Source organism: Dendrobates tinctorius, unplaced genomic scaffold (genome assembly GCF_039654945.1).
Source record: "Dendrobates tinctorius isolate UK_male_01 unplaced genomic scaffold, ASM3965494v1 ptg000003l, whole genome shotgun sequence".
Taxonomy (NCBI): Eukaryota; Metazoa; Chordata; class Amphibia; order Anura; family Dendrobatidae; genus Dendrobates; species Dendrobates tinctorius.
Genome location: NW_027361671.1, coordinates 60307892 through 60596249, shown reverse-complemented (window position 1 = coordinate 60596249; position 288358 = coordinate 60307892).

Here is a 288358-nt window from a genome sequence, read left to right as displayed (position 1 = left end):
TGTTTGCCTATGCAGTGAATTCAAGGCCTGCCACAAATTTGGATGCACTCCAATACCCTTTGGAAGAAATGTGGAGGAGGGCCTGCTAAAAATATGTACCCATTACAAAGGAGTGGGTCTCCTATCCTTGTAATACCAATACAGTAAGTGTATAGGCCAGCAAACATTTCCCCTTTGGGGGCACATATCAACATACTGTGTAAACTCATTTTTACGAGCATCATAAACACCCTTGAAAAAAAAAGCATGGTTGTTGCATTACGGAACATGTTCACCCTGGTGAGCTAGTGTTGGTGTCAGAAGAAACGTGGAGGAAGGCCTACAAAAAATCTTTTCCCAATTTAAACGAGCTGATCTCCTATGGTTGTAATGCCCATACACTAAGTGTATGGACTGACAAACATTTCCCTCTGGGGGTACACATAAACATACTGTTAGGGCTAGCGGAACACACCAGGTAATAGAGGATGGTATCATGGTGCATTGGCAGCCCGGGGTCCACCATGCAGAGATGTTACCTGCTGCTCGGTAATGGTGGAGACTGTATGGCAAAGTAATAAATGAACACACACGGGTTAAAGTCACCCGGTGTGTACAGTGGCAAGTTCTGTTGCTTCACAGAACCGCCTTGCAGCAAAGAGTAACTACCAAAGCCTATTAAAACTCACAGGACTCGGCCTGGTGAGTGCTAGCATACAGTCACAGGACTTTGCCTCAGAGGCACAGGGTTAGAGTCCCTCTTGACCACTAGCACTTGGCGCCGCAGCTGCAGTGCCAGAGAGAACAACAGAAATATAAGCAAACCGTATATTTGTGTGATTCACCGCGCTATGCTGAGCAGATGTATACAAAAAAAAAAAAAGGGGAAATAAATACTTAACAGCAGTTATATGTACTTACTGAAAAATGAAGTTGATGTAGAATATTCTGTGTAAGTTGAGACGTCTACATGGTAAGTAGTTTGCAGGTTATCTGATGGTAGATATCTCGTTTTTGATAGCTGCTGATGCTATTGGAACAATGATATATTAAGGTACCAATAAAACATACAAAAGGTCACACCACTCCTTGCATGTCCACCATGAAACTGGGACTGAATATCAAGGTTGTGGTCACTGTTAGTAATTGAAATTCTCTTCATATTTAGTATTGTATCAATTGATCCACCATAAAGGGAACACCCCGAAGAGAATATAAACGTTAAGAATATAAACGTTAAAAACCGCACGCCTATCGGCACGCGAATTTTGCCTCATCTTTCATCGTTTTTAAGAAATCTCAAGATGGAAGAGGCCAGGAGCCATTTGGTGAGCTGCATTTCTTGCTACATGTTCACAGATTTACCAGTGGAAAAGCCAAACTTCACATGCCACAAATGTAAGCTGGATTTCTGGATCACGGAGTGAACTACTTATACGATGGACTACTTGCTAGAGATGGGGTGCACCTTACGAAGACTGGAAAGCATGTATTTGGAAGTCGCCTTGCTACACTTGTAAGGAGAGCTTTAAACTAGAACAACATGGGAAGGGAAGCAAAAGACCAGAAAAAGCCTTACACCTGACAAATGCTATTGAGAACTCTGCTATTAGAAGTGGAAAGGAAGAACAAAGACGAAAGAATCTAATTAATAAAAATATTGGAGAAAGAGAAACCAATCACAAACTAAAATGTTTCTATACTAATGCACAAAGCATGGGCAACAAACAAGGAGAATTGGAACTACTAACACAGGAAAAGAAATATGATGTCATTGGAATCACTGAAACTTGGTGGGACAATACACATGATTGGAATACAAGACTAGAAGGATACAACTTATTTGCAAGAAACAGACTTGATAAACGAGGAGGGGGTGTCGCATTGTATGTTAGAAACGCGTATATCTGCACAGAGATTGAAGCTTCAGAGACTGGGAGTTCTGTGGAAACTGTTTGGGTAAGAATACAAGGACAGAACAATGGAAAGGACACCATTGTAGGCATTTACTACAGGCCGCCTGTGCAAGCTGAAGATATGGATGAACTCTTTATGCATCAAATGGCCAAGTTCTCCAAAAAATATGACATGGTTGTCATGGGAGATTTCAACTATCCAGACATTTGTTGGGAATCTCTCTCAGGCAAAACTAACAGGTCAAGGAAATTCTTATCCTCTCTTGCTGACAACTTTATCTTCCAAAAGGTAGGGGAGAAAACAAGGGGAACTGCTACCTTAGATCTAATCCTTACAAACAGGGAGGAAATGGTTGAGGAGGTAAAAGTGGCTGGGACCCTAGGAGGTAGCGACCATGCTATTTTAGAATTTTGGATAACTAGAGGCGGAAGACCTGTGAAGACTCAGACGTCAAGGTTAGATTTCAGAAAGGCAGATTTTAAGGGATTCAGAAAGAGAATTGGAAGGATCCAATGGCTGGATATCCTTAAAGACAAAAATGTCCAGGAAGGATGGGAAATCTTGAAAAATGAAATTCTCAAAGCACAGTTGTTAACAATTCCGAAAAGAGGGAAGAATAGGAAGCATTTAAGGAAACCAGGATGGATGAACACAGAACTTAAGCACATGCTAAAAAGGAAGAAAAAAATGTTTATAAAATGGAAAGAGGGAGGCATATCTAAAGAAGAATATAATGCTGTCTGCAGAACCTGCAGGGCACAAATCAGATTAGCTAAAGCTGACAATGAATTGAGGCTTGCAAGAGATGTCAAAAGCAATAATAAAGGATTTTGGGGATATGTCAAAAGTAAAAGAAAAGTCAAAGATGCTATAGGATTTTTACAGGATGAAAATGATGAAATGGTAAGACAGGATGTTGAGAAGGCTGAACTTTTAAATTCCTATTTTGCATCTGTTTTCTCTCAGAAAGGAAATGTAACACCAACTGTTATTCACTGTCCTATTAAGGGAATAGAAGAATCCAGGATATCTATAAACAGAAAGATAGTGAGGAAACACTTAGCTAACCTAAATGAATTCAAGTCTCCAGGTCCAGATGAATTACACCCCAGAGTACTGAAGGAGATAGCAGAAGAAATTTTTGAACCCCTCTCCATAATCTTTGAAAATTCTTGGAGAACAGGAGAAGTGCCAGAAGACTGGAGAAGAGCAAATGTTGTTCCTATCTTCAAAAAGGGGAAGAAGGTGGACCCAGGCAACTATAGGCCAGTGAGTCTGACTTCTATACCAGGAAAGATCTTTGAACAAATTATTAAACAACATGTATGTCAATACCTGGATAAGAATGAAGTGATTAAACAGAGTCAGCATGGGTTTGTAACTAATAAGTCATGTCAGACTAACTTAATTTCCTTCTATGACGGTATCACTGATTGGGTGGATCAAGGAAATGCTGTAGATATAGTATATCTTGACTTCAGCAAAGCATTTGACAAAGTCTCTCATACAATCCTTATTGAAAAAATGACTAAGTATGGAATGGACAAGGCAACTGTTAGGTGGATTCATAACTGGCTTAGTGATCGGACCCAAAGAGTGGTCGTAAATGGCTGTACATCCAGTTGGAAGAATGTCTCAAGTGGGGTACCACAGGGCTCTGTCCTGGGCCCTGTATTGTTCAACATCTTTATCAACGATTTAGATGAAGGAATTGAGGGTAAACTGATTAAATTTGCTGATGACACAAAGCTAGGAGGGATAGCTAATACTAGAGAAGAGAGAGAGAGGATTCAAAAAGATTTAAATAAACTGGAGAAGTGGGCAGCAACTAACAGAATGGTTTTTAACAGGGAGAAATGCAAAGTACTACATCTGGGCAATAAAAATGAAAAAAGCATATATAGAATGGGAGGAATAGGGCTAAGTGACAGCACATGTGAAAAAGACTTGGGTATACTAATAGATCACAGACTGAATATGAGTCAACAGTGTGATGCAGCAGCAAAAAAGGCAAATGCAATTCTAGGATGTATTAACAGAAGCATACAGTCTAGATCACGTGAAGTCATTATTTCCCTCTACTCCTCTTTGGTCAGACCTCATCTGGAATATTGTGTCCAGTTTTGGGCACCACATTTTAAAAAAGACATCAACAAACTGGAGCAAGTTCAGAAAAGAGCGACCAGAATGGTGACCGGTCTGCAAACCCTGTCTTATGAGGAAAGGTTGCAGGATTTGGGAATGTTTAGTTTGCTAAAGAGAAGACTGCGAGGAGACTTAATAGCTGTCTACAAATATCTAAAGGGCTGTCACATTGTAGAAGGATCAACTTTATTCTCATTTGCACAAGGAAAGACTAGAAGCAATGGGATGAAACTGAATGGGAGGAGACACAGATTAGATATTAGAAAAAACTTTTTGACAGTTAGAGTGATCAATGAGTGGAACAGGCTGCCACGAGAAGTGGTGAGTTCTCCTTCAATGGAAGTCTTCAAACAGAGGCTGGACAGACATCTGTCTGGGATGATTTAGCGAATCCTGCTTTGAGCAGGGGGTTGGACCAGATGGCCCAGGAGGTCCCTTCCAACTCTACGATTCTATGATTCTATGATTCTATGATTCTAAGATACAACCAGTGAGTATGTTGGACATGCAAGGAGTGGTGTGACCTTTTGTATGTTTTATTGGTACCTTAATATATCATTGTTCCAATAGCATCAGCAGCTATCAAAAATGAGATCTCTACCATCAGATAACCTGCAAACTACTTACCACGTAGACATCTCAACTTACACAGAATATTCTACATCAATTTCATTTTTAAGTAAGTACGTATAACTGCTGTTAAGTATTTATTTCCCCTTTTTTTTTTTTTTTTATACATCTGCTCAGCATAGCGCGGTGAATCACACAAATATACGGTTCGCTCAGACTTTATAACAGGAGCCGACACAGTCCTGTCTCTTCACAAGCTGCATCTGAGTTTTTTGGATAGGTAGCGCCCGTGTTACTTTACCAGAAATATAAGCACACAAGGTGCGCGCTGCACCGCTCTGGCGGATGCCACTAACCTCCCTCATTAGGGCAAAGAAAGCGCACAACTTGCGCACGGTGCCGCTACTGGCGGTTGCAGCTATTTGAGGCTGTACAAAGGTGCCTTGTGCTGGATGGCACAATATGGCGCTATGTGAGATGCTGTGAGTGGAAGCACAGTTGCACAAAGGCAATGCCACTGATAGGCAATGACTCTACTACTGTTCCCTATCACATGCGTATCCAAGGGAGGGGAGTCTTAATAAGTCAGTCACCAGTTTCATGCATCCATCATCACTCACACATATACCAATAAGAGTCTATACTAGCGCATGACTGAGCGGCCATGCGACTCTTTTATAGCGGCGTCCTTCCGGGACCTTCCAAATGGTCCAATCGGAGCAGGAACGGGACCTGCGCATGTGACCTCCAACCTCCAATGAGAAGTAGTCCCACAGGCTTGCTCAGTAGGCAAAAGACAGGACTTAGTCCCAGGAGCCTGTTACAAGTAAATCGTGGCACAACTGTGTTGGTGCACAAAAGATGGTTCCCACACCAGAATAGATACCAGAAAAAAAAATTTTGGCACTCAACTTTTTGTCATAAGTGAAGAGTTTTATTTGCAGTCCACATATAAACATTTCGGCTGTAACAGTAAGCCCTCATCAGTACACAAGACTGCTCTTGTTCACTAAACTGCATACTCTCCAGGTCACAAGGCGCCACCACCCACCAGAGAAACGGCTATTCATTTAATTACATGTACATGAACAAGGCCATCCATATATTCATACTTGTTCCTGAGGCCGCTTAGTTACATCGGAGTCCATTCCATCCCCATACTAAACGTGGACCTCATAGAAGATTGATTCCACTATTTTCCATTTGCTGAGGACACTGATCTAGCATCCCCTCTCTCTTAGGTCTCTAGGCCTCGTAATCCAGTGTGGATGGCACAATACTTACTCATCACTCCCAGTATTACAGTGGCTCCCTTTCTTAACATTCAGCAGTTTAGTGAACAAGAGCAGTCTTGTGTACTGATGAAGGCTTACTGTTACAGCCGAAACATTTATATGTGACTGCAAATAAAACTCTTCACTTATGACAAAAAGTTGAGTGCCCAAAATTTTTTTTAGTCCCAGGAGCATCTGCTTGCTGCTGACTCAAGCAGATCCAGAAGGTGCAACCAGACACCTAGCATTAGTCTGGGCAAGACGCTGGGACTGACGTCTCCGCTGAGCAGGGATCGCTGCAGAAGAATGGGAGACCACAGAGGACATGGCTTGAGATTCCCACTGTGCAGTGGGGGAAACTTGACGACTAGCACATACTGTGTAAACTTTTTATTTCTGGGCATCATAAACACCCTTGAAAAAAAAAACCTGGCTGTTGCATCACGGAACACGTTCACCCTGGTAATCTAGTGGTGGTGTCGGAAGAGACGTGGAGGATGGCCTACTAAAAATCTTTTCCCAATTTAAAGGAGAGGGCTTCCTATACTTATAATGCCCATACACTAAGTCTATGAACTGACAAACATTTACCCTGGGGGGTACACATCAACATACTGTGTATCCTTTTTTACGGGCATCATAAACACCCTTGAAAAAAAAAACCTGGCTGTTGCATCACAGAACAAGTTCACCCTGTTGACCTAGTGGTGGTGTCGGAAGAGACGTGGAGGATGACCTACTAAAAATCTTTTCCCAATTTAAAGGAGTGGGTCTCCTATGGTTGTAATGCCCATACACTAAGTGTATGGGCTGACAAACATTTCCCCCTGGGGGTACACATCAACATAATGTGTAAACTTTTTTTTACTTGCATCATAAACGCCCTTGAAAAATAAAAGAAACCTGGCTGTTGCATCACGGACCACGGTCACCATGTTGATCTAGTGGTGATGGCTGATGATGTTAAGGTTGGAGGATAACAGCAAATAGCTAAAATCAAGAAGTGAATACCCATGTGTGGGTGCAAAGATGTGCATGGGAATATGCCTCCCAAAAAATGACAATGAATTTGAGGTTATGTTTCACTGCTATCATTAGGTAGTGTAGAGAAGTCTGGCCCAATCCAGCCCTTGTTCTTTTTTATGATTCAGCCAGTCAGCATTTTCAGTTGACAGGTGGATGCACTTATCAGTTATAATTCCACCAGCGGCACTAAAAACCCGCTCTGACAAAATGTTAGCGGCATGGCAGGCAAGGACCTCCAAGGTGTAGAGAGCCAGTTCATTTCACGTGTCCAGCTTGGATACCCAATAATTAAAAGGCACAGAGGAATCACGGAAGATGTTGGTATGGTAAGCAAGGTACTCCCTCTGCATCTTCCAAATCTTTGCACTCCTTGTTACAGTACCACATGCCTCAAGGCCACTGTGATGGGAAGGTCTGAGAAAAGTCTCCCAGAACTTTGTCAGTTTTCCCCTTCCTTTGCTTTATTGGAGATGTGCTTCTCTCCCCTGTACTCCTTGGTTGTCCAACGAACTGTGACCTCTGCCGCCAGCGTTTTTAGATGAGATTTTTTAATAATTCCACAACAATGGCTTTCAGGTACTGCACCATTTTAGTACACCTGTCTGACTCTGGAAGAAAAGATTGAAAGTTCTCCTTGCAGCATGGGTCTAGATGTGTCACCAACCAGTAATGACTGTCACCCAAAATTTTGAGAATAAAAGGGTCACGCGAAAGACAGCGCAACATAAAGTCAGCCATGCATGCCAGACTGCTAACAGGCAAGACTTCCAAGCGGATGACTGACCATGCTCTCCTGATCCTCCTCCTTCTCCCTGTCCTCAGGCCATCCATGCTGAACAGACGGTATGACAGTTGTACTTGTAGTACTGTCTATGGTGCATGAAAGTAGCTTCTGTTCTTCTTGTAAACCAATCCACGTTGGGATGACATGAGGCTGGACTGTGTTTAATCACCCTGTATGGTTCCTTTGATCCATCTCATCGTGCTGTGTCTGCAATGCATCCTCCTTGATTGTGAGCAGTTAGCGTTTCAGAACACAGAGAAGCGGTATGGTGACGTTAAATATGGCATCATCGCCGCTCACCATCTTGGTGGACTCTTCAAAGTTTTGGAGGATGGTACATATGTCTGACATCCATGTACACTCCTGTGGTCTTATGTGTGGAGTCTGAACTAAATACAGATGGCCTAGTTGATGGTGGTAGTCAACAACTGCCCTCTTCTGCTCACAAATCCTTTCCAACTAGAGTTGAGCGAAACGGGTCGAAAAAATTCAAAAGTCGCCGACTTTTAGCAAAGACGGGTTTCATGAAACGAAACCCGACCCTAGGATGAGGTCGGCCACGAGGTCGGCGACTTACGCGCCAAAGTCGAGTTTCAAAAGTTTGTTTTGCGCTCTTTTTCAGCCAATCAGGATCCACGGACACTGTGGGCAACGTGATGACATAGGCACGGGTCACCACCATCTTTCAGAAGGGCATGCAAGTGATTGGCTTGCTTTGGTGGGCGTCACAGGGGGTATAAAAGGGCGTGCACGCCGACTGCCATCTTACTTCTGCCGATCTTAGCATAGGGAGAGGTTGCTGCTGATTCTGTAGGGAGAGCGTTAGGCAGGGAAGAAGACAAAAAAACTGCTTCTGCTGCTAGCGATTTGGCCTGCACAACACACCAGTCACTGTGTGTGCAGTGCAAGGGGAGGCTATATAGTGGTGTATCAGTGGTGTTGGTTGTTGGGCTGCCTTCTAAGGCTTCCTGACAGGCTGGCATTGCTGTTTACCCACTGCTCCGCAAACTGCTTTTTTAAAAGCAATCCAATCTCCCTTATCCTCTAGTCACTTTGGTCACAGCTGCGCCATCGAGCCTGTCACATAGCGCTCAGATATTCATTGGGCCTCAAACTGCTTAAGCAATCCCAATTTTTTTTTTTTGTCCTGCTGAGAAGAAAAAAAAACTGCTTCTGCTGCTGATAGCAATTTGGCCTGCACAACACACCAGTCACTGTGTGTGCAGTGCAAGGGGAGGCTATATAGTGGTGCATCAGTGGTGTTGGTTGTTGGGCTGCCTTTTAAGGCTTCCTGACAGGCTGGCATTGCTGTTTACCCACTGCTTCGCAAACTGCTTTTTTAAAAGCAATCCAATCTCCCTTATCCTCTAGTCACTTTGGTCACAGCTGTGCCATCGAACCTGTCACATAGCGCTCAGATATTCATTGGGCCTCACACAATCCAAAAGTGTCCAGTGTCCAAAAGTGTGTGCAGACATTCAAAATCACACTTATCCTCTAGTCACTTAGGTCACAGCTGTGCCATCGAGCCTGTCACATAGCGCTCAGATATTCATTGGGCCTCACACAATCCAAAAGTGTCCAGTGTCCAAAGTTGTGTGCAGACATTCAAAATCTCACTTATCCTCTAGTCACTTAGGTCACAGCTGTGCCATCGAGCCTGTCACATAGCGCTCAGATATTCATTGGGCCTCACACAATCCAAAAGTGTCCAGTGTCCAAAAGTGTGTGCAGACATTCAAAATCTCACTTATCCTCTAGTCACTTAGGTCACAGCTGTGCCATCGAGCCTGTCACATAGCGCTCAGATATTCATTGGGCCTCACACAATCCAAAAGTGTCCAGTGTCCAAAAGTGTGTGCAGACATTCAAAATCTCACTTATCCTCTAGTCACTTAGGTCACAGCTGTGCCATCGAGCCTGTCACATAGCGCTCAGATATTCATTGGGCCTCACACAATCCAAAAGTGTCCAGTGTCCAAAAGTGTGTGCAGACATTCAAAATCTCAGTTATCCTCTAGTCACTTAGGTCACAGCTGTGCCATCGAGCCTGTCACATAGTGCTCAGATATTCATTGGGCCTCACACAATCCAAAAGTGTCCAGTGTCCAAAAGTGTGTGCAGACATTCAAAATCTCACTTATCCTCTAGTCACTTAGGTCACAGCTGTGCCATCGAGCCTGTCACATAGCGCTCAGATATTCATTGGGCCTCACACAATCCAAAAGTGTCCAGTGTCCAAAAGTGTGTGCAGACATTCAAAATCTCCCCTGTCCTATAGACACCTTGTACCTTGTTTTACATACTATATAGTTTGTTGGATTTTGTCTACATTTCTACCAAAAATGAGGAAGGCTGGTGGAAGAGGCCGTGGAATTGGGCGGGGGTTGGCAGCTGGTAATGATGGTGTTGGTGGTGGATCTGATGGTAGTGGCAAGAGCAAAATAGGACCGAATGCAGGAGGTGTTGAGCCTGCGTCATCGTCTGGCTACATAAGGCCTCGAACGCTTAGTTTTCTAGGAGTTGGCAAACCGCTTTTAAAGCCAGAGCATCAGGAAAAAGTTTTGTCTTACATTGCTGACTCAGCCTCCAGCTCTATCGCCTCCTCTTCTTCAGTTGTAAAAAGTAAAAGCACTGAGTCGTCATTGGAGGCTCATGTTCATGAACCACACCTTTCCTTGTGTCCTTCACCCCAACCAAGATTGAAGGATGACGCAGGCCATACTACTGATTACTCCATGGAGCTGTTTTCACATACCATGCCTGGATTATCAAGTGAAATGGTGAATTACCCAGGCCAAGATGAATCTGACATGGAGTGCACTGATGCACAGCCGCTGATGGATGATTCTGCTGGTACATTCACTCAGAGCACTACATTGTCCTCGCAGTGTACAAAGCCAGATTCTGACCCTTATGAGACTCAGGTGCCCCTTCCCGCACACTATACCACCATACACGGTGACACAGAGGAAGGTGCACATGACATAGAAGAGGAGGTGATGGATGACCCAGTTGTTGACCCAGATTGGCATCCATTGGGGGAAGAGGGTGCTGCTTCCAATAGCTCAGATGAGGAGCATTCACAGCAGACATCGACATCGCAACAGCTGTTATCTGGCAGGCCCGTAGCACTCCAAAGACAGGTTCCAAACATCAAAAGAGTTGCTGGACAGCTTGTTCAGAGGGTCAAAAGATCACAGCGTGCTAGGCCGCAAAATGTCTGCCAAAGTAGGAAGAGTGCAGTGTGGCACTTTTTTGAACAAAATCCTCATGATCAGGCCAAGTTTATCTGTTAGAAGTGCGCAAAGACCTTTAGCCGAGGGAAAAATCTGAAAAATTTGAATACCAGTTGCAAGCTTAGACATTTAACCAGCATGCACTTGCAAGCATGGATACAACACCAAACCTCAAGTGCCACATGTGCAACTGATCACAACGAAGGTAGTCATCAACGCTACATTGTTTCCCCCACTGTAAGCCCACCGGTTAGCACAGCAGCAAATGTTGAGGTGTCGTTGCAAGGCCACAGCAGTCAGGGAATCCCACTGTTATATCAATGAAAGACTGATTCTAGGCCATCAGAAAGAACACCAACTCCATCACCATCATCAACCCTCTCTCAGTCCGCCCTGTCCACCGCTACTTCCACCATATGCAGCTCTCAAGTCCAGCTCACCCTCCCAGACACTATGAGTAGGTCAAGAAAGTACTCAGTCTCTCATCCGCGTACACTGGGTTTGAACGCCCACATTACCAAACTAATCTCGTTTGAGATGATGCCCTTTCGGTTGGTGGAAAGCACAGCTTTCCGCGAACTCATGGCCTATGCAGTACCACGCTATGACCTACCCAGTCGCCACTTCTTCTCTCGCAAAGCCATCCCAGCCCTCCACCATCATGTGAAAAACCGCATTGTCCATGCACTCAAGCAGTCAGTGAGCGGAAAGGTGCACCTCACAACTGATGCATGGTCCAGTCGGCATGGCCAGGGCCGTTACGTGTCCATCACTGCGCACTGGGTTAATGTGGTGGATGCAGGGTCCACAGGGGACAGCGGTGGTGGGACAGTGCTGCCTAGCCCACGGTATAGGAAACAGTTGGCTGTAGGCGTTCCACCCTCCTCCTCCTCCTCCTCCTCCAGAAGCGAAAGCTGCCACTGTTGCACACGATGTGTCCCCCTATCGAGCAGCTAGTGGAAAGCGTCAGCAGGCTGTGTTGCAGATGATGTGTTTGGGCGACAGACATACCGCCGAGGTGCTGGCCGAGTACTTGAAGCGACAAACTGAGTCATGGCTGGGCAGTGTACATCTTGAGGCAGGCAATGTAGTTAGTGATAACGGCCGTAATTTTGTGGCAGCCATAGCCCTTTCAAAACTCAGCCACATACCTTGCTTGGCTCACACCTTGAACCTGGTGGTGCAGTGCTTCCTCAAAAATTATCCGGAGTTAACAGCCCTGCTCCAGAAGGTGCGAAGACTGTGCGCGCACATCCGCCTGTCGCCTGTACACTCCGTTCGTATGCAGAAGCTGCAGCGATTGCTCCACCTTCCCAACCACCGCCTCATTATCGACATTGCAACAAGGTGGAACTCCACCCTGCACATGGTGGAGCGGCTGTGCGAGCAGAGGCAGGCCATAATGCATTTGTGGGAGGATACACGGCCAGGCACTTTGAGAGCAGACATGGGGTTGACAGGTGTGCAGTGGTCGAAGCTGAAAGACCTTTGTAAAGTCCTTCAGTGTTTTGAGGAATGCACACGGCTGGTAAGCGCAGACGACGCCATCCTAAGCATGAGCATCCCACTTATGCGTCTGCTCATGCAAACTTTGACGCACCTTAAGGAGCAGGCGTCTGCAGCCAATGTTGATGAGGAGGAAGAGGAGGAGGGAATCCTTGATGACATTCAGCCATTGTCTGCTCAGGGACCTCTCCTGGACGAGGTGGAGGAAGAAGAGGAGGAGGAGGATGATGATGGGGATGATTACTTAGGGGAGGAGGATGCATCTCGTGGGGCAAGTGAAAATGTTGGCGTGGCAAGGTCTGGTACAGGGTTTGTGCGTGACTGGAGGGATGTGGATTTGCCAGAAAGTGCTCCTCCACCCAGCACTTGCAGTGCATCATTGACACCGGGAACATTGGCCCACATGTCAGATTATGCCTTGCGGATCCTAAAAAGGGACCCCCGCATTGCCAAAATGATGAACGATGACGACTACTGGTTGGCCAGCATCCTGGATCCACGCTATAAAGGCAACTTACAAAACATCATGCCACAGGAGAACCTTGACCTAATATTGGCTAATAAACAAGCAACTCTGGTAAATCGGTTGCTTGAGGCATTCCCAGCACACAGCAGCGGTGATGGTTCTCACACGAGCCGTACGGGCCGGGGGCAGCTTGGCAGAGGTGTTCGTGGTGCACACAGCAGAAGTGGCGTTGGAGACAGGGGTTTCATGACAATGTTGTGGACTGATTTTTCAAATACCGCTCACACAACTGGTAATACTGCATCGTTGGAAAGTGACAGGAGACAGCAGTTGTCAACTATGGTTACAAACTACTTTTCCTCCCATATCGATGTTCTCCCACACAGGTCATTCCCCTTTGACTATTGGGCCGCTAAACTGGACACCTGGCCTGAATTGGCCCAATATGCCTTACAGGAGCTCGCTTGCCCAGCTGCAAGTGTGCTATCGGAAAGAGTCTTCAGTGCACTGGATCAATCCTGACAGAAAAAAGGACCCGTCTGTCAACCCAAAATGTGGATGATCTAACCTTCATTAAAATGAACCACGCATGGGTTTCCAAGGATTTTGTCCCACCTTCCCCTGATGACACATAGGGTGACAGAAAAATGGCTTGCTTTGGTCCACCTCTTCCTGGTACTTCACCTATTTCGCCTTTTGCATCAGCTGAATGTCCAACATCAACATATGCCACTTTCTAAAACTCCCTAACTGTGCTGCCTCCCCCCCCATGGCCGGGGTCACCACCTAGCGCACGACACCGTGCGAGTGCCGTTGCCCTGAACAGGTGGGTAGGCTGACTCTTGGGCGCGGGCACTGGCACAGGGTCCCTCATAGTGCAATCAAGTGTCTCTGACGGTGGTGGTGCACACCCGCCGTCAGACACACCGCTGTACTATGAGGGGCCCAGTGCCAGTATCGACGCCCACGAGTGGGCCCCCTTGCTTGGGCAGGGCCCCAGCATTTGCAATCTTTACCTCTCCCTGCTCCTCCGCTGTGTAATCTGGGCTGTCAAATCCATACTGTGCCTGACACCGTCTGAGCCTGCCTCCTGATGTATAGACATATATTTTGAATGTGTACGCTATCCATACATGTTATCCGGGGATACGGTACCCTTTCTAACCTTTGTGCAATCACGTGCAATCCATACTGGGCCTAACACCGTCTGAGCCTGCCTCCTGAGACATATATTTTGAATGTGTACGCTATCCATACATGTTATCTGGGGATACGGTACCCTTTCTAACCTTTGTGCAATCACGTGCAATCCATACTGGGCCTAACACCGTCTGAGCCTGCCTCATGCTGTATAGACATATATTTTGAATGTGTACGCTATCCATACATGTTACCCGGTGATACGGTACCCTTTCTAACCTTTGTGCAATCACGTGCAATCCATACTGGGCCTAACACCGTCTGAGCCTGCCTCCTGAGACATATATTTTGAATGTGTACGCTATCCTTACATGTTATCCAGGGATACGGTACCCTTTCTAACCTTTGTGCAATCACGTGCAATCCATACTGGGCCTAACACCGTCTGAGCCTGCCTCCTGAGACATATATTTTGAATGTGTACGCTATCCATACATGTTATCCGGGGATACGGTACCCTTTCTAACCTTTGTGCAATCACGTGCAATCCATACTGGGCCTAACACCGTCTGAGCCTGCCTCCTGAGACATATATTTTGAATGTGTACGCTATCCATACATGTTATCTGGGGATACGGTACCCTTTCTAACCTTTGTGCAATCACGTGCAATCCATACTGGGCCTAACACCATCTGAGCCTGCCTCCTGAGACATATATTTTGAATGTGTACGCTATCCATACATGTTATCTGGGGATACGGTACCCTTTCTAACCTTTGTGCAATCACGTGCAATCCATACTGGGCCTAACACCGTCTGAGCCTGCCTCATGCTGTATAGACATATATTTTGAATGTGTACGCTATCCATACATGTTATCCGGTGATACGGTACCCTTTCTAACCTTTGTGCAATCACGTGCAATCCATACTGGGCCTAACACCGTCTGAGCCTGCCTCATGCTGTATAGACATATATTTTGAATATGTACGCTATCCATACATGTTATCCGGTGATACGGTACCCTTTCTAACCTTTGTGCAATCACGTGCAATCCATACTGGGCCTAACACCGTCTGAGCCTGCCTCATGCTGTATAGACATATATTTTGAATGTGTACGCTATCCATACATGTTATCTGGGGATATGGTACCCTTTCTAACCTTTGTGCAATCACGTGCAATCCATACTGGGCCTAACACCGTCTGAGCCTGCCTCATGCTGTATAGACATATATTTTGAATGTGTACGCTATCCATACATGTTATCCGGTGATACGGTACCCTTTCTAACCTTTGTGCAATCACGTGCAATCCATACTGGGCCTAACACCGTCTGAGCCTGCCTCCTGAGACATATATTTTGAATGTGTACGCTATCCTTACATGTTATCCAGGGATACGGTACCCTTTCTAACCTTTGTGCAATCACGTGCAATCCATACTGGGCCTAACACCGTCTGAGCCTGCCTCCTGAGACATATATTTTGAATGTGTACGCTATCCATACATGTTATCTGGGGATACGGTACCCTTTCTAACCTTTGTGCAATCACGTGCAATCCATACTGGGCCTAACACCGTCTGAGCCTGCCTCATGCTGTATAGACATATATTTTGAATGTGTACGCTATCCATACATGTTATCCGGTGATACGGTACCCTTTCTAACCTTTGTGCAATCACGTGCAATCCATACTGGGCCTAACACCGTCTGAGCCTGCCTCCTGAGACATATATTTTGAATGTGTACGCTATCCTTACATGTTATCCAGGGATACGGTACCCTTTCTAACCTTTGTGCAATCACGTGCAATCCATACTGGGCCTAACACCGTCTGAGCCTGCCTCCTGAGACATATATTTTGAATGTGTACGCTATCCATACATGTTATCCGGGGATACGGTACCCTTTCTAACCTTTGTGCAATCACGTGCAATCCATACTGGGCCTAACACCGTCTGAGCCTGCCTCCTGAGACATATACTTTGAATGTGTACGCTATCCATACATGTTATCTGGGGATACGGTACCCTTTCTAACCTTTGTGCAATCATGTGCAATCCATACTGGGCCTAACACCGTCTGAGCCTGCCTCCTGAGACATATATTTTGAATGTGTACGCTATCCATACATGTTATCTGAGGATACGGTACCCTTTCTAACCTTTGTGCAATCACGTGCAATCCATACTGGGCCTAACACCGTCTGAGCCTGCCTCATTCTCTATATACATATATTTTGAATGTGTACGCTATCCATACATGTTATCCGGTGATACGGTACCCTTTCTAACCTTTGTGCAATCACGTGCAATCCATACTGGGCCTAACACCCTCTGAGCCTGCCTCATGCTGTATAGACATATATTTTGAATGTGTACGCTATCCATACATGTTATCCGGTGATACGGTACCCTTTCTAACCTTTGTGCAATCACGTGCAATCCATACTGGGCCTAACACCGTCTGAGCCTGCCTCATGCTGTATAGACATATATTTTGAATGTGTACGCTATCCATACATGTTATCTGGGGATATGGTACCCTTTCTAACCTTTGTGGAATCACGTGCAATCCATACTGGGCCTAACACCGTCTGAGCCTGCCTCATGCTGTATAGACATATATTTTGAATGTGTACGCTATCCATACATGTTATCTGGTGATACGGTACCCTTTCTAACCTTTGTGCAATCACGTGCAATCCATACTGGGCCTAACACCGTCTGAGCCTGCCTCCTGAGACATATATTTTGAATGTGTACGCTATCCTTACATGTTATCCAGGGATACGGTACCCTTTCTAACCTTTGTGCAATCACGTGCAATCCATACTGTGCCTAACACCGTCTGAGCCTGCCTCCTGAGACATATATTTTGAATATGTACGCTATCCATACATGTTATCTGGGGATACGGTACCCTTTCTAACCTTTGTGCAATCACGTGCAATCCATACTGGGCCTAACACCGTCTGAGCCTGCCTCATGCTGTATAGACATATATTTTGAATGTGTACGCTATCCATACATGTTATCCGGTGATACGGTACCCTTTCTAACCTTTGTGCAATCACGTGCAATCCATACTGGGCCTAACACCGTCTGAGCCTGCCTCCTGAGACATATATTTTGAATGTGTACGCTATCCTTACATGTTATCCAGGGATACAGTACCCTTTCTAACCTTTGTGCAATCACGTGCAATCCATACTGGGCCTAACACCGTCTGAGCCTGCCTCCTGAGACATATATTTTGAATGTGTACGCTATCCATACATGTTATCCGGGGATACGGTACCCTTTCTAACCTTTGTGCAATCACGTGCAATCCATACTGGGCCTAACACCGTCTGAGCCTGCCTCCTGAGACATATATTTTGAATGTGTACGCTATCCATACATGTTATCTGGGGATACGGTACCCTTTCTAACCTTTGTGCAATCACGTGCAATCCATACTGGGCCTAACACCGTCTGAGCCTGCCTCCTGAGACATATTTTTTTGAATGTGTACGCTATCCATACATGTTATCTGGGGATACGGTACCCTTTCTAACCTTTGTGCAATCACGTGCAATCCATACTTGGCCTAACACCGTCTGAGCCTGCCTCATGCTGTATAGACATATATTTTGAATGTGTACGCTATCCATACATGTTATCCGGTGATACGGTACCCTTTCTAACCTTTGTGCAATTACGTGCAATCCATACTGGGCCTAACACCGTCTGAGCCTGCCTCATGCTGTATAGACATATATTTTGAATGTGTACGCTATCCATACATGTTATCCGGTGATACGGTACCCTTTCTAACCTTTGTGCAATCACGTGCAATCCATACTGGGCCTAACACCGTCTGAGCCTGCCTCATGCTGTATAGACATATATTTTGAATGTGTACGCTATCCATACATGTTATCTGGGGATACGGTACCCTTTCTAACCTTTGTGCAATCACTTGCAATCCATACTGTGCCTGACACCGTCTGAGCCTGCCTCCTGATGTATAGACATATATTTTGAATGTGTACGCTATCCATACATGTTATCCGGGGATACGGTACCCTTTCTAACCTTTGTGCAATCACGTGCAATCCATGCTGGGCCTAACACCGTCTGAGCCTGCCTCCTGAGACATATATTTTGAATGTGTACGCTATCCATACATGTTATCTGGGGATACGGTACCCTTTCTAACCTTTCTGCAATCACGTGCAATCCATACTGGGCCTAACACCGTCTGAGCCTGCCTCCTGAGACATATATTTTGAATGTGTATGCTATCCTTACATGTTATCCAGGGATACGGTACCCTTTCTAACCTTTGTGCAATCACGTGCAATCCATACTGGGCCTAACACCGTCTGAGCCTGCCTCCTGAGACATATATTTTGAATGTGTACGCTATCCATACATGTTATCTGGGGATACGGTACCCTTTCTAACCTTTGTGCAATCACGTGCAATCCATACTGGGCCTAACACCGTCTGAGCCTGCCTCATGCTGTATAGACATATATTTTGAATGTGTACGCTATCCATACATGTTATCCGGTGATACGGTACCCTTTCTAACCTTTGTGCAATCACGTGCAATCCATACTGGGCCTAACACCGTCTGAGCCTGCCTCCTGAGACATATATTTTGAATGTGTACGCTATCCTTACATGTTATCCAGGGATACGGTACCCTTTCTAACCTTTGTGCAATCACGTGCCATCCATACTGGGCCTAACACCGTCTGAGCCTGCCTCCTGAGACATATATTTTGAATGTGTACTCTATCCATACATGTTATCCGGGGATACGGTACCCTTTCTAACCTTTGTGCAATCACGTGCAATCCATACTGGGCCTAACACCATCTGAGCCTGCCTCCTGAGACATATATTTTGAATGTGTACGCTATACATTCATGTTATCCGGGGATACGGTACCATTTCTAACCTTTGTGCAATCACGTGCAATCCATACTGGGCCTAACACCGTCTGAGCCTGCCTCATGCTGTATAGACATATATTTTGAATGTGTACGCTATCCATACATGTTATCCGGTGATACGGTACCCTTTCTAACCTTTGTGCAATCACGTGCAATCCATACTGGGCCTAACACCGTCTCAGCCTGCCTCATGCTGTATAGACATATATTTTGAATGTGTACGCTATCCATACATGTTATCCGGTGATACGGTACCCTTTCTAACCTTTGTGCAATCATGTGCAATCCATACTGGGCCTAACACCGTCTGAGCCTGCCTCATGCTGTATAGACATATATTTTGAATGTGTACGCTATCCATACATGTTATCCGATGATACGGTACCCTTTCTAACCTTTGTGCAATCACGTGCAATCCATACTGTGCCTAACACCGTCTGAGCCTGCTTCATGCTGTATAGACATATATTTTGAATGTGTACGCTATCCATACATGTTATCCGGTGATACGGTACCCTTTCTAACCTTTGTGCAATCACGTGCAATCCATACTGGGCCTAACACCATCTGAGCCTGCCTCATACTGTATAGACATATATTTTGAAAGTGTACGCTATCCATACATGTTATCCGGTGATACGGTACCCTTTCTAACCTTTGTGCAATCACGTGCAATCCATACTGTGCCTAACACCGTCTGAGCCTGCTTCATGCTGTATAGACATATATTTTGAATGTGTACGCTATCCATACATGTTATCCGGTGATACGGTACCCTTTCTAACCTTTGTGCAATCACGTGCAATCCATACTGGGCCTAACACCATCTGAGCCTGCCTCATACTGTATAGACATATATTTTGAAAGTGTACGCTATCCATACATGTTATCCGGTGATACGGTACCCTTTCTAACCTTTGTGCAATCACGTGCAATCCATACTGGGCCTAACACCGTCTGAGCCTGCCTCCTGAGACATATATTTTGAATGTGTACGCTATCCATACATGTTATCTGGGGATACGGTACCCTTTCTCACCTTTGTGCAATCACGTGTAATCCATACTGGGCGTGAGAACGGCTGGCGAGCTGTTAAGCAAGCTACAGCACCTGTCCAGACAAGTACAGGGATTCCCTAGCGAGGAGACTTATTTGATTGTTTTCAATGTTGGGACAGCAATTTTTGGGGAGCACTATACTCTGGAGAATGATAGATGGGTCCCACCATACACTGGAACATTCCAAAGGTGGACATCAGACACTGGAGCAGCATTTACAGGGCCCATTATACACTAGAGCATTAGAAATGGGGCCCATTATGTTTGGAGCATTATTTGGGCCCATAAGACAGTGGAGCTTCATCCATGGGGACCAACATATACTGTAGCATTATGTGGAGCTCATCATATACTGTTTCAAGCATTATATGGGACCAATGATTCTGTATGGAGAAATAGATGGGCCTCGTCATGAGATGTAAAAAGTGAGGTATTTTTCATTGGACTATACCGCTATTTCTCTGCCGTATCAGAGCATGATGAGTTGTGCTATGTGTTAAAGGGGCGCTCTTTCGCCCAGGGCACATGAAAACCTGGAGCCAGCCCTCCCCCCCCCACAGTTTGTAGCCAAATAACCCCCATTTTTCAGTGCGTAACTTGTATTATGAAGTTAATTAAGGTTGACAAGCTTAAGAAAGAAGAATTGATGCTTTTGGCATTCAAATGGGCACTGTAGGTGTGTTTCCTGTCCTCCTCTCACTGCCGACTTTTATTCCCCATTGACTTACATTGGGTTTCGTGTTTCGGGACGACCCCGACTTTTCCCTATAATCGGACGATCTTGCTCGACCCGACTTTTGGAAAAGTCGGGTTTCACGAAACGAAACGCGACCCTAAAAAACAAAAGTCGCTCAACTCTATTTCCAACATATGCAGTGTAGAGTTCAAACATGTGGGGACACCACACAACAGTCGGTGAGCCGAAAGCTGCAAATGCTGCTCAAGCATGGCAAGGGCGGCTGAAGCTGTAGCTCACTTTCTAAAATGGGCACACAGGCGGCATACTTTGAGAAACAGATTCGGCAGCTTCGGGTAGGTTTTGAGAAACCGCTGAACCATGAGGTTAAGCACATGGGCCAGGCATGGTACGTGTGTGAGCTCGCCTCGACTCAGAGCTGACACCAGGTTCCGGCCATTGTTACACCCGACAATGCCTGGCTGTAGGCTCAGTAGTGTCAGCAATAGATCTGCCTGCTCTTTCAGAGCTATCCACATCTCTTCAGCATTATACTGTTTGTCACCTATTTTGATACAGGAAAGATATATATCTTTGTACCGTGTTAGCCAGTAGATAGAAGAATATTTAGAATTGAGAGTCCTCAGTGGTTGATACCTTTTAATGGCTAACTGAAAAGATGGTAATACATTGCAAGCTTTTGAGACTACTCAGGTCTCTTCATCAGGCTAGACTAATTAGTCTAGCCTGATGAAGAGACCAGAGTAGTCTCGAAAGCTTGCAATGTGTTACCATCTTTTCAGTTAGCCATTAAAAGGTACCACCACTGAAGACTCTCAATTCTAAATATTTGTTTGTCACCTAAGCATATGATCTTTAGCACAGCTTGGCTGAGGCAGAGCTGCAGTGCTTCCAGCTTGAGACTAATGTGGTTATTTTGGAGATGGAGGCTGAAGAGCAGGAGGAGGAGGAGGAGGTACAGGACCTGTAGACTTTGGCGGAAACCCTGATTGGCATAGGGCCCGCAATCCTCGGCATCGGGAGGACGTATTCCTTCCCGAGGTCTGACTGGATCCCGGCTTCCACTATCTTAACGCAGTGTGCCATCAGCAAGATATACTGTCCCTGCCACAAGCACTTGTCCGTGTGTCCGTGGTTAGGTGAACTTTCCCAGTAACAGCAATGTTGAGGGCATGGCTAATGTTGTGGGACAAGTGCTTGTGTAACGTGGGGATGGCACACTGGTAGAAATAGTGGCGGCTGGGGACCGAGTACCATGGGACTGCCACCGCCATCAGATTGCCGAATGCTTCCGTCTCCACAAGCCTAGAAGGCAACATTTCGAGCCCAAGCAGACAAGAAATTTGTGAATTTAGTAGAATGATCTGTGGGGCATTGACAGAGTATTTCTTCTTGCATTCCAAGGACTGAGGTATGTTCAACTGAATGCTGCGCTTGGACAAGGATGTGGACGTGCTTGATGATGGGTGCTAATTGAGTGTGTGCAATGACAGGTGCAGTGCAAGAGGCATCTTCACATGCACCATGGACAGGGGATTGGCTTCCAGGCACAATAGCGGAAGAAGCAGTGGTGTCACCCGCAGATAGTGTTCCGGACCCTGGGGTTGGGCCCACAAGGTCAAGTGCTTTGCTTCCATGTACCTGAGTATGCTGGTAGTGGTTAGGTTTGTGCTTTTGCTACCCCTGCTGATGTGGGCATGGCAGGTGGTGAAAATGGCTTGTTTGCGGTTATCGGCAGAGTTTTTAAAAAAACAACTAGACTCGGGAAGACCTAACACTTGTACTGGCAACTTCGATTGTGTTGGAGTTACGGGGAACGGTTGACTGTATTCTGTCTGCGGCCACCACATTGCTTCTTCCTGCCTGTTGGGGTGATACACCTCCCTTCCACTGTGTGCTGCTGTCCTCGCTCTGCATGACCTCCTGCCAGATTGTGTCAGTTACTATATCATCCACCACCTCCACTTCCACTTCCGCACCCTGGTACTCCTCCTGACTTTCTGGTAATTGTTTCTTATCATCGTCCACCTCTTGTGACACATTACCACCGTCACCTTCGCGTGAACGTGGCTGCTCAAATATTTGGGCATCGCTATATGCGATCTCCTCTTGCCCTGCTTCAAGTGAAGGGAGTGAGGCCTGAATTTCTAAATGGAAAAGTGAACAGCTCTTTGGAGTGTCTAAGTGTTGGATCAGTTGTCTCCGGGCGCTCTGCATGGTGGGAGGAAGGAGGATCAGGGTGAGGAATGTGCGTTCCAGACTTACGGCTACTGAGACTTGACCGTGTGGAAGAGAGGGTGGTGGTGGCGGCAAAGTGACTGGAAGCATTATCTGCTATCCAATCAACAACCTTTTGACACTTCTCTTGGTTCAATAGTTATGTGCTGCTGCGGTCCCCTAGTAATTGTGATGGGAAGGTCGAGCGAGAAGATGTGGGTGTTTGATGTGGGCCAATTTCAGCTTGCCCACGTACTCGGCCTCGCCCTCTGCATGCATGATCACATCATGTCCTCTCCATCATCCCTTGGCACGCACCTTGGCTATTTTAAATGGACTACAATATTTTGCATGTTGTAAGGCAGCAGTGGCAACGTACACAGTGATGAGGTAGTGACCCACAAAGTTCAAACATAAAAGTCTCTTCAATGTGTTATCTTCATGCCCTTGTGACATCCCCACCCGACACTGCACTAAGAAACCAAAGTAGGGTCAGGAACCATCGATCAGCACATGCATCCCTCCCCTTTGTGTTTCTCTTCCATACTTCATTGCAGGACCACCCAACACGCCGTTCTCCGTTGCAGACACCACGCTCACTTTCACGTTTAACCGTAGATTTGTCCGATTTTGGGTGGTCTCAACCTTGTTTATTTTGGGTTCAGTAACGCCACATCTCATCCTGTCACCTGAGTACTCGCCTTCAGGCCCTTGGTACCGTTTACTCTGTACCCTTACCCATGCCTCTACGTCACGCTGAAATGCCGCGGTCCTCGCCGGCAACTCTGAGCATCCATCTTTAATGTGTCACACCAGAACCTGAGCCTCCTGACACTGCTGTCTATCTATTTTACCCTGACCTCCAGCCACATCCTTGGCCGGTGCCAAAGGGTTCCTTGTGCGCATGTCCCCAGTCTCCTCCATGACCACCCACTCCCGGTTCTTCCAGGCGTTCTTTTTAAACATGCAGTTTTTACACCAGTTTCTCTGCGTGGGAACCTGGAACTGACCTGTCCCGAACTTACCAGGGGACATTTCCAGCTCTCGGTTAAGTGGAGTCTCTATGCCCTCTACTGCCACAACCTTTAGGGGGAGCCTATCGTGGTTACACTCTGACCCTAATATGGCGACCCCTGTGGCAGAAATCTCTGACTTGACATGTTCGGGTTCTGCGCCTGAAGCAACATTTTCATTTTCATCCTTCCCTGCCAATACCTCTAGGGGAAGCCTATTGGGATTACACTCTGTCCCTAGGTTGGCGACCCCTATGGCAGGTACCTCAACATCTTCGGTTTCTGCACCCGGTACTACATTTACTGTGAGAGGGGTGACCCTGGTCTCCCACAGGGACCAAAACAGGGGCAAGTCTCTCCCCAACACAGTCCTATAAGGAAGGGTCTTCGCCACTCCCACCACATATTAAAGGTCCCCACATGGTATAGAAAAATTGACCTCAGCGGTTGGGTACTCCTGGATTTCCCTATTGATGCCCACCACCTCCACTTTCTGTCTTTTGAGGTTGTCACCGGCAACAAGGGACCCATGGAACAAAGTCACTATGCTCCCCTAGTCCAGGAGAGCCTTTGTTTGATACCTTTTCACAAATATCTCACACAGCTGGGGTTCACTGTCGGCAGTGCCTGTAGTGGTGGTACTGACTGGCTGGGCATACATAGATGCAGGGCGAGTAAACCAGCAGTCAATGGGCTCAGATGACACAGAACAGTTAATAGCCCCATGACCAGGCTCTGGCACAATGTCCTGAGTGTATTTATACTGCTCAATCAATCCTACCAGCAGGTCCAGGTTGCCCAGGTCCCTTTGCCTGACTCAATGCTGCATGGCAGCCAGCAGAGCCCGCACCATCCGATCAACCACAACACTCTTCATCATCTCGATCGGTGAAAAAAACTCAGGCTGGAGCCACTCCTCCACCAACTGCAACAAGTCATTTGCTTGAGACCGGGCGGGCTGAGACTCTACATAGGACCACTGGTACACCCAATGATCACATCTTACCTTTGGGGTCTCTTCATGGCTCTGCTGATCGCCCTTCACCTTAGGGGTCTCTTCTTTACACTGTTGAAGCTCTGGTAGTTTCCACTGCAGTGCCTCTTGCTGTTCCTGCTGCCACAGCAGCACCTGCTGCTGCAGAACCTCTTGCTGCGACCGCTGAAACTGCAGCACCTCTCGCTGCTGCTGCAGAACCTCTTGCTGCCTTTGATGACTGAGCACAAACTGCTCAAAAAGTTTTTCCATTTCTCCAGCAGATTTGCACAACGATCTGTAGCACTCTCTGGGGTATGCCTCAGTTCACACTGCCCACATTCTCCACCATATGTAAGGCAGCAGTAGCCCCATACACAATGATGAGGCAGTTACACACAAAGTTCAAACATAAAAGTCTCTTTCATGTGTTATCCTCACACAGAAAAGGTTCCAATCCACACAAATGCAAATAACTTCAGTGCATATTATCAGTGTTCACTTCACACCAGTTCATAGCACTATATAGTACACGGCATCTTTTAGATTGCAGTCAGTACACGCATTAGTCCTCCTCTGACTAGTTCCCGTGGTTGCCTTGCACCTCTCTATCACAGTCTCTACTCACACAGCCGTACACAGTCCAGAATATCATCCACATTGCAGCCGCGCACCATATCCACCTGTTTTCAGCTGTTAAACATGCTAGTCCTTTATTCAGGCACAGGATATCCACCTCCGGTTCACCTCCGGGCAACGGACATCCACATCCATGACTAGTCACCGTGGAAGGCAGCACCACTGTGTATGCTGTTGGTGCCAGGTCTATTAGCTCCGCTCAGTCCTGTGCTCTGCACACCAATTGCTCTGCACAGCAACAAGCACCAACTCACTCTGGCCCTGACACACCTGAGACTCACAAAGCACTCACTAACTCTTTCCTGCAGGGTTTTTAACATAGCAACCTGTGGCTTTCAGCCAGATGGAAAGCCTTGGTCTGGAATGGAACACATTGCACAAACAGCTATCCTGCAGTGTGCTTCAAACATCCAGAGCAGGTTTTCCGTACCTTTGCCTTGGACACTAACATATCCAAGACTAACCCTTTTATTAACAGTCTGCATTGCAGTCACAGCTACGCCTGTGACTGCCATACACACCTGTGGTCTTCATACACCTCCATGCATATCCTGGGAAGACTACACAGTGACCCCTACCTGTGACATCGGTCACTGCTTCCCCATTGCAATCCCAGCTACGCCTGTGACCGCAATGCATTCCCATAGCCTCAATACGCCTCCATGTGCATCCTGAGGAGAACATACAGTGCCCCCTAGCTGTAACAGAGGTCACTGCCCCCAATGTTCACTAAAAATGACTGACTTTGGAGCAAACTTACAGTATATGTGATTCGTGTGCGAGAAAACCACAGTTTAAATTATCTGGCCTGTAGGTAACACCTTTTTTGTAAGCAAATTGGTGTCAATAACTAGACTAAGGGTCCCCTCACACCAAACGATGCACCAGCGATCCTGACAATGATACGACCTGGTCAGGATTGCTGGTGCATTGCTACATGATCGCTGGTGAGCTGTCAAACAGGCAGATCTCACCATCGATCAGGACCAGCGAGGACGCTGGTATCCAAGGTAAATATCGGGTAACTAAGCGCGCGTCGCTTAGTTACCCGATGTGTACCTTGGATACCAGCGTGCTCATGCTGGGAGCTGGTATCCAAGGTAAATATCGGGTAACTAAGTGCGCGGGGAGCTGACTGGGACGAGTAGGGCGGCGCTAAGTCTCATAAAGACCTGATGATGCTGCTCGACCAGCTAATCACTGTAATGCCACAACCAAGATGGCTGTGGCATTACAGTGCATGGCAGACAATCACTGCATGTTGATTGGCACTCTAAAGAGCGCCCAACATGCAGTGCGGGAACCCGAACACCCACCGAACAATTGCAAAAATGCTCGACGCTCGCCGAGCACCGCGAGTACAGCGATGCTCGGGCGAGTACTGAGCATTACCAAGTATGCTCTCTCATCACTAGTAATGACTTGTATATATTGTAAGGTAAAATAAATAACCAAAAACAAAAATGCTCCTCCACACCTTGAGCTATGTTCACATATAGTATTTTTAATGTGTTTTTTAACTTTAGCATTGCTTTCAACCAATCAAATGCATTCCGTGGGAAATGTCATTTGAACATTTTACAACCTTATCTTGCCATGTGGTGTGTGACACATGATTAGACACAATCTGTTTCATTTAGGAAGGAGGGACTCTGAAAGTCATAAAGCCTATTTTTCATAGGACCATCAGGCGGCCTTTACTATTCCTAGAGAGCCATCAGCCGGCTGTGCTTAATTGTTCCCATTATTAAACAGTGGGTCTCCTATACTGTTATTGCCTATGCAGTGAATGCAAGGGCTGCCAAAAATTTGGACACACCGCAACACCCCTTTGATGAGATGTGCATGAGGGCCTAATGGAAAACTGTTCCCATTATGAAGAAGTGGGTCTCCCATAGTGTTTGCTATGCAGTGAATGCAAGGGCTGCTCAAAATTTGGATGCACCCCAATACCCCTTTGACGAGACATACAGGAGGGCCTAATGAAAACAATGTTCACATCATTAGGAAGTGGGTCTCCCACAGTGTTTTCCTATGCAATGAATGCAAGGGCTGGCAAAAATTTGGAGCCACTCCAATGCTCCTTTGAAGAGACGTACAGGAGGGCCTCATGAAACAATGTTCCGATTATTAAGAAGCGGGTCTCCCATAGTGTTTGCCTATGCAGTGAATGCAAGGGCTACCAAAAATTTGGACGCACCCCAATACCACTTTGATGAGATGTGCAGGAGCGCCTAATGAAAAAATTCTCCCATTATTAGGAAGTGGGTCTTCCATAGTTTGTCTATGCAGTGGATGTAAGCCCTGGCAAATATTTGGAGCCACTCCAATGCCCATTTTTGAAGAGACGTAGAGGAGGGCCTCATGAAAGCAATGTTCCCATTATCAGGAAGTGTTTGCCCGTGCAGTGAATGAAAGGTTTTGCCTGATGTGATCATTCCAGAGATGGAGGCTGAAAAGGAGGAGGAGGTAGAGGATGAGGTGCATGAACTGTAGAATGTGGGGGCAACCCTGTTTGACCTAGGGCCCGCAATCCTCGGTGTTAGTAGGACACTTACTAGGAATTATGTAAAAGCCACAAATCTAGTGCATGAAACTTACCAAAGCTTAGACATCAGGTAAAGTTCCATAGTCTTAAAAAATGGAAAAACAGAAAGTACTTTTCATTGTATAAAAATATATATGACATTCTGAGATACTGTGCACATACTAAATCAGTATCTCACAATGGGACTACATTGCTCCCAGTAATCTAGGCTGGAAAACCACAAGTGTCCCCCAGCCTCTCCACCATTGCTGCAGCAGACACCAATTCAGCAGCCCTGACAGGGACAATCTGTAAGTGGGGTTGAGTAAATTTAAGACACATACAAATATATGATATTTTACAGATTTTCAGATCTTGTTATCCAGTCCAGTCCAGTCACCAGTCATAAAGCTTGTAGTTTTTACTATGAGCAGCCTAAATGTTGTTCAATTAACCAATTTTTCAGTACGTGAAGTGTTCTCAGTATTTGTTTTCCTTGTTTTTATTCTTACTTACCATAAAGTTTCATAGCTATATGCAGTTTTCAATCCAAGCTATAGTTTGTTCTCTTTGCAAGTAATTTATATAGTGTTTAAAAAATATATATAAATGTGCTATTACATCTCTCCCCTATCAATCATGACCATGGATTTTGATATAGCCATTGTAATTTTATTTTTCAAAGCTGTCTCTCTGTGGTTACAAGGAAGACAACACATTAAATTCATTCAAAGATTGACGTGTACCATGACATTGTTTACTGCAACTGTTAAAAATACTGACTGCTAACTCGTGTAGAACAGCCAGTACTATTTCTGTTAAGCCATATGACAGAATGGCTAATGTCTCAGCCACATCTTGTATATGCATAAAATAAGACAAAAGTTCATCTGACTCTAATATAAATGTTTTTTTTTTAGAAACGTTTGAATATTATTGAAGGTGCTTATGCAGCTAGAGCGAAGAAGCAGTGAGTAACTCAGAATACCAATGCCACTATTATTACACTATACAGAGAGATCTAAATTAGGCTATATAGGAAGAGCTAATATTCATAAATTATTTACCACATAATTAAGATTAAAGCACCACTCCAGTATTTCTTTACTGCACAGCTGGATTGGTGCTTTAAAAGTAGGTCCCTGTCTCATACTCACCTGTCGTCTCCATCATTCTTTTCCAGCATTGCTCTGATTCATCTCCGACGAAAAGCGACATGCCTGTGCTCTCCAGAGTCCACTGCAGCATGTCAGAGGTCACGTTGGTAAGAGGTGAAGCCACTGATGGGTGAGTGTAAGAATGGTGGCAGGTTGCTTACAGTTAACCCCTTTAAAGACCACCGATACGCCATTTAATGGCAGCAGTTAAGGGTACTTATTCCTCATTGCCACTTTTTAATGGCGCTGAGAAATAAGGGTATAGCGCCCCCAGCATCAGAAATCCTCCAGGGTCTTGGCTGATGAGGGTAACTGAGACCCCAGAGAACATGATTTGGGTTGTTTTTACCGACCACAGTGTTGCGATCATTGTTATTGATGGAATAATGGCGACCACAAAAAAAGCTGTTTTCCCATTTAATTTCTCTTATGAAATGATGTGCGATCACACCAGAGGAGAGAGAAATGGTGTCCCCCAATCCCCCAGGCTGTACCTCCAGTGTCCCTGGACCCTCCTGCATCCCCCCATGATGTCCCCCCGTCGGTGGCATCTTTTTTCTGGAAGAAAATGGAAGACTCTGTTGAAGCATTGCAGAGCTATAACCTCATAAAGTGACAGTGGTCAGAATTAGAGATGGGCGAACCCAAACAGTAAAGTTCGGCGTCCGTACTAGCGTACCGTTTTGAGCGCGAAACGGCTGTTGTCCGCCTTCCAGCACATTGCTCCCGTGCCTATGCCGATGCCTTGTGTATGTGAAATAAAGTGATTTGATTCACATGAACGGTGAGTGCCATCCTGCTTTTTCTCTTTCTCCACAACAAAATGTTCTGTTTTTTCTATATAGGATTGAGCACCCGTTCCAAGTGGGATTAAGGTGTGTGTTTTTTATTAATGTAAAAAAATATATGTGCAGACATTCAGGGTATTTTTCCACACAATGGTGCCGGATATCTATTTTCTCAAATTGTGGAAAGTCCATGTTACTGTTCAGGTTCGGCTGCCTGAACACCGGGTGTTTGTCATGCTGTCATGTGTATGACAGCGCGGCAAACACCACTTCTGATTGGCAGTGAAATCATCCCCGCCAGTCAGAGAGCCGTGGTTCCCACGCTGTCAAAAGACAGCAAGAGCGTGCAGCTGTGATCGGAGGTATAAACTTTACCTCCAGTCACTGGTGTCAGCTGATGGGAATACTGATCCCATCATCCGACACCTGCTGCTGCTTATTACAGTGAGAGCTGGATCGGCTGGAGTATTCATTAGCCGCTCCTGTGCTGTAAAAAATAATTTAAAAAAAATGGCGTGGGTTCCCTGTTTTTTTGCTAACCAGCCAGGCAAAATTTACAGCTGGGTGCTGCAACCCTCAGCTGCCAGTTTCAGCAAGGCTAGTTATCAAGAATAGACGGGCACCCACACTGTTTTTTAATTATTTAAATAAATAATTTAATAAAACGGCGTGAGGTCCCGGGCGTGAACCGGGAGCGTAAAATGCGGGAGTACCAAGACACACTGGTGTGTTATGAATGAGTCACCAGAGGAGGAGAAAACAAAAATACAAGCTAAGTCCAGAAAACCGGAGAGGTTGGTAGCTATCGGATTGCAGACCCCTGATCCTATACACCACAACTAACAGTAGCCGTGGGGGGTTCCTACGGTGCCCTAGACCCCTCATCACAGCCGGAGAACTACATAAGCCTAAAGAAGGAAAGTGGAAATCTAAACTGCCCCAGAGCGGACCCCAAAGCAATAGACAGCCCCCAACATGTATTGTCGGTGAAATACAGATGAAAACACAAACACAGACAGAAAGACAGGCTGAGCAAACGATGGGGCCCAACTAACTAGATAGGACAGGACAGAAAAGATGCTGGCTGCAATCCGCAAAAAACCCTACCAAAAATGTCCCAACCGTCTGATAGGGAAAAAGGCCCTGAAGTCGCTAGACTTCAAAATCACTATATCAGCACTCAGGTATATTCTGAAAACAGAGCAAAGAGACAAACTGATCAGAGAAAAAAATGGAATTCAGCCAGTCCCAACCAGGACTGGCTGAATATAAACACTAAGGAAACCAGACAAAATCTCATGTAAAAATAGCAGGGCAAAAACTTAGCTTTTAGTAGACAGGAACTAAACTGGATGCAAGAGCTCAGAGCAGAAAGGATCACCAGCAGCCCTGCAGGGCGTCGGCTGCCTTATATCCACTCAGAAATTCCAGATGTCCAATCACACTCTGCCTGTTCAGATGACAGGTTCTTCCCATCCCAATCAATTTCACTACCTCTCTTCACCAGCAGAGGGAGTTCATCAGACATCAAAGGTGAAGGGGAGAATTAACTCACAACAGTACCTCCCGCTTGAGGAGGGGTCACCGAACCCTCATCCACGCCACCAGGGCGATCAGGATGGGCCCGATGAAAAGCACGAACCAATCTTTTGGCATGAATATCGGATGCAGGAACCCAAGAATTATCCTCCTGGCCATAACCCTTCCATTTAACCAAATACTGGAGTCTCCGTCTAGCCAGACGAGAATCCAGTATCTTCTCAACCTCATATTCCACATTACCTTAAAACAATACAGGGTCAGGAGGTGCCACCACAGGAACTACTGGCTCAACAAACCTCTTTAACAGAGACTTATGAAACACGTTATGGATCTTGAATGTAACAGGAAGAGCCAATCGAAAAGAGACCGGATTAAGAATCTCGAAAATCTTGTAAGGTCCAATAAATCTAGGTTTAAATTTTGGAGAAGCCACCTTCATAGAGATATTCTTTGATGACAACCAAACCATATCACCCACCTTAAACCGGGGACCAATGGTCCTATGCCGGTTGGAAAACCGCTGGGCCTTTTCCTGGGAGAGAGACAACTTATCCACCACTTGGTCCCAGATCTGGTGCATTCTCTCCACCACAATTGTCAACACCTAGGCAGGCAGAAGACTCCACCTGCCCTGAAGAGAATCGAGGATGAAACCCAAAGTTACAAAAAAAGGTGACATCAAAGTGGCAGAATTAGCTCTATTATTTAAAGCAAATTCGGCCAAGGGCAAAAATGAAACCCAATCATCCTGATCAGCAGAAATAACACATCTCAAATACGACTCCAAAGTCTGGTTTGTTCTCTCCGTCTGCCCATTGGTCTGAGGGTGAAATGCAGAGGAGAAGGACAACTGAATTCCCAGCTTGGAACAGAAAGTCCTCCAAAATCTAGAAACAAACTGAACTCCTCTGTCAGATACAATGTTCTCAGGAATCCCGTGCAAGCGAACCACCTGTTGCAAAAACAAGGGCACCAACTCTGAGGAAGATGGCAACTTAGGGAGTGGTACAAGATGGACCATCTTAGAGAATCTATCACAAATCACCCAAATAACAGTCATTCTCTGAGAGACAGGCATATCAGAGATAAAATCCATTGAAATATGGGTCCATGGCCTCCGGGGCACCGGCAAAGGCATCAACAACCCACTAGAGCGAGAACAAGATTTAGACCGGGAGCAAGTCCCACAGGACTGCACAAAATTCCTGACATCACGAGACAAGGCGGGTTACCAAAAAAGACCGACTCACCAAATCTCTAGTACCAAAAATACCTGGATGACCAGCCAATGCGGAGCAATGAACGTCAGACATTACTCTCTTCCTCCACTGGTCAGGAACATACAATTTTCCAATGGGACAACGCTCAGGTTTGTCCTCCTGAAACTCTTCCAGAACACGTTTCAAATCGGGCGAGATGGCAGAAAGAACTACCCCCTCACCTAAGATGGTAGCAGGCTTGGTCACAACAGGAGAATCAGCAAAGAAACTCCTAGAGAGGGCGTCTGCCTTGACATTCTTAGTGCCCGGAAGAAAAGAGACCACAAAATCAAAATATGTGAAAAACAAGGCCCACCTAGCCTGTCTAGGATTCAAGCGTTTGGCCGACTCCAGGTAAATCAAATTCTTGTGGTCAGTAAGCACCACGACTTGATTTTTAGCTCCCTCCAACCAATGTCTCCACTCTTCAAATGCCCATTTCATGGCTAACAGTTCCCGATTCCCCACATCATAGTTACTTTCGGATGGGGAGAACTTTCGGGAAAAGAAAGCACAAGGATTCATTTTAGATGTTACAGGATCTTTTTGGGACAAAACAGCTTCTGCACCAATCTCAGAAGTGTCCACCTCTACCTGAAACGGGAGTGAGACATCAGGTTGCCACAAAACCGGAGCAGAAGAGATCCTTCGCTTCAGCTCCTGAAAGGAAGAAACAGCCTTCGGAGACCAATTCAGCACATCAGCCCCCTTCTTAGTCAAATCAGTCAATGGTTTGGCAATACCAGAAAAATTAGCTATAAATTTACGATAAAAATTAGCAAAACCCCAAAACTTCTCGAGGGCCTTCAAATAAGTGGGCTGAACCCAATCATAAATGGCCTGTACCTTGGCCGGGTCCATTTCAATAGTTGACGGAGACAAAATAAATCCCAAAATGAAATCCTCTGTACCCCAAAAAGGCATTTCGATCCCTTGACATACAGGGAATTCTCCCTCAAAATCCGGAACACAGTCCGAACATGTTCCACATGAGAGTCCCAATCCTTGGAAAAGATCAAAATATCATCCAGATAGATGATCAGAAATTTATCCACAAAGTCTCAGAAAATATCATTCATGAAGCACTGGAAGACAGAAGGGGCATTAGTGAGCCCAAAAGGCATCACCAGGTACTCAAAATGTCCCTCCGGAGTATTAAATGCCGTCTTCCATTCATCCCCCTGCTTAATGCGAATAAGATTATACGCCCCCCTGAGGTCAAGCTTGGTAAACCAGCAAGCACCTTTAACTCTGGAGAATAGATGAGAAATCAGGGGTAACGGATACTGATATTTAACAATAATTTTGTTGAGGGAACGATAGTCAATACAAGGCCGTAATGAACCATCTTTCATGGCCACAAAAAAAACCCCAGCACCTAAGGGTGAAGAGGATGGTCTAATATGACCCTTCTCCAACGACTCCTTAATATAGGATCGCATAGCCTCGTGCTCGGGTACAGATAAATTGAAAAGTCGACCCTTGGGAAATTTACACCCAGGGCTCAGCTCAATTGCACAGTCATAACTCCTATGAGGAGGCAAAGACGCAGACTCATTCTCACTAAATACATCATAAAAATCAGCCAAATAGTCAGAAACATCATGCGACTGGGGAGAGGTGGAGAAAACAGGAGCGTCACTAAGGGCACACCGACAACCCCAACTCACCACAGACAAAGATTTCCAATCCAAAACTGGATTATGGATTTGCAACCAGGGAAACCCCAGAACGATGGTATCATGCAAATTATGCAACACCAAAAATCTGCAGTTTTCTTGATGGTCTGGGGCGACCCGCATTACCACCTGGGTCCAAAACTGAGATTTATTCTTCGCCAAAGGAGTAGCATCAATACCTCTCAAAGGGATAGGCGTCCGCAGAGGTGTCATAGGAAACCCACAACGTTTAGCAATATCCAAGTCCATCAGGTTCAGAGCTGCTCCCGAATCCACAAAAGCCTTAGCAGAAAATGTGGACAGGGAGCAGATCAGAGTAATTGCCAGAAGAAACTTAGGTTGAACACCACCCACAGCAAATGTGTGTGCAAAACGTTTCTCTCGTTTAGGGCAGACAGAAATAATATGAGAGGCATCTCCACAGAAAAAACACAGCTTATTACGCCTTGTGAACTCCTGACGTTGCGCCCTAGACAAAACTCTATCACATTGCATAGGTTCAGACATTTGTTCAACAGGTGGCAACACCTCTCGTGCAGTTTTGCGTTCACGCAAACGCCGATCAACCTGAATGGCTAATGACATAGAATCGTCAAGACCAGAGGGAACAGGAAGTCCCACCATAGTATCTTTTACGGTTTCTGACAAACCCTTCGGAAAGAGAGCTGTCAAGGCACCATCATTCCAGGTAGTAAGGACCTCCCACTTTCAGAATTTTTGACAGTACAACTCTGCAGAATCCTGACCCTGGCTCAATGCCAACAGGGCCTTTTCAGCCTGATCAATAGCATTAGGTTCATCATACAACAACCCCAAGGCCTGAAAAAATGCATTCACCTCAGTCAGAATAGGATCATCAGGTTTCAAAGAAAACGCCCAATCCTGGGGATCGCCGCACAGCAAAGAGATGACAATTTTAACCTGCTGCGCGGAGCTCCCCGATGAATTAGGCTTCAAGGCAAAAAATAATTCACAATTATTCTTAAAATTCCGAAATTTAGACCGATCCCCAAAAAACACATCAGGAGTAGGGATCTTTGGTTCAGCAGCATGTGAATGAGCAAGATAGGTGGAAATTCCCCGCACTTCAGCAGTAAGCTGCTCCACATGATCAGACAATTGCTTAATCTCCATTGAGAAAAAATTCCCCCTACGGCCTCAGAGAAATAGAGGAAAAAATATACACAAAAAAAATTCTCACTTTTTTTTTTTTTTTTTTACAATTCTTTCCTGCTATTGAGTACCATAGAATCTGCGGTATGGCTGGTGATTCTGTTATGAATGAGTCACCGGAGGAGGAGAAAACAAAAATACAAGCTAAGTACAGAAAACCGGAGAGGTTGGTAGCTATCGGATTGCAGACCCCTGATCCTATACACCACAACTAATAGTAGCCGTGGGGGGTTCCTACGGTGCCCTAGACCCCTCGTCACAGCCGGAGAACTACATAAGCCTAAAGAAGGAAAGTGGAAATCTAAACTGCCCCAGAGCGGACCCCAAAGCAATAGACAGCCCCCAACATGTATTGTCAGTGAAATACAGATGAAAACACAAACACAGACAGAAAGACAAGCTGAGCAAACGATGGGGCCCAACTAACTAGATAGGACAGGACAGAAAAGATGCTGGCTGCAATCCGCAAAAAACCCTACCAAAAATGTCCCAACTGTCTGATAGGGAAAAAGGCTTTGAAGTCGCTAGACTTCAAAATCAATATATCAGCACTCAGGTATATTCTGAAAATAGAGCAAAGAGATAAACTGATCAGAGAAAAAAATGGAATTCAGCCAGTCCCAACCAGGACTGGCTGAATATAAACACTAAGGAAACCAGACAAAATCTCATGGAAAAAAAAAAGGGCAAAAACTTAGCTTTTAGTAGACAGGAACTAAACTGGATGCAAGAGCTCAGAGCAGAAAGGATCACCAGCAGCTCTGCAGGGCTTCGGCTGCCTTATATCCACTCAGAAATTCCAGATGTCCAATCACACTCTGCCTGTTCAGATGACAGGTTCTTCCCATCCCAATCAATTTCACTACCTCTCTTCACCAGCAGAGGGAGTTCATCAGACATCAAAGGTGAAGGGGAGAATGAACTCACAACATTGGTGCAGTCCATCATGTTCTCCATTCCACCCGAGAGCAGTGCTGCTAGTGCTTTACAAAGCAGCTTTGTGCATCGAGGCAGTGGAGGAAGCTCTGCACAAAAAGGGAGCAGAGGCAGCACCTCAGCACAAGGCAAGACCAGTATGGCCCAAATGTGGCAAAGTTTTGTGTGCCCGCCACAAATGTCTACATCATCACAGACGGCTCCAGTCAGCAGGAGGCAACGTTTCAGTCAGATGGTGACAGACTACATGTCTGGCCCTGTCAGTGTACTCCCAGATGGCTCTTCCCCCTTCAAGTTTTGGGTCTCTTAGCTGGATACATGGCCAGAGCTTAGCCAGTATGCATTGGAGGTGCTGGCTTGCCCTGATGCCAGTGTATTATCGGAACGCGTGTTTAGTGCCACAGGTGGTGTACTAACAGACCGTCGCACGCGACTATCCTCCGATAACGTTGACCGGCTTACTTTTCTGAAAATGAACAAGGCCTGGATCTTGCCAGAATTTGCCAGTCCTCTTCCAGAATAAATAATTGGTTGGCAACAGTATCCAGTTCTCCTGTTGTGTTCTTGTTTCTACCACCTGAACTGTAATCCCTGGGCTTCAACACAGCCAGTTGTTGCTCAGAAGTGCCATCTGCACAGAGAAAAACACTAGCTCTCGTGTTTTATTGGGGTTCAGTAACGCCAGCTGCTCCCCTGCTATGTGAACAGCAATGTCTTCTGCTGCCTCCACATTCACACTACTGCTGATTTCAAACTTGCTCCAACTAGGCCTCTGGCTCCACTGTCTCTAGTATTTCCCCTGGCCTCCAACCCCGCCAGTTGCTGCTCAGAAGTGGCGTCTGCACAATCAACACTTGTTCCTGTGGTACTGGGGTTCAGTCACGTCAGCTGAACATCTGATGTGTGTCCAGCAATGTCTCCTGCTCTGTCCACATTCCCATTACTAGTATATATAGATATTAAACTTGATCAAATTAGGCCTCAGCCTACACTCTGATTGACCCTGGGCTCCAACGTTGCTGCTCAGAAGTGTCTTTGGCACGGGTACTCCCTCCTGCCCATCCTGGTTCCAGCACACCTGCTGTTTCCGGGTAGTGTCAACGTCACTTTGCCACCAATACGTTGTCCTGTCGTGTTGTGGTCGGGTTAGCCGAGCCTATGGTGCCTGCAGTTTAGGTGCTTCCTATGTGGGCTGCGGGTTCTGGTAATAAAGGCTAGTTCTGTAGTGCCAATAGGAAAAGCACCCCCTGTAAGACTGTGGGTTTCGGTAACTGTGGCCGGCTCGCGGCCTTGCAACGTTGTTTATCATGGGTACCTTCTGCTACCCATCCGGGTTCCAGCACCGTCAGCTGGTTCTCGGCAGTGCCTTTGGCCGAGGTGCCTCCTTCTCGGTATCCGAGTTCCAGCAACATCTGCTGGTCCTTGGTAGTGCTTTGTAGCACAGGTACCCAGGTACCTCCTGCTTAGTAACCGTGTTCCAGCACCATCAGCTGGTCCACACTTGTGCCATTGGCTCTTGTTCCTTCTGCTGCCCCTCTGGGTTCCAGCACCGTCAGCTGGTCCTCGCTAGTTCCATTTGCTCTTGTTCCTTCTGCTAACCATCCGGGTTCCAGCACCGTCAGCTGGTTCTCAGCAGTTCCTCATCCTTCTTGTACCTTCTGCTACTTTTCCAAGTTCGAGCTTGTGGAAATGGTTTTTGGTTCTCACTTTGGATCTCCCTGACGACAACCCTGAAGACGACGACCCTGAAGACCACACTGAAGAAGACCAAAAAGATAACCCTGAAGAAGATGACCAAGAGGACAAAGAACATGAAGACAACCACCAAGATGCAGAACAACAAGAGACAGAAGACCAAGAAGCAGAAAAACCAAAAGCAGAAGAGCATTAGGCATAAGACTAAAAATCAGAGCAAATGATGTTATCTAAATTATAAGCAGAAGAAGACTAAGCAGTGTATGGGGGTGAGTCCGTTCCTCCTCGTGGTGCCCCTGGAAAATGCCTGCTACTGCAGGCCAAATTGAACGCGGACAAATCCTGTTGTAAATCTTTTGTGACAGGCAGAACAGAAGCTGTAATCTTCAAACTTTTTTAGATAACATCTACAGGAATGACTGTCACAAATAAGAATATGATGAAGAAGAAGAATAGGAAGAAGATGAAGAAGTAGATTAATAGTTGAATAAGAAGAATATGAAGAATGTAAAAAAAAAGAATAATAGGAAGAAGGTGAAGAAGAAGAAGATGAATAAGGTGAAGAAGTTGATGAAAAAGATGCTGCTGCTGAGGATCATGAAGGAGAAAGTGTGGGAGAAGTAAAAAAGAAGGTGAAGAGCATGGAAGTAGTGAAACATACATATCTGACAAAATATAAAAGAGGTTAACATAGTCAATATCTTTGTAACTCTGAACGTCTTAAAAAAAAAAAATATTCCTGCTATTCCATTTGATTGGGCTAAACCTTTATGCCTTTAATGTCTCTTCCACCTCCCCCAATACATTCTACATTATTCTTAGTTGTTTTTCTTGATGTAGAATTAACCTGCAAGGAAAGAAAGGGTTTTTTTTAAATCTGATATTTCGGTCCCATTGACTTGAATGGGACATCCGGGATCGGAATCGGCGATACCCAATACTTTTTGGATATCGGGCGATCCAATCCGATCCGATATTTCTCAATATCAGATGGTATCGCAAAAACACTATCCATATATAATGGGCCCCATTTCTAATGCTCCAGTGTATAATGGGCCCCGTAAATGCTGCTCCAGTGTCTGATGTCCCCCATTTGGAATGCTCCAGTATATGATGGGCCAAATGGATGATGCTCCAGTGTAGGATGGGCCCCATATATCATTCTCCAGTGTATATTGCTCCCCAAAAAATGTTCCCAACATTTAAAAAAATTAAATACCTCTCCTCGCTGGGCACTGCTCTACTCTGGACTCCTCAGCATTGCCATCTTCAAGATCTCTGCATTTGTACTGTTTTGGTAGAGGGCATACAGACGTGATGTCATCACGCTCTGTAACCTGAATGTCACTGTCAGGAAAGGCGGAAGACGTCACGGCGGTGGAGCAAGGAGAGGTATGTATTGCAAGTGCTGTGGCCCTGAGCAAGCATGGGGGGCCCACTCGTGGGTGATGGCACTGGCACACGGCCCCTCATAGTACGACGGTATGTCTGATGGTGAGTGGGCCCTCCTACCGGCGGAGACACTTTTGCGTAGTATGAGGGGCCCTGTGCCACTGCCGTCGCCCACGAGTAGGACCCCACACCAGCTCAGGGAGCCAGCACTTTCATCTGCACCTTCCTTTGTGTCACCGTGTAAGATGGTGTAGTATGCGGAAAGGGGCACCTGAGTTTCATCAGTGTCATATTCTGGCTCTAGAGTGGGAGGGGAATGTAGTGCTGTGGGTCAATGTACCAGCAGAATCATCTAGCAGTGGCTGTGCATCAGTGCACTCCATCTCCGATTCATGTTGGACTGGAGAATTCAGAATTTCACTTGATAACACAGGCATGGCATGTGAAAAGAGCTCCATGGAGTAATCTGAAGTGTGGGCTGCCGCATCCTTCACTTTTAGTGGGGGTGAAGGAGACAAGGAAAGGGGTGATTCCTGACCAGAAGCCTGCACTGACGACTCAGTGATGCATTTTTTTAAACTTCAGAAGAGTAGGCGATAGAGCTGGAGGCTTTTTCGGCAATGTAAGGCAAAGCCAGTTCCTGATGCTCCAGTTTTAAAAGCAGTTTACCTACTCCCAGAAAAGAGAGCCTTAAAGGCCTTCTTGTACCAGATGATGACACAGGCTCAAAACCTCCTGCCTTAGCTGCTATTGTGCTTTTGGCACTACCAGCAGATGCACCACTACCACCATCAGTACCAGCTGGCCCCCCCACACCCATGTCAGCGGCCTCTTCCACCATACTTAATAATTTTTGTGAAAATGGACTCAAAATACCATCAGATATATGGTACTGTTTCAGAAGCGGACAGCTCTATACAGTCTAGGGATAATTGTAAATCTCCGTATATATTTCATGATTCAGAGACAGATGGTGACAGGCTCTATATGGATTAGACAATAATATTAAAATTTGCGAAAGGGTACAGTATCACTAGATACAAGGTATATATAGTATAGTTTAAACATACTTAATTTCCGTATACATTTCAGGAGTCAAACACAGACGCTCTCTGGCCCAGTATGGATCCGACAACAATATAGAAAGTTGAGAAAGGGTACTATGGTGCCCCTGAGGGTATGGTAGCCACTGAGGTACTGCACCTCATCCAAAAGTGTGGTATCCCACCCTCAGGTAAGGAGGGATCACCACTCAGGACTCCTAACCCTGCACTCAACACACACACTAGTTAGTCAGTGCTTTCTGGGTGTACCCGGCGGGAGGATGGCCTCATCCCAGACTGACTAGGAAAGGGTGTTGAGGGTTAGTGTGGAAGGTAAGTACAGTGGGAGGAGCTTAGGTAGTGGAGTGATTGTGGGCATCCAATCAGAGACAGCAAGGTGACAGTTGGTGGATGGAGCTAGTCTGAGGTAAATGGATCTTTCTAGAGAGTTGTCAGTCGGTGACAGGACAGAGTAAGAGCAGGATTGCTGTGAGAGGGTTGAGGGTCAGAGAAGAGAGAAAAATCTTGTCCAAGCTCCTAGACTGGAAGGAAGGGGTCTTTGGGGGCACAGGAAGTGCAATAAGCCACCTGTGAAGCCCGTTTCTGGAGAAGGAAGGACCAGGCCTCGTTGCGGAAGGTGGCTCCTGAAGGTAGTGGAGAAATACAGGGCTCAGCTAGAAAGACGGAGGCTGAGGTAACTTTAAGTGGCTCAGTCGCAGCCGCATTCAATACTCAAAAAGGCAGCAGTTGGAATAAAGGGCCCCGGAGCCTGACCCACGTCGCCCGATGTGATACGTGGCTGCCGGCTTTGGACACTGTTTGTGAAGGCGCAAAGCAGAAAGGAAGGGAGAGATCAGCGCAGAGACACAGCCTAGAAAGGATACACAAGGAGGCGTCTTGAACAGGTGTTCCTGATCTACCTTGGAGTTTGCCGGACCCCTCTCTCAGATGACACAGTACCAATCGGGTCATCTTGTGCACAAAACTTTTGAGGCAAAACTCAGAAACTGCACCCAACTGTGTCCGTGGTGTCTTTTACAACTCGACTGCTACACACGCTACACTCACCATCACCGGCTAACAAACACCATCTCAACTGCCCTGGGATACAGCTCTGCCCATGGAGAGCTTCATCATCTTGGCTGCTTTAACACCGGCCCAGAGGATCTGCATTGCAGCGTCGGCTACTCTAGCCGAGTACCACGGGTGGTGTCACGATCCCCCTTTTCCAAATTAATTATCATACCATCTTCCCCCTCATGTGAACTGTTATCTTTTTTATTGGACACCCAGGGCACGGACCGGTTCCCAATCACCACTGTGACATACTTCCCCCCTAAAAGAGCCTGAAAGGCCCGTTACTGAGTAACCCCAGGTCCTGCGTGGTGTTTCATTTTAACACCAGATAACAGGGATATATTGTATAGTTTCGACATTATAAATCAGCGTGTATATTTGAGGAGGCAGACACAGACGCTGTCATGGCCAGTATGGTTTCGACAACAATCTAGAAAGCAGAAAAAGGGAACAGTATCACCAGATACAAGGTATATATAGTATAGTTTCAACATCTAAAATCTCCGTATTTATTTCAGGAGGCAGACACAGACGCTCTGAGGCCCAGTATGGATTACACAACAATATAAAAAGCAGTAAAAGGGGAATGGATCCCTAGCATACTGCTGGATACAGTGTTGAGGTCATTGGGTGATCTACAGTATATATATATTTCAAGAGTAACACACAGCCTCTCACAGGCTCAGTATGGATTACACCATAATATAAAAAGAAGATCCGCAAGAAATAATCACACATGTGGGCCAATGATCCAGGTGTCAATGATGCACTTTGAGTGGTGGGTGTAGGATGAATTTTGGGCACAAATGGTACTGGATCAACAGATACAAGGTATATATAGTATACTTAAAATACCAAAAATCTCCCTATGTATTTCAGGAGGCAGACAAATATGCTCACACGCTCAGTATGGATTTGACAATAATGTAAAAAGTTGAAAAAAGGTACAGCATCACCAGATACAAGGTATATATAGTATAGTTTAAAAATTCTAAATCTCCGTAGACATTTCATGAGGCAGGCACAGATGCTCTCAGTCCCAGTATGCATTAGCCAAGAATATAAAAAGTATAAAAAGGTTACTGTATCACCAGATACAAGGTACATATAGTATTGTTTAAACATTATAAATATCCTTATTTTTTTCAGGAGGCAGACACAGACGCTCTCAGGGTCAGTATGGATTACACAATATAAAAAGCAGTAAAAGGGTAATGGATCAGAAACGTACAGCTGCATACAGTGTATGGGTCATTGTAAAACTCAGTATGTATTTCCAGAGTCAGAAACAGACTCTCACTGGCTCAGTATGGATTAGACCACTATATAAAAAGCAGTAAATGGGTAAGGTATCACAAGCATACAGCTGTATACAGTGTTGGGGTAATCTTAAATCTACAAATATATTTCTGGAGTTACAGACACATGTTCACAGGCTCAGTATGGATTACACGAAAATCTAAATTGCAAAAAAGGGTATTGTATCATTAGCGTACAGCTTTTTCCAGTGTTGGGCAAATTTAACATCTTGGGATCTATTTCCGTAGTCACTCTCAGATGCTCACTATGGATTTGACCGTAATACAAAATGTCGATCAAAGGTACTGCATCACAAGATAGGAGGTGTATATAGTATAGGGTGAACTTTTTATCTACGTATATATTGAAGGACGAAACCACACACGCTCACTCACTATGGATTATACCGTACTAAAAAATTTAGAACAAAGGTACTGTATCATCAGATACCAGGTGTATATAGTATAAGTGAAAATGTAAATCGCCCTATATATTTCCGGAGTCACATACAGATAGTCAGCATGTATTTCTCCGTGATACCAGCCGGGACACGGTACTGTGTGAGGAGCGCACAGCAGTATACAGTGTGGAAAATAATGAACGTTCGTTCACTGTGCAGAAAAAAAGAATAAAAGTATTAGTGCTGTGTAAAAAGCTGTCTGCACAGCAGTGTACCCACAGCAATTCTGCTATAAGGCAGGCTAATAACCGGCGCTGCTGCACACAAGAAAATCCTCCCCTGTAACTGCACCCTAACTGTACCCAACAATTTCGTTCAGCACAAGCACATAAGACTTTGCCTCATTTTTCAAGGAGAAGATTGATAACATCAGAGACAGTTTTGGTCAACAACCCCCAGTGCCCTTCCTCCTACCTGCCCTGCCCTCCTCCCCCAAAACCAACTTCTCCACCATTACAGAAGATCGACTCTCCACCCTACTCTCAAGATCACATCTCACTACCTGTGCACTTGACCCAATCCCATCCCACTTCATCCCAAACCTCACCACAGTCTTCATCCCAACCCTAACCCATCTCTTCAACCTATCACTAACAACTAGTGTTTTCCCTTCAAGCTTTAAACATGCCTCAATCACACCTATCCTCAAAAAGCCCTCTCTTGACCTATCCTCTGTATCTAGCTATCGCCCTATATCACTTCTCCCTATGCCTCAAAACTACTGGAACAACACGTCCATCTTGAACTATCCTCCCACCTCTCTTCTTGCTCCCTCCTTGACCACTTGCAATCTGGCTTCTGGCCACACCACTCCACTGAAACTGCCATAACTAAGGTCACCAATGACCTACTAGCCACCAAGGCCAAGCGACACTACTCTGTCCTCCTCCTCCTGGACCTAAAGGAAAAAAATCCGGCACTCCCAAATGCAAAAATTAGAAGTTCTTCTTTATTATTCACAGCTTAGTAATCCAAATGATATACATTCAATATATACGTAACGTTTCGGTCACTATTATGGACCTTCTTCAGACATGTGGAGCTGTGAAAATCGCCACGTGCAGAAAATAATGCGCTATAAGTTATGTGCTGTAATATAAAGAAATGCGCCTGGACCTGGACCTGTCCTCTGCCTTTGACACAGTGAACCATTCCCTATTACTACAGACCCTCTTATCTCTTGGTATCACAGACTTGGCCCTATCTTGGATTGCGTCATACCTAGCAGACTGGACATTCAGCGTCTCCCTTTCACACACCACCTCCTCACCGCGCCCCCTATCCGTCGGAGTCCCGCAAGGTTCAGTCCTAGGGCCCCTGCTCTTCTCCGTTTACACCTTCAGCCTCGGACAGCTCCTAGAATCTCATGGTTTTCAGTATCATCTCTATGCTGATGACACACAGATCTACATCTCTGGACCAGATATCACCTCCCTACTAAACAGAATCCCTCAATGTCTGTCTGCTATTTCATCGTTCTCTGCTAGATTTCTAAAACTTTATATGGACAAATCAGAATTAATCATCTTTTGCCCATCTCACGTGACCCCCCAATGGACCTATCCATTAAAGTAAACGGTTGCCCACTCTCTCCAGTCCCACAAGCTCGCTGCCTTGGGGTTATCCTTGACACTGATCTCTCTTTCAAACCACATATCCAAGTCCTTTCCACTTCCTGCCGACTTCAACTCAAAAATATTTCACGGATCCGTACATTCCTCAACCAAGAATTTGCAAAACCCCTAGTCCATGCCCTCATCATCTCCCGCCTTGACTACTGCAACCTCCTGCTCTGTGGCCTCCCCTCTAACACACTCGCACCCCTCCAATCTATTCTAAACTCTGCTGCCCGACTAATCCACCTGTTCCCCTGCTATTCCCCGGCCTCTCCCCTCTATCAATCCCTGCACTGGCTCCCCATTACCCAAAGGTTCCAGTTCAAAACACTAACCATGACATACAAAGCCATCCACAACCTGAGTCCTTCGTACATCTGTGACCTATTCACCCGGTACTTACCTGCACAAAACCTCCGATCCTCACAAGAGCTCCTTCTGTACTCCCCTCTTATCTCCTCTTCCCACAATCGCATACAAGATTTCTCCCGTGCATCCCCCCTACTCTGGAACTCTCTACCACAACATATCAGACTCTCGCCTTCCATGGAAACCTTCAAAAAGAACTTGAAGACCTACCTCTTCCGACAAGCCTACAACTTGCAGTAACCACCGATCCACCAAACCGCTGCATGACCAGCTCTACCCTCGCCTACTGTATTCTCACCCATCCCGTTGTAGATTGTGAGCCCTCATGGGCAGGGTCCTCTCTCATCCTGTACCAGTCGTGACTTGTATTGTTTAAGATTACTGTACTTGTATGTATTATGTATACCTCTCCTCACATGTAAAGCGCCATGGAATAAATGGCGCTATAATAATAAATAATAATAATAATAATAATAAGAAGAAGAACTTCTGCTTACAGGCCTAAGTGTCTCCCTAAAGACAGGGGACAGAGCAAGCCAAAACCCCCCTCCACAGAGGCGTAAGTGGAGGCCCACATGACAGTGGGTTGGAGGGAGGGGGTTAACTGTCCCTGGGGGGTGGAGTATGGAAATAAAGGTGGGCATTTTAAGTCGGTTTATGGGGCGGTTAACACAGTTCCCGCTACAGAGGCGCAGAGACTGTCCCACGCCTAGACGGCATGGAGTCCATATCAGCTGGATTGGAGAGGTTGCACGCTGCAGCATAATTGCAGCATGCTGGCGTGGATCGAGGAGCAGGTCACGGGGATCATCGGTGGAAGCAGCGGGTCGGCCGCTAGTGTCATCCCGTGCGAGGCGGTGGTCAAGGGCCATGGAGCGTTTTTCCCCCGACGCAGATCCCAGGACACTGTGCTGGTGACGGAGCCCCTTCCAGGGACCCTTTGAGTCGGGTGCCTGCTGGTAAGCGTGCGGGCAGGCCCCGGGCTGGGAAAAATTCATGAGCCGTGCTGGGTCCAGTGACGGTTGCAAGTCCTTCTCCCAGAGCAGAGTGGGAGGTTGGGCCTGCACTCACCGGGTCGGCGATGAACAATGACGTTATGGTAGGCCATCATGGAGCCGGGCGATCTGCCTCCTCTTCTTGGGGCAGTGGTGGGAGTTACCCGGAGGGGGGGTCATCGGGCAGCAGCCCCCATTGCCTGAGGCAGTCAGCTATGCCCATTACCTCAGGCACCCTGACCGGAACAATGGCGGTGGATCAGCATGGATGGTGTGTCAGACAGTTGGTGGGGGTTGCAGGGGGTGGGTGTCCGCAGGTGGAAGCCCCCGTGGCTGTGCAGCCCGCTTGCCTCAGCGGGGGCCGGAGAAGCAAACAGCCCTGAATGTAGTTCCCCGTGAGGGCATCATCATCATCATCGAGAAAGTCTGTTTCACAAGGTGGCAGACCTCTGGGGACAGAGGGTCTGAGGGGAAGCTCTGTTTTTGACGCCCAGCGGGATACGGGATTGGCGGCTGGAGGAGTCACAGCGTCATCGCAGCCCAGTGAGTATGTCTCCATATCTTGTTTGTCCTCATCTCTAGTGAGGTCCACAGAGGCGTAAGTGGAGGCCCACATGACAGTGGGTTGGAGGGAGGGGGTTAACTGTCCCTGGGGGGTGGAGTATGGAAATAAAGGTGGGCATCTTAAGTCGGTTTATGGGGCGGTTAACACAGTTCCCGCTACAGAGGCGCAGAAACTTTCCCACACCTAGACGGCATGGAGTCCATATCAGCTGGATTGGAGAGGTTGCACGCTGCAGCATAATTGCAGCATGCTGGCGTGGATCGAGGAGCAGGTCACGGGGATCATCGGTGGAAGCAGCGGGTCGGCCGCTAGTGTCATCCCGTGCGAGGCGGTGGTCAAGGGCCATGGAGCGTTTTTCCCCCGACGCAGATCCCAGGACACTGTGCTGGTGACGGAGCCCCTTCCAGGGACCCTTTGAGTCGGGTGCCTGCTGGTAAGCGTGCGGGCAGGCCCCGGGCTGGGAAAAATTCATGAGCCGTGCTGGGTCCAGTGACGGTTGCAAGTCCTTCTCCCAGAGCAGAGTGGGAGGTTGGGCCTGCACTCACCGGGTCGGCGATGAACAATGACGTTATGGTAGGCCATCATGGAGCCGGGCGATCTGCCTCCTCTTCTTGGGGCAGTGGTGGGAGTTACCCGGAGGGGGGGTCATCGGGCAGCAGCCCCCATTGCCTGAGGCTGTCAGCTATGCCCATTACCTCAGGCACCCTGACCGGAACAACGGCGGTGGATCAGCATGGATGGTGTGTCAGACAGTTGGTGGGGGTTGCAGGGGGTGGGTGTCCGCAGGTGGAAGCCCCCGTGGCTGTGCAGCCCGCTTGCCTCAGCGGGGGCCGGAGAGGCAAACAGCCCTGAATGTAGTTCCCCGTGAGGGCATCATCATCGAGAAAGCCTGTTTCACAAGGTGGCAGACCTCTGGGGACAGAGGGTCTGAGGGGAAGCTCTGTTTTTGACGCCCAGCGGGATACGGGATTGGCGGCTGGAGGAGTCACAGCGTCATCGCAGCCCAGTGAGTATGTCTCCATATCTTGTTTGTCCTCATCTCTAGTGAGGTCCCCTGCGGTCGGGATTGGGTTGGGGTGCCGGCTGGTGGAGTTAAGTCAGGGAGTTGGGGACCAAGTTCCTTCATGGATTGGTGGGCTGGGGGAGATGTTGACTTCCATGCGGGATTTGTTGACTTGGATGGAGTGATTTGGAGCGCACCCGGCGCATTTAGCCGCTTGGGTGGGGTCGCAGGAGCGAGGGACCAGTTTGTCGGGGGCGGTTACCAAGGCGTCAGTTGGCCGAGCTGACCCTGTGTCTGTTTCGGTTCAGACTGAGAAGGAAAATGAATGTCAGATCAATGTAGATACTAAGAAAGATAAATTTCAGCTCACCTTTTATAAGTTTATAAGAACTGTTGGAAAGACTCTGAGCACGGACACGTCTCTGCCAGGACGTATAATAGAATCCAAGAAAAGAAAGGAAGGTCCAGCTCCAGAAATTAAAATCCAGGATTTTTATTGAATCATATTTAAAATAAATTCATGGCTGCTTGTGATCAAGTAACGGCAAAATTTACCGCATGGGGATATTCTCCAGATCTCTGTACGCGTTTCGAGCACAAGTGCTCTTAGACTCAGAGTAGCTGTGGAATATCAGCTGAACCACATATAAAACTCAGTCACAGGTGATCTAAACAGAAGTGCATAATTTATACAAAAGTAATATCAAAAAATAAGAAAGAAAAACAATGACAAGAGAACGAAAACATATTAATAGAAAACATATTAAAAAATATAAAAAATTCAATAGTACAGCATAAATTCCTTTTTTAAATTTAATCCCAAAGAAACACGTGTATCAAGCACAAATATATGACTCTCAGTTTCTTAGGAATTTTTCTCTGTCTCCACCTCGTACATTCCTTCTAATCCTTTCCACTGCATAAATCTTCAAGCCAGATAAATCCCTGTTATGAACAGAAGTAAAATGCATTGACAGATTAGAAACATTTCTGGTAGACGTTTGTCCGACATCATGTAGATGTTCACATATTCTCTCTTTCAGTTTGCGAATAGTGGATCCTACATATTTTAAACCGCATTTAGTGCTTTCAGCTATATAAACAACGTAACTTGAGTTACAATTTAAAAACTCTTTAATTTTATATACCTTATTAATCTCAGAATTTGAAAAAAATAAGGTTTTAGATGAAAAGCAACAGGTTTTACATGGTAATTGGCCACACTTGTGATATCCTACCATGGATAGCCAGTTACCTTTATCACTATAATTTAATATTCCTTTCTTTTCTTAGATCAATGTAGATGACAGGGCGCATGGGAAGGTATATGTATGCTTTGAGGGCCCACTGGGCGCTCATCGTAAGAAGGAGGTGCGGGAAAAGATATAGAAGGACGAATATGTCACGATTTTGTCACTGCTTCCTTTGGAAATGTTGAACTTGGACAAAGGGAAGAAGGATGATAGCCAAAAAGAGGAGGAAAAACGGAGATGGCGATTGATTCCGCACAGATTATCTAATTGGCTACAGGCATTCAATATTTTGGCTAGCATGTTTGGAGAGAAGGCGCCTGAGAATTGTTCTCCTCTTTTTTGTTTTTGGATTTGATTGGGGAGGCTTATAGGGTGTAGGGGGTTCAGGCTTGGCTCCGTTACGACAAACAGTTTAGGCATAGGAAGGCATTTCGTCCAGCAATTCGATGGGAAAAGAAAGGCATACGTCTGTGGTCCCCCGAGGAAGCGGTCTTGCATACCGCGAAACGCGCGTAGGGGTACACAAGTCGGCGCCTGCTACACACCAGGACATGATGGGTATGTTTATCCAGCTTATTTAAGCTTATTTTGACTTTTCCCACAGGGTTTCTTGTCACATGTTTCATTATATGCTGCTGATATGGTGTACTGCTGAGCTCTGAACAGACTCAGCTTAAGGATATACCACGGCCAGTGCAGTGAGTGGTGGTTGCCCTCTTTTCCCCCGCTTCTACACAACACACAACAGTGATAGACAATTGTGCTAATTGTCACTTTATTTTTCAATATATGGGGGCGACACCACCGATCTCAGCACTGGCTGATTTATACCCAGTCTACCAGCAATTGGCACTGTTACCTTTTACCTAGGTATAGTGCAATACATAATATTGCCCAGGGGAAGCCTCTCACTAGCGACCTCTGAACAATATACCTCACTATACACCACCTGGTTGGTGTAATGACTACCTTCAATGCCATTTTACAACCAGTGCTGCACTTCTAATTGTTTTTTCTCTCCCATCTGATTACATACATATTGGATTATTACACACGGGAGCCATACAATCAAAAAACTTCTCTTTTTGCAACACTGGCGATCTACATTCAGTGTATTTATTTACCAGCTACTGGCATTTGCATTTAGTCACCAACCGGGGTTAATATAATACTTCATATATATAACAAAAAATTCCCTGCGGGATTTGTTTGGGTATCCATACCTATCACAGGTCGTCCACTTGTTTTTTCTAGTATCGGGCCTTATGTGATTACCCATTCTATTGTTTTTTTTCACTATCCTGTATCTCTGATGTGTGTCTTCTTTTTGACAAATAAATATATATATGTTTGAAATGGATCTGGATTCTATGTTCTCTTTTTTCTTATTTTGGCTAGCGTGTTTGGAGAGAAGGTGCCTGAGAATTGTTCTCCTCTTTTTTGTTTTTGGATTTGATTGGGGAGGCTTATAGGGTGTAGGAGGTTCAGGCTTGGCTCCGTTAGGACAAACAGTTTAGGCATAGGAAGGCATTTCGTCCAGCAATTCGATGGGAAAGGCATATGTCTGTGGCTGAAGGTTATGATGCCGACTAAGTTCGGCCATTCCTTTCCTGGGGGTGTCGGGGGTGCCGGTTCGTGAAATGCACAAAGCAGTGGACAAGGGGCAAGGGGGTCAGTCGGGGCAAACGGTTAGCCAGAAACAGGGTCTCTGATGGCAATTGAATGATGTCCAGTGTAAATTTGGGGCTACATTTCTGCAAATTCAAGCACCTTTCATCCCATTGCAAAGGAACCTCGCATGGTGCTTCCAGATGCTTTATGAAGCAGAAAGGAGAAGCAGAGTGAGAGTGCTAAATCAAAAGGAGTATCCGTCATTGAACCTGACCGCGACGGTCCCTTATGTAAGTTGGTTTCCGGATGGGGTTAAGTTGGAACTGTTGTTGTCCATTTTCAGTGACTTTTGTTATCCTTCCCGCCCCTCCTTTTGAGATACCACGGGTGATTGACAATCTGAGGTCAGTTGACCAATATGCTGAGGTGATGTCGTAACAGTTGGGGAAGGAGGTTAAGTTGGGAAGGAGGTCTGTGCCGTTTAGGGATCCTCCATTTTATGATTTGGTAGTCTCGCCCCTGGGTGTAGTGCCTAAGAAACAGCAGCATAAGTTCAGGCTCATTCATCTTCTGTCTTTCCCTCGTGGTAGGTCGTTGACTGATGGAATTGACCTGGAGCTGTGCTCTTTGTTTTATAAGTCATTTGAGGAGGCGGCAAAGTTTGTCCGGAAATGTTGGAAGGGGGCACTTTTGCCTAAAACGGATATTGAGTCGGCGTTTATGTTGATCCCTGTTCATCCTGATAGTGTTAAGTTGTTGGTGTGTTACTTGCATGGTGTTTTTTTGGGTTGATAGGTGTTTGACAATGGGTTGAATGGGTTGATCGATGTCTTGTACATTCAGTTCTTTTCTCAAATGGGTTGTCCGTGAAGTATTGGCTTTTGATTCCTTGATTCATTACCTGGATGATTGTTTGTGTATCGGTCGGGCTAATTCTGGTTGTTGGGAGAGGTTACTTACAGTGGCGGAATGGGTGGCGGAGTGTTTTGTTGTACCACTTGCTCCCGGGAAAACAGAGGGGCCTTGTACGTGCCTGGCGTTTTTGTGAATCGTGATAGATTCATTAAAATGTGAGTTCCGTTTGAAGGAGGATAAGGTAAAGGCGTTGCGCGATGCAGTGTCTGGGGCATGGCGGTTGAGGAAATTGTCGTTGACATAGGTGCAGTCACTACTTGTGAATTTGACTTCTGGATGTCGCATTATTACAATGGGTCGGGTCTTTTCTCGGTGGTTGGCGAGCGCTACGGCAGGAGTGCGGGCTCCGCATCATTTTGTTCGGCTTTACAGTGAACATAAGGCTGATTTGGAATTTTGGGACTATGTTTTGGAGCAATACAACAGATATTTTTGGCTCATGGAGGAGGCAGTTGTTAATGATGACTTGGAGTTGTTCACAGATGCGTGTGATGGAGTGTGTTTTTGGTCATATTTTCGGGGCCTGTGGTGCGCTGCTGCGTTGCCCGAGGAGTGGTTTCAGCTGGGCCTTGTTAGGAATATTGCTTGGTTGGACATTTTGCCTATACTGGTGGCTGTGAACCTATGGAAGGAGGAGTTTCGGGACAGAAGGATCCATTTTAATTGTGACAACATGGGAGTTGTGTGTTCCATTAACAGCTTGACGGCGTCCTCTCCTCCAGTGATTCGAGTCCTGCAGCACTTAATTTTGGCTTGTTTAACACTTAATGCTCATGTGACGGCTTCTCAGGTGGCAGGTATTAGGAATTCCATTGCTGATTCTTGATCTCATTCACAGTGGTAGCATTTTTGGTAATTGTCCCCGGATGTGGAAGAAGGTGGTTTCTTTGAGTCCAGCCGGGCTTTGGAAGGTGGTCTCACGGCTGCAGAACCTATCGTACGGGCATCTCTGTCTTCTATTACCTGGTCAATCTCTCAGTCAGTATGGATTTAACCATAATACAAAATTTTGGAAAAAGCAACTGTATCAGCAGATCACAGGTGTTTCCAGTCAGGGGCTTTCCAAACTCGACATCTTGTCCGATGTCAATTCCAGCCAAAAAGTCAAATGGCGCTGCTTCCCTTCCGAGCTCTGCCATGTGCCCAAATAGTCTTTTACACCCACATATGGGGTATCAGCGTACTCAGGACAAATTGTACAATAACTTTTAGAGTCCTGTTACCCTTAGGAAAATAAAAATTGGGGTTAAAAAGATCATTTTGTGGAAAAAATATGATTTTTTAATTGTACGGCTGTACGTTATAAACTTCTGTGACGCCATTGGGGGTTCAAAGTTCTCACCACATATCTAGATAAGTTCCTTGGGGGGTCTAGTTTCCAAAATAGGGTTACTTGTGGGGGGTTTCCACTGTTTAGGTACATCAGGGGCTCTCCAAACGAGACATGGCCTCCAATCTGAATTCCAGCCAATTTTTCATTGAAAAAGTCAAACGGCGCTCCTTCCCTTCTGAGCTCTGCCATGCGCCGAAACAGTGGTTCCCCCCCACATATCAGGTATCAGCGTACTCAGGAGAAATCGCACAATAACTTTTGCATCTAATTTCTCCTGTTACCCTTGGTAAAATAAAAAAAATTGGACCTGAAATAATTTTTTTGTGAAAAAAAGTTAAATGTTCATTTTTTTTAAACATTCAAAAAATTCCTGTGAAGCACCTGAAGGGTTAATAAACTTCTTGAATATGGTTTTGAGCACATTCATGGGTGCAGTTTTTAGAATGGTGTCACTTTTGGGCATTTTCTATTATATAGACCCCTCAAAGTGACTTCAAATGTGATGTGGTCTGTAAAAATAAAATGGTGTTGCAAAAATGAGAAATCGCTGGTCATCTTTTAACCCTTATAACTTCCTAACAAAAAAAAAATTTGTTTCCAAAATTGTGCTGCTGTAAAGTAATCATATGTGAAATGTTATTTATTAAGTTTTTTTTGTGCCATATCTCTGTGATTTAAGGGAATAAAAGTTCAAAGTTAGAAAATTGTGAAATTTTCAAAATTTTTACCAAATTGCTGCCTTTTTCACAAATAAACGCAAGTTATTTGAATGAAATTTTACCACTACCATGAAGTACAATATGTCACGAAAAAACATTGTCAGAATCACTGGGATCCATGGAAGCGTTTCAGAGTTATTACCTCATAAATCGACAGTGGTCAGAATAGTAAAAATTGGCCCGGCCATGAACATGCAAACCACCCTTGGGGGTTAAGGGGTTAAAAAGAATATTTTCCAAGCAGGCTACCAGCACAAGAAAGGAGTATATACTGTAGGTAACCTAACATAAATCCATAATACACCAATTGGTTCAAGTAGACAACTAAAGCTTATACATACAAGATCAAGGAGTATGTAGTAGTAGAAAATAGGAGAAATTGATGACCATAAATATCAATAAGTATTAATAAAAAATAAATTGCTGTGCATACAAGTAATCCAAATGGTATTGGAAAAATACTAAGAAAGGTATGAAAATGCTTAATTCATTTGAAGTGGTGTATATATATTTATAAGCACTGCAAAGTACCAGTCTGAATATAATGGTTTGTAAACATCTCCATAATAACAGAAGCAAGGTATGTACTGTATATTAACCAGGATTCAACCTGCATGTGGTGCCACTGCTGCCCTCCACTCCAACGTTCGTTTCGCACGTTGCTTCGTCATGGATTAATCATTTGGATTACTTGTATACACAGTACTTTATTATTTATAAAAAACTTATTGATATTCATGGTCATCAAAATCTCCTTTATTCTACTACTATATACTCCTTGATCATGTTTATATTGCATGTGATGACCTGCTCCCCTTGTTTTTAATTATATGTTATCCTTTTATTATGTCTAGTCCTCCTTTTTTATTTTGTTATTGTGTTTTGATTGTTGTCCCTAATAAAATTATGTTATTTATGATCTAGATTTTTTTGTATTATAGTTTGCTTGCTTATTTCAGTGTTCAAGTAGATTTTGTATGTATATACAAGCGCAATTGTGATATACCTGCAGTGGTAAACTCATATTTGACTTAGTATAACCGCAGTGCTTGATGGGTTGAATGTACACATGAAATCCTAATTTAAAGGCCTAAGCGAGTGTCCTCTTTTAAGCCCCTTTGCCCCAAAGGGTGGTTTGCATGTTAATGACCAGGCCAATGTCCGTTTATGAGGTAATAACTCTGGAATGCTTCAATGGATCTTGGTGATTCTGACACTATTTTTTCGTGACTAGTGTTGAGCATTCCGATACCGCAAGTATCGGGTATCGGCCGATATCAGCGGTATCGGAATTCCGATACTTAATTCCGATACTTTTTTCATATCGGATTCCGGGATCGGAATCGGAATAGGAAGTTCCCATCATGCTATGAGCCTGCTTGCTTTGATTAAGCCAATGGGAATCCTCCGAAGTGTGGGCACATCCTGTTAGGCATGTAGGCATGTTAACTATTGGCATGGCTGTGATTGGCTGCCGAAATGATGTCATGATGCACTATAAAAGCCACCGCAGCCGCCATTTCTGGTCACTCTGCTGTGAATTCAGTTAGGGACAGGCTGCTGTAGAAGACTGTGAGGGACAGTTAGAAATAGCGATTCTAAAAACAATATTGTGCTTTATCCAGGCTACATAAACCACCACTGTAGCTTGCTTTTCCCTAGCAGCGCTGTTTTCACAGCTGTCTGCAAGGGCTGTGTGAGTGCAGCTCACGCTGTGGAGTGGGTCCTGCAGCCACGTCAGGCTGTAGGCCACCCAGTGTGATCACTGCTGCCTCATACATCTTTTATTTTTTGAGCTGCATTTTTTAAATAATTTCAATCTAGTGTGCTTCCATCCGTATCCATATACGTTGGTTGCAAACACTAGTAGTAGACAGCGGAGCCTTTCTGCAGCCTTTCAGTGCTAGTGTCCACTTTGCTGCACTGTTCACGGCTGTCTGAGAGGTCTCTGACTGTGTGTGAGTGCAGCTCACGCTGAGTAGTGTGTCCTGCAGCTACGTCTGGCTGTAGGACGCTCAGCGTGCGTCACTGCCTCACACATATTTTTATTTGAGTGCAGCTCATTTTTTCTTCTATTAGTGTGCATCCATCCGTCTCCATCTACGGTGGTTGCAAACACTATATAGGAGTACACAGCGGAGCCTTTCTGCAGCCTGTCAGTGCCAGTGCCCACTTAGCTGCACTGTTGACGGCTGTCTGAGAGGTCTCTGACTGTGTGTGAGTGCAGCTCACGCTGAGTAGAGTGTCCTGCAGCTACGTCTGGTTGTAGGACGCTCAACGTGCGTCACTGCCTCACACATATTTGTCTCTGAGTGCAGCTCATTTTTTCTTCTCCTATTAGTGTGCATCCATCCGTATCCATCAACATTGGTTGGTTGCAAACACTATATAGGAGTAGATAGAGGAGCCTTTTTTTCTGGCTTGTGCCCTGCCGGCGCAGCCAGATTAGTATTACCCAATTTTTTTGGAGCCTCATCTTTTGCATTGTAGGTTACCTGCCTGCATTGTAATAGCTCCAAAAAGTTGGTGATACTATCAGTTTCAATTCTTTGTTCTCATACTTTGAGTTTGTTTCAAACAAAGAAACCACATAAAAAGTTCACCAAACACTACATTTTGAACTTGTGTAGGCCACATCAGCTCCTATTAAAGTCTAGTCCACACACACACACTTCATAAAATTAGTGTTTCTTGTACCTGTAACCAGCTGTTCAGGAATAAGCACACTAAGGCCCCCCTTTGTCCTTTTTTGCCTATCTTAAGCAGTCTTGCAAGATGAAGAAGGCAGGGAGTAAGGCGCGGGGGCGTGGGCGTGGGCGTGGAGTTTCAGCAGGGAGAGGACGTGGGGATTCTGCAGGGAGAGGACGTGGGGATTCTACAGGTAGAGGACGTGGGGATTCTGGGCCTGCTGCGGGCACCAGTGGATCAGCATCCCCCAGTTTTAGCAGGCAACAGTCCTTTATGCGCAGCTTTGTAGGACCTCAACGTACCCCACTGCTGCGGGAGGAACAAATTGAAGCCGTTGTCGGATGGATGGCAGCTAACGCATCGACTTCAATTACTTCCGCATCCTCTCAGGGTCAGAGCACCGAAGAGCAACCATCTGTCTCTTCACCACCTGCCAAAGTGCCCAGGCAGTCAGAGAGACATGGACAGGAGCCATCACAATCTCTACTTCTGTTCTCGGAATCTGTTGGCTTGGAAAGAGGGGGCCAGCCAAGCAGCATTCCTGAATGTGAAGAAGAGGGAGTATGCAGTGATGCGCAACTTCTTTGTCCCTCTGAATCTGAAGAGGCGAGTGGGCCAGTGCCTATGGTCAGCACACCTCAGTACGCATCAGATGATGACGAGACTCAGTTGCCACTTTCTGGTGCGTACGGTGCTGGCGAGACAACCCCGGAGAAGCAGCTGTTTGAAGAGGGGAGGGAAGATGATGAGGTCCTTGACCCATCATGGCGTGAGCAACAGGAAGGTGGTGGGAGCAGCTCGGAGGAAGAGATTCCCCTACCGGCCAAAACAGGAGGCAGAGGGAGGGGGAAGACTTGGTTGCCTGTACCCTCCACTTCGGCACCCGTTAGGAGCATTCCTCCTTCCAAAGGCAAACCGGGCGCTCACAAGAGTTGCAGTGCGTGGTCCTTTTTTGACACAGTTGCAGATGACATTTGCTTTGTCAAATGCAAGCTGTGTCATCAGAGAGTCAAAAGAGGGAGAAATGTCAGCAACCTCAATACCACAAATATGTGGAAACATGTGCGCACCAAGCACGAGTTGGAGTTGCAGAGACACCCTCAAGACGTAGGCCAACGTACAGCACCACCTACCACCTCTTCAGTTCGTGTTGGGCCCTCTTCCTCCAGCTCACACACTGCTGGTTCGGCTTCCTCACAGGATCGCCAAGGAAGAACCTCTGCCACTGTTGTCCGGAGACCCTGTCAGATTCCACCCATAACAGCACGTTCCCATCCATCACAGCCATCGGTAGCACAGGCATGGGATAAAAGGCGCCCTTACTCGGCAAACCATCCCCGAGCACAGTCTCTGAATGCTGGCATTGCCAAACTTCTGGCAGTTGAAATGCTGTCATTCAGGCTGGTGGACACTGACACCTTCCGGGACTTAATGGCATTGGCAGTCCCCCAATACAACGTGCCCAGCCGCTTTTATTTCAGCAGGCGAGCCGTCCCTGCCCTGCAGAAACATGTTGAGGGCAAAATAAAACATGCGCTACTAAACGCCGTTAGTAGCAAGGTCCACCTGACCACCGATGCGTGGACCAGTAACCATGGACAGGGACGATACCTTTCCCTCACTGCCCACTGGGTCAATGTTGTGGAGCCGGGTACGGATCTGGAGAGTGGCGCTGTACGTGTTCTTCCAACGCCACGGATTGCAGGACTCCAGTCTGTACACATAGACTCCTCCTCCTACTCAAGTTCCTCAGAAACAGCAGAGCAGGAGCCTGTTACGACCGATATGAGCACAGCCGTGGCCAAACGTCAACAGGCTGTACTCAAATTAATTTCTTTGGGGAATCGAAGCCACACAGCGCAGGAGCTCTGGAATGCTATCAAGCTGGAGAGCGATGTGTGGTTTGGGCCAGCGAATCTCCAGCCGGGCTTGGTAGTGTGTGACAATGGCCGAAATCTGGTGGCAGCTCTTGGCCTAGGCAACCTCACACACATCCCATGTCTGGCACATGTTCTTAACTTGGTCGTGCAGAGCTTTCTGAGGGACTATCCGGATCTTGATGCACTGTTGCACAAGGTCCGCATAGAGTGCGCTCACTTGCGACGTTCCAGCACGGCAAGATCACGCCTCGCTGCTCTGCAGCGACGATTTGGCCTTCCAGAACATCGCATCATATGTGACCTACCCACCCGGTGGAATTCAACGTTACATATGTTGGAGCGGTTGTGTGAGCAGCAGGCAGCAGTCATGGAGTACCAGCTGCATCAGGCGCAAACAAGTCGCACTGTGCGCCGTTCACACTTCAGCACCATTGAGTGGGCCTCTATGAAGGACATCTGCCTCGTTTTGCGTGCCTTCGATGAATCCACGCGGATGGCGAGTGCAGATGATGCACTAGTCAGCATGACTGTCCCCCTTATCTGCCTGCTTCAACAAACACTGCAAGCACTAAGGGATGAGGTTTCAGAAGAGGTGGAGGATGAGGAGTCCCAAATGCCATCTGCTTCTGGACAGTCTGCGCTACGTGTTTCCTCACAAAGGCCTAGGCAGGGGACACTTTGTGAGGAGGATGAGGAGGAGTCGATGGAGGAGGAAGACATCTCTCCAGAGGAGGGAGGTACACAAACCTCTACTCAGTATGTACAGCGAGGGTGGGGTGATGCAGAGCAGGTCGAGGTCACGCCTCAAACAGGGGACAGCGGTTCTTTGGCAGTTGGGAGTCTGCAGCACATGGTTGATTTCATGCTGCAGTGCCTGAGAAACGACCGCCGCATCGCCCACATTCTCGTCTCGGCTGATTATTGGGTGTACACCCTCCTAGATCCTCGCTACCGGGACAGCGTACAAAGGCTCATACCAACGTTGAACCGGGAGCGTAAAATGCGGGAGTACGAAGAGTCACTGGTGCAGTCCATAATGTTTTCCATTCCACCCGACAGCATTGTTGCAAGTGCTTTACAAAGCAGCTCTGTGCGTCGAGGCAGTGGAGGAAACTCTGCACAAAGAGGGAGCAGAGGCAGTGCCGCAGCACAAGGCAAGACCACTATGGCCCAAATGTGGCAAAGTTTTGTGTGTCCACCACAATTGTCTACACCATCAGCGACGCCTCGAGTCAGCAGGAGGCAACGCTTCCGTCAGATGGTGTCAGACTACATGTCTTGCCCTGTCGCTGTACTCCCAGATGGCTCTTCCCCCTTCAAGTTTTGGGTCTCTAAGCTGGATACATGGCCAGAGCTTAGCCAGTATGCATTGGAGGTGCTGGCTTGCCCTGCTGCCAGTGTATTATCGGAACGTGTCTTTAGTGCCGCAGGTGGTGTACTAACAGACCGTCGCACGCGACTATCTTCCGATAATGTTGACCGGCTGACTTTTCTGAAAATGAACAAGGCCTGGATCTCCAAAGACTTTGCCATTCCTCTTACAGACTAAATTAGTGGTTGGCAACTGTATCCAGGTCTGCTGGTGTGTTCATTTTTCTACCACCTGAACTATAATCCCTGTGCTTCAACACAGCCAGTTGTCGCTCAGATGTGTCGTCTGCACAGAGAAACACACTAGCTCCTGTGTTACTGGGGTTCAGTAATGCCAGCTGATCCCCTGCTGTGTGGACGGCAGAGTCACCAGCTCCATCAACATTCAAACCACTACTGATTTTTAACCGTGCCCAACTTAGGTCTCTGGCTCCACTGTCTCTACTATTTCCCCTGACCTCCAACCCCGCCATCTACATCTCTGAAGTGGCGTCAGCACAATCTACACTTGTTCCTGTGTTCCTGTGGCTCAGTCCCATCAGTTTATCCCCTGATGTGTGTCCGGCAAGGTCTCCTGCTCTGTCCACATTCCCATAACCAGTAGTGGGAATGAGGACAGAGCTGGCGAACTTGCCGGACAAACATCAGGGGATCAACTGATGGGACTGAGCACCAGTAACACAGGAACAAGTGTAGATTGTGCTGACGCCACTTCAGAGATGTAGCTGGCGGGGTTGGAGGCCAGGGTAAATAGTAGAGACAGTGGAGCCAGAGGCCTAAGTGGAGCATGGTTAGAATCAGTAGTAGTCCACAACCTCCATAAAAACCGCTGCCCATTGGCCTCTGCATGCGGCATGCGTAATCCTGGGCACCGACAGCGTCAGTTGGTGTTCAGAAGTGTCGTCTCCACAGAGCCAAACACATTCGTTCAAGTGTTAGTGGGGTTCAGCACTGCCAGCTGTTCCCCTGCTGTGGAGATGGCAAGTCTCCTGCTGCCTTCACCTGCCCAAATCCAGTAGGCCCCAGCCTGCTCCTCGCCTAATCCTGGGCTCCAACAGCGTCAGTTGGTGTTCAGAAGTGTCGTCTCCACAGAGCCAAACACATTCGTTCAAGTGTTAGTGGGGTTCAGCACTGCCAGCTGTTCCCCTGCTGTGGAGATGGCAAGTCTCCTGCTGCATTCACCTGCCAAAATCCAGTAGGCCCCAGCCTGCTCCTCGCCTAATCCTGGGCTCCAACAGCGTCAGTTGGTGTTCAGAAGTGTCGTCTCCACAGAACCAAACACATTCGTTCAAGTGTTAGTGGGGTTCAGCACTGCCAGCTGTTCCCCTGCTGTGGAGATGGCAAGTCTCCTGCTGCCTTCACCTGCCCAAATCCAGTAGGCCCCAGCCTGCTCCTCGCCTAATCCTGGGCTCCAACAGCGTCAGTTGGTGTTCAGAAGTGTCGTCTCCACAGAACCAAACACGTTCGTTCAAGTGTTAGTGGGGTTCAGCACTGCCAGCTGTTCCCCTGCTGTGGAGATGGCAAGTCTCCTGCTGCCTTCACCTGCCCAAATCCAGTAGGCCCCAGCCTGCTCCTCGCCTAATCCTGGGCTCCAACAGCGTCAGTTGGTGTTCAGAAGTGTCGTCTCCAAAGAGCCAAACACATTCGTTCAAGTGTTAGTGGGGTTCAGCACTGCCAGCTGTTCCCCTGCTGTGGAGATGGCAAGTCTCCTGCTGCCTTCACCTGCCAAAATCCAGTAGGCCCCAGCCTGCTCCTCGCCTAATCCTGGGCTCCAACAGCGTCAGTTGGTGTTCAGAAGTGTCGTCTCCACAGAGCCAAACACGTTCGTTCAAGTGTTAGTGGGGTTCAGCACTGCCAGCTGTTCCCCTGCTGTGGAGATGGCAAGTCTCCTGCTGCCTTCACCTGCCCAAATCCAGTAGGCCCCAGCCTGCTCCTCGCCTAATCCTGGGCTCCAACAGCGTCAGTTGGTGTTCAGAAGTGTCGTCTCCACAGAACCAAACACGTTCGTTCAAGTGTTAGTGGGGTTCAGCACTGCCAGCTGTTCCCCTGCTGTGGAGATGGCAAGTCTCCTGCTGCCTTCACCTGCCCAAATCCAGTAGGCCCCAGCCTGCTCCTCGCCTAATCCTGGGCTCCAACAGCGTCAGTTGGTGTTCAGAAGTGTCGTCTCCACAGAGCCAAACACATTCGTTCAAGTGTTAGTGGGGTTCAGCACTGCCAGCTGTTCCCCTGCTGTGGAGATGGCAAGTCTCCTGCTGCCTTCACCTGCCCAAATCCAGTAGGCCCCAGCCTGCTCCTCGCCTAATCCTGGGCTCCAACAGCGTCAGTTGGTGTTCAGAAGTGTCGTCTCCACAGAGCCAAACACGTTCGTTCAAGTGTTAGTGGGGTTCAGCACTGCCAGCTGTTCCCCTGCTGTGGAGATGGCAAGTCTCCTGCTGCATTCACCTGCCAAAAACCATTAGGCCCCAGCCTGCTCCTCGCCTAATCCTGGGCTCCAACAGCGTCAGTTGGTGTTCAGAAGTGTCGTCTCCACAGAACCAAACACATTCGTTCAAGTGTTAGTGGGGTTCAGCACTGCCAGCTGTTCCCCTGCTGTGGAGATGGCAAGTCTCCTGCTGCCTTCACCTGCCAAAATCCAGTAGGCCCCAGCCTGCTCCTCGCCTAATCCTGGGCTCCAACAGCGTCAGTTGGTGTTCAGAAGTGTCGTCTCCACAGAGCCAAACACATTCGTTCAAGTGTTAGTGGGGTTCAGCACTGCCAGCTGTTCCCCTGCTGTGGAGATGGCAGTCTCTCCTGCTGTCTCCGCATTACAAAGACAGTAGGCCTCTGCCTACACCCTCCTATTTCCTGGGCTTCAACACAGCCAGTTGTAGTTCGGAAGTGCCGTCCACACGGAAAGAGATACTTGCTCCCGTGTCTCAGTGGGGTTCAGTAACGTCAGCTGATCCCCTGCTGTGTGGATGGCAGTCTCTCCTGCTGTCACCTCATTCAAAATTCAGTAGGCCTCTGCCTACACCCTCCTATTTCCTGGGCTTCAACACAGCCAGTTGTAGTTCGGAAGTGCCGTCTACACGGAAAGAGACACTTGCTCCCGTGTCTCAGTGGGGTTCAGTAACGTCAGCTGATCCCCTGCTGTGTGGATGGCAGTCTCTCCTGCTGTAAACTCATTCAAAATACAGTAGGCCTCTGCCTACACCCTCCTATTTCCTGGGCTTCAACACAGCCAGTTGTAGTTCGGAAGTGCCGTCCACACGGAAAGAGATACTTGCTCCCGTGTCTCAGTGGGGTTCAGTAACGTCAGCTGATCCCCTGCTGTGTGGATGGCAGTCTCTCCTGCTGTCACCTCATTCAAAATTCAGTAGGCCTCTGCCTACACCCTCCTATTTCCTGGGCTTCAACACAGCCAGTTGTAGTTCGGAAGTGCCGTCCACACGGAAAGAGACACTTGCTCCCGTGTCTCAGTGGGGTTCAGTAACGTCAGCTGATCCCCTGCTGTGTGGATGGCAGTCTCTCCTGCTGTAAACTCATTCAAAATACAGTAGGCCTCTGCCTACACCCTCCTATTTCCTGGGCTTCAACACAGCCAGTTGTAGTTCGGAAGTGCCGTCCACACGGAAAGAGATACTTGCTCCCGTGTCTCAGTGGGGTTCAGTAACGTCAGCTGATCCCCTGCTGTGTGGATGGCAGTCTCTCCTGCTGTAAACTCATTCAAAATACAGTAGGCCTCTGCCTACACCCTCCTATTTCCTGGGCTTCAACACAGCCAGTTGTAGTTCGGAAGTGCCGTCCACACGGAAAGAGACACTTGCTCCCGTGTCTCAGTGGGGTTCAGTAACGTCAGCTGATCCCCTGCTGTGTGGATGGCAGTCTCTCCTGCTGTAAACTCATTCAAAATACAGTAGGCCTCTGCCTACACCCTCCTATTTCCTGGGCTTCAACACAGCCAGTTGTAGTTCGGAAGTGCCGTCCACACGGAAAGAGACACTTGCTCCCGTGTCTCAGTGGGGTTCAGTAACGTCAGCTGATCCCCTGCTGTGTGGATGGCAGTCTCTCCTGCTGTAAACTCATTCAAAATACAGTAGGCCTCTGCCTACACCCTCCTATTTCCTGGGCTTCAACACAGCCAGTTGTAGTTCGGAAGTGCCGTCCACACGGAAAGAGATACTTGCTCCCGTGTCTCAGTGGGGTTCAGTAACGTCAGCTGATCCCCTGCTGTGTGGATGGCAGTCTCTCCTGCTGTAAACTCATTCAAAATACAGTAGGCCTCTGCCTACACCCTCCTATTTCCTGGGCTTCAACACAGCCAGTTGTAGTTCGGAAGTGCCGTCCACACGGAAAGAGATACTTGCTCCAGTGTCTCAGTGGGGTTCAGTAACGTCAGCTGATCCCCTGCTGTGTGGATGGCAGTCTCTCCTGCTGTAAACTCATTCAAAATACAGTAGGCCTCTGCCTACACCCTCCTATTTCCTGGGCTTCAACACAGCCAGTTGTAGTTCGGAAGTGCCGTCCACACGGAAAGAGACACTTGCTCCCGTGTCTCAGTGGGGTTCAGTAACGTCAGCTGATCCCCTGCTGTGTGGATGGCAGTCTCTCCTGCTGTCACCTCATTCAAAATTCAGTAGGCCTCTGCCTACACCCTCCTATTTCCTGGGCTTCAACACAGCCAGTTGTAGTTCGGAAGTGCCGTCCACACGGAAAGAGATACTTGCTCCCGTGTCTCAGTGGGGTTCAGTAACGTCAGCTGATCCCCTGCTGTGTGGATGGCAGTCTCTCCTGCTGTAAACTCATTCAAAATACAGTAGGCCTCTGCCTACACCCTCCTATTTCCTGGGCTTCAACACAGCCAGTTGTAGTTCGGAAGTGCCGTCCACACGGAAAGAGACACTTGCTCCCGTGTCTCAGTGGGGTTCAGTAACGTCAGCTGATCCCCTGCTGTGTGGATGGCAGTCTCTCCTGCTGTCACCTCATTCAAAATTCAGTAGGCCTCTGCCTACACCCTCCTATTTCCTGGGCTTCAACACAGCCAGTTGTAGTTCGGAAGTGCCGTCCACACGGAAAGAGATACTTGCTCCCGTGTCTCAGTGGGGTTCAGTAACGTCAGCTGATCCCCTGCTGTGTGGATGGCAGTCTCTCCTGCTGTAAACTCATTCAAAATACAGTAGGCCTCTGCCTACACCCTCCTATTTCCTGGGCTTCAACACAGCCAGTTGTAGTTCGGAAGTTCCGTCCACACGGAAAGAGATACTTGCTCCCGTGTCTCAGTGGGGTTCAGTAACGTCAGCTGATCCCCTGCTTTGTGGATGGCAGTCTCTCCTGCTGTAAACTCATTCAAAATACAGTAGGCCTCTGCCTACACCCTCCTATTTCCTGGGCTTCAACACAGCCAGTTGTAGTTCGGAAGTGCCGTCCACACGGAAAGAGATACTTGCTCCCGTGTCTCAGTGGGGTTCAGTAATGTCAGCTGATCCCCTGCTGTGTGGATGGCAAAGTCTCCTGCTGCCTACACAGTCGTACCACTACTGATTTTTAACCGTGCTCCAATTAGGCCTGTGGCTCCACTGTCTCTCGTATTTCCCCTGTCCTCCAACCCTGCCAGTTACAGCTCCGAAGTGGCGTCTGCACAATCCACACTTGTTCCTGTGTTACAGGTGTTCAGTCCGATCAGTTAATCCCCTGATGTGTGTCCGGCAATGTCGCCTGCTCTGTCCACATTCCCATTATGGGAATGTGGACAGAGCAGGCGACATTGCCGGACACACATCAGGGGATTAACTGACCGGACTGAACACCTGTAACACAGGAACAAGTGTGGATTGTGCAGACGCCACTTCGGAGCTGTAACTGGCGGGGTTGGAGGACAGGGGAAATACGAAAATCAGTGAATCCACAGGCCTAAGTGGAGCTTGGTTCAAATTAGTAGTCTACAACCGATCTTAAAATTTCTTCAATGCAGCCTAAGCCTGCTCCGTGCTTGTCCCTGGGCTTCAACACAGCCAGTTGTTGCTCGGAAGTGCCGTCTTCACAGAGTAAAACACTAGCTCCTGTGTTTGTGGGGTTCAGTAACGTCAGCTGTTCCCCTGCTGTTTTGATGGCAATCTGTCCTGCTGCCTCCCAATTGACAGCACATCAGGCCTCAGCCTGCTAAGTGCTTGTCCTGGGCTCCAACATCGCCAGTTGCTGCTCATAACTGACTTTGGCACGGGTACTCCCTCCTGCCCAGCTTGGTTCCAGCCCTGCCTGCTGTTTCCGGGAAGTGTCAATGTCAGTTTGCCACCCCAAGTTGCCATGTCGTGTTGCGGTTGGGTTAGCCGAGGCTAGGGTGCCAGCAGTTTAGGTGCTTCCTATGTGGACTGCGGGTTCTGGTAAGAAAGGTTTGTTCCATAGTGCCAGTAGGACAAGCACCCCCTGTAGGACTGTGTGATTCGGTAACTGCGGCCAGCTTGCGGCATGCCAACTTTGCTTTTCAGGGGTAACTTCTGATACCCCTCCGGGTTCCAGCACCGTCAGCTGGTTCTCATCAGAGCCTTTGGCCTAGGTGCCTCCATCTCGGTATCCGAGTTCCAGCAACGTCTGCTGGTCCTTGGTAGTGCTTTGTAGCACAGGTACCTCCTGCTTAGTAACCGGGTTCCAGCACCGTCAGCTGGTCCTCGGTTGTGCCATTGGCTCTTATTCCTTCTGCTGCCCCTCCGGGTGCCAGCACTGTCAGCTGGTCCTCGCTATTTCCATTTGCTCTTGCAGCTTATGCTACCCCTCCGGGTTCCAGCACCGTCAGCTGGTTCTCGTCAGAGCCTTTGGCCTAGGTGCCTCCATCTCGGTATCCGAGTTCCGGCAACGTCTGCTGGTCCTTGGTAGTGCTTTGTAGCACAGGTACCTCCTGCTTAGTAACCGGGTTCCAGCACCGTCAGCTGGTCCTCGGTTGTGCCATTGGCTCTTATTCCTTCTGCTGCCCCTCCGGGTGCCAGCACTGTCAGCTGGTCCTCGCTATTTCCATTTGCTCTTGCAGCTTATGCTACCCCTCCGGGTTCCAGCACCGTCAGCTGGTTCTCGTCAGAGCGTTTGGCCTAGGTGCCTCCATCTCGGTATCCGAGTTCCGGCAACGTCTGCTGGTCCTTGGTAGTGCTTTGTAGCACAGGTACCTCCTGCTTAGTAACCGGGTTCCAGCACCGTCAGCTGGTCCTCGGTAGTGCCATTGGCTCTTGTTCCTTCTGCTGCCCCTCCGGGTGCCAGTACCGTCAGCTGGTTCAAGAGGACAAAGAACAGGAAGACAACCACCAAGATGCAGAACAACAAGAGAGAGAAGACAAAGAAGCATAAAAAAAACAAAGCAGAAGAACATTAAGCATAAGACTAATACTCTGAGCAAATGATATTATCTTATTTATAAGCAGAAGAAGACTAAGCAGTGTATGGGGGTGAGTCCGTTCCTCCTCGTGGTGCCCCTGGAAAAGGCCTGCTTCTGCAGGCCAAACTGAACGCGGACAAATCCTGTTGTAAATCTTTTGTGACAGGCAGAACGGAAGGTGTAAACTTCTAACTTTTCTAGATAACAACTACAGGAATGCCTGACACAAACAAGAATATGATGAAGAAGAATAGGAAGAAGATGAAGAAGCTGAATATGTAGAATAATAATTGTTGAATAAGAAGAATATGAAGAATGTAAGAAAAGGAAGAAGAAGAAGAAGAAGAAGAAGAAGAAGAAGAAGAAGAAGAAGAAGAAGAAGAAGAATGTAAAAAAAGGAAGTAGAAGAAGAAGAAGAAGAATGTAAAAAAAGGAATAAGAAGAAGAATGTAAAAAAAGGAAGTAGAAGAAGAAGAAGAAGAATGTAAAAAAAGGAAGTAGAAGAAGAAGAAGAAGAATGTAAAAAAAGGAAGTAGAAGAAGAAGACATACATGTCTGGCAAAATATAAATGAGGCTAACATAGTCAATATCTTTGTAACTCCTAACATCTTTAAAAAAAAAAGTTTAATTCCTGCTATTCCATTTGATTGGGCTAAACCTCTATGGCTTTAATGTCTCCTCCACCTCCCACAATACATTCTACATTATTCTTAGTTGTTTTTCTTCATGTAGAATTAACCTACAAGGAAAGAAAGGTTTTTTTTTAATTCCGATATTTTGGCCCCATTGACTTGCATTGGTTCCCGGTATCGGAATCGGCGATACCGATACTTTTTTTTTAAGATCGGCCGATCCATTCCGATCCGATATTTTCAAGTATCGGCTGGTATCGCTCAACTCTATTCGTGACGTATTGTACTTCACATTAGTGGTAAAATTTATTCGATATAACTTGCGTTTAGTTTTGTAAAAAACGGAAACATGGTGAAAACTTTAAAAATGTGCAATTTTTAAACTTTGAATTTTTATGCCCTTAAAATAGAGAAATATGTCACACAAAATTGTTAATAAATAATATCTCCCACATGTCTACTTTACATCTGAACAATTATGGAAACAATTTTTTTTATTGTTAGAAAGTTATAAGGGTTAAAAGTTGACCAGCGATTTCTCATTTCTACAAGATTTACAAAACCATTTTTTTAGGGACCACCTCACATTTGAAGTCACTTTCAGGGATCTATGTGGCAGAAAATACCCAAAAGTGACACCATTCTAAAAACTGCACCTCTCAAGCTGATCAAAACCACATTCAAGAAGGTTATTAACCGTTCAGGTGTTTCACAGGAGCAGAAGCAACGTGGAAGGAAAAAAATGAACATTTAACTTTTTCTTCACAAAAATGATTTTTAGCAACAATTTTTTTATTTTCCCAAGGGTAATAGGAGAAATTGGACCCTAAAAGTTGATGTCTAATTTGTCTTGAGTACGCTGATACCCCATATGTTGGGGGGGCACTGTTTGGGCACATGGTAGGTCTCGGAAGGGAAGGAGCGCCATTTGACTTTTTCAAACTAAAATTGGCTGGAATTGAGATCTGACACCATGTCGCGTTTGGCGAGCCCCTGATGTGCCTAAACAGTGAAAAACCCCCACAAGTGACCCCATTTTGGAAACTAGACCCCCTAAGAAACTTATCTAGAAGTATGGTTAACACTTTGAACCCCCAAGTGTTTCGCTAAAGTTTATAATGCCTGGGCGTGATAAAAAAATATTTTTTTTTCACAAAAATGATTTCTTAGTCCCCAATTTTTAATTTTCCCAAGGGTAACAGGAGCAATTGGACCCCAAAGTTGTTGTCCAATTTGTCGTTAGTATGCTGGTACCCCACATGTGGGAGAAAACTACTGTTTGGGCACCCATCGGGGCTCGAAAGGGAAGTTGTGACATTTTGGAATGCAGACGTTGATGGAATGGTCTGCGGGTTTCATGTTCCTTTTGCAGAGCCCCTGATGTGTCTAAATAGTTGAAACCCCCCATAAGTGACCCCATTTTGGAAATTAGATTCCCTAAGGAACTTATCTAGATGTGTGATGATGAGAACTTTCAACCCCCAAGTGTTTCACTAAAGATTATAATGCCCAGGCGTGAAAATATAAAATCCTATTTTTTTCCCACAAAAATGATCTTTTTGTCCCCAATTTAGAATTTTCCCAAGGGTAACAGGAGAAGTTGGACCTCAAAGTTGTTGTCCAATTTGCCCTGAGTATGCTGGTTCCCCACATGGTGGAAAAAACTGTTTAGGCACACATCGGGGCTCGAAAAGGAAGTAATGACGTTTTGGAATGCAGGCTTTGATTGAATGGTCTGCGGGCATCATGTTCCATTTGCAGAGCCCCTGATGTGCCTAAACAGTAAAAAAAAAAAACGGGTGACATCATTTTGGATACTAGACCCCCAAGGAACAACTCTAGGTGTGCCCCAACTAATCTACTGTTTCCGGTAAAGTAAATTAGTAGTGCATGTAGGTGTGGTACAATTTGAATCCTTCATACATAGGCCAGGTTTTCAGGGCAGGTGTCACATTGATAAATGGTGTCATTGCGTATTCCACTTTTGTAACACACTCGGCACCTTTTTTGCAGCTTACCTTTTCTTCCGGTTGGTGGGACCACCCCCGGAAAATGCTGAAACAGTGTATGGTGGTCAAGAGAAGAACATCCCTCTTGCCCTTGTACTTGACCACCAGCAGGTGGTCGCTACATTGGGCTCTGCTCTCACCTTTTCTGAGCATCTGCCCAAGTAGCGTTTTTGGAAGGCCTCTTTGATTTTTGCGGACAGTACCGCAGGCTGCGGTACCTCACGCAGAGAGGGATTTGAAGAGTGGGATGCTGTTATAAAAGTTATCGGTGTAAAGGTGATAGCCTTTATCCAGCACTGGGTGCACCAAATCCCACACAATTTTCCCATTCAATCCCAGGACAGGGGGACACTCAGGGGGTTCAATCCTGGTGTCCTTCCCTTTGTAAACTCTAAACCTGTGGGTGTACCCTGAGGTACTCTCACACAGTTTGTAGAGTTTGATTCCATTCCTGGCCCTCTTGCTGGGCAGGTACTGATGGAATTGCAGCCTTCCCTTAAAATGAACCAAGGACTCATCCACGCAGATGTCCCTTTGGAGCACGTACACTTCAGCAAACTTTTTATTGAAGTGCTCGATGACAGGCCAAACTTTTCAAAGTTGGGGTCACCTCATGCGGGACACTGTGCATTATCAGTATAATGCAGGAATTTATGGATGGCCGCAAAATGCATCCGAGCCATGACCATTCAGAACACTGGAGTGTTATGTAAAATATCAACACTTCAATATTGCTGAAGTTCTGGCTTCTTCAGGATCCTCACGTGGAGGACCAGGCCCCAAAACTGCATCATTTCAACTGCATCTACAGGAGACAAGTTAGAAAATGATGAACGTGGGTTTTGTTCCAAAAATTGACGAACGTACAAATTAGTTTGCTCCATTATGAGGTTAACAAAATCCTCAGAGAAAAAGACTTTGAAAAAGTCTATTTCTGTGAGGCTGGTGGTGTCAGACTTGATTCCTGATTCTGCCACATAATTAAGAATCAGTGTCTCGTAATTTTCGAGGGGCGAGGTCCGCTGGGTCAGCTGCGGGAATGGTGAGCACTGCCTCAGCTTCTGTCCTGGGGCGTCTGCGTGACGGTTCTGCACAATCCAAGGAGAAAGATGAGGAGGAGGAAGAGGATGAGGATGAAGAATCCAAAAAGTACAGAAATGTGAGATCCTCTCCCTCACTATCAGTGTCAGAGACAAGGAAAGAATATGCCTCCTCAACTGAATAGCGCTGTTGGGATGAATTTGACGAGCTGGACATTTTTTGTGTGAATATGGTGCTTTGTGTGTACTTTATAGATAACTGTATGTGTATGTGTGGAGGAGATAGTGATTGGTGTAAACTATTCTGAAAAGAAAAATACTGTATCAACATAAGCTGAAAGGCCTCTCTGTCAGAAAGAAGCAATTACTCCAAAAGAAACATTAAAAATGCCAGGCTAGTGTTTGCAAATGCACATAGGAACACAGACCTTATTTTTTGCAGACATGTCCTGTGGTCTTATGAAACTAAAATTGAACTTTTTTGGGTATTAATGACCATCATTACTTTTGGATAAAAAGAGAAAGTTTGGAAGCCTAATAACACCATCCCAGCAGTGAAACCCAGGGGTGGCATCATCATGTTGTGGGGTTGCATTGCTGCAGGAGGGACTGGTGCACTTCACAAAATAGATGGCGTTATGACAAAAGAAGATTATGTCCCTATGCTGAAGCAACATCTCAAGACATCAGCTAGGAAGTTAAAGCTTGGGCGGAAATGGGTCTTCCCAATGGACAGTGGCCCAAAGCATATTGTCAAAATGGTAACAAAGTAGCTTAGGGATAACAAAGTCAACATCTTGGGGTTTCTATCATAAAGACCTGATCTCAATCCTACTGAAATTTCCTGGACAAAGCTGAATAGGCAGGTGCGAGCAAAGCAACCTACAAACCTAGATCAGTTACACCAGTTTTGTCAGGAGGAATGGACCCAAATTGCAACCAACTATTGTGAGAAGCTTGTGTAAGGATATCCAATCCTAATTGACCTAAAATTGGAAAAGTTTATTCTGATTTAATGTCAGATATTGAGACAAACATGCATATGTGTCTATTTACGTAGTACATGTAAACTTCTGGTTTCAACTGTGCATGTACAGCTCTGGAAAAATTTAAGAGACCACTGCAAAATTTTCAAATTTTCAGTTTGTCTGATTTTTCTCTTTATAGGTATATTTTTGAGTAAAAGGAAATTTCTCCTTATACAGTGGATCGAGAAAGGTGGCCAACCAATATTGGTTGTGGGATAAAATGTGTATCACATGAGGGTTTTGCCACAGGCACTTACAAATGAACTGTGCAATGTGAGCCAAAGGGAAATGTTCTGTGTTCCCCAACAGTAGGAACTGTACCCATCCTCTCCTCATGCTGACTCGCCTTCTCCTCCTCCACCTCCTCCTCTCCAGCCCATCCAGGCTGCACAAACATGAAACTTGGGTTGGGTGTCCCCTCTGTAGCATTGGGAGTCCCCTTGGTAGCACAGAAAAGCAAGTCCTCTACATGTTCATCCTCCTCATCTTCCTCCTCATCACCCAATTTTGCATCAGAATATTGGCTGGGCTGGGAAGTATCACCCATTGTGAAATCTGGCTCCCTACCAACATGCTGGGCACACAAAGCTTTCTCTTTGAGACTTTGCACTGATTTTTTCAAGAGACACAGCAACGGGATGGTTACATTGATAATACAGTAGCCTGATCACCGCTCACGAGGTTTGTGCAATACTCAAAGTTCTCAAGAACCCCACAAATGTCAGTGATCCCCACTCAACAATTGTTATGTGTGGTGGCTGACTCCCAGTCTGACAGGCATGTTGAAGCTGGTATTCAGCTACTGCCCTCTGCTACTCATTAATCCTCGCCAACATATGATAGGTTGAGTTCCACCATGTTGGCAGGTCGCAAATGAGTCAGTGACTTGGAAATTCAAGAACTTTTGCTGCGCTGTAAGACCAGAAAAAGCGGTAGAGGAATGGCAGAAATGGGGACTAATACGGTGCACCTTCTCAAGTAGGTACGGCAAGGCAGAGTAACTTTTTGGAAATTTATAAACAAGTAGGTCCAACATGTGAACCATGCATGGTACGTGTACCAGCTGCCAACTTTTAAAGCCGCCACCAGGTTACACCCATTATCACAGATGACCAGACTGGGTTGGAAGTGCAATGGGGAGAGCCACTGATCGGTCTGTTGTTTTAAAGCTTGCCACAGCTCTGCTGCAGTGTGTGGTTTATGACCTAAACAGATCAGCTTCAGCAGAGCGTGTTGCGGCTTTGCCAATGCGCTGTAGCACAGGATGAGGAGCAGGAGGAGCGAAGAGAGGAAGTGCAATATGAAGAGGAGGAAGCCCTGACAGAAGTTGGGCCCGGTATTCTTGGCATGGGTAGGATGTGTGATGTTCCAGTTTGTGCCTTTGTCCCACCCTTCACAGGTTCACCCAGTGTGCTGTGACAGAAATGTATCATCTCTGTCCACAACAACTTGTCCAGGTGTCTGTTGCTAGGTGGACTTTCCCAGTTATGGCATTGGTGAGAGCACATTTCAGATCGTTTAACATGTGCTTGCGTAACACAGAGACGGCACACCAGGCAAAATAGTGGGGAAAATGGCCTGGTGCATGCTTGGTAGCAGGCAGTAGGAAATGATTGGATTACTGCTTTGTGTAGGGCACTTAACGCCCTTTTAAGTGGACTAATGTGGACAGCAGAAGGCAGGATGTGACCACAAAAACAGCGGAGAAAATGGCCCGGTACGTGCTTGGTAGCAGGCAGTAGGAAATGTTTGGACTACTACTTTGCATAGGACACTAACCGCCTTTTTAAGTGGACTAATGTGTACAGCAGAAGGCAGGCTGTGACCACAAAAACAGCAGGGAAAATAGACCGGTGCTTTTTAAAAAAAGGCAGCACTAAATGCTAGTACTCTGTGTGTTGGAAAAATATTGCTTTGCCTCTAACAAGAGCTGTTTTAAGATGGACACTGGAAGAACATTTTAATCTCTCCCTATCTACTGTAATACACAATCTCTCCCTCCTTGTACTCTGATGTTGTTGTGTGTCTTCAGCTCTGAAAAGAGCTATTTTTTTTAGCATTATGGAGCTAGTGACCTGCTCCTTTAAACTGTCCCTGCTCGAGTATCTCTCTCTCTCCCTACTCTACACTGACCTAGTATACACTACAGGTAGCTCTAAAAAAGGCTTTTGTGTTATCAAGAGGCCTAAAGACTCGCCGTAGCAGCTAAGCGATCTCTCCCTATGCTTGTAGAATGCAGGCTCCGGATGCAATGTGCGCAAAATGGAGGCGGCAGGGCTTAAATAGACCCTATGACGCTAGGCGGCCAGCCAATCACAGTAATGCCACAACCAAGATGTCTGCGGCATTACTGTGATTGGTTAAGAAGCCCAGCATGTTTAGTGGCTGCAAAGGAGGTGCCAAAACTGCACAGCGGGACATCCGAATATAGTGAGGCGAGTGCACAAATACTCGCAATGTAATGAGTAACCCGAATATCGTACTATCCGTGCAAATAGCGAATAGTAACTAATACACTCGCTCATCACTATAAATAACCATTTAATAATCTGGAGCATTATTCAAATGAAAATCTGACCAATAATTTATTTTTTAGGATGTTTAATTTTCAGGCATTACTTTATCAAATTTTTAAGAAAGGAAAAAAATCCAATTCCCTTAAATCAGGAGACAATAATTTAATATCTAATTTATTCACAATTTCTAGATTGATATTTAGGCTATTGGCATTGTAAATTAAGCCATTCCAGGTTCCATTATTTTTTATGTGGACAGATATAAAGTAGCAGAAGAAATGGTCTCTAGGAAAACAATGGTAATACAAGAAGGAATGATTATGTTCCATCCATTTTCGCTGCAGTGCTTGGGAATGTAGGCTTTGAACATCAAGGTCACTGTGTTACATTAAGCACACCTAGAACATAATAAGCAAAGTTTCTTTCATCTCATAAAAAAGGCAATGACTGCAAAAAGTATGTTGCTCTGAAAGCTTTTATACTAAGGGCGTCAATAAATTAAAGATGTGCTGAAGTACTGCAAATTACAACTAGTGGAAATTGCTGGATTTTATTCTGTGCTCGGATGATGGACAGTTTCGTTTCTGCAGCTTATTCAGTGAACTGTAATGCAGAAAGAATTCCCTTTTGCTTTATATAAACAAAGAAATGCCTAGCACTTGAGTAGTGTGACATACAGTAGAGCTCAGCATTTATATGTGAGTGAAGCTTCACCTTGTGTTTCTCTAATAATTATAGTTTCCTAGATTCTACAGAGCAAGAAGATAAATTAGGAAATAAATATTAGAATTGTCAAGATATGAAATGCTGAATAGCGCTGCATTTTTCCCTATTTACCAATGATAAACATATACATGTATTTAAAACATCACGCCTTTATATAGGGAAGAAAGTGTATCATTCCTTGTAAAATTCTCTAGCTTGGCAATACCCTAAAGGGCCTTTTACACATAGCGAGATCTCTAACAATATCGCTAAAGCGTCACCGATTTTGTGACGCAGCAGCGATACCGCTAGCAATCTCACTACATGTGACACTTACCTCCGACCGGCCCCCCCGCTGGATATCGCTCATCGCGCTCAAACATCCTGGGCCATTTTCTCCTTGTTGGCATCCCGCTGGCGCCGACTAGCGACGCATGGACGTAGGAGGAAGTTGTCATCATCACTGCCATGTGACAGGGAGGAGCAACCGCCAAGCATCGCTGGATCGTTGCTGCGTCGCTGGTGAGATCTGCCTGTGTGGCAGCTCACTAGCGACCATTTAGAGATGCACCAGCGATCCTGACCGGGTCGTATCGTTGTCGGGATCGCTGGTGCATCTCTAAATGTAACGGGACCCTTATTCTTCAAGATCCTCCTCTGATTTTGATGGGAATGGATGACAAATGCGGATGACTTTCATCTGACATCAGGTGATATTACAAAAAAGTTGTAATGGGCATTTTGTAAACCCACAAACAATTGTTAAAAGATTAGACAGAGACAATCAAATTATATTAACATCATGAGATTTTTATTAATACATCGTAAAGCATAATACCATGAAAATAGAAAAAAGATAGGAAAAAATAAAAATATATACGAAACACAAAATAAGTAGGGGGACGGGCATGCAAAATAATTAAACTATTAATTTATCATATATTATACCATATTTATCCAAATTATGCAATTTAAACCATGAGGTATAAATCAATATACCGGAAGTTAAACCAAAAACCACTGCATATAAATTAGGGTACAGAGGAATCATGAAAAAAGTGCTGCGTGCAACATGTAATATCAATACATGATCTGATCAAGTGAAAAGAGATAATAAATAATTTTATATCAAATGAAATCAATTTATATTAGACAACTGATCAGATATTACCCAGATATATTGCACATAGCCACATTGGATGATGCCCAAATATAAAAGTAGCAAATTTAATCACATGATGTAAGAAAAGCAAGGTAAATGACCACAATCAGTTAGAGCATACAGTGGATACTATTAATTCTATATATTGGGCCTGATGGAGGATGAATACATACTAGCACCAATGGAGCACACCACATCCCCCCACAAACTCTAATTGGATTGGGCATTTTGTCTGAAGAGAAAATGTTTGGCTAAGGGTGGTTTCACATTTGCGTTTAAGGCCGCAGCGTCGGCCTGCGCACGGCCGCCGCTAAGACCCGCCCCCTGCCATGCCTCTGCCAGTAGCTCCGCCTACGGACGCACAGCGCTGCATGCGTCCTGCGTCCCCTATCTTTAGCACTGTGGACGCACGCTGTGCACAGGTATGCGTTTGGCGGCGCATGCATCCTTTTGACGTTACGCCGAGTGCACCAAATTGCAACCTGTTGCGTTTGGCGCTGGTCGGCGCAGCGTCAAAAGGACGCATGCGCCGCCAAACGCATACCTGCGCATGGCCTGCATCCCCAGTGCTAAAGATAGGGGACGCAGGATGCATGCAGCATCTTGCGTCCGTAGGCGGAGCTACTGGCGGAGGCACGGCAGGGGGCGGGGCTTAGCGGTGGTCGTTCGCAGGCCGACGCTGCGGCCTTAAACGCAAATGTGAAACCACCCTGACATGCACTGAAAGGGTACAGGCTAGACTTGATCACATTGATTCTATCCAAATCGAATTTGAGTCGAAATTTCATGAAATTTGCAATTCCTGGTAAATTTGAATAATTTGTTATTTGATTCATGCAAATCTCCAAAAACCTGCATATTGCCTTTTTACACATTTCATCAGCCACAAAAGGTTCATATGACCTCAGGCATGACTGCGCAGGCTTCCCCATAATGTCTTGTAGCTATAACATCACATGACAGTGCAGGAGGGACTATCAAAGTCTGTATAATAACCTGAGCAGGAAATGCAGCAGCCATTTTAGGGTGATTTTAGAATGATGAGAGTATGTCAGAGCTCACAGCTGAGCAATAGAGACAGGAATAGAAAACCCTAATGCATTAGAAAAATACTCAAAATGGTAACATGATTTTTAGAAAGTCCCAGATTTTCATATGCAAAAATTACACATACACTTACTAACTCCATTTAAAAAAATTCTATATATGAGAAATAGGATTTCTTACTAATTTTAACCATTATGTACATTTGTATTGAAAATCTTTTCAAAAGCATTAGAAAAAAGTGAGCGTGGGTCAAATTTTAGATCACTGGTAAAATCATAGTGTGAAATTACCACACAAAAAACATAAAAATCAACATGCATAAGAGTTATGTTCGAACTAACATTTACATACAATATCCATCAATTATAAGTTGTACATAGAGTAATATTGAAAGTTATTATATATGACTAGAGTTGAGCGATACCGTCCGATACTTCAAAGTATCGTATCGGATGGTATCGGCCGATCTTTAAAAAAAGTATCGGTATCGCCGATTCCGATACCGGAAGTCCCATTCAAGTCTATGGGACTTCCGGTATCGGAATAAGAAAAACCCTTTCCTGCCCTTGTACAGCCTCTCTGGGGTCTGTACGGGCCTTTCGGGGGGCTGTGCCGGCCTGCCAGGGGGTCTGTGCAGGCTCCGGTGGTCTGTGCCGGCCTGCCGGTGGTCTGTGCAGGCTCCGGGGGGCTGTGCCGGCCTGCCGGGGGGCTGTGCCGGCCTGCCGGGGGGCTGTGCAGGCTCCGGGGGGCTGTGCCGGCCTGCCGGGGGGCTGTGCCGGCCTGCCGGGGGGCTGTGCAGGCTCCGGGGGGCTGTGCCGGCCTGCCGGGGGGCTGTGCCGGCCTGCCGGTGGTCTGTGCAGGCTCCGGGGGTCTGTGCAGGCATCGTCCGATGGGACTACAAGTCCCATCGGGCGATGCCTGCTACCATGACAGTGATTGACACATTAGCCAATGATGGGACAGTAGTAGTCCCATCATCCGGCTAATGTGTTAAATGTAAAAAAAAAAAAAAAAAAAAAAAATTACATGCTACATACATACAACATGCATACTACATACATGCTACATTCATACTACATACTACATACATGCTACATTCATACTACATAAATACTACATGCAACATACATACTACATATATACTACATGCATGCTACATACATACTACATGCTACATACATACCACATATATACTACATACATACTACATGCATGCTACATGCTACATACATAACACATATATACTACATGCATGCTACATACATACTACATGCTACATACTACATATATACTACATGCATGCTACATACTACATGCTACATACATACTACATGCATGCTACATACATACTACATACATACTACATATATACTACATGCATGCTACATACATACTACATGCTACATACTACATGCATGCTACATACATACTACATGCTACATACTACATATATACTACATGCATGCTACATACATACTACATACATACTACATATATACTACATGCATGCTACATACTACATGCTACATACATACTACATATATACTACATTCATACTACATACTACATATATACTACATACATACTACATGCATGCTACATACATACCACATACATACTACATGCTACATACATACCACATATATACTACATACATACAATACATTCATACAATACATACATAGACATACAGTACATATAACATAGAGTAACATACTTACCAATACTTGTCACATTGTTCCCCGAAGCCATTGTCTATTCCGGGATAAATATTAACATAACAAACCACAAAAATACTCACCCACGATCCGAAGCAGTCCACGAGTGTGTCCCACGACGATCTTGGGTAGAGAACTGCAGCATCAGATGATGCTGCCGTTCTCTACGGGCTGCAGGAATCCAATGACGGAAGGTAGGTATCCTTCCGCACTGTATTCCTCCGCCACTTAAAAAAAAAAAAGTCCCTAGTCTCACTTTATGCCATTGCTGTGTGGGAAATTCCCACACAGCAATGGCATAAAGTGAGACTAGGGACTTTTTTTTTTTAAGTGGCGGAGGAATACAGTGCGGAAGGATACCTACCTTCCGTCATTGGATTCCTACAGCCCGTAGAGAACGGCAGCATCATCTGATGCTGCAGTTCTCTACCCAAGATCGTCGTGGGACACACTCGTGGACTGCTTCGGATCGTGGGTGAGTATTTTTGTGGTTTGTTATGTTAATATTTATCCCGGAATAGACAATGGCTTCGGGGAACAATGTGACAAGTATTGGTAAGTATGTTACTCTATGTTATATGTACTGTATGTCTATGTATGTATTGTATGAATGTATTGTATGTATGTAGTATATATGTGGTATGTATGTAGCATGTAGTATGTATGTGGTATGTATGTAGCATGCATGTAGTATGTATGTAGCATGCATGTAGCATGCATGTAGCATGCATGTAGTATGTATGTAGTATGTATGTAGCATGTATGTAGCATGCAGTATGTATGTAGTATATATGTAGTATGTATGTAGTATATATGTAGTATGTATGTAGCATGTAGTATATATGTAGCATGCAGCATGTATGTAGTATGTATGTAGTATATATGTAGTATGTATGTAGCATGTAGTATATATGTAGCATGCAGCATGTATGTAGTATGTATGTAGTATATATGTAGTATGCATGTAGTATGTATGTAGTATGTATGTAGCATGCAGTATGTATGTAGCATGTATGTAGTATGTATGTAGTATATATGTAGTATGTATGTAGCATGCATGTAGTATGTATGTAGTATGTATGTAGCATGCAGTATGTAGCATGTATGTAGTATGTATGTAGTATGTATGTATGTAGTATGTATGTAGCATGCAGTATGTATGTAGCATGTATGTAGTATGTATGTAGTATATATGTAGTATGTATGTAGTATGTATGTAGTATGTATGTAGCATGCAGTATGTATGTAGCATGTATGTAGTATGTATGTAGTATATATGTAGCATGCATGTAGTATGTATGTAGCATGCATGTAGTATATTTTTTTTTTTTTTTTAACATTTAACACATTAGCCGGATGATGGGACTACTACTGTCCCATCATTGGCTAATGTGTCAATCACTGTCATGGTAGCAGGCATCGCCCGATGGGACTTGTAGTCCCATCGGACAATGCTTGCACAGACCCCCGGACATCAGCACAGCCCCCCGGCAGGCCGGCACAGCCCCCCGGCAGGCCGGTACAGACCCCCACAGGGTGCACAGACCACCGGCAGGCCGGCACAGCCCCCCGGCAGGCCGGTACAGACCCCGGGCAGTCCACACAGCCCCCCGGCAGGCCGGCACAGCCCCCCGGCAGGCCGGCAGAGACCCCCGGAAGGCCCGAAATGACGGCGCATCATGATGCGCACACACCGCGCATCATGATGACGTCAGGCCGTCAATCAACTGAACTTCCGATTCCGATGCCGAATTCCGATATTGAAAAAATATCGGAAGTCGGTATCGGAATTCCGATACAGCAAGTATCGGCCGATACCCGATACTTGCGGTATCGGAATGCTCAACACTATATATGACCCAATATATCTATAAAAAGTATACCTTTTACAAAGTATCTATACAGCTCTGGCAAAAATTAAGAGACCACTTTCAAATGTTCAGTTTGTCTGATTTTTCTCTTTATAGGTATATTTTTGAGTAAAATGTAAATTGTTCTTTTATTCTATAATCTACTGACAACAAGTCTTTGAATTTCCAAGCAATAAATTTTGTATTTTTTTTTCTCAAAATGAGAAATGGTCAATATTAAATAAAAGACCCAGTGCTTTCAGACCTCAAATAATGCTAAGAAACAAGTTCATAATCATTTAGAAACAACAATACTAATGTTTTACCTCAGGAAGAGTTCAGGAATAAATATTTTGTGGAATAACCATGATTTTTAATCATAGCTTTCATGCGTCTTGGCATGCTTGCAACCAGTCTTTCACACTTCTCCTGGCGCAAAAATTAAGCAGTTCTTATTTGTTTGATGGCTTGTGACTATCCATCATCCTCTTGATTACATTCCAGAGGTTTTCAATGGAGTTCAGGTCCGCAGATTGGGCTGCCCATGACAGAGTTTTGATGTGGTGGTCTCTTAATTTTTGCCAGTTATGTATTCTATATTTTATAAATAGTTAAATATCTCTCATTGTTTATAAATGTATATACAAAACAATGGACTAGAAGTATGTAAGTATGCATCATAAACAATTCTACTGCCTGGCTAATTCAAAATAACTACACGGGATAATTTTTGGACCTTTTATTTTAAAAAAGAAAAGTCTGTCAGTGCACTCTGTTATTAAATGAGACGTTTGTTACAACCGAGATACTATCCATTTCTAAAGTGAGTTCACTTTGACATTACTAAGGCTGTACATTAAAGAGAAAGAAAGGGATAAGGTGCAATCCAAGGAGTATCAGAGTATTACTAATGTCTTTTTAGGGCAATTTCAGTATCTGCAATTTGTGCAGAATTTATTAGCTGTAAATAAAATGTTTGGGAAAAAACTACTGAACCTGTTGAATTTAAATTTTAAAAGATTTGATCATCTCTGGTATAGACACATTTAACTTACTGAGTATGACTATGACACATATCAGATTCTCATCAGATCTATCTAAATTTAGCTAGATTAAGCTGCCAAGGATCGGCAGATAGATATCTAATGTCTATAATTTTAGATTATTAGTCAATGTGTTCAAAATGTGCACAGTTACTAATAATTACATTTCAATCTTTGTTGTTACCGTTGCGCACAATAATCCAATAAGAAAAAAGAAAACACTGTTGCAAGTAATTGACCCCAAAATGTCTTCTGATGGACTTTTGGGTCGGTTTTGTGTAAGTGACCTAGTATCTAGACTCACTGGATATGATGTGAAGACAATAATTTGACTTACATATTTAGATAAAAAGTACAAAAATTAGCAACAGATGACACATAATATGAAACTAGAGAAAAATGACAATCAATAATAAAGTTATGCAAGATTTATCTAATAAGCAAAATATATTTAAATTATTATGGAATTAATGGGCAAGTTCAGTTGTATGCCAACACATTAGTCTGTTTGGTAGAATTTCTCTAATACTCTGATATCGGTGCACAAACAGATACTACATAATTACTATATAATTATATTTATATACTATATAATTAGAAGATGATCGCTAACATTTTGACCAGTTTGCTGTTGTCTTGCAACTGTACTAGGCACCAATAATAGCAATATGCTAATATATTGGGTACATTGCCATGAGCTTAACTTGACTTTATGATCTCGTTTTCAATTGTTAAAAATGGTCTTGCAGTCAACTCGTTGTATTGTCAGATAGGGGCCAACAATATTGTCAGATAGGGGCCAACAATGTTATATTCTTTAAGTGGAAATAACTAGTTGGTAACTAATATATCAGTTATGTCACTGTTATAGGAATAACCACAAACAATAAAGTTGGACTTTGCTTCTAAAAATCTTGTTTTAGTTTAGAGAACTAATTGTGGGCCAGAAAATCATAAGCAGACAAATAAAAGCTTTATTATTCCCAGTACAAACATATTACAATCATTTGATTTAAGTAAAACCAGTATACTGAAAGTACATTTCCATGGTAAATTTCATTGATTAAAAGCAGCAAAAAATCCTACTGGATTTATTGTAATGCAATTTTTAAAACTAATTGGCCAGGTTGTCTACAACCTCTACTGTTTATTCTATTATGTAGGGACTTTTTTGTGTAATTGTATCTGTGGTTAACAAAATTGAAAAATCAGATGTATTTATACTGTCCTCATACACGTTAGCAGGGTGTGCAATGAGACATGTAGCTAAATCCCCTGTCTTCTTTAAGAAAAAAGGCTGCAAAATTGTAACCTTCTTTTATTGATTGCAGATGTGACAGGAAAGGGTGAAACTATAGGATGCAATAACAGGAGCATTTCAGAATATATAACTGCACAGAGCATAAAATACAGATAGTCTGAAATACACAGTAACATGAGGTAATACATAGGTACCATGAGGTAATACATAGGTACCATGAGGTAATACATGGCTGATGATTACCTATTTAATACAACAAATGTTATAAACACAGGATTATAACACCTAGATAGTGCTTACCAACTATGCTTAGAGCAGGCTGTTAAGAAGCATGAAGAGCACGAATGGTGTAGTTTCTCCTAAGACACATGGAGGAATAATGGCTGCTGTTCCCCTCACAGTGTCATAAACAAGACTATGATGTAACAGGAACAATCCCACAATACATTGCAAATTAAACTAGAATCTATGCATTAAATGGCCAGCAGGTGGCTCCACCACCCCAGAACACGAAATATATGAAAGACCAACACACACAAAATGCAATGTCTGTAACAATCGAAGACATAAAAAATGACTAGACCTTCTAGACAGCAATTATATGGCTGGACAGAACACTCCCCGCTTGACGTCAGCCGACGTCACTATTGTGTTTATTGGACGAGAACAGCAGAACAAGTTCCCCTAGTGGCCTGAGGAACAATTTGGTCTCGCCTTGTTTTCCTATTTTTACTTCCACCTTACGTACAATTCCATCCTAACTTAGGAATGTCTGGGTAATGAGACCCAATGGCCATTCATTTCTTCAAGACTGACAGTCTTTCATTAGTACTATATCGCTAGGCTGGAGGTTACGCATGCTGGTTTGCCACTTTCTCCTCTGTTGCAGAGTAGGCAGGCACTGTTTTTTCCACTTGTCCCAAAAGGCATTGGAGAGACTCTGTACTTGTCTCCTTCGACTCCTGTAACGGTCTTTAACATTAAATTCTCCAGGTGGGGAGCAATTAGGGTCGGTCTTCTGCGTAAGCAGCAGGGTTAGGGTGAGAACAGTTGGGTCATCAGGATCACAGGAAATTGGAGTCAACGGTCTGGCGTTTATGATGGCTGACACTTCGGCCATGAATGGTGTCAAGCTTTTGTGTGTCAGTCTTGCAGATCCTTCCTGTAAGAAGATTGTATCGAGGATAGAGTTGAGCGATACCAGCCGATACTTGAAAATATCGGATCGGAATGGATCGGCCGATCTTAAAAAAAAGTATCGGTATCGCCGATTCCGATACCGGGAACCAATGCAAGTCAATGGGGCCAAAATATCGGAATTAAAAAAAAACCTTTCTTTCCTTGTAGGTTAATTCTACATGAAGAAAAACAACTAAGAATAATGTAGAATGTATTGTGGGAGGTGGAGGAGACATTAAAGCCATAGAGGTTTAGCCCAATCAAATGGAATAGCAGGAATTAAACTTTTTTTTTAAAGATGTTAGGAGTTACAAAGATATTGACTATGTTAGCCTCATTTATATTTTGCCAGACATGTATGTCTTCTTCTTCTTCTTCTTCTTCTTCATCATATTCTTGTTTGTGTCAGGCATTCCTGTAGTTGTTATCTAGAAAAGTTAGAAGTTTACACCTTCCGTTCTGCCTGTCACAAAAGATTTACAACAGGATTTGTCCGCGTTCAGTTTGGCCTGCAGCAGCAGGCCTTTTCCAGGGGCACCACGAGGAGGAACGGACTCACCCCCATACACTGCTTAGTCTTCTTCTGCTTATAAATAAGATAATATCATTTGCTCAGAGTATTAGTCTTATGCTTAATGTTCTTCTGCTTTGTTTTTTTTATGCTTCTTTGTCTTCTCTCTCTTGTTGTTCTGCATCTTGGTGGTTGTCTTCCTGTTCTTTGTCCTCTTGAACCAGCTGACGGTACTGGCACCCGGAGGGGCAGCAGAAGGAACAAGAGCCAATGGCACTACCGAGGACCAGCTGACGGTGCTGGAACCCGGTTACTAAGCAGGAGGTACCTGTGCTACAAAGCACTACCAAGGACCAGCAGACGTTGCCGGAACTCGGATACCGAGATGGAGGCACCTAGGCCAAAGGCTCTGACGAGAACCAGCTGACAGTGCTGGAACCCGGAGGGGTAGCATAAGCTGCAAGAGCAAATGGAAATAGCGAGGACCAGCTGACAGTGCTGGCACCCGGAGGGGCAGCAGAAGGAATAAGAGCCAATGGCACAACCGAGGACCAGCTGACGGTGCTGGAACCCGGTTACTAAGCAGGAGGTACCTGTGCTACAAAGCACTACCAAGGACCAGCAGACGTTGCCGGAACTCGGATACCGAGATGGAGGCACCTAGGCCAAAGGCTCTGACGAGAACCAGCTGACGGTGCTGGAACCCGGAGGGGTAGCATAAGCTGCAAGAGCAAATGGAAATAGCGAGGACCAGCTGACAGTGCTGGCACCCGGAGGGGCAGCAGAAGGAATAAGAGCCAATGGCACAACCGAGGACCAGCTGACGGTGCTGGAACCCGGTTACTAAGCAGGAGGTACCTGTGCTACAAAGCACTACCAAGGACCAGCAGACGTTGCCGGAACTCGGATACCGAGATGGAGGCACCTAGGCCAAAGGCTCTGATGAGAACCAGCTGACGGTGCTGGAACCCGGAGGGGTATCAGAAGTTACCCCTGAAAAGCAAAGTTGGCATGCCGCAAGCTGGCCGCAGTTACCGAATCACACAGTCCTACAGGGGGTGCTTGTCCTACTGGCACTATGGAACAAACCTTTCTTACCAGAACCCGCAGTCCACATAGGAAGCACCTAAACTGCAGGCACCCTAGCCTCGGCTAACCCAACCGCAACACGACATGGCAACTTGGGGTGGCAAACTGACATTGACACTTCCCGGAAACAGCAGGCAGGGCTGGAACCAAGGTGGGCAGGAGGGAGTACCCGTGCCAAAGTCAGTTATGAGCAGCAACTGGCGATGTTGGAGCCCAGGACAAGCACTTAGCAGGCTGAGGCCTGATGTGCTGTCAATTGGGAGGCAGCAGGACAGATTGCCATCAAAACAGCAGGGGAACAGCTGACGTTACTGAACCCCACAAACACAGGAGCTAGTGTTTTACTCTGTGAAGACGGCACTTCCGAGCAACAACTGGCTGTGTTGAAGCCCAGGGACAAGCACGGAGCAGGCTGAGGCTGCATTGAAGAAATTTTAAGATCGGTTGTAGACTACTAATTTGAACCAAGCTCCACTTAGGCCTGTGGCTTCACTGATTTTCGTATTTCCCCTGTCCTCCAACCCCGCCAGTTACAGCTCCGAAGTGGCGTCTGCACAATCCACACTTGTTCCTGTGTTACAGGTGTTCAGTCCGGTCAGTTAATCCCCTGATGTGTGTCCGGCAATGTCGCCTGCTCTGTCCACATTCCCATAATGGGAATGTGGACAGAGCAGGCGACATTGCCGGACACACATCAGGGGATTAACTGACCGGACTGAACACCTGTAACACAGGAACAAGTGTGGATTGTGCAGACGCCACTTCGGAGCTGTAACTGGCAGGGTTGGAGGACAGGGGAAATACGAGAGACAGTGGAGCCACAGGCCTAATTGGAGCACGGTTAAAAATCAGTAGTGGTACGACTGTGTAGGCAGCAGGAGACTTTGCCATCCACACAGCAGGGGATCAGCTGACATTACTGAACCCCACTGAGACACGGGAGCAAGTATCTCTTTCCGTGTGGACGGCACTTCCGAACTACAACTGGCTGTGTTGAAGCCCAGGAAATAGGAGGGTGTAGGCAGAGGCCTACTGTATTTTGAATGAGGTGACAGCAGGAGAGACTGCCATCCACACAGCTGGGGATCAGCTGACATTACTGAACCCCACTGAGACACGGGAGCAAGTATCTCTTTCCGTGTGGACGGCACTTCCGAACTACAACTGGCTGTGTTGAAGCCCAGGAAATAGGAGGGTGTAGCAGAGGCCTACTGTATTTTGAATGAGTTTACAGCAGGAGAGACTGCCATCCACACAGCAGGGGATCAGCTGACGTTACTGAACCCCACTGAGACACGGGAGCAAATATCTCTTTCCGTGTGGACGGCACTTCCGAACTACAACTGGCTGTGTTGAAGCCCAGGAAATAGGAGGGTGTAGGCAGAGGCCTACTGTATTTTGAATGAGGTGACAGCAGAAGAGACTGCCATCCGCACAGCAGGGGATCAGCTGACATTACTGAACCCCACTGAGACACGGGAGCAAGTATCTCTTTCCGTGTGGACGGCACTTCCGAACTACAACTGGCTGTGTTGAAGCCCAGGAAATAGGAGGCTGTAGGCAGAGGCCTACTGTATTTTGAATGAGGTGACAGCAGGAGAGACTGCCATCCACACAGCAGGGGATCAGCTGACGTTACTGAACCCCACTGAGACACGGGAGCAAGTATCTCTTTCCGTGTGGACGGCACTTCCGAACTACAACTGGCTGTGTTGAAGCCCAGGAAATAGGAGGGTGTAGGCAGAGGCCTACTGTATTTTGAATGAGGTGACAGCAGGAGAGACTGCCATCCACACAGCAGGGGATCAGCTGACGTTACTGAACCCCACTGAGACACGGGAGCAAGTATCTCTTTCCGTGTGGACGGCACTTCCGAACTACAACTGGCTGTGTTGAAGCCCAGGAAATAGGAGGGTGTAGGCAGAGGCCTACTGTATTTTGAATGAGTTTACAGCAGGAGAGACTGCCATCCACACAGCAGGGGATCAGCTGACATTACTGAACCCCACTGAGACACGGGAGCAAGTATCTCTTTCCGTGTGGACGGCACTTCCGAACTACAACTGGCTGTGTTGAAGCCCAGGAAATAGGAGGGTGTAGGCAGAGGCCTACTGTATTTTGAATGAGTTTACAGCAGGAGAGACTGCCATCCACACAGCAGGGGATCAGCTGACGTTACTGAACCCCACTGAGACACGGGAGCAAGTATCTCTTTCCGTGTGGACGGCACTTCCGAACTACAACTGGCTGTGTTGAAGCCCAGGAAATAGGAGGGTGTAGGCAGAGGCCTACTGTATTTTGAATGAGGTGACAGCAGGAGAGACTGCCATCCACACAGCAGGGGATCAGCTGACGTTACTGAACCCCACTGAGACACGGGAGCAAGTATCTCTTTCCGTGTGGACGGCACTTCCGAACTACAACTGGCTGTGTTGAAGCCCAGGAAATAGGAGGGTGTAGGCAGAGGCCTACTGTATTTTGAATGAGTTTACAGCAGGAGAGACTGCCATCCACACAGCAGGGGATCAGCTGACGTTACTGAACCCCACTGAGACACGGGAGCAAGTATCTCTTTCCGTGTGGACGGCACTTCCGAACTACAACTGGCTGTGTTGAAGCCCAGGAAATAGGAGGGTGTAGGCAGAGGCCTACTGTATTTTGAATGAGTTTACAGCAGGAGAGACTGCCATCCACACAGCAGGGGATCAGCTGACGTTACTGAACCCCACTGAGACACGGGAGCAAGTATCTCTTTCCGTGTGGACGGCACTTCCGAACTACAACTGGCTGTGTTGAAGCCCAGGAAATAGGAGGGTGTAGGCAGAGGCCTACTGTCTTTGTAATGCGGAGACAGCAGGAGAGACTGCCATCTCCACAGCAGGGGATCAGCTGGCAATGATGAACCCCACTAACACTTGAACGAATGTGTTTGGCTCTGTGGAGACGACACTTCTGAACACCAACTGATGCTGTTGGAGCCCAGGATTAGGCGAGGAGCAGGCTGTGGCCTACTGGATTTTGGCAGGTGAAGGCAGCAGGAGACTTGCCATCTCCACAGCAGGGGAACAGCTGGCAGTGCTGAACCCCACTAACACTCTAACGAAGGTGTTTGGCTCTGTGGAGACGACACTTCTGAACACCAACTGACGCTGTTGGAGCCCAGGAATAGGCGAGGAGCAGGCTGTGGCCTACTGGATTTTGGCAGGTGAAGGCAGCAGGAGACTTGCCATCTCCACAGCAGGGGAACAGCTGGCAGTGCTGAACCCCACTAACACTCTAACGAAGGTGTTTGGCTCTGTGGAGACGACACTTCTGAACACCAACTGACGCTGTTGGAGCCCAGGAATAGGCGAGGAGCAGGCTGTGGCCTACTGGATTTTGGCAGGTGAAGGCAGCAGGAGACTTGCCATCTCCACAGCAGGGGAACAGCTGGCAGTGCTGAACCCCACTAACACTCTAACGAAGGTGTTTGGCTCTACACTTGTTCCTGTGTTACTGGTGCGCAGTCCCGTCAGTTGATCCCCTGATGTTTGTCCGGCAAGTTCGCCAGCTCTGTCCTCATTCCCACTACTGGTTATGGGAATGTGGACAGAGCAGGAGACCTTGCCGGACACACATCAGGGGATAAACTGAAGGGACTGAGCCACAGGAACACAGGAACAAGTGTAGATTGTGCTGACGCCACTTCAGAGATGTAGATGGCGGGGTTGGAGGTCAGGGGAAATAGTAGAGACAGTGGAGCCAGAGACCTAAGTTGGGCACGGTTAAAAATCAGTAGTGGTTTGAATGTTGATGGAGCTGGTGACTTTGCCGTCCACACAGCAGGGGATCAGCTGGCATTACTGAACCCCACTAACACAGGAGCTAGTGTGTTTCTCTGTGCAGACGACACATCTGAGCGACAACTGGCTGTGTTGAAGCAAAGGGATTATAGTTCAGGTGGTAGAAAAATGAATACACCAGCAGACCTGGATACAGTTGCCAACCACTAATTTAGTCTGTAAGAGGAATGGCAAAGTCTTTGGAGATCCAGGCCTTGTTCATTTTCAGAAAAGTCAGCCGGTCAACATTATCGGAAGATAGTCGCGTGCGACGGTCTGTTAGTACACCACCTGCGGCACTAAAGACACGTTCCGATAATACACTGGCAGCAGGGCAAGCCAGCACCTCCAATGCATACTGGCTAAGCTCTGGCCATGTATCCAGCTTAGAGACCCAAAACTTGAAGGGGGAAGAGCCATCTGGGAGTACAGCGACAGGGCAAGACATGTAGTCTGACACCATCTGACGGAAGCGTTGCCTCCTGCTGACTCGAGGCGTCGCTGATGGTGTAGACAATTGTGGTGGACACACAAAACTTTGCCACATTTGGGCCATAGTGGTCTTGCCTTGTGCTGCGGCGCTGCCTCTGCTCCCTCTTTGTGCAGAGTTTCCTCCACTGCCTCGACGCACAGAGCTGCTTTGTAAAGCACTAGCAACAATGCTGTCGGGTGGAATGGAAAACATTATGGACTGCACCAGTGACTCTTCGTACTCCCGCATTTTACGCTCCCGGTTCAACGTTGGTATGAGCCTTTGTACGCTGTCCCGGTAGCGAGGATCTAGGAGGGTGTACACCCAATAATCAGCCGAGACGAGAATGTGGGCGATGCGGCGGTCGTTTCTCAGGCACTGCAGCATGAAATCAACCATGTGCTGCAGACTCCCAACTGCCAAAGAACCGCTGTCCCCTGTTTGAGGCGTGACCTCGGCCTGCTCTGCATCACCCCACCCTCGCTGTACATACTGAGTAGAGGTTTGTGTACCTCCCTCCTCTGGAGAGATGTCTTCCTCCTCCATCGACTCCTCCTCATCCTCCTCACAAAGTGTCCCCTGCCTAGGCCTTTGTGAGGAAACACGTAGCGCAGACTGTCCAGAAGCAGATGGCATTTGGGACTCCTCATCCTCCACCTCTTCTGAAACCTCATCCCTTAGTGCTTGCAGTGTTTGTTGAAGCAGGCAGATAAGGGGGACAGTCATGCTGACTAGTGCATCATCTGCACTCGCCATCCGCGTGGATTCATCGAAGGCACGCAAAACGAGGCAGATGTCCTTCATAGAGGCCCACTCAATGGTGCTGAAGTGTGAACGGCGCACAGTGCGACTTGTTTGCGCCTGATGCAGCTGGTACTCCATGACTGCTGCCTGCTGCTCACACAACCGCTCCAACATATGTAACGTTGAATTCCACCGGGTGGGTAGGTCACATATGATGCGATGTTCCGGAAGGCCAAATCGTCGCTGCAGAGCAGCGAGGCGCGATCTTGCCGTGCTGGAACGTCGCAAGTGAGCGCACTCTATGCGGACCTTGTGCAACAGTGCAGCAAGATCCGGATAGTCCCTCAGAAAGCTCTGCACGACCAAGTTAAGAACATGTGCCAGACATGGGATGTGTGTGAGGTTGCCTAGGCCAAGAGCTGCCACCAGATTTCGGCCATTGTCACACACTACCAAGCCCGGCTGGAGATTCGCTGGCCCAAACCACATATCGCTCTCCAGCTTGATAGCATTCCAGAGCTCCTGCGCTGTGTGGCTTCGATTCCCCAAAGAAATTAATTTGAGTACAGCCTGTTGACGTTTGGCCACGGCTGTGCTCATATCGGTCGTAACAGGCTCCTGCTCTGCTGTTTCTGAGGAACTTGAGTAGGAGGAGGAGTCTATGTGTACAGACTGGAGTCCTGCAATCCGTGGCGTTGGAAGAACACGTACAGCGCCACTCTCCAGATCCGTACCCGGCTCCACAACATTGACCCAGTGGGCAGTGAGGGAAAGGTATCGTCCCTGTCCATGGTTACTGGTCCACGCATCGGTGGTCAGGTGGACCTTGCTACTAACGGCGTTTAGTAGCGCATGTTTTATTTTGCCCTCAACATGTTTCTGCAGGGCAGGGACGGCTCGCCTGCTGAAATAAAAGCGGCTGGGCACGTTGTATTGGGGGACTGCCAATGCCATTAAGTCCCGGAAGGTGTCAGTGTCCACCAGCCTGAATGACAGCATTTCAACTGCCAGAAGTTTGGCAATGCCAGCATTCAGAGACTGTGCTCGGGGATGGTTTGCCGAGTAAGGGCGCCTTTTATCCCATGCCTGTGCTACCGATGGCTGTGATGGATGGGAACGTGCTGCTATGGGTGTAATCTGACAGGGTCTCCGGACAACAGTGGCAGAGGTTCTTCCTTGGCGATCCTGTGAGGAAGCCGAACCAGCAGTGTGTGAGCTGGAGGAAGAGGGCCCAACACGAACTGAAGAGGTGGTAGGTGGTGCTGTACGTTGGCCTACGTCTTCAGGGTGTCTCTGCAACTCCAACTCGTGCTTGGTGCGCACATGTTTCCACATATTTGTGGTATTGAGGTTGCTGACATTTCTCCCTCTTTTGACTCTCTGATGACACAGCTTGCATTTGACAAAGCAAATGTCATCTGCAACTGTGTCAAAAAAGGACCACGCACTGCAACTCTTGTGAGCGCCCGGTTTGCCTTTGGAAGGAGGAATGCTCCTAACGGGTGCCGAAGTGGAGGGTACAGGCAACCAAGTCTTCCCCCTCCCTCTGCCTCCTGTTTTGGCTGGTAGGGGAATCTCTTCCTCCGAGCTACTCCCACCACCTTCCTGTTGCTCACGCCATGATGGGTCAAGGACCTCATCATCTTCCCTCCCCTCTTCAAACAGCTGCTTCTCCGGGGTTGTCTTGCCAGCACCGTACGCACCAGAAAGTGGCAACTGAGTCTCGTCATCATCTGATGCGTACTGAGGTGTGCTGACCATAGGCACTGGCCCACTCGCCTCTTCAGATTCAGAGGGACAAAGAAGTTGCGCATCACTGCATACTCCCTCTTCTTCACATTCAGGAATGCTGCTTGGCTGGCCCCCTCTTTCCAAGCCAACAGATTCCGAGAACAGAAGTAGAGACTGTGATGGCTCCTGTCCATGTCTCTCTGACTGCCTGGGCACTTTGGCAGGTGGTGAAGAGACAGATGGTTGCTCTTCGGTGCTCTGACCCTGAGAGGATGCGGAAGTAATTGAAGTCGATGCGTTAGCTGCCATCCATCCGACAACGGCTTCAATTTGTTCCTCCCGCAGCAGTGGGGTACGTTGAGGTCCTACAAAGCTGCGCATAAAGGACTGTTGCCTGCTAAAACTGGGGGATGCTGATCCACTGGTGCCCGCAGCAGGCCCAGAATCCCCACGTCCTCTACCTGTAGAATCCCCACGTCCTCTCCCTGCAGAATCCCCACGTCCTCTCCCTGCTGAAACTCCACGCCCACGCCCACGCCCACGCGCCTTACTCCCTGCCTTCTTCATCTTGCAAGACTGCTTAAGATAGGCAAAAAAGTACAAAGGGGGGCCTTAGTGTGCTTATTCCTGAACAGCTGGTTACAGGTACAAGAAACACTAATTTTATGAAGTGTGTGTGTGTGTGGACTAGACTTTAATAGGAGCTGATGTGGCCTACACAAGTTCAAAATGTAGTGTTTGGTGAACTTTTTTTGTGGTTTCTTTGTTGGAAACAAACTCAAAGTATGTGAACAAAGAATTGAAACTGATAGTATCACCAACTTTTTGGAGCTATTACAATGCAGGCAGGTAACCTACAATGCAAAAGATGAGGCTCCAAAAAAATTGGGTAATACTAATCTGGCTGCGCCGGCAGGGCACAAGCCAGAAAAAAAGGCTCCTCTATCTACTCCTATATAGTGTTTGCAACCAACCAATGTTGATGGATACGGATGGATGCACACTAATAGGAGAAGAAAAAATGAGCTGCACTCAAAGACAAATATGTGTGAGGCAGTGACGCACGTTGAGCGTCCTACAACCAGACGTAGCTGCAGGACACTCTACTCAGCGTGAGCTGCACTCACACACAGTCAGAGGCCTCTCAGACAGCCGTCAACAGTGCAGCTAAGTGGGCACTGGCACTGACAGGCTGCAGAAAGGCTCCGCTGTGTACTCCTTTATAGTGTTTGCAACCACCGTAGATGGAGACGGATGGATGCACACTAATAGAAGAAAAAATGAGCTGCACTCAAATAAAAATATGTGTGAGGCACTGACGCATGCTGAGCGTCCTACAGCCAGACGTAGCTGCAGGACACACTACTCAGCGTGAGCTGCACTCACACACAGTCAGAGACCTCTCAGACAGCCGTGAACAGTGCAGCAAAGTGGACACTAGCACTGAAAGGCTGCAGAAAGGCTCCGCTGTCTACTACTAGTGTTTGCAACCAACGTATATGGATACGGATGGAAGCACACTAGATTGAAATTATGTAAAAAATGCAGCTCAAAAAATAAAAGATGTATGAGGCAGCAGTGATCACACTGGGTGGCCTACAGCCTGACGTGGCTGCAGGACCCACTCCACAGCGTGAGCTGCACTCACACAGCCCTTGCAGACAGCTGTGAACACTGCTGCTAGGGCAAAGAAGGCTACAGTGGTGGTTTATGTAGCCTGGGTAAAGCACTAGATGTTTGGTGGAATCGCTATTTCTAACTGTCCCTCACAGTCTTCTACAGCAGCCTGTCCCTAACTGAATTCACAGCAGAGTGACCAGAAATGGCGGCTGCGGTGGCTTTTATAGTGCATCATGACATCATTTCGGCAGCCAATCACAGCCATGCCAATAGTTAACATGCCTACATGCCTAACAGGATGTGCCCACACTTCGGAGGATTCCCATTGGCTTAATCAAAGCAAGCAGGCTCATAGCATGATGGGAACTTCCTATTCCGATTCCGATTCCGGAATCCGATATGAAAAAAGTATCGGAACTAAGTATCGGAATTCCGATACCGCTAATATCGGCCGATACCCGATACTTGCGGTATCGGAATGCTCAACACTAATCGAGGATTCTCCTTGCGACACCTATCATTCTCTCCCATACACCTCCCATATGTGAAGAATGTGGTGGGTTAAAAGTCCAAGTACACCCATGTATTTTTCTACGTCCTTCATATCCAAGTTGAAAGAGAGTTGCAGTTCTCTTGCTGCTCTGAGTTTCCTCAGAACACTATCTTTTGGTATTGGTCATTGATTGGTTAAACAGTCGATTTCTTTGGCATAGTTTTCCTGTTGTACAGCTCAGATAATTATATTCTTCGATTGCTCTAGCTGTAGAGCTGTGTGGACGTGTTTACCATGGTGCCAGTGGTCCTCAAAGTCTTGAAGTGTAGGTGCTAACTCTGTATGACCGCTCTTACATATCTTCTCCATGAAGGTTAAGAAATGGTCTTTCATCTTTGGTCTACTACAGAAGCTGTGCATGACGGAGACAAAGTGTTTGTAAACTTGTTCTCTGTTGTTAGGCAAGCGTTGATTTGAGACTTGAAGGGTAGAGATGCAATCCAGCTCTTCGTTTTGTCCTGCAACATTCCTTGCTCCATCATCTCTAGGAACAGTCTATCTCCAAATGACATTGCTGTACTATTATCTTCTTTGGTCTTGCAGACCGTACACCCAAGGTGATCTTGGTCGCAATTCTGAATGCAATCATCATTGGCATGACTCGCTAAGATACTTGGTGCTGAAGTGCTGTGTAGCAACTCCTTTATGAAGTAGTGATTTTCACATGGTTGAAGGAGAGAGAGATCAAGCGAACTGGTAAGCATGTTGTTAACCACTGTCGGTTTGTGTGCTTCTCCTAAACAGTCCTCTCCTACAATGACCCACCCAAGGTCGAGTCTGTGGGCATATGGAGCATTGTGAGAGCCATTGATATGCTGTCTAACCTTGTGAACTTGTAGAATATCTCTCCCTAGTAGCAAGATTATTTGAGCCTCTGGGTCAAGGTTAGGAATCAGGCGTTCTATATGCTTCAGATGAGGATGATACGATTCCACTTCAGGCGTAGGCATCTCTGACCTGTTGTCAGGAATCTGGTTACATTCCAATATGGTTGGTAAGGGCAGACGCATTTGGCCATCTATAGACTCGACTACGTAGCCTGTTGCTCTCGTACCAGCTGTCTCTACTGTACCGGCACAAGTTTTCAAAAAGTAGGGGACACTGGGTCCTCTGATGTTAAAGCTATCAAAGAAGGCAGACTTGGCTAATGATCTGTTACTCTGATCATCTAAAATCACATATACTTTGATGGCTTTGTCCTTTTCGTCTGCTGGGTAGACTCTTACTAGGGAAATTTTAGAGCAGGACTTGCCTCCTATGAGATTTCCACAAATTTCTGTACACTTAGAAGTAATGGCTGGAGTGTCAGTATTTGAGTCATTCAGCTCCCCGCTATGCTCTTGGGGCAAAGCATCCGATGGGGGTCCAGGGTGTAGAACTGAGTTATGTTTGGTGCTGTCACATTCGGTACACCTTGCACTAACCTCACAGTCCCTGGCGAAGTGGGATGTTGAAGAGCAGCATTTGTAGCAGATGCGGTTCTACTTAAGGAAGGCCTTCCTTTCTTCCAATGACTTTTCTCTGAAAGCTCTGCACTTAAGTAAGGACTGTGGCTTCTTGTGTAAGGGACACTGCCTGCTTGGGTCCTTGGATTTGTCTTCTCCTTGACCGGAGCTGAACTCTTTGTGAACTGAACCTGTGGAAGAAATGTTAGTTTTGTGGACCTCTACAGTTGTTCTACGAGGTTTACTAACAGAGTTATTGGCACATGACAGCATGAAATCAAAGCTAGGATCATTTCTAATTTTTGCTTGTTCTGAGACAAAATCTACAAACACATTGAATGGAGGAAATGGTACATTGTACGTCTGTTTATACCTAGAACCATATGTAACCCATTTGTCTTGCAGGTTATATGGGAGTTTTTGAACTATGGGGTTCACACCTCTAGCAGTGTCGAGATATGTCAACCCCACAAGATCTCCTTCTGCTTTTGCTACACACAAGTCCATTAACAAGTCAGTTAATTCTCTGAGCTTTGAATAATCCTTGTTCGCTATTCTAGGAAAGTCCTCTATTCTTTTAAACAAGGCCCTTTCTGCAACCTCTACTGAGCCATAGCATTCATCAAGTCTATTCCAAATTTTTTGAGGCCGACATCTGGATAATTTACATCAGTGTCTCTGATTTTCTTTGCGTGTTCAGCAGACTCACTTCCTAGCCATTTTACCAAGAGATCCACTTCTTCACTACATGATAGACCTATGTCTCTTATAGTATTTTTGAAGGAGGCTCGCCAAGCCCTGTAGTTTTCAGCGCGATCGCTGAACTTTACAAGTCCCTTAGTAACCAAATCACGTCGAGCAAGGAACTTGTCAAAGTCCATCGTGGCTTGATTGACACTGATGCCAGCTGATGCAGTGTTGTCAGAGTACATGTGTGCTGTGTGATCATACCTGTTAGATGTCTCTGGTTTGGTCCAACTGCTGTAGTACCTTTCTGAAGCGAAGGGATTCTCTTTAAGCCGGGACAGATTCCGGATCTTCTGTTCTGGAGAAAGATTATTGTAGTCAGTATCATCCCAATGTGTATTTCTTTGCTTTTGGTAAGGAGACTGATAGTTGGCTTTCTGGGGGTCCGAATTATCTGGCTGGCTTGTTGACAAAATGCTCTGTCTTCTCCTGTGGGTCTGGATCGTCATTTGATTTGGAATGCTGATGAACATACTCTGCAGTACGCTGCAATGGATCATGAGTAACTTGTTGTAGGCCTAGCACACTGCTGTGTCTGCTGTGTTTGTCCTCAGAATATACTGCAGCTTCTAAGGCTTCTGCTTCTGCAATGGCAGCTGCTGTTTCTTTTTCAATAGCAAGTTTCTGTAATGTTGCTTCAAGGCGTGCTTTCTCTCCATCCAGGCTTGCTTGTTGTAGTTTCAATTCTATCTCTTGCTCAGCAAAGGTGCTTCTTGCTTTTGCTGCTTCAGCTTTTGCGCAGGCAATAGCGGCGGCATTGCTGACGGATGATGTATTGGAGGAACCAACTCGTGATCTCGTCTTGAAAGAGGATGCTCATCCTTGAGACATGATTTAACAGTTAGGTGACTGCTATGATATCCCTTTGTCGGCTCTGCATGGATAATGGCGGGCTCCGTATGGTCCGATTATTCGGTCCGACCGTTTGGAGGTTGCTGCAATAGCCGTATGCAATAACCGTATGCTTGGATAATGGCGGTGTCATGATCCAGGACGGGATTTCGCTTTGACCCGTCCTGGTTAGACTATGGGTTAATTGTGCTGCCTCTCTCTGGCAGCAGGAGGCTATTTAGTGCTCACTGGACCTGGGTCCGGTGTCAGTTATACTCCTGCCCTCGGCTGAGTTAAGTGATCCCTTGTATACGTGTGCCTTGTGCCTGATAACTTGCTTGCTTGTTCGGTTGATCTGGTTCTGTCCCTGTTACGAGTTCTGCCTGACCCTCTTGTACTGCGCTACCTCTCGTGTATGACTCTCTGCTTGTGACCCGACTTCTCTCTGCTCGTCCCCTTGGTACCACGTCGCCCTCTTGTGTATGACCTTTGGCTTTGTCTGACTACCCGTCTGTTTGTCCCTCCTGTACCTCGTTTGCCCGGACTGCTGTGACCTCTGTTTTGCCTGACTCTGAGTTGTTGTATGGTGTCCTGTCCTATCTGAATACAGGACGCTAAGCCCCGCCCCCTTGCAGTCACATGACCATAGGTCCCGTGCAGACTATTCAGTTTCAGTGTCCGCAGGTCCTATGCCTCTTTACTTTCCAGCGCTGACCGAACCCTGACACTATTAGCCTGAAGCACGCATGGTCACCTCTGCTGCCCTGCTCCACAGGTAGCTTTTAGCACTGCTTCTGTACTCAGGACACGCGCACTGGCTCTATGAGCAAGTGCAGTGCGGTGTCTCTGACATTATAACTGACCCATACCATTTTTTTTTCTCTGCTCCCATTCACCTGTGTGTGTGATGGATCCTGTGCACACTCTTTCTGAGCAGGTTAAGCATCTGATGCAGATGTCTCAGAAACTCTTTGGAGAACAAAGAGTCCTGGCTCAGTCTCAGCAGCTGATCGCTGACACTGTGCAGGGAGTTCTTTCATGGGGGGCTCGGGATGTTACATTAATTTCCCCTGAGTCTCCAGTGAAGTTACCAGATACCTTTTCTGGAGATAAAAATGGCTTCAGAGTTTTCAAGGAAGGCTGTAAGCTTTTTTTTTCCTTAAGACCACACTCTTCTGGGGATGAAAGTCAGAGAGTGGGGGTCATTATGTCTCTGTTAAGGGGAGCCCCCCAAGCTTGGGCTTTCTCCCTTCCTACCACGGCTCCTGAGCGTATGACTGTGGATGCATTTTTTGAGGCCCTGGGGCATATTTATGATGAGCCTGATCGGGTGCGTATGGCTGAGGACAGGCTGATGAATGTTTGCCAGGGGAAACACTCAGCCGAGTGGTTTTGCTCAGAGTTCAGACGCTGGGCTGCTGAGGTCTGCTGGAACGACGCCGCTCTCTGGGGGTTGTTCCGTAGAGGCCTGTCTGAGCATCTGAAAGACGCCTTGGCTCTCCACCCCCCACCTGATGCCCTGGAGGAAGCTATGACACAGGCCGTCCGAATGGATCGCAGGTTACGGGCAAGGGGAGTGATACAAACCAAGACTTCATTATTCTCCCAAGGAAGGGGAGCCAGTTCTTCATTGAAAATCACGGAGATGGGAACCATCAACCTTAAGGAGGAAGAAAGGAGACAACGGCAAGTGAGAAAATGCTGTGTTCACAGTGGCGAGTCTGGACATTGGAAAAAGGATTGCCCCTCCCGGCCACTAACCAACAAGCGACTGAGCCCGGGTGATTATCGTGGAGGTCACCCAGGCTCTCAGGTATCCTTTTCTGCATTTTCTAAAATGTCATTTCAAGTGGAACTTTGTTGTGGGGGTGTCTCCACATCCACTTCTGCCTTCGTGGATTGCGGTTCATCATTGAACTTTATTGACTCTGACTTGGTGGCCAGGTGTAAGTTAGGGACAGTTAGATTGTAAACTCCGATTCACCTTGTTGCTATTGACAAAACACCACTGGTTAAGAATGACATTGTGTTTTGTACTGAAGAGTTTCTCCTTAAAGTGAGTTCCTTACACCAGGAACGTATTTCATGTTTTGTAATGAACAACCTGCCTGCGGGACTGGTGTTGGGGTTCCCCTGGTTACAGCTACATAATCCTGTGATTAATTGGGAATCTCGGGATATTGTTAAATGGGGTCCCTATTGCTCTGAGAAATGTCTTGTTTCTGTGTCTGTGTCGCCCGTGGGTCTAGAAGGCATTCCGGAGTGCCTGATAGATTATACTGACGTTTTCTCAGAAAAAGAGGCTGAGGTTTTACCACCACACCGCCCATTTGATTGTGCCATTGACCTGGTTCCAGGTGCTAAATTGCCCAAAGCCCGCCTGTATAACCTCTCGGGTCCGGAACGGGCTGCGATGAAGGAACATATTTCCGAGAGCCTCCGTAAGGGACATATTCGTCCTTCTGTTTCTCCTGTGGCGGCAGGGTTCTTTTTTGTAAAAAAAAAAGACGGTGGTTTGCGCCCATGCCTCGATTTTCGTGAGTTAAATAAAATAACTGTGAGGAATACTTATCCCCTTCCACTTATTCCTGATTTATACAATCAGTTGTCCGGAGCTAAGTGGTTTTTGAAATTAGATCTACGGGGAGCGTATAACCTTATCCGAGTCCGGGACGGAGATGAATGGAAGACCGCTTTTCTCACTACTGAAGGGTTGTTTGAAAATTTGGTCACGCCCTTCGGCCTGACCAACGCTCCAGCGGTCTTCCAAAATTTCATAAATCATGTGTTCTCCGATATGATTGGACGTTTTATGGTGGTGTATTTGGATGACATTTTAATCTACTCGCCTGATAAACAGACTCACATTGGTCATGTTCGGGCAGTTCTCCAAAGGCTCAGGGAGAACTGTCTGTTTGCTAAACTTGAAAAATGTTTATTTTTTGTTCAGGAACTGTCCTTTCTGGGGTTCATCGTGTCTGCTGAAGGGTATCGCATGGATCCTAATAAGGTGCAGGCCATTCTCGAGTGGGTTCAACCGTGTGATTTGAAGGGTCTGCAACGTTTCCTAGGGTTCGCTAATTATTATCGGAAATTTATAAGGGGGTTCTCACAGGTTTTTAAACCCCTCACAGACATGACTCAAAAGGGGGCCGATATCAAGAATTGGTCAACCGCAGCGGTAGCGGCATTTCAGTTTTTGAAAAAATGTTTCATGTCGGCCCCGGTTCTTATCCAACCGGACCCCTCTGAACCATTTATTGTTGAGGTAGACGCCTCAGAGGTGGGGGTGGGGGCGGTATTGTCCCAGGGACCCGCCACTTTGACCAATTTAAGACCTTGCGCCTTTTTCTCAAAGAAGTTCTCCCCTGCGGAGAGAAACTATGATGTGGGGAATCGGGAACTTCTTGCCGTAAAATTGGCTTTTGCAGAATGGAGGCATTTTTTGGAGGGGGCTGTTCATCCTATAACGGTAATCACGGACCACAAAAACCTAGCTTACATTGAGTCGGCTAAATGGTTGACTCCCAGACAGGCTAGATGGTCACTTTTTTTTTCCCGATTCAACTTCTCGATCACTTTTCGACCAGGATCCAAGAATATCAGAGCGGATGCGTTGTCACGCAGTCTTGATCCGGTGTCCCCCCCGGAACCTCCATCCTCCATTCTTCAGCCTGGGGTGGTGGTGGCAGAGGTTTCTAATGTGTTGGAACGGGAGATTCGAGAAGCCCAGGCTCTTGCACCTCAAGCTAAGCTGTTGGATAAACTTTTTGTGCCAGCTCAGTTTCGTCTCAAGGTCCTCCAGGAGTTCCATGACTCAGTTCTGGGTGGACATCCAGGGATCTCAGCGACCCGGAAGGCCATTGCGAGAATATTCTGGTGGTCTTCTTTAGCCTCTGATGTTGGGGAGTATGTGTCTGCGTGTGAGGTTTGTGCCCGTGCGAAAACTCCCCATAACCGGCCGGCCGGGGAATTGGTACCACTGCCAATTCCTGAGAGACCATGGACTCATCTGTCCATGGATTTCATCACCTACCTTCCCCCTTCCAAGGGTAATACCGTGGTCTGGGTCGTAGTGGACAGGTTTAGTAAGCTGGCACATTTTGTACCTTTGGCAGCTCTACCTAATGCGGAAACATTGTCCAGATTGTATGTGGAGCATGTGGTGCGGTTGCATGGGGTACCCCTGAATGTGGTGTCTGATAGGGGAGTGCAGTTTGTGTCCAAATTTTGGAGAGCTTTTTGTAGGAGGTTGGGTATTGGTCTGTCCTTTTCATCCGCCTACCATCCAGAGACTAATGGGCAGACTAAGCGGACCAATCAGTCTCTGGAGCAAATTCTGCGTTGTTTGACCTCAGCCCGACAGGATGATTGGTGTTCTGTGTTACCATTGGCTGAGTTTGCATTTAACAACCGCACTAACCAGTCTACGGGTACATCTCCTTTTTTTTGCAATTATGGGTTTCATCCTCATTTTGGAGAATTTTCCCGCTTGAATTCTGGGTGTCCTGGGGCGGTTGGGGGAGGTATGGCGGGAGGTCCAGAATAACATTACGAAAGCCCAGGACAAATTTAAATTTTTTGCGGACAAAAAACGATCCGTGGGTCCAGTGTTTCAGGTCGGAGATAAGGTATGGTTATCCACCAAAAATATAAGGCTCAAGGTCCCCTCTGCGAAGCTTGGACCCAAGTTTATAGGTCCCTATGTAATTACCGAAGCAGTTAACCCGGTGGCTTTTCGGTTGAGTCTTCCGCCATCTCTAAGGATCCCTAATGTTTTCCATAAGGCCCTTTTGAAACCTGTGAGGTCCAGTGGGGAGGGATCATCATCTTCCCCGACACAGGTTCTGGTAGATGGGCAGGCTGAGTACGAGGTGGAACGAATTGTCGACTCCAGGTTGGTCCGTCGCGCCCTTCAGTATCTGATACATTGGAAGGGCTACGGTCCTGAGGAACGCTCGTGGGTTCCTGCTCGATCAGTTCATGCGGATCGGTTGATCCGAGCCTTTCACGCCAAGTACCCTGAGAGACCTGGGGGTCCGGTGGCCCCCCATTGAGGGGAGGGTACTGTCATGATCCAGGACGGGATTTCGCTTTGACCCGTCCTGGTTAGACTATGGGTTAATTGTGCTGCCTCTCTCTGGCAGCAGGAGGCTATTTAGTGCTCACTGGACCTGGGTCCGGTGTCAGTTATACTCCTGCCCTCGGCTGAGTTAAGTGACCTCTTGTATACGTGTGCCTTGTGCCTGATAACTTGCTTGCTTGTTCGGTTGATCTGGTTCTGTCCCTGTTATGAGTTCTGCCTGACCCTCTTGTACTGCGCTACCTCTCGTGTATGACTCTCTGCTTGTGACCCGACTTCTCTCTGCTCGTCCCCTTGGTACCACGTCGCCCTCTTGTGTATGACCTTTGGCTTTGTCTGACTACCTGTCTGTTTGTCCCTCCTGTACCTCGTTTGCCCGGACTGCTGTGACCTCTGTTTTGCCTGACTCTGAGTTGTTGTATGGTGTCCTGTCCTATCTGAATACAGGACGCTAAGCCCCGCCCCCTTGCAGTCACATGACCATAGGTCCCGTGCAGACTATTCAGTTTCAGTGTCTGCAGGTCCTATGCCTCTTTACTTTCCAGCGCTGACCGGACCCTGACACTATTAGCCTGAAGCACGCATGGTCACCTCTGCTGCCCTGCTCCACAGGTAGCTTTTAGCACTGCTTCTGTACTCAGGACACGCGCACTGGCTCTATGAGCAAGTGCAGTGCGGTGTCTCTGACAGGCGGGCTCTGTAACGTCAGATCTTCTGAGCTTGTTCTCAGCAGTTGTTTCACTATATTGTCCTCATACACGTTAGCAGGGTGTGCAATGAGACATGTAGCTAAGCCCCCTGTCTTCTTTAAGAAAAGAAGCTGTAAAATTGTAACCTTCTTTTATTGATTGCAGATGTGACAAGAAAGGGTGAAACTATAGGATGCAATAACAGGAGCATTTCAGAATATATAACTGCACAGAGCATAAAATACAGATAGTCTGCAATACACAGTAACATGAGGTAATACATAGGTACTATGAGGTAATACATAGGTACGATGAGGTAATACATAGGTACCATGAGGTAATACATAGGTACCATGAGGTAATACATAGGTACCATGAGGTAATACATAGGTAACATGAGGTAATACATAGGTACCATGAGTAGTGTTGAGCGATACCGTCCGATACTTAAAAGTTTCGTATCGGATGGTATCGGCCGATCTAAAAAAATATATCGGGTATCGCCGATTCCGATACCGGAAGTCCCATTCAAGTCTATGGGACTTCCGGTATCGGAATAAGAAAAACCCTATTTTTACCTTGTACAGCCTCTCTGGGGTCTGTACGGGCCTTTCGGGGGGCTGTGCCGGCCTGCCGGGGGGGTCTGTGCAGGCTCCGGTGGTCTGTGCAGGCCTGCCGGTGGTCTGTGCAGGCTCCGGTGGTCTGTGCAGGCCTGCCGGGGGGGCTGTGCCGGCCTGCCGGTGGTCTGTGCAGGCTCCGGGGGTCTGTGCCGGCCTGCCGGGGGGGCTGTGCCGGCCTGCCGGTGGTCTGTGCAGGCTCCGGTGGTCTGTGCCGGCCTGCCGGGGGGCTGTGTCGGCCTGCCGGTGGGCTGTGCAGGCTCCGGTGGTCTGTGCCGGCCTGCCGGGGGGCTGTGCCGGCCTGCCGGTGGGCTGTGCAGGCTCCGGGGGTCTGTGCAGGCATCGTCCGATGGGACTACAAGTCCCATCGGGCGATGCCTGCTACCATGACATTGATTGACACATTAGCCAATGATGGGACAGTAGTAGTCCCATCATCCGGCTAATGTGTTGAATGAAAAAAAAAAAAAATTACATGCTACATACATTCTACATACAAGCTACATACATGTTACATACATACTACATATATACATACATGTAACATACATACTACATGCAACATGCATACTACATACATGCTACATACTACATGCATACTACATACATAATACATATATACTACATGCATGCAACATACATACAACATTTATACTACATGCATGCAACATACATACAACATATATACTACATGCATGCAACATGCATACTACATATATACTATATATACTACATGTAACATACATACTACATATATACTACATGCTACATACATGCTACATACATACTACATACATGCTACATACTACATACATAATACATATATACTACATGCATGCAACATACATGCAACATATATACTACATGCATACTACATATATACTATATATACTACATGTAACATACATACCACATATATACTACATGCTACATACATGCTACATACTACATACATGCTACATACATACTACATACATAATACATATATAAAACATGCATGCAACATACATACAACATATATGCTACATGCATGCAACATGCATACTACATATATACTATACATACTACATGTAACATACATACTACATATATACTACATGCTACATACATGCTACATACATACTACATACATGCTACATACTACATACATAATACATATATACTACATGCATGCAACATACATACAACATATATACTACATGCATACTACATATATACTACATGTAACATACATACTACATATATACTACATGCTACATACATACTACATACATGCTACATACCACATGCATGCAACATGCATACTACATATATACTGCATATATACTACATGCATGCAACATACATATATACTACATACAATACATACATATAGACATACAGTACATATAACATAGAGTACATACTCACCATCACTTGTCACTTTGATCCCCGAAGCCATTGTCCCCTTGAGGAATAAATATCAAAATAAAAAAACACCAATATACTTACCCCGATCCGCAGAAGTCCACGAGGGTCCCACGTCGATCTTGCGTGGAGAACAGCAGCATCAGCTGATGCTACCGTTCTCTACCAGCTCCAGGAATACAATGACGGAAGGTAGGTATCCTTCCGCACTGTATTCCTCCACCACTGTAAAAAAAAGTCCCTAGTCTCACTTTATGCCATTGCTGCGTGGGACCCCCGGAGCCTGCACAGCCCACCGGCAGGCCGGCACAGCTCCCCGGCAGGCCGGCACAGACCACCGGAGCCTGCACAGCTTCCCGGCAGGCCGGCACAGACCACCGGAGCCTGCACAGACCACCGGCAGGCCGGCACAGCTCCCCCGGCAGGCCGGCACAGACCCCCGGAGCCTGCACAGCCCACCGGCAGGCTGGCACAGCTCCCCCGGCAGGCCGGCACAGACCCCCGGAGCCTGCACAGCCCACCGGCAGGCCGGCACAGCCCCCCGGCAGGCCGGCACAGACCCCCGGAGCCTGCACAGACCACCGGCAGGCCGGCACAGCTCCCCCGGCAGGCCGGCACAGACCCCCGGAGCCTGCACAGACCACCGGCAGGCCTGCACAGACCACCGGCAGGCCGGCACAGACCCCCGGACAGTCGGCACAGCCCCCCCGAAGGCCCGAACTGACGGCGCATCATGATGCGCACAGACAGCGCATCATGATGACGTCATTTCGGCAGCCAATCAGAGCCACAAAAGTGGCTCATTGCATTTTGGACTTCCGATTCCGGTATCCGATACGAAAAAAGTATCGGTACTCGGTATCGGAATTCCGATACGGCAAATATCGGCCGATACCCGATACTTACGGTATCGGAAAGCTCAACACTAACCATGAGGTAATACATAGGTACCATGAGGTAATACATAGGTGCCATGTGGTATTACATAGGTAACATGAGGTAATACATAGGTACCATGAGGTAATACATAGCTGATGATTACCTATTTAATACAACAAATGTTATAAACACAAGATTATAACACCTAGATAGTGCTTACCATCTATGATTAGAGCAGGCTGTTTAAGAAGCATGAAGAACACGAATGGTGCAGTTTCTCCTAAGACACATGGAGGAATAATGGCTGCTGTTCCCCTCACAGTGTCATAAGCAAGACTATGATGTAACAGGAACAATCACACAATACATTGCAAATTGAACTAGAATCTATGCATTAAATGGCCAGCAGGTGGTGCCGCCACCCCACAGAACGAAATATATGAAGGACCAACACACAGAAAATACAACGTCTGTAACAATCGAAGACATAAAAAATGACTAGACCTTCTAGGCAGCAATTATATGGCTGGACAGAACAGTATTAATGTTTAATTTGGAAGCCAAAATATATTGACTAAGCAAGAATTGTGGGATAATATATAGTAACTTTGATGTAGAACTGATTATAGGATTTCAAGCAAACTTCCAAAGCTAAATTGTTCAATCAAAATATAACTGACATATTTTGGTCATTAGACAGTTGAACTTTGGATAATGAAAAGTTTGCAAACTAAACATGTTAGGCTGGCATCACACTTGCGTGTGTAATGCGAGAAACTCGCGCGAGTCTCTCACATCAATACCTGGCAATGCCGCTGGTACTCGGGACTGGAGTGTGCGGCTGCATGTATTTCTATGCAGCCGCACACTCCAGTCCCGAGTGGAGTGGACTCCGATGCGCGAGTTTCTCGCATTACACACGCAAGTGTAACCCCGGCCTTAGTGAAATAAATGAATATTCATTGAACAACCCTTTTTATGTGAGTCTTCAAAGAGTTAGTAACATTTGCCACACAGTCTTCATGACTTGAGATACAAATGCAAATGGTTTTTTTCAATGTTTTTATTGTACTAGCATAATAAAACATAAAAGTGCATGAATACGGTATCATCAAAATTGTACTTAAACATAGATTAAAGTTAAAGAGAAAAGGGGTCTCTGTGAGTGGTCCACTGGTACTGAGTTAGTGGTAATGAATATGTCTGTCTGAATTGTCCGTGTGTCTTGTTGGGGAGGCTGCCCTGCACTATTGAAGCACTTATACATGCACTGTCTGCACTTTTTAAATACTTTTCTTATGCACTTTCAATATATTACTTTGGCATTAAGAATTGAATAGTGCCTGGCAGCTCTTGCAACACACAAACGGGAACGAACGGTTTTAGAGGTCCAGGTGGGGATTGTTTAGTCATTGGCGGGATACTATTCCTTCGTTTATTATTAAATAAAGGTTTAATAAATATATATCATAACTAGAATTGAGCGAAATGGGTCGGTCATATTCAAAAGTCGCCGACTTTCGCTGAAGTCGGGTTTCATGAAACGAAACCCGACCATAGCGTAAGGTCGGCTACGAGGTCGGCGACCAGAGCGCCAAAGTCGCGTTTCAAAAGATGCTTCCAGCACCATTTTTCAGCCAATGATGGAGGACGTACACTGTGGGCAACGCGATGACATAAGCATCGGTCACCACCATCTTTGAGAATGGCATGCAAGTGATTGGCTGGCTTTGTGTGGCGTCACAGGGGCTATAAAAGGGCGTGAACGCTGACCGCCATCTTACTTCTGCCGATCTTAGCATAGGGAGAGCTGCTGCTGCTGCTGATTCTGTAGGGAGAGTGTTAGGCAGGGAAGAAGAACCAAAAACCTGCTTCTGCTGTTAGCGATTTCCTCTTACAACACAACACTTTGTGTGCAGTGACAGGGGAGGCTATATTTTTGTGCATCAGCTCTGTTGGTTATTAGGCTGCCTTATAAGGCTCCCTGATAGCTGCATAGCTGTTTGCACACTGCTGTGCAAACTGCTTTTTTAAAAGCAAAAATACTTTTCTTCCTCTTTTCTGCACAGTTACCAAGCGTTCATTTTTCCACCCTTTGGGTGTGTACTGTGCAGCAGTCCTGCTTATTAGGCTGCCTGCGTCCATACTTGGACTGAGAGCATCATTGTCAGCGTCCTCAAATCTGTAGTGAGATCCAAAATCTCACCAATCCTATAGACACCCTCCACCTTGTCATACACTATCCAATTTCAGTCTGTTACATTGAGGTGTAATCTCTACTGGGCCTGAGAAAATAGTTCAGCGTCCTAAAATCTATAATGAGATTCAAATTCTCACCAATCCTATAGACACCCTACACCTTGTCATACACCATCCAATTTATGTCTGTTTAATTGAGGTGTAATCTCTACTGGGCCAGAGACAATAGTTCTGCGTCCTCAATCTATAGTGAGATTCAAAATCTCATCAATCCTATAGACACCCTCCACCTTGTCATACACCATCCAATTTCAGTCTGTTACATTGAGGTGTAATCTCTCCTGGGCCTGAGAAATTTAGTTCAGCGTCCTAAAATCTATAGTGAGATTCAAATTCTCACCAATCCTATAGACACCCTACACCTTGTCATACACCATCCAATTTATGTCTGTTAAATTGAGGTGTACTGTAATCTCTACTGGGCCAGAGACAATAGTTCTGTGTCCTCAATCTATAGTGAGATTCAAAATCTCACCAATCCTATAGACACCCTACACCTTGTCATACACCATCCAATTTCAGTCTGTTACATTGAGGTGTAATCTCTACTGGGCCTGAGAAAATAGTTCAGCGTCCTAAAATCTATAATGAGATTCAAATTCTCACCAATCCTATAGACACCCTACACCTTGTCATACACCATCCAATTTATGTCTGTTAAATTGAGGTGTACTGTAATCTCTACTGGGCCAGAGACAATAGTTCTGTGTCCTCAATCTATAGTGAGATTCAAAATCTCACCAATCCTATAGACACCCTACACCTTGTCATACACCATCCAATTTCAGTCTGTTACATTGAGGTGTAATCTCTCCTGGGCCTGAGACAATAGTTGAGCATCTTCAAATCTATAGTGAGATTCAAATTTTCACCAATTCTATAGACACCCTCCACCTTGTCATACACCATCCAATTTCAGCCTGTTACATTAAGGTGTAATCTCTCCTGTGCCTGAGACAATAGTTCTGCATCCTCAAATCTATAGTGAGATTCAAATTCTTACCAATCCTATAGACACCTTCCACCTTGTCATACACCATGCAATTTCAGCCTGTTACATTGAGGTGTAATCTCTACTGGGCCTGAGACAATAGTTCAGCATCCTCAAATCTCTAGTGAGATTCAAATTCTCACCAATAGTAGATACACCTTCTACCTTGTTTTACAGTACCATATAGCTGGTGGTATTTTGGGTACATTTTCACAAAAATGAGCAAGTATGGTGGAAGACGCCATGGAAGTGGGCGGGGGTTGCCAGCTGGTCCCAATGGTGGTGGTGTTGCATCTGTTGGTAGTGGCAAAAGCACAATAGCACCTAAGGCAGGAGGTGTTGAGCCTGCATCATCGTCTGGCTCCACAAGGCCTCAAAGGCCCTCTTTTCTGGGAGTAGGTAAACCACTTTTAAAGCCGGAGCTTCAGGAACAAGTTTTGGCTTACATTGCTGACACAGCCTCCAGGTCTCTCGCCTCCTCTTCTGAAGTTTCAAAAAATAAAAGCACTGAGTCGTCATTGGAGGCTCCTAGTCAGGAACAACACCTTTCCTTGTGTCCTTCACCCCTACCAAAAGTGAAGGATGTGGCATGCCACACTATTGATTACTCCATGGAGCTCTTTTCACATACCATGCCTGGGTTAGCAAGTCAAATCGTGAATTCCCCAGTCCAAGATGAATCTGACATAGAGTGCACTGATGCACAGCCACTGCTAGATTTTTCTGCTGGTACATTCACTCAGAGCACTACATTGTCCTCGCAGTGTACTGAGGCAGAATCAGACCACGATGAAACTCAGGTGCCCCTTCCTGCCTACTATACCACCTTACATGGTGACACAGAGGAAGGTGCACATTAAATTGAAGAGGAGGTGATGGATGACCCAGTTGTTGACCCAGATTGGCATCCATTGGGGGAAGAGGGTGCTGCTGCCAACAGGTCAGAAGAGGAGGAGGAGGATCCGCAGCAGGCAACGACATCACAACAGCTGTTATCTAGCAGGACCGTAGCAGTCTAAAAACGTGTTACAAAAACCAAGGGTTGCAGGACAGCTTGGCCAGACGGTCAAATTAACACAGCGTGCAAGGTCTCAAAATGTCTTCCATAGTAGGAAGAGTGCAGTCTGACATTTTTTTGAACAAAATCCTAATGATCAGGCAAAAGTTATCTGTAAGAAGTGCGCAAAGACCTTTAGCCGAGGGAAAAATCTGAGAAATTTGAATACCAGTTGCATGCTTAGACATTTAATCACCATGCACTTGCAAGAGTGGATGGACTGCCAAACCTCACGTACTACATGTGCACCTGCTCCGAATGAAGGTTGTCAGCATCACTACATCGCTTCCCTCACTGTAAGCCCACTGGTTAGCACACCACCAGCAGCAAATGTCGAGGTGTCGTCGCAGGGCAAGGCAGTCATGGAATCACAATGTTATTGCTATGAAAAACTGAATCTAGGCTATCAGCAACACCACCAACAAAATCACCATCACCAACCCTCTCTCAGTCCACCATGTCCACCGCTAGTTCCACCATGTGCAGCTCTCAAGTCCAGCTCACCCTACCAGAAACTCTGAGTAGGACAAGAAAGTACTCATCCTCTCATCCGCGTACACTGGCTTTGAACGCCCACATTGCCAAACTAATCTCGTTAGAGATGATGCCCTACCAGTTGATTGAAAGCAAAGCTTTCCGCGAGCTCATGGCCTACGCAGTACCACGCTATGACCTACCCAATCGGCACTTCTTTTCGCGAAAAGCCATCCCAGCCCTCCACGTGCATGTTAAAGACCGCATTGTCCATGCACTCAAGCAATCAGTGAGTGGAAAGGTGCACCTCACAACAGACGCATGGTCCAGTAGGCATGGCCAGGGCCGTTACGTGTCCATCACTGCACTGCACTGGGTTAATGTGGTGGATGCAGGGTCCACAGGGGACAGCGGCAGTGGGAAAGTACTGCCTAGCCGACGGTATAGGAAACAGTTGGCTGTAGGCGTTCGACCCTCCTCACCCTCCTCCAGAAGCGAAAGCTCGTCCACAGAGCGCAGTCGCACGAGCACTTCATCCGCAGCTGCCAGTGTTGCACATGAGGTGTCTCACTATCGAACAGCTAGTGGTAAGCGTCAGCAGGCTGTGTTGAAGATAATGTGTTTGGGAGACAACAGATACACCGCGGAGGTACTGGCCGACTACTTGCAGTGACAAACTGAGTCATGGCTGGGCAGTCTACATATTGAGGCAGGCAAGGTAGTTAGTGATAACGGACGGAATTTTGTGGCAGCCATAGCCCTTTCAAAACTCAGACACATATCTTGCCTGGCTCACACATTGAACCTGGTAGTGCAGTGCTTCCTCAATAATTATCTGGAGTTAACACCCCTGCTCCATAAGGTGCAAAGACTGTGCTCTCTCATCCGCCGGTCGCCCGTACACTCCAGTCGTATGCAGAAGCTGCAGTAATTGATCCACCTTCTCAAGCACCGCCTAATTATCGATGTTGCAACAAGGTGGAACTCCACCCTGCACATGGTTCAGAGGCTGTGCGAACAGAGGCAGGCTGTAATTCATTTGTGGGAGGATACACGGGCAGGCAGTTCGCAGGCAGACATGGAGTTGTCTGGTGTGCAGTGGTCAAAGCTGAAAGACCTCTGTAAAGTCCTTCAGTGTTTTGAGGAATGCACATGGCTGGTAAGCGTAGACGACGCCATCATAAGCATGAGCATCACACTTATGCGTCTGCTCATGCTAACTTTGACACACATTAAGGAGCAGGCGTCTGCAGCTGAAGAGGAAGAGGAGGAGGGAAGCCTTGATGACAGTCAGCCATTTTCTGGTCAGGGAAGTCTCGTGGACGAGGTGGAGGAAGAAGAGGTAGAGGAGGAGAAGGATGATGGGGATGATTATTTTGGGGAGGAGGATGCTTCTCAGAGGGCAAGAAAAAATGTTGGCTTGGCAAGGTTAGGTACAGAGCTTGTGCGTGACTGGAGGGATGTGGATTTGCCAGAAAGTGCTCCTCCACCCAGCACTTGCAGTGCATCATTAACACCTGGAGCATTGGCCCACATGTCTGATTATGCCTTGCAGATCCTAAAAGGGACCCCCGCATTGCCAAAATGATGAACGATGACGACTACTAGTTGGCCAGCATCCTGGATCCACGTTACAAAGGCAAATTCCAAAACATCATACCACAGGAGAACCTAGAGCTAATATTGGCTAACAAACAAGCAACTCTGGTAAACTGTTTGTTTGAGGCATTCCCAGCACACAGCAGCGGTGATGTTTTTCCAACAAGCCGTAGGGGGCAACATGAAAGAGGTGTTCGTGGTGCACACAGCCGAAGTGGCGTTGGACACAGGGGTTTCATGACCATGTTGTGGACTGATTTTTCAAGTACCGCTCACACGACTGGTAATACTGCATCGATTGAAAGTGACAGGAGACAGCAGTCGTCAACTATGGTAACAAACTACTTCTCCTCCCATATCGATGTTCTCCCTCACTGGTCATTCCCCTTTGACTATTGGGCCAGTAAACTTGACACCTGGCCTGAATTGGCACAATATGCCTTACAGGAGCTCGCTTGCCCTGCTGCTAGTGTGCTATCTGAACGAGTCTTCAGTGCTGCTGGATCAATCCTGACAGAAAAAAGGACCCATCTGTCGACCCAAAATGTTGATGATCTAACCTTCATTAAAATGACCCATGCATGGGTTTCAAAGGATTTTGTCCCACCCTCCCCTGCTGACACGTAGGTTGCCAGAAAAATGGCTTGCTTTTGTCCTTCTCCAATTACTCCATTTGCAGCTGCTGAATGTCCAACATCAACATATGCCAATTTTTCCACCTCCCTAACTGAGCTGCCTCCCCCCACTGTGCCGGGGTCACCACCTGGTGCACGCACCCCTGTGATTGCTGTTGCCCTGGACAGGTGGGTGGGCACACTGTTTGGCAACGGCACTGGCACAAGGTCCCTCATAGTAGAATCAAGTGTCTCTGACGGTGGGGGTGCACACCCGCCGTCAGACACACCGGCGTACTATGAGGGGCCCTGTGCCAGCGCCGTCGCCAATGAGTGGGCCCCCCTGCTTGCTCAGGATCACAGCACTTGCAAAGATGAAATACTTACCTCTCCCTGCTCCACCGCCGTGACGCCTTCCGCGTTTCCTGACAGTGACATTCTGGTCAGAGAGCGCGATGACATCACGTCTGTATGCCCTCTGCCTAAACAGTGCAAGTGCAGTGAGATGGAAGATGGGGACTACGAGGAGTCCAGACTAGTACAGGGATTCCCTAGCGAGGAGACTTATTTAATTGTTTTCAATGTTGGGACAGCTATTTTTGGGGAGCACTATTCTCTGGAGAATGATATATGAGGCCCACCATACACTGGAGCATTCCAAAGGTGGACATCAGACACTGGAGCAGCATTTACAGGGCCCATTATACACTGGAGCATTAGAAATGAGGCCCATTATATATGGAGCATTATTTGGGCCCATAATACAGTGGAGCTTCATCCATGGGGACCAACATATACTGTAGCACTATGTGGAGCTCATCATATACTGTTTCAAACATTATATGGGACCAATGATTCTGTATGGAGAAATATATGGGCCTCATTACTCTGTATGACGCACTATGCGGTGGCCATATTACTGTATGGAGTAATATACTGTCCGTTTTTGGAGCTATTGGAGAATTTAAAATGGATATCAGTCATGAGATGTGAGAAGTGAAGTATTTTTCAATGTGCTATACCACTATTTCTCTGCTGTATCAGAGGATCATGAATTGTGGCATGTGTTAAAGGAGCCCATTGACACTCTGGCCCTGGGCCCACGAAAATCTGGAGCCAGCCCTACCCCCCACAACTTTAGCCAAATAACCCCCAGTTTTTAATGCCTAACTATTATTATAAAGTAAATTAAGGTTGACAAGCTTAAGTAATAAGAATTGATGTTTTTGGCATTAAAATGGGCACTGTAGATGTGTTTCCTGTCCTCCACTCACTGCCGACTTTTCTTCCCCATTGACTTGCATTGGGCTTCGTGTTTCAGTCGGCCTTCGACTTTTCACGATAATCGGCCGATTTCATTCGACCTGACTTTTGAGAAAGTCGGGTTTCATGAAACCAGACTCGACCCAAAAAAAGGCAAAGTAGCTCATCTCTAATCATAACTAGTTGTAGTTCTTAGTGGCATTAGTTCACCTATATGAATTTAAAAGAAGTATACTTACCTTTCTTTCTCTACTGGACATTTCCCTCTGTTATGCACAAGCAGGTTTATAAATGCATTCTTCTTTCACTGAGTAATTCTTCTATAAAAAATTGTCCTGATGGGAATACCCTCTGAAGTTTTAACATATATGATTTAAAGAAATAGAATTATGTATATAATAAAGAATATACTGTTTAATGAATTGAAACTATCTCATTATATTATTATTTTAAATTGAGTTCTCCAGTTTTTTTTTGATAGGATGAGTTAGTAATTTAGGAAACACTATATATTTATATGGCCCATCTATCTGATATTTAAAGTTAAAGAGGGCATTTCTTTCTCCAAATTGCATTCTAAACTGCATATTCTTGTAGGAAACATAACCACCTTGAAAATATTCTGTTTTTCTGTTTACTCGCAGTTTACACATACATTTGTAAACCGGCGATCTGGGCGTCATTGGCATGTTATGTCACGTAAGCCCCAGGATTGCCAGTGTCAACACCACCAACTTAGAAAGTGAGTATAAGTGCTGTAATGTTACTTGGAGGGATTCAAAGGGATTCAGAAAATGTTGTCTGAGTAGTGGACAAAACCTTTAAGAAAGAATAAGACAATAGAGATATGATAAATGTCAACAATTCTTCAACTGCTTTAAGGAGCAACTGATATCCATGCAAAACAACTGCTTACTGACAAAATTCTTGCCTTATTCTTTTATTCTGCTAGAGGTGGCCAAATATTTGTGGATCATGCTCACATCTGACTTGCAATACAATATCTAAATGCTGTTAGTGGACATTTAAATGCAATAATGTAAAAATTGTAATATTATACACTTTCCTTTACAAGGAATAGCATATTTGCTTATCACAAACCATCAGATTAAATAGAATTGATAGGTAGTGATGTTATCTTGCTAAATCTACCTGTCTTATAAAGAAACACTGGTTCTACTCATGAGTAAACTTACCAAACTTCAAATTAACAGTTTGATTGAATTTTGCCTAGAAACTCAATTTGCATTGAATTTCTTTAATATAAATTGAGTGCTCTGGGGTCTCTCTCCAGATGAACTCTGAGGTGTCTGCTCACCTCTCTGGCACTGCAGCACCACTTTCAGTTCTTAGCTATCTCCCTGTAGCTCCAGTCTCTTCTGGTCTTTATTTACTCAGCGCTGGCACTTCCTTCACTGAATAGGTCTCGGGCTAATTTTTTGTAACATTGAACTCCAATTATCTAATTGTCACTATAACCATGTGAATCAAATGTGCTTTATTTTGCTTTGCTCTGGGTTCTCCCCAAATGCTAAAGCATAATAAACCTAGGAACTAGGGTTGAACAGACTCATGGACCAGGATGAGCAGACCCTTGGAAGTTCTGGTTCTGCTACCTGTTCCGAAGTTTAGTCCTAAGTTCGGTTCTACTACCACAACTGTACCCAAACTTGAAATAGAACCCAAGAACTATTAAAAACAAAGGAAACCCTAACTTAGGATCTGTAAAAAATCTCTCTCTCTCTCAAAAATTTCACCAGTAGAGCATGGGGAAGAGAACCCTACATTAGCAACTGATAAATTTCACCCACAAAGCAAGGGGCAAAGTACCCATATATTATTATCTTACAAATTTCACCCACAGAGCCAAACATTTATCTTCAGTAGCATACAGTAGAGCAGCCACAGATAAAAAAAAGCTTGCTGTTTGATTTTGTATACAGATAGTGGTCCTCCACTTTGCCTTGGCACGCTTCTCCAATGCTGTTGTATTATGGTCCTGGGGGCCTTAAGTGTTTCCTTTGAAAAATGATTTTTCAAACAGGCGACCACACATCAATACTTTAGCTAGGGATGCTGGAATTGTACTCCATTTCTATTTTTCTGTTTGTTCAAACAGGGTCCATGATTAAGAGGTGGAATACAGAGTGATGGAAATGGAGCCACTCTCAGCCATCCAATCTAACACCTTTTTAACATCCTGTGTCCTCACCATTCATGCAGCGGTATATGGGCCTATGAAAGGATGCATAACGTCCTTTCGCCTGTGTGCACCAGAGGATGGTGCTGTATTTTGGCACATAGCAGGTACAGACCAACCACCTTTTCTCCCTACATCAGCTACACCACTAGAAACAAGGCCATGTCTACATCCCTTATTTGATGCTCTCAATTTTGGAAGTTGATCTTCTAAACACTACTCGCAAAGAGATGGTGGAAGAGTAGATTTAGAAAAAAGACAGCGGTCCTGAAAAATTATTTATTTGGCCTAGAAATGGCAAATAGATGGCTGATGCCAATTATTTATTTCCCAGGCTAATAAAAAAACACACAGCAATACTGAAAATGTATTTAGTTGGCCTACTAATGGCAATGAGACAGCTGATGCCAGTTATTTAGCTCTCAGACTACTAGAAAGCACACAACGGCTTAAATTAACAGAACTACCACAGGCGGGGGGCAGAGTATAGACAGTAGTTTAAAGGATAGTGCTCCCACATCCAAAGGTTTGCAGAATACATTCAGCAGCTTAAAGGACAATACTCCCACTGGAGGGAATGTGTAGAGTACATACAGTGGCTTAAAAGACAGTACTACCACAGATATGGGTGCAGTGTATATACACAGTGGCTTTTTGCACAGTATGCACAAAGTAATACAACAGATATGGGTTGCAGAGTACACACAGCGGCTTAAAGGACAGTACTCCTACAGGCTGGGGGTAAAGAGTATGCACAGCAGTTTAAAGGACAGTACTCCTACAAGTGGGGATGCAGAGTCAAAAAAACTGCTTAACCCCTTTACCCTGAAAGGTTGTTTGTACGTTAATGACCGGGCCAATTTTTACAATTTTTACAATTCTGACCACTGTCATTTTATGAGGTAAAAACTCTGGAAAGCTTCAATGGATCCCGATGATTCTGAGATTGTTTTTCATCACATATTGTACTTCATGATAGTGGTAAAATTTCTTCAATATGACGTGTGTATATTTGGGAAAAAAGGAAATTTGGCAAAAATGTGGAAAATTTCGCAATTGAGATATTTCATACAAAATAGTTAATAAATAACATTTCCCACTTGTCTTTTTTACATCAGCACAATTTTGGAAACATAATTTTTTTTTAGGAAGATAAGGGTTAAAGTATTTTATTTTGACAAAGGTAAGAGGAAAAAATGGACCTAAAAATTTGTTGTGTAATTTGTCCTGAGTATGCCGATATCTCATATAAGGGAGAAAACCACTGTTTGGGCGCACAGCAAAGCTTGGAAGGGACAGAGCTCCATTTGACTTTTTGAATGCAAAATTTGCTGGAACAATTGGAGGACGCCATGTCGCATTTGGAGAGCCTCTGATGTACCTAAACAGTGAAATTATTCCACAAGTGACACCACTTTGGAAACTGGACCCCTCAGGGAACTGATCTAGATATGTGGTGAGCACATTGAACAACCAGGTGCTTAACTGAAGTTTATAATGTTGTGTCGTAAAAATAAAAAAAAATGAAAATTTCCCCACAAAAATGTTTTTAGACCAAATATTGCATTTTCATAACATTAACAAGAGAAATTGCACCATACAATTTGTAGTGCAATTTCTCCTGAGTATGAAGATACCCCATATGAGGGCGAATACTACTGTTTGGCTGCACGCCGGGCTCGAAAGGAAAGGAGCATCATTTGATTTTTGAATGTAAAATATCCTGGAATCATTAGCAGATGTCATGTCCCATTTGGAGAGCCCCTGATGTGCCTAAATAGTGGAAACCTCCCACAAGTGACCCCATTTTGGAAACTAGACCCCGAAGGAATGTATTTTAATTTTGAGAGTTATCATTTTTCCATATTTTGACCCACAGTGTCATGTGAGGGCTTGTTTTTTGCGGGACGAGTTGACGTTTTCATTGGTACCATTTTTGGGCACATGACAATTTTTGATCACCTTCTATTCCAATTTTTTGGGAGGCATAATGAGAAAAAACAGCAATTCATGATTCTTTGGGGGGTGTTAAAGTAAAAAATTGAGGTAAAATTGATAAGCTTAATAGCATAGCCACATAAAGAGAACTAAAAATCCTCCAAAACTTCAAGAATTATTACAGCAGAGAATGGGCATATATTTTATATGGAGATAGCTGTTCCTGGTATGCACCCATTCAGACTAGTTTGTTGTTTTTTGTTGTTTCTAAGTTAGCTTACTGGTCGATCACTCCACCCTTCACCATGTGGTGATTTTAGTTACAGCAGGTTCCTACCAACCCATAAATGCAGGATTTACTGACAGAGGTGTCCACATTCACCCAGGAATTCAGACATCAACCCAAGAGAGGTATTCCCACTAGTTACGGACCCATCAGTCTTTGAGACCACCTTGACAATGGTTGATGTGAAGACATTATTTGGCCAAAATTTTGGCAAAGCTTCTCATTCATTTTTTTTCCTAATATGCAAAAGCCATATTGCTATTCATATTTCATATATTTCACATTGACATGCTATAGATAAAGTGCAACTTTTTTTGTATATTGTATATGGAGGTAGCTGGTCCTGGTATGCACCTCTTCAGACTAGTTTGGATGTGCCAGTCAGTTTTTTTGTTGTTTTCCATTTGTGCATAATGGCACTCACTGTGGTTCGCTCAAGTTCCAAAGCTTTAGAAATGGCTTTATAACTTTTTCCACACTGATAGATCTTAATGACTTTATTTCTAATTTGTTCCAGAATTTCTTTTGATCGCAGTAGGATGTCTAGCTTTTGAGGGTCTTTACTTTATCAGGCATGTCCTATTTAATTGATTTTTTGACTGAGAACATGAGTGGCAGTGATCAGGCCTGGATATGGCTAAGGAATGTGAACATAGCTTCTCAAAGATGTGATAAATCACACTTAATTTATGTTTAAGGGGTAGGGAGGGGCAATCACTTTTTCACACAGGGCCTTGTAGATTTGGATTTCATTTTCCCATAACAATAAAGACCTTCATTTAATTACAGAATTTTGTGTTTACTTGTGTTATCTTTGTCTAATATTGAAATTTGTTTGGTGATCCAAAGCAGTTAAATGTGACAAACATGCAAAAGAATAGGAAATCAGGAAGGGTCATACACTTTTTCACAAAATGGTATATTCCAGTTCATTGCTTTTGATTTCTATATCTGTGTGTGAATATGTGAATAAATAGATAGATAAATTTTAACAGTATATAATCGACTGGAATTTTTGAGTAAAAAATAAGAATTTGATGGTTCCCTGAGTCACACATTTTTATGCTATTAATGCCTTTTTAAATGTTAAAAATATAGCTGAATTTCAATTGTTTTTATAGTATAACATATTGAACAGAATAAGATGCCACACCTATGCCATGCTACATATAGAAAATGAAAACATTAAATAATCTCAAATGCAATGGAAAAATGTCCTCCAACAAAAACTTTGTATATAGTTTCATAAGGCACTATAAACTCAAAACAATATCTGACTGCGGAAAAACAAATGTATAAAATGTGACAAATGTCACATGCAGCAGAACATAATAATAATGTCTGAAAAGCGCTGAGGAATTAATAGCACTATATAAATGTGTAAAATAAATAAATAAACATGAAAAATGGTTTAACCCCTTAGTAACAGAGCCATTTTGCAGCTTAATGACCAGGCCAATTTTGACAAATCTGACCACTGTCATTTTATGAGGTTATAACTCTGGAACACTTTAAGGGAGCCTGCTGATTCTGAGAATGTTTTTTCGTGACATATTTGAGGGGTGTACATGACAGCAAATACCCAAAAGTGACACCATTCTAAAAGCTGGACCCCTCAAGGTGCTCAAAACCACATTCAAGAAGTTTATTAACCCTTTACGTGCTTAACAGGAACTGAAGCAATGTCGAAGGAAAAAATTAACATTTAACTTTTTTTGCAAAAAATTTACTTCAGAATGAATTATTTTTATTTTCACAAGTGTTAAAAGAGAAAATGAACCACAAAATTTGTTGTACAATTTCTACTGAATACTTCGATACCCATATGTGGGGGTAAACCACTTTTTGGGTGCAAGGCAGAGCTCGCAAGGGAAGTAGCGCCGTTTGACTTTTTCAACGCAGAATTGACTGGAATTGAGATCAGATGCCATGCTGCATTCGGAGAGCCCCTGATGTGCCTAAACAGTGTAAACCCCCAACAAGGGACCCCATTTTGGAAACTAGACCCCTTAAGGAACTTATCTAGATGTGTGGTGAGCAATTTAAACCTCAAAGTGCTTCACAGAAGTTTTTAACGTAGAGCCGTGAGAATAAAAAATCCTTTTTTTCCACAAAAATGATTTTTTTACCCCAAATTTTTATTTTTACAAGGGTAAAAGGAGAAATTAGACCCCCAAGGTTGTTGCTCAATTTGTCCTGAGTATGCCCACTAACCCATATGTGGGGGTAAACCACTGTTTTGGCAAGCACCGCTTGACTTTTTCAATGCAGAAATGGCTGGAATTGAGATTGGAAGCCATGTCGCGTTTGGAGAGCCCCTGATGTGCCTAAGCAGTGAAAATAAAACAAGTGACACCATTTTGAAAACTAGACCCCTTAAGGAACTTATCTAGATGTGTGGTGAGAACTTTGACCCCTCAAGTGCTTCACAGAAGTTTATAACGCAGAGCAGTGAAAATAAAAAAATCATTTATTTTCCTCAAGCATGATTTTTTTAGCCCACTATTTTTTATTTTCACAAGGCTAACAGGAGAAATTAGACCACAAAAGTTGTTGTGCAATTTGTCCTGAGTACAACAATACCCCATATGTGGGGGGAAGAACTGTTTGGGCACATGGGAGTGCTCGGAATGGAAGGAGCGCCATTTTGGAATGCAGACTATGATGGAATGTTCTGCTGGTGTCATGTTGCATTTGCAGAGCCCCTGATGTGCCTAAACAGTAGAAATCCCCCACAAGTGAGCCCATTTTGGAAACTAGACCCCACAAGGAGCTTATCTAGATGTATGGTGAGCACTTTGAACTCCCAACTGCGTCACAGAAGTTTATAACGCAGAGCCGCAAAAATAAAAAAAAAATTTCCACAAAAGTGATTTTTTTAGCCACCAATTTGTTTGTTTTCCCAAGGATAACAGGAGAAATAAGACCCCCAAAGTTGGTAAATAGTAGAAGTCCATCAATTCTAGCTCCAACCCTAATCCCAAAACACCCCTAATCCCAACCCTAACCTTAATTCCAACCCTAACCCTAATGCTAATCCCTAACCCTAATCCTAACCATAATCCCAACCCTAACCCTAATCCTAATCCCTAACCATAATTCTAACCCTAACCCTAATTCTAACCCTAATTCTATCCCTAACCCTAATGGAAAATTGAAAATAAATATATTTTCTTTATTTCATTGTATTTCCCTCACTAAGGGGGTGATAACGGGGAGGATTATTTACTATTTTTTTATTTTGATCACTGTGATAGGGTTTATCACAGTGATCCAAAATTTACATTGAATGAATGGAATCTACCAGCCGGCAGATTCGGCAGGCGCACTGCGCATACGCCCACCATTTTCTTCCCGGACCAAGAGGGAGGCACACACCGGAGGAGGCAGGAGGGCCCAAGGACCACCTGTAGGTACTGGGGGGGATCTGGGACCCTATTTCTCTCTCCTCTGATGTGCAATCACATCAGAGGAGAGAGAAAGTGAAAGCAAAATCGTGGCTTTTTTTTGCGGTCATCGTTATACGGTTAAAATGGCGATCGCAAAAGCATGGTCTGTAAAAACCGACCCAAATCATGTTCTCTGTGGTCTCAGCTACCCTCGGCAGCCAAGACCCCGGAGAAAATTTGACTCTTGGGGGCGCTATATACTTTTTCCACAGCGCCGTTATCTCTTTCTGAGATAGCTACACACTGAAGAGAATCTAGGTGTTCTGTTACAGCTGCACACTGAAAAGGATTTTATATTTCGATGCCATAAAGGATACAAATATATAAATGATTGACATGAAATTATATCTCCATATACTTCACAGTGTCATAATGTCTTAAATTCTTGGCCAAATGTGGCTTTGAAGAGAGGAAACATATTTCCACAGGCGAGAAAAGTCCTACCTCCCAGCCTCTTGTATACACTTAGCCTAGACATCTTGTCTGCTCTTCAGCAGATAAGCCACTTCAATTACCTGTTCCCAGCCGGAGATCATAGCTGAATAGGTGTCAAATGTCCTCTTCTTAGACTACTAACACTTGTTCCTTTCCCATGTTATAATTAAGACATGCTTCAATGTTCAATATGAGGGTGACACGTCCCTTCTTAAGAAATGGTTCTATAGATTTTACCATTATGTCTATGACAGTTTCGATCAGACTTTTTGCACATTTACACCCAGGCACTAATCTGGATCCCAATCTTACATGAATCATTGTAATTTAATCTCCAGGTCGACATGTTTATCTGATGTGTTGTTATTTTATTATAAGCCATGAGGCAATTTCCTTCATCAGTTTCCATCTGGCATTTTTGGAAAACGCTGAATTGAAACAACTGTCATATGTGAAGCCATTCTTACACTTGCATATCAGGGATTCATATTAATTTAGAACAAACCTTACAAACTTAAATTGCAAAGTAGGCCTACAAATAGTAAAAAGACCAGCAAGGTTAGTAAAGAGACAGGTTTGATACCATGTTGGATGTTATCTGTTCAATTAATGTATTGTATACCTCAATGGACTTGGCTTTTTAATCTATAAAACATATACAAGCTGGAAGACTTTTTAATTAGACAGTGATTTAAGACAACGGCTCAGGTTTACTATGACTGGCAATTTGTGGGTATTAAGAAACCATTTGCACTGCACATTTCCTTCTGCACTGGGCTAGAAAACACAATTATTAAGGAATTTGTCACGAGCTTTAAGAAATAAGAAACAATCTTATTTGTTACCAGATACATTAGGTTAAAAAAAAATCTCAGTTTTCTCAATTTATTTGCTTTTGTCCTCTTTTAATTTTTGCTTCATTTATAAAATTTTCCTAATAATTAAAAATTATGTTGTAACAATAAAATGGTATTCAAAATAAAGCAAAACAAAGACATGTATCTGCTGATTACTCGTGTGCAATTTGGACAGTGGTGAGATATGCAGATGCAATCAGCAATTCTGAAGATAAATACCATATTGTAGCATGTAATATAATCAACGGCTATTTTATTCTGAGACATTTTACTGTCTTTTCATTCTCCATTACTCAATAGCTATTTTCACATGTATCAGTGTCATAAACAACAAATGTGTCACACCACTACCTCCACAAAATTCCTTTGCTATAATCTTTCCTATAAATATTAATATATACTGTATGTAGCTACACAATTGGAGACAAACATTAGCTATTCACTGAAGAATAAAGAATAATACTAAGAATTCATAATAAAAGTAATAAAATGTGCAAACTTGTCAGTTTTTAATTCTGCATCTAAATAGTTCCAACTTTTTCATACCAAAGGCAAAAACATTACATTGCTATTCACAGTTAGATAGCAAAATAATCTGCTGTAGTGCTAGAAAATCGTATATGTACTTGTATAAAAAAGTTAACTCGTTATTTAAAGCCTCATTCACATATATCCGTTTTTCTCACAAATGCAAAACGTACCCATTATAGTCTATGGGATTGTTCACTTGCCTGTGTTATTTTACCACCAGGGTTTTTGTGCAAAATTCAAAGAGACATGCCAATTTTTTACAGGTATCACAGATAAAAAGTGCCAATATGAGTCTATGAGTCCATGAAAAACATGATATAAGCATTTAAGCAAGTGGTAATGTACCCTAAAATAGATAAATTATGCATGAGGAAGACATAGCAAAATTTCCCCATTACAGTGGCGTTTAAAAGTTTGGGCACCCTTGGTCAAAATTACTGTTATTGTGAACAGTTAAGCAAATTGAGAATGAAATGATTAGAGATGAGTGAACTTGTTCAGAAAACATTTGCCAATGTCAAACGTAGCTTATTCAGAGCATCAAAGTTGGCAAAATTCAGTCACGGTTCAGTAAATGATCTTATTTCCACTAAAGCTCTTGTTAAGGCTTTGGCTAGGATAGTAGTGTTTTATGATGAGCGGGATGGTGACATTATTGATTAGGGGAGGGAGGGAAGGGAGAGGTCAAAGGAGCGGAAGACTGTTATTCTTTTTCTTTTTTTTAGTAGCTTAATGTGTGGAGAGTCTGGTAAATAACATCCACAACATCCAGACACAAGGGCTTCTGTCATTGGCTGCTGAAGTCACATGTTCCTCTCCATATAAAAAGGCGGACATGTTGCTTTGTTAGTGTAACATTGCAGAGAGTCTTCTCCTGCTGCTGCAAGTAGTCAGATATTTAGAAAGGGGGTTTATTGTCAGTTACTTCAGCTAGATAGGATCCTGTGTGAAATTGAGCTTCCATCATTCAGCTCATTTGTGGTAATAGTGTGCTGCAGGCAGGAGGCCACATTTCCCAATCTAAATTGCTTGTGCTAATATTGTGGTGCAGGCAGGAGGCGACATTTCCTAATAAAAAAATATTTGCGCTAATACTGTGGTGCAAGTAGGAGGCCACATATAATAATTTAAAATGCTTGTGCTAATATTGTGGTGCAGGCAGGAGGCCACATTTTCTAATCTAAATCATTTGTGCTAATAGTGTGGTGCAAGCAGGAGACCACAGTTCCTAATATAAATTGTGTGTGTTAATAGTGTGTTGCAGGCAGGAAGTCATATTTGCTAATCTAAATTGTTTGTGCTAATATTGTTGTGCAGGCAGGAGGCGATATTTTCTAATCTATTTCATTTGTTCTAATATTGTGGTGCAGACAGGAGGCCACATTTCCTAACCAAAATTGCTTGTGCTAATATTGTGGTGCAGACATGAGGCCACATTTCCTAACCTAAATTGCTTGAGCTAATATTGTGCTGCAGGCAGGAGGCCACATTTCCTAATCTAACTTGTTTGTGCTAATATCGTGGTGCAGGCTGGATGCCACATTTCTTAATCTAAATTGTTTGTGCTAATATTGTTTGTGAAGGCAGGAGGCCACATTTCCTAATTAAAATCATCAGGGCTAATACTGTGGTGCAGGCAGGAGGCCACATTACCTAATATAAATTGTTTGTGCTAATATTGTGGTGCAGGCAGGAAGCCATATTTGCTAATCTAAATCATTTGTGCTAACATTGTGGTCAAGGATGTCACAATGGAATTTCGGGGCCACAAACTGGCAAAATTTTTGGGCCCCCTTGAGACTCCAGTCTCCACCGCAGCTCTGCCTCCACCATGCCACCGCCCAATTTTGGAAAAACTTAACTTCTCCACCATGTCCTCACCAATAAGATATTAACAGTTCCCATCAAACACCAGATTCCATTCATAACCAGCAGCTTTTCTGCCAAAAGAATTTTTAAGCCGCCACCATGACACAGTAGACTCTTTTGGCCAGGCCCTACTCTACTGTAAACTATTAAAAAAATATATATATATATATATATATATATATATATATGTATTTTTCTTTAAGGGAATGAGTCACATACATTTTTTAAATGACCATTAATACACAGGAACTCTGTATTCACTGTCAGTGTACAGGTAATACAGTGATCACCAGTGACATTATATACAGGAGCTCTGTATATGGTGTATAGTGTACAGATAATACAGTGATCACTGGTGACAATATACACATGTGTTCTATGTATACTGTCAGAGTACAGGTAATACAGTTATCACTAGTGACCTTATACACAGGAGCTCTGTATGCAGTGTCAGTCTACAGGTAACACAGTGATCACCGGTGACATTGCACATAGGATCTCTGTATATAGTGTCAATGTACAGATAATACAGTGTTCACTAGTGACATTATACACAGGACCTCTGTATATAGGTTACAGTGTTTAGTATTAGTGTTCAGGTAACACACTGACTCACCAGTGACGTCTCTAGGTGAAGTCCATCATCTTTGCTTTTCTCTTTTACCCAGCACAGACAGCTATCACTTCTTCCAGACAGGACTCATCTCTGCATAAAATAACTCAGTAACCTAAAGCACCTCTTCTAGAGCACCACTTTTTACCTTTCTTCTACACTACACATCTGAATACAGACGTGCACCCACCATCAATATACAGTGCATTGCGAAAGTATTTGGCTCCCTGGAACTTTTCAACCTTTTCCCACATATCATGCTTCAAACATAAAGATTCCAAATGTAAACTTTTGGTGAAGAATCAGCAACAAATGGAACACAATTGTGAAGTTGAATGAAATTTATTGGTTATTTTAAATTTTTGTGGAAATTCAAAAACTGAAAAGTGGGGCGTGCAATATTATTCTGCTCCTTTACTTTCAGTGCAGCAAACTCACTCCAGAAGTTCATTGTGGATCTCTGAATGATCCAATGCTGTCCTAAATGACTAATGATGATACATATAATGCACCTGTGTGTAATCAAGTCTCCGTATAAATGCACCTGCTCTGTGATAGTCTCAGGGTTCTGTTTGAAGCACAGAGAGCATCATGAAGACCAAGGAACACAACAGGCAGGTCCGTGATACTGTTGTGGAGAAGTTTAAAGCCGGATTTGGATACAAAATGATTTCCAAAACTTTAAACATCCCAAGGAGCACTGAGCAAGCAATCATAATGAAATGGAAGGAGTATCATACCACTGTAAATCTATCAAGACCCAGCTGTCCCTCTAAACTTTCATCTTAAACAAGGAGAAGACTGATCAGAGATGCAGCCAAGAGGCCCATGATCACTCTTGATGAACTACAGTGATCTACAGCTGAGGTGGGACAGTCTATCCATATGACAACAATCAGTCATACACTGCACAAATCTGGCCTTTATGGAAGAGTGGCAAGAAGAAAGTCATTTCTCAAAGATATCCATAAAAAGTGTTGTTTAAAGTTTGCTACAAGCCACCTGGGAGACACACCAAACATGTGGAAGAAGGTGCTCTGGTCAGATGAAACCAAAATTGAACTTTTTGGCACCAATGCCAAATGAAATGTTTGGCATAAAGGCAACACAGCTCATCACCCTGAACACACCATCCCCATTGTCAAACATGGTGGTGGCAGCATCATGATTTGGGTCTGCTTTTTTTCAGCAGGGACAGGCAAGATGATTAAAATTGATGGGAAGATGGATGGAGCCAAATACAGGACCATTCTTGAAGAAAACCTGTTGGAGTCTGCAAAAGACCTGAGACTGGGACGGAGATTTGTCTTCCAACAAAACAATGATCCCAAACATAAAGCAAAATCTACAGTGGAATGGTTCACAAATAAACGTATCCAGGTGTTTGAATGGCCAAGTCAAAGTCCAGACCTGAATTTAATCGACAATCTGTGGAAAGAGCTCAAACCTCACTGTGCTCGAGCTGTTTGCCACGGAAGAATGGGCAAGAATTTCAGTCTCTCGATGTACAAAACTGATAGAGACATACCCCAAGAAACTTGCAGCTGTAATCACAGCAAAAGGTGGCTCAACAAAGTATTAAGTTAAAGGGACCGAATAATATTGCACGCCCCACTTTTCAGTTTTTGAATTTACACAAAAATTTAAAATAACCAATAAATTTTGTTCAACTTTACAATTGTGTCCCACTTGTTGTTGATTCTTCACCAAAAATTAACATTTGATATCTTTATGTTTGAAGCTTGATATGTGGGAAAAGGTTGAAAAGTTCCAGGGAGCCAAATACTTTCGCAATGCACTGTATAATTGGTTATTATGCAACCCACCATTCCAAATATAAATTATAATCCACCACTGAGCCCCCAATAATTATAAATAGCCACTGTCTCAATTTAATATATAAATGAATTAGCACTTGTACTCTTTCCCCCAATTTATTACCTGACGCTTCATCCTCAACGCCCCCATTATGTACCTCCCGCTCTAACCCTAACCCCGATTCATTATATTTACATGCCTCTCCCACCCCAATTCATTGTCATGTCTTTCTCTTCCATCCTCTATTCATTATCAACTGCTTTACCCCGCACTCAATACATCATTTAATCCACCATCCTCAAAATTCATCATTATTTGTTCTCACCTTAGATCATCATTTGTGCTCCCCATCCTCACCTTCAACTCACCATTTGCTCTCCCCACCTCCACCTTCAATTCAATTGCTGTCCCCATCCCTCACACTAAATTCATCATTTGCAGTCCCGTTCACCTCCCACTTCATCATTTGCAGTCCCCATCCCCTCCACCACTTCATTATTTGCAGTCCTCCTTACTTCATCAATTGCAGTCCCCTATCACCCCATCACTTCATCTGCAGTGCACCTTACTTCATCATTTACAGCCCCCATCCCCCATATCATTTCATCATGTGCAGTCCCCTCAGACACACTTCATAAGGTGCAGTTCACCTCTCCACTTCATCATGTGCAGTCCCCTCACTTCACTTCATCATGTGCAGTCCACCTTACCCCCACTTCATCATGTGCTGTTAGGAACGGCAGAACACACTAAATAAAGATAATAATAAGGTGCATTCGCCGCTCGGGGTCCACCGTGCAGTAGGTGATATAACCGCTACTAAGTGGTGGCAGGAGCAATAAGGCGGAAATGCGCACAGGGTTAAACTTCACCCAGGTGCGCAGAGCAATCTCAGTTAATTCACAGAGATGCAAAATAATTCAAACACAAAAGACTGAGCCTGTTGACGTCACAGTACTCAGTAAAAATGCTCACACGGTATCAGGTCACAGGAGTAGCCAAAGACGGCGGCACTACGTCTGTGTAGACCTACCGTGTGTGGAGCGTCGAAACTGAGGACGCAAAGGGGCTGCTACTGCAGCGCAGCGTGGACACTGCCGCTAAATGACAAGGCTCAGGCGCAAGCGCAATGTCGGAAGCTAGCAGCTGTGGATGTTGCAGCAGAGGAGCGCTGGCGCTGATTCTAACTCAGTCCCTAACCACATACGTAATATCAGAGGGAAGGGTTTTTTAATGAGTCATTCACCAGAAACATACACCCATCCTCATACACACACCAGCAAGTAAGTCTATACTAGTGCATGGCGGAACAGCCATGTGCGCCTTTTATAGCAGCTGGGACCTTCCGCAAACTTCCAGATCTCTGAGATGAATCAATGAGATCTGGAGAGGGACCTGAGCACATGACTCCCGATCTCCAATGGGAGATCGTCCCATGAGCATGCTCAGTAGGAAGACAGAAGGACTTAGCCTCAGGAGAGATTTGCTGCAAGGCAATCTCCTCTGCAATCTTCTCTGCAGTAGATAAACAGCAGGAGACTGCAGAATGTGAGGGTCTGGATCCCTGCGGAGTAAACGCAGAAAACCGACGCCTAACAATGTGCAGTCACCTTACCCCCACTTCATCATGTGCAGTCCCCCTTCCCCAACTTCATCATGTGCAGTCCCCTTCCACTACTTCATCATGTGCATTCATACTCCCCATTCATAACTTTCAGTCCTCCTTCTCCACTCACAAATTGAATTCATTTTATAAAGAAAAAAAGCCATTTTTCATACTTACATGTCGGCGCGTACACGATGACATCATCACGTTCACACCGTCACCTGACCGGAAGTACAGAGAACACAGAGGGAGCGGGATCTGCACAGCCATCAAGGTTAGATGGCCATACACAGCTGCAAGAAAGCTATGGGGCCCCAGCGACGACCTGTGCACTCTAGCGCATAGCACTTTAGTACACGATGGGGCCCAGTAAGCAGAAGCACATGAGCAGGGTCCCGGACATGCGGTCCCCCTATGTACTGCTGCTCACAAGGCCCCATACAGCAGTAAGGGCAGTAATGCCCTGATGGCGGTCTTGATTGTGGAGCAGGCAGGAAGCCACATTTCCTAATTAAAATCATTGGGGCTAATAGTGTGGTGCAGACAGGAGGACACATTACCTAATCTAAGTCATTTGTGCTAATATTGTGTTGCAGGCAGGATGCCACATTTCCTAATCTAAATCATTTGTGATAATAGTGTGGTACAGGTAGGAGACCACATTTCCTAATATAAATAATTTTCCCTAATAGTGTATTGCAGGAAGAAGCCATATTTGTTAATCTAAATCATTTGTGCTAATATTGTGGTGCATTCAGGAGGCCACATTTTCTAATCTAACTCATTTGTGCTAATACCGTGGTTGAAACAGGAGGTCACATTTCCAAATCAAAATCATTGGGGATAATACTGTGGTGCAGGCAGGAAGCCTAATTACCTAATATAAATTATTTGCACTAATATTTTGGTGCAGGCAGGAGACCACATTTCCTAATCTAAATAATTTGTGCTATTGCTGTGGTGCAGGCAGGAGGCCACATTATTCTAACTTGTTTGTGCTAATAGTGTGGTGCAGGGCATGGAGGACACATTTCCTAATCAAAATTGTTTGGATTAATACTGTGGTGCAGGCAGGAGGCCACATTTCCTTATCTTAATTGTTTGTGCTAATATTGTGGTGAACACAGGAAGCCACATTTCTGAATCTGAATCTTTTCTACTAATAGTGTGGTCCAGACACACTATCTCAGCAAATAAATACTGGTTGTTAATTTAGTGACAAGTGACTGATAGGTATGGGCTTGGGGTTGTGAAACAGCTTGTTAAAATAGAAAAAGCATGGAAAGTGTACATCCAACATGAGTGGGAAATGCGAGGTTGTGGTGTAAGGGGGAATAGGCCTGGTGTTCAACGTGTATGTGGGTTAGGTGGTAATGCTGCTGAAAGCTCTACTGAACAAACACCGTCTCATCCTACCAAAAAAAACAAAGAAAAAATGGAGACGCTTTGCACATAAGTCCTATCCAAAGACAACTGACAAAATTTGACAGTCACACAGTGGTACGCCTTGTAGAAGAGGGCCAGAAAGAGCATGTGCTCCAGTGGATGGCAAGCACTGCATCACGGTGCCTCTGTTCCTTTTCTTCCACCTTAACATCACACACAATACTCAGATGAGACACCCCAATTACCCTTCTTTCCCTCCCTAGTCACAATTCTCCAACCGCCAAACTGACTATGGAATAACACAGAAGGGAGTGTCTGCAAAGCTGTTCACACAAAATATTCCAAGGGTATCAGATGTCTGCCCCATATATTCACAGAATCAAGAGGAGAAAAGCATATGCACTAATTCCTTAATTTTTTTCAGTTGGATCCGGGGTTGGACGAAGTAGGGTCTGAGCAGAATCCAGATCCTCGTGAGCAGGCCTTAACCACTGGGGGTGGATGTAGTTCTGATGAGACTCAGATACCTGAGGCACACGCGGACTGTACAGTACAGGCACAGCAGCAAAAGGAGGAGGGTGACTCAAGGGGTAAGGAGTTGGAGAACATAGAGGAGGATGATGAGGTTGTAGATCCCTCTTGGTATGAACCCAGAGGCACATAGCTCGGTAGCACAGCAGAGAAGGTGGAGGAGAAGGAAAATGGGGAGGTTATGTTGTGGATTGACACACAGACATGAAGTTATGCAAGCATGACAAGCACTGCATCCTGCTGTGGCCAACAGCAGTCACGTCATTGGTCTGCAGCACGCAGCGACGGTAAGGCTGGTTTCACATTAGCGTATTTTACATGCAGTGCATGGCGCCGCTAAGCCCCGCCCCCTGCCCGTCCCATCCAGTCATCGCCTCCTACTATTGCACACGGCTGCATGCGATCTGCACACCCTATCTTTAGCATAGGGTTCACTGACCATGCGCTGGCCGTGCACTAGTAGGATTTTGGCGTGCGCTGCACACTTTTGAAGGTGCACCGGTGTGCGCCGAACGCACCATGTTGCATTTTGGCGCACTCGGCGCACCTTCAAAAGTGCGCAGCGCACACCAAAATCCTACTAGCGCACAGCCAGCACACGGTATGCGCACCCTATGCTAAAGATAGGGTGCGCAGATCGCATGCAGCCATGTGCGATAGTAGGAGGCGATGACTGGATGGGGCGGGCAGGGGGCAGGGCTTAGCGGCGCCATGCACTGCATGTAAAATACGCTAATGTGAAACCAGCCTAAGAGTTGCCTAGACAGGGGCATTTTTGAGACCACAAAGAATGACCCAATTCACGTTATCTGTCAACTTTGCAAAAAACGACTCAGTAGAGGAAAAAATTGCAATAATTTGACTACTACACGCATGACTCTCATTGCACTAAAATGCAGACTAGCAGGCCTAGCCAACCAACTGTCATCCCATGAACCGCATATGCTGCTTTTTCCTCCTCCATCACCGTGGAAAGTGTTCTCACACAGGTCTTCTGCTGCAGAACCTCCACATTTTTACCTGCAGTCGGGTTGAGTGAAAGCTGTCAATGTTTATGGAAGTGGAGATGCCTGCTATTTTTGTTTCACCAAGCACACTATATCTTTCTCAATTCACCATGACATCTCTACCTGCATCTTACTCACAGGATAGATTACAGTGATCAAGGGGGGATCATGATATCAGACAAACTGTTAGTGAACGTGCAGGAGCTGAGGAACCAATGAAGGAAGATGAGGAGGAAGGGGTAAAATAAAGAGATTAAGAGGATAATGATCCCACTCTCTGTTGTCCATGGTTGCCAGGAGGGGATGGAGGACGCAAGCTTGAGTGTTACCCCAATACCAACACACCATGGACTTGAGCCTCATGGAAGCACCTGACACATGAGCGCCTTCTTGCTGTACTATCTTCAACATGATGCCTGTATTGTTAGGATTATAAATAGGGCTGACTACAGGGTTGCCACTCTGGTACATCCAAGAGTAAATTTTGCCAGATGTTTCCCCCCTGGAAAGGGACCGACACATGCTGGAGTATCAAAACACGCTTGTAGACAATCATAAGAGTGGTTTTCCCCAAAACAGCAGTGAGGCACACAGTGTGCACTGCAGTTATAGACTTTTAACCCCTGAAAACATTGAGTAGTCAATGCAAAAACACTACCAGCAGCAGTTTAAGTGGCAGAATCTATTTCTGTTAGTTGTTTTACACTGTTTTAAACCAGCCCATGCACAAGCAGAACAGAGTAAAAGTCTGGCTTGTTGTGAGCGACTGGAGAGGGTGGTGCAGGAGTGTCTCAATATCACTATCAATGTCATCAGTGGGAATTAGGATTCTTTTTCCTCTTGGTCAGTAAAAATGTAAGAGTTGCCTGAGCAAACCTGAGCTCACCTGTCACACCTTGTAGGGTTTGTTATGCCTGCCAGCCAGTGTTCTCTCAGAATATGTGTTCAGCGATGCTGGTGTTTTCCTGATCCATAAAAGCATCTTGCTGTCCCCTGAAAGTATAGACTGCCTAGGTTTCATCAAAATGAGCAAGTCATGAATTGCCAATGAATTTTGCACCCCACTCACAGACTGGACAGACTAGCTGATGGTGCAGTTTTTAGTGTGACACATTGATCTTGTGTTCTTGCAGTCTGTGCCTGCTGTTGCTACTGCTGATGATATTCCAAGCAATTTCTCGAAATGTGGAAACTCCAAGTTGGGTCTCCATCTGGTGGTTTGCCTGTAGTGGAAGGAATGTCATAGCCCCATTACACTATTTCTGTTCTGGGGAATTTGATGCCACTTTAGTGATGTGTGACAATAATTTTTTGAAATGTGGAGACTCCAAGTTGGATCTCCATCTGGTGGGTTTCCTGAGGTAGAAGGGGTGTTAGAGCCCCATTATACTATTTCTACACTGGGAAAATTGATGCCACTTTAGTAGTGTGTGGCAATACCTTTTTGAAATGTGGAGACTCCAAGTTGGGTCACCTTCATGTGTGTTGCCTGCAGCAGAAGGGCTCCCAGACCAGCAGTCCTTCACTTACTTTCAGTCAACTACCTGTGTTACTATCCTTAAATGTTTCTAACAATAGTAGTCTTCAAAGCTGATATTTGTGCCACCTGAGTGTGGCTGAGCAAAAGAGTTGTTTGAGCTGTTGCATGAGGTATCAGGGCTCTCAGCAAAACAGGCTTACACCAGTCCCTCACCTACCTTGTCTTAATTTAAACTTAAATTCAAAGCTCTAAATGCTGGCTCAGACTCTGATACCTCACGCATGGCTCATAGCTGACTGCTGCTGTGCCATTATCCAATATCTATTATGGTTAAATTGTTGCCACTTTTGCTGATGTCTGCCCCTATTTTTTGGAAATGTTTGGACTCCAAGTTGGGTCTCCTTCAATTGTGTTGCCTGAATTTTTGAATTTTTCAAAAGAAATTATAGTGCATACAAAAGAAAAATGTACATGGTCATGATGACCCAGTCGATGCGTTTCGACTGCACTAAGCAATCTTACTCATGACATTTACTTCATGTACATTTTTTAATGTACTCTAATTTCTTTTGAAAAAGAAAAGGAAAATCCAGTCCTGTTGAGCCGGACTCCATTTTTTTTAATATTGTACAAAATTGCAGTGCGTGCAAGATGACCCAGGAATCTCAGAGCACTTTAAGAATTTTCCAAGGAAGAATGAGTGAAAATCCCTCAAACAAGAATTGAAGAACTCTTGACTGGCTACAAAAAGCATACTTTCCAAAGAAGGTTCTACTAGGTATTTGCCAAGGAAAAAATATCACAATTTTTTCCCCTTAAAATACAAAGGAAATTTGTTATTATTTTTTTGCCTAAAATACAAAGGAATTGTGTCATCTTTAACTTTATTTTAGAGATAATTTCATCTACAACTTGCTTAATTGTTCACATTAAGAGTAACTTTGACCAGGGGTGCCCAAACCTTTACATGCCACTGTAGATTCTTTTCTATTAAACATCAGAATCTATATTTTTAGTATATTAATGATCACTTTTTGATTTTTATTTTTAGAACACTGCACTGACAATTTTAAGAGCTCCAGTGTAATTTGTCATTTTTCAGGACATGGACATGTTGCCCACATTCCGCCTTGAAGAATATGTAAATTGTCATAATATGTAATGTGAACTGTGATGTATAATGTGAATTGTGATGTGCTATAAAGATATTAGTAATGTTGATAATGTGAATTACCTGACAGTAGGAACAGCCATTGTTAATAGTTGGGACTAGCCCAGAGTGGGAGGGGCTTTTTTTGGTAGTGAGGCAGATAGGGCCCACAGTACATAGAGAAAGGACCCAAGGTCCAATGTGAACAGTTCTGCATTTCTGCATGTCTCTAAAGTGAGAGGAGACTGAAGCAGCAATAGTGTCATCCAGATCAGAAGGCATTGAGAGACAGAGTGTTTTTTTGGAGATGGGTTCTGGGAGGGGACACCTAACAGTAAGGCATTGAGTTTATAACTCCATAAGGTAATGAGCATAGACAAGAATGAGCACACAAAATGAATAGTGCCCTGGGTAGGAGTTCTAGGGTGCCAGGGTTAAAGAAGATAAGTACCAGCCATACCAGCATCATAGCTCTTCTCTAGGTAGAGAAGACATGAGACTGCGGGTTGAGTAAAGGACGCTTGCTAATCAGAACTGTAGTATTGAACTTGGTTGTGGTGAAGTAGTTGTAAACAGAGGAAATAGAGGACAAGTAGAGAATGTAAAGAGGAATGTTGAAGATAAAGAACAATAGAGAAACAATAGAGAAAAAGAGGAAGGAAACTGTGTGAGGAAAGTGCTCCATGTTGTGAAAGAAACATTCATCAAGATATGTGCCCTCTATCTCCTGTATATAACTCTTCCAAAGTTAATGCTCAGTAAAAGTTTATTTTTTGACTTTTAACCTCGTTCATTGAACTGTCCAACACCTGGTCCTGGCAAACCAAAGTCATAAGTTACATGTGGCCTGCACGGATGTAGTGCCCTCACAGAACAAGTCCACACACCCAGCCAGGACCTCCATCTTTATGTAACATGATGTAACATGCCGGGTATAAGAGAACAGTACCTCGGACATGGCTGTGCTGCGCTACATAGTCACAATGAGAGATGCTGCATGATAACAACTTTCCTGCATCAAGTTTCCGGTTGTGGATAAAGTAAAAACTCTTGGAAAACAAGAGTATAGATTTGAATAATTGCCAGCCTTTTTTAAATTGAGTTCCTATATTCCCAAGGGAATTTAATTTCTAACAGGGTCACCCTCCAACATGTATCACTATAAAGCTTGACGCATTGTGAATTTGGCATTATTTGAGATTATAGCCAATTAGTGCAATGTACTTCTTCAAATCAGACCTAATAGCACCAGAATACTGAATTACTACTACATTTGCTAAACACAAAAAAATGCAAAAACCTAACAAAAAAAGGCAGCTGTATTGAACGCACCAGGTCAAAAAGTGAATGCAATAACAGGATGCAACAACCCCCTTATAGAGGCGGAGGCAACACAGTTGAAAAGTACTGAATTATCAACCACTCACACACCTACCATTTCATAGAGAGGATGGTTGCATAATATTAAAATTGAAGGTTGTTTCATCAGTATTTTACTCCTGTTTTACCTTTGCCTCTATTAGAGTGTGCTGCTGCAACCTGTAAGTGCATTAGTTTTATATTGGTAAATACGACTGCCTTTTTTTCTGCTATTTTTTTGAGTTTTTTTGTTAATTTGGCTTTGGTTTTACATATAATAAATGTTACATTTTATGTAGTAATTTTTGCAAATGTCTGACAACTGTATTGGAATAAGTGCTATCTCTTAAGGATCAAATGATAAGTAAAACAAGAGATTCAAAATACAATAAACTAAAATTCCTAAAACGTTATAGAAACAGGAGCATAATATAAACAATATGCAAGTTTTAAGACTAATCCTCATAAAAGGTCTTTCTAAAGTCAAACTTCATATTGGTGGTGACATTTTTGGATTGTGTTTGGTAACTCATTATATGACCCTTAAACAAATTACTATACTTTTATCCCCATGTTGAGTTGAAGTCTTGACATAGCAGATTTAGAATAGAAAACAGATGTTTCAAACTCTATAACACCATCAGGTTATTACTACAGTAAAATTGTAAAATTATCTCCACAAGGACAGAATTACATCTCATATTAGCAAGTGACAAGGTCCGAATGTATTTAATATAAACTATATAATTAGGCTAAAGACAATGTAAAAAAAATAGTTGCACCTCTGCAAGCATCTGGTAAAGTTTGGGAGAGACTGAGTACCTTTTGCTTTAATCAGAAAGAGTGTTTGTTTTTATTATGTCTTTTCCTTTTGTTATTTTACATAAAGTGTGACAAATAACTTTTCAGGTTGCATTTTCATGAATGACATGCCTTTTTAGGGTTCATTCTAATTATATGAGATATTGTAGTGAATGCACTGCTCCAACATATTGTATGTCATTTAAGGATAGCATTATTGTCATGGCTCAGGATGGGATTTCCTTCTCCATCCTGGGTTTGTTAGAGTTAAATCTGCATGGCCTCCCTTTGGTTTGGGGAGGGCTATTTGTACTCGCTCTTGTGCTGGGCCCTTTGTCAGTGATACTTCCGTTGTCGGCTGAGCAGCTGACCTAGTGACTCTGGTGTATACTGTTTGCTCCTCTGTGTACTTGTTCTGTGTATGATTCGGCTTCTCCCACATTTTTTGTCTGCTTGGTGATTCTGTACTGCTGTTATATCTCCGGTTCTGACCTTTTGCTAAGTTCTCTGACTTCCCTCCTGCCTATGCCCCTGGTTACCATGTTCCTGTCTGATTTCTGACTTCAGCTTGTATTGTACTATCCTTCTGTCTCATCCCTAGGCTCCTGCATTACCCACCAGTTACTGATCTCGGCTTGTCTGACCTCGCTCCCGGCTCCGCCGGATCCCGCTTTCATTTTCTCTCCCGTATGGGAGTTAGCTCCACCTCCGGCCACTCCCCCAGTGGTCACGTGTCTCAGGTCCTGCTCTCGTGCGGCTCACACTTAGCTGTGGCTGCACATTCTGACTCTAGATTTCTGCCTCCCTCCTTACTCCCCCTGGTGTTCATCACATTATCACTAACCAAAAATCTTTTCCTCACGCGGGGCAGTAAATTTTCTCGTGTTAATTATGGATCCTCTTCGTGCTCTCTCAGAGCAGGTTGCTAATTTGACCCAGATGATGCAAAATTTATCAGGGGTGCTCCTCTTTCTTGGGCTCAGGGTGGGGGAGATGCTGATGCTTCATTATTTTCTCCTGAACCACAAGTAAATTTGCCAGATACTTTCTCTGGGGATAAGAAAAAGTTTTGGGCCTCTAAAGAGGGGTGTAAGTTATTGTTTTCTCTGAGACCCTGTTCTTCAGGAGATGAGAGTCAAAGGGTGGGGGTTATTATCTCTTTATTAAGTGAGTCTCCGCAGGCTTGGGCTTTCTCTCTTTCCCCTTCGGCTCCTGAAAGAATCTCTGTGGATCGGTTCTTTGAGGCCCTTGGGCAAATCTATGATGAACCTGATCATGTGCGACTGCCTGAGGACATGGTTATAAGTCTATTCCAGAGAAAGCACTCAGTCGAGTGGTTTTGTTCTGAGTTTAGATGGTGGGCTGCAGAGGTATCTTGGAAAGATACGGCTCTCAGGGGATTGTTCCACCGAGGTCTGTCTGAGCATCTAAAGGACGCTTTAGCTTTACATCCTTCTCTGGACTCCTTCAAGAAATCTATGACACAGGCTGTCCTCACGGACCATAGACTCTGTGCTAGGGGAGTGATGCAACAGGAGACCCCCTTGTACCCCGTTAAAGTTGATTCCTCATCACCTGTTGAACCCATGGAGGTGGGAGCTGTTTCTTTTCAAGAAAAGGAAAGGAGTTGCTGCAGGGAAAACAAGCTTTCTTTCTACTGTGGGGCTCTGGGACACTGGAGAAAGGACTGCCCTTCTTGCCCCCAATCCTCCAAGGTGTAGGGAAACGTCTAGGTCTGGGCAACCTCCTCGATCTTCAGGTACACTTTTCCTCAGTTTCTAAAAATCTGCTCCAGGTGGAACTTGGGGATGACAATGGTCTATTTCCTACTACGGCATTTGTGGATTGTGGTTCAACCATTAATTTGATTGACTCCAACTTGGTGACTCATTGTATGATAGGGACAGTTAGGCTTGAGACTCCACTGAAAGTTCTGGCCATTGACTCCACTCCGCTAACCAAGTGGGGAATCACTTATGCTTCTGAAGTGTTCTTGCTCAAGGTGGGCCCTGTACATGTAGAACATATAGCTTTGTTTTGGACAATTTACCTGCGGGGTTAGTCCTGGATTTTCCCTGGTTGCAAAATCACAATTCTGTTATCAATTGGGAAACCAGAGAAATTGTCCAATGGGGGTCAAAATGTATTAACCAATGTAATAATTCTGTGTCTATTCCGCTGTCGGTCTGGAAAGTATTCTGAAATACCTAAAAGATTTTGAAGACGTGTTCTACGAAAGCGAGGCTGAGGTTTTGCCACCACCTGGGCCTTTTGACTGCACCATTGATTTAATTCCGGGTGCTAAGTTGCCCAAGGCCTGTTTATTTAACCTTTCTGGTCCTGAGCTGGTTGCCATGAAGGAGTATATTTCCGAGAGCCTTCGTAAAGGATATATCAGTCCTTCTGTTTCTCCTGTGGCAGCCCGATTTTTTTTTGTAAAAAAAAGATAGTGGTTTGCGCCCCTTGCCTCGACTTTTGGGAACTAAATAAGATCACGGTGAGAAACACATACCCACTTCCTTCTCACGTCCAAAGGTTTTTTTGAGAATTTAGTTATGCCTTTTGGCTTGACAAACGCTCCTGTTGTTTTTCAAAATTTTATAAATTTTGTGTTTTTTGACCTCATCATTCGCTTTGTGATTATATATCTTGATGACATCTTGATTTATTCCTCAGATAGAAAGGCCCATTTGGGCCATTTGCATACCGTTCTCCAGAGACTCAGGGAGAATCAACTTTTTTCTAAATTGGAAAAATGTTCATTTTTTGTGCAAGAATTGTTGTTTTTGGGGTTTATTGCATCTGTGGAGAGTTTTCGCATGGATCCCAAAAAAGGTTCAGGCTATCATTGATTGGGTTCAGCCCCAAGATTTGAAAGGCTTACAGTTCTTCTTGGGATTCACAAATTATTACCATAAATTTATTAGGGGATTTTCGTAGGAGGTTAAGCCTCTCACGGATCTCACTCTTAAGGGTGCTGATGTAAAAAATTGGTCAACATCGGCTGCGGAATCTTTTTTGGCATTAAAGAAGTGTTTTAGGTCTGCTCTGGTGCTGGTGCAATCGGATCAATCCAAACTGTTTATTGTGGAGGTTGACGCTTCTGAGATGAGGGTGAGGTGTTGTGAGTTCATTCTCCCCTTCACCTTTGATGTCTGATGAACTCCCTGTGCTGGTGAAGAGAGGTAGTGAAATTGATTGGGATGGGAAGAACCTGTCATCTGAACAGGCGGAGAGTGATTGGACATCTGGAATTTCTGAGTGGATATAAGGCAGCTGACGCCCTGCAGGGCTGCTGGTGATCCTTTCTGCTCTGAGCGCTTGCATCCAGCTTAGTTCCTGTCTACTAAAAGCTAAGTTTTTGCCCTGCTATTATTCCAAGAGATTTTGTCTGGTTTCCTTAGTGTTTGTATTCAACCAGTCCTGGTTGGGATTGGCTGAATTCCATTTTTGTCTCTGATCAGTTGATCTCTTTGCTCTGTTTTCAGAATATACCTGAGTGCTGATATAGTGATTTTGAAGTCTAGCGACTTCAGGGCCTTATCCCTATCAGACGGTTGGGACATTTTTGGTAGGGTTTTTTGCGGATTGCAGCCAGCATCTTTTCTGTCCTGTCCTATCTAGTTAGTTGGGCCCCATCGTTTGCTCAGCCTGTCTTTCTGTCTGTGTTTATGTTTTCACCTGTTTTTCACCGACAATACATGTTGGGGGCTGTCTATTGCTTTGGGGTCTGCTCTGGGGCAGTTTAGATTTCCCCTTTCCTTCTTTAGGCTTATGTAGTTCTCCGGCTGTGACGAGGGGTCTAGGGCACCGTAGGAACCCCCCACGGCTACTGTTAGTTGTGGTGTATAGGATCAGGGGTCTGCAATCCGATAGCTACCAACCTCTCTGGTTTTCTGGACTTAGCTTGTATTTTTTTTTCTCCTCCTCCGGTGACTCATTCATAACAGTGAGGGCAGTGTTGTCACAGGTACCCACCACTCTGACCAATCTGAGACCATGCGCCTTCTTTTCTAAGAAGTTCTCTCCAGACGAGAGAAATCATCATGTGGGCAATAGAGAGCTTCTTGCAGTTAAGTTGGCTCTTGAGGAGTGGAGGCATTTTTTTGGAAGGTGCGGCTCATCCCATTACCGTGATTACCAATCATAAAAATTTAGCTTATATTGAGTCCGCCAAAAGATTAACTCCTAGACAGGCCCGGTGGTCACTTTTTTCCCAGTTTCAGTTTTCTATTACGTTTCATCCCGGATCTAAAAATGTCAAGGCCGATGCATTGTCCTGGAGTTTGGATCTGGTGCCCCTTCCTGAACCTTCATCCCCCATTCTCCAACCTGGGGTGGTTGTGGCTGATATCTCATCTGAGTTGGAGGCCCAGTCTCTTGCTCCCAGGTCCAAACCGGTTGGTAAATTGTTTGTCCCTGTACAATTTTGCCTAAGGCTTCTTCAGGAGTTCCATGAGTCTGATTTGAGTAGACATCCCGGGATCTCAGCCACTTGTGGGTCCATGGTTAGGGGTTTTTGGTGGCCCTTGCTGGTTGCTGATGTCAGAAAGTTTATGTCTGCATGTGGAGTTTGTGCTCTTACTAAGAGCTCTCATAGCCGGCCAGCCGGGGAATTAGTGCCTTTGCCAGTTCCTGATAGACCATGGTCTCACCTGTCCATGGATTTTATAACCTATCTCCCTCCATCTAGAGGTAATACTGTTGTGTGGATGGTGGTGGACAGGATCTCTAAGCAAGCCCATTTTGTACCCTTGTCTGCGTTGCCCTCTGCAGAGACCCTGTTCTGGCTGTTTGTGCAACATGTGGTGCATCTGCATGGTGTGCCGTTGAATGTGGTGTCTGATAGGGGTGCTCTATTCGTCGCTAAGTTTTTGAGGGCGTTTTGTAAAAGATTAGGTGTTACTCTGTCCTTTTCTTCTGCATATCACCCGGATTCGAATGGTCAAACAGAACGTACAAATTAGTCTTTGGAACAAATTCTGCGGTGTCTATCCTCTACCAGACAGGATGATTGGTGTGATACTTTGCCTCTGGCTGAGTTTGCTTTTAACAGCCGGGTTAGTCAGACCACTGGTATGTTGCCCTTTCTTGCTAATTATGGGTTTAATCCACATTTTGGGGAGTTTTCTCGTTTGGATTCTGGCTGTCCTGGGGCTGAGGGGGCTGTGCAGCGTTTAAAGGAATTGTGGACGGTCCGTCAAAACATTACCAAAGCTCAGAAAAGGTACAAGTTTTTTGTGGATAAAAAGTGAGTGTCAGGTCCAACTTTTCAGGGTGGGGGAGAAGGTGTGGTTGTCCACTCGAAACATTAAACTTAAGGTTCCCTCTGCTCAATTGGGTCCTAAGTTTATTGGTCCATATGAAACCGTCGACATTATCAACCCGGTCACCTTTAGGTTATGTCTCCCAGCCTCCTTTAAGATTCTGCCATATGACGTACTATCCCGTCCATGTGCCTGGGACTTAACTCCCAAGGATGGGATAGTACGTCATAGCGATCAGCGGCGCCCCCCAGGGGGAGCGCCGCTGATCGCGGCCGGGTGTTAGCTGATTATCACAGCTGACACTCGGCACTATGTGTCAGGGGCAGTTATGGACCGCCCCCCAGCACATTAACCCCTGGCACACTGCGATCAAACATGATCGCAGTGTACCGGGGGCATAGGAGAGAAGCGCCAGAGAGGGGGCTCCCTCCATGCTTCCCTGCGACCCTTGGAATGACGCGATGTGCTGCGTTGCTCCCAGGGTCTCCTCTCTGCAGGCCCCCGAATCCAATATAGCTGTGGAGGAGGCTCCCACAGTGCCTGCTGAAAGAAGGCATGAGGAAGCCTGCAGCATCGCCGGTCAGATCGCTGATCTGACAGAGTGCTGTCCAAACTGTCAGATCAGCGATCTGACACCTTATAGTGATGTCCCTATCTGGGACAATATAATAAAGTAAAAAAAAAGTGTAAAAATAATTTATAAAAAATCTCCAGCAAATTCTTTTTTTGTAAATAAAAAAACATATAAATGCACATATTTAGTATTCCCGCATCCGTAACGACCCGCCCTATAAAATTGTCCCACTAGTTAACCCCTTTAGTTAACCCCTTCAAAAAAACGAAGCAAAAAACAATGCTTTAATCATCACACCGCCGAACAAAAAGTGCAATAATGTGCGATCAAAAAGACGAATATAAATAAACATGGTTCCGCTGAAAACGTCATCTTGTCCCACAAAAGACAAATTACCATACGGCATCATCAGCGAAAAAATAAAAAAGTTATAGCAGAGCGCAGACATGAGGAAGCCTGCTGCAGTGTCTGTGTCATATCGCTGATCTGTCACAGTGCTCTGTGATGTGTCAGATCAGCGATCTGACACATGACAGTGATGTCCCCCCTGGGGCAATGTAATAAAGTTAAAAAAAAAAGTGTAAAAATAACTTATAAAAAAATCGCTAAATAAATAAAAAAAAAATTCCTTAATAAATTCATTTTTTGGAAATAAAAAAAACAATAAAAGTACACATATTTAGTATCGCCACGTTCGTAACGACCCGCCCTATAAAACTGTCCTATTAGTTAACCCCTTTAGCGAACCCCTTAAAAAATAAAAATAAAAAACCAAGCAAAAAATAGTGCTTTATTTTCATACCGCCGAACTAAAAGTGCAATAACGCGTGATCAAAAAGATGGATATAAATAACCATGGTACCGCTGAAAATGACATTTTGTCCTGCAAAAAAGGATTGACAACACAGCATCATCAGCGAAAAAATAAAAAAGTTATAGCTCGCAGAATAAAGCGATGCAAAAATACTTATTTTTTACATAAAATTGTTTTCATTGCATAAGAGCGCCAAAACATAAAAAAAGACATAAATGAGGTATCGCTGTAATCGTACTGACCCAAAGAATAAAACCGCTTTATCAATTTTACCACACGTGGAACAGTGTAAACGCATCCCCCAAAAGAAATTCATGAAATGCTGGTTTTTGTTCATTCTGCGTCCTAAAAATTGGAATAAAAAGCGATCAAAAAATGTCATGTGGCCGAAAATGGTACCATTAAAACATCAACTAATCCCACAAAAATTAAGACCTTACATGACTCTGTGGGTCAAAATATGGAAAAACTATAGCTCTCAAAATGTGGTGATGCAAAAAAAACTATTTTTACAATAAAAAGCGTCTTTTAGCGTGTGACAGCTGCCAAACATAAAAACCGGCCATAAATAGTAAATCAAACCCCACTTTATCACCCCCTTAGTTAGGGAAAAATAATAAAAATAAAAAAAATGTATTTATTTCCATTTTCCCATTAGCCTTAGTGGTAGGGCTAGGGTTAGTGCTAGGGTTAGGGTTAGGGCTAGGATTAGAGCTAGGGTTAGGGCTAGGGCTAGGGCTAGTGTAAGGAGTCTGATCTGAATTCCAGCCAATTTTGCATTGAAAAAGTCAAACAGCGCTCCTTCCCTTCTGAGCTCAGCCATGCGCCGAAACAGTGGTTCCCCCACATATCAGGTATCAGCGTACTCAGGACAAATTGCACAATAACTTTTGAAGTCCAAATTCTTCTGTTACCCTTGGTAAAATAAAAAAAAATTGGACCTGAAGTAATGTTTTTGTGAAACAAAGTTAAATGTTCATTTCTTTTAATCATTCAAAAAATTCCTGTGAAGCACCTGAAGGGTTAACTATAGTGTTGAGCGATACCATCCGATATCATGAAATATCGGATCGGATTGGATCGGACCGATACCCAAAAAGTATCGGGTATCGTCGATTCCGATACCGGAAGCCCCATTCAAGTCAATGGGACAGAAATATCAGAATTAAAAAAAAACCCTTTCTTTCCTTGTAGGTTAATTCTACATGAAGAAAAACAACTAAGAATAATGTAGAATGTATTGGGGGAGGTGGAGGAGACATTAAAGGCATAGAGGTTTAACCCAATCAAATGGAATAGCAGGAATTAATTTTTTTTTTAAGTCGTTCGGAGTTACAAAGATATTGACTATGTTAACCTTTTTTATATTTTGTCAGATATGTATGTTTCACTGCTTCCATGCTCTTCACCTTCTTTTTTACTTTTCCCACACTTTCTCCTTCATCATCCTCAGCAGCAGCATCTTTTTAATCAACTTCTTCTTCACCTTATTCATCTTCTTCTTCTTCACCTTCTTCCTATTATTCTTTTTTTTTAGATTCTTCATATTCTTCTTATTCAACGATTATTCTTCATATTCTACTTCTTCATCTTCTTCCTATTCTTCTTCTTCATCATATTCTTATTTGTGACAGGCATTCCTGTAGTTGCTATCTATAAAAGTTTGAAGATTAAACCTTCCGTTCTGTCTGTCACAAAAGATTTACAACAGGATTTGTCCGCGTTCAGTTTGGCCTGCAGCAGCAGGCATTTTCCAGGGGCACCATGAGGAGGAACGGACTCACCCCCATACACTGCTTAGTCTTCTTCTGCTTATAATTTAGATAATATCTTTTGCTCTGATTTTTAGTCTTATGCTTAATGTTCTTCTGCTTTTGGTTCTTCTGATTTTTGTTCTTCTGCTTCTTGGTCTTCTGTCTCTTGTTGTTCTGCATCTTGGTGGTTGTCTTCATGTTCCTTGTCCTCTTGGTCATCTTCTTCAGGGTCATCTTTTTGGTCTTCTTCGGTGTGGTCTTCAGGTTCGTCGTCTTCAGGGTCCTCGTCAGGGAGATACAGAGTGAGAACCAAAAACCATTTCCACAAGCTTGAACTTGGAAAAGTAGCAGAAGGTACAAGAAGGCTGAGGAACTGCCGAAAACCAGCTGACGGTACTGGAACCCGGAAGGGTAGCAGAAGGAACAAGAGCAAATGGAACTAGCGAGGACCAGCTGACGGTGCTGGAACCTGGAGGGGCAGCAGAAGGAACAAGAGCCAATGGCACAACCGTGGACCAGCTGATGGTGCTGGAACATGGTTACTAATCAGGAGGTACCTGTGCTAGAAAGCACTACCAAGGATCAGCAGACGTTGCTGGAACTCAGATACCAATAAGGAGGCACCTCAGCCAAAGGTACTGCTGAGAGCCAGCTGACGGTGCTGGAACCCGGATGGGTGGCAGAAGCTGCAAGAGCCAATGGCACTAGCGAGGACCAGCTGACGGTGCTGGAACCCGGTTACTAAGCAGTAGGTACCTGTGCTGGAAAGCACTACCAAGGACCAGCAGACGTTGCTGTAACTCGGATACTGAGAAGGAGGCACCTTAGCTAAAGGCACTGCCGAAAACCAGCTGACGGTGCTGGAACCCAGATGGGTAGCAGAAGGAACAAGAGCAAATGGAACTAGCGAGGACCAGCTAACGGTGCTGGAACCCGGAGGGGCAGCAGAAGGAACAAGAACCAATGGCACAACCGTGGACCAGCTGATGGTGCTGGAACACGGTTACTAAGCAGGAGGCACCTGTGCTAGAAAGCACTACCAAGGACCAGCAGACGTTGCTGGAACTCGGATACCGAGAAGGAGGCACCTCAGCCAAAGGCACTGAATAGAACCAGCTGACGGTGCTGGAACCCGGATGGGTGGCATAAGCTACAAGAGTCTATGGAACTACCGAGAACCAGCTGATGGTACTGGAACCCAGATGGGTAGCAGAAGGTACCCATGAAAAACAAAGTTGCAAGGCCGCGAGCCGGCCGCAGTTACCGAAACCCACAGTCCTACAGGGGGTGCTTGTCCTATTGGCACTACGGAACCAGCCTTTATTACCAGAACCCGCAGCCCACATAGGAAGCACCTAAAATGCAGGCACCATAGACTCAGCTAACCCAACCGCAACACGACAGGACAACGTTTTGGTGGCAAAGTGACTTTGACACTCCCCGGAAACAGCAGGCGTGCTGGTACCAGGCTGGGCAGGAGGGAGTAGCCATACCAAAGACACTGCCGAGAACCAGCTGATGGTGCTGGAACTCGGATGGGTAGCAGAAGCTACAAGAGTCAATGGAACTACCGAGAACCAGTTGACGGTGCTGGAACCCGGATGGGTAGCAGAAGCTGCAAGAGTCAATGAAACTACCAAGAACCAGCTGACGGTGCTGGAACCAGGATGGGTAGCAGAAGATACCCATGAAAAACAAAGTTGCAAGGCCGCGAGCCGGCCGCAGTTACCGAAACCCACAGTCCTACAGGGGGTGCTTGTCCTACTGGCACTACGGAATCAGCCTTTATTACCAGAACCCACAGCCCACATAGGAAGCACCTAAACTGCAGGCACCATAGACTCAGCTAACCCGACCGAAACACGACTGGACAACGTTTTCGTGGCACAGTGACGTTGACACTCCCCGGAAACAGCAGGCATGCTGGAACCAGGATGGGCAGGAGGAAGTACCCGTGCCAAAGACACTTCTGAGCAGCAACTGGCGATGTTGGAGCCCAGGGTCAATCAGGGTGTAGGCTGAGGCCTAATTTCATCAAGGTTAATATCGGTTGTAGACTACTACTGATTTTAACCGTGCTCCAATTAGGCCTCTGGCTTCAGTGTCTCTAGTATTTGCCCTGGCCTCCAACACTGCAAGTTGCTGCTCAAAAGTGCGGTCTGCACAATCAACACTTGTTCCTGTGTTAATGGGGTTCTGTAACGTCAGTTGATCCCCTGATGTGTGTCCGGCAATGTCTTCTGCTCTGTCCACATTCCCACTACTAGTAACTGACGTTACTGAGCACCAGTAACACAGGAAAAAGTGTTGATTGTGCAGACCGCACTTTTGAGCAGAAACTGGCGGTGTTGGAGGCCAGGGTAAATACTAGAGACACTGTCCACATTCCCACTAATAGTAGACACACATCAGGGGATCAGCTGACGTTACTGAACCCCACTAACACAGGAACAAGTGTTGATTGTGCGGGCGCCACTTTTGAGCAGCAACTGGCGGTGTTGGAGGCCAGGGGAAATACTAGAGACAGGGTGGAGCCAGAGGCCTAGTTGGAGCAAATTTGAAATCAGTAGTAGTGTGAATGTGGAGGCAGCATTAGACATTGCAGTCCACACAGCAGGGGAGCAGCTGGCGTTACTGAACCACACTAACACAGGAGCTAGTGTTTTTCTCTGTGCGTACGGCACGTCCGAGCAACAACTGGCGATGTTGGAGCCCAGGATCAATCATGGAGCAGGCTGAGGCCTACTTGGAGCAAGTTGAAAATATGATCGATTTTGAATGTGGAGGCAGCAGGACATATTGCCGTCCACACAGCAGGGGAGCAGCTGGCGTTACTGAACCCCACTAACACAGGAGCTAGTGTTTTTCTCTGTGTGGACGGCACTTCCGAGCACCAACTGGCGATGTTGGAGCCCAGGATCAATCATGGAGCAGGCTGAGGCCTACTTGGAGCAAGTTGAAAATATGATCTGTTTTGAATGTGGAGGCAGCAGGAGATATTGCCGTCCACACAACAGGGGAGCAGCTCGCATTACTGAACCCCACTAACACAGGAGCTAGTGTTTTTCTCTGTGCGAATGGCACTTCCGAGCAACAACTGGCGATGTTGGAGCCCAGGATCAATCATGGAGCAGGCTGAGGCCTACTTGGAGCAAGTTGAAAATATGATCGATTTTGAATGTGGAGGCAGCAGGAGATATTGCCGTCCACACAGCAGGAGAGCAGCTGGCGTTACTGAACCCCACTAACACAGGAGCTAGTGCTTTTCTCTGTGCGGACGGCACGTCCGAGCAACAACTGGCGATGTTGGAGCCCAGGATCAATCATGGAGCAGGCTGAGGCCTACTTGGAGCAAGTTGAAAATATGATCTATTTTGAATGTGGAGGCAGCAGGAGATATTGCCGTCCACACAGCAGGGGAGCAGCTGGCATTACTGAACCCCACTAACACAGGAGCTAGTGTTTTTCTCTGTGTGGACGTCACTTCCGAGCAACAACTGGCGATGTTGGAGCCCAGGATCAATCATGGAGCAGGCTGAGGCCTACTTGGAGCAAATTGAAAATATGATCTATTTTGAATGTGGAGGCAGCAGGAGATATTGCCGTCCACACAGCAGGGGAGCAGCTGGCGCTACTGAACCCCACTTACATAGGAGCTAGTGTTTGTCTCTGTGCAGACAGCACTTCTGAGCAACAACTGGCTGTGTTGAAGCCCAGGGATTACAGCTCAGGTGGTAGAAACATGAACACAACAGGAGACCTGGATACTGTTGCCAACCAAATATTTATTCTGGAAGAGGACTGGCAAATTCTGGCAAGATCCAAGCCTTGTTCATTTTCAGAAAAGTAAGCCGGTCAATGTTATTGGAGGATAGTCACGTGCAACTGTCTGTTAGTACACCACCTGCGGCACTAAAGACGCGCTCCGACAATACACTGGCAGCAGGGCAAGCCAGCACCTCCAATGTATACTGGCTAAGCTCTGGCCATGTATCTAGCTTAGAGACCCAGAACTTGAAGGGGGAAGAGCCATCTGGGAGTACACTGACAGGGCAAAACATGTAGTCTGTCACCATCTGACGGAAATGTTGCCTCCTGCTGACTGGAGCCATCTGTGATGGTGTAGACATTTGTGGCGGACACTCAAAACTTTACCACATTTGGGCCATACTGGTCTTGCCTTGTGCTGAGGCGCTGCCTCTGCTCCCGCTTTGTGCAGAGCTTCCTCCACTGCCTCGACACAGAGAGCTGCTTTCTAAAGCACTAGCAGCACTGCTCTCGGGTGAAATGGAGAACATGATGGACTGCACCAGTGTCTCTTGGTATTCCCGCATTTTACGCTCCCGGTTCAATGGTGTTATGAAGCTTTGTAAGTTGCCCCGGTAGCGAGGATCTAGGAGGGTGTACACCAAATAATCAGCCGTGTTGAGAATGTGGGCGATGCGGCGGTCGTTTCTCAGGCACTGCAGCATGAAATCAACCATGTGCTGCAGACTCCCAACTGCCCAAGAAACGCTGTCCCCTGCTTGAGGCGTCATCTCTGACTCCTCTGCATCACCCCACCCTCGCTGTACATACTGACTAGAGCATTGTGTACCTCCCTCCTCTGGAGAGATGTCTTCCTCCTCCATTGACTCCTCCTCATCCTCCTCACAAAGTGTCCCCTGCCTAGGTCTTTTTGAGGAACCACGTAGTGCAGACTGTCCAGACGCAGATGGCCTGTGTGACTCCTCATCCTCCACCTCTTCCAAAACCTCCTCCCTAGTGCTTGCAGTGTTTTGTGAAGAAGGCAGAAAAGGGGACAGTCATGCTGACTAGTGCATCATCTGCACTCACCATCCGCGTGGAATCATCGAAGGCACGCAAAACGTGGCAGATGTCCTTCATAGAGGCCCACTCAGTGGTGCTGAAGTGTGACCGGCGCACAGTGCGACTTGTTTGCTCCTGATGCAGCTGGTACTCCATTACTGCTGCCTGCTGCTCACACAACGGCTCCAACATATGTAACCTTGAATTCCACCTGGTGGGTAGGTCACATATGATGCGATGTTCCGGAAGGCGGAATCGGCGCTGTAGAGCTGCAATGCGTGATATTGCCATGCTGGAATGCCGCAAGTGAGTGCACTCTATGTGGACCTTGTGCAGCAGTGCATCAAGATCCGGAGATAGTCCCTCAGAAAGCTCTGCAAGACCAAGTTGAGCACATGTGCCAGACATGGGATTTGAGTGAGTTTGCCTAGGCCCAGAGCTGCCACCAGATTTCGCCCATTGTCACACACTACCAAGCCTGGTTGGAGATTCGCTGGCACAAACCACACGTCGCTCTCCTGCTTGATGGCATTCCAGAGCTCCTGCGCTGTGTGGCTTCGATTCCCCAAAGAAATTAATTTCAGTACAGCCTGTTGACGTTTGGCCATGGCTGTGCTCATATCGGTCGTAACAGGCTCCTGCAGCGCTGATTCGGAGGAACTGGAGTATGAGGAGGAGTCAATGTGTACAGACTAGATTCCTACAATCCTTGGAGTTGGCAGAACACGTACAGTGCCACTCTCAAGATCTGTACTCGGCTCCACAACATTGACCCCATGGGCAGTGAGGGAAAGGTATCGTCCCTGTCCATAGGTAATGGGCCACGCATCAGTGGTCAGGTGGACCTTGCTACTGATGGCGTTTAGTAGCGCATGTTTAATTTTTGCCTCCACATGCTTTTCCAGGGCAGGAACGGCTTGCCTGCTGAAATAAAAGCAGCTGGGCAGGGTGTATTGTGGGACTGCCAATGCCATGAAGTTCTGGAAGGTGTCAGTCTCCACCAGCCTGAATGAGAGCATTTCAAGGGCCAGTAACTTTGCAATGCCAGCATTCAGAGCCTGTGCTCGGGGATGGTTTGCCGAGTATGGCCGCCTTTTCTCCCATTCCTGTGCTACCGATGGCTGTAGAGTGGCCTGGGAGTGTGAGGATGAACGGGAAAGTGGTGCTGTTGATGGAATGTCACTGGATCACTGGACAACAGTGCCAGAGGTTCTTCCATGGTGATCCTGTGAGGAAACCGAACCAGCTATGTGTGAGCTGGAGGAAGAGGCTACAACACGAGATGAAGAGGTGGTAGGTGGTGCTGTCTTCAGTGTGTCTTTGTAACTCCACCACATGCTTGGTCCGCACATGTTTCCACATATTTGTGGTATTCAGGTTGCTGACACTTTTCCCTCTTTTGACTTTCTGATGACACAGCTTACATTTGACAAAGTAAATGTCATCTGCAACTGTGTCAAAAAAGGACCACGCACTGCAAGTCTTGGGAGAGCCAACAGATTCAGAGAACAGAAGTAGAGACTGTGATGGCTCCTGTACAGGGCTCTCTGACTGCTTGGGCAATTTGGCAGGTGGTGAAGAGACAGATGGTTGCTCTTTAGTGCTCTGGCCCTGAGAGGATGTGGAAGTCATTGAAGTCGATGCGTTAGCTGCCATCCTCCGACAACGGCTTCAATTTGTTCCTCAAGAAGCAGTGGGGTACGGCGAGGTCCTACAAAGCTGCGAATAAAGGACTGTTACCTAGTAAAACTGGGGGATGCTGACTCACTGGTGCCCGCAGCAGGCACAGAATCCGCACGTCCTCTCCCTGCTGAATCCCCACGTCCTCTCCCTGCTGCAACTCCACCACCACGTGCCTTACTCCCTGCCTTCTTCATCTTGGTAGTCCGATAAAGATAGGCAGAAAAGTAGAAAGGGGGGACTTAGTGTGCTTTTTCCTGAACAGCTGCTAACAGGTATAAGAAACACTAGTTTGTGGACTACACTTTAATATGAGCTAATGTGGTCTACACAACTGTCAAGTGGAGAGTTTGGTGAACTTTATTTTATTTTATTTCTTTTTCAATAAAACTAAAAGGATGTGACAAAAGATTTGAAAGCGATAGTATCACAAACTTTTTGGAGCTATTACAATGCTGGAAGGTAACTTACAATGCAATAGATGAGGCTCCAAAAAATAGGGTAATACTAATCTGGCTGCGCCTGCAGGGCACAAGCCAGCAAAAAGGCTCCTCTATCTACTCCTATATAGTGTTTGCAACCAACCAATGTAGATGGATATGGATGGATGCACACTAATAGGAGAATTATTGAAAAATGAGCTACAATAAAAGAAAAATATATATGAGGCAGTGACGCACGCTGAGCAGCCTACAACCAGACGTGGCTGCAGGACACCCTACAGCGTGAGCTGCACTCACACAGAGACCTTTCAGACAGCCGTGAACAGAGCAGAGAATTGGGCACTAGCACTGAAAGGCTGCAGAAAGGCTCCGCTGTCTAGTCCTATAGTGTTGCAACCAACGTATATGGATACGGAGGGAAGCACACTAATAGGAGAATTAAAAATGAGCAGCAATAAAAGAAAAATATGTATGAGGCAGTGACACGCTGAGCGGCCTACAAGCAGACGTGCCTGCAGTACACACTACAGCGTGAGCTGCACTCACACAGACCTTGCAGACAGCTGTGAACAGCGCTGCTTCAAGGCAAAAGAAAGCTACACTTATTGAGAATGTAGCCTGGGTAAAGCACAATATTATTTGGAAAATCGCTATCTCTAACTGTCCCTCAGGGTCTTGAACAGCAGCCTGTCCCTAACTGAATTCACAGCAGAGTGAACCCTAAATGGCAGCGGCAGCGGCAGCGGCTTTTATAGTGCATCATGACATCATTTCAGCAGCCAATCACAGCCATGCCATTAGTTAACATGCCTACATGCCTAACAGGATGTGCCTACACTTCTGAGGATTGTCATTGGCTGAATCAAATCAAACTGGCTCATAGCATTATGGGAACTTCCGATTCCGGTATTCGATATCCTGAAAGTATTGGAACTACGTATCGGAATTCCGATACCGCGAATATAGGCTGATACCCGATACTTGCGGTATCGGAATGCTCAACACTAGTTAATAAACTTCTTGAATTAATTTGGTTTTGAGCACCTTGAGGGGTGCAGTTTTTAGAATGGTATCACTTTTAGGTATTTTCTATCATATAGATCCCTCAAAATGACTTCAAATGTGATATGGTCCCTAAAAATAAAATGGTGTTGTAAAAATGAGAAATCGCTGGTTAACTTTTAACCCTTATAACGTCCTAACAAAAAAATATTGGTTCCCAAATTGTGTTGATGTAAAGTAAACATGTGGGAAATGTTATTTATTAAGTTTTTTGTTTGCCATATCTCTGTGATTTAAGGGCATACAAATTCAAAGTTGGAAAATTGAGAAATTTTCGCCAAATTTCCATTTTTTCACAAATAAACGCAAGTTATATGAATGAAATTTTACCACTCAAAATTAGAAAATCGTTGCACTCAATTGCATTAAGGCATATCAATGTGAAATACAAGAAGCGTGAATAGCGTAATGGCTTTTGAAATTTAGGAAAAACACATGAGATACTTAGCACAAAATTTGGCCAAAAAATGTGAGCCAATTCACCAACGTCCACGTGATCTCATTGAATGGGTCCCTGACCTGACTGTCTAATGTGAACACTTACCTATGGCTAATAACTTGGTAAATCCTGTATTTATATGAAGGTCTGAACCAAATGTGATTGGATGGAATTTTAATCACAGCATGGTGAAGGGTGGAGTGCTCAGTCTGAAAACTAGCATACAAATGACAGAAAACTGATGGCACATCTAAAACTAGTATGAACAGGCTGACCTGAGGTGAACTGATAAGAGTGGGAAAAAATGCAGAAACTTTCCCACGCTCATCAGTTCATTTCCTGTCAGCCGGGGAGACTGCGCAGAGATGAAATAACTCATTCTTGCAATGGTTTACAGCGGGATGGTCACATTAGCACCAGAGCCGTTGCAAACCTGTTAACCCCTTCTGATGAATTGCAGCAGGGGACCTGACTGACCAGCGGAGAGGTAAGTATATTGTTGTTTTTTTGCTTTATTTTTGTGACTAGACCATGGTTTATTTATGGATTAGCAGAGGAATAAATATGGTCAAAAACTTGGTGTCTTTATTTCAATAAAAGAATTTTTAAATAATGTCTGTGTGTGTTTTTTTAACCCTTTAATAGTCTAGGGTTAATAATGGAGAGGTGTCTTATTGACACCTCTCCATTATTAATCGGCTTAATGTCACATTCCAATAGCAAGGTGACATTAACCATTAATATTACCCCATTAGCCACCGCTACAGGGCAATGGGAATAGAGAGGCTAAGTGCCAGAAAAGATGCATTTTATAGATGTGCCTTTTCTGGGTTGCCTGGGGGCAGATTTTTGTAACCGGGGGGGGGGGGCAAAAACAATGGTCCCTTTCAAGGCTATTAATATCTGCCCTCACTCACTGGCTTTCCCTCTCTGGTTGTGATTTTACCGTGGGAGCCTACACATTTTTTTCAACAAATTAACCCCTTAATTTAACACCTAGATGTCCCAAATTTTACACACAAACCCTAATCTAATTATTAGTCAAAGACATAAAAAAATAAATGAAATGGCTTACTGTATGTAAACCATGTGTCATTTCGTGTCAGGTATTGCCACGTGCAAAATACATGGCCACACCTTAACAACAGATTACATACAGATCACTGTTCAGGGAGCATTTCTGCGTATTACAACTGTACAATATGGTCTGTATTTTTAGACATTACATGTGACTCCAGCCTTAAACTGAGAATTTTGAAAATAATGATTATTCCTCCTGGTAAAAGCAGATTTTTCTGATAAGATATAGTGTATTACAAAGTTGCTTATTTTCTTGTGTACTATTGTCTTATGAAATAAAAAAAATCAAATTGCTTTTTAACCCCTTCACCACAAAGCCTATTTTCACCTTACTGGCAGACTAATTTTTTCAATTCTGACCAGTTTCAGTTTATGAGGTAATTATTTTGGAATGATTCAATGGATCCCATCAATTCTGTTAATGTTTTCTAGTAACATATTGAACTTCATGATAGTGGTAACATTGGTTCAATACAACTTGCGTCTAATGATGAAAATATTGTAAATTTAAAGAAAATGTAGAATATTTTTTAATTTTCAAACTTTTAATTTTCTGCCCTTAATGCGGAGAGTTATGTCACATAAAATAGTTATTAAATAACATATCCTACATGTCTACTTTACATCAGCACAATTTTTGAAATATCATTTTTTTGTTCGAAGTTAGATGGGTTAAACGTTGACCTGCGATTTCTCATTTTTACATCAAAATTTACAAAACCAGTCTTTAGAGAGAGCATCACATTTAAAGTAACTTTGAGGAGCCTATATGGCAGGAAATACCCAAAAGTGACACCATTCTGCAAACTGCATCCATCAAGGTGCTCAAAATCACATTCCAGAAGTTTATTAACAATTCAGGTGCTTCACAGGAATTAATAGAATGTGGAAGGAAAAAAATAACATCTAACTTTTTTTTACAAAAATTATAATTTGGACCCAAAATTTTTATTTTTGTAAAGGCAAGAAGAGAAAATGAACCCCAAAATGTGTTGTGCAATTTTTTCTGAGCACACCAGTACCCCATATGTGGGGCAAAGCTGTTGTTTAGGTGCACGTCCAGGTTATGAAGGGAAGGGATGCCATTTAACTTTTTGGATGCAAAATTTGCTGCAATCTTTAGTGGCACCATGACGCATTTAGAGAGCATTGTTTTTTTATTTAATTTTTTAATGGTGTTAACTGAAGGGGTAAAGTAGTAGGACAGTTTTATAGGATGGATGATTCTGAATATGGCAATACCAAATATGTGTAGTTTTTTGTTTATTTTAGTTTTTACATGAATAAATTTATTTGACTTTTTTTAGATTTTTACTTTTTTTCACTTTAATACATTGTCCCAGGGTGGGACATAAACTTTCCCTCCCTTAATCGCTGATCTATACTCTGCATTGCAGGGCATCAGATCAGCTTCTCTCACAAGTAGGGGAGATGTGTCAGCTCCTGCTCAGAGCAGGAGCTTACAGGCCACCGTTCCTGAGTGACCTCTCAGTCTTCTTTCGACCTGGGGTCACCATGGAGGCCATCAGCACATTGCGATTGTGATTCCGTCGTGTTGATGGAAGCAGAGAGGGAGCACCCTCCTTTTTCGATGACCTTCGGTCATTGTCACTATTGACAGTTGCATCAGAAGGGTTAAACACTCGCCATCGGTGCTAGCAGGGTGTCAGTTTTCATATAGAGCTGACCACCGCAATTGTTCACGGTGACGCTTAGCATGAGCCCGCGCAATCATCACATCATATATATATATATACTGCATTGCAAGTCGTGAGGGGGTTAAATCCCATACACGCAGAGGATAGTCAATACATTTCTTCAGTGTCTGTTTGGTGAACAGAATTTACTCACATTAGTTACTTTTCAGGGGAAAATCCTTTTTTATGTATAAGTATTTATCTTTGTTTTCACCTGCTTTTGCCTGAAGAGACCACTAAAACAGCCTATAAAAAGAGAAAGATATTGAGAGCTTAATATAAGTACAGTGAAACATGCAGCTTGCTAAAACTAACTAATGAAAACATTATATTTCCATCAGAGTTAAGCAAGATAAAATCACTTGGCCAAAATATAATTCCATTTTATTATTTATCCATATCCCTGATCCTTTTTTAGGATAGAGGCTTTTTCATATACTTGTATATCATGTGAAGGCGGTATTTGCAAATTAAACTTTGATGTTTTATGTTAATTAAATGAATTCCCACTTTATTTATTTATTAAGTTTGAATTGAAAGTGAGTAGATAAACTAGAGAAAGAAAAAAATTGAATAAATACAAAATTGTGATTTTAATAAAAGCATATTTATTTCTTAAACAAGTGAAATAGTTTTACCTGTCCTGTTGAATAAGTCTGGCATGTGATTTCTGAAGCCAGTGACTGTCTGATCATTGCAAGAGCATATGCTTGGATTAGTGATAAATTGAAGAATTTTTTTTATTTCGGGACTTTGCCTATTAGTTTCTTTTTTTAGGCAACATTTAGACAACCATTGCTTATATTCATTTGCTTCCTTCCTTTCCTTCTACTACCACTAGATAATAAATATTTTATGCTTAAAGGGAACCTGTCATCAGTTTTTTTAGTTAATGCCATCTATGTACAGGCACTGTAATGCTGATCATATCAAAACTTTTATTTTAAAAATCTAGTTTTATGTTAGAGAGAAATTTAATGTTAAACTGTTATGCAAATGAACAAGAAGTGCAGTGGGTAGGCACTGCACTTGCAGTTCTGCAGTATTTACTCCCTGCCTGCCATTCATCTCCTCTCAGTGATTGTCAAATCACTCTTTTTTCAGTGAAGTGCCTTTCCTGCCTGGGTCTAAGTGCTATCATTCACAGGGGTGGCGCATGTACAGGGTGCGCCATTTATATGGATGCACCTAAATAAAATGGGAATGATTGGTGATATCATCTTCCTGTTTGTGGCACATTAGTATATGGGAGGGGGGAAACTTTTCAAGATGGGTGGTGACCATGGCTGCCATTTTGAAGTTGGTTATTTTGGATCCAACTTTATTTTTTTCATAGGAAGAGGGTCATGTGACACATCAAACTTATTGAGAATTTCACAAGAAAAACAAGGGTGTGCTTGGTTTTAACATAACTTTATGTGGGGCAAAACCAACATTTTTGAAGGAAAATTTTGTTTTCCATTTTTACGATTCAACATTCTAAAATTCTGCGAAGCATCTGTGAGTTCAAGGTGCTCACCACACTTCTTGATAAGTTTCATGAGGGGTGTAGTTTCCCAAATAGGGTTATTTGTGGGGGGTTTCCTTTGTTCCTTTGCTTTCTTTTCCAGTGAATTTCGGGCTTCAGAAATCAAACAGTGCTCTCTCTCTTCCAAGCATTGTGGTGCACCCAGACAGTAATTTCTCCCCACATAAGAGGTGTCATTGTAGTCAAGAAAAATTGTCGAAAAAATTATATAGTCCATTTTCTACTGTTACCCATGTGAAAATGAAAAAAATGGGGGGAAAATGTATTTTTTCTTTCCAAGACTCAACATTGTAAAATTCTGTGAAGCACCTGTGGGTTCAAAGCACTCACCATACTTCTAGATAAGTTCTGTGAAGGGTTTACTTTCCAAAATGTGGTTACTTTTGAGGGGTTCTACTATTTAGGAACATCAGGGACTTTGCAAATGTGACATCGCGTCAGCTATCTCTTTCAATAAATTTTGAGATCCAAAAGTCAAAAGGTGCTCTTTCCCTTCCAATCCCTGTTTTACGCTCAAACAGTAGCTTTCCCCCACACACGGGTTATAAGTGTACTCAGGAGACATTGGACCATACAGTTTGTTGTCAAATTTCTCCTGTTATGCATGTGAAAATGAAAAATTTGGTGCTAAATCACAATTTTTGAGGGAAAAAAATATTTTTTCAATTTTCACAACAGAACATTATAAAATTCTGTGAAGCAGCTGTGGCTTTCAAGGTGTTCTTGAAAGCCACAGTTGCTTTCAAGAACACCTTGCTTTCAACCAGTGAGAATTCAATTCAGCAATTCAGTTGAGTTAATATCTCATCAATCATTGCTGGTCAGAATTGCAAAATTTGGCCAGGTCAGGAAAGTGAAAACAGGCTCTGTGGCGTTAGGGGTTAACAACATTCATAAAAACCTACTCACCAACCATCCAGATTTGACTTAGTTGAACTGAACCCCAAAACATGGGTATTAGCTCAAATTTGGTGTTTGGGGGCTTTCTGGGTAAACTTGGGTGTGGCTTAAATGTTCTGCATAAAGTAATGTAAATGTTGGGAATTATGCTTTATTAGGTTTTACAAGTATGGCAAGTGATAGTCTATTAAATAAGAAACTTCACTTGATGGAGGAAGGTTAAACTTGATGGACCTAGCTCTATTTTTTCTACCTATGCAACTATGTAACTATGTGATAAACCTCCCTTCCCCATTTTCCTACTGTAACAACTCCCCATTCTCAAAAACAAGACTCACCAACAGAAATTCCCAGTATAGCAGTATTTGCTGATTACGAATTTCCTAGTTTATGACATTTTGCCACAAATCACAATAGCTCTGTATTTCTGCCCTAGTACATATGGTAGTAGTTCCTACTTTATCTTTGTTTTTTGTCCTTCAACAATTACATCAATAATACAACTAAATCAGAGCAAGCTAAAAAAATAAAAAATCTGTATATATAAAACCGAGTATATGTATGTGTATGTATCAAACCACGCCCACTCCACATAGCCCCACCCACTCCACATAGCCACATTCACTCCACATGCAAAGCCCCATCCACATGGCCCGCGTTGTTTGCGCACACGGGCGGAGACACATTCACCTCAAAAGCCACCCTGCAAAACTCAAGAGCTGCGACGTCCCAGCCGCTGCGAGCTACAATCAGGGTCATTGCCTTCAGAGTATCAGTGTGTGGCAGGCACAGGCCACAGCTAGCTCCATCGTGTCTAGAATGGAGTTGGTCCTGTGAGTCTCATGTATTACACCGCTGCGCTCATAGCTGGAAGCTGTTGGGCACATGTGAGGGGAAGAGCGGAGTGATGTGAAAATAAGAGGAGTGAGGAGAAAATGAGAGGAGTAAGGCAAAATAGTGAAGTGAGGGGAAAATAGTGGAGTGAGGAGAAAATGAGAGGTAAGAGGTGAAAATGAAGAGGTGTGAGGGGAAAACGAGAGGAGTGAGGGAAAATAGTGGAGTGATCGAAAAATGACAGGTGTGAGGTCAAAATGACAGGTGTGAGGTGAAAAATGAGAGGAGTGAGATGGAAAAGATGAGGGGAAAGTGAGAGGAGTGAGGGGAAATGAGAGATGTGAGGCTGAAAATGAGAGAAGTGAGGCACTGCAGGTGGAGGCTGCGTATAAGGCCACATTCACATGTTCAGTATTTGTTCAGTATTTTACCTCAGTATTTATATGCCAAAAGTGGGAGAAAAATACAGAAGTGGTGACGTATTTCTAATATACTATTCCTCTGATTGTTTTTCTCAAAGTTTTAGCTTACAAATACTGAGGTAAAAATACTGACCAAATAACGTGTGAACAAGGTCTAAAGGAGAAAAGTGTGGTACTGCACATGAAGTCGGCTGTGGATATGATACCCTTTTTGCAATTAATGCAATTTCTCTCGGGATCAAGTGTTTCCAATTGCATATGGAAGAGGAGTGTGAGGTGCTGCCAGAGGAGGCGACTATAAAGGAGAAATGCTGAGGTGCAGTAAAATGCTGTGTATAAAGGAGGAGTGTGAGGTGCAGAGGTAGGCTGTGTAAAAAGAAGGAGCATGAGGTGCAGGAGAAATAAGGCCCCTTAACTGCTGCCGTTAAAAGTTGGGTAATCATTTAGTTAATTTGTGTTGCAAATCTGTAGTGTTGAATATATGTTGTGAAATGTTTTATGTGCAATACAATCACTATAATTTGTTATAGCTAACCACAGTTAGTTAGAATGCCCGGGCAACGCCGGGCTCTTCAGCTAGTATGTAATAAACATGAGATATTTTATATGAAAAAAGACATATCAGTCAATTTGCTATTTGACATTATTTATGGAACCTGTAACTACATACAGAAAGGATGAAGAGTGTCATGGTATTGGAATATGAGGAAACAAGGTCCCAGTTGATCACTAGAGATGAATGAGCATTTAAAGTTGGATGCACTGACAGTTTTCATTTACCACTTCGTGCTCAAAATGATTGGGGCTGTTGTAACTGTTTGACAGTCATCAAATCAAAGCCTATAATATGTGTACATTTTTTGTGTATGTTCTGCACATCTAGCTGATTCAAGCAGCTCAAAATGTATAAAGAAGTAAGACATTTAACTTAAAGGCAATGTGTTATCAAAAAATTACTTATGGTTTCATTCAGGTTTTTGTTTTAAATGCACTTTTTCATCAATGTTTTTTCCCATATCACCATCTTTATTGAAAATAAAAAAATATAATTCTTGCCTTTTTTTCACATTGTCCACTAGGGCTGTGTTTTTAGACTTCATAAAATTCACAGGTACATTAGAAGCTGTAAATATATTCTGACAGTACAGCTGTGCTCAAAAGTTTACATACCCTGGCAGAATTTTTGCTTTCTTGGCCTTTTTTCAGAGAATATGAATCATAATGCCAAAACTTTTTCTCCACTTATAGTTAGCGGTTGGGTGAAGTCATTTATTGTCAAACTACTGTGTTTTCTCTTTTTAACCCATTTACCCCCAAGGGTGGTTTATAATTCTGACCACTGTCCCTTTATGAGATAATAACTCTGAAACGCTTCATGGATCCCGGTGATTCTGACATTGTTTTCTCGTGACATATTGTACTTCAAGTTAGTGGTAAAATTTCATTGATATAACTTGCGTTTATTTGTGAAAAAAACAGAAATTTGGAGAAAATTTTGAAAATTTTCCAAATTTGAATTTTTATGCCCTTAAATCACAGAGATATGGCACACAAAAAGCTTAATAGGAACATGTCACATATGTTTACTTTACAACAGCACAATTTTGGAACCAAAATTTTTGTTAGGAAGTTATAAGAGTTAAAATTTGACGAACGATTTCTCATTTTTGCAACACCATTTTATTTTTACGGACCACATCACATTTGAAGTCACTTTGAGGGGTCTATATGATAGAAAATACCAAAAAGTGACAACATTCTAAAAACTGCACCCCTCAAGGTGCTCAAAACCACATCCAAGAAGTTTATTAACCCTTCGGGTGCTTCACAGGAATTTTTTGAATGTTTAAAAAAAATGAACATTTAACTTTTTTTCACAATAAAATTATTCAAAGTCCAATTTTTTTATTATACAAAGGTAACAGGAGAAATTAGACTGCAAAAGTTATTGTGCAATTTGTCCTGAGTACGCTGATACCTGATATGTAGGGGGGACCACTGTTTCGGCGCATGGCAAAGCTCAGAAGGGAAGGAGCACCATTTGACTTTTTCAGTGCAGAATTGGCTGGAATTGAGATCAGATCCCATGTTGCGTTTGGAGAGCACCTGATGTACCCAAACCGTGGAAACCCCCCAATTCTAACTCCAACCCTAACCCCAACACACCCCTAACCCTAATCTCAGCCCTAACCCTAGCCCTAACCCTAGCCCTAACATTAGCCCTAGCCCTAACCCTAGCGGGAAAATGGAAATAAATCCTTTTTTTTATTTTATTATTTTTCCCTAACTAAGTGATAAAGGGGGGTTTGATTTACTATTTATGACGAGTTTTTATGTTTGGCAGCTGTCATACGCTAAAAGATGCTTTTTATTGTAAAAACAGTTTTTACATCACCACATTTTGAGAGTTATAATTTTTCCATATTTTGACCCACTGAGTCATGTGTGGTCTTATTTTTTGCGGGATGAGTTGATGTTTTTATTGGTACCATTTTCGGACACGTGACATTTTTTGATCGCTTTTTATTCTGATTTTTGGGATGCAGAATGAACAAAAACCAGCATTTCAAGAATTTCTTTTGGGGGATGCGTTTACACCGTTCCGTGTGCGATAAAATTGATAAAGCGGTTTTATTCTTTGGGTCAGTACGATTACAGCGATACCTCATTTATTTCATTTTTTATGTTTTGGCGCTTTTATGCAATGAAAACAATTTTATTTAAAAAATAATTATTTTTGCATCACTTTATTCTGCACGCTATAACTTTTTAATTTTTTTGCTGATGATGCTGTGTGGTGGCTCTTTTTTTGCGGCACAAGATGTCATTTTCAACAGTACCATGTTTATTTATATCTGTCTTTTCGATCACGCGTTATTGCACTTTTTGTTCGGCGGTATGATAATAAAGCATTATTTTTTGCTTTGTTTTTTATTTTTATTTTTTAAGGGGTTCGCTAAAGGGATTAACTAATAGGACAGTTTTATAGGGCGGGTCGTTACAGACGCGATGATACTAAATGTGTACTTTTATTGTTTTTTTTTTTATTTTCAAAAAATCAATTTATTAGGGAATTTCTTTTTTTAATTTATTTATCGATTTTTTATAAATTATTTTTACACTTTTTTTAACTTTATTACATTGTCCCAGGGGGGGACATCACTGTCATGTGTCAGATCACTGATCTGACACATCACAGAGCGCTGTGACAGATCAGCAATCTGACACAGGCACTGCAGCAGGCTTCCTCATGCCTGCGCTCTGCAGGCAGTGAGGAAGCCAGCTCCCTGCAGGCCCTCGAAGGTCCCCGCCACCATATTGTATCCGGGGACCTGTAGGGAAGGAGGCCCCCGCAGCAGCGCTGTACATCCCGATGCTATCGGGGTCTCAGGGAAGCACGGAGGGAGCCCACTCCCTGCTGATGCTTCCCTAAACCCCGGTACACTGTGACCGTGTTTGATCGCAGTGTGCCAGGGGTTAACGTGCCGGGGACGATCCGTGACTGTCCCTGACACATAGTGCTGGGTGTCAGCTGTGATAATCAGCTGACTCCCCAGCTCAATCAGCGGCGCTTCCCCCATGAGTGCCAGTAATAGCTATGATATACTATCCCATCCATGGGCATAGTGGCCCGGGTCCCATGGACGGGATGGTACGTCAGATGTCAGGAAGGGGTTAAATCATAATGACAACCAAAAACATCCAAATGACCCTGCTCAAAAATGTACATACCCTGGTGATTTTGGCGTGACAACATGCACAGAAGTTGACAGAAATGGGTTTGAATTTTAAAGGTAACAACCTCACCTGTGACCTGTGATAAATGCTAGGAAAATTGTTCTGGAGGCAAAGAAAATCCCACAAATAACATCAGCTGAAATACTGGACTCTCTGAAAACTAGCTGTGTGCATTTTTCAAAATGCAGAATAAGGAGGCACTTTAAGAAAAATGGGCTGCATGGTCGAGTTACCAGAAGAAAGCCAAATGAACTTGACCAAAATTTCCATACCCTATTTCCTCATACCGTGTATTGCCCCCCTAACATGAATGACAACTTGAAGTCTTTTGTGGTACTTGTGCATGAGGTTCTTTATTTTCTCAGCTGGTAAAGCTGCCCACTCTTCTTGGCAAAAAGCCTCCAGTTCTGGCATTTGTCACAGGTCACAGATGAGGATGTTACCTTTAGTAGCGATTCGAACTTAACCAAACCTAAAGGCATGAGCTCTGCAGTGGGTCTGGGGCACAGACAAGGTGGGGAAAGGAGGAAGATGTCCGGTGATGCTGCTGTCTGTGCGGGGAACAGTGCAGGGGGAGAGGCTGTGGAGGTACTCGTGGCGTCGGATATAGGGGACCCTGTGTGGTTTCCCTCTCTGCATATAAGCCAGTTATCACTGGGGCTAAGGAGGGCGGGGGATGTCCACACCGTTTGTTAAGGGGGGACGGTGTGGACATGCTCCATCATTACTCACTGCAGCTGAGCTGGCCAATGCCGGGGCTGTGGGGGGCAGGGCTGAGGAGCATGTTGTGGCAAAAGGAGGGCGCACTGTTGTGACAGGCATGCAGTGCTCCTCAACAGAGGAGAAGAGGAACGCAGCTGGGACAGGGGAGCCGTGTGCCAAGAATAAACAGAAAAAGCAGGAAAAATCATCTGCGAGGAACACTGTGTGCCCTACCATCATGGGGGGGACAGTGTGCCCCAGCACCTAAATGTGACACAAGGACCCAAAAGTATGTGGGTACAGGGCAGGCGGCGGTGCCCGACAAGCAGCAGGACTAGGATAATAAAGTGCAAACTGCTGCAGGGTGCTCCAGGGACACAACAGAGAGCCAGCACTAATCAAGGGAAATCAGGTTTGGTGCTGCACCATTCCCCTGGTCCAGCAGGTGTTAGTGCAGAGGCTCCAAACCCAAGGGAGGAAGGAATGAATATGACTGTGGAAGGTGCAGAAAACAGTGGAACAAATAGGGGTAAGAATAGTGGTAATGGGGTGATGGGAGGTGGCGGTAATGGTAAGGAGAGTTATAGGAGCTGTGCAGAAAATGATGGGAGTAGTAGTGAAGTGAATGATGGGAGTTGTGGTGCAACAAATGATGGAAGTATTGGTGGAGTGAATGATGGGAGTAATTGTGGAGTGAATGATGGAAATAGTAGTGGAGTGAATGAGGAGAGCAGCGCTGGTGTTGGTGGTGGGGAACTAGGTAGTGGTCCCACTGCCTCCACAGCAGTGGCGGGGGCTTCAGCCACAAGCTATTTTGGGGCACTCCTCGCGGGGGTAATAGTGCACCCGTGCCTGGTGACCCTGAGGATGATGACTTGCAGCAGCGCTTCCTGGATGCCCTGAGGAAAGGGGAGAGTTCCATCAATGTAGAGGGGAGGGAGGTTGATCTGTCTTTATGGATAGAGAGACATGGTCTTTCTGCCTTCCGAGACTGTCTGGTCTCTGCCGACACCAGGGCAGAGGAGTATCCGTAGGAAAGTTGCCCATCTCCAGTGAGTAACCAAGGAGGCCTGTCCTGATCGTTCTGAGCTCCTGTTGGGGATGGGTTCTACAGCAAATGACATCTTTGCCTTGATCCATCCCTATGGGACCTTGTTATGAATGAGTCACCGTAGGAGGCAAAAGGAGAAATACAAGCTAAGTCCAGAAACCCAGAGAAGTTGGCAACTATCAGATTGCAGACCCCTAAACCTATCAACACAACTAGCAGTAGCCGTGGGGGGTTCCTACGATGCCCTAGACCCCTCGATCACAGCCGGAGAAATACATAGGCCTAAAGAAAGAAAGGGGAAATCTAAACTGCCCCAGAGCAGACCCCAAAGCAATAGGCAGCCCCCAACATATAATGATGGTGAAGCAAGATGAAAATACTAACACAGACAGAAAGATAGACTGAGCTAAGATGGGGCCCCAAAACTACCTAGATAGGAAAGGACAGGAAGGCTGCTGTCAGCAATCTGCCAAAACCCTATCAAAGACATAAGCCAACCAGCTGATATGAAAAAGGCCCTGAAGCAGCTAGGCTTCAACAACTGAATCAGCACTCAGGTATTTTCAGAAGACAGAGCTAAATGAATTCAGCACACCCCAGCAGGGAATGGCAGAAATCCAGAAAAACAAAGCAAAAACAAAGTCAAAGCACAAAAGCAAAAGGCCGAGCAGCAAACTTAGCTTTGGAGGAGCAGGAATTCAGACTGGTCTCCAAGGATCCCACAGAGAAATCACCCGCAGGGCAGAAGGGCGTCGGCAGCATTATATCCAGTCCGTAACTCCACTCAGCCAGTCACAATCATCAGCCTCAGGTGTTTGACAATCAGGCTCACTACCTTTCTTTACCAGAAGAGGGAGTTCCTCGGGCCTCAGTAATGAAGGGGAAAATGAACTCACAACAGTACCTCCCCCTTGAGGAGGGGTCACTGAACCCTCAACTATGCCACCAGGGCGATCAGGGTGAGCCCGATGAAAGGCATGCACCAATCGTTTGGCATGAATATCAGAGGCGGAGACCCAGGAATTATCCTCCTGACCATAACCCTTCCACTTAACCAAATACTGGAGTCTCCGTCTAGCCAGACGGGAATCTAGTACTTTCTCTACCTCATACTCCATGTTACCTTCAACCAATACAGGGTCTGGAGGTGCCACCCCCGGAAACAACAGGTTAAACAAACCTCTTCAACAAAGATTTATGGAACACATTATGGATTTTAAATGTGACAGGAAGAGCCAAACGAAAAGAGACCAGATTAAAAATCTCCACAATCTTGTAAGGTCCAATAAATCTAGGCTTAAACTTAGGAGAAGCCACCTTCATAGCAATATTTTTTGATGATAACCACACCATATCACCAACCTTAAACTGGGGACCAATGGTTCTATGTCGGTTGGAAAACCGCTGGGCCTTCTCCTGGGAGAGAGATAACTTATCCACCACTTGGTCCCAGATCTGGTGCATTCTCTCCACCACAGTGTCAACACCTGGGCAGGCAGAGGGCTCCACCTGCCCTGAAGAAAATCGAGGATGAAACCCAAAGTTACAAAAAAAGGTGACATCAAAGTGGCAGAACTAGCTCTATTATTCAAAGCAAATTCAGCCAAGGGCAAAAATGAAACCCAATCATCCTGATCAGCAGAAATAAAACATCTCAAATATGACTCCAAGGTCTGGTTTGTTCTCTCTGTCTGCCCATTGGTCTGAGGGTGAAAAGCAGAGGAGAAGGATAACTGAATTCCCAGCCTGGAACAGAAAGTTCTCCAAAATCTAGACACAAACTGCACTCCTCTGTCAGATACAATGTTCTCAGGAATCCCGTGCAAACGAACCACCTGTTGTAAAAACAGGGGCACCAACTCAGAGGAAGACGGCAACTTAGGGAGTGGTACAAGATGAACCATCTTAGAGAACCTATCACAAATCACCCAAATAACAGTCATCCTCTGAGAGACAGGCATATCAGAGATGAAATCCATTGAAATATGGGTCCATGGCCTCTTGGGGACAGGCAAAGGCATCAACAACCCACTAGAGCGAGAACACGATTTAGACCGGGAGCACGTCCCACAGGACTGCACAAAATTCCTGACATCACGAGACAAGGAGGGCCACCAAAAAAACCGACTCACCAGATCTCTAGTACCAAAAATACCTGGATGACCAGCCAAAGCAGAGCAATGAACTTCAGACATCACTCTCTTCTTCCACTGGTCAGGAACATACAACTTTCCACTGGGACAACGCTCAGGTTTGTCCTCCTGGAACTCTTCCAGAGCACGTCTCAAATCGGGCGAGATGGCAGAAAGAACTACCCCTTCACCTAAGATGGTAGCAGGCTTGGTCACCACAGGAGAATAAGCAAGGAAGCTCCTAGAGAGGGCGTCTGCCTTGACATTCTTTGTTCCAGGAAGAAAAGAAACCACAAAATCAAAACGTGTAAAAAACAAGGCCCACCTAGCCTGTCTAGGGTTCAAGCGCTTAGCCGACTCAAGGTAAATCAAATTCTTGTGGTCAGTGAGGACCACGACTTGATGCTTAGCTCCCTCCAACCAATGTCTCCACTCCTCAAATGCCCATTTCATGGCCAACAGTTCCCGATTCCCCACATCATAGTTACGTTCAGATGGAGAGAACTTTCGGGAAAAGAAAGCACAGGGATTCATTTTAGATGTTACAGGATCCTTTTGGGACAAAACAGCTCCTGCACCAATCTCAGAAGCATCCACCTCTACCTGGAATGGAAGTGAGACATCAGGTTGCCGCAAAACCGGGGCGGAGGTGAATCTTCGCTTCAACTCCTGAAAGGAAGAAACAGCCTCCGGAGACCAATTTAACACATCAGCACTAGTGTTGAGCATTCCGATACCGCAAGTATCGGGTATCGGCCGATACTTGCTGTATCGGAATTCCGATACCGACTTCCGATATTTTTTCAATATCGGAAGTCGGCATCGGAATCGGAAGTTCAAAGTTGATTGACAGCCTGACGTCATCATGATGCGCGGTGTGTGCGCATCATGATGCGCCGTCATTTCGGGCCTTCCGGGGGTCTCTGCCGGCCTGCCGGGGGGCTGTGTGGACTGCCCGGGGTCTGTACCGGCCTGCCGGGGGGCTGTGCCGGCCTGCCGGTGGTCTGTGCACCCTGTGGGGGTCTGTACCGGCCTGCCGGGGGGCTGTGCCGGCCTGCCGGTGGTCTGTGCACCCTGTGGGGGGCTGTGCCGGCCTGCCGGGGGGGCTGTGCCGGCCTGCCGGGGGGCTGTGCTGATGTCCGGGGGTCTGTGCAAGCATCGTCCGATGGGACTACAAGTCCCATCTGGCGATGCCTGCTACCATGACAGTGATTGACACATTAGCCAATGATGGGACAGTAGTAGTCCCATCATCCGGCTAATGTGTTAAATGTTAAAAAAAAAAAAAAAAAAAAACTACTACATACATACTACATGCATGCTACATACATACTACATGCTACATACATACTACATACATACTACATACATACTACATACTACATACATACTACATACATACTACATGCTACATACATACTACATACATACTACATGCATGCTACATACATACTACATGCTACATACATACTACATACATGCTACATGCATGCTACATGCTACATACATACTACATATATACTACATGCATGCTACATACATACTACATGCTACATACATACTACATACATACTACATGCATGCTACATACATACTGCATGCTACATGCATGCTACATACATACTACATACATACTACATGCTACATACATACCACATATGTACTACATACAATACATTCATACAATACATACATAGACATACAGTACATATAACATAGAGTAACATACTTACCAATACTTGTCACATTGTTCCCCGAAGCCATTGTCTTTTACGGAATAAATATTAACATAACAAACCACAAAAATACTCACCCACGATCCGAAGCAGTCCACGAGTGTGTCCCACGACGATCTTGGGTAGAGAACTGCAGCATCAGCTGTTGCTGCCATTCTCTACGGGCTGCAGGAATCCAATGACGGAAGGTAGGTATCCTTCCGCACTGTATTCCTCCGCCACTTAAAAAAAAAAAAAAGTCCCTAGTCTCACTTTATGCCATTGCTGTGTGGGAAATTCCCACGCAGCAATGGCATAAAGTGAGACTAGGGACTTTTTTTTTTTTTTAAGTGGCGGAGGAATACAGTGCGGAAGGATACCTACCTTCCGTCATTGGATTCCTGCAGCCCGTAGAGAACGGCAGCAACAGCTGATGCTGCAGTTCTCTACCCAAGATCGTCGTGGGACACACTCGTGGACTGCTTCGGATCGTGGGTGAGTATTTTTGTGGTTTGTTATGTTAATATTTATTCCGTAAAAGACAATGGCTTCGGGGAACAATGTGACAAGTATTGGTAAGTATGTTACTCTATGTTATATGTACTGTATGTCTATGTATGTATTGTATGAATGTATTGTATGTAGTATGTATGTAGTATATATGTGGTATGTATGTAGCATGTAGTATGTATGTAGCATGCATGTAGTATATGTAGTATGTATGTAGCATGTATGTAGTATATATGTAGTATGTATGTAGCATGTAGTATGTATGTAGTATGTATGTAGTATGTATGTGGCATGTATGTGGCATGCATGTAGTATGTATGTAGTATATATGTGGTATGTACACTCACTGGCCACTTTATTAGGTACACCATGCTAGTAAGGGGTTGGACCCCCTTTTGCCTTCAGAACTGCCTCAATTCTTCATGGCAGAGATTCAACAAGGTGCTGGAAGCATTCCTCAGAGATTTTGGACCATATTGACATGATGGCATCACACAGTTGGCGCAGATTTGTCGGCTGCACATCCCTGATGCGAATCTCCCGTTCCACCACATCCCAAAGATGCTCTATTGGATTGAGATCTGGTGACTGAGGAGGCCATTTGAGTACAGTAAACTCATTGTCATGTTCAAGAAACCAATCTGAGATGATTCGAGCTTTATGACATGGCGCATTATCCTGCTGAAAGTAGCCATCAGATGTTGGGTACATTGTGGTCATAAAGGGATGGACATGGTCAGCAACAATACTCAGGTAGGCTGTGGCGTTGCAACGATGCTCAATTGGTACCAAGGGGCCCAAAGAGTGCCAAGAAAAAATTCCCCACACCATGACACCACCACCACCAGCCTGAACCGTTGATACAAGGCAGGATGGATCCATGCTTTCATGTTGTTTACGCCAAATTCTGACCCTACCATCCGAATGTCGCAGCAGAAATTGAGACTCATCAGACCAGGCAACGTTTTTCCAATCTTCTACTGTCCAATTTCGATGAGCTTGTGCAAATTGTAGCCTCAGTTTCCTGTTCTTAGCTGAGAGGAGTGGTACCCAGTGTGGTCTTCTGCTGCTTTAGCCCATCTGCCTCAAAGTTCGACGCACTGTGCGTTCAGAGATGCTCTTCTGCCTACCTTGGTTGTAACGGGTGGCAATTTGAGTCACTGTTGCCTTTCTATCAGCTCGAACCAGTCTGCCCATTCTCCTCTGACCTCTGGCATCAACATGGCATTTCCGGCCACAGAACTGCCGCTCACTGGATTTTTTTTCTTTTTCGGACCATTCTCTGTAAACCCTAGAGATGGTTGTGCGTGAAAATCCCAGTAGATCAGCAGTTTCTGAAATTCTCAGACCAGCCCTTCTGGCACCAACAATCATGCCACGTTCAAAGGCACTCAAATCACCTTTCTTCCCCATACTGATGCTCGGTTTGAACTGCAGGAGATTGTCTTGACCATGTCTACATGCCTAAATGCACTGAGTTGCCGCCATGTGATTGGCTGATTAGAAATTAAGTCTTAACACACAGTTGGACAGGTGTACCTAATAAAGTGGCCAGTGAGTGTATGTAGCATGCAGTATGTATGTAGCTTGCATGTAGTATATATTTAGTATGTATGTAGTATGTATGTATGTGGTATGTATGTAGCATGTAGCATGTATGTAGTATATATGTGGTATGTATGTAGCATGTAGTATGTATGTAGCATGCAGTATGTATGTAGCATGCATGTAGTATATATGTAGTATGTATGTAGCATATATATAGTATGTATGTAGCATGTAGTATGTATGTAGCATGCATGTAGTATATATGTAGCATGCATGTAGTATATATGTAGCATGCATGTAGTATATATGTAGCATGTATGTAGTATGTATGTAGTATATATGTAGTATGTATGTAGCATGTATGTAGCATGCATGTAGTATGTATGTAGCATGTATGTAGCATGTATGTAGCATGTATGTAGCATGTATGTAGCATGTATGTAGCATGTAGTATGTATGTAGCATGCATGTAGTATGTATGTAGTATTTTTTTTTTTTTTTTTTTTTTTTTTTTTTAACATTTAACACATTAGCCGGATGATGGGACTACTACTGTCCCATCATTGGCTAATGTGTCAATCACTGTCATGGTAGCAGGCATCGCCAGATGGGACTTGTAGTCCCATCGGACGATGCTTGCACAGACCCCCGGACATCAGCACAGCCCCCCGGCAGGCCTGCACAGCCCCCCGGCAGGCCGGCACAGCCCCCCACAGGGTGCACAGACCACCGGCAGGCCGGCACAGCCCCCCGGCAGGCCGGCACAGCCCACCGGAGCCTGCACAGCCCCCCTGGCAGGCCGGCACAGCCCCCCTGGCAGGCCGGCACAGACCACCGGAGCCTGCACAGACCCCCTGGCAGGCCGGCACAGCCCCCCGAAAGGCCCGTACAGACCCCAGAGAGGCTGTACAATGGAAAAACAGGATTTTTCTTATTCCGATACCGGAAGTCCCATAGACTTGAATGGGACTTCCGGTATCGGAATCGGCGATACAGATACTTTTTTTTAAGATCGGCCGATCCATTCCGATCCGATACTTTGAAGTATCGGACGGTATCGCTCAACTCTAATCAGCACCCTTTTTAGTCAAATCAGTCAATGGCTTGGCAATACTAGAAAATTTTGCTATAAATTTCTGATAAAAATTAACAAAACCCAAAAACTTCTGGAGGGCCTTCAAAGAAGTGGGCTGAACCCAATCGTGAATGGCCTGTACCTTGGCCGGGTCCATTTCAATAGTTGACGGGGACAAAATAAATCCCAAAAAAGAAATCCTCTGTACTCCAAAAAGGCATTTAGATCCCTTGACATACAGGGAATTCTCCCTCAAGATCCGGAACACAGTCCGAATATGTTCCACATGAGAATCCCAATCCTTGGAGAAGATCAAAATATCATCCAGATAGATAATCAAAAATTTATCGACAAAATCTCGGAAAATATCGTTCATGAAGCACTGGAAGACAGAAGGGGCATTAGTGAGCCGAAAAGGCATCACCAGGTACTCAAAATGTCCCTCCGAGTATTAAACGCCGTCTTCCATTCATCCCCATGCTTAATGCGAATAAGATTATACGCCCCCCTGAGGTCAAGCTTGGTAAACCAGCAAGCACCTTTCACTCTGGAGAATAGATCAGAAATCAGGGGTAACGGATACTGATATTTAACAGTAATTTTGTTGAGGTCACGATAATCAATACAAGGTCTTAATGATCCATCCTTTTTGGCTACAAAAAAAACCGGCACCCAAGGGTGACGAGGATGGTCTAATATGACCCTTCTCCAACGCCTCCTTAATATAGGATCGCATAGCCTCGTGCTCGGGTACAGATAAATTGAAGAGCCGACCCTTGGGAAATTTACACCCTGGGCTCAGTTCAATTGCACAGTCATAACTCTTATGAGGAGGCAGAGACGCAGACTCATTCTCACTAAATACATCATAAAAGTCCGCCAAATATTCAGGAACATCATGCGACTGAGGAGAGGTGGAAAACACCGGAGCCTCACTAAAGGCACACTGACAACCCCAACTCACCACAGACACAGATTTCCAATCCAAAACTGGATTATGAATCTGTAACCAGGGAAACCCCAGAACAACAGTATCATGCAGATTATGCAACACCAGAAATCTGCAATTTTCTTGATGGTCTGGGGCGACCCGCATTACCACCTGGGTCCAAAACTGGGGTTTATTTTTAGCCAAAGGAGTAGCATCAATTCCCCTCAAAGGGATAGGTGTCTGCAGAGGTGTCATCGGAAATCCACAACGTTTAGCAAAATCCAAGTCCATTAGGTTTAGGGCTGCTCCCGAATCCACAAACGCCTTGGCGGAAAATGTGGACAGGGAGCAGATCAGAGTAATAGCCAGAAGAAACTTAGGTTGAACACCCCCAACAGAAAACGTGTGTGCAAAGCGTTTCTCTCGTTTGGGACAGACAGAAATAATATGCGAGGCATCTCCACAGAAAAAACACAACTTATTACGCCTTCTGAACTCCTGACGCTGCTCTCTGGACAAAACTCTATCACATTGCATAGGTTCAGACATTTGTTCAACAGGTGGCAACACCTCTCGTGCAGCTTTGCATTCGCGCAAACGCCGATCAACCTGAATGGCTAATGACATAGAATCGTCAAGACCAGAGGGAACAGGAAATCCCACCATAGTATCTTTTACGGCTTCTGACAACCCCTTCCGAAAGAGAGCAGCCAAGGCATTATCATTCCAGGTAGTAAGTACTGCCCACTTTCGGAATTTTTGACAGTACAATTCTGCAGAATCACGACCCTGGCTCAATGCCAGCAGGGTCTTTTCAGCCTGATCAATGGCATTAGGTTCATCATACAACAACCCCAAAGCTTGAAAGAATGTGTTCACATTAGTCAGAATAGGATCATCTGGTTTCAAAGAAAACGCCCAATCCTGGGGATCGCCACGCAGCAAAGAGATGACAATTTTAACCTGCTGCGCGGAGCTCCCTGACGAGTTAGGCTTCAAGGCAAAAAATAATTTACAATTATTTTTGAAATTCAAAAATTTAGACCCATCCCCCAAAAATACATCAGGTGTAGGAATCTTTGGTTCAGCAGCATGTGAATGAGCAAGGTAGGCGGAAATTCCCCGCACTTCCGCAGCGAGCTGCTCCACACGATCAGACAATTGCTTTATCTCCATTGAGAGAAAAAAAATTCCCCCTACGGCCTCAGAGATATAGAGGAAAAAATATACACACTTTTTTTTTTTTTTACAATTCTTTCCTGCTATTGAGTACCCTAGAATCTGCGGTTGGGCGGGTGATTCTGTTATGAATGAGTCAACGTAGGAGGCAAAAGCAGAAATACAAGCTAAGTCCAGAAAACCAGAGAAGTTGGCAACTATCAGATTGCAGACCCCTGAACCTATCAACACAACTAGCAGTAGCCGTGGGGGATTCCTACGATGCCCTAGACCCCTCGATCACAGCCGGAGAAATACATAGGCCTAAAGAAAGAAAGGGGAAATCTAAACTGCCCCAGAGCAGACCCCAAAGCAATAGGCAGCCCCCAACATATAATGACGGTGAAGCAAGATGAAAATACTAACACAGACAGAAAGATAGACTGAGCAAAGACGGGGCCCCAAAACTACCTAGATAGGAAAGGACAGGAAGGCTGCTGTCTGCAATCTGCCAAAACCCTATCAAAGACATAAGCCAACCAGCTGATATGAAAAAGGCCCTGAAGCAGCTAGGCTTCAACAACTGAATCAGCACTCAGGTATTTTCAGAAGACAGAGCTAAATGAATTCAGCACACCCCAGCAGGGAATGGCAGAAATCCAGAAAAACAAAGCAAAAACAAAGTCAAAGCACAAAAGCCAAAGGCCGAGCAGCAAACTTAGCTTTGGAGGAGCAGGAATTCAGACTGGTCTCCAAGGATCCCACAGAGAAATCACCCGCAGGGCAGAAGGGCGTCGGCAGCATTATATCCAGTCCGTAACTCCACTCAGCCAGTCACAATCATCAGCCTCAGGTGTTTGACAATCAGGCTCACTACCTTTCTTTACCAGAAGAGGGAGTTCCTCGGGCCTCAGTAACGAAGGGGAAAATGAACTCACAACAGGACCTCCTACTTTGATGTCAGCTTCATGAGACTGGAGAGCCTTGAGCTTTTCTGGTCTCACCATGAGCTGGCTCGGAATCTCCCCAAATGGCAGGGTTTCTTTCCTGTCACAATATCCCACCAGAACTCAGTCTGGAGGGTGACCTTTTTGACCAGTAACGAATCATTTTCCTGTATGGACATCTCCACCTGGGTTGATTGATACTGTGACATCATCGGTATTCCACAGAAGACCCGTGACATCAAAGGTGTCTGGTAAGGGGCCTGGACCTTCATGGTGAAAATGAAGGTATCAGGAAACATCATTACCCATATCCCTTGCTCAACATTTTTGGGGAGGGACAGGATCTTGATTTTCTATCGGGGGCAGCCTAAGGTCTGTCACAGGTGTGGCAGCCCCACACACTTTAGTGTGCAGTGTACCACCCAGAAATGCGCACTGTGTGGGGACCTCAGTCATCTCACTGCTACCTGTGGCAGGATTAGTTGTAACTTGTGTGGTCTCCTCGGTAGCCCTTTCAGTCGCTGTCCACATTCGTTTGCCAATGCAGTCCTGAAAGCGGTGAGTGCGGGACTAATCTTGCTGGTAAATTGACCAGTAGGGGGCGGAGGATGCAGGGAACCGATGAGGAGCAAGCTGCTGTCATCCAACATCAGGCGACAGGAGCAGCACCATGGGAACAGGGGGAAGGGAGTAATGTCCCTTAATTCTGACCTGAGTACTTCACTTGCAGCTGAGGATCCTAAAGACAGCAAATTGAGCGAGGAAGTCAAGAGACTTGAAAGGAAGGAGCAGGAGGATGCCATGTCTTCCCAGGAACCTTCATCTGGTAACTGTCTGGATGAGGGAGAGGGAGAATGGTCACAGCAAAAGAAAAAGGGTAAAAGGAAAACAACCAAAGATAAGGCCTCGAGCCTCCTCCTTGGACCTTACAAGGTTTTTGGGGCTCAGGTGGTCACTGGGTCTTCTTATCAGGGGGGTAAATAAAAGGCCCTCTGGGGGGGACTAACTCAGAACCACCAGAAAAGGGCCAAAGTGTATGTAAGGAGAGAATGGATAAGTCTGTTTATCTTAAGCGCACTAAACTCTCATCATTGTCAGAGGAAGAGGGTAAAAATGTTGGGAGTGAGAAGAAAAAGGCTATCTAATTCAATCAATCATAATGGCAGCACCCACCCTGTTGTCGCTGGCAACCATTAATGTTGGAAATTGACAATGTCTAGTGTTCAGTATACAGCTGAGGAGCGTACAGCTACACATCATTCAGATATGCTATACTCGTGGTAAGGCTGGAGATGAAAATGTCTAGCGTTCAGTATACAGCTGAGGAGCGTACAGCTACATGTCATTCAGATATGCTATACTCGTGGTAAGGCTGAAGATGACAATGTGTAGCGTTCAGTATACAGCTGAGGATCGTACAGCTACACACCATTCAGATATGCTATGCTCGTGGTAAGACTGGAGATGACAATGTCTAGCGTTCAGTATACAGCTGAGGAGCGTACAGCTACACATCATTCAGATATGCTATACTCGTGGTAAGGCTGGAAATTGACAATGTCTAGCATTCAGTATACAGCTGAGGAGCGTACAGCTACACATCATTCAGATATGCTATACTTGTGGTAAGGCTGGAGATGACAATGTCTAGCATTCAGTATACAGCTGAAGAGCATACAGCTACATGCCATTCAGATATGTTATACTCGTGGTAAGGCTGGAGATGACAATGTCTAGCGTTCAGTATACAGCTGAGGAGCGTACAGCTGCATGCCATTCTGATATGCTATGCTCGTGGTAAGGCTGGAGGTGACAATGTCTAGCATTCAGTATACAGCTGAGGAGCGTACAGCTACACACCATTCAGATATGCTATGTTCATGATAAGACTGGAGATGACAATGTCTAGCTTTCAGAATACAGCTGAGGAGCGTACAGCTACACACCATTCTGATATGCTATACTCGTGGTAAGGCTGGAGGTGACAATGTCTAGTGTTCAGTATAGAGCTGAGGATCGTACAGCTACACGCCATTCAGATATGCTATACTCGTGGTAAGGCTGGAGAGGACAATGCTTAGCGTTCAGTATACAGCTGAGGAGCGTACAGCTACACATCATTCAGATATGCTATACTCGTGGTAAGGCTGGAAATTGACAATTATATCACAAAGGTTATGTCACTGTCAGGTGACCCAATAACCAAGAGTGTCACTCATTTCATAAAATACATGTTTTATTAAACATTAATTGACAAACAACCATAAAACCATTGCCTCAAACCAACACTTATAGGAAGGAGAAACAGCAAAAGGATACAAATTCAATTACATAATGAGTCAAAATTTAAAGAAAATGACTACAGTATCCTGAATAATATAATATGCCCAACAATATACTTAGTATTTATTGATTAGATACATTTTTAATAAAACTATAGAAAACTGCATGCAAAAAACCTGCATAGGTGTGAATCAAATTTACTTCCTTAATTTGAATAGAATCTAACACATAATTCACACCATAACTATTCATTAATCAGCTGTTCCTGCTGCTACACCACCATAGCATGGCTGTAGAAAATTGCATGCGAAAAACCTGCATAGATGTGAATAAAATTGACTGCCTTAATGTGAATAGAATCTAACACACAATTCACACCCTGGAATAACTATTCATTAATCAGCTGTTGCTGCTGCTACACCGCCATAGCCTAACACATGGCTGCAGAAAATTGCATGCAAAAACCTGCATAGATGTGAATAAAATTTACTGCCTTAATTTGAATAGAATCTAACACATGATTCACACCATTGAATGACTAATCATTAATCAGCTGTTGCTGCTGCTACACCGCCATAGCCTTACACATGGCTGCAGAAAATTGCATGCAAAAACCTACATAGATGTGAATAAAATTTACTGCCTTAATGTGAATAGAATCTAACACATTCACACCATTGAATGACTAATCATTAATCAGCTGTTGCTGCTGCTACACCGCCATAGCCTTACACATGGCTGCAGAAAATTGCATGCAAAAACCTGCATAGATGTGAATAAAATTTACTGCCTTAATGTGAATAGAATCTAACACACAATTCACACCCTGGAATAACTATTCATTAATCAGCTGTTGCTGCTGCTACACCACCATAGCCTTACACATGGCTGCAGAAAATTGCATGCAAAAACCTGCATAGATGTGAATAAAATTTACTGCCTTAATTTGAATAGAATCTAACACATAATTCACACCATTGAATGACTATTCATTAATCAGCTGTTGCTGCTGCTACACCACCATAGCCTTACACATGGCTGCAGAAAATTGCATGCAAAAACCTGCATAGATGTGAATAAAATTTACTGCCTTAATGTGAATAGAATCTAACACATAATTCACACCATTAATCAGCTGTTGCTGCTGCTACACCACCATAGCTTTACACATATAATATGCCCCACAATATACTTAGTATCTTTAATTAGATACAACAGGGCCAAATGGCTGTAGAAAATTGCATGCAAAAACCTGCATAGATGTGAATGAAATATACTGCCTTGATTTGAATAGAATCTAACACACAATTCACACCATTAAATAACTATTCATTAATCAGCTATTGCTGCTGCTACACCACCATAGCCTTACACATATGTGGATTCTAATCACCCACAATATGCAATATATGCAGCCATTGCTGCTACAGCGCTACCACAGCCTCTCATGTATGCAGGTTAAAATGACCCAAAGCATGAAAATAAATGTGATGAATGAATGGCCAAATACATATTACCTAAGCAGTGTGCACAGTGGAGTTAGGCATAGAGTAGGATGCTGCTTCCCCGCACCCCAACGCGCATTTCGCCCGTGCTTCTTCCTGGGGGTGTGTCTAGTTCTCCCACGTCACCCTTCTTATACACATCGCAGTCAAATGAACACAGGGAAAACTGGGAGGGCAAATCAGAAGTGGCACGGTACACAGCCTTTCATTTTCTCAGCCAACTTGACTCCGACATTTTGTTTTTGCAAGAGACAAGGTTGACTGACTTATCAACCATGCATAAAGCAAGTTGGGAGTGGAGGCATGGGCAACTCTCGAACCTCAGAAGCCTGAACAGGGATTGCATGTATCAGAGCCTGAGAAGGACACTCGAGCATCTTGTCTCGACTGGAGGTAGCCGTGAGGAGATCTCTGGTGGGAAGTCCTTGCTGAAGAGGTGGCAGTACGATAGGCACACATTGGTTTTTAATATTGTATATAGTGCATTGTAAATATTGTGCATTGTGTATTGAATATATTGTGTATAATAAAGGGTCTTAGGTTGAGTGGGGGATTTGGGGGGATGGGGGGTTCAACTTGGTGATAAGAGACTGGTTTGGCTTGGCACAGGCCCTGCCTGGGGAAAAATTTTGAGGCCTGATGCTAGCACGGAGAATTCCTGAACTTTGTGGCCAGAGCTGGATCAGGGGTGGCGGGATAGTTAGTGTAGGTGTGTGTTTATATATGGTTTAAAAAAGTAAAAAAATGAAAAAAAAATTGGAAAAAACTATATAAAAAAATGTTGTTAATTTTGTATATCGTGTTGTATTTAGGTTTGTTGTAGTGTGAATGTGGTGATGTAAGGAGGTGGCTGTAAAGTAAAGCAGTGGGACTAGTAGGTATTTGTTGTGTTTATGTGTCTTATATAATAGTCGGTTTAGTGTAATGTGTATATATTGTATATATTGTATATAATGTTGTATATAGGACTGAAAGTAGTTTGGGGTTGTATATAGTAGTATGAATGAAGCTGGGCTGGGGGTTTTACATAATTTTATACTATTTATTATTTATTATCTAAATCAGCGCATTCAGTGGCCTAAGAAAACTGTCATTCACGCACGTGACCCATGTGGCTGGTAGACCCACTGTGCCACAGGGCCAAACCTGCCTAGGAAGGGGGCATAGATAAGCTGCAACCAGATGTTCACTGGAGTTCCTGATGTTAAACACAGACTGAGGCAGCCAAGTACCACTCATAGGCAGGTGCCAGTACTGCAACTGCCGATCCCAGGGGTTGAGTTTGCTCACACAAGGAGACATTACTGACAAGTTGGTAACTGAGACTAATGTACTGTAGGGACAACTTGAATACTGAAGATAGATTCCTGTTCACACATGTGACTATCAGGAAGCAGTTCTGGAGCTGACTTCCTGTTCACACATGTGACTATCAGGAAGCAGTTCTGGAGCTGGCTGCACTATGATCAAGGACAATGTACACAGGACTTGCTGCATGGGGACCAGGAGACTGAGTATAGGTGCAACAGATGTGGTTTCAGGATTGGGATATTGCCAAAGTAGTCACAGCAACACGGGCAAATTATACTAGTAACAGGATATGGGAATAACTTTAACAGACTAGGATGGGGTTCCTTAATAAACCTGGCCTCCTTCGTCTCCGACGCAAAGCAAACAGCACCAAACCAATATTTTCAAAACACAACTTTATTATCGAGTAATGAATGACAACATCACTAAACCCTTTAACACCCAACTTTCGAGGGTTACGGTCACAGCTTATCATGTTAAAACATCCAGAACATCTTTGTGGGGATATGTCACCGGACTCCCGGCACATGTTACCCAGCCTTGTTTTCTTCCACCAACACTGCGACTTATACTTCTTCAAAACGAAACAAACTCAAGACACTAATATAATAAAAAAAGGGGGGAGGAAGGGTGGGCCACTCTCGACACCGAGTCAAAGAGGGCAGGATCACCAGAGCATACCAATAAATACCCTAGCAAGGGGAGGATCCATCACCAGGGTAACCCCGCTCTCGTCCAATAACACCTCCCCACCACACCGGTAAGATACCAATTAGTTTTTAACCCATTCCTTTGCGCCCTCTGGAGAAGAAGGTAGCCAGAAATTAACCCTCAACACCTTACTGGCAAGTCAGGAGTACCCGTCACATAAAGCCGTGCCCTTTCAGACTGTCCATACCTTAATAAACCTGGCCTTTTTCTTCTTCTCCGATGCAAAGCAAACAACACCAAACCAATATTTTCAAAACACAACTTTATTATTGAGTAATGAATGACAACATCACTAAACTCTTTAACACCCAACTTTGGAGGGTTACAGTCGCAGCTTATCATGTTAAAACATCCAGAACATCTTTGTGGGGATATGTCACCAGACTCCCGGCATATGTTACCCAGCCTTTTTTTTCTTCCACCATGGAGTAGCGACCCTTAAGAGCTACGATCCCCACCCAAAGAAAAAATTGCCTCTTCAATTCCATCCTGAAGACCTGCAAGGAAAATGTCCAAACCCAGCTCCGTTAAATGCACCTCATCCAGATGCAAAAGCCTCCCGATACTAACCTCCAGTTTTCTGTGCCTCACTATGATACCTCCTTTAAAGTGTATAAAATGAGAAATGCGCTGGTTTATAACTCTACATGCCCTTTCTATCCCTGCCCCATCTCGCGCACCACACCAAACCAACCTGGGAATTATTTCCGACCAAACTATGACCAGCTGATTGAAAAAGCCAGGAAACTTTTCCAAATCTGCAAACATTAAAGTGATAAGCTCCGTAAGTTGTATTTACCCTAAGTCATTTCCCCCCTCATGTACTACCAGTATAACTGGAGATGATAATGTTCTAGAAATTTGCACCACTTCAAGTAACACCTGTGCCCACCTCAAACCGCAAATACTTCTCCAGTTTACATCCACATTATAAAGACCCAGTGACCTCCCACCAGGGCGCATCTCAGCCCTCTGTTCGGCCCAAAAACATATGAATGGCCTAGAATCCAGACACTTGGTCTTGAACGACCTAAAAGAGAAAAGAAAGAAAAAACAAACATTTGTATTTATTATATAGTTAATAACTCAGGCCTAATATAACGGAAAAAACAGTCAGAACGCCACCTGCCTATCCTCATTATTTCTTTGTCGCTAAGACTCGCCCGGGTTGCCTCCGTCGCCGCACCAATCCTGAATGAATGAGTGCCAAATTCATCAGGGTGGAGACCAAAATTAAAAATAATTCTGAGCAGCAAAGCAAGGAACTAAAATCTTGTTGATAAAGACCCATCAGTGTGCACAAAAAACGAAGGGCTATTAGGTCTGATCTCAAAGTACCGTGCTAATAGCAAAATGGGACAAACGGGGCCATGTACGGCAATTAATGAAAACCATAGCCCACTGGCCATAGTATCAATTTATGACCTACGAATACGTACGGGAAATCCTCCCTTACTATAAACTACATCGTTATACTGCAAACCCCCGATACCACGCGCCGAAGGTGGAACTATCTCACTGATGAGCATTGCCCCAAAAAACGCAATACCAAAAGCCGCAGAAAACAATATTGCCTCGAAAGCTGAGCTGCATACTGAATTCGTGCCGTCGATAATTTTGACTAGAAGAGAAAAAGAAATAGGCCGTCTAATATTATCAGAGGCCCTAACTTTTCCCCAACCTTTTAACGCTTGTCTCAAAACAAAATGTTTCATAACATCCTCCCAACCGCGTAATTAGAATTGAAATGCCAGTTCTGATAACTTTTTCCTGGCCAGTGCTGAAGAAAAACCGTTATCATATAAATGTCGAACATACGAAAAAGTAACCTCCAACCTCGAATTCTTACAAGAATACACAGGCAATTCTCCCACCATTCCTTCCACGCCTTACCATATGCATTCCATGTTGCCAGAGTTACCGACACCCGAACCAACGGCATTAGTGGATTTCTGGGATTCTCCAAATGTACTCTGGACACCTCATTCCTTTCGAGTTGGTGGCTGGAGCAAGCTCTCGAAATTTCTGAAATTCAAAGCGTGACAAGGAATCAGCTATATAATTTTTTATGCCTGGGACATGCTTGGCACAGAACCAAATATTCCGCTTCAAGCACTCCAATACCAAAAAGCGAATCAACTTTATAACAGGAATGGAAGATGAAGACAAGTGATTCACTACGTGAAACACACTTTCATTATCTGTCTAAAAACAGATGCAAGAATTCCTCAATTACTCTCCCCATAAATCCATGGCCACCACCAATGGAAACAACTCTAAAAGAGTCAAATTTTTTTCTTGTCCATTCATATTCCGCCCATTTGACTGGCCATCTTTCCGCACACCACCGGTTCTGAAATATAACCCTGAATCCAACTGATCCAGACGCATCCGAGAACAGCGACAACTCTTGACTAGTGTTGAGCATTCCGATACCGCAAGTATCGGCCGATATTCACTGTATCGGAATTCCGATACTGAGTTCCGATACATTTAGCATATCGAATACCGGAATTGGAAGTTCCCATAATGCTATGAGCCAGTTTGATTTGATTCAGCCAATGACAATCCTCAGAAGAGTGGGCACATCCTGTTAGGCATGTAGGTATGTTAACTAATGGCATGGCTGTGATTGGCTGCTGAAATGATGTCATGATGCACTATAAAAGCTGCCGCCATTTCGGGTTCACTCTGCTGTGAATTCAGTTAGGCACAGGCTGCTGTTCAAGACTCCGAGGGACAGTTAGAGATAGCGATTTTCAAAATCATATTAAGCTTTACCCAGGCTACATAAAAAACCACTGTAGCTTTTTTTTTGCCTTGCAGCAGTGTTCACAACTGTCTGCAAGGTCTGTGTGAGTGCAGCTCACGCTGAGTAGTGTGTCCTGCAGCCACGTCTGGTTGTAGGCCGCTCAGCGTGTGTCACTGACTCATACATACTTTTCTTTTTTTGCTGCTCATTTTTCATTCTCCTATTAGTGTGCATCCATCCGTATCACTCTACATTGGTTGGTTGCAAACACTATAGGAGTAGACAGCGGAGCCTCTCTGCAGCCTTTCAGTGCTAGTGCCCACTTATCTGCACTGTTCACGGCTGTCTGAGAGGTCTCTGTGTGTGAGTGCAGCTCACACTGTAGTGTGTCCTACAGCTACGTCTGGTTGTAGGCCGCTCAGCATGTGTCACAACCTCACACATTTTTCTTTTATTGCAGCTCATTTTTCATTCTCCTATTAGTGTGCATCCATCCGTATCCATCTACAATGGTTGGTTGCAAACACTAGATAGGAGTAGATAGAGGAGCCTTTTTTCTGGCTTGTGCCCTTCAGCTGCAGCCAGATTAGTATTACCCTATTTTTTGGAGCCTCATCTTTTGCATTGTAGGTTACCTTCCTGCATTGTAATAGCTCCAAAAAGTTTGTGATACTATCGCTTTCAAATCTTTGGTCACATCCTTTTTGTTTTTTTGAAAAACAAAAAAACAAAATAAAGTTCACCAAACACTCCATTTGACAGTTGTGTAGGCCACATTAGCGCATATTAAAGTGTAGTCCACACACTTTATAAAATTAGTGTTTCTTATAACTGTTAGCAGCTGTTCAGGAATAAGCACACTAAGCCCCCCCTTTGTACTTTTCTGCCTATCTTTATCAGTCTGGGCGTGGGCGTGGAGTTTCAGCAGGGAGAGGACATGGGGTTTCTGCAGGGAGAGGACGTGGGGATTCTGTGCCTGCTGCGGGCACTAGTGAGTCAGCATCCCCCAGTTTTACCAGGCAACAGTCCTTTATGCGCAGCTTTGTAGGACCTCGCCCTACCCCACTGCTGCAGAAGGAACAAATTGAAGCCGTTGTCGGATGGATGGCAGCTAACGCATCGACTTCAATGACTTCCACGTCTTCTCAGGGCCAGAGCACTGAAGAGCAACCATCTGTCTCTTCACCACCTGCCAAAGTGCAGAGAGCCCTGGACAGGAGCCATCACAGTCTCTACTTCTGTTCTCTGAATCTGTTGGCTTGGAAAGAGGGGGCCAGCCAAGCAGCATTCAAGAATGTGAAGAAGAGTGAGTATGCAGTGATGCGCAACTTCTTTGTCCCTCTGAATCTGAAGAGGCGGGTGGCCAGTGCCTATGGTCAGCACACCTCAGTACGCATCAGATGATGACGAGACTCAGGTGCCACTTTCTGGTGCATACGGTGCTGGCAAGACTACCAAGGAGAAGCAGGTGTTTGAAGAGGGGAGTGTAGATGATGAGGTCCTTGACCCATCATGGCGTGAGGAACAGGGAGGTGGTGGGAGCAGCTCTGAGGAAGAGATTCCCTGAACAGCCAAAACAGGAGGGAGAGGGAGGGGGCAGACTTGGTTGCCTGTAGCCTCCACTTCGGCAACCGTTAGGAGCATTCCTCTTCCAAAAGCCAAAACGGGTGCTCCCAAGACTTGCAGTGCATTGTCCTTTTTTGACACGCTTGCAGATGACATTTGCTTTGTCAAATGCAAGCTGTGTCATCAGAAAGTCAAAAGAGGGAAAAATGTCAGCAACCTCAATACCACAAATATGTGGAAACATGTGCGGACCAAGCATGAGCTGGAGGAACACAGACACACTGAAGACATAGGCCAACGTACAGCACCACCTACCACCTCTTCAGCTCATGTTGGTGCCTCTTCCTCCAGCTCACACACAGCTGGTTCGACTTCCTCACAGGATCGCCAAAGAAGAACCTCTGGCACTGTTGTCCAGAGACCCAGTGACATTCCACACACAGCACCATGTTCCCAGTCATCCTCACACTCCCAGGCCACTCTACAGCCATCAGTAGCACAGGCATGGGATAAAAGGCGGCCATACTCGGCAAACCATCCCCGAGCACAGGCTCTGAATGCTGGCATTGCCAAACTACTGGCCCTTGAAATGCTGTCATTCAGGCTGGTGGAGACTGACACCTTCTGGAACTTTATGGCATTGGCAGTCCAACAATACACCGTGCCCAGCCACTTTTATTTCAGCAGGCAAGCCGTCCCTGCCCTGCAAATGCAAGTGGAGGGAAAAATAAAACATGCGCTACTAAACGCCGTCAGTAGCAAGGTCCACCTGACCACCGATGCGTGAACCAGTAACCATGGACAGGGACGATACCTTTCCCTCACTGCCCATTGGGTCAATGTTGTGGAGCCGGGTACAGATCTGGAGAGTGGTGCTGTATGTCTTCTGCCAACTCCACGGATTGCAGGAATCCAGTCTGTACACATTGACTCCTCCTCCTACTCAAGTTCCTCAGAATCAGCGCTGCAGGAGCCTGTTACAACCGATATGAGCACAGCCGTGGCCAAACATCAACAGGCCATACTGAATTTAATTTCTTTGGGGAATAGAAGCCACACAGTGCAGGAGCTCTGGAATGCCATCAAGCAGGAGAGCGTCGTGTGGTTTGTGCCAGCGAATCTCCAGCCAGGCTTGGTAGTGTGTGACAATGGCCAAAATCTGGTGGCAGTTCTGGGCCTAGGCAACCTCACTCACATCCCATGTCTGGCACATGTGCTGAACTTGGTCGTGCAGAGCTTTCTGAGGGACTATCTGGATCTTGAAGCACTGCTGCACAAGGTCCGCATAGAGTGCACTCACTTGCGGCGTTTCAGCACGGCAAGATCGCGGCTTGCAGCTCTGCAGCGCCGTTTACGCGTTCCAGAACATCGCATCATATGTGACCTACCCACCAGGTGGAATTCAATGTTACATATGTTGGAGCGGTTGTGTGAGCAGCAGGCAGCAGTAATGGAGTACCAGCTGCATCAGGCGCAAACAAGTCGCACTGTGCGCCGGTCACACTTCAGCACCACTGAGTGAGCCTCTATGAAGGACATCTGCCTCGTTTTGCGTGCCTTCGATGATTCCACGCGGATGGCAAATGCAGATGATGCACTAGTCAGCATGACTGTCCCCCTTATCTGCCTGCTTCAAAAACACTGCAAGCACTAAGGGAGGAGGTTTTGGAAGAGGTGGAGGATGAGGTGTCACAAATGCCATCTGCTTCTGGACAGTCTGCGCTACGTGGTTCCTCACAAAGGCCTAGGCAGGGGACACTTTGTGAGGAGGATGAGGAGGAGTCAATGGAGAAGGAAGACATCTCTCCAGAGGAGGGAGGTACACAATGCTCTAGTCAGTATGTACAGCGAGGGTGGGGTGATGCAGAGCAGGCAGAGATGACGCCTCAAGCAGGGGACAGCATTTCTTGGGCAGTTGGGAGTCTGCAGCACATGGTTGATTTCATGCTGCAGTGCCTGAGAAACGACCGCAGCATCACCCACATTCTCAAAATGGCTGATTATTGGGTGTACACCCTCCTAGATCCTCGCTACCGGGACAACTTACAAAGCCTCATACCACCGTTGAACCGGGAGTGTAAAATGCGGGAGTACCAAGGCACACTGGTGCAGTCCATCATGTTCTCCATTCCACCCGAGAGCAGTGCTGCTAGTGCTTTACAAAGCACCTCTGTGCATTGAGGCAGTGGAGGAAGCTCTGCACAAAGAGGGAGCAGAGGCAGCACCTCAGCACAAGGCAAGACCACTATGGCCCAAATGTGGCAAAGTTTTGTGTGTCCGCCACAAATGTCTACACCATCACAGACGGCTCCAGTCAGCAGGAGGCAACGTTTCCGTCAGATGGTGACAGACTACATGTCTTGCCCTGTCAGTGTACTTCCAAACGGCTCTTCCCCCTTCAAGTTTTGGGTCTCTAAGCTGGATACATGGCCAGAGCTTAGCCAGTATGCATTGGAGGTGCTGGCGTGCCCTGCTGCCAGTGTATTATCGGAACGCATGTTTAGTGCCGCAGGTGGTGTACTAACAGACCGTCGCACGCGACTATCCTCCGATAACGTTGACCGGCTTACTTTTCTGACAATGAACAAGGCTTGGATCTCGCCAGAATTTGCCAGTCCTCTTCCAGAATAAATAATTGGTTGGCAACAGTATCCAGGTCTCCTGTTGTGTTCATGTTTCTACCACCTGAACTGTAATCCCTGGGCTTCAACACAGCCAGTTGCTCAGAAGTGCCGTCTGCACAGAGAAAAACACTAGCTCCTGTGTTAGTGGGGTTCAGTAATGCCAGCTGCTCCCCTGCTGTGTGGACGGCAAAGTCTCATGCTCCCTCCACATTCAAACTACTACTGATTTTTAACCATGCTCCACTCAGGCCTCTGGCTCCACTGTCCCTAGTATTTCCCCTGGCCTCCAACCCCACCAGTTGCTGCTCAGAAGTGGCGTCTGCACAATCCACACTTGTTCCTGTGTTACTGGGGCTCAGTCACGTCAGTTGATCCCCTTATGTGTGTCCGGCAATGTCTCCTGTTCTGTCCACATTCCCATTACTAGTAGTGTGGAACACAGGAACAAGTGTGGATTGTGCAGACGCCACTTCTGAGTAGCAACTGGCGGGTTTGGAGGCCAGGGGAAATACTAGAGACAGTGGAGCCATAGGCCTAAGAGCAGCATGGTTACAATCAGTAGTAGTCTACAACCTATATAAAACTTGCTGCAAGTAGGCCTCCACCTGCTGCATGATTGATCCTTGGCTTCAGCACAGACAGTTGTCGCTCGGAAGTGCCGTCCGCACAGACACTAGCTCCTGTGTTAGTGGGGTTCTGTAACGCCAGCTGCTCCCCTGCTGTGTGGACAGCAAAGTCTCCAGCTCCCTTCACATTGACACAACATCCGATTTTCTACTTGTTCCAAGTAGGCCTCAGCCTGCTGCCTGATTGATCCTGGGCTTCAACACAGCCAGTTGTTGCTCGGAAGTGCCGTCCACACAGAGAAAACACTAGCTCCTGTGTTAGTGGGGTTCAGTCACACCAGCTGCTCCCCTGCTGTGTGGACGGCAAAGTCTCCTGCTGCCTCCACATTCAAACTAGATCACCTATAAAATTTGCTGCAATTAGGCCTCCTCCTGCTCCATGACTGTTCCTGGGCTTCAACACAGCCAGTTGTTGCTTGGAAGTGCCGTCTGCACAGAGAGAAACACATGCTCCAGTGTTAGTGGGGTTCAATAATGCCAGCTGCTCCCCTGCTGTGTGGACGGAAATATCTCCTGCTGCCTCCACATTCACACTACTACTGATTTCAAACGTGCTCCAACTAGGCCTCTGGCTACACTCTGTCTCTAGTATTTCCACTGGCCTCCAACCCTGCCAGTTGCTGCTCAGAAGTGGCATCTGCACAATCAACACTTGTTGCTGTGTTACTGGGGTTCAGTAACGTCAGCTGAACCCCAGATGTGTATCCGGCAATGTCTCCTGCTCTGTCCACATTCCCACTACTGCTGGTCCACGGTTGTGCCATTGGCTCTTGTTCCTTCAGCTGCCACTCTGGGTTCCAGCACCGTCAGCTGGTTCTCAGTAGTTTCATTGACTCTTGTAGCTTCTGCTACCCATTCGGGTTCCAGCACCATCAGCTGGTTCTCGGCATTGTCTTTGGCACGGTTACTCCCTCCTGCCCAGCCTGCTTCCAGCACGCCTGCTGTTTCCGGGTAGTGTCAGCGTCACTTTGCCACCGACTCGTTGTCCGGTCGTGCTGCAGTCGGGTTAGCCGAGTCTATGATGCCTGCAGTTTAGGTGCTTCCTATGTGGGCTGCGGGTTCTGGTAATAAAGGCTGGTTCCATAGTGCCAATAGGACAAACACCACCTGTAGGACTGTGGGTTTCGGTAACTGCGGCCGGCTCGCGGCCTTGCAACTTTGTCTTTTTCATGGGTACCTTCTGCTACCCATACGGGTTCCAGTACTGTCAGCTGGTTCTCGGCAGTGCCTTTGGCCGAGGAGCCTCCTTCTCGGTATCCGAGTTCCAGAAACGTCTGCTGGTCCTTGGTAGTGCTTTGTAGCACAGGTACCTCCTGCTTAGTAACCGTGTTCCAGCACCGTCAGCTGGTTCATGGTTGTGCCATTGGCTCTTGTTCCTTCTGCTGCCCCTCTGGGTTCCAGCACCGTCAGCTCGTCCTTGCTAGTTCCATTGGCTCTTGCAGCTTCTGCTACCCATCTGGATTCCAGCACCGTCAGCTGGTTCTCGGCAGTGCCTTTGGCCTAGGTGCCTCCTTCTCGGTATCTGAGTTCCAGCAACATCTGCTGGTCCTTGGTAGTGCTTTCTAGCGCAGGTACCTCCTGCTTAGTAACCATGTTCCAGCACCGTCAGCTGGTCCATGGTTGTGCCATTGGCTCTTGTTCCTTATGCTGCCCCTCCGGGTTCCAGCACCGTCAGCTGGTCCCCGCTAGTTCCATTTGCTTTTGTTCCTTCTGCTTACTATCCGGGTTCCAGTACCGTCAGCTGGTTCTCAGCAGTTTCTCAGCTGTCTTGTACCTTCTGCTACTTTTCAAAGTTCGAGCTTGTGGAAATAGTTTTGGGTTCTCACTCTGGATCTCCGTGACGACGACCCTGAAGACGACGACCCTGAAGACCACACCGAAGAAGACCAAGAAGATGACCAAGAGGACAAAGAACATGAAGACAACCACCAAGATGCAGAACAACAAGAGACAGAAGACCAAGAAGCAGAAAAACCAAAAGCAGAAGAACATTAAGCATAAGACTAAAAATCAGAGCAAATGATATCTAAATTATAAGCAGATGAAGACTAAGCAGTGTATGGGTTGAGTCCGTTCCTCCTCGTGGTGCCCCTGGAAAATGCCTGCTGCTGCAGGCCAAACTGAACGTGGACAAATCCTGTTGTAAATCTTTTGTGACAGTCAGAACAGAAGGTGTAATCTTCAAACTTTTATAGATAACAGCTACAGGAATGCCTGTCACAAATAAGAATATGATGAAGAAGAAGAAGAATAGGAAGAAGATGAAGAAGTAGAATATGATGAAGAATAATAGTTGAATAAGAAGAATATGAAGAATGTAAAAAAAAGAATAATAGGAAGAAGGTGAAGAAGAAGAAGATGAACAAGGTGAAGAAGTTGATGAAAAAGATGCTGCTGCTGAGGATGATGAAGGAGAAAGTGTGGGAGAAGTAAAAAAGAAGGTGAAGAGCATGGAAGTAGTGAAACATACATATCTGACAAAATATAAAAGAGGTTAACATAGTCAATATCTTTGTAACTCCAAACGTCTTTAAAAAAAAAAATTAATTCCTGCTATTCCATTTGATTGGGCTAAACCTCTATGGCTTTAATGTCTCCTACACCTCCCGCAATACATTCTACATTATTATTAGTTGCTTTTCTTCATGTAGAATTAACCTACAAGGAAAGAAAGGGTTTTTTTTAATTCCGATATTTCTGTCCCATTGACTTGAATGGGACTTCCGGGATCAGAATCGGCGATACCCGATACTTTATGGATATCGGCCAATCCAATCAGATCCGATATTTTTCAATATTGAATGGTATCGCTCAACACTACTCTTGACACGACTTCTCCGAATCCTGAAGAAAGGTAATTCAATTATACTTACACAAAAAACTCCTCCAAACACTTAAATCCTCCAGTAAGGGAAGTACCAAACGAATCCTGTGATGTGCCCGTTTCACTCCTCTGGTAGCCATAGCCAGACGCCTAGAAAAAATCCTGCCCATCGGCATGACTCAACATGCAAAGGCCAATAAACCCAACAATGATTGCATTTGCACCAGAGTGACTTTTTTAACAGAAATAAAACCGTCAATTAACCCTACCAGCTTAGATATCTTATCAAGCGGTAAACGGAAAACAATGCCGACTGTATCAATTTCAATGCCTAAGAAAGACAGACAAGTGACCGGACCGACAGTTTTTTCCTCATTCAATGGGACTCCGAAATCCGACATAAGCTCCCGAAACTTACGCAATATAACGCCACAGCTGTCCGTTTCTGCTGCGCCTACAAACAAAAAATCATCCAAATAATGTGTAACCGAGCCAGTTTCAATTTTAACAACCCATTCCAAAAAACTGCTGAATAACTCAAAATTCCTACAAGAAATGGAACAACCCATTGAAAGGCACGTATCATAATAATACGCACCATCCATATAACATCCCAATAAGTGATGACAATCCGGATGTACTGGAAGAAGTCGAAAGGCAGACGCAATGTCTGACTTGGCCAAAAGCGCACCACGCCCTACTTGCCGAACAAGCGAAACTGCTTGATCAAAAGAAGCACATACCACAGAAGACTCTTCAGCACTAATTCCATCATTAACCAACGACCCTTTTGGGTGCGATAAATGATGAATAAGCCTGAACTCTCCCAGTTCCTTTTTAGGGACAATACCTAGAGGAGAAACCCTGAGATTAGAAAAGGAGGGGGGGGAAAGGTCCTAATATATGACCCAGAGAAACTTCTTTCTCTATTTTGCTTCGCAAAACTAAAGGGAGCTCCTTTGCCGACTTCAAATTATCCGAAATCGACGAACTTTTCGAGAAGTTGAAAGGTATAAAGAAACCATCCCTGAAACCACTTCTCAGCTGCGCTGCCACCAATTTTTTAGGGTTCCTGCTTAACCACAGCTCCATCGTGGTGACTTTCACTGGAGCCCTTATTTTCTTGTTGCGCTGTAGATCTAGTACTACCTCCTTTTGCGCTATTTCGCAAACACTTTGTGGCTGCGTGCGAACCTCTGCATGATGAGCACTCGTGCTTGTATTTGCATAGTCCATAGAACCTGCAGTGACCTTCATTGAACAACCAGCAGGTTCCCGGCCTTTGTACTGGAATTGGCCCCAAGCCCGGTTGTTGCTGACCCGGGGCCCCTGAATGAAAGGGCTGATTTCTCCTCTAAGACATCATGAGACATAACCAGGAATCAGTGGCTTTAACACCCCAACCCAGCTGCAGATTAATGGCTAAACGCCGATGAAAATTCTCATCATATCTCCACCATGCCGTCCCCCCCATGAGTCTTATAAGAATTGTAAATGGTGTCCATATAAAGAAACAATTCTGAGCAACGCTCAGGATGCTTCTTGCCCATAACACAGCCTAAAACAAAAAAGGCTTGAAGCCAATTATTAATCGTTTTTGCAACCTTAGGTTGACGTTCAAAAGGCCTGTCATTCTGACACCTCTCCCTATCAATTGTGCTCTGATCTACTGACACAAGCGACCAAATGTCCACATAATCGTTCCTCCAAATTTTTTCCATAACCTCTAATTCTAAATGAGAACCTAAAGGGGCTATCCCACAATAAAAAACATCCCTATGCACCTCAGCTCTCACCGGTGGAGGAGCAATGGACCCTTTGACCGTAACCAGCAATTTTGGATTGACTAACAATTTTTCTCCACCCAAAATACTCCTCAAATTATCCATAGTCACCAATCTATTATCCTCACTCCCCCAAGCTCCCGCATAATTAAACTGACCACTAGTGTTGAGCGATACCGTCCGATACTTAAAAGTATCGTATCGGATGGTATCGGCCGATCTAAAAAAAAATCGGGTATCGCCGATTCCGATACCGGAAGTCCCATTCAAGTCTATGGGACTTCCGGTATCGGAATAAGAAAAACCCTATTTTTGCCTTGTACAGCCTCTCTGGGGTCTGTACGGGCCTTTCGGGGGGCTGTGCCGGCCTGCCGGGGGGTCTGTGCAGGCTCCGGTGGTCTGTGCAGGCCTGCCGGTGGTCTGTGCAAGTTACGGTGGTCTGTGCAGGCCTGCCGGGGGGCTGTGCTGGCCTGCCGGTGGTCTGTGCAGGCTCCGGGGGTCTGTGCCGGCCTGCCGGGGGGCTGTGCTGGCCTGCCGGTGGTCTGTGCAGGCTCCGGGGGTCTGTGCCGGCCTGCCGGGGGGGCTGTGCCGGCCTGCCGGTGGTCTATGCCGGCCTGCCGGGGAGCTGTGCCGGCCTGCCGGGGAGCTGTGCCGGCCTGCCGGGGAGCTGTGCAGGCTCCGGTGGTCTGTGCCGGCCTGCCGGGGGGCTGTGCCGGCCTGCCGGTGGGCTGTGCAGGCTTCGGGGGTCTGTGCAGGCATCGTCCGATGGGACTACAAGTCCCATCGGGCGATGCCTGCTAACATGACAGTGATTGACACATTAGCCAATGATGGGACAGTAGTAGTCCCATCATCCGGCTAATGTGTTGAATGTAAAAAAAATAAAAAAAAAATGTACATGCTACATACATACAACATGCATACTACATATATACTACATGCAACATGCATACTACATACCTGCTACATACTACATGCATGCTACATACTACATACATACTACATACATACTACATACATAATACATATATACTACATGCATGCAACATACATACAACATATATACTACATGCATGCAACATGCATACTACATATATACTATATATACTACATGTAACATACATACTACATATATACTACATGCTACATACATGCTACAAACTACATACATGCTACATACTACATACATAATATATATACTACATGCATGCAACATACATACAACATATATACTACATGTAACATACTTACTACATATATACTACATGCTACATACATGCAACATACATACTACATACATGCTACATACTACATACATAATATATATACTACATGCATGTAACATGCATACTACATATATACTACATGTAACATACTTACTACATATATACTACATGCTACATACATGCAACATACATACTACATACATGCTACATACATACTACATACATAATACATATATACTACATGCATGCAACATACATACAACATATATACTACATGCATGCAACATGCATTCTACATATATACTATATATACTACATGTAACATACATACTACATATATACTACATGCTACATACATACAACATACATACTACATACATGCTACATACATACTACATACATAATACATATATGCTACATGCATGCAACATACATACAACATATATACTACATGCATGCAACATGCATACTACATATATACTATATACTACATGTAACATACATACTACATATATACTACATGCTACATACATGCAACATACACACTACATACATACTACATATATACTACATGCTACATACATGCAACATACACACTACAGCTGATGCTACCGTTCTCTACCAGCTCCAGGAATACAATGACGGAAGGTAGGTATCCTTCCGCACTGTATTCCTCCACCACTGTAAAAAAAAAAAGTCCCTAGTCTCACTTTATGCCATTGCTGCGTGGGAAATTCCCACGCAGCAATGGCATAAAGTGAGACTAGGGACTTTTTTTTTTTTTAAAGTGGTGGAGGAATACAGAGCGGAAGGATACCTACCTTCCGTCATTGTATTCCTGGAGCTGGTAGAGAACGGTAGCATCAGCTGATGCTGCTGTTCTCCACGCAAGATGGACGTGGGACCCTCGTGGACTTCTGCGGATCGGGGTAAGTATATTGGTGTTTTTTTATTTTGATATTTATTCCTCAAGGGGACAATGGCTTCGGGGATCAAAGTAACAAGTGACGGTGAGTATGTACTCTATGTTATATGTACTGTATGTCTATATGTACGTATTGTATGTAGTATATATGTATGTTGCATGCATGTAGTATATATGCAGTATATATGTAGTATGCATGTTGCATGCATGTGGTATATATGTAGTATGTATGTAGCATGTATGTAGTATGTAGCATGTATGTAGTATGTATGTTGCATGTATGTAGCATGTAGTGTGTATGTTGCATGTATGTAGCATGTAGTATATATGTAGTATGTATGTTACATGTAGTATATATAGTATATATGTAGTATGCATGTTGCATGCATGTAGTATATATGTTGTATGTATGTTGCATGCATGTAGTATATATGTATTATGTATGTTGCATGTATGTAGCATGTAGTATATATGTAGTATGTATGTTACATGTAGTATATATAGTATATATGTAGTATGCATGTAGTATATATGTTGTATGTATGTTGCATGTAGTATATATGTATTATGTATGTAGTATGTAGCATGTATGTAGTATGTAGCATGTATGTAGTATGTAGCATGTATGTAGCATGTAGTATATATGTAGTATGTATGTTACATGTAGTATATATAGTATATATGTAGTATGCATGTTGCATGCATGTAGTATATATGTTGTATGTATGTTGCATGCATGTAGTATATATGTATTATGTATGTAGTATGTATGTAGTATGTAGCATGTATGTAGCATTCATGTAGTATGTAGCATGTATGTAGTATGCATGTTGCATGTAGTATGTATGTTACATGTAGCATATATGTAGTATGCATGTTGTATGTATGTAGTATGTATGTAGCATGTAAATTTTTTTTTTTTTTACATTCAACACATTAGCCGGATGATGGGACTACTACTGTCCCATCATTGGCTAATGTGTCAATCACTGTCATGGCAGCAGGCATCACCCGATGGGACTTGTAGTCCCATCGGACGATGCCTGCACAGACCCCCGGAGCCTGCACAGACCACCGGCAGGCCGGCACAGCCCCCCGGAGCCTGCACAGACCACCGGCAGGCTGGCACAGACCACCGGAGCCTGCACAGACCACCGGCAGGCCGGCACAGCCCCCCGGCAGGCCGGCACAGCCCCCCGGAACCTGCACAGACCACCGGCAGGCCGGCACAGCCCCCCGGCACGCCGGCACAGACCCCCGGAGCCTGCACAGACCACCGGCAGGCCAGCACAGCCCCCCGGCAGGCCGGCACAGACCCCCGGAGCCTGCACAGACCACCGGCAGGCCGGCACAGACCCCCGGACAGTCGGCACAGCCCCCCCGAAGGCCCGAACTGACGGCGCATCATGATGCGCACAGACAGCGCATCATGATGACATCATTTCGGCAGCCAATCAGAGCCACAAAAGTGGCTCATTGAATTTTGGACTTCCGATTCCGGTATCCGATACGAAAAAAGTATCGGTACTCGGTATCGGAATTCCGATACGGCAAATATCGGCCGATACCCGATACTTGCGGTATCGGAAAGCTCAACACTACTCACCACTTAATGCTTCAGCCGCTGCACTTCCCGCCGTGACCTCCACCGCTTCTTCACTGTGCACTCTCTGCTGCTCACGCTGCCTATGAGCTGCTTTTCGAGACGATGTTCTGCTTTGGCCGAGAGATCCAGATGATGATGATGACTGATAACGCTCAGACCTTGAGCGGCGACTGCCTCTGGACACCGATCTCCTACTTCTTCTATGTCCGTGACGACTATGACATCTGCTCGATCTACTACTAGAATCAGATGATGAAGACAACTTCCTACTATGTCTCCTACTTGTAATGCTCCTGCGTCTCAGCGATTCTGAAGGAATTTCATGCTCTGCACGTGAGGGGGCTGGAAAACATAGCTGCTGTGATTGCGGCCACAAATTACCAACAGCCGGTGAGTTAACCACAACATCCATTATTGGAAACACCAACTGATTTTGGGACGGGGGCACCCCCACCCCAACTGCCTGTGAAGTAATGGTGGGACCCAACAACACCGGCGGTGACCCTATTTCAGATGGTACATTAAATGCCTGTGATGCAATGGACATAGGGGGAATAAAATTCAACGGCCTATTAATTGGCAGTTGCCAAACTCCAGGCTGTGATATCATTGTATCCATTACCTGAGGCGTAGTAACCACTTGCTGGCTACATAATGCCTGACTACTTTTTTCAGCCTCATCCCTTATTGTCTGTCTTCCCCCTTTCTGCTGCTCCTCGCCCTGTTGCTCCTTCTCTGCCATAATATTTCCATTCTCCTCACTCGCTGAGGAAATGGCACTCTGCCTGCCCCCCATCCCAGTTGCTTCTATTACTGACTCCTTTACTGTGGCTTGCGCTACAACTAACCTCTCTTTTACACTATGTACCGCCACAGCTCTAATCTTATCAGTGCTCTGAGTTCTCCTCAGAGCCGAGAGCCTAGCCAGAGCCTCCCCCCTCCCGTGCTCCTTCCCACCCTTTTCTGAAGTTACACGTCTGAGGGGCGATGCAGCTGTAAATGCTCCTGCCTCCTCAGCGTTCACCATCCCCCTCCCTTGACAGACGCTGCCGCCCTGCACACCCACGCCGCACCTCGCGCTCGGCCCCTCTTCAGAGCCGCAGGACTCCAGCGCTCAGGAAGGTGGGGGCCTCTCCCAGACCGCCATCCAACCCCCACTACTTCAGCTCCCACCGCACCTGTCTCTCTCCTCTGCAAAGCAACCGGCTCCTGTAACAGAGCCTTCAACCAACCCACCCCCTCCCTGCTAATCCTCTCACTTATCGTGGCTTCCAGCTCTTCCATCTTCACTACCCACGCTGGCTCCGCTCTCGACACCGAGTCAAAGAGGGCGGGATCACCAGAGCACACCAATAAATACCCATAGCAAGTGGACGATCCATCACCAGGGTAACCCCGCTCTCGTCCAATAACACCTCCCCACCACACCGGTAAGATGCCAATTAGTTTTTAACCCATTCCTTTGCGCCCTCTGGAGAAGAAGAAGGTAGCCAGAAATTAACCCTCAACACCTTGCTGGTGTGATGGTCAACGTGTGACTGGACACACCGCCTCCAGCAGGGCGAATTTCTATGGCACACGTGACCCTGGATACATCGCCTCCAGCAGGGCGAATTTAAATAATAAAGGGAAACACCAGGGAAACTGATACAATGGAGTGCCCTGTGATAGTGAATGGGGATGTGGAGACATCCTGCACTCCCCTGAGTCAGAGTCTCTACACTCCTAACGATCCCTAGGCTGGCTCCACACCGGGCGCCAATCAGGAACCTAAAAACCCTAGATCGCCCTGCACCTAGCCCTTTCTAGTGAAATGGATGGTGCAGAAACTAATCCCACCACTGCACTGAAACACACAAAAGGAAACTTACAAAACAGGGGTAACATCACTTAGCTTTGCTCTGTTGCTCTTGCTCGCAGCAACAGAGTCCACCACCAGAATTCAGCTTCCACGTGAAGCTACTACACCAGAGCTCTGCCTGAGCTGCAGGGAACTCCTTTCTGCTGTTCCTTCCTCCACCAGACTTGATTGGAAATGAGCAATATTACCAACAGTGACTGCAACCACCTGACACTCTTTTATAGCAGAGCCTGAACAATCATACCTGCTTTATAATCACGTGCACTAAACTAAAGTAACCAGAGTACAATGACCCTAATGGCCACCGGGGGCAAAACTAGAACTGAAACCACATAGTGCAATGACCCTAATGGCCACCGGGGACAAAACTATCTTTAAGCACACAGCTTAAGGAAAAAAAAGGTTACAAGTACAAAATCTGTCATAATCCAACCTGGATCATGACAGCTGGCCAGTCAGGAGTACCCGTCACATAAAGCCGGGCCCTTTCACATACAGTTGCACAAACCAACACCACTAATACTAAACTATATTGGCTGGGGAGGGTGCCTTTAATGCAAGATGCCTCCCAGCTACTGGCTGGGAGACCCCTTGAAGGTGATTACTTTAACTAAATTCTTCTCAGCTGTCAGCTGGGGGCATTGTACCATGTGTGCATGCTGTCCTTTTAAGAGCATGGGAGCATGCAAACACTCACACTAGGCGCTCTGCCAGAATGCAGTGCATCGTGCACAGGGAAGGAGGAGGCAACTTAGTAGTAAGTTGCTGTTGCTGGGGTGGTGAGTAAGCTGGCATTCCTGCATGGTGGGAGAGGAACCAGCTCATGTTACAGATATTGACAGTACCATATCTTTTCTGGACAATCAAAGGCTTGGCAGTACTTCTTATTCTTGATTAATTATTTTTAGCAAATGTCAATGAAACCGGTGAGTTCAAACTTCAAAAGATTCAATTATCTCTACTAGTTTATGTTAAAAAATAGGTTGGGAACATGATTTGACTTATATATTGCTACAGGTTCTCCCCCCATTATTGTTAGCACAGCTTTTTTCTCAGACTAAACAGTTTTCCAAAATGGATGCTAAGGAAGAGTATGTGATACCCCAGTTCACAAATTTCCTCAAGCTAAACATAGTTTTTCCATGTGCTTTGCATTTCAATTGGGGGATGCTGATGGACTGATCTGGCCACTTGCTCGTCTGGTAGTAGTCATTTTATAGACAAGAGAGCTGTGTAGTCTGTCAGAGAACCTGCACTGACAGGAACAGAAGAGCCTGTGATACATATATATTACTAAGTGCCACAATATTAAGTTTGCAACATACTTAAACTAGTATTAGTGCTGGAAAGTAATCAACTCCATTGACAGAGCCAGGAGAGATTGAAGCTCCTTTATTTTATCAGCACCATGATTAGTAGTGATCCTAGCATACACATAAATAAAATTGCGGTGATAAGGTCCCCATATGATAACTGTTTGAAGAACAATATTTTGGATGACCGCTATCTCTCCCACCTGACGCATACACTAGAATACTCTACTCGTCCAAGCATTCCTGTGCACTCTATGAGAGAGTCACTGTGGTACTCTTATGGCACTGATTTATTAGTACTTGTTTAGTTCAGCTTAGTTTCAGAAAATGATAAAAACCCTTTTAAGTTGGATGCTTTTCTGTTTTTTTTTTTTTAATTTATTTTCCGAATAGTAGTTTTTTATGCTAAGCAGTAAGTCCAGTTTTTATGGAACTGTTTCATGTATGTGCTTTGACATTACTGCATAATTTGCAATTAAATACTGTATATATATATTGTTTTTTTCTCATCCAATCATGACTATTTTAAAGTGTTACATGAATTTTTTATTGCATGTAAATCAATTGTGTACAATGTGTTTAAAATAAAATGTGATCAAAGATATGGCAGGCTCATTGCTCTGCTCAGCTTAGCCACTGTACGCCCACAAATGAAATGCTCTATGCCGCTGACCTTGTGCTTTTGAAGCTTCCATTCTTTTTTATGTTTATGTCTTCATGTATTATTGAGATCATTTTCTCATTGAAATTGATGGTGTCAGTGATGTCTGTAAAATTGGACAGCTTGCTTTGAATGTCTTTCTTCTACTCACTACAAAGACTGTAGTATACAACTGTGGAAGAGATTAGACAGACCTAGTAAAGATTGATCTACTAGCTACACTGTAAATGGAGCTTGTATGTCTAAAGTCTCATTCAAAGATGCCAACTTGAAAACCCATCCATAAAATTAGATAGCGCTTTCAAACTTTAATTTAGCCAAGGGGTGATGTATATCTTGTTTATTTGGACACTTATCCACTTTGAAATTTCCTTTTATTTCAATATCTGCAGTACTTAAGTGCTCATAGTTTTAATGTGAAAAGAATAGGAAACTCCTCAAATGTTTACTATACATTTATTTTATGACATTGAAGTTTACAGCCAATTTATTACATATCGTTCATTCTTAAGCCATGTTATATGGGCATAGTTATATTTCTTGGACAAAAATAATTTGGTGCTTGGTGTATATAATCTGAAAATTGTAGGGATGTTATCTCATGTATTTAAATATTATATGTGTTATACATTTTATAGTATTACAAGGGTTGTCACATATAAAAACAGGGTGCTCTTATCCATTGGGTGATAGGGAGTGCCTTTCATTGCAGCTCATTCCTAGTCAAATGAAAGAGTTAGAGCTGTAATAGCAGACACACCAAACACAACTCATCGTCTGCTTTGGTTGTGTTTCTGGAAACAAAAATAAACTGATTTTTAATTCTAGAAAACAGTTATTGAGAGTAAATATAGCCAGCAGTTCACAAATGCATTTGTATGGGAGCTTTTTACATTTTCTAATCAATCATAGATATATAATTCCTTAATTTTTACATTCAATGAAGCAAAAAGGCAAGAGCATATGAAAAGAGAATGTGCCCAATACATCACACGCCGGTCTTGATGCAGGTGTGCACTGGAGTCAGGCGCTCTTGATTCATGAAAAAGCATTAGAAGAGTCTTTTGCACCTCTGTCCAAATCCTACCCTAGCCCCTGCTGTAGTAAGATTTGTACTATTTTCAAAGGGAATTCGTAGTTAAAACTCAGTGCTGCCACAGGGATAAATTCCGGGAGAATGTGGTTTTATTCAACGCGTTTCAGGGGTCTCATGCCCCCTTCATCAAGTAGCATGAGACTCCTGAAACGCATAGAATAGTTAGCTTGCAGAGTCCATAAACAGAGCCCATAAGTGCCAGAAGAGCAGAATCCACCTTCAAGTGACCCCATTTTTGATATTACACCCCTTTAGGATTTTATCTACAGGTGTAGCGACAATTTTTACTACATCGGTATTTTTTGGAAACCAACAGCAATGTGTCATGCTGCTGCTATGCTGGTAGATACAAGCTCCACTAGATGGCAATAGAGAAGAAGGAGGACTGCACACAGCAAGATCAGACCTGCAGTGCAGCAGGAAGGTGGCCACCAGGTGGCAGCAGAATAGTCAAACAAACCAGGTCGATATTAGTCTGAAACAAGCCAAATGGGTCAGTACCGGTCAGGAGCAGATACGCCAAAGACAAGAGACAAGCAGCAGGTCAGGGTCTAAGCCGAATCAAATACCAGGGAGTCCTATATATGAAAGGGAAACACTGAGTCGAGATGCGGAGTGGGGAACAAACAAACACGGGCAAAGTCAGCAAAAGCAGGAGGACAAATCATGGTACCTCCAGAGTTAGACACTCACACCATAGACAGAAACTATAACTGACATAGCGTGCAGGACACAGCAGGAAGAAATAGCAAACCTGAATCCAAAGTGAGGCCAGGCAAAGTTAACCCTTAAAACAATCAATTAAACCCACTGGCGCTCCACCTTAGAATAAAAAACTGCTGAGATAGCTGCAAGTGAAATACAGGCACTGTGCAAATCCTGTTGAATAAATAAAATTGAAAACAAGGATATATAAAATTCACTGCGTTTATATTCCAAAAATCTAGATGGATATATACCACATGATCGTTATACCATATGTGTACTCTAAGAAATGACCCCTCAGCGATGCTCTACACTGTTGTTGCTTAAGTAGCGATGAACAGATTAGCAAACAATAATTAAACCGCAAGGATGCTGTGCACATTAAGCCCTCACTGCTGTCGGCAGGTAACGGTGAACTTCGGCACTTACTTGTGAAGTTGTGGAACAAACTTGCTGGGTACTGCTGTTGAGCAGTAGAACGCTGTGTAGCCTGATGCAATGTGCTCTCAGTACGCCGCTGACGGCTGATGTCCGGCTGACATGTGAGGGAAGAGAGCGGGGAGCTTTGGAGAGACAGAGACTAGCGGTGGGCTCCGGCCGAAGCACCACCGCCGACACACTGCAGAAAACAGGAAGCTCGGAGCGTGACGTCACGTGACCAGCCTCAGGGCTGGACGGATAGTAATGTGGGTCAAACTGAACGATGCGTTTCGAGGAACGCGGTCCCTCTTCATCAAGGTTACAGCCATTGGCCCCAACCCGTCCTAATGACCCCCTGCCTCCCAGTTTAGCTCCTCCCACCCTGCTTCAAAAATAATACACCCCTTTATGAAAGCAATTGCACGGACTCATAACTGCAAAATATATGGCATACATGGGAGATTAAATGCAATAAATAGAAAAATTATTATAATGTGTAGTAAATATTGAAATAATTGAGCAAATAAAATATGCAAATTAAAACTCGATCTATACTTTATTAATTTATTAATATAAAAAGAAAAAGAAAAGAAAAAAGAATATAAAATAAATGTGCAAAACACCAAATGACCAATATACTAGATTACATTACTTGAATAAAAAATCAAGAAAATAAATATTAAAAGAAATATTAAAAAGGGGGGTGGAGGGGGGGAATGTGTAAAAATACAATAAAAAGGGGACCCTCCTTAATTAGGAAATATATAAGGCGGAAAAAAATTTCCCCAAAAAACCCTTATATTTATAGATTGCTGTTAAAATGTTATTTTAAAAGGGAAATTTCAGGTTTGAAAAGCATAGAACTCTATTTTAAAATTTAGGCCTATAGGGGCCATACTGTCCAGAAGAAAGATCCACCTGGATTCAATTCTGGACATCAGTTTCAAAAAATCCCCCCCTCTCGGATTAGGGCGGACCAATTCGATACCGCAAAAGGATATACCTCGACAGGATCGATTATGGACCTCCAAAAAGTGACGAGATAGAGGATGGCCCTTGAACCCCTTACTGATATTATCCAAATGTTCCTTAATACGAACTGTTAATCTTCTTTAAACGAGGGGTACCAACAATTTTGACCATGTGTGTAAAATGTTAGTCAATCTTAATGTTGGCACGAACATTGTATATTCATATTTGTGTTTGGATTCCCTAGCAATTAACTCAAAACCAGCAAAATTTGGCCAAAGTTCAGTAGATGATCGACTTTCCACCAATGCTTTTGTTAGAAGTTTGGCTGGAATAGTGGTGCTGTATGATGAGCAGGGATGATGTATTTGATGAGGGCAGGGGTTATGGAGGAGCGGCGGACTGTTATTCTTTTTTTCATTAAGTTAATGTGTTGGAGAATCTGGCAGCCATTCGGAGCACAGAAACCATCCATAATGTCCAGACACAAGAGATTGTGTCAATGGCTGCTGAAGTCACATGTCCCTCTGGGTAAAAAAGTGTACATGTGCTTTGGTGCCATTTTATGACTGTAACAACATAATGAGGCTGCTGCTGTATGTAGTCAGATAGCTAGCTAGGCAGTTTATTGTCAGCTAGTTCAAATAGATAGGATCCTGTGTCAAACTGACATTTCAGCATATCAATGTTTTGTGCTAATTGTGTGGCCCTGCAATCAGTCCAAATTTTAGCATAGAAATCCGTTGTGCTAAATGTTTGGTCCAGCCACCAGTCCACATTTCAGCATCTAAATCCTTTGTGCTAATTGTGTGTTCCAGACACCAGTCCACATTTCAGCATCAAAATCTTGTGTACTAATGATCCAACCAAACCATCTCAGCAAATAAATTCTGATTGTTACTTTCATGACAGGTCCCATAATTGTGGAACAGCAAAAGAATGTTTCCTCCTACACATGCCAAAGCTAAGAGGTTGAACTCCACTATCTAAATTCTTTGTGCTAATTGTGTGGTCCAGCCACCTGTACACATTTTAACATCTAAATCCCCTGTGCTAAATTTGGGGATCCATACACCAGTCCACATTTCAGCATCTAAATCCTTTGTGCTAATTGTATGATCCAGCCACCAGTAAACATTTCAGCATCTAAATCCTTTGTGCCATTTGTGTGGTCCAGACACCAGACCACATTTCAGCTCCTAAATGCTTTGTGCTAATTTTGTGTTCCAGACACCAGTCCATATTTCAGCATCAAAATATTTTGTGCTAATGGTCCAGCCACACCATCTCAGCAAATAAATACTGATTGTTAAGTTAGTGACAGGTCCCATAATTGTGGAATAGCAAAAGAATATTTCCTCCTACACATGCCAAAGGTAAGAGCTTGAACTCCACCATCTCCATTCTATTGGCCACGGAAATGCTGCCTTTCAATCTGGTGGATAGAGATGGTTTCTGAAAGCTGATGGCCATCACAGTCCCCCAGTACAAGTTGCCCAGTCGCTTTTTCTTCAGTAAGAAAGCTGTGCCTGTGCTACACCAACATGTTGCAGACAACATCACCCGCTCTTTGAAAAGTCTATGTCTGTCAGGGTACATTTCAGCACTGACACCTGGATGAGCAAAGATGACCAAAGGCATTACATCTCGCTGACTGGGCACTGGTTGACTCTGGTGGCTGTTAGGGTCAGGCGGGTAAGGGCTGCTCCACAAGTCTTGGAATCGACAAGACTTTTGGGACAAACCTCTATACCTAAAACATCCTCCACTGCTTGTGCCTCCTCCACCACCTCTAAGGCCTCCACCTGCGTCCTTCACAGACAGGGCTCACTGTTTAAATTTATATGCCTTGGAGTTCACAGTCACACAGCTCAAAAGATGAGGACAGCATCCAGGCCGAGTTTGAGCAATGGCTGTCTCCACTGAACCTGGAGCCAAGGAAGACCGTGTGCAATCACGGTGCAAACCTTGTGGTGGCTTTATGCCAGGGCAACTTCCCACACGTGCCTTGCATGGCTCACATCCTCAACCTAGTGGTACAGCAATTTATCCGCCACTATCCCGGACTTGATGTGCTTCTGCAGAAAGCACGGATGCTGTCTGCTCAATTCCACTGTTTGCACCCTGCAAGACATCGACTTGCATCATAAAAGAAATCTTTCGGCCTGCCAGTTAATTGTAGAAAGGTTTTGATGAACATTATAGGTGGTCAAAGAGTAAACGTAGATCTCTGTATATACCTATCCAATAACGCCACCATACTGTTGATAAAGTCAGTACATCTGCACAGAAGAATTCATAAAAAGAGAAGCAGACAGTCATAAAGTCCCAAATATAGCATCAACTTTATTAGACATATAAGTAAATCACACAAACAGACGGACTTACAGGGCTAAAAAATGGTGGTAACCTGATGACACCAGCATCATAAGATCATATGCCCAAGGTGGGAATTCCATAAGAGACACCGCATCCACAATAAACAGTAAATGGATAGAGTCTGCATAGTAAAGGTATACTCCCACATTAGTATCTAACGTGCTCCAATGTCCTAGAAATAAAGCAGCAGCATATAAACATTACCTTTGGTAGAGTGGACCGTTCTCTCAGGACTGACACGCTCACCCCGACGTGCGTTTCGGCAGTGCCTTTATCAAGGGGCATCATGTTAGATACCAATGTGGGAGTATAATTTTACTAAGCAGTGCTCTATCCATTTACTGTTTATTGTGAACGCGGTGTCTCTTATGGACATTCCCACCTTGGGCATATGATCTTATGATGCTGGTGTCATCAGGTTACCACCATTTTTTTTAGCCCTGTAAGTCCGTTTGTCTGTCTGTGTGATTTACTTATATGTCTAATAAAGTTTATGCTATATTTGAGATTTTATGATTGTCTGCTTCTCTTTTTATTAATTCTGCCAGTTAATTCATCAATATGTAATGTGCCGATGCGGTAGCATTCCAGTCTGCCCATATTGAAGCGACTGTGGAACAAGTGATGAACCTTGGACCATTATGTCATTTTGCATTGTCTGGGCCAACGCAGTACGAACATGGTGCAAATCAAACTTGCAGAGTGGGCAGAGATCAAGGACCTCTGCACCCTTGTGCACAGTTTTGAAATGGCTACTATGATGGTTAGCGCTGATGATGATGTATTTAGCATCACTCTTCCAGTCATATAAATGCTGTAGCACACTTTGGGAGGAGGTGGTGGTCCCAGAGGAAGAGGAGGAAGCAGAGGAGGATGTGGAAGGGATTACAGTGTCTCAAAATTCCAGACTGTGATAACACAGGTAGGTGCCATGGGAAGGGGGCAATGATATCAGCAAACTGTTACTGAAGGTGCAGGAGTGAAGGAACAAATGGAGTAGCATGAGGAGGAGGAAGAAGTGATTGGCGTGCAACAGTCAGGAGATGAAGAGGATAATGATCCCCTCACTATTGTCTGTGGTTTGTGGAAGGGGATGGAGGAAGCAAGATTGAGTGTTATACCACCATAAACACACCATGGACTTGGACCTTAAGGAAGGATCCAACACATGAGCGCCTACTTGCTACACTATCTTCAACATCAGGAACCCATCTGTTTCATGTATTTATTTGTAAAACAGAAACAGGCACAGTATTTTAACAAAGTATAAAATTATTTTATTATTCCACATGGAAAATTATTAAAAATATCACAACCAACATAGAAAAATTATACAAGCCAATATCACCTCTGTGGTGGGACCAAACCAGGGCTACAGACCACTAAAATATATGATAACAAACATATAACAATGAACCAGTACTGGCCCTTTAATTATCATCATAAGGGGTTAACAATATATGAGATCTTCAATGAATATATAAGGGCTCGGCAAGCCATAGCCTAATAACCATGAAAATAGAATGAAGTGCTCCTAATATATATCCCCATAGACGGGACTAATTAACCACATTGTAACCCAAATGAGAACTTACTATCTTCAACATGTTACAGGTATTATTAGGATTAGAAGTAGTGCCTACTAGAGTTGAGCGACTTTTGCTTTTTTAGGGTCGCGTTTCGTTTCGTGAAACCCGACTTTTCCAAAAGTCGGGTCGAGCAAGATCGTCCGATTATAGGGAAAAGTTGGGGTCGTCCCGAAACACGAAACCCAATGTAAGTCAATGGGGAATAAAAGTCGGCAGTGAGAGGAGGACAGGAAACACACCTACAGTGCCCATTTGAATGCCAAAAGCATCAATTCTTCTTACTTAAGCTTGTCAACCTTAATTAACTTTATAACACAAGTTACACACTGAAAAATGGGGGTTATTTGTCTAAATTTGTGGGGGGGAGGGCTGGCTCCAGGTTTTCATGTGCCCGGGGCGAAAGAGCGCCCCTTTAACACATACCACAACTCATCATGCTCCGATACGGCAGAGAAATAGCGGTATAGTACAATGAAAAATACCTCACTTTTTACATCTCATGACGAGGCCCATCTATTTCTCCATACAAAATCATTGGTCCCATATAATGTTTGAAACAGTATATGATGAGCTCCACATAATGCTACAGTATATGTTGGTCCCCATGGATGAAGCTCCACTGTCTTATGGGCCCAATTAATGCTCCAAACATAATGGGCCCCATTTCTAATGCTCTAGTGTATAATGGGCCCTGTAAATGCTGCTCCAGTGTCTGATGTCCACCTTTGGAATGTTCCAGTGTATAGTGGGCCCCATCTATCATTCTCCAGAGTATAGTGCTCCCCAAAAATTGCTGTCCCAACATAGAAAACAATCAAATAAGTCTCCTTGCTAGGGAATCCCTGTTCTTGTCTGGACAGGTGCTGTAGCTTGCTTAACAGCTCGCCAGCCGTTCTCACGCCCAGTATGGATTGCACGTGATTGCACAAAGGTTAGAAAGGGTACCGTATCCCTGGATAACATGTATGGATAGCGTACACATTCAAAATATATGTCTATACAGCATGAGGCAGGCTCAGACGGTGTTAGGCCCAGTATGGATTGCACGTCATTGCACAAAGGTTAGAAGGGGTACCGTATCCCCGGATAACATGTATGGATAGCGTACACATTCAAAATATATGTCTATACAGCATGAGGCAGGCTCAGACGGTGTTAGGCCCAGTATGGATTGCACGTCATTGCACAAAGGTTAGAAGGGGTACCGTATCCCCGGATAACATGTATGGATAGCGTACACATTCAAAATATATGTCTATACAGCATGAGGCAGGCTCAGGCGGTGTTAGGCCCAGTATGGATTGCACGTCATTGCACAAAGGTTAGAAAGGGTACCGTATCCCCGGATAACATGTATGGATAGCGTACACATTCAAAATATATGTCTATACAGCATGAGGCAGGCTCAGACGGTGTTAGGCCCAGTATGGATTGCACGTCATTGCACAAAGGTTAGAAGGGGTACCGTATCCCCGGATAACATGTATGGATAGCGTACACATTCAAAATATATGTCTATACAGCATGAGGCAGGCTCAGACGGTGTTAGGCCCAGTATGGATTGCACGTCATTGCCCAAAGGTTAGAAGGGGTACCGTATCCCCGGATAACATGTATGGATAGCGTACACATTCAAAATATATGTCTATACAGCATGAGGCAGGCTCAGACGGTGTTAGGCCCAGTATGGATTGCACGTCATTGCACAAAGGTTAGAAAGGGTACCGTATCCCTGGATAACATGTATGGATAGCGTACACATTCAAAATATATGTCTATACAGCATGAGGCAGGCTCAGACGGTGTTAGGCCCAGTATGGATTGCACGTCATTGCACAAAGGTTAGTAGGGGTACCGTATCCCCGGATAACATGTATGGATAGCGTACACATTCAAAATATATGTCTATACAGCATGAGGCAGGCTCAGACGGTGTTAGGCCCAGTATGGATTGCACGTCATTGCACAAAGGTTAGAAAGGGTACCGTATCCCCGGATAACATGTATGGATAGCGTACACATTCAAAATATATGTCTATACAGCATGAGGCAGGCTCAGACGGTGTTAGGCCCAGTATGGATTGCACGTCATTGCACAAAGGTTAGAAGGGGTACCGTATCCCCGGATAACATGTATGGATAGCGTACACATTCAAAATATATGTCTATACAGCATGAGGCAGGCTCAGACGGTGTTAGGCCCAGTATGGATGTGTACGTCATTGCACAAAGGTTAGAAGGGGTACCGTATCCCTGGATAACATGTATGGATAGCGTACACATTCAAAATATATGTCTATACAGCATGAGGCAGGCTCAGACGGTGTTAGGCCCAGTATGGATTGCACGTCATTGCACAAAGGTTAGAAGGGGTACCGTATCCCCGGATAACATGAATGGATAGCGTACACATTCAAAATATATGTCTATACAGCATGAGGCAGGCTCAGACGGTGTTAGGCCCAGTATGGATTGCACGTCATTGCACAAAGGTTAGAAGGGGTACCGTATCCCCGGATAACATGTATGGATAGCGTACACATTGAAAATATATGTCTATACAGCATGAGGCAGGCTCAGACGGTGTTAGGCCCAGTATGGATTGCACGTGATTGCACAAAGGTTAGAAAGGGTACCGTATCCCTGGATAACATGTATGGATAGCGTACACATTCACAATATATGTCTATACAGCATGAGGCAGGCTCAGACGGTGTTAGGCCCAGTATGGATTGCACGTCATTGCACAAAGGTTAGAAGGGGTACCGTATCCCCGGATAACATGTATGGATAGCGTACACATTCAAAATATATGTCTATACAGCATGAGGCAGGCTCAGACGGTGTTAGGCCCAGTATGGATTGCACGTCATTGCACAAAGGTTAGAAGGGGTACTGTATCCCCGGATAACATGTATGGATAGCGTACACATTCAAAATATATGTCTATACAGCATGAGGCAGGCTCAGACGGTGTTAGGCCCAGTATGGATTGCACGTCATTGCACAAAGGTTAGAAAGGGTACCGTATCCCCGGATAACATGTATGGATAGCGTACACATTCAAAATATATGTCTATACAGCATGAGGCAGGCTCAGACGGTGTTAGGCCCAGTATGGATTGCACGTCATTGCACAAAGGTTAGAAAGGGTACCGTATCCCTGGATAACATGTATGGATAGCGTACGCATTCAAAATATATGTCTATACAGCATGAGGCAGGCTCAGACGGTGTTAGGCCCAGTATGGATTGCACGTCATTGCACAAAGGTTAGAAGGGGTACCGTATCCCCGGATAACATGTATGGATAGCGTACACATTCAAAATATATGTCTATACAGCATGAGGCAGGCTCAGACAGTGTTAGGCCCAGTATGGATTGCACGTCATTGCACAAAGGTTAGAAGGGGTACCGTATCCCCGGATAACATGTATGGATAGCGTACACATTCAAAATATATGTCTATACAGCATGAGGCAGGCTCAGACGGTGTTAGGCCCAGTATGGATTGCACGTCATTGCACAAAGGTTAGAAAGGGTACCGTATCCCTGGATAACATGTATGGATAGCGTACACATTCAAAATATATGTCTATACAGCATGAGGCAGGCTCAGACGGTGTTAGGCCCAGTATGGATTGCACGTCATTGCACAAAGTTTAGAAGGGGTAACGTATCCCCGGATAACATGTATGGATAGCGTACACATTCAAAATATATGTCTATACATCAGGAGGCAGGCTCAGACGGTGTCAGGCACAGTATGGATTTGACGGCCCAGATTACACAGCGGAGGAGCAGGGAGAGGTAAAGATTGCAAATGCTGGGGCGCTGGCCAAGCAAGGGGGGGCCCACTCGTGGGCGTCGGTACTGGCACTGGGCCCCTCATAGTACAGCGGTGTGTCTGACGGCGGGTGTGCACCACCACCGTCAGAGACACTTGATTGCACTATGAGGGACCCTGTGCCAGTGCCTGCGTCCAAGAGTCGGCCTACCCACCTGTCCAGGGCAACGGTACTCGCACGGTGTCGTGCGCTAGGTGGTGACCCCGGCCATGGGGGGGAGGCAGCACAGTTAGGGAGTTTTAGAAAGTGGCATATGTTGATGTTGGACATTCAACTGATGCAAAAGGCGAAATAGGTGAAGTACCAGGAAGAGGTGGACCAAAGCAAGCCATTTTTCTGTCACCCTATGTGTCATCAGGGGAAGGTGGGACAAAATCCTTGGAAACCCATGCATGGTTCATTTTAATGAAGGTTAGATCATCCACATTTTGGGTTGACAGACGGGTCCTTTTTTCTGTCAGGATTGATCCAGCTGCACTGAAGACTCTTTCCGATAGCACACTTGCAGCTGGGCAAGCGAGCTCCTGTAAGGCATATTGGGCCAATTCAGGCCAGGTGTCCAGTTTAGCGGCCCAATAGTCAAAGGGGAATGACCTGTGTGGGAGAACATCGATATGGGAGGAAAAGTAGTTTGTAACCATAGTTGACAACTGCTGTCTCCTGTCACTTTCCATCGATGCAGTATTACCAGTTGTGTGAGCGGTATTTGAAAAATCAGTCCACAACATTGTCATGAAACCCCTGTCTCCAACGCCACTTCTGCTGTGTGCACCACGAACACCTCTGCCAAGCTGCCCCCGGCCCGTACGGCTCGTGTGAGAACCATCACCGCTGCTGTGTGCTGGGAATGCCTCAAGCAACCGATTTACCAGAGTTGCTTGTTTATTAGCCAATATTAGGTCAAGGTTCTCCTGTGGCATGATGTTTTGTAATTTGCCTTTATAGCGTGGATCCAGGATGCTGGCCAACCAGTAGTCGTCATCGTTCATCATTTTGGCAATGCGGGGGTCCCTTTTTAGGATCCGCAAGGCATAATCTGACATGTGGGCCAATGTTCCCGGTGTCAATGATGCACTGCGAGTGCTGGGTGGAGGAGCACTTTCTGGCAAATCCACATCCCTCCAGTCACGCACAAACCCTGTACCAGACCTTGCCACGCCAACATTTTCACTTGTCCGACGAGATGCATCCTCCTCCCCTAAGTAATCATCCCCATCATCCTCCTCCTCCTCCTCCTCTTCTTCCTCCACCTCATCCAGGAGAGGTCCCTGAGCAGACAATGGCTGAATGTCATCAAGGATTCCCTCCTCCTCTTCCTCCTCATCAACATTGGCTGCAGACGCCTGCTCCTTAAGGTGCGTCAAAGTTTGCATGAGCAGACGCATAAGTGGGATGCTCATGCTTAGGATGGCGTCGTCTGCGCTTACCAGCCGTGTGCATTCCTCAAAACACTGAAGGACTTTACAAAGGTCTTTCAGCTTCGACCACTGCACACCTGTCAACTCCATGTCTGCTCTCAAAGTGCCTGGCCGTGTATCCTCCCACAAATGCATTATGGCCTGCCTCTGCTCGCACAGCCGCTCCACCATGTGCAGGGTGGAGTTCCACCTTGTTGCAATGTCGATAATGAGGCGGTGGTTGGGAAGGTGGAGCAATCGCTGCAGCTTCTGCATACGAACGGAGTGTACAGGCGACCGGCGGATGTGTGCGCACAGTCTTCGCACCTTCTGGAGCAGGGCTGTTAACTCCGGATAATTTTTGAGGAAGCACTGCACCACCAGGTTCAAGGTGTGAGCCAAGCAAGGTATGTGGCTGAGTTTTGAAAGGGCTATGGCTGCCACAAAATTACGGCCGTTATCACTAACTACCTTGCCTGCCTCAAGATGTACACTGCCCAGCCATGACTCAGTTTGTCGCTTCAAGTACTCGGCCAGCACCTCGGCGGTGTGTCTGTCGCCCAAACACATCATCTGCAACACAGCCTGCTGACGCTTTCCACTAGCTGCTCGATAGGGGGACACATCGTGTGCAACAGTGGCAGCTGCAGATGGAGTGCTCGTACGACTGCGCTCTGTGGACGAGCTGTCGCTTCTGGAGGAGGAGGAGGAGAAGGAGGGTCGAACGCCTACAGCCAACTGTTTCCTAGACCGTGGGCTAGGCAGCACTGTCCCACCACCGCTGTCCCCTGTGGACCCTGCATCCACCACATTAACCCAGTGCGCAGTGATGGACACGTAACGGCCCTGGCCATGCCGACTGGACCATGCATCAGTTGTGAGGTGCACCTTTCCGCTCACTGACTGCTTGAGTGCATGGACAATGCGGTCTTTCACATGATGGTGGAGGGCTGGGATGGCATTGCGAGAGAAGAAGTGGCGACTGGGTAGGTCATAGCGTGGTACTGCATAGGCCATGAGTTCGCGGAAAGCTGTGCTTTCCACCAACCGAAAGGGCATCATCTCAAACGAGATTAGTTTGGCAATGTGGGCGTTCAAACCCAGTGTACGCGGATGAGAGACTGAGTACTTTCTTGACCTACTCATAGTGTCTGGGAGGGTGAGCTGGACTTGAGAGCTGCATATGGTGGAAGTAGCGGTGGACAGGGCGGACTGAGAGAGGGTTGATGATGGTGATGGAGTTGGTGTTCTTTCTGATGGCCTAGAATCAGTCTTTCGTTGATATAACAGTGGGATTCCTTGACTGCTGTGGCCTTGCAACGACACCTCAACATTTGCTGCTGTGCTAACCGGTGTGCTTACAGTGGGGGAAACAATGTAGCGTTGCTGACTACCTTCGTTGTGATCAGTTGCACATGTGGCACTTGAGGTTTGGTGTTGTGTCCATGCTTGCAAGTGCATGCTGGTTAAATGTCTAAGCATGCAACTGGTATTCAAATTTTTCAGATTTTTCCCTCGGCTAAAGGTCTTTGCGCACTTCTTACAGATAACCTTGGCCTGATCATGAGGATTTTGTTCAAAAAACTGCCACACTGCACTCTTCCTACTTTGGCAGACATTTTGCGGCCTAGCACGCTGTGATCTTTTGACCCTCTGGACAAGCTGTCCAGCAACTCTTTTGATGTTTGGAACCTGTCTTTGGAGTGCTCCGGGCCTGCCAGATAACAGCTGTTGCGATGTCGATGTCTGCTATGGATGCTCCTCATCTGAGCTATTGGAAGCAGCACCCTCTTCCCCCAATGGATGCCAATCTGGGTCAACAACTGGGTCATCCATCACCTCCTCTTCTATGTCATGTGCACCTTTCTCTGTGTCACCGTGTATGGTGGTATAGTGTGCGGGAAGGGGCACCTGAGTCTCATCAGGGTCAAAATCTGGCTCTGTACACTGCGAGGACAATGTAGTGCTCTGAGTGAATGTACCAGCAGAATCATCCATCAGCGTGTTAGGCCCAGTATGGATTGCACGTCATTGCACAAAGGTTAGAAGGGGTACCATATCCCCGGATAACATGTATGGATAGCGTACACATTCAAAATATATGTCTATACAGCATGAGGCAGGCTCAGACAGTGTTAGGCCCAGTATGGATTGCACGTCATTGCACAAAGGTTAGAAGGGGTACCGTATCCCCGGATAACATGTATGGATAGCGTACACATTCAAAATATATGTCTATACAGCATGAGGCAGGCTCAGACGGTGTTAGGCCCAGTATGGATTGCACGTCATTGCACAAAGGTTAGAAAGGGTACCGTATCCCTGGATAACATGTATGGATAGCGTACACATTCAAAATATATGTCTATACAGCATGAGGCAGGCTCAGACGGTGTTAGGCCCAGTATGGATTGCACGTCATTGCACAAAGTTTAGAAGGGGTAACGTATCCCCGGATAACATGTATGGATAGCGTACACATTCAAAATATATGTCTATACATCAGGAGGCAGGCTCAGACGGTGTCAGGCACAGTATGGATTTGACGGCCCAGATTACACAGCGGAGGAGCAGGGAGAGGTAAAGATTGCAAATGCTGGGGCGCTGGCCAAGCAAGGGGGGCCCACTCGTGGGCGTCGGTACTGGCACTGGGCCCCTCATAGTACAGCGGTGTGTCTGACGGCGGGTGTGCACCACCACCGTCAGAGACACTTGATTGCACTATGAGGGACCCTGTGCCAGTGCCTGCGTCCAAGAGTCGGCCTACCCACCTGTCCAGGGCAACGGTACTCGCACGGTGTCGTGCGCTAGGTGGTGACCCCGGCCATGGGGGGGAGGCAGCACAGTTAGGGAGTTTTAGAAAGTGGCATATGTTGATGTTGGACATTCAACTGATGCAAAAGGCGAAATAGGTGAAGTACCAGGAAGAGGTGGACCAAAGCAAGCCATTTTTCTGTCACCCTATGTGTCATCAGGGGAAGGTTGGACAAAATCCTTGGAAACCCATGCATGGTTCATTTTAATGAAGGTTAGATCATCCACATTTTGGGTTGACAGACGGGTCCTTTTTTCTGTCAGGATTGATCCAGCTGCACTGAAGACTCTTTCCGATAGCACACTTGCAGCTGGGCAAGCGAGCTCCTGTAAGGCATATTGGGCCAATTCAGGCCAGGTGTCCAGTTTAGCGGCCCAATAGTCAAAGGGGAATGACCTGTGTGGGAGAACATCGATATGGGAGGAAAAGTAGTTTGTAACCATAGTTGACAACTGCTGTCTCCTGTCACTTTCCATCGATGCAGTATTACCAGTTGTGTGAGCGGTATTTGAAAAATCAGTCCACAACATTGTCATGAAACCCCTGTCTCCAACGCCACTTCTGCTGTGTGCACCACGAACACCTCTGCCAAGCTGCCCCCGGCCCGTACGGCTCGTGTGAGAACCATCACCGCTGCTGTGTGCTGGGAATGCCTCAAGCAACCGATTTACCAGAGTTGCTTGTTTATTAGCCAATATTAGGTCAAGGTTCTCCTGTGGCATGATGTTTTGTAATTTGCCTTTATAGCGTGGATCCAGGATGCTGGCCAACCAGTAGTCGTCATCGTTCATCATTTTGGCAATGCGGGGGTCCCTTTTTAGGATCCGCAAGGCATAATCTGACATGTGGGCCAATGTTCCCGGTGTCAATGATGCACTGCGAGTGCTGGGTGGAGGAGCACTTTCTGGCAAATCCACATCCCTCCAGTCACGCACAAACCCTGTACCAGACCTTGCCACGCCAACATTTTCACTTGTCCGACGAGATGCATCCTCCTCCCCTAAGTAATCATCCCCATCATCCTCCTCCTCCTCCTCCTCTTCTTCCTCCACCTCATCCAGGAGAGGTCCCTGAGCAGACAATGGCTGAATGTCATCAAGGATTCCCTCCTCCTCTTCCTCCTCATCAACATTGGCTGCAGACGCCTGCTCCTTAAGGTGCGTCAAAGTTTGCATGAGCAGACGCATAAGTGGGATGCTCATGCTTAGGATGGCGTCGTCTGCGCTTACCAGCCGTGTGCATTCCTCAAAACACTGAAGGACTTTACAAAGGTCTTTCAGCTTCGACCACTGCACACCTGTCAACTCCATGTCTGCTCTCAAAGTGCCTGGCCGTGTATCCTCCCACAAATGCATTATGGCCTGCCTCTGCTCGCACAGCCGCTCCACCATGTGCAGGGTGGAGTTCCACCTTGTTGCAATGTCGATAATGAGGCGGTGGTTGGGAAGGTGGAGCAATCGCTGCAGCTTCTGCATACGAACGGAGTGTACAGGCGACCGGCGGATGTGTGCACACAGTCTTCGCACCTTCTGGAGCAGGGCTGTTAACTCCGGATAATTTTTGAGGAAGCACTGCACCACCAGGTTCAAGGTGTGAGCCAAGCAAGGTATGTGGCTGAGTTTTGAAAGGGCTATGGCTGCCACAAAATTACGGCCGTTATCACTAACTACCTTGCCTGCCTCAAGATGTACACTGCCCAGCCATGACTCAGTTTGTCGCTTCAAGTACTCGGCCAGCACCTCGGCGGTGTGTCTGTCGCCCAAACACATCATCTGCAACACAGCCTGCTGACGCTTTCCACTAGCTGCTCGATAGGGGGACACATCGTGTGCAACAGTGGCAGCTGCAGATGGAGTGCTCGTACGACTGCGCTCTGTGGACGAGCTGTCGCTTCTGGAGGAGGAGGAGGAGAAGGAGGGTCGAACGCCTACAGCCAACTGTTTCCTAGACCGTGGGCTAGGCAGCACTGTCCCACCACCGCTGTCCCCTGTGGACCCTGCATCCACCACATTAACCCAGTGCGCAGTGATGGACACGTAACGGCCCTGGCCATGCCGACTGGACCATGCATCAGTTGTGAGGTGCACCTTTCCGCTCACTGACTGCTTGAGTGCATGGACAATGCGGTCTTTCACATGATGGTGGAGGGCTGGGATGGCATTGCGAGAGAAGAAGTGGCGACTGGGTAGGTCATAGCGTGGTACTGCATAGGCCATGAGTTCGCGGAAAGCTGTGCTTTCCACCAACCGAAAGGGCATCATCTCAAACGAGATTAGTTTGGCAATGTGGGCGTTCAAACCCAGTGTACGCGGATGAGAGACTGAGTACTTTCTTGACCTACTCATAGTGTCTGGGAGGGTGAGCTGGACTTGAGAGCTGCATATGGTGGAAGTAGCGGTGGACAGGGCGGACTGAGAGAGGGTTGATGATGGTGATGGAGTTGGTGTTCTTTCTGATGGCCTAGAATCAGTCTTTCGTTGATATAACAGTGGGATTCCTTGACTGCTGTGGCCTTGCAACGACACCTCAACATTTGCTGCTGTGCTAACCGGTGTGCTTACAGTGGGGGAAACAATGTAGCGTTGCTGACTACCTTCGTTGTGATCAGTTGCACATGTGGCACTTGAGGTTTGGTGTTGTGTCCACGCTTGCAAGTGCATGCTGGTTAAATGTCTAAGCATGCAACTGGTATTCAAATTTTTCAGATTTTTCCTTCGGCTAAAGGTCTTTGCGCACTTCTTACAGATAACCTTGGCCTGATCATGAGGATTTTGTTAAAAAAACTGCCACACTGCACTCTTCCTACTTTGGCAGACATTTTGCGGCCTAGCACGCTGTGATCTTTTGACCCTCTGGACAAGCTGTCCAGCAACTCTTTTGATGTTTGGAACCTGTCTTTGGAGTGCTCCGGGCCTGCCAGATAACAGCTGTTGCGATGTCGATGTCTGCTATGGATGCTCCTCATCTGAGCTATTGGAAGCAGCACCCTCTTCCCCCAATGGATGCCAATCTGGGTCAACAACTGGGTCATCCATCACCTCCTCTTCTATGTCATGTGCACCTTTCTCTGTGTCACCGTGTATGGTGGTATAGTGTGCGGGAAGGGGCACCTGAGTCTCATCAGGGTCAAAATCTGGCTCTGTACACTGCGAGGACAATGTAGTGCTCTGAGTGAATGTACCAGCAGAATCATCCATCAGCGGCTGTGCATCAGTGCACTCCATGTCAGATTCATCTTGGCCTGGGTAATTCACCATTTGACTTGATAATCCAGGCATGGTATGTTAAAACAGCTCCATGGAGTAATCAGTAGTATGGCCTGCGTCATTCTTCAATCTTGGTTGGGGTGAAGGACACAAGGAAAGGTGTGGTTCATGAACATGAGCCTCCAATGACGACTCAGTGCTTTTACTTTTTACAACTGAAGAAGAGGAGGCGATAGAGCTCGAGGCTGAGTCAGCAATGTAAGACAAAACTTTTTCCTGATGCTCTACCTTTAAAAGCGGTTTGCCAACTCCTAGAAAACTAAGCGTTCGAGGCCTTATGTAGACAGACGATGACGCAGGGTCAGCACCTCCTGCATTTGGTCCTATTTTGCTCTTGCCACTACCATCAGATCCACCACCAACACCATCATTACCAGCTGCCAACCCCCGCCCAATTCCACGGCCTCTTCCACCAGCCTTCCTCATTTTTGGTAGAAATGTAGACAAAATCCAACAAACTATATAGTAATGTAAAACAAGGTACAAGGTGTCTATAGGACAGGGGAGTTTTAGAATTTCTGCACACACTTGTCGACAGTGGATACTTGTGGATTGTGTGCGGCCCACTGATATCTGAGCGCTATGTGACATGCTCGATGGCACAGCTGCCTGTGACCAAAGTGACGAGAGGATAATGGAGATTTTGAATCTCTGCGTACACTTGTGGACAGTGGACACTTGTGGATTGTGTGTGGCCCACTGATATCTGAGCGCTATGTGACACGCTCGATGGCACAGCTGCCTGTGACCAAAGTGACGAGAGGATAATGGAGATTTTGAATCTCTGCGTACACTTGTGGACATTGGACACTTGTGGATTGTGTGCGGCCCACTGATATCTGAGCGCTATGTGACACGCTCGATGGCACAGCTGCCTGTGACCAAAGTGACGAGAGGATAATGGAGATTTTGAATCTCTGCGTACACTTGTGGACAGTGGACACTTGTGGATTGTGTGCGGCCCACTGATATCTGAGCGCTATGTGACACGCTCGATGGCACAGCTGCCTGTGACCAAAGTGACGAGAGGATAATGGAGATTTTGAATCTCTGCGTACACTTGTGGACACTGGACACTTGTGGATTGTGTGCGGCCCACTGATATCTGAGCGCTATGTGACACTCTCGATGGCACAGCTGCCTGTGACCAAAGTGACGAGAGGATAATGGAGATTTTGAATCTCTGCGTACACTTTTGGACACTGGACACTTGTGGATTGTGTGCGGCCCACTGATATCTGAGCGCTATGTGACACGCTCGATGGCACAGCTGCCTGTGACCAAAGTGACGATAGGATAATGGAGATTTTGAATCTCTGCGTACACTTGTGGACAGTGGACACTTGTGGATTGTGTGCGACCCACTGATATCTGAGCGCTATGTGACACACTCGATGGCACAGCTGCCTGTGACCAAAGTGACGAGAGGATAATGGAGATTTTGAATCTCTGCGTACACTTGTGGACACTGGACACTTGTGGATTGTGTGCGGCCCACTGATATCTGAGCGCTATGTGACACGCTCGATGGCACAGCTGCCTGTGACCAAAGTGACGAGAGGATAATGGAGATTTTGAATCTCTGCGTACACTTTTGGACACTGGACACTTGTGGATTGTGTGCGGCCCACTGATATCTGAGCGCTATGTGACACGCTCGATGGCACAGCTGCCTGTGACCAAAGTGACGAGAGGATAATGGAGATTTTGAATCTCTGCGTACACTTGTGGACAGTGGACACTTGTGGATTGTGTGCGGCCCACTGATATCTGAGCGCTATGTGACACGCTCGATGGCACAGCTGCCTGTGACCAAAGTGACGAGAGGATAATGGAGATTTTGAATCTCTGCGTACACTTTTGGACACTGGATACTTGTGGATTGTGTGCGGCCCACTGATATCTGAGCGCTATGTGACACGCTCGATGGCACAGCTGCCTGTGACCAAAGTGACGAGAGGATAATGGAGATTTTGAATCTCTGCGTACACTTTTGGACACTGGACACTTGTGGATTGTGTGCGGCCCACTGATATCTGAGCGCTATGTGACACGCTCGATGGCACAGCTGCCTGTGACCAAAGTGACGAGAGGATAATGGAGATTTTGAATCTCTGCGTACACTTGTGGACAGTGGACACTTGTGGATTGTGTGCGGCCCACTGATATCTGAGCGCTATGTGACACGCTCGATGGCACAGCTGCCTGTGACCAAAGTGACGAGAGGATAATGGAGATTTTGAATCTCTGCGTACACTTGTGGACAGTGGACACTTGTGGATTGTGTGCGGCCCACTGATATCTGAGCGCTATGTGACACGCTCGATGGCACAGCTGCCTGTGACCAAAGTGACGAGAGGATAATGGAGATTTTGAATCTCTGCGTACACTTTTGGACAGTGGACACTTGTGGATTGTGTGCGGCCCACTGATATCTGAGCGCTATGTGACACGCTCGATGGCACAGCTGCCTGTGACCAAAGTGACGAGAGGATAATGGAGATTTTGAATCTCTGCGTACACTTGTGGACAGTGGACACTTGTGGATTGTGTGCGGCCCACTGATATCTGAGCGCTATGTGACACGCTCGATGGCACAGCTGCCTGTGACCAAAGTGACGAGAGGATAATGGAGATTTTGAATCTCTGCGTACACTTTTGGACACTGGACACTTGTGGATTGTGTGCGGCCCACTGATATCTGAGCGCTATGTGACACGCTCGATGGCACAGCTGCCTGTGACCAAAGTGACGAGAGGATAAGGGAGATTGGATTGCTTTTAAAAAAGCAGTTTGCGGAGCAGTGGGTAAACAGCAATGCCAGCGTGTCAGGAAGCCTTAGAAGGCAGCCCAACAACCAACACCACTGATACACCACAATATAGCCTCCCCTTGCACTGCACACACAGTGACTTGTGTGTTGTGCAGGCCAAATCGCTAGCAGCATAAGCAGTTTTTTTGTCTTCTTCCCTGCCTAACGCTCTCCCTACAGAATCAGCAGCAACCTCTCCCTATACTAAGATCGGCAGAAGTAAGATGGCGGTCGGCGTGCACGCCCTTTTATACCCCCTGTGACGCCCACCAAAGCAAGCCAATCACTTGCATGCCCTTCTGAAAGATGGTGGTGACCCGTGCCTATGTCATCACATTGCCCACAGTGTCCGTGGATCCTGATTGGCTGAAAAAGAGCGCAAAACAAACTTTTGAAACGCGACTTTGGCGCGTAAGTCACCGACCTCGTGGCCGACCTCATCCTAGGGTCGGGTTTCGTTTCATGAAACCCGACTTTGCCAAAAGTCGGCGACTTTTGAATTTTTTCGACCCGTTTCGCTCAACTCTAGTGCCTACTATTGAGTTGCCACTCTGTTAGATCCACAGTATGAGGGTAATTTTGGCCAGATGATTCCTCCCTTGGAAAGGGACACACGCATGTTTGAGTATCAAAACACGCTTGTAGACAATCTAAAGAGTGGTTTTCCGCAAGACAGCAGTGAGGCATACAGTGTGCAACGCAGTTGTAAACTTCCAAACCTGGGATCATCAATTCATCAATGCAAAATTATTAGCAGCAGCAGTGTAAGTGGCATAAGCAATTTCTGTGAGCTATTTCACACATTTTTAGACATGTACATGACAGCGCAGCAAACACACAATGTTCTGGCAGCCGAACCCAAACAGTAACACTGATTTTCTGTTGAAGTCCGTGTTCGGTGTCCATGCCCGAACAATAGGTGTTTGGTATGACGCTGAACTTTACTGTTCAGGCTCGCCCATCTCTACACGTAAGCTGAGTGTTCATTTCCGCCATTTGCACCCCTCTGGTCATCGACTTGCTTCGATGCAGAGGTCTTTGTCCACGCCACTTAACAGGTTGATATGCAATGTGCCAAAACAGTGGAATTCCACTCTGCACATGTTGCAGCAACTCTGTCAAAGCAACGAGCCCTGACGCAGTATGTCATGTCCTATAGCCTGGGCCAACGAACGAAATATGGACATGGTGCATATCATGTTTAGAGAGTGGGCACAGATTAAGGACCTCTGCACCCTTCTGCACAGTTTTGAAATGGCTACTGTGTGATATGGGAAAATGATATCATTTTGATCTCTGATGGAATTCCCCATCAAGATAAGTTTGGACCAAAATTACTTGCTTCAGACCAGTGTGTTCCCTCACTTGGCATGCATACCTCAAGGCCATAAAAAGCCATGCAATGTTTATATTTAATTAAAAACCAGGAACAAACCCTTTGAAGCTCAGTGACCACCAATTAGCACCAGAGTGTGAACTCTCCTGCAGCTACAGGCAAACTGATTCAAGCACATGGAGACAGCTTGGCACTTTAAGTCACAGCAGGCTCTGAGGTATTGAATCTGGAAAATGACCTTTAATAACAAAATGCAATATCTCTGAGACTAGCCGGGCATATTACCTGAATCACCATTCCTTCCCCCATACGCCCGTGCCCGGCAGCCACCTGTAGCACTCAGCGTTATTGAGTTATGAAGCATAGCTACCAGCAATTGCATATGGCATTCATATTTAGTCTCTATGAGTAGATAAAATCCAGCGGAACAGAGTGGTGCTACGGGCGGAAAGTTATGAGCCTTCACGGCTCTAGGCAGAAAATCTGTAGTGAAACCTCCACCAGGGGGAGCTGGTGAGGGAAGAGAGGTTACACACTAAGAGTAGCAACACTGAGCAATAGCACAGGTGTGACAGGTAACGAGAGAGAATGGTCAGACGAACCGAGTCAGAAACTAGCAGAAGCAGACATACCAGAAGGAGCAGCAATACATGTAGTCAAAATACCAAGCCGAGGGTCAGAAAGCCAAAACATGAGCACAGGGTCCAAAAACGTGAGGCGAAATACGTGGTTGGGGTACAAGCCAGGAAGTCAAATGCCAGAGAGGGAACGTAGCAGCAGAGACGAATACCAAGAGACGGGGTCAGAGAGCAGTCCGGGTCATACACATGGATACTAGTCAGAGGCAGGAGGATCACCAAGGTACAAGGGTCAGAGGCTCTAAACTGGAAGCTTGAGCTATCACTAATACTGGTCAGCAGGCTGTGAGAGACTGAAATAGCCCAGCTAGCTCCAGAACGAGGCTGAGGAGATTAACCCCCGCATGACCAGTCCAGAGTGAAGACAGCAGAAAATAAACTCCAGACTGGACCATGACTAAATCATACTCTCAGAGATGGGAGGAGGAAAGCAGCCCAGCCTAGGTGATATTGCATTTTTTAGTGGTATGCATTAATGTCACGTAAATGTACTGTGTGATATCTTTAGAGAGGTTTCTGTGCCTGCTGTGGCTGCTGCTGATGTTATCACAAATTTGTGGAAGTGTGAACAGTCATGGTTGGTCTACATCTGCTGGGTTAGCTGTCATGGAAGACGTGTCAGTCCCAATTATACTATTTATAGCTTTGTGACAGTTATTCCTTTTCATTGTTGTCAGGCCCTTATTTTTTAAAATGTGACTTCAGGTTGGGTGTTCATCTGTTGGATTGGGTGTAGTGGAAGACCTGTCAGTCCCTATTTTACTATTTCTAATCTCATGAAATTGATGTCACTTCTGTGGTGTAATACCCTCATTTGTTTAAATGTGAACACTCTTGGTTGGGTGTCCATCTGTTGGATTGGGTGTAGTGGAAGACCTGTCGGTAACTATTTTACTATTTCTACTGTGGTAAAATTGATGCCACTTTTCTGGTGTCTGCCAATAATTTTTAGAAATGTGAACACTCCTGGTTGATTGTTCATCTGCTGGATTGTGTTTAGTGGAAGACCTGTCAGTCCCTATTATACTATTTCTACTGTGTTGAAATTGATGCCACTTTGGTGGTGTCTGCCAATAATTTTTGGAAATGTGAACACTCCTGGTTCCGTGTCCATCTGTTGGATTGGGTATAGTGGAAGACTTTTCGGTCACTATTATACTATTTCTACTGTGATGAAATTGATGCCACTTTTGTGGTGTTTGCCAATGTTTTTTGGAAATGTGAACACTCCTGGTTGGGTGTCCATCTGCTGGATTGGGTGTAGTGGATCCCTGTTATACTATTTCTACTGTGGTGAAATTGATGCCATTTCTGTGGTGGAAGTCCCTCATTTGTTTAAATGTGAACATTCCTGGTTGGGTGTCCATCTGCTGGATTGTGTTTAGTGGAAGACCTGTCAGTCCCTATTATACTATTTCTACTGTGGTGAAATTGATGCCACTGTGGTGGTGTCTGCCACTAATTTTTGGAAATATGAGCACTCCTGGTTGATGTCACGTTGCCGTCAGACTCGGGGCCTGCTGTCCCGGCCTCGACCACTAGGAGGCGCCAGACTGTCACATCGCCTTCAGACTCGGAGCCTGCTGTCCCGGCCTCGGCCATTAGGAGGCGCCGGACTGTCACATCGCCATCAGACTCGGGGCCTGCTGTCCCGGCCTCGGCCACTAGGAGGCACCAGACTGTCACGTCGCCGTCAGACTCGGTGCCAGCTGTTCCTGCCTCGGCCACTGGGAGGCACCGTGGTTCGCCCCCGAGTGATGGCGGCAACAGAGAAGTGGCTCCTGCGCAGGCATCTGATGGACGCAGGCTCCGCTCCTCTGTCAATCATGAAGGGGTTGGTGCATCACCATCTGGCCTGGTCCTGGGGACGGTCCTGATGACATCATCAGTCCAGGAGCCTGTGAGGGATGACCTGATCCCTCAAATACCTTGGGACTGGTCTTGCAAGCCACCGGATATATTCTTGGTTCCCCTATGTGCTACTGTGTGATTTGCTCTTGTTTGACTCTGACCTCAGCCTGGATTTCTGACCCCTCTACTGCCTGACAATTTTGTACCTCTGCCATTCTCCCGGTTTGTGACCTTGGCCTGGACTGTCGACTCTGCCACTGCCTGCCGTTTTTGTGCCTCCGCTGCTCTCCCGGTTTTTGGTTCCCTGCCTTCTTCCCTATTGGCGACCGTCCTATTCTGGCGCACTGCTCCACCAGACAGCCACCCCCTGGGCCTTGCTACAATTCCAGATCCCTGTATATGGGTTAAGGGTCTCGGGGTTTCTCGGGGTGTTGTCCCTACTGCAGTCCAGATCCGCGGACGGACGTCACAGTTGAGTGTCCATCTGCTGTGTAGGGTGTCGAGGAAGACCCGTCGGTCCCTATTATACTATTTCTACTCTCATGAAATTTATGCCACTTCTGTGGTGTAAGACCCTCCTTTGTTTAAATGTTAACAGTCCTGGTACAGTGTCCATCTAATGGATTGGGTGTAGCTGAAGACCTGTCATTCCCTACTATATTATTTCTACTGTTGTGAAATTGATGCCACTTTGGTATTGTCTGCCAATAAATTTTGGAAATGTGAACACTCCTGGTTGGGTGTCCATCTGCTGGATTGGGAATAGTGGAAGACCTGTCGGTCATTATTTCCACTCTCCTGAAATTTATTTCATTTCTGTGGTGTCTGCCAGCATTTTTTGGAAATGTGAACACTCCTGTTTGGGTCTCCTTCATGCGTGTTGTCTGTAGCAGTTGGCCATTGAGACCATCAGGTCTCCACTTCCATGGATTCAACTATCCATTTTACTATCCTTAAATTTTTCTGACAATGGTAGTCTACAAAACTGATATTTGTGCCACCTGAGTGTGGCTCAGCTTTAAAGCAGGTAGAGGTGTTGCATGTGGTATCAGGGCTCCCAGCATAGGGGACCTACACTAATCCTTCACCCACCTTGTCTTACTGTGACGTGCAATTGAAAGCTGTAAATGCTGTCCCAGACCCGATACATCATGCCTGGCTCATTGCTGCAGTGCCATGCTAAAATTTGTACTGTGTGTGAATTGAAGCCACTGTCCTGGTGTCTGTCCCTCATTTGATGTGTTTTGTCAGCATTTGGGGCCATTATGAGGTGTTGCACATGCATTTGTTTTTGCCTCCCATTGACCTAAATGGCATTTGGTTATGTTCAGCGAATATTCAATGAATGAATTAATCAGCGAATAATGCAAATTTGATGTTCGTAATCCGAAACGAACATTGAAATATTTGCTCATCTCTATTCCTGTGTAATGTATTTGCTCGGACGACAAAGGGAAAAGAAGCATCTATAGCATTTTCTGATGATTACACTGCTCCTTTCACACAGTTATAATGTGGAAAATGCCTGTCCTTAACTGAGTTACTAGAGCATGCAATGATGTCACTGGCTTTATCTGCCCATTTGATGCTTTACTAGCTCATTATTGGATTTTTTCTGAGAATCAAGAAGGAGGTTGAAAAGAAGCAGGAAGGAGGATGAATTACAGAGATGTGAGCTCATATATAAAACAATATAGTAAATATAAACACTTTAGAGTATGATAGACAATTAGATGGGTGGTGCATGGATGCTTTAATTATAAACATGAATGCACATAAAAGGTAGAATACATTAGTGTGAAAAATAATGCATGGTGGCTAAGTGGGTAGCTCTGTTACTTTACAGGGCTGAGGTCTTGGGTTAAAATCTTACCAAAGACAACTTCTGCAAAGTGTTCCCCATCTTTGCGTGAGTGTTCTCCCACACTCTAATGACATACTGATGGGTAATTTATATTCTCATCCTCAGTGGGGACTGTGATGATAATAGCTGTAAAGTGCTGTGAAAAATGTTCTCCCTGTCATTGTGTGGGTTTCCTCTCACACTCCAATGACATACTGATAGGTAACTTAGATTGTGATCTTCAATGGGGACTGTGATGATGTCTCTAAATTGTTATGAAAGTGAATGGCACTATGTAAGTGTGTTAAAAAGTGTCCATAAAGGATTTTTACATGGGTATATTGTCTTGTGAGCTATTATGTGCTAAAGGGCTTTCCTGAATATTTTGCTACATTCAAAGTCATTGAGCATTGCTCAAGCTCATTAAAACATAGCAGAAGCTACTTTTTCAATAATATCCATGAAGTCAGTTTGATTGCTGATGAATGGCTGATGATTTGCAATCATTTGATCTCAGCATGCGCCTAGGTAAATAGTCTTAGTTTTGCTATAGTAAAACTCAATCTAGAAACTCTTACTTATGAAAGCCATTGAGGAGAAAAAAAATAATCTTTTATGCTGTAGCAACCCCTTAGAGATGACGCAAGTGTGACGAGACTCCAATTACAAGGAATGCAATCAAGAAAACACGAGTTTTACAGATGTTAGTTGAAAGAAGTCTACAGACAAAAAAAAAAATCAGAAAATGGCAAGCAGAAAGTCATTTTACTGTTTTAAATTAATTTTGGTATATGATAGATTATATCATACATACCTGCAAAATGTAATGCATGTGATTTTCTTGCTGACAAATAAAAATCCTCTGAGAAGATAAAAGCAGTTTTCTTAGGACAAATTACAGTTAAAAATGAAATCACAGATCAACATTTTTCACAATATTGAGTCTATCAGAGTAAAATTTATTTTTGTCTGTGGTGTACAAATGAAAAATAATGCCCGAAAAAACAAAATGCTTTATGGTTTTATATTGATTTGGGGTTCTAGAAGTCAAGCCCTCCACCAATAAAGTAGTTTTCAAATAATTTTATTGTTTTTTTATAAATAAACAGGGTAGGGAAAGGAAGGTAGGAAGGGAGGGAAGGGAGTGGGGAATAAACAACCTTGTACTGGTACGGAAAAAAAATTTAAAAACTAGAGAACCCACAAATAGGCATAGAATAACATATATCGAATAACAACATAAAAGAAAAAAAAATCGGCAATCCTTAATATGGGGTAACATTCTTGGAAGGAGATACAGCATCCCAGTACTAAAGTGCCCAGGTTTAAACTTCAAAATATAGTGCCTCTTGTTGAGTCTATTTGATATGAAATTTGTTGTTCCAGGTCTTCCATTTTTTTGAGTATTTGTGAATGTGATTGTTGTTAATCGCAAATCTGCGCTCTAAATCGCTGTGTTGGCCTATCTTGTCAAGTATGTCTGAAAACTTGGGAACCTCTGCTTTCTTCCACCATTGTGCTAACATGGTCTTGGTCACTAAGAGGATGTGTATGATAATGTGTCTTACCGAATCATCAAATTGTTCCATGTCTAATGAAAGAAGTGCTCTTTCAGGTGTAATTGTGAAGTCCTTAGCAATGAGGTTAATGTGCTGTGTGACTTGAAGCCAGAGGTTTTTGATTTTTGAACAACCCCAGAAAATATGGTAGAGGTTCCCTTGGTGTCCACAATCTCTCCAGCACAAGGAAGATAGCTCTGTGTTAAAATGCGATAACCTATTCGGGGTATAGTACCACCTATTTAACAATTTGAAATAACTCTCATGAAGACCCATTGATATGTTGGAATTGTAAGTGTTTTTGATGGCATCGTTCCAGTTCTCGAGACGGATATCAGCACCAAAATCGGACTCCCATCTCTTCATGTATATGTTTTTGTGGCTCGTTAGGTCTTTGATGACAGATCTATACAAATTACGCAGACTCCAGAGGTTTTTATTTTTAAGGTTGCACAACAGTGAAGTTAGCATTTCATAATTCAAAGTCTTCCCTTTTATGAATTTCCAAATTCTGTCTTTCAACATGGTGTAAAAGACTAGCTCAGATGATGGTAAATTATATTTAACCCTGATCTCACCGAATTTCAGGAACTCCACTCCACTAAAAACATCCCCCACCCTTTTAATTCCAGATTTCCCCCAAACCTCCGGTATCGGGAGATCATCCATCAGTGCCAATGAAGAAAGAGGCAACTTTAAGATTTGCTCTGCTTTTTTGATATTTTTAGTCGGCTTAATGAGATCCCTCCAGGCTGAGATTATCGGCCGGAATATAGGATGAGATGAGTTCGCACTGGGCTTTTGCAGAAGGAAGTTAAAGAAAAGCTTTTGCAATGAACCTCTATCACTAGCATCTCTCTCCAAGCCATACCAAGCTGGATGCATCATGTTTTCAGTAAACCAGTGCCAGCTCTGTTTAATGAGCGAGACCTGATAATAAGCATATATGTTGGGCAGTCCTGCGCCCCCATGTTTTTTATTTTTGTACATCAAGTCTGCAGATATTCTTGCTTTTTTACCTTTCCAAATAAATAGTCGGATGAGCTCTTGAGCTTTATCAATGGTTTGGCACGGAAAGCTAACTGGTAAAGTCCTAAATATGTATAAAATTTTGGGAAGGATAAAAGTTTTGACTGCCAGAATCTTCCCAAAGATGGAAGTCTCTAGCTGAGCCAAAAAGGATAGATCGCATGTAATAGTCGTTATAATGCTGTCTAAATTGGCCCTAACTGTGGCTTGGATTGATCCAGCTATTCTAATCCCTAGATAGACAATCTCTTTCTCCTCCCAAATGAACTGGGTTAGAGCCTTTATTTTGTTAATTTCAGATTGTTTCATGTTTAGAGTTATAAATTTTGATTTGTTTGGGTTTATCTTAAAATAAGATGCTCTAGAGAATTTTTCTAGTTCAACTGAAAGGGCTTTAATGGAGTTTGCAGGATCCAGTAGCGTGAGGAATAGATCATCTGCGAATAATCCAATTTTAAAATTTCGTGATGGCAGTTCAAAGCCTTTAATATCATTGTTTATTCTTATTTTTTCAGCTAGGGGCTCTATGGCAAGCACAAATAGAAGGGGGGACAGGGGGCACCCCTGTCTCGTGCCATTGGTAATGTCGAACGGGTCAGAGAGGAAATTGTTTGCATAAATCCTGGCACTAGGACCCGAGTACAAGGCGAAGACTGTTGATAGAAACTTCTCGTCAAAGCCAAATCTAGCGAGAGTTGCTTTTAAGTAAAGCCAGTTTAGCCTATCAAACGCCTTCTCGGCGTCCAGTGCCAAAAAAGCAGTTTGGGTTCTCAGGTTGTTCGCTAAATTTATCAGATTCAACACCCTTCTAGTTCCGTCTGAGGCCTGGCGGCCCTCTGTAAAGCCTATTTGATCATCCGCCAACAGACGTGGAAGGATGTTTTTTAATCGGTTTGCAATGATCTTTGAGTAGATTTTAATATCGCGATTTATGAGCGATATTGGCCTATAGCTCTGTATCCTCTCGGGGTCTCCCCCCTCCTTTGGAATCATGATAATTGTTGCCTCTAACATCTCCTTTGGGAAGGAACCCCGAGAGGACGCCAGATCAAAGACGGAAGCCAGCTGTGGAGCCATAACTTTTGAAAAGGATTTATAGTAGTCTCCAGAGAAGCCATCCGGCCCTGGTGATTTTTGGGACTGCAGTTTCTTGATAACGTCAACAATTTCTCTCTCTGTAAAGGGGCTATTGACATAATTCAAGTCCAGCTCATCGACTCTTGGTAGATCGATACTCTGTAGAAAAGAATCTACAAAATTCGAGTTAACCACCAGTGTTTGGGGGTCATCTTTCAGGTTATAGAGATTTTTAAAGAATTCTGCAAAAGAGTTGACAATGTCCCTAGGGTGAGTTTTGGGGTCAACTGAGGGAGATACTATCTTATTTATTCTCCTTTTAATTCTTTCTCTTTTTAATTTCCTCATCATAAACCTGGTAGGCTTGTTAAGAGACGCATACGATTTATACCTAGATGCTTTGATGACTGCATCATATTCCTGGTAGATTTCAGATCTCAAACTCTGTCTAAGTCTCAAAATCTCAGCCTGGACGGTCTGGGAAGGAACTTTTAAGTTTGTTTGTTTTTTCTCTAGATCATTAACTTGGGCCTGTAGGTTTGTAATATTTTCCCTATTTCTCTTCTTATGTTTAGAAAGAATTTGCATAAGACACCCCCTCAAGACCGCTTTATGGGCGTTCCAGACCGTGAACTGATCTACTTCACCAGGTACGTTTTCCTTGAAGTAGTTTAAGAGAGCGTTTTCTAACTCTTGTTTGTACTCTGGTATATATAGCAAAGCTGAGTTAAGCTTCCAGCGGAATGGTTTGTCAGGGGGAGGACCCACAAGGAAGTGAATGAGAACCGGGGTATGATCCGAGATGGACTTCTGCAAGAAGCGAATGTCCTTAATTTTGGACAGAGTGAATATGTTAGTAAGTAGAAGATCTATCCTGGAAGCTGTCTTATGTACATCTGAAAAGTGGGAATACTCACGTGACGATGTATTCAAGCAGCGGAAAGCATCATAAAGCTCATTTTGAATTAACCAGTTTTTTAAAGCTGGGACCTTGTGGCGAACTAAAGAGGATGAATCAATGCTGCTATCTGGGACAATATTAAAGTCGCCCAATAAGATGAGTTCGCCTGTTTTAACTTAGAATCATAGAATCATAGAATCATAGAATCATAGAATCGTAGAGTTGGAAGGGACCTCCTAGGCCATCTGGTCCAACCCCCTGCTCAAAGCAGGATTCACTAAATCATCCCAGTCAGATGTCTGTCCAGCCTTTGCTTGAAGACTTCCATTGAAGGAGAACTCACCACTTCTCGTGGCAGCCTGTTCCACTCATTGATCACTCTAACTGTCAAAAAGTTTTTTCTAATATCTAATCTGTGTCTCCTCCCATTCAGTTTCATCCCATTGCTTCTAGTCTTTCCTTGTGCAAATGAGAATAAAGTTGATCCTTCTACAATGTGACAGCCCTTTAGATATTTGTAGACAGCTATTAAGTCTCCTCTCAGTCTTCTCTTTTGCAAACTAAACATTCCCAAATCCTGCAACCTTTCCTCATAAGACAGGGTTTGCAGACCGGCCACCATTCTGGTCGCTCTTTTCTGAACTTGCTCCAGTTTGTTGATGTCTTTTTTAAAATGTGGTGCCCAAAACTGGACACAATATTCCAGATGAGGTCTGACCAAAGAGGAGTAGAGGGAAATAATGACTTCACGTGATCTAGACTGTATGCTTCTGTTAATACATCCTAGAATTGCATTTGCCTTTTTTGCTGCTGCATCACACTGTTGACTCATATTCAGTCTGTGATCTATTAGTATACCCAAGTCTTTTTCATATGTGCTGTCACTTAGCCCTATTCCTCCCATTCTATATATGCTTTTTCCATTTTTATTGCCCAGATGTAGTACTTTGCATTTCTCCCTGTTAAAAACCATTCTGTTAGTTGCTGCCCACTTCTCCAGTTTATTTAAATCTTTTTGAATCCTCTCTCTCTCTTCTCTAGTATTAGCTATCCCTCCTAGCTTTGTGTCATCAGCAAATTTAATCAGTTTACCCTCAATTCCTTCATCTAAATCGTTGATAAAGATGTTGAACAATACAGGGCCCAGGACAGAGCCCTGTGGTACCCCACTTGAGACATTCTTCCAACTGGATGTGCAGCCATTTACGACCACTCTTTGGGTCCGATCACTAAGCCAGTTATGAATCCACCTAACAGTTGCCTTGTCCATTCCATACTTAATCATTTTTTCAATAAGGATTGTATGAGAGACTTTGTCAAATGCTTTGCTGAAGTCAAGATATACTATATCTACAGAATTTCCTTGATCCACCCAATCAGTGATACCGTCATAGAAGGAAATTAAGTTAGTCTGACATGACTTATTAGTTACAAACCCATGCTGACTCTGTTTAATCACTTCATTCTTATCCAGGTATTGACATACATGTTGTTTAATAATTTGTTCAAAGATCTTTCCTGGTATAGAAGTCAGACTCACTGGCCTATAGTTGCCTGGGTCCACCTTCTTCCCCTTTTTGAAGATAGGAACAACATTTGCTCTTCTCCAGTCTTCTGGCACTTCTCCTGTTCTCCAAGAATTTTCAAAGATTATAGAGAGGGGTTCAAAAATTTCTTCTGCTATCTCCTTCAGTACTCTGGGGTGTAATTCATGTGGACCTGGAGACTTGAATTCATTTAGGCTAGCTAAGTGTTTCCTCACTATCTTTCTGTTTATAGATATCCTGGATTCTTCTATTCCCTTAATAGGACAGTGAATAACAGTTGATGTTACATTTCGTTTCTGAGAGAAAACAGATGCAAAATAGGAATTTAAAAGTTCAGCCTTCTCAGCATCCTGTCTTACCATTTCATCATTTTCATCCTGTAAAAATCCTATAGCATCTTTGACTTTTCTTTTACTTTTGACATATCCCCAAAATCCTTTATTATTGCTTTTGACATCTCTTGCAAGCCTCAGTTCATTTTCAGCTTTAGATAATCTGATTTGTGCCCTGCAGGTTCTGCAGACAGCATTATATTCTTCTTTAGATATGCCTCCCTCTTTCCATTTTATAAACATTTTTTTCTTCCTTTTTAGCATGTGCTTAAGTTCTGTGTTCATCCATCCTGGTTTCCTTAAATGCTTCCTATTCTTCCCTCTTTTCGGAATTGTTAACAACTGTGCTTTGAGAATTTCATTTTTCAAGATTTCCCATCCTTCCTGGACATTTTTGTCTTTAAGGATATCCAGCCATTGGATCCCTCCAATTCTCTTTCTGAATCCCTTAAAATCTGCCTTTCTGAAATCTAACCTTGACGTCTGAGTCTTCACAGGTCTTCCGCCTCTAGTTATCCAAAATTCTAAAATAGCATGGTCGCTACCTCCTAGGGTCCCAGCCACTTTTACCTCCTCAACCATTTCCTCCCTGTTTATAAGGATTAGATCCAAGGTAGCAGTTCCCCTTGTTTTCTCCCTTACCTTTTGGAAGATAAAGTTGTCAGCAAGAGAGGATAAGAATTTCCTTGACCTGTTAGTTTTGCCTGAGAGAGATTCCCAACAAATGTCTGGATAGTTGAAATCTCCCATGACAACTATGTCATATTTTTTGGAGAACTTGGCCATTTGATGCATAAAGAGTTCATCCATAGCTTCAGCTTGCACAGGCGGCCTGTAGTAAATGCCTACAATGGTGTCCTTTCCATTGTTCTGTCCTTGTATTCTTACCCAAACAGTTTCCACAGAACTCCCAGTCTCTGAAGCTTCAATCTCTGTGCAGATATATGCGTTTCTAACATACAATGCGACACCCCCTCCTCGTTTATCAAGTCTGTTTCTTGCAAATAAGTTGTATCCTTCTAGTCTTGTATTCCAATCATGTGTATTGTCCCACCAAGTTTCAGTGATTCCAATGACATCATATTTCTTTTCCTGTGTTAGTAGTTCCAATTTTCCTTGTTTGTTGCCCATGCTTTGTGCATTAGTATAGAAACATTTTAGTTTGTGATTGGTTTCTCTTTCTCCAATATTTTTATTAATTAGATTCTTTCGTCTTTGTTCTTCCTTTCCACTTCTAATAGCAGAGTTCTCAATAGCATTTGTCAGGTGTATGGCTTTTTCTGGTCTTTTGCTTCCCTTCCCATGTTGTTCTAGTTTAAAGCTCTCCTTACAAGTGTAGCAAGGCGACTTCCAAATACATGCTTACCAGTCTTCGTAAGGTGCACCCCATCTCTAGCAAGTAGTCCATCGTATAAGTAGTTCACTCCGTGATCCAGAAATCCAAATCGTTGCTGACGGCACCATCGACGTAGCCAGTTGTTCACCTGCAGAGTCTTATTCCACCTCCTTGTTCCATGGCCATCCACTGGGAGGATGGAAGAGAAGACCACCTGTGCTCCCAGTTCTTTCACTTTCTTGCCTAAGTCTTCAAAGTCTCTGCAGATGGTTTCCAGGTCGTTTCTTGCAGTGTCATTTGTCCCCACATGTAGTAGCAGGAATGGGTAGTCATCTGTAGGTCTGAAGAGTCCTGATATCCTGTCAGACACATCTTTAATTTTTGCACCTGGAAGACAACACATTTCTCTTTGTCGATTTTTTTGATAAGCTTGTTCAAGAAACGAATGTGTCCCTTGTTGGGTGCGTATACATTCACTATTGTGCATGGCCTTTCATGGAGTAAGCATATGAGTATATGAAACCTGCCCAAGGAGTCTGGTATTTCTTTGATGAGCTGAAAAGGAACGGTGCCACCTACCAATGTGATGACCCCAGCCTTTTTCTTTGTGGAGAGTGACTTGTACATGTGTGGGAAGTTCTTGTGCTGGAAGACTGGGTGTCGATCGGAAGCCAGTTTAACCTCCTGAAGGCATACCAATTCGGCCCGGGTTTGGTTGATCTCCTTCCATACCGCATACCTCTTATTCGGACTGTTGAGCCCCCTAACATTGTACGATAAAATTTTCATCGTTAGAATGCAATATCAAAACAAGAAAGGGAAACAAATAGAACAATGAAATACAGAAAAAAAAAATTAAGAACTTGAGAGTTCTCCTGGAGGACTCCAAACTGGTTGGTGTCTCACCTTAGATCGGGGGAAAAACGAGAAAAAAATTAAGTGGCAAGCTCCCACAGTGACAACGATAAACTGTAATTACGGGTACTAATATTCATGTTCAGGAAAAGGAAATAATAGTGACCCCCAAATAAATTCAAACATATGACAAAGATCAATCCTAATCCCTATCTCTAAAGGATGGCTCATCCATCAGGAATTTAAGAAACCTCTAACCCTCGTGTGGAGTATAGATGGGGTAGTGTTTATCTTTATACCAGACTAAAAGCTTGGTAGGGAAACCCCATCTATATGACACTCTAAGTTCCCTAAGTTTAGAGGTCAGATCTCTGAAGGAGCTTCTTGCGTCCATAGTCTCTTTGGAAAAGTCTTGGAAAATCTTAAGATCCTTATAAGGCTCAGGGGGTGAACCTCTCTCTCGCAAAGATTTTAAAACCTTCTCCTTGGTTTCAAAGAAATGGACCCTGAGGATAGTGTCCCTGGGCTTTTCCTGTGGGACCCCTTTGGGATGTGGGAGGCGGTGTATACGATCGATATTGACTTCTAATTCTGTCAATTTGGGCGATAATTTTTTAAACAAATTATTGGTGTAATCAGAGAGATCTGCCTGGGAGACCGACTCAGGGATACCTCATATCTTTAAGTTATTTCTCCTGCTTCGGTCTTCCAGATCCATCAATTTGTTTTTAAGGGAAATAACCTCCCTTTTGAGGAGTGAATTCTCCTTTGAGAGGTAAACTATATCCCTCTCCGCCTGTACCATCTTTACCTCATATTTCTCAACCTTTTGGCTAAGATTTCTGCAAGTTTCCTGTAGTGCCTTGGCCTGAGTCTCAAACCCTATTTTTAGGGCATCACTGAAGGACTGGAAGAGATCCGCCATGAATCCTTCAGTGGCTTGTTTGTTGGACCCCTTGTATTCCTCCAGGTTAATGGATGGAGGAGGAACCTCAAACGAAGGGAATGGACCTCCATTATCCCTCCTAGGCTTCTGCCTTTCAGGGCTTGTGTTAGAGTATAGTCAGCTGAGACACTGTTGGAGTCCTCAGATGAGAGACTCCCAGTGTTTCCCTGATCGCCTGGTCCCTTCCTTTTGTTTGATTTGGAAGTGTCCATTTCCTCCGTAAGAGTCTCAATTGGAGGGGGGAGTTTAATGTTGCCACCTAAATTTTTATTTTTTTGAGGCGTTTCAGGTTGTGTTTTAGATAGGGTTATGGTCAATGAGCTATTAGTACCTGATCCCCCTTTTGCAACTTTGACAGATGCAGGGTTCTGAGATTTTTTTTAGATAAGGCATTTTTGGCTCGTCTCCTTTCAGGGGTGACCTAGATTTTATTGGGCTTAACAAATTAGAGATATCGTTGTATGATTTAGAGTGTGCCCTAAAATTGTGCCTCGTGACCCTGTGTGGGCTATTGGAAGCTCTGCCCCTACCTGACTGCATCTTGGTTTGCCACAAACCCTTCCCAGACATCAGATCTATGACCCCTTTGAATTATTCAATCTAACATGTTAAGAAAAATGGTCAAAAAGCAAGTTTCCCAAAGGAGTTAACTGAGAGACCCTTAGTGAGAGTGAGTAAAGTCACACAATTCTGCAGTATCAATATCAGCAGCCCACTGTATCTCTGATCCTCAGTTGAAATAAAGGTAATCTTCTGTTATAATTCACTGGTCAGATGGATACCAGGCACCGGGACCACCAGCCATAAACTGCAGACTCTGTTATATTGTATGCCTGCGCCGCTGATATGCTGAAAGCAGCCAGTGAACAATCCCTTGGGACGCTATATGGGGATAAAGAGTGCCTCCCAGAAGCCTGTGTCATTTCCCCAGTACCCCTGTGGTTAAGTCTCTGCTGTGTTGTACAGTTCGTGGGAGTATCTGTGCCTGTCACAGGGGAGACCGCTGACTGAACGCTGCAGGGCCTGTGACGTCAGGTCTGCTCAGTGCTGACAGGCTGGAAGCTGGGAGCGGTCGGATCTACTTCCCATTGAAGTCTATTGTGGCTGTGAGCACTAGGGTGACCACAAAAAAATCGATGTCGGAATTTTGTCCGTCTGGACCCCACAAAACGATTCCCCTTTCCAGATATTGAGATAGCCAAAATTTGAGCTCGATCAAACGACGTTAACCCGTGCCGCTCGTCGCTCAAAGTTTGAAAAAATCCAAATTTTTGGCCAAAAAGCTGACATATGGAGCCATAACTCCAGAACGGTAAATAATAAAAACACGCTTAATATCTCAAAAGAAAGCTAATGTTGTTCTTCAAAATTTATATTTTATACATAATTGTTGTTATTTTAAGTCAAACTGAGTTACAACAGCTTTTAGCCCCAAGAACGTGACCTGGTACCACTAGGAGCAATGGAGCATACTTCGTATATTTTGTTATTAAGTGATAAATTTTGTTTTTTTTTGGTATATTTTTGAGTTTAAAGTAGAAATATAACAAAAAAACAAGTAATACTGATAAGTCTAATGACATTTTTTATTTTAAAATAAAAAAATGAGGTATATAATACATACAAAACAGACACAGAAAAGATACAGACGTAGTACCTACATGAGTTGATAATTTTACATAGTTATCTAATCTATTCTAGAGCTTTTGTTAAAGTAGTTTTTGAAACGTCAGAATATAATGCTCGGCATTTGCTTACAACTTGCAGGACATATTGCTTTCGTTCTTCACCTTTTGTCAGAAGGTCATTAAAGTCGGTTATTAATTTAACACCACGCTCAGCCATATCATTAACTACTTTTAATGTTTTGACAATTTTCAATCCTTCTTGGAAGTCATTATTTTGAGGCCAGGTGTTTGGATTTTGTCTTAGGAAATCTGTTTTAATATTAAATCGGTCAAAGAATGTAAATGTTTCTTTGGTAAGTAAATTTACCAATCCTCCATCAACTACCTCTTTTAATTTTTCTTTCCTAACTTTTGGATTTACAACCCAAGCATGCTCTGATGGTTCATCTGTGCTACTGAGCAATTTATTAGCCATTAACAACTTTTCATCGTCTGTAATGGTGGGATCAAAAAACGATAATCCCACCAACTCTGCATTCAAATACCACAAATGGTTTGAAAATTTGGTCAGGGCTATTTCTGCAATGTTGTTGTCACATTCTTTATAGTCTAACAGACTATGCAAAATACCTAAATCTTGCTTTGGCGCAAGATGAGCTTTTGGAGCATTGAACCAAGCTTTACAATAAATTTTAACTAGGAAAACAGAGATGGCACGCACAGAACTTTCTTCTTCTTTAGACATCTTAAATTGACGACGAAAAATGAACATTTTTAAGCAGTAAATAGCCTTTGCCATCCACCTAGCGTGATGAATGGCTCCTGGAGTTCTAAAACCCACAACATTGCCGTCTAGTGATCCAACAAATACGAGAACCAACTGCAACAGTTCCTTGTAGTCATCTCTGGGGTGGCTCTCAGTTAATTTGGTCTCGAATTCAGCAGTAACATTTGCAATTACTTCTGGAGTTAGCTGCTTTTGTATTAGATTGTCACTGATACCTGTGTCGTATTTTCCTTTGTCTATCTTGGGCCACGCAGTGAGGAATCTTTTGAAAATGTCTCGATGAGGTCCAGTGGTTGATCCCATTTTTGTGTCGAATACGCCTCTTAACACAATTTCCAAGATATGGTGACGGCAAGCTAGGTGTAGCAATTCTCTTCCTAACATTTGCTCCAATAGGACGCATGCTCCTTTGAGTCTTCCCGTGTTCGATGCTGCAGTGTCGAAGCACATCGCCTTGACGGTGTTGGGAAGACCCCATTCCTGTAGGCATTCATATACGGCTACGGCTTGCTCTTCTCCAGAGCTGCTTGCTGTTACAGGAACTCCCAGCAGCTGTTCCTTTTCGCCATATGAAATAGCAATAGCTATTCGCTCACATTGCTCATGTTTTAAAACACCCGGTAAAAGTTTACCATCCCAATGGACAACCACGGGCTCTTTTTCAGGAATGTTTACTTTATCTAAAAAATTTTTAGTATATTGTTCTCTGAACATTTGCCTTCTAGAATGTAATAAAGTTTTCGAGACTTTGTACTCAAGAGGGTCAAGGTTTAGTGCTTCTAGAGTAGCTATTAAAATTCTCGTGGCATTTCTGTCGGATACCTTACATCGATCTAACACAATGGATAATTTCATGTTTAAAATCTCTTTAACGCCCCTTGCAAATGAAACTTTCATCCTCTTGCTCTCAGATGGTCCTGGATCTTCTGCAGCTTCTTCAGGGATGTCCATTTCCTCCAAGCTCTCAAGTTTCTGGTAGATGCTGTCCTCTTCAGTATCTTCTTCTTCTTTTCCTTCTTCGAGCTTGTCTTCATCATCTGTCTCTAAGAAGCAACAAAAGAAAGAGAAAAAAAAGACTATAAAAACTTGTCATTTTAGCAGAATAGTAATAATACATAGGTACTAAATTACCTACTTTTAATTATCAATAGGTATTATTTTAAGAATATAAACTCAATCATAAAGATGCCAAATGATGCTCTCATGTACAATTTTCTTTCAATTATAATGAAACTATTTACTTATTTGTTTATCTACTTTTTAGAATAATAATAATAATAAAATAAACTCACCAATATCAAAAGTTTCTTCTTGGATTTGTCGGTTCATTTTTCCAAGTTCCTTTTGCGCCTTGATTTCTTCAGCTCGAGACAACTTGAGATCCACTCCAGCCATGGAACCTGGGCGGCCCTTCTGCCTCTGTTTCACGAGAAATGCCTTATCTTCTTCCAATTTCATCAGAGCCAAGGCATCTTGTTGAGCAATATCAAAGAGATCATTCAACTTTTCAACAAACTGTTTAAATTTGTTCTTGGCCGTTTCCGATGTTTTCTTCCGGTCTTTTTGAAAACTTCTCCACTCGGCGTGAAGTTTTTCCAGCTTAGTAATTGCATCTTGCTCATGTTTAGTCGGGATTCAAGCTTTCCCCCCAAAAATGAACACTTCTCGTATGGTCAGTTTTGCTGATTCTCTTACAGTTAATTTTACAGTACGTAAATTATAAAATAAAGCACATAAGACTTGACGATTTGAGGGTAGTTTACAACCGGTGATCTGGTGAATGGGATAGCCCACAAGAAATAATTTATCCTTATTCCGGCTTTGTACACCTGATGTGAATGCCATTTCAGAGTCCAATAGGTAAATAACAGTTAACTAGAAAAACGAAACAAAATATATTACAAACTTTAATTTCAATAAAAAATGTCATTAGACTTATCAGTATTACTTGTTTTTTTGTTATATTTCTACTTTAAACTCAAAAATATACCAAAAAAAACCAAAATTTATCACTTAATAACAAAATATACGAAGTATGCTCCATTGCTCCTAGTGGTACCAGGTCACGTTCTTGGGGCTAAAAGCTGTTGTAACTCAGTTTGACTTAAAATATAAATGTATATTTATATTTTATATTGTATATAAAATATAAATTTTGAAGAACAACATTAGCTTTCTTTTGAGATATTAAGCGTGTTTTTATTATTTACCGTTCTGGAGTTATGGCTCCATATGTCAGCTTTTTATCCAAAAATTTGGATTTTTTCAAACTTTGAGCAACGAGCGGCACGGGTTAACGTCGTTTGATCGAGCTCAAATTTTGGCTATCTCAATATCTGGAAAGGGGAATCGTTTTGTGGGGTCCAGACGAACAAGATTCCGACATTTTTTTCCCCCCCATAAGAGATCCGGTCATCCTAGTGAGCACTAATCATCAGCCGGATCTAGTGGCCCAAACTCGGATGTACCTCACCTCTGCTGTCTTCAGAGGCTCCCCCTGTGCTTGTCGCCCCCTGTCCGGTCCTCAATGTGGCTGTGGAACGCTGTTCTTAGCCGTTCTGATGTCTGTTCAATGGGTCCAGTGGTATCCCTCCGCCTCTCTGCTCTGTGACAAGAAAGTCGTCCCCGCCGGTGTCCTCTGCTTATATCCTTGGTGTGTCAGTCCAGAAAGGGTCCAGATCAGCTCCTCTGCCCCAGCTCTCCTCACCCTGGCCGTGGAACTTCCTGATTTCGGCGGCACTCAGTCAGAAATCCAGAGGGGAGATTGTACATAGTTCCGTATCCCTCCGCCGCAGCAGTGCCATTATCCTCTACACCCCACAGGCAAAAAACATTGCAGGCAGTTAGAATCAAGTTGTGCCTTACCAGGAGGATTCCAAATAAAGTACTTATTGTCCTTATTACTGGCGATGAGCCTCCAGATCAGTCCTGGCTTATATACAGCCCACAGTAGCACTCCAGTCACTTCCAGGAAGGCAAATGGTGGGAGGGTGACATCCCTCTGTTTCTCCTACACCACTACTGTTCCAAACTTTTAAAAGTTCATATCTTCGGTCTCCTTTGGACCAGGGTCCTAGTTTTAGGCTCAGAATGTGCACCAGAGTTTCAGGAATAGAATAGGGTCCAGTATGGGTTTTTTTTGTTAACCCTTTGCACGCTTTTTTGTTGCTTTAGTGTGTGACTGTGGGAGCTTAGAGCTCTTGCCTCCTACATGCTCAGAGCCCAGGCCACGCCCCCTCCACCAATAAAGTAGTAACTTATCATTGATACATGCCGTTACATCATGAAAAGGAAATATGGAATCCCTTTATTAGAAGAAAAAAAATCATTTCAATACTTCACTACCCAATCACCAGAATTTACTGTCTCTTGTAATATGGCCACAGCCGTTGATTTTGCTACAGTACTTATTTTTTAACCATGTAATTTTTTAGATTTGTGGTATAATCTGTGGAAAAAGAAGGATTTAGCAGAAGACAAAATGAAAGTACATTGAAGAGGCTGCACTTTTGGAGGAGGCTAATATTTTTTTCCTGCAACAAGGCATGCACTCTTCATTTTAAGTATTTTCCTGTCTACCACTGCAACTGTTGAACAATCTTTCAGTACTCTTCAAAGGGTAAAGACCTGGCTCAGAAGTACAATGGGAGAGGACAGACTGACTGGGTTGTGTTTGTTGAGCGTCCATGGTAAATTCTTCAAGGAAAATCAGGACTAAATTGAAACGAAAGTTTTGAACAAGTTTTCTTCAAACCCAAGAAAAATGATATTAGTATAAGACATGTAATTAGAATAAAAATCTAAATTTTTTTGCAAGCAAATAATTGTAGTAACTAACAAAGCACTGCTATAATTACATATACTTTTCTTAAAATTTTTGTTTCATTCACCTTTTTCGTTCTAAAATTTTGCAACCTGAATGACCATGGCTTGCCCCCCTAGTTTTGATATGGGGTACGCCCATGGAGCCATGTACCGTAAAATCCTGAGTGACAACCTCCTTCCCTCTGTCAGGGCATAAAAAATGACTCATGGCTGGGTCTTCCAGCAAGACAATGACCCAAAACAAGCAGCCAAGGCAACAAAGGAGTGGCTCAAAAAGAAGCACATTAAGGTCATGGAGTGGCCTCGCTAGTATCCAGACCTTAATCCTATAGAAAACTTATGGAGGGAGTTGAAGGTCCGAGTTGCCAAGCGACAGCCTCAAAATCTTAATGATTTAGAGATGATCTGCAAAGAGGAGTGGAATAAAATTCCTCCTGACATGTGCGCAAACCTCATCATCAACTACAAAAAACATCTCAATGCTGTGCTTGCCAACAAGGGTTTTGCCACCAAGTATTGAGTCTTGTTTGCTAGAGGGATCAAATACTTATCTCTCATTGCAAAATGCAAATAAATTTATTTAATTTATACAATGTGGTTTTTTTATATTCTATCTCTCAATATTAAAATTAACCAACCCTTAAAATTAAAGACTGTTCATGTTTTATGTCAGTGGGCAAACTTACAAAATCAGCAAGGGATCAAATGCTTTTCACATCTTAGCTGATATTTTCTCCCAGTATTCCTTTGCAGTGTGTTCAAACTCTTGAATGTTTGCAGGGTTTTTTTTTTACCCAATGGCAGATTTCATCTTACCCCAAAGATTTTCAATGGGACTGAGGTCAGGACTCATTGCTGGTCATTTTGAAACATTTTTTACTTCTTCAACCATTCCTGTGTTCTTTAGGATGTGTGCATTCGGTCATTGTCTTTCTGGAGAACCCATGATCTTCAGGTGAAACTATGTTTTCTTTCACTGGGTGTGCTCTAAAATCTCTTTATAATTGTCTGATTTCATGATTCCTGTCATACGATTAAGGCCTCCAGTACCAGACACAGCAAAGCAGCCCCACAGCATTATGGATCCTCCTCCATGCTTGACGGTTGATAGCATGTTCTTTTCCTTATAAGCTTCATTGCGCCATCTGTAAACAATCTGTTGCTTTGCATTGTCAAAAAGCTCTATTTTTGTTTCATCTGTCCACAGAACATTTTCCCAAAAGGATTGTGGTTTGTCAAGGTACTCTTTGACAAAGATCAGTCGTTCCTTATTATTTTTTTTCTTCAGCAATGGTTTCTTCCTTTGCCAATAAAGCTCTGATTGGTTTAGCATGTGGGATATGCTACCTGTTTAAACCAGTACCACAGACTGTTCTAGTTTGGCCTTCAAGTCTTTGGATGTTTGACGTGATGTTATTTCCACCATTCAAACCAACCTTTCAAGACATCTCTTGTCAATTTTCCTCTTTGCCCTATGTCCAGTGAGGTTCTTGAAGGTTCCATGCTTTGCAAACTTCTTAATAACATTGTGCACTGTTGAAACTGGGATGGCAAAGATGGCTTGATACCCTTTGGAAGTTTTGTGCTTGCTAATAATAGCAGTTCTGATGTCCTCAGACAGCTCCTTTGTCTTCACCGTTGTTACAAGGGAACATGGCCTACCATTTGGCTTTTTAAAACACTGAAGGCATCATTTATTGGCTAATTAATGTCACATGGGCAGCAAAAATTAATCACAGGTGATTCTCATTTGTGATTTACCACAGGTGAGTCAAAATGTGTTTCCATACTTATTTAATGTAAAGGGTGCCAATACCAGTGTAACAGCAAGCTTTAGGTTTTTCTATTTTTCCCTCCCATTGTTTTTTTTTTAAACTATTGTTTATCATTTCCTGTTTTGTATTTAACACGAGTGTTCTATACAAAAACACGGTTTCATTTGATTCATTTTTTTCAGGAGATATTCCACATTATGTATTTACACTTCATGGATGTCAATAACAATGAACAGGACTGCTTCTATTGAAAGTATCCCTCATACCAGCCAAATTTACCACCCCATAGGTTACAATGGCAGTGGTTACTTCACAGTTACCACAATTTAGTGAATTGCAACTTTTAGACAGAGGACACTTCTGTATTGATTTATCCTAACATTGTTACAAAACCCCTGTTTATAAATACAATGTTGCAATTACACCTAAAGCTTAGCCAGCCTACATTCAATTGTGTAAAATTTCAGGCTGCTCTTCCTAAATATTATTGTCTCCAACTGTATTGTGCATTCATTCATTGCCCTTTGATACAATTTGATAATATTATGTGTCTCTGATCTCATTGTTGCATTAAATGTCTCTAGCTCAACATGTATCACCCACCCAATTATTGGTGGGCGCAGGCTAAAAACTTTTCATTAGAACTGCAGACAGTGGGATATTTTGGGTTATCCTCAGCCTGTAGTAGGAAAGGAGACAAATCATTATGAATTATGCCAGCCCAAGGGTGAAACTAAATATTTTTATTGTCCGACATGAAGTAAATGCTCAAGACAACAACTGTAATGTTTGCTTGAAGACATATTTCTACCTAACCTTGTCATAGCTTCACTTTTACATACATTTTTTAGAAATGTTATATAGAAAAATAAAGAATTAGAAATGTCAAACAAAAAAGAACAGAAGAATAGAACAATAATAACACACTCAATGAGGTCAGCAGTATTCAGATGCTCTTATTCTGGATTTGTCATCATGTTAGAATATTGCACATACACATAATGACAATAAGTATAACTATCATATGAAAGTGGTTTTCTTTTCAAATGATAAACTTGTCCTTCACATATCAATTGCAAACAATGTAAAATAAAAATATTTTCCTTTTGTTTTTCAATTGAAGGAATGTAAGATATAAAACTATTTTAAATTTGGAAATGTTGCAGACAATTATGACTGTTTGGCTCAAAATAAGTGCCTAATGGGGATGAGCGATACTTCAGTATTCGGTTCAGATTACGATCTCCAAATTTGCAATATTGCCGATTAATTTATCGAATGTTCGCTGAACATAACTGAACCCCATTCATGTCAATGAGAGGCAAAAGCAAACGCATGCACAACACCTTATAACAGCCCCAAATACTGCCAAAACACATCAAATGAGGGACAGACACCAGGAATGTGGCCTCAATTCACCCACAGTACAAATTTTAGCATGACACTCTCCTGTAATAAAACTACAATAAAAAACAACAATTTATCATTCCTGTCCGTCTTTCTGTCCCACTCCGTAATCCATGTCTGGGGGATAAGCAGTTTTCAACCTGGACGGTGCCAAGATGTGACATCAAGGCTGAGAACCACTGATGAATGAGCTTCTGTGATTGCAGCCTCAGAGACAGGTGGTGACATCATTGTGATTACGTCCGGTCACTGAGGCTCCGTCCCCAGCCGGGCTGAACTGTGGTGACCTCGGTAAGATCCCCACTAGCAGCGTGAGAGTTTTTCTCATGGTGCTAGCTGGGATCTCACCTAGGTCACCATAGTTCAGCCCGGCAGTGACCGGACAGATATGGTATATATTTTTTAATTTTAGTTTTATTACAGGAGATTGAGGGCTTCGGTGGAATTAGACGAGGTTGTAAGTATGGTTTAATTAAGACTATTAAAGGAGTATGTGTCATTCTTTCAATTAAAGGATTTTTTTGGGTGTCTGTGTTTTCTTACATTGTGACTATAGGATTAGTAATGGATAGGACTCTTACAGATGCCTCTCTATTACTAATCTCGGGGCTTGATGTCCCCTGACAATGCAAAGGTAACATTAACCCCCCCAACTATCACCCCACTTGCCACTACTACAGGACAAATGGGAAGATCCAGGCTGGTTAGCAAAAATACAGGGGAACCCACACCATTTTCTTAAATTATTTATTTACAGCGCAGGAGTGGCAAATGAATATTCCCATCCACCGCTCCTGTTCTGTAATTGGCAGCAGCAGGTGTCGGATGATGGGATCAGTAGTCCCATCTTTTGACACCAGTGACCGGAGGTAAGCATTATACCTCTGATCACAGCTGAGTGCTTATGCTGTCTTTTGAAGGCGTGGGAACCATGTCTCTCTGACCGGTGGGGATGATTTCACCACCGATCAGAAGTGGTGTATGCTGCTCTATCATACACATGACAGCGTGGCAAACACTGGATGTTTTGACCCACCATTCAAGTGAATGGGGTCCGGGTTTGGGTTCTGGTCCGGGTACTGTTCAGTATTGCACTAGTGTTGCACCTTGGTCTCCTATTTTACACTCTGCAATAATATTGTCATATTATTTTGTCTACTTTTGGATGTGATGTATTTAATAAAATAATGACTCTATTTTATTAGAAGTATTTGAATGGTAGCTTTCAGCCACCATATGATACTCAGTGGCTGTGGAGTCTCAATATTGAAATGAGACAGTAAAACTGATGGTAGAAAACAATGTTTTTACAGTAGTCACTGTCATTCTCTGTTCACATTTGATTGAATATAGATTTGTTACCACTTTTTTTTATTATTTTAAAGATCTCTCATATATACCATTACTAGGTCATTAAAACCGTACCAGTATTTGTGACATAGCATTGTGGAATATGGTGGTTATTGCCAATTACTATTTCTTGCAGTCAGAAGATGCTGAACTTTCAATGGCTTTTAAGTTGAAGAAATGTATATAGCTACATTACCTTTTATTTCCATCTTTTATTTTATTTTACAAGACAAGGCCAATATGTCTGCCTAACATTTTAACAACTGTGCTTAAGTGAGCAGTACCTTTATTCAAGCATGACCCTTCTTTTCTACCTGTAAAGTGGTGTCCTTGCTACTCATAATGGTAGCACCTTCGGTTTAATGGTGCATAGCATATTCATTAACCTTGTACTTCTTTTTACTTTTACTTATCTTTTTAAACTTTTTTTTTACATTATGTACTTTTCAAAGACTAAAGTACTTTTTATTCATTAATTGTGAAGTTAAAGTAGAGCAACAATTTATGTAAAATAAATTGGATAGATGAAAATAAAGAATGGTCTTGAGCCATGATTGAAAATATTTTAATATTAGAGATTATCAAATCTGCAGATATATTCAGCAAATTCCTCAAATTTATCAGGGAAATTCAAAGTTATTTGATGCAAATGTAATGTTTTTTAATGTGCTCAGGTATCTCAACAGACCCCAAAGTTTAAATAAGGATATTATTTAAAAATGAAAAAATAATGCTCACCTCACTGTGCACTTGTCCCGTCCTTCATTCCTCTTATTTTCGCCTTCCACTGTCAAATAAATCTTTTTGGCCTGCTGTATGCTGGAACAAGGCTTTTAGCTTAGGCAGTGCTTCAGGAGATGCTGATGTACTTAAACGTCACAGCACACAGTCTTGTCTGAGGTCTTGTTGTACTGGAAGCTGTGCTTCAAAGTAAGAAGGCCAAAGAATCATACAGCATGGGCCATGTATATGGATACACCTAACTAAAATGGGAATGGTTGGTGATATCAACTTCCTGTTTGTGGCACATTAGTATATGGGAGTGGGAAAACTTTTCAAGATGGTTGGTAACCATGGTGGCCATTTTGAAGTCGGTCATTTTGGATCCAACTTTATGTTTTCCAATGGGAAGAGGGTTGTGTGACACATGAAACTTATTGAGAATTTCACAAGAAAAACAATGGTTTGCTTGGTTTAAACATAACTTTATTTTTCCATGAGTTATTTACATGTTTCTTTTTGTTTACAGCCATTGACATGTTGCAGTGGTTAACACATGAGGAGTGGAAAGAAATTGTGTTGACGTCTGGTGAACGCAGTACCTGGGTCATTGCAGCAGATTTCAAAGCAAGACACCCTATGCAAGAAAACTGTCACCAATCCCATTTTATTTTCCCATATAAATGGCCCACCCAAAAAAGTTTGCCTCATCACTGAACATAATGTTCTGTGTAAACTGAGGGTCTTGTTCCAATTTTTGTTTCGCCCATTCTGCAAGTTCTGTTTGGTTTGGACTGCGTTAAAGCTTTATCACGGATCCCTCGAGCTGAGTGCTAAGTTTAGTTCCAAAATTTCTCTGTGACTGTCCAACTCAGAAGGTGTGCAATAATTGAGGTGGAAAGATTGCCAAAAGTTCATTATAATGTTGTACAAAATGTATGGTAAAATAAAAAATAGCAATGTAAGTTGGGTAAAAGAAAAAAAATCATCAAAGACAGATTTTAACACAAAATTCAGAATTTGGAGAATGAATGATCAGTTCAGTAGGAAAAAATATGATAAAAAGTGTTACAATGTTAAAAAGTTGCTTATTTTCATTTGTACTAATGATTTACGAAATTTAAATGACAGTTACTCTTTAAAGTTTTGCAACAGTTTTGCAAGTTCAATTTCACAGATGTGTTTCAAAGGTGAGAAAAGATTGTATTCTGGAGATGTTTTTGAGGTGAAGGTGACATGAGCAAGTGATGGATCCAATATAGAGAATAAAAAAAAGTTCTGCATCAAATATGACCCCAAAACAGTGAGCGTGTTGCTTGAAAGTTATGATTGAACCACCCAAGGAAAAAACAATATTACTTATAGGTAGGATAGAATAGGGAGTAAACAGGAAAAGTTCAGTTTTGGAGATAATTCAGTTTTAGATAGAGGAGGTACATGATGTTAGAAACAGCAGACAGGGTATCCCAGCATCATGTTCGGGTACCAATAAGTTGACCCTTGGGAAATTTACACCCAGGCCTTAACTCAATTGCACAGTCATAACTCCTATGAGGAGGCAAAGACGCAGACTTACTCTCACTAAATACATCAGAAAAATCAGCCAAATAGTCAGGAATATCATGAGACTGGAGAGGTGGAGAAAACAGGAGTGTCACTAAGAACACATTGACAACCCCAACTCACCATAGACACAGATTTCCAGTCCGAAATAGGATTATGAGTTTGCAACCAAGGAAAACCCAGAACAATGGTATCATGCAAATTGTGCAACACCAAAAATTTACAATTCTCTTGGTGGTCCGGGGAGACCCGCATATCACCTGGGTCCAAAACTGGGGTTTATTCTCTGCCAAAGGAGTAGCATCAATACCCGTCAAAGGGATAGGAGTCCGCAGGGGTATCATGGGAAAACCACAACGTTTTGCAAAGTTAAAATCCATCAGTTTCAAAGCTGCTCCTGAATCAACAAAAGCCTTAGCGGAAAATGTAGACAAGGAGCAGATCAAGGTAGTTGCCAAAAAGAACTTAGGCTGTACACTGCCCACCGCAAATGCGTGAGCAAAACGCTTTTCTCATCTAGGGCAGACAGAAATAGTACGAGAGGCGTCCCCACAGAAAAAACACAACTTATTACGCCTTCTAAACTCCTGATGTTGCACCCTAGACAAAACCCTATCGCATTGCATGGGTTCAGAAGTTCATTCGAAAGGCATCAACGCTTCTAGTGTAGTTTTACATTCACGTAAACGCCGATTAATTTGAATGGCCAATGACATAGAGTTGTCAAGACCAGAGGGGACAGGAAATCCCACCATAACATCTTTTACGGTTTCTGCCAAACCCTTCCGAAAGAGAGCTGCTAGGGCATCGTCTCATTCCATTTAGTAAGGACCGCCCACTTTTTGAATTTTTGACAATATAACTCTGCGGTATCTTGACCCTGGTTCAATGCAAATAAGGTTTTCTCAGCTTGACCAATAGCATTAGGTTCATCAAACAACAACCCCAGGGCTTGAAAATACGCATCCACATTAACCAGAATAGAATCTCCGGGTGTCAAAGAAAAGGCCCAATCCTGGGGATCGCCGCGCAGCAAGGAGATGACAATTTTAACATGCTGCACAGAGCTCCCGGATGAGTTAGGTTTCAAAGCAAAAAATAGTTTACAATTATTCTTAAAATTCAATAATTTAGACCGATTCCCAGAAAACACATCAGGAGTAGGGATTTTTGGTTCAACAGCAGATGATTGAGCCAGATAGGCAGAAATTCCCCGCACTTTAGCAGCGAGCTGCTCAACACGATCAGACAATTGCTTAGTCTCCATTTAGACAAAAAATATCCTCCTACGGCCCCAGAAAAAAAGAGGAAGAAATATACAAAAAAAAATAAATTCTGACACTTTTTTGTTTAAATTCTTTTCCTTCTTTAGAGTACCCTAGAGACTACAGTAAGGCTTGTGATTCTGTTATGAATGGGTCACTGAGGAGGATAGCAGGACCAGGCTAAGTCACCAGAAAACCAGAGAGGTTGGTAACTAAGCGGATTGCAGACCCCTGATTATATCCAAACAACTAGCAGTAGCCGTGGAGCGTACCTATGATGACCTAGACACCTCTGCACAGCCGGAGAACTAACTCAGAAAGGTGAAATCTAAACTGCCCCGGAACAGGCCCCGAAGGAATAGACAGCCCCCAAACATATATTGTCGGTGAGACAAGATAAAAACACAAACGCAGGCAGAAAAATAGACTGAGCAAATGATGGGGCCCAAACTGACTAGACAGGACAGGAAAGGAAAGACACTGTCTGCAATCACCCAAAAACCCTGAAAAATCCAACACATCTGATGCTCAAAAAACAATGAAGTTACACGACTTCACCCCCACTATATCAGCACTCTGTTATATACTGAAAGCAAAGCAAAAAGAGACCAACATAACAGGGGACAGAACAAACTGGCACAAGCAGTAACATATGGGCGGTGATCCAGCACAGCCCCAGCAGGAGCAAGCTGACCTGCACAAAGCAGAGATAGACAAAACCAGATCAAATGCAAAAGGATTAGCAAATTAACCACTTAGCTGAACCATGCAGGAACAGAGCAGGAGACATCAGACATCAGACCTCAGAAGGGACAGGAAGAAAATCACCAGCAGGGATTGAAGGAAGTCAGCCATCTTAAATACACCAGTCAGAAACCCCTGATCTCCAATCATCATCATCATTATCAGGTGGCAAGCCTCTGTCAATCTAACCAGCTCCACTATCTCCAGTAACCACAAGAGGGAGCCCAGAGAGAGAACTCGCAATACCTCTGTCAATCTGACCAGCTCCACTACCTTCACTAACCACCAGAGGGAGCCCAGAAAGAGAATTCACAACAGCTAACCATCTAAGTAGCCATTTACAGAGTGTGCAGAAGGGTGCAGAGGTCATTCATCTGTGCCAACTCTGCAATTGTGATTTTCACCACATCCAGACAGCGTTGGCAAGGGTTATGCACAAGGTCATTCTGCATCAGGGCTCGTCGCTGTTGCCAAAATCACTTCAACATTTGCTGAAGGGAATTCCACTGTGTCAGAACATCGAAAATCAAATGGATAATCAGTAGGCCAAAAGACCTCTGTAGCGAAGCAAGTCGATGACCTGCGTGGTGCAATCGTTGGAAGTGTGCACACAGCGATTGTGCTTTCTGCAGCAGGGCATCCAGGCCAGAATAGTGGCGAAGAAATTGTTGTACCACCAGGTTTAGGATGTGAGCCATGCAAGGCACGTGTGTGAGGTTGCCCTGACATAGGGCTGCCACCAGGTTTGTACTATTATTGTGAACAGCCTTCCCTGACTCCAGGTTAAGTAGAGACAGCCATTGCTCTAACTCGTCCTGGATAGCTATCCACAACTCTTAAGCTGTGTGACTGCGATCCCCAAGTCATATTATTTGACTACTGCCTGATTGTGGTGAGCCATGTCTGCTTAGTATGGAAGTGGGGGGATTCCAGCTACACTATTGGAACGCATAATATGAACAGAAAAAGGATTGATGTCAGGTGGCAGGGTACGTATATTTCCCAGTGGATACACCTACAGTGCTCTCAGTAAAGTGAATTCAAATAAGCCTGTTACCCAAACACGTGGACCAAGTGTAAAATATAGGACAGTCGCAGACTGACTCAAACACCAAAACCAAAAATATACTGACCAAAAGTCCAAAATATTAAGTACCCAATGAAATATTATTTATTAGTAAATCAGGTAAATATTAACAGAGCAAAAAGGACAATGAAAGCTCGAAGAGATTGCACACATATACATATAAGATTATAATCTTAGAGCAAAGAGCGCTACATTCAGAAATAAAATTGAATATTGACATGCTCATTTCTATATAGAACATCCATTATATCTAAAAAAAATAATAAAAAATAATAACAAAAAATGAAATAATAAAATTTGCAAAAAAACTCCAGTGGTATACCTAAAAAAGTGTCCAAAAGTGTGGTGAGAAAGTAAAGTGCAAAGCGCTAACAGACACCATAAGGTGGCAATGTAAATATGTCATGTGTAAACAGACCAAGAACCAAGCTACAGTATAGTACAAAGATATAAACAGTTATAATGAATGAAACCACAGTGGGAAGTCTCTTATAATAGTAATGAGGTCTCAGTCTACTGGATGGCGCCCTCCCCGTTTCGGCACACTGCCTTTGTCATCATGTCACTGGAATGCATGTCAGATTAAGGAAGAGGTTGATGACACAGGTGGAGGTCTTTGAGGAGGTAGAGGAGGCAGAATCAGTGAAGGAACAGTTAGATACAGAGGTTTGTCCTGCAAACCTTGGGATTTCAAAGACTTTTGGTGCAGCCCCTTGACCTTCTGCTCCCACAGCCACCAGAGTCACCCAGTGCCCCGTCAGTGAGATTTATTGCCCCTGCTCATGTTTGTTCGTTCAGGTGTCAGTGACAAAATGCACCCTTGCAGACATAAATTTTTTCAGGGAACGGGTGATGTTGTCGGCAACATGCTATTGCAGTGCAGGCACAGCTTTTTTTGAGAAGTAATGGTGGCTGAGCAACTGGTACTGATGGACTCCAAGAGCCATCAACTTTCTGAAACTGTCTGTATCCACCAGTCAGTTGGGCATTTAGAAATTTTTGATGGGGGGGTAACAAGGGTGATTGGGGTGCCACCTCTGAGGATTGTATTGTGTGTTATGTTAAGGTGGAAGAAGAGAAGGAGAGGCCACTTAATGTAACACTTGCCCTCCACTGTAGCACATGCTCTTTCTGAGCCTCAGCTACAAGGTGTATCGCTGTGCGGCTGCCAAAGAAAGGGAGTCGAGTAGCCCGTCCAGTAACAGATGTTGCCAGTGGACTTAGGATAGGACAAGATGGTGTTTGTTTAGTTGAGCTTTCATTAACAATAACACCTAACCCATGTACACGTTGAACACCAAAAAGGTTTTTGGAGCGTGGCTAGCCATAGATGTATTAAAAAAGCCTACAATCGGGCCCTAAATACGGTGCGACAAAGTATTATCTTCTCAACTCAAAAACCTAAGGTAGACGACAAGGTAAAACTTATTACCGAATACCATTCTCAGTCGCAGCTTATGCGGGATATTCTTTTCAAACATTGGTCCATATTAACTAGTAACTAGAGTTGAGCGAAACGTGTCGGCCAAATTCAGAAGTCGCCGACTTTGGTTAAAGTCGGGTTTCACCTATCAAAACCCGAACATAGCGTGAGGTCGCCCATGAGGTCGCCGACTTGAGCGCCAAAGTCACGTTTCCCACAATGCTTCCTGCGCCTTTTCTCAGCCAATCATCAAGGACGCACACTGTGGGCAACGCGATTACATAGGCAGCGGCCCCCACCATCTTAGAGAAGGGCATCCAAGTGATTGGCTGGCTTTGTGTGGCGTTGCAGTAGCTATAAAAGGCCGTGACCGCCAACCGCCATCTTACTGCTGCCGATCTTAGCATATGGAGAGGTTGCTGCTGCTCATTCTCAATAGGGAGAGTGTTTAGTCAGGAAAAAAAAAGTGCTTCTGCTGATAGCAATTTTCACTGTACAACACAACAGTACAGTGTGCAGTGACAGGGGAGGCTATATTTGTGTGCAGCAGCTCTGTTGGTGATTAGGCTGCCTTATAAGGCTCCCTGATAGCTGCATTGCTGTTTGCACACTGCTGTGCAGAGTGCTTTTTTAAAAGCAAAAAAACTTTTATTCCTTTTCCCTGCACAGTTACCAAGCGCTCATTTTTTCACACTTTTGTGTGCAGCAGCACTGGTGCTTATTAGGCTGCCTTATAAGGCTACCTGATAGCTGCACTGCTGTGTGCACACTGCGGTGCAGACTGCTTTTTTCAAAGCAAAAATACTTTTATTCCTTTTTTTCTGCACAGTAGTTACTGAGCGTAAATTTTTGCACACACCGTTTAGAGGTGTACGCTCCTCACACACTACCGTGTACCGGCTGGTATCACGGACAAACACATGCTATATGTGTGTGACTCCATAAAAAAATACATGGAGATTAACATTTTTCCATACATACACCGTATAGAAATAGAGGTGTCCGATTCTCAAACAGTATCGGATATCTGCTGTTCTTATTACGGTCACATCTACACAGAGTCAGCGTGTGTGTGTGACACTCCGTAAATACATATACGGACATTTCCATTTCTCCATACACCGTATTGAGCTGTCCGATTCTCAAACAGTATGAGATATCTGCTGTTCTTATTACGGTCACATCTATACAGAGTCAGCGTGTGTGTGTGAGACTCCGTAAATACATATACGGATATTTCCATTTCTCCATACACCGTACTGAGCTGTCCAATTCTCAAACAGTATTGTATATCTGCTGATCTTATTACGGTCACATCTACACAGAGTCAGTGTGTGTGTGACATTCTGTAAATACATATACGGACATTTCCATTTCTCCATACACCGTATTGAGCTGTCCGATTCTCAAGCAGTATTGTATATCTGCTGTTCTTATTACGGTCACATCTACACAGAGTCAGCGTGTGTGTGTGAGACTCTGTAAATACATATATGGACATTTCCATTTCTCAACATACCGTATTGAGCTGTCCGATTCTCAAACAGTATCGGATATCTGGTGTTCTTATTACGGTCACATCTACACAGAGTCAGCGTGTGTGTGACACTCCGTAAATACATATATGGATATTTCCATTTCTCCATACACCGTATTGAGCTGTCCGATTCCCAAACAGCATTGTATATCTGCTGTTCTTATTACGGTCACATCTACACAAAGTCAGCGTGTGTGTGTGACATTGCTTAAATACATATACGGACATTTCCATTTCTCCATACACCATATTGAGCTGTCGGATTCTCAAACAGTATCAGATATCTGGTGTTCTTATTACGGTCACATCTACACAGAGTCAGCATGTGTGTGTGTGACATTCCGTAAATATATATACGGACATTTCCATTTCTCCATACACCGTATTGAGCTGTCAGATTCTCAAACAGTATCAGATATCTGGTGTTCTTATTATGGTCACATCTACACAGAGTCAGTGTGTGTGTGTGACACTCCGTAAATACATATATGGAGATTGACAGTTTCACCAACAACGTATATAGCTGTACACTTCTGATATAGTACCGTATATCTGCTTGTTGGATTACGGTGAAATACATACTGGTTGAGCGTCTGTGACTCACAAAATATATACGGAGATTTCACTTTTTACATTCACCTTACACAGCTGTATGCTCCTCATACAGTACCATTTTTCTGCTGGTATTTTTGGTACATTTTCCCAAACATGAGGAAGTATGGTGGAAGAGGCCGCGGATGTGGGCGGGGGGGCGCAGCTGGTACTGATGATGGTGGTAGTGCATCGGCTGGTTATGGCAAAAGCAAAAGAGCAGCTAAGGCAGGAGGTGTTGAGCCTGCGTCATCTTGTGGCACAAGAAGGCCTTTAAGGATCCTGTTATGAATGGTTCACCGAGGAGATAAAAGCAAAACAAGCTAAGTCACAGAAAACCAGAGAGGTTGGTAACTATGCAGATTGCAGATCCCTGATCCTACCACACAACTAGCAGCAGCCGTGGAGCGTGCCTACGATGAACCTAGACGCCTCGTCATGGCCGGAGGACTAAATAAGCCTAAAGCAAGAAAAGGGAAAGCTAACTGCCCCAGAGCAGACCCCAAAGGAATAGATAGCCCCCACACATGTATTGACGGTGAAACAAGAAGAAGGCACAAACACAGGCAGGAAAAAAGGCTGAGCAAATGATGGGGCCCAAACTAGCTAGACAGGAAAGGAAAGGAAAGACACTGTCTGCAACCTGCAAAAAACCTTACAAAAATAGTGTCCAACACTTCTGATAGCAAAATTAACCCTGAAGTCACTAGACTTCTCCCACTGTATCAGCACTCTGAAATATTCTGAGACAGAGCAAAAAGAGACCAAACTAGTAAGGGACAAAAAGCCAATTGGCAAAATACCGATAAATAAGAGTGGAAATTCAGCACAGCTCCCAGCCGGGGCTGGCTGACGACACAAAAAACTGAATAGACCAACAAAATCAAATGTGAACATTAGCAGAAAAACTTAGCTTTAGATGACTGGAACAGAGCTGAAAACCAAGAGCTGACAAGCAAGAAGGAATCACCAGCAACTGAATAGGGCGTCGGCTGTCTTAAATCCAATCTGTGAATCCTGAGGTCCAATCGTCATCCTCATTCTCAGGTGGCAGATCTCCACCGATCAAATCAGCCTCACTACCTCCTGTTACCACCAGAGGGAGTCTGGAAGGAGAACTCACAACTGGTGAACCAGAGAATGAACTCAAAACAGTACCCCAACTTGAGGAGGGGCAACCGAACCCTCATCCACGCCACCAGGCCGATCAGGATGGGCCCGGTGAAAAGCACGATCCAATCTATTGGCATGAATATCGGAGGCAGAGACCCAAGAATTATCCTCCTGACCATAACCCTTCCATTTGACCAAATACTTGAGTCTCCGTCTAACTAAACGAGAATACAATATTTTCTCTACCTCATATTCCACATTGCCTTCAACCAACACAGGGTCAGGAGGTGCTGCCATAGGAACCACTGGCTCAACAAACCTCTTCAACAGAGATTTGTGAAATACGTTATGGATCTTGAATGTAACTGGAAGTGCCAATCGAAACGAAACAGGAATAAGAATTTCCAAAATCTAATAAGGACCAATAAATCTTGGCTTAAATTTAGGAGATGCAACCTTCATAGGAATATTCTTAGACGACAACCAAACCATATCACCCACTTTAAACCGGGGACCCATGGTCCTATGCCGGTTGGAAAATCGCTGGGCCTTTTCCTGAGAGAGTGACAACTTATCCACCACTTGGTCCCATATCTGCTGCATTGTCTTAACCACAGTGTCCACACCTGGGCAGGATGAAGATTCCACTTGCCCTGAAGAGAATCGAGGATGAAACCCAAAATTACAGAAAAAGGGTGACATCAAAGTGGTAGAACTATCTCTATTGTTCAGTGCGAATTCGGTCAAGGGCAAAAATGAGACCCAATCATCCTGATCAGCAGATACAAAACATCTCAAATAAGACTCCAAGGTCTGGTTTGTTCTCTCAGTCTGTCCATTGGTCTGGGGATGAAACGCGGAGTAGAAGGATAACTGAATTCCCAGATTGGAACAAAAGGCTTTCCAAAATCTGGAAACAAACTGGACTCCTCTGTCGGACACAATGTTCTCAGGAATCTCATGTAACCGAACCACCTGTTGTAAAAACAAGGGCACCAACTCAGCGGAAGATGGCAACTTTGGGAGTGGTACAACATGGACCATCTTCAAAAATCTATCACAAATCACCCAGATAACAGTCATCCTCTGAGAGACAGGAAGATCAGAAATAAAATCCATTGAGATATGGGTCCATGGCCTCTTGGGCACCGGCAGGGGCATGAGCAACCCACTAGAACGAGAACAGGGTTTAGACCGAGAACAAGTCCCACAGGACTGTACAAAATTCCTGACGTCACGAGATAAGGCAGGCCACCAAAAGGACTGACTCACCAAATCTCTGGTACCAAAAATACCTGGATGACCAGCCAATGCGGAGCAATGAATTTCAGACATCACTCTCTTTCTCCACTGGTCAGGGACATACAATTTTCCCATAGGGCAATGCTCAGGTTTATCCTCCTGAAATTCCTCCAGAGCGCGTCTCAAATCGGGCGAAATGGCAGAAAGAACTACCCCCTCACCTAGGATGGTAGTAGGCTCAGTCACACTAAGAGAATCAGCAAAGAAACTCCTAGAAAGGGCGTCTGCCTTAACATTCTTAGTGCCCAGAAGAAAAGAAACCACAAAATTAAAACGCGTGAAAAACAAGGCCCATTTGGCCTGTCTAGGATTCAAGCGTTTGGCTGACTCCAGATAAATAAAATTCTTGTGATCGGTGAGGACCACAACTTGATGTCTAGCTCCCTCCAACCAATGTCTCCACTCCTCAAATGCCCACTTCATGGCTAACAATTCCCGATTCCCCACGTCATAGTTGTGTTCAGATGGGGAGAACTTTCGAGAAAAGAAAGCACAGGGATTCATCTTAGAAGTCACAGGGTCTTTTTGGGACAAAACAGCTCCTGCACCAATCTCAGAAGCATCTACCTCCACCTGAAATGGAAGTGAGACATCAGGTTGCCGTAAAACAGGAGCTGAATTAAATCTCTGCTTAAGCTCCTGAAATGCTGAGATAGCCTCAGGAGACCAATTCAGCACATCAGCGCCCTTCTTGGTCAAATCAGTCAGTGGTTTGACAATACCAGAAAAATTACCTATAAATTTACGATAGAAATTAGCAAAACCCAAAAACTTCGGGAGGGCCTTCAAAGAAGTAGGCTGAACCCAATCAGAAATGGCCTGTACCTTGGCTGGGTCCATTTCAATAGTCGATGGAGATAAGATAAATCCCCAAAATGAAATCCTCTGTACACCAAAGAGGCATTTCGATCCCTTAACAAACAGGGAATTCTCCCTCAAAATCCGGAAAACAGTCCAGACGTGTTCCACATGAGAATCCCAATCACTAGAAAAGATCAAAATATCATCCAGATAGATGATTAAAAACTTATCCACAAAGTCATGGAAAATATCATTCATAAAGGACTGGAAGACAGAAGGGGCATTAGTGAGCCCAAAAGGCATCACCAGGTACTCAAAATGTCCCTCCGGAGAATTAAACGCCGTCTTCCATTCATCCCCATGCTTGATGCGAATAAGATTATACGCCCCCCTGAGGTCAAGCTTAGTAAACCAGCAGGCACTCTTAACTCTGGAGAATAAATCAGACATCAGAGGTAACGGGTACTGATATTTAACCGTCATCTTGTTAAGGGAACGATAATCAATACACGGTCTTAATGAACCATCTTTCTTGGCCACAAAAAAAGCCCAGCACCTAAAGGTGACGAGGATGGTCTAATATGACCCTTCTCCAATGACTCTTTAATATAGGATCGCATAGCATCATGTTCTGGTACTGATAAGTTGAAAAGCCGACCCTTGGGAAATTTACACCCAGGCATCAACTCAATTGCACAGTCATAACTCCTATGAGGAGGCAAAGACACAGACTTGCTCTCACTAAATACATCAGAAAAATCGACTAGATAATCAGGAATATCATGAGACTGAGGAGAGGTGGAGAAAACAGGAGCGTCCCTAAGAACACACTGACAACGCCAACTCACCACAGACCCAGATTTCCAATCCAAAACTTGATTATGAGTTTGCAACCAAGGAAAACCCAGAACAATAGTATCATGCAAATTATGCAGCACCAAAAATTTACAATTTTCTTGGTGGTCTGGGGCAACTCGGTCCAAAATTAAGGTTTAGTCTCCGCCAAAGGAGTAGCATCAATACCCCTCAAAGGAATAGGCGTCCGCAGAGGCGTCATGAAAAAACCACAACGTTTAGCAAAGTCCAAATCCATCAGATTCAACGCTGCTCCTGAATCCACAAAAGCCTTCGTGGAAAATGTGGATAAGGAGCAGATCAGAGTAATTGCCAAAAGAAACTTAGGTTGTATACTGCCCACAGCAAATGTGTGTGCAAAACGTTTCTCTCATTTTGGGCAGACAGAAGTAGTATGAGAGACGTCTCCACAGAAAAAACATAGCTTATTACTAGTGTTGAGCTTTCCGATACCGCAAGTATCCGGTATCGGCCGATATTAGCTGTATCGGAATTCCGATACTGACTTCCGATACTTTTTTCATATCGGATACCGGAATCGGAAGTTCCCACAATGCTATCAGCCCGCTCGCTTTGATTCAGCCAATGGGAATCCTCAGAAGTGTGGGCACATCCTGTTAGGCATGTAGGCATGTTAACTATTGGCATGGCTGTGATTGGCTGCTGAAATGATGTCATGATGCACTATAAAAGCCACCGCCGCCGCCATTTCTGGTCACTCTGCTGTGAATTCAGTTAGGGACAGGCTGCTGTTGAAGACTGTGAGGGACAGTTAGAAATAGCGATTCTCAAAACAATATTGTGCTTTACCCAGGCTACATAAACCACCACTGTAGCTTTCTTTTCCCTAGCAGCAGTGTTCACAGCTGTCTGCAAGGGCTGTGTGAGTGCAGCTCACGCTGTGGAGTTGGTCCTTCAGCCACATCTGGTTGTAGGACACCCAGCGTGCGTCACTGCTGCCTCTTACATATTTTTCTTTTTGAGCTGCTTATTTTTAAAAAATTCTATCTAGTGTGCTTACATCCGTATCCATATACGTTGGTTGCAAACACTAATAGTAGACAGTGGAGCCTTTCTGCAGCCTTTCAGTGCTAGTGCCCACTTAGCTGCACTGTTCACGGCTGTCTGAGAGGTCTCGGACTGTGTGAGTGCAGCTCACGCTGAGTAGTGTGTCCTGCAGCTACGTCTGGTTGTAGGCCGCTCAGCGTGTCACTGCCTCAAACTTTTTCTTTTTTTGCAGCTCATCTTTTCTCCTATTAGTGTGCATCCATCCGTATCCATATACGGTGGTTGCAAACACTCTAGGAGTACACAGCGGAGGCTTTCTGCAGCCTGTTAGTGCTAGTGCCCACTTAGCTGCACTGTTCACGGCTGTCTGAGAGGTTTCTGACTGTGTGTGAGTGCAGCTCATGCTGAGTAGTGTGTCCTGAAGCTACGTCTGGTTGTAGGCCGCTCAGCGTGCGTCACTGCCTCACACATTTTTTTCTTTAATTGCAGCTTATTTTTTCTTCTCCTATTAGTGTGCATCCATCCATATCCATCTACATTGGTTGGTTGCAAACACTATATAGGAGTAGATAGAGGAGCCTTTTTTCTGGCTTGTGCCCTTCAGCTGCAGCCAGATTAGTATTACCCAATTTTTTTGGAGCCTCATCTTTTGCATTGTAGGTTACCTGCCTGCATTGTAATAGCTCCAGAAAGTTGGTGATACTCTGACTTTCAAATCTTTGGTCACATCCTTTTAGTTTTTTTCCCCCCAAAAAAAACAACAAAGTTCACCAAACACTACATTTGAAAGTTGTGTAGGCCACATTAGCTCCCATTAAAGAGTAGTCGACACACACACTTCATAAAATTAGTGTTTCTTATACCTATAACCAGCTGTACAGGAAGGCAGGGAGCAAGGCACGTGGCTGTGGGCGTGGAGTTTCAGCAGGGAGAGGACGTGGGGATTCTGCAGGGAGAGGACGTGGGGATTCTGCAGGGACAGGACGTGGGGATTCTGTGCCTGCTGTTGGCACCAGTGAGTCAGCATCAGTCCTTTATGCGCAGCTTTGTAGGACCTCACCGTACCCCACTGGTGCGGGAGGAGCAAATTGAAGCCGTTGTCGGATGGATGGCAGCTAACGCATCGACTTCAATTACTTCCACATCCTCTCAGGGCCAGAGCATCGAAGAGCAACCATCTGTCTCACAGTCTCTACTTCTGTTCTCGGAATCTGTTGGTTTGGAAAGAGGGGGCCAGCCAAGCAGCATTCCAGAATGTGAAGAAGAGGGAGTATGCAGTGATGTGCAACTTCTTTGTCCCTCTGAATCTGAAGCGGCGGGTCGGCCAGTGCCTATGGTCAGCACACCTCAGTATGCATCAGATGATGACGAGACTCAGTTACCACTTTCTGGTGCATACGGTGCTGGCGAGACAACCCAGGAGAAGCAGGTGTTTGAAGAGGGGAGTGTAGATGATGAGGTCCTTGACCCTTCATGGCGTGAGGAACAGGAAGGTGGTGGGAGCAGCTCTGAGGAAGAGATTCCCCGAACGGCCAAAACCAGAGGGAGAGGGAGGGGGCAGACTTGGTTGCCTGTAGCCTCCACTTCGGCACCCGTTAGGAGCATTCCACTTTCAAAAGGCAAAACGGGCGCTCCCAAGACTTGCAGTGCGTGGTCCTTTTTTGACACAGTTGCAGATGACATTTGCTTTGTCAACTGCAAGCTGTGTCATCAGAGAGTCAAAAGAGGGAAAAATGTCAGCAACCTCAATACCACTAATATGTGGAAACATGTGCGGACCAAGCACGAGGTGGCGTTACACAGACACACTGAAGACGTAGGCCAACGTACAGCACCACCTACCACCTCTTCAGCTCGTGTTGGGGCCTCTTCCTCCAGCTCACACACAGCTGGTTCGGCTTCCTCACAGGATCGCCAAGGAAGAACCTCTGGCACTGTTGTCCGGAGACCCTGTGACATTCCACCCACAGCACCACGTTCCAAGTCATCCTCACACTCCCAGGCCACTCGGCAGCCATCGGTAGCACAGGCATGGGAGAAAAGGCGGCCATACTCAGCAAACCATCCCCGAGCACAGGCTCTGAATGCTGGCATTGCCAAACTACTGGCCCTTGAAATGCTGGCATTCAGGCTGATGGAGACTGACACCTTCCGGGACTTCATGGCATTGGCAGTCTCACAATACACCGTGCCCAGCCGCTTTTATTTCAGCAAGCGAGCCATCTCTGCACTGCAGAAACATGTGGAGGCAAACATAAAACATGCGCTACTAAACGCCGTCAGTAGCAAGGTCCACCTGACCACTGATGCGTGGACCAGTAACCATGGACAGTGCGATACCTTTCCCTCACTGCCCATTGGGTCAATGTTGTGGAGCCGGGTACAGATCTGGAGAGTGGCGCTCTACGTGTTCTGCCAACTCCACGGATTGCAGGAATCCAGTCTGTACATATTGACTCCTCCTCCTACTCAAGTTCCTCTGAAACAGCGCAGCAGGAGCCTGTTACGACCGATATGAGCACCGCCGTGGCTAAACGTCAACAGGCTGTACTGAAATTAATTTCTTTGGGGAATCGAAGCCACACTGCGCAGGAGCTCTGGAATGCCATCAAGCAGGAGAGCGACGTGTGGTTTGTGCCAGCGAATCTCCAGCCGGGCTTGGTAGTGTGTGACAATGGCCAAAATCTGGTGGCAGCTCTTGGCCTAGGCAACCTCACTCACATCCCACGTCTGGCACATGTGCTCAACTTGGTCGTGCAGAGCTTTCTGAGGGACTATCCAGATCTTGATGCACAGCTGCACAAGGTCCGCATAGAGTGCGATCATTTGCGTCATTTCAGCACGGCAAGATCGCGCCTTGCTGCTCTGCAGCGCCGATTATGCCTTCCGGAACATCGCATCATATGTGACCTACCCACCAGGTGGAATTCAATGTTACATATGTTGGAGCGGTTGTGTGAGCAGCAGGCAGAAGTCATGGAGTACCAGCTGCATCAGGCGCAAATAAGTCGCAATGTGCGCCGGTCACACTTCAGCCCACTGAGTGGGCATCTATGAAGGACATCTGCCTCGTTTTGCGTGCTTTCGATGATTCCACGTGGATGGCGAGTGCGGATTATGCACTAGTCAGCATGACTGTCCCCCTTATCTGCATGCTTCAAAAAACACTGCAAGCACTAAGGGATGAGGTTTTGGAAGAGGTGGAGGATGAGGAGTCCCAAATGCCATCTGCTTCGGGACAGTCTGCGCTACGTGCTTCCTCACAAAGGCCTAGGCAGGGGACACTTTGTGAGGAGGATGAGGAGGAGTCGATGGAGGAGGAAGACATCTCTCCACAGGAGGGAGGTACACAAAGCTCTAGTCAGTATCTACAGCGAGGGTGGGGTGATGCAGAGCAGGCAGAGTTCACGCCTCAAGCAGGGGACAGCGGTTCTTTGGCAGTTGGGAGTCTGCAGCACATGGTTGACTTCATGCTGCAGTGCCTGAGAAATGACCGCCGCATCGCCCACATTCTCTACACGGCTGATTATTGGGTGTACACCCTCCTAGATCCTCGCTACCGGGACAACTTGCAAACCCTCATACCAACGTTGAACCAGGAGCGTAAACTGCGGGAGTACCAAGACACACTGGTGCAGTCCATCATGTTTTCCTTTCCACCCGACAGCAGTGGTGCTAGTGCTTTACAAAGCACCTCTGTGCGTCGAGCCAGTGGAGGAAACTCGGCACAAAGAGGGAGCAGAGGCAGCACCTCAGCACAAGGCAAGACCACTATGGCCCAAATGTGGCAAAGTTTTGTGTGTCCGCCACAATTGTCTACACCATCATTGACGGCTCCAATCAGCAGGAGGCAACGTTTCGATCAGATGGTGACAGACTACATGTCTTGCCCTGTGAGTGTACTCCCAGATGGCTCTTCTCCCTTCAAGTTTTGGGTCTCTAAGCTGGTTATATGGCCAGAGCTTAGCCAGTATGCACTGGAGGTGCTGGCTTGCCCTGCTTCCAGTGTATTATTGGAACGCGTCTTTAGTGTACTAACAGACCGTCGCACGCGACTTTCTTCCAATAACGTCGACCGGCTTACTTTTCTGAAAATGAACAAGGCCTCTATCTCCCCAGAATTTGCGGGTCCTCTTCCTGACTAAATAATTGGTTGGCAACTGTATCCAGATCTCCTGTTGTGTTCATGTTTCTACCACCTGAACTATTATCCCTGGGCTTCAACACAGCCAGTTGTTGCTCAGATGTGTTGTCTGCACAGAGAAAAACACTAGCTCCTGTGTTAGTGGGGTTCAGTAACGCCAGCTGCTCCCCTGCTGTGTGGACGGCAAAGTCTCCTGCTCCATCCACATTCAAACTACTACTGATTTTTAACCCTGCTTCACTTAGGCCTCTGGCTCCACTGTCTCTAGTATTTCCCCTGACCTCCAACCCCGCCAGTGACAGCTCTTAAGTGGCGTCTGCATAATCCACACTAGTTCCAGTGTGACTTGGCCTCAGTCACGTCAGTTGATCCCCTGATGTGTGTCCGGCAAGGTCTCCTGCTCTGTCCACATTCCCATTACTAGTAGTGTGAATGAGGACAGAGCAGGAGACCTTGCCGGAAACACATCAGGGGATCAACTGACGGGACTGAGCCGAAGTAACACAGGAACAAGTGTGGATTGTGCTGACACCACTTCAGAGCTGTCACTGGCGGGGTTGCAGGCCAGGGGAAATACTAGAGGCAGTGGAGCCAGAGGCCTAAGTGGAGCATGGTTACAATCAGTAGTAGTCTACAACCTCTATAAAACGTGCTGCAAGTTGGCCTCAGCCAACTCCATGCCTCATTCTGGGCTCCAACAACGCCAGTTGGTGTTCAGAAGTGCCGTCTTCACAGAGAAAAACACACTCACTACTGTGTCTGTGAGGTTCAGTAATGCCAGCTGTTCCCCTGCTGTGTAGATGGCAAAGTCTCCTGCTGCCTCAACATGCCAACCCTATCAGGCTTCAGCCTGCTCCATGCCTCATCCTGGTCTCCAACAATGCCAGTTGGTGTTCAGAAGTACCGTCTTCACAGAGAAACACAAACTAGCTCCTGTGTTAGTGGGGTTCAGCAATGCCAGCTGTTCCCCTGCTGTGTAGATGACAAAGTCTCCTGCTGCCTCCACATGCCAACCCTGTCAGGCCTCAGCCTGCTCCATGCCTCATCCTGGGCTCCAACAACGCCAGTTGGTGTTCAGAAGTGCTGTCTTAACAGAGAAACACACACTAGCTCCTGTGTTAGTGGGGTTCAGTAATGCCAGCTTTTCCCCTGCAGTGTAGATGGCAAAGTCTCCTGCTGCTCCCACATGCCAACCCTATCAGGCCTCAGCCTGCTCCATGCCTCATCCTGGTCTCCAACAATGCCAGTTGGTGTTCAGAAGTGCCGTCTTCACAGAGAAACATACACTAGCTCCTGTGTTAGTGGGGTTCAGTAATGCCAGCTGTTCCCCTGCTGTGCGGATGGCAAAATCTCCTGCTGCCTCCAACATCACACTACATGTTATTTTCCACTTGCTCCAAGTAGGCCTCAGCCTGCTCGGAGCATTGATCCTGGGCTTCAACACAACCAGTTGTAGCTTGGAAGTGCCGTCCGCACAGATAGAATCACTCGCTCCTGTGTCTGTGGGGTTCAGTAACGCCAGCTGTTCCCCTGCTGTGTGGATGTCAAAGTCTACTGCTGCCTCCAACATCACACTACTACTGACTTTTAACCGTGGTGCACTTAGGCCTCTGGCTGTACTGTCTCTAGTATTTCCCCTGGCCTCCAACCCCGCCAGTCATTGCTCTGATGTGCCGTCTGCACAATCCACACTTGTTCCTGTGTTACTGGGGCTCAGTCACATCAGTTGATCCTCTGATGTGTGTCCGGCAATGTCTCCTCCTCTGTCCCCATTTCCATTAATAGTTGTGGGAATGTGGACAGAGCAGGACACCTTGCCGGACACACATCAGGGGATCAATTGACGTGACTGAGCCCCAGTAACTCAGGAACAAGTGTGGATTGTGCAGACAACACTGCAGAGCAGCAACTGGCATGGTTGGAGGCCAGGGGAAATACTAGAGACAGTAGAGCCAGAGGCCAAAGTGAGCACGGTTACAATCAGTAGTTGTGTACAACCAATATAAAACTCGCTCCAAGTTGGCCTCAGCCTGCTGCATGATTGACCCCTGGGCTTCAACATCGCATGTTGCTGCTCAGAAGTGTGTTTGCCACGGGTACTCCCTCCTGCCCAGCCGGGTTCCAGCACCGTCAGCTGTTTCTCGGCAGAGTCTTTGGCCTAGGTGCCTCCTTGTTGGTATCCGAGTTCCACCAACGTCTGCTGGTCCTTGGTAGTGCTTTGTAGCACAGGTACCTCCTGCTTAGTAACCGTGTTCCAGCACCGTCAGCTGGTCCACGGTTGTGCCATTGGCTCTTGTTCCTTTTGCTTCCCCTCCGGGTTCCAGCACTGTCAGCTGGTTCTCGGCAGTGTCTTTGGCACGGGTACTCCCTCCTGCCCAGCCTGGTTACAGCACGCCTGCTGTTTCCGGGTAGTGTCAACATCACTTTGCCACTGATACGTTGTCCTGTCGTGTTGCGGTCGGGTTAGCCAAGTCTATGGTGTCTGCAGTTTCAGTGCTTCCTATGTGGGCTGCGGGTTCTGGTAAAAAAGGCTGGTTCCATAGTGCCAATAGGACAAGCACCCCCTGTAGGACTGTGGGTTTCGGTAACTGCGGCCGGCTCACGGCCTTGCAACTTTGTTTTTCATGGGTACCTTCTGCTACCCATCTGGGTTCCAGCACCGTCAGCTGGTTCTCGGCAGTGCCTTTGGCTGAGGTGCCTCCTTGTCGGTATCCGAGTTCAAGCAACGTCTGCTGGTCCTTGGTAGTGCTTTTTAGCACAGGTACCTCCTGCTTAGAAACCGTGTCCCAGCACCGTCAACTGGTCCACGGTTGTGCCATTGGCTCTTGTTCCTTCTGCTGCCACTCTGGGTTCCACCACCGTCAGCTGGTTCTCGGCAGTGTCTTTGGCACGGGTACTCCCTCCTGCCCAGCCTGGTTGCAGCATGCCTGCTGTTTCCGGGTAGTGTCAACGTCACTTTGCCACTGATACGTTGTCCTGTCGTGTTGCGGTTAGGTTAGCCGAGTCTATGGTGCCTGCAGTTTCAGTGCTTCTTATGTGGACTTCGGGTTCTGGTAACAAAGGCTGGTTCCATAGTGCCAATAGGAAAAGCACCCCCTGTAGGACTGTGGGTTTCGGTAACTGCGGCCTTCTCGTGGACGCGACACTTTGTTAATCATGGTTACCTTCTGCTACCCATCCGTGTTCCAGCAACGTCAGCTGGTTCCCGGCAGAGCCTTTGGCCTAGGTGCCTCCTTGTCGGTATCCGAGTTCCACCAACGTCTGCTGGTCCTTGGTAGTGCTTTGTAGCACAGGTACCTCCTGCATAGTAATCGTGTTCCAGCACCGTCAGCTGGTCCACGGTTGTGCCATTGGCTCTTGGTTATTCTGCTGCCCCTCCGGGTTCCAGCACCGTCAGCTGGTTCTCGGCAGTGTCTTTGGCACGGGTACTCCCTCCTGCCCAGCCTGGTTACAGCACGCCTGTTGTTTCTGGGTAGTGTCAACGTCACTTTGCCACTGCTACGTTGTCCTGTCGTGTTGCGGTCGGGTTAGCCGAGTCTATGGTGTCTGCAGTTTCAGTGCTTCCTATGTTGGCTGTGGGTTCTGGTAAAAAAGGCTGGTTCCATAGTGCCAATAGGACAAGCACCCCCTGTAGGACTGTGGGTTTCGGTAACTGCGGCCGGCTCGCGGCCTTGCAACTTTGTTTTTCATGGGTACCTTCTGCTACCCATCCGGGTTCCAGCACCGTCAGCTGGTTCTCAGCAGTGCCTTTGGCTGAGGTGCCTCCTTGTCGGTATCCGAGATCAAGCAACGTCTGCTGGTCCTTGGTAGTGCTTTTTAGCACAGGTACCTCCTGCTTAGAAACCGTGTTCCAGCACCGTCAACTGGTCCACGGTTGTGCCATTGGCTCTTGTTCCTTCTGCTGCTACTCTGGGTTCCACCACCGTCAGCTGGTTCTCGGCAGTGTCTTTGGCACGGGTACTCCCTCCTCCCCAGCCTGGTTGCAGCACGCCTGCTGTTTCCGGGTAGTGTCAACGTCACTTTGCCACTGATACGTTGTCCTGTCGTGTTGCGGTTGGGTTAGCCGAGTCTATGGTGCCTGCAGTTTCAGTGCTTCTTATGTGGACTTTGGGTTCTGGTAACAAAGGCTGGTTCCATAGTGCCAATAGGAAAAGCACCCCCTGTAGGACTGTGGGTTTCGGTAACTGCGGCCTGCTCGCGGACGCGACACTTTGTTAATCATGGGTACCTTCTGCTACCCATCCGGGTTCCAGCAACGTCAGCTGGTTACCGGCAGAGCCTTTGGCCTAGGTGCCTCCTTGTCGGTATCTGAGTTCCACCAACGTCTGCTGGTCCTTGGTAGTGCTTAGTAGCACAGGTACCTCCTGCATAGTAATCGTGTTCCAGCACTGTCAGCTGGTCCATGGTTGTGCCATTGGCTCTTGTTCATTCTGCTGCCCCTCCGGGTTCCAGCACCATCAGCTGGTTCTCGGCAGTGTCTTTGGCACGGGTACTCCCTCCAGCCCAGCCTGGTTACAGCACGCCTGCTGTTTCCGGGTAGTGTCAACGTCACTTTGCCACTGATACGTTGTCCTGTCGTGTTGCGGTCAGGTTAGCCGCGTCTATGGTGCCTGCAGTTTCAGTGCTTCCTATGTGGACTGCGGGTTCTGGTAACAACGGCTGGTTCCATAGTGCCAATAGGAAAAGCACCCCCTGTAGGACTGTGGGTTTCGGTAACTGCGGCCAGCTCGTGGACGCGACACTTTGTTAATCATGGGTACCTTCTGCTACCCATCCGTGTTCCAGCAACATCAGCTGGCTCCCGGCAGAGTCTTTGGCCTAGGTGCCTCCTTGTCGGTATCTGAGTTCCACCAACGTCTGCTGGTCCTTGGTAGTGCTTTGTAGCACAGGTACCTCCTGCTTAGTAACCGCGTTGCAGCACCGTCAGCTGGTCCACGGTTGTGCCATTGGCTCTTGTTCATTCTGCTGCCCCTCTGGGTTCCAGCACCGTCAGCTGGTTCTCGGCAGTGTCTTTGGCACGGGTACTCCCTCCTGCCCAGCCTGGTTACAGCACGCCTGCTGTTTCTGAGTAGTGTCAACGTAACTTTGCCACTGATACGTTGTCCTGTCGTGTTGCGGTCGGGTTAGCCGAGTCTATGGTGCCTGCAGTTTCAGTGCTTCCTATGTGGGCTGCGGGTTCTGGTAACAAAGGCTGTTTTCAAAGTGCCAATAGGAAAAGCACCCCCTGTAGGACTGTGGGTTTCGGTAACTGCGGCCTGCTCGCGGACGCGACACTTTGCTAATCATGAGTACCTTCTGCTACCCATCCGGGTTCCTGCACCGTCAGCTGGTTCTCGGCAGTGTCTTTGGCCTAGGTGCCTCCTTGTCGGTATCCGAGTTCCTCCAACGTCTGCTGGTCTTTGGTAGTGCTTTGGAGCACAGGTACCTCCTGCTTAGTAACCGTTTTCCAGCACCGTCAGCTGGTCCACGGTTGTGCCATTGGCTCTTGTTCGTTCTGCTGCCACTCCGGGTTCCAGTACCATCAGCTGGTTCTCGCCAGTTCCTCAGCCTTCTTGTAACTTCTGTTACTTTTCAAAGTTCAAGCTTGTGGAAATGGTTTTTGATTCTCACTCTGGATCTCCCTGACAATGACCCTGAAGACGACGACCCTGAAGACCACACAGAAGAGTACCTAAAAGATGACCCTGAAGAAGATGACCAAGAGGACAAAGAACAGGAAGACAACCACCAACATGCAGAACAACAAGAGACAGAAGACCAAGAAGCATAAAAACCAAAAGCAGAAGAACATTAAGCATAAGACTAAAAATCTGAGCAAATGAGATTATCAAATTTATAAGCAGAAGAAGACTAAGCAGTGTATGGGGGTGAGTCCGTTCCTCCTCGTGGTGCCCCTGGAAAAGGCCTGCCCAAACTGAACGCGGACAAATCCTGTTGTAAATCATTTGTGACAGGATGAACGGAAGGTGTAATCTTCAAACTTTTATAGATAACAACTACAGGAATGCCTGACACAAATAAGAATATGATGAAGAAGAATAGGAAGAAGATGAAGAAGAAGAATAAAAAGAAGAAGAATACAAAGAAGAAGAATAAAAAGAAGAAGAATAAAAAGAAGAAGAACAAAAAGAAGAAGAAGAAGAAGAGTAAAAAGAAGAAGAAGAATAAAAAGAAGAAGAAGAAGAAGAAGAAGAAGAAGAATAAAAAGAAGAAAAAGAAGAAGAAAAAGAAGAAGAAAATGAAGAAGAAGAAAAATAATAATAATAATAAGAAAAAAAACAAGAAGAAGAAGAAGAAAAAGAAGAAGAAGAAGAAAAAGAAGAAGAGGAAGAAGAAAAAGAAGAAGAAGAAGAAGAAAAAGAAGAAGACGAAGAAGAATAAAAAGAAGAAGAAGAAGAAAAAGAAGAAGAAGATGAAGAAGAAGAAGAAGAAGAAGAAAAAGAAGAAGAAGAAGAAAAAGAAGAAGACGAAGAAGAAGAAAAAGAAGAAGAAGAAAAAGAAGAAGGAAAAGAAGAAGGAAAAGAAGAAGATGAAGAAGAAGAAGAAGATACTGCTGCTGCTGAAGATGATGAAGGAGAAAGTGTGGGAGAAGTAAAAAAGAAGGTGAAGAGCATGGAAGTAGTGAAACATACATATCTGAAAAAAATTAAAGATTTTAACATAGTCAATATCTTTGTAACTACGAACGTCTTTAAAAAAAAAAAAAAAAATTCCTGCTATTCCATTTGATTGGGCTAGACCTCTATGGCTTTAATGTCTCCTACACCTCCCACAATACATTCTACATTATTATTAGTTGTTTTTCTTCATGTAGAATTAACCGACAGGGAAAGAAAGGGTTTTTTTTAATTCCGATATTTCTGTTCCATTGACTTGAATGGGACTTCCGGGATCGGAATCGGCGATACCCAATACTTTTTTTAGATCGGCCGACCCATTCCGATCCGATATTTTTCAGTATCGGGTGGTATCGCTCAACACTTCTTATTACGCCTTCTAAACTCCTGACATTGCGCCCTAGACAAAACCCCATCACATTGCATAGGTTCAGACGTTTGTTCAAAAGGTGGCAGCGCCTCCCGTGTAGTTTTACGTTCACATAAACGCCGATCAACTTGAATGGCTAATGACATAGAATCATCCAGACCAGAGGGAACAGGAAATCCCACCATAACATCTTTTACTGTCTCTGATAAACCCTTCCGAAAGAGAGCTCTTCCATGTAGTAAGGACCGCCCACTTTCGGAATTTTTGACAGTATAACTCTGCAGAATCCTGACCCTGGTTTAATGCCAGCAGGGTTCTCTCAGCTTGATCAACAGCATTAGGTTCATCATACAACAACCCCAAGGGTAGAAAAAATGCATCCACATTAGTCAGAATAGGATTTTCAGGTGTCAGAGAAAAAGCCCAATCCTGGGGATCGCCGCGCAGCAAGGAGATGACAATTTTAACCTGCTGCACAGAGCTCGCCGATGAATTAGGCTTCAAGGCCAGAAATAATTTACAATTATTCTTAAAATTCAGAAATTTAGACCGATCCCCAGAAAACACATCAGGAGTAGGGATCTTAGGTTCAGCAGCATGTGACTGAATGAGGTAGGTGGAAATTCCCTGCACTTCAGCAGCCAGCTGTTCCACATGATCAGACAATTGCTTAATCTCCATTAGGAAAAAGAAGAGAAAAAAAAATCCTCCTACGGCCCCAGAGAAAAAAGAGGAAAAAATATTAAAAAAAAACAAAAAAACTTTTTCCTGCTTTTGAGTACCCTAGAATCTGCGGTAAGGCTGGTGATTCTGTTATGAATGGGTCACAGAGGAGAAAAAAGCAAAGCAAGCTAAGTCACAGAAAACTAGAGAGGTTGGTAACTATGCAGATTGCAGATCCCTGATCCTACCACACAATTAGCAGCAGCCGTGGAGCATGCCTACGATGAACCTAGACACCTCATCACGGCCGGAGGACTAAATAAGCCTAAAGCATGAAAAGGGAAAACTAACTGCCCCAGAGCAGACCCCAAAGTAATAGATAGCCCCCACACATGTATTGACGGTGAAACAAGATGAAGGCACAAACACAGGCAGGAAAATAGGCTGAGCAAATGATGGGGCCCCAAACTAACTAGACAGGAAAGGAAAGGAAAACACTGTCTGCAACCTGCAAAAAACCCTACAAAAATAATGTCCAACACTTCTGATAGCAAAATTAACCCTGAAGTCACTAGACTTCTCCCACTAAATCAGCACTTTGAAATATTCTGAGACAGAGCAAAAAGAGACCAAACTAGTAAGGAACAAAAAGCCAATTTGCAAAATACTGATAAATAAGAGTGGAAATTCAGCACAGCCCCCAGCCAGGGCTGGCTGACCACACAAAAAACTAAATAGACCAACAAAATCAAGTGTGAACATTAGCAGAAAAACTTAGCTTTAGATGACTGGAACAGAGCTGACAACCAAGAGCTGACAAGCCAGAAGGAATCACCAGCAACTGAATAGGGTGTCGGCTATCTTAAATCCAATCTGAGAATCCTGAGGTCCAATCGTCATCCTCATTCTCAGGTGGCAGATCTCCACCGATCAAATCAGCCTCACTACCTCCTGTTACCACTAGAGGGAGTCTGGAAGGAGAACTCACAACTGGTGAACCAGAGAATGAACTCACAACAGGTTCCCTTTTCTGGGAGTAGGTAAACCACTTTTAAAGCCGGAGCATCAGGAACAGGTTTTGGCTTACATTGCCGAAACAGCCTCCAGCTCTATTGCCTCCTCTTCTGACGTTACAAAAACTGCAAGCACAGAGTCGTTAGTGCAGGCTTCTGGTCAGGAACAACACCTTTCCTTGTGTCCTTCAACCACACCAAAAGTGAAGGATGCTGCAGCACACACTTCAGATTACTCCATGGAACTCTTTTCACATACCATTCCTGGGTTATCAAGTCAAATCCTGAATTCCCCATTCCAAGATCTGGCATGGAGTGCACTGATGCAAAGCCACTGCTAGATGATTCTGCTGGTACATTTACCCACAGCACTACATTGCCCACGCAAGGTACAGAGGAAGGTGCAGATGACATTGAAGACGAGGTTATGGATGACCCAGTTGTTGTCCCGGGTTGGCATCCATTGGGGGAAGAGGGTGCCGATGACAATAGGTCAGAACAGGAGAAGGATCCGCAGCAGACATCGTCATTGCAGCAGCAGTTATCCGGCAGGCCCGTAGCTGTCCAAAAACTTGGTAAAAAAGCAAAAAGAGTTGCAAGACAGCTTGGACAGATGGTCAAATTAGCACAGCCTGCAAGCCCTGAAAATTTGTACCATAGTAGGAACAGTGCAGCGTAGCACATTTTTGAACAAAATCCTACTGATGACGCAAAGGTTATCTGTAAGAAGTGCCGAAGGACCTTTAGCAGAGTGAAAAATCTACGAAATTTGAATACCAGTTGCATGCTTAGACATTTAACAAACATGCACTTGCAAGTGTGGATGGACTACAAAACCTCAAGTAGCACATGTGCACCTGCTCCGACTGAAGTTAGCCGGCAATGCTCCATCGCTTCCCCCACTGTAAGGCCACCGCTAAGCACACCACCATCAAGAAATGTTGAGGTGTCGTCGCTAGGCCAAAGCAGTCAGGGAATCACAATATTTTCGTGAGGAAACACTGAATCTACTGTAGGCCATCAACACCCTCACCATCACAACCCCTTCTCAGTCCATCAGGTCCTATGCTAGTTACCCCATATGCAACTCTCAAGTCCAGCTCACCATACCAGACACTCTCAGTAGGACAAGAAAATACTCATCCTCTCATCCCCATACACTGACTTTGAACGCCTACATTGCCAAACTGATCTCATTAGAGATGATGCCCTTCCGTTTGGTTGAAATTGAAGCTTTCCGAGAGCTCATGGCCTATGCTGTCCCACACTATGACCTACCCAGTCGGCACTTCTTTTCTCGAAAAGCCATCCCTGCTCTCCACCGACATGTGAAAGACTGCATTGTCCATGCATTAAAACAATCAGTGAGTGGAAAAGTGCACCTCACAACAGATGCACGGGGGAGTAGGCATGGCCAGGGCCATTATGTGTCCATCACTGCGCACTGGGTTAATGTGGTGGATGCAGGCTCCACAGGAGGCAGCGGCGGTGGAGCAGTGCTGCCTAGCCCACGGTAAAGGAAACAGTTGACTGTAGGTGTTCGACCCTCCTCCTCCTCCAGAAGCGAAAACTCGTCGACAGAGCGCAGTCGCACGAACACTCCATCCACATCTGTTAGTGTTGCACACGAGGTGTCCCATTATCAAACAGCTAGTGGTAAGTGGCAGCAGGCTGTTTTAAAAATGATGTCTTTGGGCGACAGCAGACACACCGCGGAAGGTACTGGCTGACTACATGCATCGACAAACTGCGTCATGGCTGGGCAGTCTACATCTTGAGCCAGGCAAGGTAGTCAGTGATAATGGGTGGAAATTTGTGGCAGCCATAGCCCTTTCCGAACTCACACACATAACTTGCCTGGCTCACACCTTGAACCTGATGGTGCAGTGCTTCCTACATAATTATCCGGAGTTAACAGCCCTGCTCCATAAGGTGCAAAGACTGTGCTTGCACATCCGTCGCTCGAGCGTCCACTCCAGTCATATGCAGAAGCTGCAGCGATCACTCCACCTCCCCAAGCACCGTCTAATCATAGACATTGCTACAAGAAGGAACTCCACCATGCACATGGTTGAGAGGCTGTGCGATCAGAGGCAGGCTGTAATGCATTTGTGGGAGGATACACGGCAGGCAGTTTGAGGGCAGACAGGAGTTGTCGGGTGTGCAGTGGTCAAAGCTGAAAGACCTCTGTAAAATCATTCAGTATTTTGAGGAATACACACGGCTGGTAAGCGCAGACGACACTATCATAAGCATGAACATCCCACTTATGCGTCTGCTCATACAAACTTTGATGCACATTAAGGCTCAGGCGTCTGCAGCTGAGGAGCAACAGGAGGAGGAAGCAGAGGAGGAGGGAAGCCATGATGACAGTCAGCCATTGTCTGGGCAGGGAACTGTCATGGACGAGGTGGAGGAAGAAGAGGAAGATGAGGAGGAGGATGAGGGGGATGATTATTTTGGGGAGGAGGATGCTTCTCAGGGGGTAAGAGAAAATATGGATGTGCCGAGATCAGGTACAGGGTTTGTGCGTGACTGGAGGGATGTGGATTTGCCAGGAAGTGCTCCTCCACCCACCACTGGCAGTGCAGCATTGACACCTGGAACATTGACCCACATGTGTGATTATGAAGTGATCCCCGCATTGCCAAAATGATGAGGGATGACGACTACTGGTTGGCAAGCATCCTTGATCCACAGTATAAAAGCAAATTACACAACATCATGCCACAGGAAAACCTAGAGCTAATATTGGCTAACAAAGAAGCAACTCTGGTGAACAGGTTGTTTGAGGCATTCCCAGAACACAGCAGCGGATCTGGTTCTCCCACGAGCCGTAGTGGGCAAAATGGAAGAGGTGTTCGTGGTGCACACAGCTGAACTGGCGTTGGAGACAGGGGTTTCCTGACAATGTTGTTGTCTGATTTCTCAAGTACTGCGCACATGACAGCTAATACAGAATCGAGTGCAAGTGACAGGAGACAGCAGTTGTCAACTATGCTTACAAACTACTTCTCCCATATCGAGGTTCTCCCTCACAGGTCATTCCCCTTTGATTATTGGGCCTCAAAACTGGACACATGGCCTGAATTGGCACAATATGCCTTACAGGAGCTCGCTTGCCCTGCTGGTAGTGTGCTATCTGAAAGAGTCTTCAGTGCTGCTGGATCAATCCTGACAGAAAAAAAGACCCATTTGTCAACCCAAATTGTTGATGGTCTAACCTTCATTAAAATGAACCATGCATGGGTTTCAAAGGATTTTGTCTCACCTTCCCCTGATAACACATAGGTTGCCAGAAAAAGCTTGCTTTTGCTCTCCTCTTCCTCGGACTTCTCCAATTCCTCCATTTGCAGCAGCTGAAAGTCCAGCCTACACGTCAACATATGAAATTTTTTGCACACCTGGTGCACCCGGGCAAGTGCTGTTGTCCTGAACAGGTGTGTGGCCCCACCCTTGGGGGACGGCACTGGCAAAGGGCCTCTCATAGTACAATAAAGTGTCTCTGACGGTGGGGGGCCTACTCACCATCAGACACACTGGCGTACTATGAGGGGCCCTGTGCCAGTACCGGCACCCACAAGTGGGTCCCCCCTGCTTGTTCAGGGACACAGCACTTGCAATACTTACCTCTCCCTGCTCCAATGCTGTGTATTCTGGCCAGTTAAATCCTTCACAGGGACAGCCACTACAAATTTGGTGTACTGATCGATGATGGGTAAGTTGTAGCTATGTCCTGTCCTGCTGGCCTCTACCTTCAGATTACCAATGGCTACCATTTGTAATGGACGTCAACTCACAATCGGATGCAGTGGTGCTTTATGATCACCTTTCACAGTTTTCATAGTCACAGACGTGTGACATTCGTGCCACCATTTTTCAATGTCTCCTCATGGCAATCCAATAGAATCCCCTACAGCCTGTGGCTTCTGTGTTTTGCACTCCAAAGTGACCAGACAGATCATGATAGGCAGTGATAACCATGTCTACAGCTCTCCCTGTGATCACAATTTGATGGAGACGAGTAACGGTGATGGAATTGACGCTACTGCGATACAGCAACCCTTTCTTCACTAATTTGCATTTTTGCTGTATCCACAGTAAAAATTATTGAGGGTCAGCATCGCCTCTGCGAATTCTCCCGGGAGGTTTTCCCATGATTAGTAATTCCAACATTTCTGAAATCACTCGACTTTCCGTCTGTACTTTTATCCATCTATCTTCCAGTAGCGGAGAGTCTGGACTGGCTTACGGAGACTGAAATATATACGAAGATTTCAAAGTACCCCAACACTGTATACTGGTGTATGTTTCAAATACATTTCCCTTTTTCTCATTTTTATATTCTGGTGTAATCCATACTGAGCCTGTGAGCATCTGTGTCTGCTTCCTGAAATACATACAGAGATTTTTTTCTATTTTAAGTATACTATATATACCTTGTATCTGTTGATCCAGTACCTTTTGTGCCCGAAAATCATCCTCCACCCACCACTCAAAGTGTATCATTGATACCTGGAACATTGGCCCACATGTGTGATTATTTCTTGCGGATATTCTTTTTATATTATGGTGTGATCAATACTGAGCCTGTGAGAGGCTGTGTGTTACTCTTGAAATATATATGTAGATCGCAAAATGACCCCAACACTTTATACAGCAGTATGCTTGGGATCCATTCCCCTTTTACTGTTTTTTATTTTGTTGTGTAATCCATACTGGGCCTCAAAGCGTCTGTGTCTGCCTCCTGAAATAAATACGGAGATTTTGAATGTTGAAACTATACTATATATACCTTGTATCTGGTGATACTTTACCCTTTTTCTACTTTTTAGATTGTAGTCGAATCCATACTGGCCATGACATCGTCTGTGTCTGCCTCCTGAAATATATGCGTAGATTTAGAATGTTGAAACTATACTTTATATCCCTGTTATCTGGTGTTAAAATGAAACACCACACAGGGCTGTGGGTTACTCAGTACCGGGCCTTCCAGGCTCTTTTAAGGGGGAAGTATGTCACAGTGGTGATTGGGACCCGGTCCGTGGCCCTGGGTGTCCAATAAAGAAGATGACAGTTCAGATGAGGGGGAAGATGGTATGATAATTAATTTGGAAAAGGGGGATAGTGATGCCACCCGTGGTACTCGGCTAGGGTAGCCGACGCTGCAATGCAGATCCTCTGGGACAGTGCTAAAGCAGCCAAGATGATGAAGCTCTCCACGGGCAGAACTGTATCCCAGGGCAGTTGAGATGGTGTTTGCGAGCCGTTGATGGTGATGGTGAGTGTTGCATGTGTAGCAGAAGAGTTGTAAGACACCAAGGACACAGTTGGGTGCAGTTTCTGAGTTTTTCCTAAAAATTTTTGTGCACAAGATGACCCGCTTGGTACTATGTCATGCAAGGGAGGGGTCTGGCAAACTCCAAGGTAGATCAGGAACACCTGTTCAAGATTCTTCCTTGTGTATCCTTTCTAGGCCGTGTCTCTGCACTGATCTCTCCCTTCCTTCCTGCTGTGCGCCTTCGTAAACAGTGTCCAAGCCGGCAGACACGGATCACACCGGGCGACGTGGGTCAGGCCCCTGGGTTCTTTATTACAACTGCTGCCTTTTTGAGTATTGAATGCGGCTGTGACTGAGGCACTTAAAGTTGCCTCCGTCTTTCTAGCTGAGCCCTGTATTTCTCCTCTACCTTCACGAGCCACCATCCCCAACGAGGCCTGGTCCTTCATTCTCCAGAAACGGGCTTCACAGGTGGCTTATTACACTTCCCATGCCCCAAGGACCCCTTCCTTCCAGTCTAGGAGCTTGGACAAAATTTTTCTCTCTTCTCTGACCTTCAGTCCTCTCACAGCAATCCTGCTCTTACTCTGTCCTGTCACCGACTGACAACTCTCTAGAAAGATCCATTTACCTCAGACTAGCTCCACCCACCAACTGTCACCTTGCTCTCTCTGATTGGATAACCACAATCACTCCACTACCTAAGCTCCTCCCACTGTACCTACCTTCGACACTAATCCCAAACACCCTTTCCTAGTCAGTCTGGGATGAGGCCATCCTCCAGCCGGGTACACCCAGAAAGCACTGACTAACTAGTCTGTGTGTTGAGTGCAGGGTTAGGAGTCCTGAGTGGTGATCCATCCTTACCTGATTGTGGGATACCACACCTCTGGATGAGGTTCAGTACCTCTATGGCGACCGTACCGTCAAGTACGCCATAGTACCCTTTCTCAACTTTCTATATTGTTGCTGGATCTATACTGGGCCTGAGAGCATCTGTGTTTGCCTCCTGAAATGTATACGGAGATTCAGTATGTTTAAACTATACTATATATACCTTGTTTCTAGTGATACTGTACCCTTTTGCAAATTTTTATATTATTGCCTAATCCATACTAAGCATGTGACCGTCTGTGTCTGACTCATGAAATATATATGGAAATTTACAATTATCCCTAAACTGTATAGAGCTGTCCGCTTCTGAAACAGTACCATATATCTGCTGGTATTTTGAGTCCATTTTCACAAAAATTATTAAGTATGGTGGAAGAGGCTATGGACGTGGGTGTGGGGGGCCAGTTGGTACTGATGGTGGTTGTGGTGCATCTGCTGGTAGTGCCAAATGCACTGGTTTTGCCTTACATTGCCAAAACAGCCTCCATCTCTATCGCCTCCTCTTCTGAAGTTTAAAAAAATGCAAGCACTGAATCGTCAGTGCAGGCTTCTGGTCAGGAACCACCCCTTTCCTTGTCTCCTTCATCCCCACTAAAAGTGAAGGATGCAGCAGCCCATACTTCAGATTACTCCATGGAGCTCTTTTCACATGCCATGCCTGTGTTATCAAGTGAAATTCTGAATTCCTCAGTCCAACATGAATCAGAGATGGAGTGCACTGATGCACAGCCACTGCTAGAGGATTCTGCTGGTACATTGACCCACATCACTCTACAGAGCCAGAATGTGACACTGATGAAACTCAGGTGCCCCTTCCCGCATACTATACCACCTTACACAGTGACACAGAGGAAGGTGCAGATGAAAGTGCCGGTTCCCTGAGCAGGTGGGGTGGTCCTACTCGTGGGCGATGGCAGTGGCACAGGGCTCCTCATAGTACGCAAAAATGTCTCTGCCAGTGGGAGGGCCCACTCGTCATCAGACATACCGTCGTACTATGAGGGGCCCTGTGCCAGTGCCGTCACCCATGAGTGGGCCCCCCATGCTTGCTCAGGGCCACGGCACTTGCAATACTTACCTCTCCCTGCTCCACCGCCGTGACGTCTTCCGCCTTTCCTGACAGTGACATTCAGGTTAGAGAGCACGATGACATCACGTCTGCATGCCCTCTACTGAAACAGTACAAGTGCAGAGAGCTTGAAGATGGCAATGCTGAAGAGTCCAGAGTGGAGTAGTGCCCAGCGAGGAGAGGTATTTAATTTTTTTAAATGTTGGGAGCATTGTTGGGGAGCAATATACACTGGAGAATGATATATGGCGCCCATCATTCACTGGAGCATCAGCCATTTGGCCCATCATATACTGGAGCATTCCAAATGGTGGACATCAGACACTGGAGAGGCATTTAAGGGGCCCATTATACACTGGAGGATTAGAAATGGGGCCCATTATATATGGAGCATTATTTGGGCCCATAACACAATGGAGCATCGTCCATGGGGATCAACATATACTGGAGCATTCCAAATGGGGGACATCAGACACTGGAGCAGCATTTATGGGGCACATTATACACTGAAGCATTAGAAATGGGTACCATTATATATGGAGCATTATTTGGGCCCATAAGACAGTGGAGCATCATACATGGGGACCAACATATACTGTAGCATTATGTGGAGCTCATCATATACTGTATGGAACATTATATGGGACCAATTATTCTGTATGGAGAAATATATGGGGCTCATTATTCTGTATGGCGCACTAGGTGGTAGCCATAATACTGTATGGAGTAATATACTGTCCGTTTTTTGAGCTATTGTAGAATTTTAAATAGATATCAGTCATGTCATGTAAGCAGTGAAGTATTTTTCATTGTACTATACCTATATTTCTGTGCCGTATCGGAGCATTATGAATTGTGGTATGTGTTAAAAGGGCGCACTGACACTCTTTGGCCCAGGGCACATGAAAACCTTGCGCCAGCCCTACCCCCCCATAACTTTAGCCAAATAACCCCCAGTTTTCAATGCGTAACTATTATTATAAAGTCAATTAAGGTTGACAAGCTTAAGTGATAAGAATTGATGCAGTTGGCATTGAAATGGGCACTGTAGGTGTGTTTACTGCCCTCCACTCCCTGCCGACTTTGCTTCCACATTGACTTGCATTGGGTTTCGTGTTTCAGTCGGACCCTGACTTTTCCCTATAGTCGGCCAACCCGACTTTTAAGAAAGTAGGGTTTCATGAAACCCGACTCGACCCGAAAAAAGGCAAAGTCGCTCTTCTCTACTAGTAACCCAATTCTAAAATAATATCTTCATTTGAAACCAAGTATAATGGCGTGTCGTGCACGCAATTTGCAAGATAACTTGGTCAAAAGTTTTTATCCCATTAATAATCAATCCAAATTATTTCCATGTCTCATTTCTAAACAGATTACGAGATGGGGCTGCTCTCCTAGTGGTAATTGTATTGCCTGTTCTAACATTGATCATGCTACAATGTTTTGTGCATCTAATAATAAATCATTCAAAATCACCCAAACAATTACTTGCAATTCCATGGCATTGATTTATCATGCCACTTGTCCTTGCTCCAAAGTCTATATCAGATTAACTACTAGACCTTTGAAATTGCGTGCACAGGAACATGTGAGAGACATAATCGCTGCGGAAAAAGAAATGGTTGTTGAGCACCTTAAAACCATCCCAAGGCATTTTAAGATACATCATAACTGTGATCCATCTGGTTTAAGAGTCATTGTTATTGATCGGATTGTTACAGATTTAAGGGAGTGCAATGTCAGCTGACTCCTTGCGCAGAAAGAAGCCAGATGGGTCTGGACTTTGCGTACACTTCAACCTCTGGGTCTCAATGAAACTTTGAATTATTCATCTTTTCTCTGATCATCATAGTCTTTTTACATATGTTTTATCCTATATACTTTTTATCTTGTTAGACATATTTATTGTTTATAATTATATTTATTTTACTATAACTCTTATCATTTTTATATACTATTTTTTAGAATATCATGTCCTAATATACCTTGCCTTGAAAAGCTAATATATTATTAATAATTGGATGAAGAATTTATGTTTTCCATACATCCCACTGAAAGAAGAGCTCTGGATCCGGATGGATGTACTTTTAATAGATATACTGTATTTTTTAATGATATTTATTTACATTGAATGTATGTGCTGTCACCTAATTTGTCACTTTATTATTGTATTATACTTTTTTCAAGTATCGTAATTAGTCTTAAATATATTTTGATATATGTACTTTATTGGTCCACTGTTCCTTTTATTCCATCACTATATATTTATTTTATTATGATGTATTTTAGCATACCTAATCTATTAAACGCTTCATCTTTATTTATACAGTGTATATTTATTTATATACTGTAAATATTTTTTACATTTTTTAATATATGTTTTATATATTTTTATATAGTTTTCATATACTTATATATTTACATTTTTTATTCATTCTTTTCTTTATTTCTCACATCTATATCTTACTTTATCTTTCTTTCAACACATTCCTTCTTTTTCCCCATCTTGTTTTGCTCACATCCAATGTCCTTTGGCCTTTGATATAATTCTACCTTTACCACATCCAATTTAGCAGTTAGAGCTTTCACTTCTCCACTTCTTTCACTTTGTATGCTGGTAGTGCGCATGCGTGATCTCTCTGCCTCCGCTGGCATCCCCTGTGGCGTCTTTCCCATGGCACCGTGCTCTGGTCCAGCTCCCGCTCATGTGATACACGTGGGTGTGGCTTCCACGGTCTTGTTGCGCACTGTCATGGTGACACCTCGGTTGGATGTAACCGGGGTTGTTGACGTTTGCACATGCACCGCCTACACACCAGCGCACATGACATCTTTTACAAGGCTCTGATTGAATAATGACACTATAAATTTTCAATAATCCCTGCTCATGATTATACACGCCCCTGGAAGAAGGTTAGCTCCGAAACATAGGGACCTGGCAGCACGTTTGATTTAGGTAACATACACTTTCATTAACTCTGCATTTATTTTTCATGGCAGCACCTTAAATCTATGCACTACAGCACTTTCTGTAGTGATTTGTGCAAATTATGCCTCTGGATTAATTCCTTATTTACAACAGCACCTTAGTTTTATGTACTGCAGCACTTTCCACACCAATTTCATTATAGTGGATTATATACTTCAGCACACTGTCACTTTGTGGCTGCTAGGCTTTTTTTTCTCATTGGATTTTGTCATTTTGGTGTATAGATTTTTTTGGCTGTTTCTAGTTTTTGACTGTGTCTACATTTTAATTATTTTACGCACTATGATTGAATATTATTTTTAGCACTCAGTCACTTTATTGTAGATATTGCCTTGCACTTAACATATACATTTATTTTTGTTTATTAAATTTTTTAAATTTTTTTATCACATTCTCCATGTATATTTTGTTCATTATGGCAAATTTCTGTGGTTCTTGTTTTTATTAAGGTTTCTTTCTGAATTATATATAGCCATTTTTATATGGTACTTTAGTTTTTTTGGGACATTATTTTGGCTATTTTTGGCTTATTTCCATATTAGTCTATCTTGGATTTTATGTTAAAATATTTTTCAAACGTGCTCCAATGATTTCATCTGTCTAATTTTATTATATTACTTATTATATACTCTAATAAAATATTTTTCTAATATTATTTTATTATCTTGTCTTCATTGCACAAAAATTTTTTGTAGGATCTTATTTCACTTTGTGCTTGACACTTAAATCTATTTACAATTTGTTCCATTTTTGAAAATACAAAAACTGGCCTTCTGATTTGCCACTGAAACACAGTTTTATCACAAATGATTTGGAGTAGCAAATGGGTCTTCCTGAGACTGTCACTAAGTTTTTGCACAATCTAGTTCGATGCTGGAAGAAGGATTTCACACAGGACAGGATCCAATATAGTTAACTGACAAGTTCACTTGCAGCACTTTCAAGAGCGACTTCTCTGCACTGTGACACTGAGAAAATGGTGCCAGCAAAACAAGATGTCCACTTTTTATGTGGCCAGGGACATATGACTTAAGCAGCCAATCACATAAGACCTTGTGTCATTGTAACAAGGGTGACCAGGGGGTAGTTGTGGCTGGGTTATTTAAAGGAACAGTACATTGACAGAGTCCACTGAGCAAATGGTCAGTGAGCACCAACGGTCCCTTGTACAAGAATAGACAAGACCGACACAGCTTTTCCCCACAGGTTACCTTCTCCTCTGGTCACAGCGGTGTAATGACTGGAGGTCCGAATAAGATCCAGTGGGCCCAAACCGAGACTGAGGCAGAAATCCCAAAATAGTATTTACTCAAACAGCA